Source organism: Cololabis saira, chromosome 4 (genome assembly GCF_033807715.1).
Source record: "Cololabis saira isolate AMF1-May2022 chromosome 4, fColSai1.1, whole genome shotgun sequence".
Classification (NCBI taxonomy): Eukaryota; Metazoa; Chordata; class Actinopteri; order Beloniformes; family Belonidae; genus Cololabis; species Cololabis saira.
In genome coordinates this window covers 40,471,454-40,689,451 of record NC_084590.1, presented here as the reverse complement: position 1 = coordinate 40,689,451, position 217,998 = coordinate 40,471,454, and the positions used below count along the sequence as shown (strand labels likewise).

At 40.8% G+C, this 217,998-nt stretch overlaps 5 protein-coding genes across 9 annotated transcripts; 3 read left to right on the top strand and 2 right to left on the bottom strand.

Moving 5' to 3' along the window:
- Positions 1-29,563: 29,563 nt before the first annotated feature.
- LOC133441962 (rho GTPase-activating protein 42) lies at positions 29,564-133,115 on the top strand. 4 transcript variants are annotated; one of them, XM_061719793.1, is made up of 25 exons: positions 29,564-29,817; positions 73,356-73,451; positions 81,664-81,725; positions 101,635-101,706; positions 109,798-109,899; positions 110,136-110,246; positions 111,372-111,476; positions 112,645-112,774; positions 113,172-113,272; positions 117,761-117,870; positions 118,349-118,405; positions 121,233-121,311; positions 121,622-121,661; positions 121,962-122,024; positions 122,217-122,291; positions 123,884-123,968; positions 124,152-124,210; positions 125,547-125,652; positions 125,885-126,044; positions 127,241-127,391; positions 127,601-127,999; positions 129,605-129,761; positions 130,665-130,727; positions 130,824-130,903; positions 131,698-133,115. In XM_061719793.1, the coding sequence occupies exons 1-25, from the start codon at positions 29,664-29,666 to the stop codon at positions 131,784-131,786; spliced, it is 2,706 nt and encodes a 901-aa protein (XP_061575777.1). In that variant the 5' UTR covers positions 29,564-29,663; the 3' UTR covers positions 131,787-133,115. The 4 variants fall into 4 exon arrangements, with proteins under 4 accessions (XP_061575777.1, XP_061575776.1, XP_061575779.1 ...); XM_061719792.1 differs by having other exon boundaries at positions 127,241-127,393; positions 127,591-127,999; XM_061719795.1 differs by lacking the exon at positions 118,349-118,405.
- A 1,000-nt stretch (positions 133,116-134,115) lies between these two features.
- On the bottom strand, positions 134,116-145,629 carry pgr (progesterone receptor). Its single transcript, XM_061719787.1, has 8 exons — positions 144,713-145,629; positions 143,454-143,563; positions 141,564-141,680; positions 140,942-141,247; positions 139,791-139,935; positions 139,551-139,681; positions 134,426-134,583; positions 134,116-134,334 (listed from the first exon to the last, which is right to left on the bottom strand). Exons 1-8 carry the CDS (start codon positions 145,627-145,629, stop codon positions 134,179-134,181), a joined length of 2,040 nt encoding a protein of 679 aa, XP_061575771.1. The 3' UTR covers positions 134,116-134,178.
- A 4,180-nt stretch (positions 145,630-149,809) lies between these two features.
- Positions 149,810-165,427, bottom strand: trpc6b (transient receptor potential cation channel, subfamily C, member 6b). The gene is made up of 13 exons (XM_061719788.1): positions 165,151-165,427; positions 164,894-164,983; positions 162,512-163,280; positions 158,401-158,586; positions 158,085-158,249; positions 156,835-157,051; positions 155,049-155,276; positions 154,451-154,715; positions 153,545-153,740; positions 153,225-153,431; positions 150,412-150,468; positions 150,205-150,280; positions 149,810-150,105 (listed from the first exon to the last, which is right to left on the bottom strand). Exons 2-13 carry the CDS (start codon positions 164,935-164,937, stop codon positions 149,942-149,944), a joined length of 2,574 nt encoding a protein of 857 aa, XP_061575772.1. The 5' UTR covers positions 164,938-164,983; positions 165,151-165,427; the 3' UTR covers positions 149,810-149,941.
- Positions 165,428-168,851: 3,424 nt separating this feature from the next.
- Positions 168,852-177,964, top strand: cep126 (centrosomal protein 126). The gene is made up of 11 exons (XM_061720578.1): positions 168,852-168,857; positions 169,526-169,659; positions 170,625-170,770; positions 170,863-170,974; positions 171,190-171,313; positions 172,656-174,579; positions 175,530-175,648; positions 177,079-177,145; positions 177,348-177,557; positions 177,677-177,723; positions 177,815-177,964. The coding sequence occupies exons 1-11, from the start codon at positions 168,852-168,854 to the stop codon at positions 177,893-177,895; spliced, it is 2,970 nt and encodes a 989-aa protein (XP_061576562.1). The 3' UTR covers positions 177,896-177,964.
- Positions 177,965-183,256: 5,292 nt separating this feature from the next.
- On the top strand, positions 183,257-214,472 carry yap1 (Yes1 associated transcriptional regulator). Of its 2 annotated transcripts, XM_061720439.1 has the most exons (8): positions 183,257-183,993; positions 184,947-185,182; positions 197,966-198,084; positions 200,660-200,773; positions 207,339-207,508; positions 210,328-210,452; positions 212,779-212,891; positions 213,637-214,472. In XM_061720439.1, the coding sequence occupies exons 1-8, from the start codon at positions 183,793-183,795 to the stop codon at positions 213,870-213,872; spliced, it is 1,314 nt and encodes a 437-aa protein (XP_061576423.1). In that variant the 5' UTR covers positions 183,257-183,792; the 3' UTR covers positions 213,873-214,472. The 2 variants fall into 2 exon arrangements, with proteins under 2 accessions (XP_061576423.1, XP_061576424.1); XM_061720440.1 differs by lacking the exon at positions 200,660-200,773.
- The last annotated feature ends 3,526 nt before the right edge of the window (positions 214,473-217,998 follow it).

The window sequence follows — 217,998 nt, the reverse complement described above, 5'->3', positions numbered from 1 at the left end:
GTGTGGAGTTTGCATGTTCTCCCCGTGCTTGCGTGGGTTTTCTCCGGGTACTCCGGCTTCCTCCCACAGTCCAAAAACATGCATACTAGGTTAATTGATGATTCTAAAATTGCCCGTAGGTGTGAGCGTGAGTGTGATTGTGAGCATGGTTTGTGTGTCTATATGTGGCCCTGTGATGGACTGGTGACCTGTCCAAGGTGTAACCCCTTGCCTCTCACCTAAAATGAGCTGGGATAGGCTCCAGCAGACCCCCGTGACCCCGCAAGGGATAAAGCGGGTAAGATAATGAATGAATGAATGAATGAATGAATGAATGAATGAATATTAATATTATAATATTAGTATATAATAATATTATATAATGTCATCTTGTTTGGGCCAGGATAAATGGGAAAGAGCGGAGCTGCTACTGCTGCTGTGACAGGAGTTGTTACCATGGTAACAACCCCCCCCCCCAACGGCTGTGTGGCTCTGAGTAGTACGTCCAAATTAATGCATACTACTGATATTTACTCAAAAGTGTGCCGAACTTAAGTATACTTTTTGAGTATATACTGTTTAATATGGTATTTCGGACGCACCAAGTGTCTTTGTGTTTAAGTTCTGGTTTGACCTTCCTGGTCCCTATCTGCCCTGATCGTCTGCACCTGTGTCTCATTAACCCTTGTGTATATCTAGTCCTGTCTTTCCCTTGCTCCCGGCTGGTCCGTACTGGTCTCTTCCCTCCATGTTTTTCCTCGTCAGGTTTTGTCATAGTTTTGTCATAGTTTTTGATTCTTGTTCACGGTCTGGTTTTTCTATCCTGCTTAGCAGCGTTTTTGTTTTTGAGTAAATAAATCACAGTTTTTCAGAACTCCTGCCTCCTGCTCTCCTGCATCTGGGTCCTAATACAACCTTCCTGACAATAATACTGCAGGTAACTAATTAACTAATGAACACTGCCTATCATATTAGCGCCATTTATCTCATTGTTGTTCCTTCCCCCCCAAAGAGAATCGATAAGGGAATCGATAAAGAACCGAATCATTCAGCAGAATCGAAAATGGAATTGGAATCGTAACAATCTCATCAATTCCCATCCCGATTCAGGTTGTCAGTCTGAGGCATTTGATTGAGATCTTTTTTTTTTAATCACACACGCATCCCATTGAGATTTATCATTTTCTTGCTGACTTCACCTATGAACTCACATTCAGCTTCATCGCAGCCTTCGGGTCTCTCTCCTTTATTTCCTGAAAGCCATGTTGATTGGTAAACTCCTCTTCTACTCTTCAGTTTGTTGAGTTGAGACGAGCAACGCCCATGTTTGCTACCCCCCTGTGCTACCACGAACCACGGGATGTTTCGCGGTTCTCAGGTTCCCCAAATTTAATGGAAGGAAGTTTGTGTCAGATGAACTTCACACTGGAAAAATCTTCAAATGGCAGCTAAATTGATTACTCTGAATTATCATATTAAATTAGCACAAACATCTTGCTGCGAGGGCTCATAAGGGAGGCATGTTTAAGAGTAAATCAGTTTTTACCCCTCAAAATTGATTTACAGTTACCCAATATAATTGATAGAATTAGCTGTGCACTGCATTGCACCGCTGTGTTTACACAAAGCTCCACCGATGACAACTAAAAAGGAAAAAAAATCTAATAAACCTCTGACAACTAAACATATTAAGCATTACAGTCTTAATATGTTCCTTGTATTGAGTTAAGAGTATCGCTATATGTTTGACTCTTGCCAGAAACTAACAATATCAGCCTCAGAATAAATGATTTAATATGTCATGCTGCACAAAAGAATATTTAATTCCTGTCAGAAACTAAAAATTCACAAGCGATAATTTGTTTATACAGATCTTGGATTTCATCCAAATCCCTTTTAGATTGGAGAAGGTGGTGATTAAATTTGGAGATCCAAAGCTCCTTTTTTTTTTCTTTTCCCCCAGATCCATTGTGAGAGGAAATATAATGAGATGTATGTGTAAATCTGGAGGATAAGGAGCGAGCAGGCTGAAGAGGGAGATTTAAAGTTCAACCAAAGGCACCGTCGGCTCGTTGCAGACCCGTTCCACAACCTCATAATCTCCACGGTTAGCCGTCATTGTCGTAGTGTGTCACGAGCCCCTATCAGACATGCACTGCTTTCCCCTAATCGGGTGGTAACTGAATGTGCTGATGTTGTATCTGAATAATCCCCCCGCAGTTTCTCCATCAGTTTTTACAAAGGACGTCTGAGCAGACTTAAGTTATCAACATCTACGTATCCTTTTCAATCTGCAAAAAGACTGAGCCGCTGCATTCACACGAATTGACCGTGCCGGTGGGTTGTTTTGACGTCTTATCCTGTGCTCCAAAAAATCTGACAAATCACCTTATCAAAAAAATCGATCTCGCCCGTGGTTTTACCTACAATAATTGGCTGCAGCACTTTCTGTTTTGTTTTCTTCTCTTGTTTTCTATGTCTGTAACTAATGAAGGAAAGAAAACTGTTGAGAAGCATCTGCGCCACCCAACTGTTCCAAAAATGAGAAATTTAGCAAAACGAACAAGTATGGCTGGTTACTGCAGTTAAGCTTTGCTCATGTCAACCAATAATGGTAACTAATGTCCCTTTATATTCATTCTGATGGAATGACTCAGATGGGAAACATCTCAATGAAACAGAAGCGTCTCTTCACCCCCCCCAAAAAAGGAGGGGAAAAAAGAAATCAGGTTTTCCTCCAGCTGGCAAAAAAACAACACTGTTACTGTAGTCATTTTAAATGAGAAACCCACCGTGTTTTTTATTTAGTGTCGTCTTTACGAACCTCCAGTTTAATGATCCTAACTTGTTAAGTAACCACAGAACAGGCCCCAAAGCAGACTCAGCGATATTCCAACAGAGGGATTTATTGAATAGGAGTCAGGGATCTGGGAACCGGCCAACGAGGAGGGAACGGCAGAGCTGAAGCAGAGGGTAGATGGGACGAGTAAAGGCAAGCGATGTGGGCTGCCTGGGGATAGTGGTTGAGCAGGCAAGGCCGGTTTCTGGCAGGTGGTGGTGATGTGGCCCACGGTAGCTGAAAACACGATCTGGATGTAGAGCCGGGGTAGATAAACCGCTGGAGTTGAAGAGAGTGGATCCCCATTAGCAACAGCATTAGCTATTCTTTCTGGGGTCCGACATACACACAACACACAAATTAACACATACAAAACAGACATACATGCAGAGGTGTCAAAAGTATTCACATTCATTACTCAGGTAGAAGAGTTTAAAAAGACTCCTGCAGAAGTTGAAGTATCAACTCAAGTTTTTTACTCAAGTAAAAGTATAAAAGTACTGCTTTCAAAACTACTTAAAGTATAAAAGTAATGTAAGGAGGGGAAAAGCCATTAAGGACAAAGGCCATTGAAAATGAATGTATCTTAGTATAATGCAAATATATTAAAGAACCATATATGTGTACTATTGAGCATTAACATGTGTTTCAGAGAGCAGAAGATATGATGACTAGTTGCCTATAAGTATTGTAATGGTGCAAAAAGTCAAAATTCAGAGGCATGTTATCATTTATCCTAACCTTTATTGGAATGTACATCCAAGTTTAGTTGCAGGAATCTGAGGGAACGGATGTAAGAACAAAACTGGACAAGAACATCTGAAACAACCACAACCAAATTCACTCTATCCGGATGGAGCAATTTAACTGGATAGTTTTTATTTAAAGGCCGAAATGAAATAGAGTAACAAGGCTGTTTTTAAAATGTAAGGAGTAAAAAGTACAGATAATTGCGTGAAAATGTAAGGAGTAAAAGTAAAAAGTCGATAATTACTCCAGTGAAGTATAGATAACCAAAATTTCTACTTAAGTAAGGTAACGAAGTACCGGTATTTGTACTTCGTTACTTGACACCTCTGCATACATGACAAACAAAACAATAATAGACACAACCCCCTTAGTCACAAACAACACGGAGGATAACTAAATCACCATCATTCTCAGACATAAATACATAGAAATTAAATCAAATAAAACACCTTCATAAACAATACCTGCCTGAAATGAGCTTATCTTAAAATTCTTGCCCATTTTTCACCTTTATTGTGATAGGGTTTACACTACCTGTAATTCTATTCTAACTTCATTCTATTTCTTTCCAAATGCGAATCATAATTGATTACATTTTAAAAGATATTGTTTCAACTGAATCTTAAACCAATCTTCGTTACCTACATGAGAAATATGAACTGGTATAGAGTTCCAGCCAACCATGGCTCTGTAAAAAAAAGGTTCACCAGTATATTCCTCAGAAAATTTAACAAAGTATAAGTAGACCTTTGTCTTATAGATAACCAGCCTAGATTCTTATGCATGCTGGACACATTAGATCTACAGTATAAGGACACAATAGAGCACAATGTGCAGCTTTATTTTGTGCCATTTGTAATTTCTTCACATTCTTAGCTGCAGTATTTGACCATACTACAAAACAATAATCCAGTTGTGACAAAACCAAAGCATTCAAAACCTGTCTCCTAACATCTAGAGATAAAACATCTAGAGATAAAACATCTAGGAGCAAGGAAATGAGGAGGCATCCCTAGGCTACGAGACAAATATGTAGAAAAAGGATATTTACAGCTGTTGTAATGTTGAGAAATACATATGACTCTGCAAAGACTTCTGGACTGCACTTCACATAATGAACCATCCAATTCAGTGCACCATGTCTCTGCATCGCTTTCACATTTGTGTCTGAATGAAGTGTGAGAAACATCAACAAAAAAGTGACTGGATTGACAGAAAATAGAAATCACTCTCTGCAGCTCTGTGGATATGTGATGACAGGTGACATGAATGTTTCTGCTGTTTTTCTCTTCCTTTGCCAATACTTTGTACTCGATCGGTCCGCCACCACCACTCCTTTATCTGGGCTGTGTTCACTTTTTAAATATCTCAGTAGGAAGTGGATCTGGAAGATAATACCCAATGTTTTATTCATCGCCTTTAGATTCAGATGAATCAAAGTCTCATCTGTGCCTTTAATGCACTAGCATCTTCCCAGATTGAACCGTCCTGACCTGTCACGGAGACCTTGGTGCAGCCTGCATTTTCCATTTTTCCACGGTAGAAAGAGGGCAAGGTAAATGTTGGATTTATTCTTGGTCTGGAGCCTGCCGGTGCAAGGGAGCATCCAGTTCATTGCTTGGCCTTTTACAGCATCATTGCCTACTTTATAGTAAAGCTGAGTGCAGTGAAACTTGGGTGGAGCTGACATATTGCCTGATTTAAAGATTCCCTGGGTGGCAGTCCTCAGTAAAACCTGGATCAGTTGAGGCAATTTGAGAATTCCTTCAAAGTGAAACTAAGTAATAAAAGTGTGCAGAGGCCACACACTCTGAGAGTGTGTGTGTGTGTGTGTGTGTGTGTGTGTGTGTGTGTGTGTGTGTGTGTGTGTGTGTGTGTGTGTGTGTGTGTGTGTGTGTGTGTGTGTGTGTGTGTGTGTGTGTGTGTGTGTGTGTGTGTGTGTGTGTGTGTGTGTGTGTGTGTGTGTGTGTGCTTAGTTTAAATTGGTTGGATCATCAGAGAGCCACATTTTCACTCACTCAGATTGTCCAATAGGAGAGATGAGGGGATTTCTGGCACTGATCGATTACATTTTAAGGATTTTCTGCCGGCATGAAGAATGCTGCTAATTTAACATAAGTTAAATGTACTCAGTTTTTTTTTTTACTTCAAAATACACTACGTAAGATAGATACAGTATAGTGCCTGCCGTACTTAAAGATTTAGTTCAGGAATGGTGATTGTCTAGATATGATTCCTGCACTCAACAGTTCTTCATGATGCATGAGATGAGAGGCTTCTCGTTTGCCATTTTTAGAATATTTATAATCTCATCAGTGAGTTCTCAGTTTATCTAGATCACTTAGATTCATCTGGTTGGTCTCAATAATTCATAGATTTGAATAGTTTTCTTAAAACAGATATCTTCGGGGTGAACAAAGAGATTTTTCTTTTTGTATATATATATTATATATTTTGGTGTCTGAAATAATTACCAACTCAACCTCTGACATAACACAACCCTGAAATATTGTTTGGGGATGCCTAAGTCAGTCAAGCTTAATTATTAATACATTTATTATGAATTATCCACAGTCCCCATCTTCCAACACCTCTTTGAAGTTGATGTGCAAAACTATAACAACAATTTTTAAAGAATGCACATCCCACAGAAGAGAAGAGGTTATGTATAGTCAAAGATCCTCTATACAGAAGAGCGCATTGCCGTTACTGGCAATGGTATGGAATGGTATACACTTCCTGTCTCCTAAGTGGACGTGGTCGCCCCTCTCCCCACATCGTTTTGGAACATACAACACTAGATACAGTACAACTTTCTTCCAAAAATACTTAAATAATAAAAATAACAGTATTATTAAGCAAAGAAGCAAGTTTTATTTTAGTTTTAAACTTCATTTTATCCGATGGGAAAACGATGAGAGCCAAATCTCACGAGAGTGTGTTGCTCAGACAGAGACAGGTCTCAAACAAAGTTCATTTTCTCCTAATCTGTCGGTCTGAAAATTGCCATTTGGTGTCAGAATGTTCAGAAGGTTTGTGGCTTTTGAAAAATGGGTCCCATATTTACTTAGGTTACTATGGGGCGAAGGAATTGGTAATAATCTGTGCTCACGTTCACTTTTCCCATAGGACTCAATAGACTCAGGACCTACTTCCTGTCTCCTAAAGGGGGCGGGGCAGTCACGTGACACAGATACAAGAAACACAACCGTAGTGGGCTGTCTCGTTTATTGAACGTCTCTGGTATAGTTTAGTGTCTGACTCCACCCTCTAAAAACCAGCTGCTGTGAACAAATCTCTAAAAAAAAGGTTGAAAACGGAGCTGTTGTACAGTGTCTTTGTAGTATTTTAACAATAGCATGTCAGACACCTTTTCACAAAGACGCAAAGAAATTGTTTATTTGAAAACTGTAATCCTCCTTTTAGAAAATGAGCCAAAGTCCTAAACGGCTGACTGCAAGTCTCGTTTCCTTTGAAAAGAGAGAGGCTTGACAGGAGAAAGCACTTGGCTGCATCAGCCGTTTCAGTGTGGAACTCAAAAGCCCAGCAGGCTATCTCAATCTACAAGGTGGATACTGCAGTGATACTTGTTACACTCAACGACTGTATCAATACTGTTCTGACTGCCAAAATGCTCACGGCCTAAATCAGTCACCTCCGATGTCTTACACAATGAGCTGTCTCCCGCTCGACAAGCGGCACATCAAGACCAACAGCAACCTGGGGTCTCAATCAGGCTCCGCCGTCCTTCCGGACTCTTAAGTGAACAGAGGCCTATACGCATTTGCCTGAGAATCAATATAATAGATTGATATGGTGCTGTAAGTAAGACCATGATAAATGAGAACGACTTAAAGGTGATTGAGCATGTCTGCTCTAATAGTGGTGTATTTAAATTGGGTGTGCATGTAAATGTTTTCCTTTAATTGGAGACCAGGAGAGGTTTATTACCCAAGGTGAATGCAGATCTGCAACAACTGGGCAACTGAGGAGAACATTCAATTCAGTTTTAATGAGCTGTAGGCGGGAAATCTTGCTCTACTCAGTCGTAGAGATATTCTCTTTTTTCTGGCTCCGATGATTAATGTGTCACGCTTGACCTTATTGACTCAATGCTTACTCTAGGAAATTTCTCTCAGTAGCAGGCACTTTGCCCTTCGTTCAGGCCGGTATGTCGCATGCATGGATTTTGTTTCCATGGGGGTGTAGATCTGTCAGACCGATATCCCTCCTCCTGAAAACAAACATCAAGTTTGGAAAACCACACGCAAGCAGCTGGGCTGGACCACATCTGGCAGCACTCTCTGTTCAGGTGGGCCGAGCATCCAGAGCCTTGGTGGTGGAAAAAAGCTGCAGGACTGACACCATTTTCCAGATAATTCAGATCATTGGACAGCTCTTTTGTGCCAGTCACAAGACATATGCAAAAATACTCAACAGGAGGGAGCTACAGGGAGCAGGGAAGTGAAGATGTGACAACAAAGCATATGCCCACAGTCAGAGAATACACAAATCATCAAATGATGTGGAAGTTGTCATCTTCATGCACCACAGCATGCAAACACCTCAAAGTAAATGAGATTCCTCTCATTTCAAAGTGGCATCCGCATGCTTGATGCCGTGCATGAGAAGATAAACATGTTGTTGAGAGACCATTTGTCAATTTGGCAATCGTTTTTTTAGCAAGTGAGAATTCTTTTCATATGTGGGGAAAAACAATTTAACTCCTGAAGGGAAAAAATGATGAATGGATATGCTCTGTATGTTAGCAAAGTCTAAATAATCTGATACTGTGGTGAAATTTAAATTAGTATACTGCATGGGAGCACCAACGACAAGCTCATCTATTGATGAATGACTGTAATAAAGTGGATCCATAGTGTGGCTTCTTTCAACCAATGTTGAGGATTCTTGAGATCAAATAATGAAGATTTTTATAGGAACAAGCCCGAAATCAAAAGATTTCATTTATCCTACAGAAACATAACCACTGAAATCAATAGAGCCACTGATATGTTTACTCTGTTGCACACAGGACCAGAATCTATGTAATATACCGTATAATGTCCTGTTGCATGTCTTGACTGGTGCAATTGATGAGTAAAGTTCAAATGTTTCCTTTGGGTTTCTTGCTGAGCAGCAGGATACTTTGCTTTCAGCAGTTTGGTTACAGGGTTTTACAGGGTTTCCGGGACCATACGAGCAACTGGGTGATTACAGCTCTCTCTTCCAGGCTCTGTGCAGCCGGCTGGGCTGCCCGAGTTAATCTCAGTTTAGCATTTCCAACACAAAAGCCGTCTTTGTGGTTGGTCAAACAATGGCAGACCACTTGATGCGTCGGATCAAGCTGTCCGTGGAAAAAAAATGACATGCCGTCCTTAGTTTGAATCTTTAGGAAATTGAAGTTTGCGGATGTAATCCGGAGCTCAAGCGGTTCCCCGCGGACGCTCCCCCCAGGCTTTGATCCTTTGGCTCGAGCGCCTTCGTGTTTGTGCTTCACCTTGTCCAGAAGTCGAACTACAGATACATACAGTTCTTTGTACGACTATAAGAAGTAGGCAAAGTTGTAAAAAAAGGAATGAATAAATAAATACAGGAGTCTAACAATTAACCTTCATAATGTGTATAGGAGTTTTGAACATTTCTGTTTTAACAGCTATTTATAACATCTACAAGAAGCAGGAAGGGTGTTTAGAGGTTTGTTGACAAGAAAAATAACACACTGAAATCAGTATGGATTAGGGCTGTTCGATTTTGCCCAAAAATAAAATCTCGATTTTTTTTTCTCTCAAAATCCGATTTTCGATTACGATTACGATTATTATTATTTTGTGAATTGACAAAAGGCAAAGAAATGATTTCAAATATGCTGTTTTTTTATTGAACATTTGCCCCATTGGGCTTTAAGTGTAAACTTTGCTCTTATTAAACCAAAAATGAATGAATAAAGTGCAAAACTCTGTAAAATAAGTTGAAAAAAGGTTTTAAAAAATATAATAAAATATAAAGTTTTATCTCTGAAAAAAAAATCAGCAAATCAGCACTTACAAACATACAGTAAGTTATATTTCCAATTAAATAAAACAAGACATTTTCTAATTAAACTAAGTCATTACATTTGCTATTCACATTTGCAAGTTTTTTGCAAGGAACACGAGCCGGTCTACCGCATCTGGCTTGAGGGATGCCCGGTGGCATGTTACAACGCCCCCTCCTACACTAAAGAGCCTCTCCCATGGGGCACTTGTCGCAGGTATCGAGAGGTATTTCCATCAATCATTAATATGTGTGCAGACAAGGTAAAAAAAAAAGTGAAAAATCGATTTTACGAGTTTCACGTTTTAACATCGTTCTAATTACATAATCGCGATTACGATTTAAAATCGATTAATCGAACAGCCCTAGTATGGATCACTGAATTATGAGACTTACTGTATTGAGTAAAACAAAAATAAAACAACAAAAACGTTCACACATGGCAAGTCCTGATTAGTCCTAAAAACAGTTATAAAAGAGTCTTGTAATGTTAGCCAATAACCCAAGAAGGTTTATAACAATTTCTGTTTACATTTTCATTGATTTGCGTTTAAAAGGTTGACTAAACATATACGTAAGAGTTGCAGAACTTTGTTAAAATATGGACGTAAACATGCTAATTTGATTTGAATGAAAAGTGCATTATGATATACCTCATAACACCATTAGATAACAGTGTGCGTGTTACTGTGTCACTTGCCTAGAAAAGGACAACACTAGCGGGGTTTACTATGAACAAGGGCACCAGCTAAATCTGTGAGGCGGTGCAATGATTATCAGAAGTAAATTAAAAGAAACAAAACAAAAACAAACAAAAAGAAAGATTTTCACAGCAATCTCGGGACAAATTGTAGTAGAAAATAATCACATCAACATATTCATTTATTTGTCCTACCCAGCTTCAGTCTTTCAAGTCAATTTCTATATGGTCCAATTCTTAATAATTAGATTTTATTCCAGTTGAGACCCGTTTATCGTAACACAATTTAGTCCCCTAAAATAAACCTTGCTCATGCGCCAGTGGATTAAAAAAAATCTTATAAAGAACCTAATTAATGGTAACAAAGCAGAGAGGACGGCGCAGAAGAATACAATAACAGGAGAAAAGCACAGAAACACTAACCGATATAGAGTAAAGACACCAGAATGAGGAAAAGCACCCAGTGCATCATGGGAGGTCTCAGCAGAGCAGATCTGCAGCACCATAACTAGAGGGAAGGCTCAGGATCATCCAGGCCAGACGTAACTGTAATCTTAAGATCTAAAAGGAAAGGGTTCGTCCGAATCTCAAAGGTAGAGAAAGTATCTACTTCAACACTCTTACTGAGTGCTGGTTCCACAAGAAAGCAGCTTCACAGTCCCACTCAAGGCTCTGCTCCTAATTCCACTTCTGCAAAACCCATGAACCTCAAATAACCCCGCAGTCTGAGAACAAAGTCCTCTGCTGTAATCATACTGAACTTGGTCATTAAAAGCTTTGCGATTAAGGAGATGAATTTAGCATTTTATTCTGGATTTTACAGGGAGCTGATGAAGACAAATTAAAATTGGAGTAATATAAGCTTTCCTGCTAATTCTCACTTAGATTCAATAGTGTAAGCCAGTGGTTCCCAAACTGGGGGGCGCGCAGCGAGGTTGGAAGGTAGATTAAAAAAAAATAAATAAATGTTTTTATTTCTTTAAGATTTTGCCTTCAACACATATGTGCAGTGTGAGAGAGACAGGAAATAGGGGGAAGAGAGAAGGGGAATGACATGAAGTAATGGTCTGGCCAGCAGGAATCTAACCGGGGACCTGCTGCTTCAGGTCCCACAACTACCCGTTGCTACTGGAGGGAAGATGCATGTGGCAATCTCTCACCTGCAACCCCGGTTTGAGAGGATCTGTAACATGAAGCAAGCCCACCCCACTCACTGAAAAGGTGTGGGAATTAAAGGTGTAATTTTTGTAGAGCAAATGTTCAGATTTTGGCTCCTGTTTGCATTGTTGTTGTTTCAATCTCTGTGAGCTGGTCAGGTTGAAAATCTATTCTTACAGAAATGGACAGTTTTTTCGCACATATGTTCAATATATGAAATAAATTGCAGTCACATTTGAATGCAAAAGATGTGTGTGTCTGTGGGGGGCCTGGCAAAAAAAGTTTGGGAACCACTGGTGTAAGCAAATGCATGCAAACATTTGAGCAACAATCAAATTATATTTTACTGCAGTTTTAATCCTGCAGCATAATCATTTCACAGTAATTTTGCTGTAGATACACACATTCCTTTGACAGCATCATCCATTGCCTCCAACAATAGCTCATACAATAAAAACAAAACTGCAGAAAGTGTCTCACATCCAGAAGGTGTAAATAATATTATCACATCAAATACCTTGACTTCTTGTGTCACTCAGGTGTGTCAGTCAAATCCCTCTCCGAGCAGTCTGTTTCTAATCTGCAGCTGTGTTCTGACAAATTCACCAAAGGATTTGTCACACCTGAGCGTGAGCTGTCCTTTCTCCGCTGCCTCCGACAATGCTTCACTTTTAAGAGCGAGAGCTGTTTGGCAAAGCGACACATGACACAACATAGCTAAGGGTATTATTTGAAGTAGATAAATTCATGGGGTCCGAGAGCGTTACCACGATGCTTATTCTGCATGCACAATATATCTAACAATATCCATGCTTCATGAAGGGTAAAGTTGGGCTAAAATGCTATTTTTAAAATTGTAGCAATGATCTTTGATGATGATGTGCTCATAAAACCTGACAACAGGGGAGTTTTTTAAGATTAGCATAAATCTTTAAAAGTGGAGGCTGTCACTCATTTGGTTTGAATGGCATTACCGGTGATGCAAGGCAAACAAAAAGTGGTTAGGTAAGCCTTTTGTTTTTGTCTGTTAAGTGCCGTGACCTTGGATTATTGAGCTTCTGTCAACTGCAGTCCTCCACTCCCTGTTGCCTGTTTACCAGCATTGCGTTTGTGGAAGGACGTTTCAGTGAAGGGAGTAGCTGACAATTTTGAAGCTGTCTTTACAGGCACTCAACACAGTCATTAGTTCTCACCTACTTGGCTTGGATGCTGGGAGGATTTATATTGCAATGTTAAGCATGATGTTTGTGAGAGGGAAAATAATGGCTTGGCATTTTGGAAGCAGCACCTGCTGCACAGTTAGGACTGATGAGAAATGTGGGAATGTGACAAAGTGTTTTGGACTCAGTGAGAAATGGCTGGTCCAAATGTCACCATGGCTAGTTTACTTACTTGAATACCAAGCTGTTTTAACTCATCTAACAAAACATGGCTATGCGCTAATGAATCTGGGCCCTCGTATGGCTGCCTGTTGGTTTCTATGACGGCGGAGAGGGCATAATTCATCAAATAGTAAACATGGGTTTGATAATGACACAAAAATAACACAGAAATGAATGAATAAACTAGATATAGAAATAAAACTAATTAAAAAAAATTGTATCAAGCATTGAGTCAAATGTTAATGATTTAACCAATGAAACTTGTCAATCAGGAAAGAAGTTAGTTTACCGTTATTTAACTAAATATACAACTATGTTTAAGTTTTCAACAAATCAGGGGTAAAATGCTTGCCAATGGGCAGGATGTAAACATTCTTACAAAAGAGTGAAGCTGTACCTGAGTAACCCTAACCCTAAAGATTCTTGTGACATGTTTAGCAAATCTCTCTCTTAAAAGGAACCCTGGCTATTAAGACATGTAGGTCTTAAAAGATAAATGTTGGTATCAATTATAACAATTTGATAAAAAAAACCTTTTTGATGTCTTCGTTTTTATAAAATTTGAAAATATAATTTAACTCGTAGGTCGCCATTGTTGTTTACACCGCAATGCATTATGGGTAGTGACGTCAGACGGTGGCACCTGCTAGCCACCGTCCACTGTTTTGACACCCAGAAACAGATGAAAACACAGCTAAACAGGTGACGGCGCAACAGAAACACAGATGAAAATGCAGCTAAAAACATTAAGGTGACGGCGCACCTACAAAAAAGTAAAAAAAAAAAAAAGTACAGCACTAGCAGATAGCCGATGCTACAATAAAAACCCCAGCCAGATCTGGCGACATTAAATTAAATAAAGATGTTCTTGCCTATTTGACGCGAAGTCTGCGCCTCCCGTTTCGTCAAAGTCCCGGGCCAGTCCCCTCAGCCTCTGGTCTGTCATCACCCAGCACCGAGGCCGGTTTTGGGGGGGCAGGGGTGGGCTATGCCCACCCAAACGTGCATATTGCCCACCGGCGTCTCCATCCCGGCGAGACTGGAGGGCGGAGGGCGGAGGGCGGAGAGCGGAGAGCGGGTGGCGGTGCGCTGCAGGCTCTAGAGTCACGGCTACGCCGTATCCTACGCCGTCTACGCCGTAGCCTACGCCGTAGCCTACGCCGTAGCCTACGCCTGAGAACTTTGATCCAGTTTGCCTGAACCGAGACGTCTTATGGGCTCCCTCGTCAGCCTCCACGGCCGGGAGAGTGCTGCTCATCTATGTTTTAGATACCTGTCCCAGTTAAACTAACGCGGCTTATCTTCCCAGAGCCACCACTCTACGTCATCGCCCCCAGAATGCATTGCGCAGGTAGAACATGGCGCCTCCCGCAGGTCAAAATATGTGATAAACATTGTAGATTTTTAAAGCAATTAGATTATTGTATGTGTTTCTAACAACATATTTAAGTATAAGAGAACAATTGTGGCTAATTAGGGACTACAAGTCTTAATAACCAGGGTTCCTTTTAAGATGTAATTTATCTGGAACAGCATCCTCCACATGGACAGGTTTGGACCTGATCCTTCGTCGTCAGTGTGCGTGTCCAGAACTGAGTCTATGTAAGATGTCTTGTGTTTCACATGCACTGCTGACAAACTCTCACACGAGTCGTTAACTGGGCAGGTGGAAATCTGTTTGTCCCGGCGACGGCGTGTGAGCAGTGTTGCCTCGATAACACCATTTGCATTCAGGAGCAGCATCATGGCCTTGGTCTTTTTGGAGCTGGAGTAGAAGAAGATGGAGGTAAAGGGTGAGTGTTGAAAGCTGACAGTATAAAGACATGCATCTCTGAAGATTGATATCTGATTATGGAATCAGATTAAAGTCAAACAGCCTATTGATCAGAGTGGTTATACCAAACACCACCTTAATGGTTTGTTGAAAAAATCAACTCAGGGAAAAAAAGTGTTTCATGACAGAATATGATTTATTTTTCATGGGAGGAAACGAACCAAAGTTACTGCAAGTTCAGATTTCAGGCACTGCTGCCAAGAATATTGCAAAAGGCGGATTTACAAAAAAAGAAAAAACAACTCATAATGCTGAAGTGGCAGTAATCCTAAAACAAAGGCAGGAACCACATACAGCAGAAACAAGCAACGAAAGAATAAAACAGGAAATGAAGCAGATGAAGCTCCATCATATCTTAAAGACCTCATGGATCTGGAATTAGAAACTTCAGCAACTGTGCAACCAGGTCCCTGTTTGGCTTCAGGATGCAAACACCCTCTTGACCTAAACCAAGCTTGCTTTCATTCATTTTAGCTGGATAAGAATCAGCAAGACAGCCCATTAATCCATGTATTGATTATCTTACACACCACCGTTTTTAATCCAGGTCCTCAGGACTTACGAAGCCTGCATGCTTTGGATGTTTCCTTGCTGTTGATGTTTCCCAATCACCCGGCTCATGACTCGATAATGAGAGCTACACGGTGACTCTGTTTCTGTGATTCCCTGGGTGGCTGTCAATCACACAAATCCCTCTGTTCCTCCTTGGCACGAGAAGATCTACGAGACCGGACATTGTCTACCTCGTGGGATTGATATCTGCAAGCGCGACAGCAGCCAACATGTCAAATACGTGACTCTGTTTACCTAATCACTGGACCTCCCATGTGCGAGAGGACATGTCAACTTTGTTTACTGCCACCGGCAGTCAGGAGGGGATGAAACAGAACCATCACTTGCTCATTAAGGTCAGCACAAGTCTGTTAACGATCCACTGATCTGAGGCAGGTGGTTTTAGCCCCTGCTACACTACAATCCCATTCACAGAAATCCCCCGGCGCCCATTCCAACAGAGAGATCTAATTTCTCCAAATTGAGTTTGTTTTGGCATGTTCCCTGTAAAAATCCAGAATAAAAGTTAAAATTCATCTCTTTATACAAAGTACTTAATGACCAATTTCCATTATATCTTAGAACCCCCCCTTTGTTTGATTATTTTCCTAACAAACCACTTGGCTCTGAGACTGCAGGCTTCGTTGTGGTAGAAGTTTTCAAAAGTAGAATAACGGCAGCGCCTTCGGTTATCCGGCCCATCTGTCATGGAACCGGATCCCAGCGTGAGTCAGGGGACTCTCTCTCTCTCTTTTTCTATCTGTTAAAACTTGTAGTTAGGCCTGGCGTGGGTTACCTCGATTCATCCCTTTTATATGATGCCATTGTTCCGGGCTCCTGCAGGACCACCCATGATGCACTGGGCCTTCTGCTGTGTATACTGACCTTATAAGTACAGTATACATCAACCTTGCTGACAGCATTGGTTGTAATTTAGAGCTACACAAGTGAATTGAATTGTTTTCAAGTATTCCTTTGGCTCCGTTTCTCCTTTTCTGTGCGAGCTGGCTCTCTTTACTGTATTATAAGTTGAACGTTTGTGTCCTCCTGTGTAAAGTTCAGGTTTGGGCCTCCTTTGTTCTCATTTCTCCTGATTGTTCACACCTGTCTCTTGTCCGCCCTCCTGAGTATACTCTGTCTTGTCTTGTCTCTTTTCCCTGCCAGTCCTTTTGTTTTGCTGCCTTGTCACGTTAAGATGTTAAGATTTTTTGTGGCTCTAGTGGCCTTTTATTCAAGTTTCAGAGAGAGAGAATGGGGATGACAAGAAGCAAAGGTGCGCAGGCCGGGATTCGAACCTGCAACTGCTGCAGGAGGACTGTAGCCTCAGTATATGAACTGCTTGCTTAACCCACTGTGCCACCGAGGGCTCAACTTCTCGTCATTTTTATTTAGTTTAATCTCTAGATTTGGGTTTTGGGGATCCATTTACTATGTGCAGCACTGCATTTCGGTCTTCTACACCTGAATCCTGAAATGAATTGAACCTTTGTGTAACTCTTACACCTCATATTCACTATTTAAAAATTCAGAATTGAAGTGAAAGAATTCTGGGAAGAGCATGACATTCATCATCAACCTTTATTTGAATTCGGAGAAATCATTGAGAGCAAGCCCTCATTTACAATGATGCAGAATGTAAAACAGCCTTATAAAAAGAATAATACAATACAAATAAAAGAGAAAAATTAAAAACAATTACATACATGGGTAAAATGGTCAGCAATTAAGGATTTGAATTGACCAAGCTGCACAAACGTTTCCAACTTCAATGCATGTTGCAAAATGTTCCAACTGTGAGCCGCGCAGTAGCTACACTGTTAAAATTTACCAGCATTTCACAATAATTAACAGTATTATTTCACAGTAACTTGTTGTAATTAGGTTTCCCTGTAATATCCCAATGAATACCTGTAAAAAGTACAGTATCCTTGGATTTTACAGTATTTAACTCTTGTTTTACAGTAAAATCCTGCAATCTAAAACCTGCTGTTATATCACAACAAGGTCTGTAATATCACAGCAACACAGTAAAAAATGCAAGGATTTCACAGCATTAAACAGTATTATTACAGTGAAATATTGTGTTGAAATGCACCCTGGGAAGTCACATGACCTAACCGAACTACTATTTTGAACTGAAGGCGCCATATCCCACATTTCTCTTCTGGGCTGAATGGAGAAGGTAAGCAGCATGCATGTTTGCAGCACTTACACCCATGTTATTTTAATATGATAATAATATTTACTTTCAAATGAACGTTTATTGCATGACACAGTTCATATTTTGTTACCAAGGGCCCGAAATTGTTTAAAGTTCTCTTACAGCATTTGCTAATAGTAGTAAGGTTAGTAATGACGAGGGTTTCGGTATAATTTTTCATGTCACTATCACCGTTTAGACAAATGTAGTGTTTGTAAAGTTTATAAAACCAATGATAGGACAAAAATTACTAGTTATGTGAGCACATTTTTGTAATTAGTCAAGGTTATCATAGATTAGCCGGGCTAACAGTTAGCTGTTTAACTTTAATGACTTAGTGATTCAAACGGTCCATGAAAAAATATTTTTCCAGCGGATATCTTAGTTACAACGTTGTACGTTGTACCAACGTTGTACTAACGTTGTTAGTTACCCTGTGATGCCCACTTCTAGGTGTGTCAGGTGGGGCCCAGCAGATTTGCCAGAGGGGGAGACCGAGGCAACGTTGGAGAATATGAAGAGGGATATGCTGAACATCTACTCAGGCATGCCATCTACTGTCTTTTTGGGTCATTTTGTTTAGACTTTAGTAATTGGTCAAGATCTGAACATTGTGTGTGTTGGGTGGCTACAAGACCAAATTGTTACTTGGGTACTAACAATGCATTTGTATGTCTGTAAACACAGAGGAAGGAATGAATGGGGCAGAGAGAGCAGAACCAATGATGGAAAAGACATACATCATCCTGCGGAAATACCTTAACAAAGAGCCTGCTGCAGCAATGTCTGAGATCAAACAGGAGTGGCCATTTCTCTTCTCTCAGAAATGCCTATTCTTACACTTTGGCCTCCTGATGGACGTCGATGTCCTTCAGAAGCTACAGGAGAAAATTAGTCGACGAGGACAGACCATCCTGGATTACTGTGCAACACTGGACAACCCCAAGATCCATGATGTCCTGGCCTGCTATGATCCAGACTCTGACAAGGCTGCCTGCATCCTGCTGCTCCTAATGTTGTACTTCAAAGAACCGAAAGAGAGTTTGATGCTTGAAGTTGATGTAAGATTTTTTATTCAAATATTTAAAATGCTAAATGAGTGATTACATTATCAACATTTACCTTGTATGATATGCTACTTCTGACCAATGAACAATATTCATCCTTTATCCTAAATCCATGCCATTGTGTGTTACTATGTTACAGCCATGTGCCGCTTCTGTGGACGTCAATACTTCAGAGCTCCCCAGCATACCCCCTGCTTGATCATTCAAGGTAATGTTAATTTCATGTAGTATCGACATTTCTAACAAATTATTTTGTTTTCATTCTAGAAATCTACACGATCACAATAAATAATAATTATTATAAGAATTACATTTGTATAGCCCTTTTTATCTGAAGCAGATCGCAAAGTGCTCATAACACATAATGTTGTATCTGTTCATTTCAGGTGACACGATGAAGCCCTCTGGATGGCTTATATCCATCGAGGGACATGTCGTGATGGGCCCACACCCTTTCTTTTTGCACGGAGTAGCTGGTTTCTTCAGCAGCTATTACGTCTTCAACCTTGAGTATCCTGCCACTGGATCATCGACGCTGGAGTTCATTCAAAGGTATTTTATAAAGATCATATTTAATCTTCTAATTCACATTATAGTACAGGCTTCCAACTTAATGATTGTCTTGAGGTCTAAAATGCTGACAAACGAGGTACCTGAGGCTAGCCTGGTGAGACTATCCTGATCTCGCAAACTCATATTCAGTTTCGCTCTGCAGATCAGTATGGGTATCTACACGTTATGCTGACAAATACCTGCTGGTCCAATCACAGCTGTTTATTCTGTTTTGGGGCAGGCTATGTGATTTCGAAATGTCTATTGCAAAATGTGAATGTATTGAATGAAGTAGAGGACATTTTCTTTAAAAGCAGAACAAAATCCTCTCAGACCCTTAATTGACAAGGATGTATTTGTCATACTTTGAACAGGGTTTAGTTTAATTTACTAACTGGTCAATTGCGTGAAGACGCATTTCAGTGGCGGCGCACGTTGATATGGCCTCTCATCAACCACTTGGCTACAACAAATTATGGTGACAGGAAGGTCTAACAAGTTTGGATTATAAATCTACCAGGGTTTGATGTGGGAAAAGGCACAGGTGAACACCTTGATAAATGTTGCCTGCAATACATATTGTAAGTCTGTTTTAAAACTGAAACTATCTTTGCTTATTAACAGGTGCTTCCTGGGCATCAATCCTGAAAGAGGCTCAAAGACCAAGAAGCGGACAACAATGAACCCTCATGTGAGCACCCTTTGGAGGAAACTTGTTGACTTTGAGTGGGCATCATAGTATTTTTTGCAGCAGTAGTTGTCAGGCTCAGTTTTGAGTAGCCTCGTTCTTTATGTAATTTTTTTAAAAGACAACTTTGCACTACAAGATTTTTACACAATGCTGTTGCGTGTGGACTCATTATAATGTTTGAGACTGAGAAGAGCACCTGACTCCTTTACGACATCCCTTCATCGCTCTCCCTTCTTCTCTTATCTTGCCATGAAGGCCTCATGCCCATCCTGTCCATTACTGTTTTTGTGACACAGCTAGTTAAATAGTTGAGTTGTGAGACAGGTAGTTGAATTGCAAGTTTGCACAATTTCTCTGCATTTTCTGCATTTTAAGGTGGCTTTTATGACTAGAAATTCAACTTTCTAGTCATAAAAGCCATCTTAAAATGCAGAAAATAAAGTTCATCTGCTGTATTCATATTGTACATATTGTTCTGTAGTATTGTTCTGTCTGTACAATATTATTAAATATGCCATTGGGCTAACATTGACTTTACCTCAGAGTTGTTTGTTTACAATGTTTGTAAATTCACAGTAAATGGAAGCTTCTGCATTACTTTTACAGTAAATTACTGAACAATTTTAGCATGACTTCCACAGTATACATTGTAAATTCACAGTAAATTATTGTCAACTTGTACATTACTTTCACAGTACACAATGTAAAAGTACAGGGCCTTGTTGTAATGATGTACAGCAAAAGGTTGTAATTCTCCAGTAATGTACTGTAATATCACAGTAATTGCTTTGTCATTGAAGCTGTAAAGTTACAGTATTCAGTTGTGCTATTACAACAATGCATTGTAATCTCACAGATATAAATTACAGTAAATTTCTGTGAGTATATTTCACAGTATATTGCTGTAATCCTTACTGTGAAAGTAATGCAAAATTTATCCAATTATTTACTGTAAGTTCACAACAAAAAAATTTACAGTGTAAATGCAGTTTTTCCCAATTCAGTCCGTGGACATGAAACTTCCAGCATGAGAAAATCAGAGGAGCGGGTTGAGTATCTGCCATTATGCCACCTCAGTAAGGAGCTAAGGTAATGAGGAAGCCTTCCAATTAGGGCTTTATAAACAAAGAGAAACCAATGCACGTCTGACAGAAAGGGGAGTCCACCCATGTTTTTCATATAAGATGCAGTGATGAGTAGAATAACTGTCACCAGTGATGAATCTTATAGCTGAATGATAAACAGCATCAAGTGATTTTAGGGTGGAAGCAGATGCGTGTTGATAAATAACATCCCCATAATCCAGAACTGACAGGACAGGCCTCAACTCACACTACAACTAGCAACTTTGGCTACAAAAAAAGTGTGTTGAATTATCTTTAATCCTGTTCTTTACTGTTTGTTATTGCCGGTACAAAAAAAAAGCTAATGTACTGTATCTCAACAAAGGACCTTGGAAGGTATCTACCTGCCTGCCATTACATTTCTTCTTTCTGGATCTCTTCATAAAATGTCCACAGATTGATCGAAAGACACAGCTGTGATGCAGTCTGGCCCATTTAAAACGGCCTGTGAAACATCAGCCTATTGAGCGCTTCCAGAATTATGTAACTGCCAAGGCTGGTGCTATTATGGACATGCTGTCTCTCATCGGAGCCGGTGCTCAGGGTTTAGCCTCTGTTTCTGCTCCGTGGATGCAGTTAACCTGTCAGATGCTATTCTATGCCCCGTGCTGATGGACTGTGGAAATCTTCAGCTAATTGGAGTGCATAATAGGCATGGAAAAGTAGGCTTTATTAATATCGGCGCGGAGCAGAAGAATGGTAGTGACGGGTGTTGCTTTCAGCGATACGCTGCTCATACTGTAGTTGTGGGTTCTTTTTAAGTGTAGCCCACACAAAGAACCCCCCCCCCCCCCCCCACCCCTCTTCAATTACCTGGCACAAAGCTGTAAAGATCCCGGAGAGAGCAAACAAAGCTTCTATCAGTCAATCACCAGCTCTGGAGGCATGTACTTGTGTGCCTTTAAAATTGAAAGCTTCAGAGTTATTAAGCCCTTCCTCCAAAGCACATTTATCTTGGTGAAAAGTGATCTCTTCAAAGGGAGCTTTCCTCAACTTACTGATATTTCTTTTTTCCAAACTTGAAGTATCCACTATATGTTTTTTAGCCTGAGCACTGATGTCCTCTTTGTTTCATTGCCAGTGGATACAGATCGCCTCTGCTGAATGTGGCACGTTGTATCTCCTGTGTTTCACTAGTATTTGTAAATGCAGGAAATTGCCCAAATAATTATACTATGGAACATACTTTTTTGATAAAAATTAGAGTACTTGTTTATCTACTTTGGGGGGTAAAAACCAGCCCTCGAATCTCGCGCTCAGAAGGCACGCCGATTTTTCCCAGTGGCCAGCCGCGGTACTGCAACAAAAAATCCCATGGGGCCCAGAAAGCTTTTTTCCCATAGACCGCAATAGTAAAAGAGAAGCCTCTAAAACTGTTCACAGGACACCTCCAGCTGTAATCACCGGCAATTACTAATCTTTGTATTCTATATTTTTAAGTCATGGACTTTATATCCGTCAAAAATGTTTTATAACGGCCAGAAAAGTCAAAGAAAAGTCTCTTTCTGGGCGTGACGTCACGGCTGACGTCACAGCCGTGTCCGTGCATTCCACGGATGTATTATATTAATATATATTATGTAATTATATGATATTAATACATTAATAATATATGTAATACTATACATTGAATAATATACATGAATTAATATATTATATTAATACATATTATATTAATATTCGCGTCATTGCCCCGGGGCATGATGGGAGGTGACTCAACTGCGCATGCTCTATGGGCCGCACAACGCGGAAGTAAACCCGGAAGTCAGGAACTTTTTCGGCACATGCGCTGGCTGAGCAAAATGCATTGAAATGAATGGGCGGCCATTTTTGGTATTCCATCCAGTTCTATAATACATCCATGGTAAAAACCCAATGTAATCAACTTTCTGCCACTTATCATCAGGAGTGCTTATTTTAATGTTTTGCTGAGAGAAAAACCAATAAATATATATTTTTTTTTAAATGAGCACCTCTGCCTGATAGAACTTACTGTATCACAGTGCTGCAGTTTAATTTTTTATAAGGATTGTTTGTTTGAGTTTGCCTTCAGAATATGCTGTGGAAGTTAATCTCTTTGGCCCCATTCTCTCTGTCAGGAGCAGAAATATATTGGATGGAGAAACTTCAGGTGATATGAAAGTAATGGGCTCTAAATTTAACCATGAGAGGAGAGAGATGATTGGAAAACTTTCTGAAGGATCTAAAATTACAAATCAGGCTCCCCGAGGACTAGTCTGAAGCATCGAAGGACCTGTGTAATTCTCTCTCTGATGAAAACTCTTAACACTGATTTATCTTATCAAGAGCGTCTCAACAGCCTTCCCTGGTCTGCTCGAGGAATACTAATAAAGCCGTTCAACGATGGCATATTCAGCAAAGAAATGAACGGGACCAGAGCTTTACAAACAGCATCATCTGAGGGTCCAACATCTGATCCTCCACGGTTGAGAACCATGACCTACACCACGTCTCAAGCTCGTACATATTGTTATTAATACTTCCAAGTATACATTTTGGAGATGGATGAAACTTTTAAAAATGATCTCAAAAGAGCAGAAGAAGCGTGATATCTGAAAACACATGGTTTTTAAATAACAATTTGATAAATAAAAGGTTAAAGAGTGACGTTTGTCAGATTCAGTGGGTTAAAATCACTCAAAATAAGCTAGTAATACTCTGATATTTGCTGAAAAGCAGACAGACTGATCCAGTTTTGCATGCAGTTTTGCAGCTCATCGGCTGGGTTGGATAAGATCAAACACTGTTCTGAGTTTGTGTAACAAATTAACTCAGCAAGAGAGGAATGAAAAAAACATCTTTTTGGTTGATTTTCATATCAAATGTTTCTAAAAATGTATTCTCCCAAACATAATGATGGTTTTCATGGTCAAAGGGCGAGGTGAATGGAATATAAAAGCATTGAATAATTCCTATTTCAATGACATATTCAATGTGTAATATTTTTACTTTGAGTTAAAATGGAATCAAAGCTGCGTTCTGTTTCAGAAGAAATCAAAACCAATGCCAGGCCTTGGAGCTGTAACCTTGAGTAATACATCTGATTTTGAATAAGAAGAAAGGCTTCTCTCGAGTGTAGTGGAACAGTTTAACCACGGATTTTCACACCGGGCCCAATAACTGGTGATGCACAAGAGCGTCCTCCCAGCGTGGGGCCAGCAGATGAAGGCGTCAGAGAGCAGTCGACTCCAGAGGGGCCTCTCAGCCAGAGGGGCATGCAGTGGCTGAGAGGCCTCTTTTTTGAATTTCTGCTGCTCCAAATTAAAGACGAAGTCTCAGCAAAGCACACAAACTGTTTGCTTACGAAAGGTGGCGGAGCAGCTCTTGTAATTTATCAGCCAGACCTACATTTCTTCTTCCCGAGCTACGCCTGGACAGGTATCACCTTATGAAGGTCAATGAGGCAAAAAAAAAAAAAGCGCTCCACTCCTGAGGACTGCCTTTCCTATGTGAGCTGAGAGGATTTGTAAGTCTAAAGCAATGGATGCTGAGATACAGACGAGCCTCTCGCGTGTACAGGATTGCATTTTCTCTCTACTCTCAAGCTCCAGCATTTTCAGACGATGTCCTTTACCTGACACCGGATTCACCACATGTGTGGCCGTGGCATTTCAGGCTAAAAAAGCTTACCGTCCCAATTTTCACTGCGCAGTGAAAAGCAATAAGTGGAGTCCCCACGGACAGTCCATGCTTTAGAGATGCCTCGTTCTGTGAAAAGAAAGTAATCACGCATAACTGCTCAAGCGTCGGACGGACGTAGAAGTCATAAATGTGAGTCCACCACTCGCCTCTTTGTCAGATTGCACTGACGGGGAGTAAACAATGGACACAATGAGGAAGGGCTCATCTGATAGGAAATGTCAGAGCATGATTGGATTAAAAAAAAAAAGGGGAAAAAAATCCTAAATTAGGGTCATTAATCATCAGCGAGCAAAACGGAGACAGATCTGGTTCTCTCCTCTGGAAATAAGCTGAGTGCTGCCTGGAAACTGTGCAGTTGCCTTGGTACCTGATTTAAATGAAGAATATATATTGTCACGTTAGCTGTTAATTGGAAAAATAGTGCAAACCATAAGAGAGATTTGCCATGACAATAAATTGTATTTTTATTTTCTTTTTTTTTTAATTATCAGACACATATTTTACGACGGAGTATTAGGGCCAAACTAAGACAAAAAAAATTGGAAATTACGAGAATAAAGTCATAATATAATGAGAATAAAGTCGTAAAATTACGAGAATAAAGTCGTAATGTTGTGAGAATAAAGTCGTAATAGAATAAAGTCATAATATTATGAGAATAAAGTCGTAATATTACGAGAATAAAGTCGTAAAATTACGAGAATAAAGTCGTTATGTTGCGAGAATAAAGTCGTAATAGAATAAAGTCGTAATATTATGAGAATAAAGTCGTAATATTATGAGAATAAAGTCATAATATTACGAGAATAAAGTCGTAAAATTCCGAGAATAAAGTCGTAATGTTGCGAGAATAAAGTCGTAATATTATGAGAATAAAGTCGTAATATTATGAGAATAAAGTCATAATATTACGAGAATAAAGTCGTAATGTTGCGAGAATAAAGTCGTAATAGAATAAAGTTGTAATATTATGAGAATAAAGTCGTAATATTATGAGAATAAAGTCGTAATATTACGAGAATAAAGTCGTAAAATTCCGAGAATAAAGTCGTAAAATTCCGAGAATAAAGTTGTGACATTACGAGAATAAAGTCGTAATGAATAAAGTGGTAATTTATGAGAATAAAGTCATAATATTATGAAAATAAAGTGGTAATTTATGAGAACTCTAACAGGAAGAGCAGTCTTCTCCCTGTGTTAAAATGAAGAATATTGAGCATCTTGTGAAGTTATATTTATATATTTATAATATATTATAACTTTATTCTCGTAATATTACGACTTTATTCTCGTAATATTATGACTTTATTCTCATAATTTTACGACTTTATTCTCATTACATTATGACTTTATTCTCGTAATTTCCTTTTTTTGTTTTTTTGTTTGGCCCTAATACTCCGTCGTACATATTTACATATGCTGTGTTTATTGCTTAAAAAATGTATGGTATATCACTAGAAATGTCTAAGTGTCACCTGAATCTGAGCAAGTCACGTGTAAAATCTCAGTCTCCCACAGTCACTGAACGTTCCGCTAAAAAATTGAGAGTTGAGCAGAAACGTCTTTTTCTTAATCCATCTAAATCATCTTTCACCCAATAACCCAGTTCGGTATCGCAGAGTTCACACATCAATTAACTCAAAGCAACAGGGTTTCCACTAATGTATCACGTTTCCCTGCTCACTGTGTCAGTGTAACAAACTGCCCCCCTGAGGGCCAATGCTGCAAAGTGATGGCACGCGAGCTGGAACTGATGGGGGCATGTTCGGGACCAACAAACAACCCCCTGCCCCCTCCAGCACTTCCACCACAATGAGGCCAGACATCTTTGCAAACCATTAGCTGCCCCACTGTGTGATGCAGTGATTTCAGGGGAAACTAATCAGAAGCTGCCTGTCATCTGCATAACTCAGCGCCGAGCTAATCGATGCCTGTTCAGGGAGGATTATTGATGTCTTTTTGTAAGTCTAGGTGTTCGTTTTTGTTTTTGTTTTTCTCGGTCGCTGATTTTACACCAAGCAAAGGCCAGAATGTTGCGTTTAATGTGAGTGAGGATGTGGGAAGATGTGTGTCTCACATCCAATTTTTCCCCCCTCTTGTATGATATGTGAAAGATGTGTCACTCACTTAGTGTGTGTGAAAAGCACACACACACAAGTGTGGGGGGAAGATGTGTGCATTTCGTGCGTGTGCCTGCACAAATGTTCCAGTGCAATTTCTCCATGGCTCTGGGTCGGTCCCCATAGGTTCGGTCGCAGAGAAATATTCATGCAGTGCTTCTCAGTGGGCTGATGTTTGCATTAATGATATGAATGTGTGAGTGTCATCCTGTAAGAGGAGAACAGGGGCACCGTTTCCTTTAGAGTATCATCTTAATTAAACCAAATTTCCCTCAAAGACTCTGCAGGCAGCTATTTCTGATTGCAATTAGCCATGCCTCACACAGCTAACCACTCGTCATGTCTCTGCTGGTGCGTTGCTAAGGTAATATCTTAGACTACTTCTCTGCTAAATTTGTTCGAATGCAGCACATGGCATGGAATGTGCAACATATTCAGCTTTATTTTTGGGTAACAACATGTTCACTGAACAATTTATTTTCCCACAGTCATATTCCAGCAAGTGCATAATGCATGCAAGGGGCATTATAGCAGCTGCAAAAATCACACCTCCTCAGGCAAACTGGGCTCCCTGGCCTGCTTTGTCACATGCAAATTTAATATAATTTTATTGGAGAACACGGTGACGGTTATGCTTCTGAATGAATCACTCACTCTGGGTTTTCATTCAGTTTCATTACCAGACTAGAGATTTCATCACTGTAAATGCAAATGTGTAAGCAGCCAGATGCTGCTCACTGCAGCTGATTCTTCAAGTGGAGCCAGAGGCCAGTCTTTGTTCCACTTCCACATCCTTACAGCTGTTTGACTGGAGCTCACTGCTACAACATCTGAATAAGCATTTTGCAGTATAGGGAAGTATAGGGAATAGGGAAATATACGTCTTTTTATGAGAAAAAAACAAAAAAATCAAGCATCAGAAGTGAAGTTCTAACTTGCAATGTAATGTAAAGGTTGTGATATGTTCAGGTAAGGAGGGCAGGGAAATTTGGTACACCAAAAACCCAGTAGTCAGGAATGTTTTTTTTTTTTATCTCCGAGGGTGCATCTTTAAAATATATAAATCAGGTATATGGTTATGATAAGTTGCAAGACGTCCCTGTGGTTTCCTTCCAAACAAATCTGTGCAAAAGCCTGTTCAGACTAACAAAACTCCCTCCCTGGCCATTATTGTGAGGCATTAAGCTATTAATGCATTTTCATGTGCGTGAGCTGGTTCTAGCCAAAGCTGCAACATCATCCTCTCCACTGAGATTGTTTTTCAGTCTGCTCAATGATAAAGCCTCTTCTCGGCCCCTTGATGCTGCAAAGCACCATAAGTGCAAAGCATAATCCTAAAGACTTAGCACAACTGGTGACAGAGGCGCTGCTTCGTGTCGACCAGAATATTTAAGAGGGTGACAATATTTTCAGTCCTTCCCCGATGCAAGAGGAGAAAGTCAAAAACTCCTGACTTCAGTCAGACTATAATTACTTCCATTTACCAAGGTATTAATCCAGATCCATCGTCTGGAGCCAGTACTAATTTGAGTATGATGGATCGTTGCCATCAGGTTGTGAAATATCTACAAATTTCACAATTTTAGGAAGTAAACTTGCATCATTCACCATCAAGATGAGACTTGATTAAGTCAGTAAGTAACTTAAAATGCATATGTGATTAAAAAAGAAAGATATGTGGTGCTGCCAATGATAATAAATCAAGCACATTATTATTGCAGTGCAATAACTTTGGAAATGTATGTAAAAGTCTACTACAGAGTTCTGTTTGCATTTAAAAATGATAATCCACGAAAACTTTCAACATTTTATTAGGAAATTTAGGCTTAAATGGTTTGGATATCAATAGTTTTGGTCATTTGTGGCTAGGGTTGCCACCCGTCCCGTAAAATACGGAATTGTCCTTTATTTGAGAAAAAATTTTGCGTCCCGTATTGAATTAATACGGGACACGATTTGTACCGTATTTTCATTAACTTTTACACCATATTCTAGTTGAATTATTGAAATAAGTTAACTTTTACACTATATTCTAGTTGAATTATTGAAATAAGTTAACTTTTACACCATATTCTAGTTGAATTATTAAAATAAATTAACTTTTACACCATATTCTAGTTGAATTATTGAAACAAATTAACTTTTACACCATATTCTAGTTGAATTATTGAAATAAATTAACTTTTACACCATATTCTAGTTGAATTATTGAAATAAATTAACTTTTACACCATATTCTAGTTGAATTATGGAAATGAGTTAACTTTTACACCATATTCTAGTTGAATTATTGAAATAAATTAACTTTTACACCATATTCTAGTTGAATTATGGAAATGAGTTAACTTTTACACCATATTCTAGTTGAATTATGGAAATGAGTTAACTTTTACACCATATTCTAGTTGAATTATTGAAATAAATTAACTTTTACACCATATTCTTCACCTGTAACTATATTATACATTTGGGCTGATGTGGACATACAGTAGCATAGGAGGATATTTCACTTGCTAGTATGGTTGTCTGTCTGTACAGTCATGCAAGTTCAATGCTTAACTTTAAATCAAAGCATTTTGTTTTTTCATAAGTTTTGGGGCTTTTTTTGGCTCCTGCGCTGCTGAAATCAGGGCGTCCCTTATTTCTATTTCTGAAAGGTGGCAACCCTATTTGTGGCTGAAACTGAAAATTGATGTTGTAAATATTCAGTTATAGACACGTAAACGTAACACGAGACCGCCGGCAGCGAGTGGTGGAGGCGGGTGGGAGTACAGGTGTTGTAAAGTATCCAAAAGTTACCAGCAGGAGTCATGAGACCACTATTTGTTAGGATAAGTAGTTGGGAGGGGGAGAAAAGAAAAAAAAAGACATTCAAAGCGGAAGTTAGGACCGAAACGGAGCAGGAAAACCTTTTTTGGGGAACTTTGAGAAGTCGGTGTAACATCGGAGCTCCGTGATGAAAAGGAAAAACTTTTCCCAGCCGAAGTAAAAAAAGTTTGCAAACTATCGAGGGACGATGGGACTCCCGACTCTGGAGTTCAGCGACTCTTTCCTGGACAGTCCGGATTTCCGAGAGCGTCTGAAATGCCATGAAATTGAGCTGGAGCGGACAAATAAATTCATCAAGGATCTGATCAAGGATGGGAACATGCTCATCACTGCGCTCAAGAGTAAGTACTGTATGTCCTTGAACGCCTCATCCGTAGCGGGACGCTGCGGCAGAGATGCGTTCAGCGCGTTTCCCCTAAATCTGCTCTGTGCTGTCTGAAAGGTCTCTCTCAGTGGCGTCAATTCAGTGGAAGCTAAGGTATGGCAAGGTTACGAGTCACAGAACTTAACTAGAGTATCAATCAACACGTCCAGCAAATACTCATCACAGAAGTCTGCTATGGAGCTGATCTGTGTGGTCAAGAAAATTGGAACTTTTTCAAATGCAGTCTCGCTCACTGCAAAAACTCAAAATCTTACCAGGAATATTTGTCTTATTTCTAGTTAAAATGTCTCATTTTTAGTCAGAAAATCTCATTACACTTAAAACAAGAGTCATTACCAGAAAAATAACTTGTTATTTGACCATTTTCACCTGTTTCAAGTAAATTTTCACTTGAAATAAGTAGAAAAATCTGCCAGTGGGACAAGATTAAATCTTCTCATTACAAGCAAAACAATCTTGTTCCATTGGCAGATTTTTCTACTTATTTTAAGTGAAAATCTACTTGAAACAGGTGAAAACGGTTGTTTTTGAGTCTTGTCTTAAATGTAATGAGATTAAAAAAAAAGAGACATTTTAACTAGAAATAAGACAAATATTCTTGTTAAGATTTTGAGTTTTTGCAGTGTATAATAACTAGTGAAATCGATCATGTTGTTCTTATTTGCATTTGTAGTTATTCCATAAATGTATTTAAAAAAACAAACATTTACATTTAACCCTTGAAGCAAAGGTGTGGCGGCTGCCATACCTTGCCATACCCAATTGACGCCCCTGGTCTCTCTCTCTCTATATATATATGTCTTTGAGCCCAAGATCCGGAGACTTGAATAAGCTTTGAGTCTCCTGTGGGATAACATTGATGTTGCAACAAAAGAGCTGGCATCTATACCCAAACCACAAATAATTCATTACGCTGCGGTCGTTGCTTCCCTGCCTGCACTAAATGCGCGTTTCGCAGATCCCAGAGTAAAGATCAGAGTCAGGATCCAGCATGTGAGATGAATGGATTAACTCTGTTCCAATACCCAGTCATAAGGACACAGCCAGACATATGGATATCATTACTGCACAGCCGGATTGTTGTTACTCCAATTCCTAATGGCAGATGCTTTCCCTCGGAGTCCCCGTCAGCAGTATAGAGAAAATAGACACTTTGGCATCTTTAACCCAGAATGATGGTTCTGTCACTTTGTCACGGGTCGTTGTTCCCTCTAATTCCAAGTTCAGTCTCCAATTCCAACACTTTGTTAAAGTGGACTTCCTGCTCTGCTGCATGCCCTGCAGGGAAGGGAGTTAGATCTCTTAATGTCAGAAGTGTGTCTGTGAAATGGAGAAAGATTGGAAATACAGACCTTATGAATATGGAAAATAGCTACATTGGGGTAGAATGGCAGGGGCTCCCCGGTGCCCAACACCAACCCATCAGTCAGTTTAACATTCATTTTTCCTCACGGTTCAACCCAACATGGTCAAAAAGCATATTTCGTTTCAAACTTTTCACCTTTTTAAAGTAACTTGTGGAGCACAACACCTTAAATCTGGCCTGCTGTACACGTTATCACTATTTACTGCTCTTTTGTCAAGACATTGATGGCGTAATCCCATTAATACTGTAATTCTTACACATTAATCATTAACATATTACACAGAAGGGACTTTTTTTTGTTTTACAAACATTCCACTACGCAATAAGTTATAACATGTAAAGTAATGTAGACACATTTTACATTCTGAACTTTTTCTGAGAGATTAAATCAAATTTGGTCTCATTTTATTAATTCTGCAAAGCGGATAGCAGACTCGTAAATATCAGCAATCCTGTGAGTTTATTCCAGTCCGCAGGATTGCACTGGACTGTTAATTTTATGCATTCACTAAGAATTTGGTCAATATTTATTACTAGCTAGAACTTTCAAAGTCATTTTTTTTGCAAAACTTTGCTATAACTTTGGCTGTTTTTGTGTGACAATACAACCTTGGACAAATCTGCTTCTCCTTGTGTTCCCAGCATATAATTGAACATTATGCTGTTTTATTTATTCACTCACTAATTGTACGTTGATGACACCTTCATAATAGTGATCTGTGAAACATGGTTTTCTCTCCTCTGACATATATATTTTATGTCTTTCCAGATCCTAATTATTGCAATTATAATAAATCAAAAACAAATTAAAGACAATGGAGATAGATTTTCTCCTCTGCTCATCAGTGTCTCATTTCATAGTGAATTTCTGTTGATTTTTTCTTTCTTTTTAGATTGTAATAGCAGTAACATTGTGAAAAATGGCCACAAATTTGACTTAAGCCTTTTTCTCCCTGACAGTTTCTGGGGAATCAGTTGTGGATACAGAGTGTAGTTGCCAGTTGGAGCATGTAAAAGACAGCAGGACTTTGTTTAACAGAGTGGTGCATGATTGATGCAAAAATGAGCCTGCGGAAAAGGAAGTATTTTGTTTACAACAGTTCAAAGATGGAAAATGAAGCTGATGATTATTTTTTTTATACTGACTAATTAAGTTGATGTCAACAGTGTATGTATTTCGGTGTTTTCCAGACATCAGTGAAAAGTGAAGAAACAGCATGCAGTCAAAAGAAGGAAGAAATAAGATCCATTAGCGTGGATTTGCATTGACAGTGAGCTCTCTGATGTTTTTCCAGACGTTATACGAGGGCGCTGTCAGGGGAAAGTTTCCGCAGAGTTCAGTCCGACCGATGTGAACGTTTGTGTTCCTACATGCACTTTCACCAGACGTTATCTGCAGTGAAAGACTTCAGAGACTGCAGTACATATGTGACTACGAATGTTACGAATCGATGAAACGCTCCCTCAGATTGATGTAGCGCCACCATTTTGGGTCTACGATCAAACATTTTTCCATTTCTCCACAATTATCTTCATGCAAGCACTTTGATAAGCACTGTGTTGGTGAGAAACATGGCATTAGCAACCGTGAAAGTGTCAGAAGTCAATTTACTAACAGGTAGATTAAATATTTCGAAGCGTGCAGCCTGTGATGCTCCCCAGACAGCGGACCAGTTACATCCAAACTTCAACAAAGAATTTAGAGATGCTTTATAGTCACATGCAGCAGAATTACAGTGAAATTAAATTTGCTTCAACTCACTAACTGAGCAGCGGAGTCAGGAATCTAGCTGAAGGTATGCAGGAGCAGCTTGCACGGCCATGACACCAGAACACATCTAAGACAGGCCAAAGGAGGTCACATCGTCAGAACAGGAGGCTTTGTTCAGAGTAGAGATGGGCGGTATGGACTAAAAAATGTATCACGATCATTTCTGGCATTTATCCCGATAACAATAAAAATGACGATTAAAAAAAATACCAATTCAACTCCATCTTTTTAACTATAAATCTATCTCGCTCTCAGATCCGCCATGTTTGTTACACAAAAACGTCATCAACGAGAATTTATCCTTCTTTCTTTCTTTCTTCCTTCCTTCCTTCCTTCCTTCCTTCCTTCCTTCCTTCCTTCCTTCCTTCCTTCCTTCCTTCCTTCCTTCCTTCCTTCCTTCCTTCCTTCCTTCCTTCCTTCCTTCCTTCCTTCCTTCCTTCCTTCCTTCCTTCCTTCCTTCCTTCCTTCCTTCCTTCCTTCCTTCCTTCCTTCCTTCCTTCCTTCCTTCCTTCCTTCCTTCCTTCCTTCCTTCCTTCCTTCCTCCCTCCCTCAATCTTCCTTCCTTCCTCAATCTTCCTTCCTTCCTTCCTTCCTTCCTTCCTTCCTTCCTTCCATCCTTCCTTCCTTCCTTCCTTCCTTCCTTCCTTCCTTCCTTCCTTCCTTCCTTCCTTCCTTCCTTCCTTCCTCCATCTTCCTTCTTTCCTTCCTCCATCTTCCTTCCTTCCTTCCTTCCTTCCTTCCTTCCTTCCTTCCTCCCTCAATCTTCCTTCCTTCCTTCCTTCCTTCCTTCCTTCCTTCCTTCCTTCCTTCCTTCCTTCCTCCATCTTCCTCCATCTTCCTTCCTTCCTTCCTTCCTTCCTTCCTTCCTTCCTTCCTTCCTTCCTTCCTTCCTTCCTTCCTTCCTTCCTTCCTTCCTTCCTTCCTTCCTTCCTTCCTTCCTTCCTCCCTCCCTCAATCTTCCTTCCTTCCTCAATCTTCCTTCCTTCCTTCCTTCTTTCCTTCCTTCCTTCCTTCCTTCCTTCCTCCACCTTCCTTCCTTCCTTCCTTCCTTCCTTCCTTCCTTCCTTCCTTCCTTCCTTCCTTCCTTCCTTCCTTCCTTCCTTCCTTCCTCCACCTTCCTTCCTTCCTTCCTTCCTTCCTTCCTTCCTTCCTTCCTTCCTTCCTTCCTTCCTTCCTCCATCTTCCTTCCTTCCTTCCTTCCTCCATCTTCCTTCTTTCCTTCCTTCCTTCCTCCATCTTCCTTCTTTCCTTCTTCCATCTTCCTTCCTTCCTTCCTTCCTTCCTTCCTTCCTTCCTTCCTTCCTTCCTTCCTTCCTTCCTTCCTTCCTTCCTTCCTTCCTTCCTTCCTTCCTTCCTTCCTTCCTTCCTTCCTTCCTCAATCTTCCTTCCTTCCTTCCTTCCTCCCTCAATCTTCCTTCCTTCCTTCCTTCCTTCCTTCCTTCCTTCCTTCCTTCCTTCCTTCCTTCCTTCCTTCCTTCCTTCCTTCCTTCCTTCCTTCCTTCCTTCCTTCCTTCCTTCCTTCCTTCCTCCATCTTCCTTCCTTCCTTCCTTCCTTCCTTCCTTCCTTCCTTCCTTCCTTCCTTCCTTCCTTCCTTCCTTCCTTCCTTCCTTCCTTCCTTCCTTCCTTCCTTCCTTCCTTACGTTGTGCGTGGATTTAACACAGAACCATAAATCAGTTTTACACAAAAACGTCATCAAAGGGAATTTATCGTTTTTACCACGAGATGACAAATTCTTACCGTGGGGAATTGTTTTGACGGTATATCTTGAACGGTAAAATATCGCCCATTCCTAGTTCAGAGTAATGCAAACATAAAAAACTGGAGTACTAATCCTCATGGGGAAACTGCTTTGTTACAGAGTTGGTGGAAAATGGATATAAATAATAACAAATGTCGTATTTAAAAACCCACAGTTTATAGATGGCCCCAGAGCTAAAAGTTAAATATAAGTGCTATAGGAATGTTCCCTTGTTATGTGATCCTGGTGGTGTGATTTCTTATTAACTAAAGTTGCCACATCTACCCTTTTCCATGCCTCTCTGATTTCTTTGTCCGCCTGAACCCTCTGGAAGGCTATTTAGTGATGGGAGCCAGAGTAATTTCCTGTTGCAGCTTGGCTGTGTCTCTGAATGCACCGTGCTGCATGTGTGTCTTCATTATGGCTGGTATGTGGTGAACAGCCAAGGCTGTCTGTCACGTCGTCCAGACATTTCCACATTGCCCATCATGATAGAAAGGATATAGAGCTTATATCTCCTCTTCTTCATTAGCCTTCCTCATCTAGAACTGTCTCTTTTCTCTTATTGCTTTGATCCTCCGTTGCATCTGATGTGCGTCATCTTCCTGATTTATGTTCGCATTGTATATTGGATTTCTGATGTCGCCATGTTAGCCATCTTCAGCATGATCAGCTGGTCCCCGGCGTAAACACAGTGAGCGTGCAGTTGCCTGGCAACAGTAGTCCTCCGGAATGACGGCGGTAATGGCACGGCAGGAAATAAGAGCAGAAGTCAAGAGATGGCACAGCTTTAAAAAAGTCACCGGCAATAACCTAGACAAATGTGACCAAAAAAGTTTAAAAGAAGTTGGGAGACAACTGAAGAAGTAATTTAAAGAGAGTGCTTTAAAAAAAAAAAACTGTTTTATTCAGGTGCAGAAGTTGCTATTAGGGCTGGGGATCGATTCAAATGTCAAGAATCGATTCGATTCCGATTCTTAAGATTCAGAATTGATTATCAAGATTTGATTCGATCCGATTCGATTTGATTTGGGTTAGTGTTATTTAAACTGTTTTTTGAGCTGTTGCATGAATTATATGTAGTTATGTAAAATATTACTACTAGTATTATATTGAGATTCAACAGCAAGTATTGCAGCTAATGATGCTCCCAGAATGCTGATAGAACTGCTTTCAGAAACATCGTGTGGGTCAGAATTACCTACTACCTATAACAGATCCAGGGCAGCAAACAGAGAAGGATGAAATCGGTTTTATTTTTTCCCACATTACGTTTTTATTTGTTCCATTTTCGGTCCATTTTGGTTTTTAATTTTTGAGCATTTGGTTTTTTCAAATGTAACCCCAAGACAGTATATAAAGTAATGAAATATAGACAATTTATGCAATACATAAATAAATAAAAGGAAAAAAAACAACAAAAAAAACCCCCAAAAATATAAAAAAATCGATCTTTAGACATATGAATCGATTTTTAGGAATTAATATGAGAATCGATTTAGAATTGGCAAATCAATTTTTTCAACACAGGCCTAGTTGCTATATAAAGTGCACAAGCCATCGATGAGCGAAAGAAACATCTCTGAGGACGAGTAAGTCTCTCTCGGAGGCTGATACAAATCTTGTGCGATCCAAGACTTGTTAGCGTTTCATGGTGGATGATGGAAAGAAGACCTATCCCCTGATGAATCCAAGGATACGTTTTATGGCAGTATTAAGACTGTTTATAGATAAAGAGAGATGCTGTGGAGTATCATATGGCACAGGAGTGTATCATGGTGTGAAGACTCAGGTCTGGAGGGGTTCCTGCTCTGGAGTTAGCGACTTGGGCTAAATGGACTCCAACCTGACCCAGGATGAGAAGCGCTGTATTTTTTCCGAGGCGTTCTGCACCCTCTGGTTTGCATCTGCATGGAGAACCGATAATGAGCCCAAACACAGCTCAAAGCTTTGAAGATGTATCTGAGAACAAAGAAGACACCTGAGCGCTGACTGACGTGGACTTTCCTTGACAGTTGCCTGAAATCAGCCTAAAAGAGGACTTTTTGAAGGCTGGCAAAGCCAATCATTCCTTTGTGAATGTTGTGACAGTGTTTGGGTTACACGCTTTCTTGATATTTGCTGTCATCTAAGAGACAGGAAGACATATCAAATACTTAAATATTCCTTTTTTTTCTAGATATTTAACTTTTCACTTTTGCTCTTTGTGTCTGTACATTTATTATTACAATAATTTAGCTGAAGAATTTGGAAAGAGAAGTTAATGTGCTCCAATAGATAATTAAATAAATAAATACATGCTTTGCCACAGTTCCCTCAACTCTTCTACTCAGTTTAATATTGCTCTCTTTACCTCCCTTCATGTATCCCTCACCTTTAGCCTCCAGTTCATTTCCAATTTTTCCATAACCATTTCCCTGTTATTTTGTCATACAGGAAGTTTGGAGCTTATGAAAGGCCTTTAAAGCTGAAATGTTATACAGAGCTAAATTGCTTGGTTTCACTTCACCTTGTAAAAACTATCTTACATATTTAAAGGTATAGTCTGTAATGTTGGAGAGATAGCAAGATTTGAAAGTGGGACCTCCTCTAAGCCCCGCCCCCTCCTCCCCCTCAAGTCAGCGCTCCGTCGAGTTTTCAGGGCATTTTGGACAGCACATTTTCAACAAAACTACCCCATGTCTCATTCACCTGTAAGCGAGGCCGGTTTTAGGGGGGGGGCAGGGGTGGGCTGTGCCCACCCAAACGTGTGTCCTGCCCACCCAATCAAAGTTATGGGGATCCTTTATTTTTTTATAATTTTATTTTTTTTATATAAAAAAAAATATCGCAGAATATCTGTACCGTTTCTGATTGGGTGGGCACTGCGCATCATTTTTAGACACAACAATGAACGCATACCGCAAAAGTTGTGTCTCGGCGGAGGGACCCGACGTCCCAGCAAAATGAACAGAGAAGTTCAGAACAGCACACAGAGCACACACTGAAGGCTGATTTATGGTTCCGCGTTACACCAATGCAGAATGGTGCGCATCGCCGCGTACCCTACGCCGTAGGCTACGGCGTACCCTACGGCGTTGCCGTGGCAACAGAGTCTGCACGGCACCGCAGCGCACCGCCACCCGCACCGGCCCTCTCAGCCCTGCCGGGATGGAGACGCCTCCATCTCCACGGACCCCCAGTATGGGAGGTGGTATTTTTGGCTGCGTTTTCTCGTTTTCTGCGCCATTCTTCAGCAAACGTGACTCGAGTGTCACAATCCTCTGGTCCTCTGACCAATCCGTGCCACTCGGTGCGCAAAAAACAGATTGGTCAGAGTTTTTACAGGATTAAAGCTGTCAGAGAGGTCAGATTTTTTTCTTTCCTTTTTCTGAACACATTATTCACTGGCTACTCTCAGGATGGAAGGACCATTTCACCCAGTATAACAATAAATGTTTTTGAATACGATTACAGACTATACCTTTAAGTCAACGTTCATCTAAAGTACCAAGTGATGGAACCAGATTTGAATCCCTTCTTCATTAATTGGGATTTGTTCTTTGGATTCACAGATTATTGTCTAAAAATCTGAATAAATCATGAATAACCACCAAATTAGTACCAATAATCAGAAGTTACAGCCTGCCATCTGTTAACGAGGAGCATTAACAGTGGGATATTTCTTCATTGCTTTTACATCAGCCCAAGTGATATGAATGTGATCATGTGAAAATCACAGTGGACAGTTTGGAAAGAAGATGTTCTGCAGGTGTGTTTTCAAAGTTTTCGTCTAGTGTATGTGTCATCTGAGCCTTTTGAAACTGTCTTCCACTGCTGAAAAATTAAGAATAAAAATCATAAGACTGACCTGACTTACTTTGTAAGGCTGGAGAGAATTTCCCCTGATGAATGACTAATACATAGACTCTACACCAGGCTCAGTCTATACGCTATACTCTCATCACTTGGAGGAAAAGAAAAGGAAGAAAGTTTCCATCATTTTTCAGCAAATGTGAAGCTGAAAAACTCCTGAGGAATATCAAAACCAAAAAATTAAACAGAGACAGGCAGGTTTAATCCATATTTTATTTTTTGAGGCTCTTTTGATTTATTTTAATTATTTATACATTGCTGCCTCATCTGCTTAAAGGACCACTCTTGAACAACTGTCAAAGTGTAGCTGGTCCCGTCTCATACCCGTCTGAACAGCCGTTTTGTACTGGTAAAGCTCACCTAAGTAAAGGTATATCAGAAACAGGATGACTGTATCAACTGTGCCATGTAGCACAATAAAAAGATGACAAGAATATAAATTCTATTACAGCGAACATTTTCTCTACTGAAGTTACTTTAATGAAACTAAAGCCTCTTGTGGTGAACCACGATCCTGTAAATTTGTGAAATATTGAAGAGCCTTTTCCATTTGGGTCATCTTGCTCAACCACTGTACCGCCGATTGTGTTATTCCTGAGTGCAACGTACATCTTTTTTGCAGAGAAACTGTTCTGTCAGCGAGTACGGCGCTGCTGCTGGACAGGAACACCCTGCTGAATGTTTTATTAAAGGCTGGGAGCATGCTTAGCATCAGGATGTTAAAGGCCTGTGCAAAGGGTTTGATACCAAATAAAACCGTAGCGACCCAGGTTGTACTGAACGTTTGAGACATGAGCAAGGGATTTGGGCCTTTGATTGTCTCTAATTGGATTATTGATTTTGATTATTGAACTGCGTAGCTAAACCTCTGCTGGATCCCACCCTTCAGTTTGTGCCTCACCTGGGACCTCAGCTCATGCAACACCGGTGTTGGGGATTAATCAGTGATGAATGAGCATGTTGGGTTGTACACTAAATCATTTTGAGATATGGCCACACCAACTGGGCGTCTGTCTGCATTTTCACTATATATCTTTAGTCAGTTTCTTTTTCCTTTTTTCCTTGAGGATAAAAACAGTTGCTCTTGTCTGTTATTCACTGGTTAATTGCCACTACTGGCTACTTCAGTCCCCTATATCATACTGATGTTTTACTTTGCAAGAAAAAGAAGAAATGTGTTAATGTTCAGACATTACTGGGCCGTGTTTGAGTCAGCGATGTACGGTTGACTGAACGTGCATATTGCTATTTAAAACACAGATTTTCATTAACCCTGATTGCTTTACAACTGTTGACTAATGCGCTAAAGTATCTTACTTGGGGATTTAGTTTGGCTATGAAATACAGCTGAAATTAGTTATGGGAGTTCATACCATGACTTTGTCTTTCAATGGTTGGCAAACCCTGGTTTTCTATCGAATAACTGGTCACTGACATAGATTTAGCTATTCCCTTCCCTCTGCCAGAGTTGGAAAAATTAAGATAACAGCAGATTGTTAATTCATAGCTCATTAAGCTGGCTGGCTGCTTTTTCTGTGGAGTAGCAGTGTTTGGCCAGAGTGAAAACAGCTCGTGTGGCTCCTTTATATAAGTGTATTACAAGTACCATCTACCTTGATGGATCTACCTTGAAATATTTTCAAGGTAGATTTATTGCACCACCTAATCAATTATGTGCTTTCTGACGAATCTCTTCAAAAAATGTAAAGATATCCACTTTTAAAACGCTTGGTGTTGTTTAATATCTTGTTGCTGAACTCTGAAATTGCTCTCTGTTTTGCATTTCACATCAGTTTCATGTGGCCTTGATGACGATGCAGAATCATTCACATCTGCTTTGGTCCATCTTTGAATCAAGACATTTCCAGTGGCAAGTCTTATTTAAAAACATGCACAAATTAGCCTACACAGCTGTCGGCTTGGGGTTGCTAAATTCCTGGACTTTTCATAATTGGAAACTTCCCATGGAGCAAAGGGTCATATCCTGGGATTTGGTAAATAGGGTGAGTTATCTGATTCCCCGGAACATTGTTTAATATAAAATCCTAATCAAAGAGTCTATTTCTGTTCATTTTCCACCATCAATTGTTATTTTTTTAATGTAATTTCTATTATTTCAATCACTTAAGGGTATTCCAGCTATTTGGTCATTATTATAGCTATCCGTGACATTATTCCACATAACAAGGCCACATTTGTCACATAAGTCCGAAGTGGAATATTTTCCAAATTCCACAGCTTCACTTCTCACGGAAAGTTTCTGTTAATTTATCAGAAAATTTTCCACCACTTGCGGCCCTGCTGATAATACTAGGCGGCCCAGTCTCCCTCCTCCAAAGGACACAGTAAAAACAAGCCTGAAGCATATTTTCTGTGAAGTGTATTTTTGGACTTTGCTTCAAATTCACTTTGCCACAGGATGGAAACCCATATTGAGTAGTATTGAGCCATGTTTAAACCTCACTCGCCAAGTAGTCTAAATCTGCTGAATCACACGGCTTCTTGCATGTAACTTTAATCCTGCACGTGTGTAATAAGGATAAGTGATTTGGTATGGATTTATGTAAAGACAATTACGTGCTTTAGAAATGTTGCCTTGCTTTTTAGCAGCATTGTGGGATTGCTATATATATGTATATATATGTGTGTATATGTGTGTGTACATATATATATATATATATATATATATATATATATATATATATATATATATATATATATATATATATATATATATATATATATAATTTTTATTGGTGATATTACTGATAACTGATAACTAGTTGAGCTGGTGATGGAAAAATAATGGAATCAAACTTTCCACCGATGCGAATGTGCCCTTTTTCTCCTTGTTCCCACAGTACAGTGCCTCTGAGCCCTTTTAGATATTAAAGTCAATATCAATTTTGTAAACTCTCCACCCAGACACCTGATTGGTCCCAAACTGCTTCCGCAGCACGACAGTAGCGGCAGGCGTGAACCCACAGTCAGAGAGAAGTATCTACAGCCAGAGGCAGAGCAAGAGGCTGCACAACAGATGGCACGGCTCTCTTAGAATTATGACCTTTATGTGTGTGCAGTCAGTTTGAAAGAAGAAGCAACAGAAGGCTCTGAGATAGAGGAATTGTGGCAAATCCTGCAAGATACTTGACTCACCTTACCTGCTGCTGACTAGAGTCTGTTGTTGGAAGTCAGTTAATGGGTAAACTCTATTCCTAATGATTCAAAGCAACCTTAATTTAATACAGGGGTTGGCAACCCACATCTCTAGAGCCGCATGCGGCTCTGTAGCGCCGCCCTAGTGGCTCCCTGGAGATTTTTCAAAAATGTTTTACCTTTTTTTTCCTTTTTTCTTCTTTTTTTCTCTTTTTTTCTTCTTTCTTCTTTTTTTTCTCCTTTTTTCCTTTCCTTTTTAATCTCGACATTTCGACTTTTTTCACAACATTTCGACTTTTTTCTCGAAATTGTACTTCAACATTAATCTCGACATTTCGACTTTTTTCTCGAAATTTTGACTTTTTTCTCGACATTTCGACTTTTTTCTCGAGATTGTACTTCAACATTAATCTCGAAATTTCGACTTTTTTCTCGACATTTCGACTTTTTTCTCAACATTTTGACTTTTTTCTCAACATTTCGACTTTTTTCTCGACACTTCGCCTTTCGCCATTTGCCTTCATTCTAAGGCTTATACAAGACTTTTCCCTTTTTGCGGCTCCAGACATACCGTAGATGACCATTTAGTAGCCCGGGCGTTTAATATGCTAAATCCACTTGGACCCCAGGCGTTTATAAGAACCAGGCGGGTATTTGCACCAGGCTACAATTTATTTTTGCAATGAGCAGCACCAGCCGCCGCGAACCCTACGCCGTAGGCCATAAATCAACCTTACGGCGTAACCTGCACCGTAGGCTCTGCGTTGGTGTAACGCGGAACCATAAATCAGCCTTTAGTGTGTGCGCTGTCTGCTGAACTCTTTTTTTCTCTTCTCATTTTGCTGGGACGTCGGGTTCCTCCGCCGAGACACAACTTGAAATGATTCGCAGTGCACACACCCAATCAGAAACGGTACAGATATTTTGGGATTTTAATATATAAAAAATTTTAATTATAAATAATAAAGAAGGAGGAGCAGAGCGGTGACAACCTTTGTGAGCGAGGAGCGGAAATTCTCGCCGCTCCACTCCGCTCACATGCTCTGATACACAAAGACAGTTTGTCTGTGTAACGGCGACACACGGAGCTGATCAGAGCAGTATGAACGATACTGTACACAATACAATGCAAATACAGTGTTATTACCAGGTTATTACCGGTAGTCGCCCGGGCGTTTAATTGAACCGGCGTTTATTATGCCAAATGGGCTCGGACCCCCGGCGGCTATTAGAGCACAGGCGCGTATTTGCGCGCGGGCGACTATTTGGTCATCTACGGTATTTGTTTTTTGTGTTTTTGGTCCAATATGGCTCTTTCAACATTTTGGGTTGCAGACCCCTGATTTAATAGTATATGCATCATCTCTGTTGCACAGGATTCAGAAACTGTGCAATATGTTGTATATTTTTGCCCCTATGATGGGTAAACATTGATGCTTTCATACATTCAGGATTTACTCAGTGATGACTGAGGTGTTAAAGTTCCCATATAACAATGCTTTTAGCACATACCGGTACTTATATGTTGCTGATCTTTGATAGACTAGTGACCTGCCCAGGGTTGACTCTGCCTCCCACCTGATGCTAGCAGGGATAAGCTTACCCACAACCCTGAACCAGATGAAGCGGGTATATAAAAAATGGATGGATGGATCATTTGTTGGCCATTTGGAAGTAATGTTTTGCAGTAGTTGCTTCAAGTTGGCTTCCCATATCTACTGGAGGCCTTCCCCGCTGTTACCCAGTGTTGATAACAACTACTGATTTCCATTAATCCCCCTGCTTGACTGCAACAATTGAATACACTAAAAGTGTTGATAATGCCACTCTCCAACCCTATTGTGAGTAGGGTAGAGAAAAAACACATTTCATTGTCCAAATCCATTTTTTTCTGTCCTGCGTAGGGTCACAGGGGTTCTAGTCCGTCCCAGCTGTGATAATGCGAGAGGTGGGATACGCCCGCATAAGTTGCCAGTCCACGGGGCGACATGGAGAGAACAGCTACAATCCATGTTCACGCTCACTCTTTAGAATAACCACTCGATGTAATGTGCATGATTCTGGACCGTGAGAAGAAGCCAGAGTGCCTGCAACTCCACACAGAAAAACCTTCCTCCTGTGCGGTGAGTGCTAATAAAAGTACATCACCGTACCGCCTGGAGAGACTACAACGGAGTTATTTCGTTGGCTGGTCAGTTTTTCAGCAGAGCACTATATGGACATAAAGCCAAAAGGCATTATCCTAGGTAATGTTTTAAACATGAATCCTTGCGGTAACATTTAAATGGTGGGAGAATGAGGGTAAATGACTAGTGCATACTGTATATGTGTACGATGCTGAAAATGTCGGTCCAAGAGTAAACTTTAGATTTTTCTTTTGCCGTATTGAGTTGATTTACATTATACCTTTATACCATTATACCCAAGTTATACCTTAAACAAATGTATAATGATATGAGCTGCCTTCAGCAGGGATGCAGATGATATTATATGTAACGGGGAAAAATGAAAGCCTGTGTTTGTATAGGAAGTATCTCTTTGAGGCGTATTCTGCAGGAAGTCTTAAAAACAAAAAGGTTAACGGCTCAGACCATTTATTTATTTATTTCTTATTTAACTGTTTACAGGAAGTTTCTGGGCCGTAACCTTGAATTGGAGGGTGAATGGGCACCAGGTTGTGATGAATTCATGACAACATTCACTCTTTTCCTCCTTATCTCAACAAAAATCACATTACATTTATGCTGGACGTCTATGTTTAAACTCCATTGAATAAGCTGTACTTTGTAGCAATGAAGAAAGAGGGTCTCGTTTTTAAAGGGTGCAATCAATGGAACGCTGTGATTGTGGTGACATCCCGTGTGCATAGAGTTTCCACTTTGGCGAAGGAGAGATTTTTAGATTACACTGTTCTCACGTTGTGGAGGAAACTCGATTTAGACAGATCAGCGCTACAAAAGCGCCATTCTTCCGTTAAACATGTGACGGGGTGTTTCTCACCACTCCTCAGGTGAAGGTCTTGCTCTACAACAGGACTTGTTATTGTCATGGAAACACCAGTGTTGAAAGGGGGTTTTATGCTGGAGTTGAACTGCCGGTGCGGAGATGATGCCCGGTTGACCCCTGCGAGTAATGAAAGCCACTTAAGTGCGGTGATCAACGGTCGACAGGTATTATTGTGTTTCTGATGAGGTCAGGTTGGATGAAATGGTTAAAGCTGCTTAATGGTTTTATTTTCTGCAAACACCATCAAAGTTTTTGAAATATTCTGCAATAAAGCAGGCAAACGTATTTTCATGATGGTGAACAAGTTGATTGAAGATTCTCGACTTGTCAATCATGGCATTAATATGGCAGAACAATCAATCAAAACCATCCGGCTGATTAAATCCAGTCTGCAGACTTGCCTCCAAACGGTGCATCCAGTTTGATTTACCTTAAAGCAGAATTTGAGCAGTTTGCTTTAAAGACAATCAAAGGAAAGGAAATATCAAGCTGTTTTGAAATGTTTGACCTCATTCACTAAACAAGTATTTATTTGGCTGTTATGAATCCATGTTGTGAGTGGGCTGCTGGCCCTGCAGGGTTTGTGTCCTGACAGCGGCAATGCGCAGAGCTGTTTTATTCTGGAGACAATCGGAAATAATTTTCCGAAGGCTGTAAGTGAAGTGGTTGCTCCTGAATGGGTTCAAACTGAGTTCCTGGAAAGAAAGAAAGAAAGAAAAAAAAATGAAGCAGCGAACCACAAACTATTACAATTTTGCAAATTCCATTTAGGCTCTGGAATGTACAAGATTGTATTTGATAATCTCATGACAGTGATAAATGTGTATGGAAAAGATGGTACAAACTTTTTCTCAGGGTCTGTCGCTATCCTCTCTGAGTGGTATCCCTGGAGACCTGCTTAAACCTGAGCCTTTCGGTGACACTCGTGTCCTTCATGGATAATTTGTACATATTTGTAAAACAGTGAGCCAGCTGCTTGATCTGCACACGTGCGCTACGCAGGTCGGGAGTACTTGTGTCATCGTAACTTTTAACAGATATTTACCATTCACAATCTGGATCATACAGTTCCTGTAAATTCAAATAACCAGAATCAAGTGCAGCTTGCCTTCTTAGAAAGACTTCTCAGTCTGAATATGCATTAGATGAATCCAGTGTCGCGCTACCTGACGCCGTCTCTGCCACTACACCGGGCCCACGCCTGTTGACCCGCTGCGGAAGGACGCTTCCCTCCTGGGAAACGCGCGGTAATGAATGGCTGACACGCATGGGCTTGTTATTATAAACTGAAATTATATAACTACCGTATTTAGCAGGTCCCTAGGCAGCATCTTTCCTTGGTCCAAGTGTGACTGCATGATTCGGACGTATTTATGCAATTTAATACACTGGCAATTAGTGGCTGTTATTTTAATGAATAACAAGATGACGTTTAGTTGTGGTTTCTTTTTTTTTCCTTTTTTTTTCACAATAGCATTTGGCTTTGGGAACTCTTGTGTTTGTTTGTCTGAATACAGATGATGCTCCCAAGGCTCAGCCACAGGAAATGTCCTGTAAACATGCTTGTATAACCATCCCCCCATCCTCCCTCAGATAGCATTTGGCCTGACATCATTCTGCTTCGCCGTGTGTGTGTGTGTGTGTGTGTGTGTGTGTGTTTTCTCAGTGTCTGCACCCGTCGGACTGTGACTAAGGCACGCTGCGTATTGCAGGATTATACCCTTATTAACGTATCGCCGCTGCTTTGACTACTTTGATGAATTTTAACTCGTGTAATGGAAATGAAATGCACTGACACGTTATGTGATTTGTTTAACAATAAAGCTGAGTGAAATGGGAAGCGCGGATCACGCGGCTCTGCGAGGGGCCGGGGTATTTTTGTGGACAGATTTTGATAAAAGGATTAGACGTCATATTCCTAAAAGCTGCTTTCCCCTCAAACTGGGCAGGGACATTTGTATAACTTCAGTTTGAGGTTAAAGAAGTCGGTTAAAATGATTCCCAAACCGAGCATATTGCTCTCAAACTGGCATTGCAAACCGACCCTGGTCCCCTTTTCAGGCTGAGCGGTGTTAAGTGGTAGGCTATACACTTTTTTTTTTCTTTAGCTGGAATCACTTACTCAGTTATTGTTGAATTTGTTTTATAATATGATTTCAATGAATCCAGTGACACATTCTCAGTCAGTGCAGTTACATGCACATCTAAATCAAGCTCTGACAACAATCTAGCTAAGGATTAAACTGGAGTTTCTGATGAATCCAAGTATTCTTGCATGAAAATCGATTATTGAGTGAGGTGCGTTTGACTCCGTGATGCTAGGTGGAGCCACATGCACTTTTGCGTTGGCGTTCTTCTGGTTCCTTCTTTGTTGTTCGTCTTCTTCTTCTCCTACTTTGTTGATATTCTGGCTTTCGTGGTGTCGTCACTTCCAGAATGGGGGAGTCCCCGTGCAGTCAGTTGCTCGGCTAAGCGTGGGTTGCATATACATGCCGGAATAAATCGGATTAGGATTATCTGACTGGCACTAAAAGCTCGATCTCAAGAGCTTCAGTTTGGTTCGACTACAGCCCGGCTAAGGTGTATACTGTACATGGCTTTTAAAAATTCAATATCGGTTGGATTAAAGGAGCATGAGGCTCCTTTTAAGAAATGAGACTCTCTAGCGCCACCCTTCGCCACGACGGCCGTTGGGGGTACTGCAGCCAACAGCGAAGCCGGCACGGGAGAACGGGGAGAACGTGCATGCAGCGTCATGTGACGTCACATCCGCAGGACAGCGCGGGAAATTCGGCCTCCGAATTGCAGCACATTTTGCAGCACACAGCCTGTTCAAGGCAACGGAGAGATACACTAGAGGGCTAATTCTTTTGGGTTTGGAACGCTTCATCTGACATTATTTCTAGAAAACTTAAAATGTATACGGATTTTTTCATAAATCCTGCCTCAATCCTGCCTCAAGCTCCTTTAAGGCAAAAATTCTACTTTCTGTCAGTGCATGTAAATGTACTGACTGACACTCATAGTGAAGGCTGATCAGGAGCCCTTGGTGTCACTACTACTATGTAAAATGTTTGGATGTTCAGTAAAGTGATGCACATCACAACATTTCTGGTGAAAATGCATCTAAAAAAAAAGAGAAAAAAAAAGAGGATTCTGAATTTAATGATTGGCAGGTCAGTGGAGAACTAAAGGTTGTACTTTCAACCAAAAGACTTGAGCTTATGACCCCCTCCTGAATTGAAACCACTATGGTTTTATTTTACATTTGTCATTTTCTGTTGCTTTATTTGGCACTAAAACTGCTAAGTTACGTTTGGGCAGCAAAGGCTTTGGACAATAACATCAACCATATTTTTAAATGATTTCCTCTCCCTTTTGCATCAATATCTTCCACATTTCTGGGGTGAACATGCAGACTAGTCCCTCAGCCGTGACATTCACCAGCACCTGCATGTGCTCTGCGTTTCTCACGGCATCTGATTCATATGTTGCTGAAAAATGATCTGAGCAAAACAAAAATAAAGTATTAAATATCTTGGCCACAAGGATTGTTTTTGTCTGTTTTGTTGGTTCTGTCTTTTGTGTTTTGGGATTTAGGGTTGAATGATCGTTGCCGTGGTTACCTCCCTGTAAAAGGGTTTCTGATCCAAATACTTGCCAATGTCTTGTTGTGTGGAGTTTGCCCGTTATTCCTGGGGCCCTTGTGGGCTTTCTCTGGGTGCACGGATTTCATGCTCTCTGTGTCAAATCTGTGCTGTAGCTGTGGATCCTAAGGTTTAGCCTGATGTAAAGCTCTGATGTAAAGCTCTCCATCAAGTTGACATGAACCACCGGGTAGCGTTGGCACTGATACTTGTTTCCAGGTACTACTACTTCTCTGCTATTTTCCTGCCAGGTAGATATATTACCGTAATTTAAGTAACATCTATTAACTCCACTTACAGCTGCCCTGTTTTAGTCACCACGTCTGAAGAAGGAAAGAGACAAAAGAAAGCTCAGCAGTGCGAGCTGCAATAACCACTTTCCCTATAAAGCCAAAGCTGGGTGTGCTGGGGCCGAGTCAGACGTGTTGTCACGTCCAGTGCCTAATAGAGCCAATCCACACTTCCCTGGCCCCCGATTGCTGCCCTCGCAGGGGCAATAACGCATATGCTTCGGCCTAGCTGGAATAACAGCTAATGCTGCAGAAAAAGAACCTGCACCATCAACTAGTACTTTCTGCTATAATTATAAAGTAGGGATGGGCGGTATGGACTAAAAAATGTATCACGATCATTTCTGGCATTTATCCCGGTAATGATAAAAATGATGATAAAAAAAAATACCAATTCAACTCCACCTTTTTAACTATAAATCTATCACATTCAGTCTTTGGAGCCCCCAAAACACTGCTCGCTCTTTCTTTCTTTCTTTCTTTCTTTCTTTCTTTCTTTCTTTCTTTCTTTCTTTCTTTCTTTCTTTCTTTCTTTCTTTCTTTCTTTCTTTCTTCAGGCTCATATCTTTCTTTCTTTCTTTCTTTCTTTCTTTCGGGCTCATATCTATCTTTCTTTCTTTCTTTCTTTCTTTCTTTCTTTCTTTCTTTCTTTCTTGCTCATAACTTTCTTTCTTTCTTTCTTTCTTTCTTTCTTTCTTTCTTTCAGGCTCATATCTATCTTTCTTTCTGGCTCATTTCCTTCCTTCCTTCCTTCCTTCCTTCCTTCCTTCCTTCCTTCCTTCCTTCCTTCCTTCCTTCCTTCCTTCCTTCCTTCCTTCCTTCCTTCCTTCCTTCCTTCCTTCCTTCCTTCCCTCTTTCCTTCACGTACGTTGTGCGTGGATTTAACACAGAACTATAAATCAGCTTTACACAAAAACGTCATCAACAGGAATTTATCGTTTTTACCGTGAGATGACAAATTCTTACCGTGGGGAATTTTTTTGACGGTTTATCGTGAACTGTAAAATATCACCCATTCTTATTATAAAGTAATCCAAAAGTAATCTCTGCACAAATATAAATGCCAGCTATGGCGTAGTAAGTATTTGTACCAGCTCTGAGTAGATGCAGATCATTCTTTCGGTTTACTGGTGGGTCTACGTTGATAATAGGTGTGAATGTGCATGGCTGTGTGTGCACCTGCGACCCTGAACAGCATAAAGGAATTACTTAAAATGGGTCGATGGAGGTTCTTCTCTGTCTGAGGTTTTGTTAGCTCTGTCATCCGTGTGTTTTCTGAACTCACTTTAAAGGCTGTAGACTGTGATAAATTGCTGAGGCTGGCATGCCTGGCATTTTTTTCCCCCTCTCAAAGCAGACTAGCAGCGGTAATAACTCTGATCTTTTCTTTAAAGCTTTAGAATAAGACTGTAGCATTGCATCAGTCTCGTTTCAAAGACCCCAGGTCAGGAACTTCAAAAACTTTTTATTTCTCAGGATTACGATACCCTGTAATTCAAAATAGCGATTTATACTATGGGAGTTAAAGATGTATCCCCTCGCTGTCATCGTCTGATCGTCCGTCTACCAGATAGCTAAATGAATCTGAATGTGTGCTGTGCCTCTACAGCCTGCAGATTTCAATTTTTTACATTCTCCTCCATTTGCATTTTTATCCTGTCACGTTAAGATGCCATTGGAAGATATAGTTTCGCGGTTGACCAGCTGCCAGTGAAAGTTGCTGTCTGCTATACGGCAGCAGAGGTGGAGACACGAGGCTTTGTTGCTGGAAGTTGAAAACTGTGAATGCTCTTTGAGTGCGAGGGTCTTTCTTCTGGCTCTTCTCACAAAGCGGCGCTCCCCCAGCTCTTCCTCGCCTGCTGGGCAGCTGACAGGCAATCGCGGTAGTGCGCAGGCAGGAGAAGCCTCACCTGAAGGGCCCCTGCCCAGTTACAATCCCTCCAAATGGAATCAAAGTGGCACAATGCACCCTACTGTTGCATCAAAGAAATCTCCCCTCCTCTCATTAATCTGGGGGCATAGAAGCGCTCCCCTTTAAAGAGCTTCTCATCTGAAGTCAGCTGTGTCTCGCTGACAATATAAAGTAGCTCTGGCGTTTCTCATCGCAGTGTTGATGTGCCAGCTGAAGAAGTGCAGTATCTTTTTATTTGCTTCACTAAATTACAAAGGTAGTTTAAAGAGTTTGGAGAAACGTACATCACTCAGAGAACGCCTCGGTGTGGAGGTGGAAATCTGCGGCTGTCAAAAGCTGAATATGAATACTTAAGCAAGCAAAGTGCAGCTTTTTAGAAGAATGTCTTTATGCTCATGAATTAGTTTAAAATTTCTCTCTCTTTTTTTTTTCTTTTACTAGTCTGTGTCAAGAGACTCCATTAAAGAAACTAAGTAATATTTAAAAGAGTGAAAGAACAACAATTATGCCACAATTTATCACAACGGCTTTGTCGGTTAAAAAAAGACTTGAAGTGCTGCACGAAGACGGTGGAGCAATTAAACGGGCTGTTTTTGACATACTTTGTTGTTTATTTCATAAGAATTTAGTACTTAACAGTAAGTGTGAAGTTTTTAAACTAGTTTCTTATTTCTTCAGATATATGATTAAAAACTGTATTTTTACTCAAGTCCTAACAATATGTTCTAATTTAAAAAAAACATTGCATATTGTTGATGATTTGAGGGTAAAATGCAGTTCAGGTGTTTTCACCTGGGCGTCTTATGTAAGCCTTGGTATCTTTGCACATAAATTATTCTCCGTTCGGAAAAAGAGTAAGAATGTGAGTTTGGGCTTCACTGAATATCAAACAGGCCAACAAAAAACCTTCAGCAATTGTTATGGTTTTCCTGAAAGTTGGAGTAAAGATCGTTCCAAGAAAACGTGTGAGAAAGAGGCTGGTGGAATCCTCTAAAGATCTAAAGGCCTTGCTAGGATTGGTTGGTATTCGTTATTATGAGTATTAATCCATGGCAGGACCAAGGAGGCAGCAGCAGCTCTCCTGTCCGCTTTTGAGACCAAGCGGGGGAAACTACGAGCATGTTGGAAAAAACGTCCAGATTATAGACCTCCCTGGTTTAATGTGTAAGGTAATCAAAAGTAGGTGGTGGGGTCAGTGTTAAAACTCAACCCTGCCTCCAGAGGTCCTCTCTGCAGTGGAGGCAGTGGTGTTTATGCAGCCTGGTAGCCATGGTAACAGGAAGTTATTTGACACCAGTCAGAGACCCTTCCTGACTCTCACTGGTTATGTTCACCCAGGGGTGATGGGCTCTTAGTTTTTATTGAAAGATTGTCTGACGTATGCGTATGGGAACACAGGGCCAGTTTGAGCAAATGTGACCAAAAAATAAATAAAATAGTATGTCCAAAATAGAACAACATTTTACACTCCAGTACAGGAACCTTATCCCATCTGAAAGCACGGTGGTGGAAGCTGGTTACTGATGAATTTATAGGTTTGCCCAGCAACAGTAATTTTTTAAACTATAGCACTTCTGTTACAAAATCAGGCGCTGGAGGGAAACTGTCAGGGCGTATGACTGTCAACTGAATCTCACCAGAAAGTGGACAATTCAACGAGACAATGAAATTAAGTGCAGATGGCATTCCACTAAAATAAAGGTTTGGAGTGACTATTTGCACCAGGGTACAAATAGCAAGCCCCCACCAGCTGAGCTATTCACACCCTGTTGACATATGAAAACAAATGCGTTGCCCATGCGCATGTGCACCAACGTGTCTGCAACAGAGGGTGCTTTTTCACTTGCCCATGCGCATGTGCACCACTCTAAAATTGAAACCATTTCAAACTATAGAGCCAGGCAAACATCTGCTCTCACACTTTTCTGTGAACAATTTTTGCTCTTATGTCATTGTAAGATATTTTGAAGAGATTAAATTAAGTTTATCAAAAGTGGTGTGAATACCTGCCAATCACTGTTGAGCTGCTTGTAGGTTTGACGCCATTCCATGTGGCATTACATGGGGTATTTCAGTGCTTTAAGTAGGCCGGTACGGAGCGGTACGCAGTACCGGCACTTCTAAATTGTACCCATCAGCGTACCGGAAATTATTTACTGTGTGCGGCGCGTACCGGTACTGTTCTTCCCAGATTCCCCATCAGTCAGTAACTCCCCCCGATCTCCCCAAAATCTACAGGTTGGATTTGTTGATTAAGGTGTTTTGATGCTCAAAGCTTGCCGTACAGACGTAAAGGCGCGCTTGGCCAACCCGCGGCTCGCGAGCCGCATGCGGCTCTTTTGCCGGTGTCATGCGGCTCTTGCAACTTTATTTGATAGGTGCAGTGAAAGACAGACTCGTAGGAAGTGGGTGCAAAATATGCCGCGACTGGAATCGAACCCGCGTTCGCTGTACGCAAGTCGCCTGCCCATCCCGTTGAGCTATACGGGCGCGCTCGTGGTTGTGACGGAAATAACTTGGAGGGACAAAATGCACGGCCAAACGGAAATATGAGGGTAAACACAGGAGGTTTTTAACAGAGTGGGAGAGTTTATACAAATTTACATAGTCCCATATTTGTATGACTGGAGGGGGAGAGTACCGGCACTTATTTTTTCCCACTTAAAGCACTGGGGTATTTAACCTACAATAGCATACATTGATATTGGTAGCAGGGTGTAAATAGCCTACGCATCAGTACTTCCACCTGGGTGTAAAATAGTCTGAGCCATAAAGGTTTCGGAGACATGAAGTTAATGTACTTCAACAGGCAAATCAAAGTCATGAGATCTTAATTCAATAGAGATGTTGTGGAACGGTCTGAAACAAGCGGTTAGTGTGAGAAAGCCCGACACCATAGCAGAGGTTGGGCTGTTGTGTGCAGAGGAACAGACCAAGAGTTTGTCAAAGACGATCTCCAGAACCCAGCAAAGTTTGCTGGAAGGTTTAGCTTTAATTGTTGCAACAAGCTTATCACAACAGATGTTGAAAGCAAATGTTTGCATACTTTGGACACTAACAATGGTTTTTGGTCATATTCATCTCGAAATGTTTGGAAAGTTAAAGCAAAACAAAGCTGTGAACCAGTGGTTTTAATTTCTGAATCCTGGGTTCTGTTTCACAATGCAGGTTGTGTTGAAACTCTGAGAAAGGGGAACCTGAACTCAAAAACTGAAGGAACTGAGCTTCTTGTTCACAAGGCAACGTTACTTAACCCTGAACGAAAGGGTTCAGTGTTCCTGTTTCAGAAAGCAAAAAAAAAATCATAGTCTGTTACCATGGTAACTGACTCAGACAAACTCAAGAATAGCCTAGTTATTTTGGGTCTCCTCCCCTTCACGAAGCCAGTTCAACAATGAATATTGAGAACAGTATCATCTAGCTTAGTACATTCATTTTGTCATTTATATGAAACAGTTGTTAAAAATTTTAATTCGTCTACACGTTCACTCATTCTGCTGTTTTCTCCGTCAACTCTCTTTCCTTTGCTGCAACAGTCTTGTAGCACTTTTGTCTGAATATGTACGTGTGTTCATTATATGACTGCACTGAAATCACTTCCACTTACTACATGTTCCCACGGTGCATCACGGTATCGGTTCCCCATTGATGATGGTTCCCGCGGTAACCCAGACTCACTATACTCAGAGTCTGAACACCTTTCTTGAAACCGAAAATTCACTTTCTCAACTCAACTCAACTCACTTGTTGACTCTGAGGCCACGTTTACACATATTATATTTACACATATTTACAAAAACGGATATTTCCTCCTCTACGTTTTGAAAAATATCCTTGTTTACACGAACCCGCATAAATATGCTGTTAAGGTGCTATGAGCATCCAAACCTGCAGGGGGCAGTGTAACGAGAAGTGTAAAGTCATGCTAGCCAATCAGAATCCTGGAAAAAAACATCAACAAATGACACATGTGAAGCCTCAATAATATGGTTCCGCGTTAAATCAACGGCGTAGTCTACGTACGGTGGGCGTCGCCGCGTACCCTACGCCGTAGGCTCTGCGTTGGTGTAACGCCATAAACCATAAATCAGCCTTGACTGCCAGTTCTTCCAAAACGGAACGAGAGTCTTTTGTTTGGAGTGACAGAGAAGTGGAGTTACTTTTAAGTGTGACTTTAGAATATAAAACAGGTAAAATACAAGAAAATATTGACGGTGGCCAAACAAATTGTAAACATAGGTCGCACAAATGATGCTGGTGACGTTTCTGTTGCATAATGTGACGTTCTGTAGCCTAAATCTCTGTTTTCCTCTGTTTAGACGCAAACGTGAAAACTGAGTTTTTAAAAATCTCCACTTTGGCCAGAGTTTCCAGAAATGATATTTTTTGGTGACTTTGAGCTTCGTTTTCGTGTAAACGAACGGCCAAAACGCATGAAAACGCCACCGTTTTTGCTCCGTGTAAACAGGGCCTCAGTTTGTTGAACCTCATTTGTGAAACAAGCCCCTGTTTTGCCAACTGGAACGCAAACATCTTTGAAAATCATCAAAACATCAAAACTGCAAAATCATAATCGAACCGCCTCCGTGCTGTTGAGCAGCTGAAGAAGTGTGTTACTTGGTGCCCTTTTTTTTTTTTAATCTAAAATGATGCAACATGGAATTAAATCACAAACATTCATACTAAGAATAATGTGTTGTCTTTCAAATTTGACCCTTTGTAGATCAGTTAATTTTCCTTTTAACAAAGTAGTCTCAGTGGCAGTGACTTTAACCACCTTTTTATCTTTTCTTTTTTTTTTTAATGCTTCATTGAGCATTTGAAATTCTTCCAGTTGACATTTTGCGAATCACAAAGTACACTGGACATGTCGCTGATCAATCCAGGGCTAAAGGAAACGCAGACAAGCGTGTACATGGACACGAGCTGTCAGTTTTTAATTTGTATTTCAACACTTTAGACTGAGGAGGGAGAGTACAAGGGGAACATATAAAGCTCCACAGAGGGGCCCAGTACAGGGGCCCCATGGGGTGCAACCCATCTTGTTGTTATGTGACTATAGTGCCTTTTATTACTGTTACACTGTATTGCTGTATTTTGCAAAAACATATAATTAAACATGATCTTATGACAAAGTATAAATCACTATATACATTAGCACACATTAGCTCTGTGTAACAAAAGTAAGGAAAATGTCAGAATTTAATCTTCTCTCTGTCTATCATTAGGTGGTTCGCAGTTTAAACCTTTGTTAGGGACTGAGCAACTTGAATCGAATCAGTTTTAAGTTAGAATTAATTATTTGTTTGCACCAGAATGGCAGTTAAAGTTAGCACCGGGGGCAGTTGGCATACATCAGAATAAATTGCTATTTTTTTTAGCCTCTGAAAATACTCAGAAATGTCATTCCATTTAAGTGATAGCGTGGATTGGGTCCCTACAGACAGACCGTGGTAATTTATTCTGACGTCAGTCGATTGCCCAGAGTGCTAACATTAATTGCCAGCTTGCTGCCATCTGCTTCATTCTGGTCATTCTGGTCCCTGACAAAAGTTTACTTTGCTTATCATCTAATAGTAGACTGAGGGTTGATTTAACTCCAGAACAAATCTTTAAGTATGAGAGTAAACTTGAAAAATGTTGATTAAAAAAGTTGAAGTTGCTGCTGACATGGTTTACAAACCTTGGAAGTAAGAAAAAAAGCCTTTTAAGTGAACTGAAATACACTTGACAGCATGACAGATATCAGTAGATCTTCTGTTAAGGCACATGCTACCTTTGTATCTAACACATCTCTGTCTACCGTGGAAAGTGCCCCCATTTGGATGCTGTTTAGTAATTCCAAAGACGTACTCCCCCATAAAAATAAAAATAAAAAAGATAACTTGAACCCTCCCCATGGTTAATGTTCTAAGAGAAATAAGCAGTCACCTTATCTTCTCGCAGGACGCCTGCAGACTTTCCTGCAGCCTCGTCTGTGTCTTGTGCTGGGTTGTCAGCAGATGGAATTTGGTAGTATGCAGTTGCCTTGGAGATGAGATAAAAGTTGTACCCAAGGGGGTTTTCTGTATGGTGACTGACAGCCGTAGTCCTCTCTCATATCTCTTTCGCAGGGTAACAGCTGGGGGAGCTCCTGCAGCCAGTCATGCCTTTCCTGGGTGGTCAGAGCGCCGCTCTTTCATGAAACCCTGCACAGCAGGATGGGACCGCATCCTTCTGATATTCAGTTACCTAATTTTCTGCTGTGAGAAGAATCATTACAGCAGCTCAAAACATATTAGAGAAATTACACGCAGAGTGAGTCGAGCTTGCTGAGTGTGGTGAAAGCAGTCTTTTAAGATATAGCTACATAAAAAAGGTTTATTGTATATAGGGCTGTTCGATTAATCGATTTTAAATCGTAATCGCGATTATGTAATTAGAACGATGTTAAAACGTGAAACTCGTAAAATCGATTTTTCACTTTTTTTTTTTTTACCTTGTCAGCACACATATTAATGATTGATACCATATTAATGATTGATATCATATTAATGATTGATGGAAATACCTCTCAATACCTGCGACAAGTGCCCCATGGGAGAGGCTCTTTAGTGTAGGAGGGGGCGTTGTAACATGCCTTGCAAAAAACTTGCAAATGTGAATAGCAAATGTAATGACTGACATTACACACCTCTACCTCCTTCATGGGTTGCATTATTATTTAGCATGCAACCAGTTTAGTTTAATTAGAAAATGTCTTGTTTTATTTAATTGGAAATATAACTTACTGTATGTTTGCAAGTGCTGATTTGCTGATTTTTGTTTTCAGAGATAAAACTTTATATTTTATTATATTTTTTAAAACTTTTTTTCGACTTATTTTGCAGAGTTTTGCACTTTATTCATTCATTTTTGGTTTAATAAGAGCAAAGTTTGCACTTAAAGCCCAATGGGGCAAATGTTCAATAAAAAAACTGCATATTTGAAATCATTTCTTTGCCTTTTGTCAATTCACAAAATAATCGTAATCGTAATCGAAAATTGGATTTTGAGAGAAAATAATCCAGATTTTATTTTTGGGCAAAATCGAACAGCCCTAATTGTATAGCAGCATTTACAAAATATCTTATGTAACCTTGGCTGCATGTGTTGTGTTAGCTCTTTCTCTGTTGCCCTTTCATGTGTTAACATCTACGGACTCATACATTCTGAACTTTTATCATTTCCCTCTAATTACTCCCCAGAAGAGCAGCGGTCGCTTTCAATGCACATTTCACAAACTGAAAGCAGAATCTCCCAAATTCCTGCTTCTGTGAGAGAAGCAAGATCAAAAGTCAGGAGAGGCATGGAAACGAGATTAAACCTGGGCTAATCCAAAATGCTGTTCTCCGTCATAATATTACACCACCTTAAAAGTGTAATCAAGATGAAACATTGTCAGTATAGTTTTGAGTGTAATGTGATGGCTTAACAGACCTACCTTATGAAGTTATCTACTTGGATTTGCTAAGCAATATTATGTAACCACACAATCCTCATCGCCAGCAGTAACTGGATTACAAGGTTACGTTATGACATTTAAACAAGCAATACTCTTATCCAATGTTTTTTCTTTGCATTGTTCTCAGTAGAAATTTTAAATGCACAACCAAGAATGTGTTAACTTTGTTTTGTCGACTCCGCATTGCCCTAAGATTTTTGAAAGAAATTAAGCCGTCCATTTATCTTCCTTTATCCTCATTCTCCGTCCATTTGTCTTTGCTGCTTGGCCATGTGATCGCTCTAAGTGAGGCGGGTCCTTTGTAAATGCTTGAGCAAGGTTTTCTGCAGCTCCCAATTAATGCGCAGAGGTCTGACATCATTTGTGTTGAATCTCAAACTTAGTAAATAATGCATATAAATAGAAAATTAAATGCAAACTGGTTGCACCAGGTCTTCCCATAGCATTGCTCCCATTAGAGAATGGCAGATGTACGGATACGCACAATTAAGTACAGCAGCTAAAACATTTTATGAACTAGACTCATAATGCAGGCAGTATTTGTTATTATGAGCTGCTATAAAAACATATACTGCACTTTTCAGCTGTGGCGTAGAGTTATGTTTCCCTTATAACTGATATTTTGCAGATATTACTAACCACAGCACTCTATTCATTCTTTTAACATTTTTGAAGGTCACCCGGCAGCTGAAAAGTTAAGGATACCATTATGCTCGTTATTAGTTATCTAAGTTTAATCTCCGGCATCTGTAGAGTCGTTTTGCATCAAGTATACCGCCGGAAGCATTTAATTATGCCTGAATGACAACGACCAAGATTTACAAGATGTTCTGCCTGAAAACAAGCAGCTTTGACTGGAGTGTTTTCTGACGGGTTGGACGCCTGGAGAGGTTGCTGATGGGCAGCTAACAGCTCATGAACATACGCTGCTCCTGTTGCCAGTCTTAACTATTATTACTAATTATCTGTTACTTGCTGTAAAGCGCTTTGGCACACCGAAAGGCTGTCGTAAAGTGCTGTATAAATAAGGCACATTACATTTTACATTACATCAACAACACGTTATCAATAATGCTTCATTCTTGTGCAGGAGCACAACACCTAGAATTCTTCCAAACGCATTCAGTACGAGCCAGAAATGGATTCAGAGTTAGAAAGTTGACAGGGCAGCAAGACATCAAAGGTGACAGCAGGACGTCGAGATGATATAAAGTTATATCAATATCAAGATTAATTGAACATTTCACCTCGATTGTGATTAATGAGCCATTATATAAGTTTTGTTTTCATTTTTGCCTTATAGATCAAGGTTTTTGCTGATCATAAGCTCAACGATTATAGCATATTTTTTTCTAATGAATAGTATGTTTACTGGGTGGAAAGTTGGCGAAGGGAACCGCATACTTGAGCTATTGACCCTCATTTGATGAATATTCCCAACAACTGAAGCCGAAAAGCTCAGTTGAACCGTCTTATGAACAAGTTCACACTTTAGTTTTGTTGTAAAAAAGAAAGCTGACAAGCTAAAGAAGAAGGAAATAACTTCTCACTGCACATTTGGACAGCTGATGATTGCAATTTTGCTCCCATGTATCGGGCTGGATGAGATGTCATGGGACTAGATGTGGACTGGGGTGTTTTAAAGGAGCCGTCTGTAAGAAATGGCCAAAACTGGTACTGCAGTCACTTTCAAAATATTGTTGAGCGGCGTGTACCCTCCCCCTCCTCCCCCCGACCAGAGGTTGCCAGGTAGGCTGCAGAATGCAGCAGGAACGTAGGCTGCCATGGCTGCGATAATTAGAGCCGAGCTGGCAACCCGGATGCCGAAACAATACTGACTTGGTGATTGGGAGATAGGTGGAGGGTGGAGCTTCAGAAACAATACTGACTTGGTGATTGGGAGATAGGTGGAGGGTGGAGCTTCAGAAACAATACTGACTTGGTGATTGGGAGATAGGTGGAGGGTGGAGCTTCAGAAACAATACTGACTTGGTGATTGGGAGATAGGTGGAGGGTGGAGCTTCAGAAACAATACTGACTTGGTGATTGGGAGATAGGTGGAGGGTGGAGCTTCAGAAACAATACTGACTTGGTGATTGGGAGATAGGTGGAGGGTGGAGCTTCAGGCCAAAACAAAAAATGACAACATAAACATCAGTTGAGGGCTGCAACTCCTCTTTTTAAACTGGAATATCCTGGCTTGAGTGCTGTTGTCAGTGACATAAGTATTTGAAATGAACATGATTTTTAAATGTCTGTTGACATATCGGGGTAATTTTATGATTCGTTTTATTATTGCTCTTACATACAGCTCCTTTAAGTGAACTGTGCATGAACATTTACAATGGACAAACAATTATAGAGAAATACATTGAGATGACTGAGGTGGGCAGTATTACATTGATTACAGGTTCTGAATATTGTTTTATTTCATTTTTGTTTAACTGCCTAACCCGTCATGTGATCATTACCTGCTGTAGTATATCATAACAAATGATGTCAGTCACTCACCGTCTGTGCGTGTCTTTTTCCCGCCTTCATCTGTAGGTGCACATGTGGGAAACCGTGCAAAAAATGCGAGCTGACTCAGAAAACATCTGCAGCCAGACTATAGAGGCTAATGATGCTGCGTCCAAACGACTGGTGCCGTAGTTGCCATCCATCAAGGCTGTGCTGGTGCGATAGCTGAATTCATCACTATTTGTGGGAGATGGATTCTCGGGAACTCATTTCCCCTGGTGTTGGAGCAGCACAGGCTCTCAGTTTTAGTTTCTCTGCAAATTCAGCACCCCGCTGAGCTGCATTCATGCAACAGTCCTGTGTGAAAACTGATAAATTTGTTTGCTTCTTGGCTCAGAATATTACAACATATGCTTACTTTACTTTCTTTGAAGATTATAATTTATCAGAACAGCAGTGTAGATAAGTCAGAAAACATGGCAAAACATAATAAAGCCATGTTAAATAATCAGGGTAGCCTTTTATTTTGCCAGATCTGTAGGCCTCAGTAATCTCTAAAACTAATAATGTGTATCAGGGGAGGCAGAGACTCAACCAGTCGACTTTTCTCCTTAAACCACATTTCTGCTACGGTGCAGCTCAGTTTGGCTCAGTAGTTTGGATCAGTAAGCTCGTGTTTCTGCTGCTAGGTGTGTTGGCCATGTGTCTGGAAAGACACTGGCCCTCCACGTACAGTAGGTCCTGATAGGCTCCCCTGTGTGATTGTGTCGAGAAAAAAAGAGCTGCACACTCCAGAGAATAGACTGTGAATCTTTCCCAAAAACAAGCCCAGAGGTGTTTGACTAAAAAGAAATAAAAGAAGTTGGACCGCTTCACTTTATCTTTAGTTAATAAAGAGATTTAGAAAAATAGATTTCATCCGTGTATGATTAACAAAAACTTAAGTTGCTGCGACTCTTTGGGAAACGTGGGAGCACACAACTTGATTTGATTTGATTGGTGAAGGTGCAGCTTGTTTGAACGACAGAGCTAAAAAAAAGGAAAAGAAATCATCCATTATTGATGTGAGGGAAGCCAGACAACTGCATCTCTGTATTGATCTGAAATCTGCAGCTTCTGATAGGAGCACATCAATGACACGATACATCTTCTGGAAGAGTTCCTCTCTTTGGCACTCAGGGCAGCCTCAGCACCATTTTCAGCCGGTCTGACTTACCGAAGATAATGCATCAGACTATTATGGCATCGAGTCCTCAAAACCCTTTCAGTATGTGTGCTCGCTTGAGTTGATAAAATCTTCATTTTACTTTTGTCGCAATTAGAGCTGGATAGTTTTATCAGCACAAGAGGATTGAGGAGCACGCTTGCACGCACCTCCAGGTTAAAAACAACAGTTGAAATCAGAGGTTATTTTTTTTATAAGTTCATTGCGGCTCTTTTTATATTGTTATAGTTAAAACTAATCAGTTATGTCTAAAGTCACAATGGGCTTTGATATGTTTGCCAAGGAAAACACTTTTATTTTGATGCTCTACTTTTTCTTGCTCAATATAATAAAGGGAATTAAACATAGGGAGGTAAAAAAAAATAAATAAAAAATGCTATTAAAAATGCATGGAGAAAATTACGTAACTACAAACATCCATACGGCAAACGATTTCCACAGGTTTGAGTCAGACATGCAAATGACTACAGATAACGATCTCCAGCTCCGTTTTTCATGTACACTAACTAATGAGTGTTTTATCACATGAAAACAGAGTCTGCTGTTTACACTGCATCAGTGTGTGTTGTTTTTTTCTCTAAAAGACAGTTTCCTCGCAGGAAAGGGACTGTTATGTTCCCCTTGTTTGAAATGAAGATATGGCTCCTGATGAGAGGAGAAGGTGGATGAGAAGCAATTAGTGGCTCATTGTGGACATGAAAAAAAGTGTACATTTAATTCGTGCTGGCGGAAAACTAAAATGTCAAGGTATTAAGAAACTCCATCTTGAGTTTCCTTTAATAATGAATGCGGCTGAGTTATGAAATGTTAAAGGCCTTTCTCACGTGCCGAGGCTTCACCCCATTAAGACTTCCCGTGGACAGGGACCACTTTCACCCCGGCAGGTCCGCACGCCGACCTTCATGTAATTGAGGCATGAAACTGTTTGACATATGTGAGAGAATAAAGGAAGAAAATTACAAATGACTCGTGCACTCGGTCAGATGCAAATACACTACAACTGTGTGAACTTTGGCTCTTGTTTTAAAAAAGCGGTTCAGTTTCTTTTCCCGTGCAGATAACTGGAATCAGATCAAACTTCGTTGGGTCTTTTATCTCAGACCCGTTCCGGCGGAAGTCTTTAGCCTTCATCGGAGTGTCACATGATGGCGTGTGACGCATCTTTATCAGCTGATGTTTTATGAGCACTGCAAGGCGTGACTCACCTGTCAGATTTGATGCTATGTTTTATGTTCTTTCTTTCTTGTAATAAAGCGTCACTCTGTCTTATGAGGTGCCGTGAGGGACATAATTCTGAATTAGTGTTCATAAACACATATGAAATCCAAAACCTTTTATACACACAGGTGAAATGCTCTTATACATACAACTGGAAATGTATCCACTCACAACTGAAATGTGCTCACAGATACTACTGAAACGCTTTTACACAAACTAGTGAAATCCTCTTATTCTCACTAGTGAAATCCTTTCATACAAACTAGTGAAATCCTCTTATTCTCACTAGTGAAATCCTTTCATACAAACTAGTGAAATCCTCTTATTCTCACTCGTGAAATCCTTTCATACAAACTAGTGAAATCCTCTTATTCTCACTAGTGAAATCCTTTCATACAAACTAGTGAAATCCTCTTATTCTCACTAGTGAAATCTTTTCATACAAACTAGTGAAATCCTCTTATTCTCACTAGTGAAATCCTTTCATACAAACTACTGAAAATTTCAGTAGAAACGGAAGTCATTTCAGTAGAAACGGACGTCATTTTTTTTTTTTTTTCCCAGGAGTTATTTTGATTGCTTGATAGAGCAATCAAAATAACTGCAGCAGCCAAAAACAACTGACTGAAGCAACAACTTTACTCAATAATATATTAGCTTCAGCAGAGACTATAAGGACCGTGTCAGGTGTTCCAACTGCGGGCCTACAGCCCCGCCCCCCCGGTGACTGCGAGTGCAGATCGGTGCAGGTGTGCTGGATGAGCCTCACGTCACTTTTCCCATCCCGGCAGCTGCGTCAGAGCATCCCGTTAGCAACGGCAACAACTACAGTTTTGAGAGGATACACACCACGTTATCAAACCCAAAAGTGTTTTTGCACATGGATATATACTGGCAGAAAGCTATCACGCGGCTGCCGATGTTCTGTCGATTTCTGCTGCTTCGTCGGAAAATGCTACCACCGCATAAACCGAAAGCGCCTGTCTATTGATTTTTGCTACCCTATCAAAAAATGCTACCTAATGGTTTTCTACCTTTGTAGAGCTACAATTTTACTGTGTTTTACTCCCTAGCCCACGTCCTTTTCCCCCAAGTGGTCCTTGTCTCTTGCCAGGCCGTCATTGTAAATAAAAATGTGTTCTTAATGACCTGCCTGGTTAAATAAAGGCCAATAACGAAATGGATATCAAATAAAGTGATAACATAGTTTTTTTTTCTCTTTATCATATAATGTTCACAAAGTCTAATGCAATTCATGTCATGGGTAGTGTATTTTGAAGGATCAAATACTCAACATCCCATATCATCCATGTTAAATCTATTTAATGGTAGCATAATTTGATAGTCCAGTAACATCCTATCAAATAATGCTCCCGTCACTTAATGCATTCAGGTAAGATACTAATCACCTCACTGCCACTGCAGGATGAATGTCAGCATACTTACACCCCCCAATTTATCCATTTTGTGATCACTATTTTTGGATTGATAATAAGTATAAAATAATAAGAAATAAAAGTAAAGGCACACAAACAGTCTCAATTTCTTGTTTCAAAAGAAGAGTCTGCTAAGTTCAGAAAATTAGCCTACATTTAATAACATAATAACAATAATAAATAAAAGTTAATGAACACAAACAACAACAAAATGCCAAACAGAGTAGTTCAGCCACATTTCTGGCACTTATGTGAGACTCTGTCATAGTGGATACATTCAAAATGTGCCCACCTACTGCAGGACTCGCACTGCACCTACAAACAAATTAAAGATATACATTCATTTAAATTAATAATACAATACAAAGCACTATGGCTGGACAATTAATATAAAAATAATGGAAACCGACATTTAGGAACTTTATTAGACTTAATCTTGCTCATGTGAATCAATCATGGCGCAGAACCACAAAGTAGCATTTCCCAACGGGTAGCATCAAACATAACACCGTGATGGGAAAAGTGACTTGAGGCTCATCCAGCAGTCACCGGGGGGGTTGTAGTCTCTGCTGAAACTAATATATTATTGAGTAAAGTTGTTGCTTCAGTCAGTTGTTTTTGGCTTCTGCAGTTATTTTGATTGCTCTATCAAGCAATCAAAATAACTCCCGGGAAAAAAAAAATAAAAATGACGTCCGTTTCTACTGAAATGACTTCCGTTTCTACTGAAATGACTTACGTTTCTACTGAAATTTTCAGTAGTTTGTATGAAAGGATTTCACTAGTGAGAATAAGAGGATTTCACTAGTTTGTATGAAAGGATTTCACTAGTGAGAATAAGAGGATTTCACTAGTTTGTATGAAAGGATTTCACTAGTGAGAATAAGAGGATTTCACTAGTTTGTATGAAAGGATTTCACTAGTTTGTGTAAGAGCGTTTCAGTAGTATCTGTGAGCACATTTCAGTTGTATATGTGAGTGGATACATTTCCAGTTGTATGTATAAGAGCATTTCACCTGTGTGTATGAGAGATTTCACAAGTGAGTGTGAGAGGTTTTCAGTATAGTGTGTAAAAGGTTTTGGATTTCATATGTGTTTATGAACATTTCCAGTTGTATGTGTAAGAGCATTTCACCTGTGTGTATAAAAGGTTTTGGATTTCATATGTGTTTATGAACACTAATTCAGAATTATGTCCCTCACGGCACCTCATACTGTCTCCCCGATGGTATTTCATATATGGTTGTTGCTTTTGTTTTCTGGGTATATTTTGTTCTCAGGATGAACCAATATCTGACCGAGTGTCGTGTGTGGTTTGACGGGTGGTTTGATGTTGTATTTTTTCATTGCGTTCTGTGACTTCTCTTATGTATGGCAGCGTTACCACTCAAGACCTAAACAACAACCTAAAAAACCCTTGTCTGAGATAAAAGAACCAGCAAAGTTTAATGGTAAGCCAAAGTGAGCTTTATTGCTATCATCTCTCCTGTTCACTTCACGGACGGATTGCTGGAAAAGTCTGAACATGAGTACAGGTCAGTAAAGCTGGGTATCGATTCAGATTTCCAAAATCAATTCGATTTGATTCACGATTATATTTGATTTGATTAAATTTCCGATTCGGGTAAGGATATCGAGACAATGCCAATTTTACTTGAATATGGAAGAGATTCTCAGAGAACTAATGCTGTATGAATGAATGAATGAATGAATGAATGAATGAATGAATGAATGAATGAATGAATGAATGAATGAATGAATGAATTTTATTTTTGTGTCATGTCCGAAGACCCATCCCTTACAGGATTATAAGACACCAGAAACAGAAAATCATCAATATACAATATCACACGCACTTAATTGGGAGCTGCACAATGTACACCGGAAAAACTAAATAAATAAATCAAAATTAAAAAATAAATAAATAAAATAAAAATACTACAAAAACCAGAATGGATATTTTCACATATATGTTACTTTTCTTCGTTTATCCCATGCTTTCTCTAAATAGCCAGCAAGTGCAAATACTTTATAATCAAAAATCCATTTGAGTCTCTCAGCATCACTTACCCACATCAAATCCAAATTCTTACACCTATCCAATAATTTCTGACGCAACTCATGATACAGAGGACAATAAAATACAAAATGGAACTCATTTTCAATATCGTTAATATCACAGTAAGGACAAATCCGCTCTTCTTCTGGGACTGCTGTAAATTGTAGAAACTCTAACTTGGTACTTTATCAAAAATGGCTGGCTTCGTGTCTTTTTTTAATCCAAAATGAATCCAAACATCTGCTTTCAACTTTGTTGGTGGTGCCTTCAGTGCTCCCGCCATGATGTCGAACAACTCTCTTAAGCGCTCTTAGGCTGCATTAAACACGGTAGAAAAGACATTAAATGATCGATTTGGGGATTTTATGAATCGATATCTGATCATTCAAAGGAAAATCGATTGACGGATTAATCGATTTTTTTAAACCCAGCCCTACAGTTCAGCTTCTCAGTGGATGTAGCCGATAGGTGAAAGTTGCTTCCTAATTTATTCTGTTCAGTTCAAACTGAACAACCCCCGATGTTTAATATCACAATAAATGGGGTTTTATGCTGGCATCATTCTTATTACTGACTATGGTGAGGAGCCTGACATATCGTGGTTTGCTTCATTGTTTTATGTTCCGGTTCCCTTCATTGCAGGACTAAAAGAGAAATAATAGGGGGGGGGGGGGTTGTATTTGGACAGGCAGTGTGCCGGCTAAGATAAACTTGTCTTTTTTTTACTCGCGGAGCATCACACTGTTAAAGCTGCTCTAATTCTTAAGTGGTCATGCTGCAATCATCAATACAAACAATGAGCAGCTGCTCTCGGCCATTTGTGGCTGGTTGCAGATAAGTCAAAGGTGCAAGACTGTGTACATAAGAAAGCTTTACAAGACAAGTCAACAACAGCTCACAAGGATCTTTGTATTTCACAGACGCAGCGCTCGCGGCGCTGCTGCCTGGGGCTCGAACAGCAGGATGAGGCCAGAGGTCAAACTTTCTTGTATGACTTGTTAAGGAACCACTTGATTTGATTCCCTTTGTGAATTCCAATCTCATGTGGGCCAGTTAGCTGCGTGGCAGATTTGCTTGTGATTGCTTCATTGTAGCTTTGTAGACGTTCTTTGATGGGTACGGACGAAGCCTGAGCGAGAGTGGAGCAAACATGAGTGCAAATGCACGAAATGCAAGAAAATACATGAATTACATTACCATACAAATGACACATTTTTAGTTTTTAGTTTTTTAAGTGAATTGAATAATACTTCATGGATCCATTGGAGAGTTGTGTTTCGTGTCTTGGCAACAACTGTAATGATGGTACCCCATGCAGCGTTGGCAGGTAAGCTGTCCCAGTAGACGACTTGGATGGACGCTTGTCTCCAACAGTTGAACATCTGGGATGTGGAGGTGCTGCTTTTCGGTCACTCGCCCAGGATTACACCACCTGCTGTGAAAAATCACTGCATGCACTCGTACCCCACTTCCATCCGTGTGTCTGAAGCCTTCGCTCCACCTGAGTCCTCTGAAATCCATGTAGACAGATACTGGAGACCAGTCCATGCTCCCGCAGCCACTCCAACTGTCTCCACGCAGCGCTGCGAGCTCATCCATCCACCACCTAGAGACATCACACCCCTTATTATGTTTTTAAAAAAAGTGTATTTTTATTTTATTTTTTTCTTGCTGCTCTACATCTTTCAGAGTCACCTTGCAGAGGTGACTTTGCACATGTTCAGATATCCAAATAAAAGCTGATCTCTACATGCATCCTTAGGTATAATGTAGAACTGCTGTAGTATTAACTCATACTGTCAAATGTTGTTTTTCTTGTTGGCTTTTTTGTGAAAGGAAAAAATGTACAACTGGAAAACTATTGATGAGGCTATTTTTTCCCCCACAGACATCACTAGTTATAATTTATGGGAGGAGTAAGGTTTTCATATATTATCAAGGTTTTATAATGTCAGTCTGGAAAATAAAAGACATTTCATTACAACTAAACTCCTGGAATCCAATAAACATCAAAGATTTATGATGGACATTTCTTAAAGATTTTCACTCCTTATTGTTGTACATTACTTTTGACACCCGTCCTGGGTTGCTCATCTGGACTTGAGTTTTCTTGACAGATTGGGGTGTTATGATGAATGGACTACTGAAAAGGGAAATATATCCCATATTACAGTCACCAACGCTAGCTGTTGCTGGATCAATGTCAGTAGGCGTGGAGTCTGACAGCCAGTGGATTGTTAAAAGGCTACATTTTGCTCCTCTACTCTGAGAGATTGTCAAGCAAGAGTCTTGGAAAGTTTTAGTTTTATTGTTTCTGCAGTTGTGCTTCTAGCTACTATCAGACTGTCCTCGGCCTTCAGTGCAGACAAAGTGCAGATGTTAGGTTTTAGCGGCTGTCAGAGTTGAGAAAAAAATGACTAGGTGCTACGGCTAAGCGAGGCAGGTAAAACAGTGGAGTAGGAAACTTTGTAAAGCGTGATGTGCATGAAGCCGCCAATTTACTCATTGAGACATGGCAGATAGAAATTAACCTACCGGTTGATTGATGGAGAGCAGAGCATTTTTTTAAAAGGTTTATTAACTTTTACTGTGTTTTCTATTTTTATCTAGCTTACTTGAACCCACCAGTGCTCATTATAAAGGACTGAGGGCCCGATTTACTAAAGGTTTGCGTGTGTTAAAACGTGTGCAAACTTGACAGCACCCGCAAACCAAAGTGCCAGCTGATCTACTAACAGCGTGCAAAGAGGACTGCGTCTCTCAAATGCGCAAAATTGCACACACAATCCATTTAGTACTTTTGCCCTGATGAATAATCAATATGGGGCGTACCCGGCAGAAATACTAAATACTGGGAGGGGAAGATGCAAATTACTCCATTTACCACGCGCAATGAGATTTACCAAGCCTGAAAGTAGTTGCGCGTATTGGGATTGCGTCTGTATTTAATACGTTCGAAAGGAAGGTGCTAATCTGCTGCTGCTGTTATTGTGGCAAGGAGGCGACATCCAAAATCAAAGAATATGCAGAGAGAGAGTCTTTATTCTGCTGCATGCTATTTTAAAAATGGTTGCACAAGTTTTATTAAAGGCCACTTTTTCTTTAGTTCTTCGCCTTATATATTTGCCACCTTCTCTTATTGTGCCCCCCTCCACTCGCCCACAAGCAGGCCAAGCCTTTGTGCCAAAACTTTGTATTTTATTGATTACTTATCTTATTGAACGTGAAATCATCCTTCGTAAATTACATTTAATTAAAACCCGTGCTTATTAATCACAAAACACAGGTTAAACATCATGACCAAATCCGCTCCGACCCGCTGTGTCAGGATCAGCGCAGAGACTGCAGCTTCGCCTGAATTATGCTTCTGTGTTAAATCGACGGCGTAGCCGACGGCGTAGGGTCGCGGTGCGGTGTGCGTCGCCGCGTAGCCTACGCCCTCGTTTCTGCGTTGGTGTGACGCGGAACCATAAATCAGCCTTTAGTGTGCGCTCTGTGCGCTGTTCTGAACACTTCTCTTCTCTTCTTGCCATATGATGGTCCCGTCTGTCACACATTTACTGTCAGTGTTTGCTATATAATATATAATATTTGCAATATACTGTGGACATCTGAATAAAAACTTAACTCATAAATAGATGAATCAAAGCGCTCTCCAGCTCTGCGTCTGATTGTCTTTTTCTCCTCAGATCATGCCGAGCACCGCGGGCTCACGTAAACCCGACCAATTAAATATTAAAATCAAATTCAGTCCTGTGACCCGTTTTTCTATTTCGTATTTTTGATCTGTGCCAAAAATTGAAATATGAAAAACCAGACGTTTTTCCGTTTTTTGTGTTACCAACTGCATTTATTCTATCGCAGGTTTTCTCCGATATTGCGTTTCTTTTGGTAATGTTTAAATTTCTTTGCTGTAGTTCATGAATGTGTTTATTTGCCTCTTCCACTAATATCTCTAACTCCAACTCGTCAAATTTCATTTTGCGCTTGTGACTTGTGACTGTGCTTTCCATCCAGACTCTCCATGGCGCAGATCTGCGCTCGCAAACCTTAAGACGCGCAACACCTCATTGAAATACTGCTGTTTGCACCTGTTATCAATTGCGCACGCAATCTTAGTTGATCACCCGCAAACCACACGCAAACAGCACGCGCAAACTTTTTCAGTGCACACGCAATTTAGTACTGTTTATTTAGGATCTTAGTAAATCGGGCCCTGAATGTGTTATTTATATGCACTTAAAGTTGGTAATCATAACAAGCCTTACTGTTTGTTGATGCATGTTGAGATGCATCTCACTATCTTCCTTCAAAATGACTCCATTAGCATGCGTTGCTGCATTTACATGTATGAGTAAGATCAGTCAAAACCTCTTATTTATACTGAAGTAAACAAAAAACATACTTAATGAAATGTGTCTTTTCAGTCGTGTTTGAGACCCACCACTGAACATTTCCCCTTCGTTCTCCTCTGCCTCTGACTTGTGGAGCAGCGTCGACGGCACATTTTTAGCCCTCGCTTGATTAGTCAGGCGTGTGCCGCTGCTCCGTGTTGTGGACCTTGGCGCCTAAAATCGTACATAATATACTGTAAGAAGCGTTCCCAATTTAACAAAATGTTTGCAAGCCAGGTTTTCACACGACTCATGCATTTTAATTTGTGTTTGCCACCCTGAGACGGGTCTAAAATGTGTAACAGAACATTTGTCACACATCTCCTAGTAGTGTCACAATCTGTGGTTCGAAATTCTGAGATGACAACCTATTCCTAGGTAGTTTGTGTGTGCGTGTGTGTATGGGGCCATCCTCATGGCAGAGAGATGAACCAAGACTCATGAATAATAAAAAGTGTTACCCTTAAACATCTTTTTTTTTAAACATCTAAACCCAAAAATATGCAGTATTCTAAATACAATCATCATTCAATATTATGAACCACTGACTCAAACTATTGCTAGAGAGAAAAAAGTGAGGAATTGCAATTAAGAGCTACAAAGAAATGTGAAAAGACTGTAGAAAACTAAATGTGTGACGGGTCCCAAATTGAGCTCTTCCATTTCTTAAAATACTCGTGATCATATAAGACACAAATCACAGTGATAACCACGTCAGTCATCATGTAGTTAAAGTTGAGACATTGAGACGAACAAAAACTGTTTTTGTTGGAAAAATATGGGAAATGTGTACAGTTTTAATGTACAGTAACAGGATAGGTTACCATCACGTCACAGATTTCACCCCAGCAGCAAAAACCTCCAGGGATGCAATTTAGTTTATATTTATCAGAAGTGTTCTTACTGTAGGTCCTTGTAAACATCATGATCTAACACAGTGTCCTAACTGCATGCGACGCGAGCGAGCGTCAGCGACAAAAACAATTCCATTGCTGTATTTTCTATTGGACTGTCCAAACTGAACACTAATAATAGGATAATATTTCTTTCTGCCACTTTATTGAGATTTTTGTAGTGAAATGAGGAGGAATCATAGAGATAACTTCTCATTTCAGCCGTTCTTCATCCATGACCGTTTCCTACAGCGCTTTCAATGCGAGCGGCAGGAAGAAAATAGAAGAACATTTAAATATCAAAATATCAAGCTTGTTTTCTGTTTAGAAAGTACAAACGTAGGAAGATTACAAGTACTCACCCATCTTTTACTTGTGTCTTTACTCTTTTAGGAGTTATTTTAGGAGTTTCTTTCAGGAGCGCACGGGCGGGTAGTTCGGTGAATAAAGGCTGAATTATGGTTCTGCTGATTTATGGTTCCGCGTAAAATCGACGGCGTAGCCTACGCCGTAAGGTCTGCGTTGGTGTAACGCAGAACCATAAAAAGCGAGTTTCAGCTGTCAATCAAAATAACGTGGGGGCCCATAACGGATTCAGTGTGGACAGAGAGCGTCCGATGCCACGCAGTGCGACGCGATAGTCGGACGCTCGCGTGCAGTTAGGACAGGCTGTAACAGGAAAAATGATCATGATGCTATTATTAAAATGCTTTTATATCTCATTTATGTCTTTTGTTTTTGTTTGTTTTTTTTAAATACACTTTTTTCACATATATTGCTAAATAAGCTGTTCCTGGAAGGATTCCTACAAATTTGTGAAACTAGGTCTTTGTGTGCTCGTCAGTCATTGGCCCTCCCATCACCTGGTTCTGGTCATTTTAATCAATGTGAAACCTAAAGCCCCCCCCTTTCTGTTTAATGTTTAATGTGTGGTGCAGAATCATCCTGGATGTAAGGTGAAACATCCTCGAGAATCAAGACAAGGATGTACAGTTGGCTTGATTCAAGCCTTTTGGCATAACCACGTTTACACCAGCATCCTCTGATTATTACAGTCCACTGCAGGTGTTGAAATGTTGGGAAAAACACAAATATGTTGTATGTTCAAGAGTTCTATATCAGTATTTCCTTTTATTTTTTATTCAGGAGGGGCTTTAATGATTCCTATTTTTGGCCCAAGATTAATTTGGGCAACATGATGAGTCAGATGCTAAGGGAAGGTTTTGGAAATGTTTGAATCTGTATATACATTTAAAGTCAAATTATGAACATAGTTAATTTTATTTTGTTTGAATCAGGGTGTCCTTTCACCATAAAGTCCATAGATCCTATACGGCTTGATAAACACAACAAACGGCTTTTGCCGAGAAGTTCCTGGTTGGAAAATGTGAGATTAAACATTAATGGGCTCCTGTGGTGGAAATGTGTCATATGTTAATAAGTACTTAATTGTTGGCTGTGCTGTATGTGCACAGACCAGGAAGGGTGCATTAAACCAACAGTCCGCAACACTCTGCTGTCCGTGTCTGGTTCACTTTTGATAATGTCTATCTAATGCTCTGATCATGTGATCGTTCTCCAGGTCTTTCTGCTGCTGTCCAGAAGTTCTCCCAGTCCCTGCAGGAGTTCCAGTTTGAGTGCATAGGTGATGCAGAGACGGACGATGAGGTGAACATTGGTAAGTCAGTTTCAGCACGGCATGAGGATGCATCTCTTCCTCTGCTTACTCCCATGAGTCAGAGCTGCTTCTGAAATTTCTGTTAATGATTAGTGCCTGAGTGGCTGAAAAATCATCTCAGTGAAAGATTTTTAGTTTCTTTTAGCCCTTTCGAAACTTTTCCAAACTAACTACTGGTAGATTTTGCCACTCTTCTGTTATCATGCGTGCAAGGTCATGCAGTAAAGAGTTCTTTATGCAGTGGCAGATGTCATCTCGCTTCAAAGGATTTCAATGGGATTCAAGATGGGACTCTTTTCTGACATGTTAGAAACAGTCAATCTTTTCCTCTTCAAACATTCTTTTGTGCACTTGGATGGACAGACAGGTCTCTTTTCTGCGGAGAGATCCCAGATCTCCACCTCAAACCTGGGTTTCTGACGCTGCCTAACACGTTTCCTCTAAAACATTTTAGCAGTCTTAGGTTTCATCATGTCTTTGATACGTTCAACTTCTCCCACACCAGATGAATGACAGACTCACCATAGTTTACTAAAGCTGTGTGCTCTCTTAACAAAGGTTGTGGCCTTAGGTGACGTGCCTATAAATGCTTTTACAAACATTAGCAGTACCTTTTTGTGCCATTCCTTTAGTACTCGTAGACTCTTCTCAATAAATTCAATCAGAGCACCAGATATCGGAAGTGTCTTGTGCTATAAGTGACTTGAAACATCTTGATGATATTAAATTAATGGAGGAAGACAATTTGCATGACATGTAGGCTTTTTCTTGTTGTCTCCATCTGGATACAGTCAACTCTGGAAATACTCCCAGTTGTGCTCGCAGTTGAGTGGTGCCACTTTCGACTTGTATTTGGATCCTGCAATGTCCTTTTCATTCAACCGTTGGCAAACAACTTGATACACTAGTGGTGGCGGAGGCCCCGTACAGAGGCCCTCGTCTGCCATCAGGAGTAAACTTCTGGATCTGTGTCCTGCCAAAGGACCTTGTAAATTGCGGAGGAGCCAGGGATCAAACTGCCAAGTTTGCCATCACTTGTCGATTATGTCCACTTTAGGACATTCACACGGACAGTTTGGGCATTCAGAGAATGTGCTTGATCCAAGTACAGCTTTGGAGGACTGAATTAAAACAGATCCTTGTGTACACACAAAATGTGTTCTGATAGCTCACAAAAAATAAAGTCTGGAAAATTACAAGTAATTGTCAGTTACACTGTTTTCTGAACAATCTCTGACCTTCGACAGGGTCTCAAGAAAACACATGCCTTCCACTTATGAAATAACTTGAGCATATAGCATTATCAAAGAAAATGATAATGAAAGATGGTTCACTAGAATCATACAAATTCTGATCCAAGTAGGCTTATAGATCTTATAGTCGTCTACTAGTCCTTTCTTGTATAATTAATGCAATTGATTTGCTTATGATGCCTACTCCTGTATCTTTTCAAATCTGTAGGAGATCAAAGGGACTAATTGTGATCAGTGTGAGAGATTAATGGAGGCGGGAACCTTTGAGCCTCTGAGAGGGATATGAAAGCAGCCGTGCAGAGGGCCGCGTTGGCTCTAATGGGCAGGACTGCCGGTCTGGCCTCTTCTCTATCTTCTTGTTTTGCACTACACTCATTATCCTCATCTTACATCTTTTGCTCGGTGCTGAGCCGCAGACTGCTGAATTGCTGTCTATAGGTGAAGGATATACTGGATATTGACCTCCTATTCACAAGTCTTCAATGTTCATCAAAATGCTCACTAAATATGCCCTTTGTTTTCCCTGCTGTGGCTGTATGGTGACCACGAGGATAATTACTAAGTACGTCTAATGGAAAAATCCACACTCAAATCCAAACTGCATTAGAATAAAGCACAGCGACTGTAATTTGAGGCAATGCTTACTTCCACAAGTCTACAATTAAGGGTGTTCATCATACATTGCAAATGTAGGGTTTTAGCAGCTTACCTGTATTTTAACAGGTAATTATGTGTTATATAAAAACCCAGCTCAATAGCGACAGGTAAAATCATGGGTCAATGGTTTATATTGGGAATTTTGAATCTAAAATCATTATTAATCTAAAAATAAAAGATCACGTCAATTCTTGCAATCAAGGGAGCATTCGCAACACAGCCATGCCAACACATACAGTTATGGAAAATGAAAATACACCCTCTTTCATTCCTAAGGCTTTTCGTATCAGAAAATAAAAATAAGGAAAGAACTAGTTTTTAGTAGGTCTTAAATTGGATAAATACAGTCTTATGTAGCATTCCCACTAAAATGACCTCTGAACCTGCAGTAAAATTACACCCAAAAATATCTATTTAGTTCAGCCAATTCTCACTGGATAAGCAAAGTCTGTATCATACCATACCTTAATTTACTGACATTTATCCTAGAAGAGACATTGAGGCCTTATGTTTTCTTAAAAAATTCCCTTTATTTAACATTTACTCTGAATACTGAATTTAAAGCATCTGACCAGACACTGTAAGATTACAGTGACTACACATCACATTTTAACAAATGAAAAAAATCAGAAAATGTCGTATTGGCCTATGTGTTTAAGTTGCCATAGTAACAGCAAACTTAATGGTAAATGTAATCAGAACTTTCGCTGAAGCCCGAAAGGTATTTTGCTGTCAGAGAAGCTTTGAGCTTGATGAAAGATAAAAAGTTTTATTCTGCATGATAAACCCACACATGTCATCATGTCACTTTTGTTCATCTTCTGCTGAACTGGCCTCCTTATTTCATATGTGTATTCATCTGTGTGAAGCTTAATGTTGATTAATTTTTGTATCTTTAGGTACGGTGCGGACCTCAAGATCACCTTTCGGGAAAGTGACAGGGACTTTAGTTTTTTTTTAACAGGCACAGTTAGCCAGTGAAGCTCAAGGAACAGAGGTGTGATGTGTGTCTATTTGGTTTGAATAAAGACCAGACGCTGCACCACATCCTGGACCTTTTGTAGCAGTTTGATCGCAAAATCCGGAGGGCTGGATAGGAGGGCATTGCCATAATCGAGGCAGTATACAACAATGGCCTGTACCAGTAGTTGATGCACATATTAAGTCAGGTACACTCTTATTTTTGAATGTTGTTGCATGTGTAACTTACCTGTGGCCCTTTTCCACTAGTACCTACTCAGCGCGCTTCTACCCGCCACGCCCCCGTCTTGCGCTTTTCCACTACGGGCCGAGACGGGTAGAGGCTGGCCAAGTAGATACTTTTTCTGTACCTATTCTGCCGAGGTTCTAAGCGTGCTGAGTCGGCCCTGGATCTGACGTCATCACCCTCCACGCCACCAATTGGTCGGGGGGCGGGGCCGTCAGACGTTTGAATCAGGAAGCGGGAGTCAGCACGAGAACAGCCCGCGGCTTCCTCATTTTATCCGACAGGCAATGGCAGCGCAAAAGTCTGTTTGGTGATCCAACTCTGAGGTGCAGATGTTCATAAACCTGGTGGCTGAGGAGAGAATTAAAAAGGGATCTAGACGGGCGATAAGGAACGACCAGATCTACCAAGCTCTCTGTCACTTCCCATCCGCTCGCGGCAGCAGCTGAAGGCTGATTTATGGTTCCGTGTTACACCAACGCAGAACCTACGGCGTAGGGTACTAGTGGAAAAGGGCCACTGGTGTGTGTATCACCAACTTGCAGGTATATCTAAGGTCTAGGTTCTAAGAGGAGATAGGCATACAATGGAGCAGTAAAGTAAATTAAATCACTATAATCCTTCCCTTAATAACTCACACCAACAACCGGATAACTTCAGTATTACTGTATTATATTTTTGTTTCACTGTTATGTCTTTTCCTCACTTTCTGTTAAACAGATTGGGCATGAACAGAATTACATCCACAACTGGACAATTTTTACTTCAACTGGAAAAGTTATTTATTTTAACAGGTCATCAAACATAACACCCAGGTTCTTTGTAACCTTCATGGAAGGGACAGTAGTAGAACCAATATTTATATCAAGGCTGAACGAATGATTCAGATTCAGATTCAGACGAATTTATTAATCCCTTTGGGAGGTTCCCTCAGGGAAATTGACATCTCCATCTCACACACACACAGCACTGTCATATACAAATCAAACATCCCAGAAACCAAAGACCCATATCAAGATGAAAAGATAAAAAAATTAAAAATAAAGATAAAAACAAAAATAGAAATAAAAAAATAACAATAAAAGTGCACTGCCATAAATAAAATTATATGGATAAAAAAGAAAAAGTGTTATGCACAAAGTTATCGCACTGTCCTGGTTATTGCACAGTCCGGTTTGTTGTTGGTCAGACTGACTGACTGACACCCCACAGTCCCTCTGTTCTTCAGTTCTTCTTTGCCCTCGTCCCCTCCAGTGAAGAGTTCAACAGTTTGATGGCACAGGGGACGAAGGAGATGATGCGCAGAGATAACCACAACTTCAGTCTTTGATGGGTTAAATTGAAGGTGGTGATCCTTGATCCATTTAGACCAGTCAGAGAGGCAACCTTAGATTTGTGCAGAGATTGTGGACTTGTCCGGTAAGAATAACAGGTAAAGTTGTGTATCATCTGCATAACAGAGGAATAAGAAGCCGTGTTATTAATAATCTGGCCCAGAGAGGTGGTGTATATGGCAAAGACAAGAGGCCCAAGTACAGAGCCTTGGGGCACCCCCATGGGGAGGTGATGTAACAAAGATATTTTTCCCTAGCCTCACAGTTAAACGGAACATCCGGTAAGAATCATATCTAATCAAATCAAACTTTATTTAAACAGCACTTTTCATTCAATAAAATTATGGACAAAGTGCTAAAAAATAAATGGATCTCACCCAGAGCCGTCTGGGAGATTTGCGAGGCCCTGTGCGAAATGGCTGGGGGGGGCCCTCGCGTGCTCGCTACGCTCACGCGCGCAAAATTTTTGGGTTTTTCGGGTCAGATCGGGTGTCTATATGCGCAATTTTAACTCTCCAATTAGCAAAATACTGGATACCTTCCCCTGCCTCATCATCATCTCAGCTTGCCTCAACGTGGGGCCCCACGGCTGCTTGAGACCCGGTGGGATCGGTGATTTTTGTAACAAATGTATCAAACGAGCCTTTCAGAGAGGCATTAAACTCTTCCATTTTCTTTAGTTTTTTTCTTTTTTCATCCCCTAATGGAAATTTCCTGAATCTGTCTCGTTCTCTCGACATTGTGTGACAGTTTGTTACACACTCCACCCGTCTCGATCAGAGCAGCTTGTGTCTGCGTTTGGTCTGACGCAGTTGTATTGAACAACAGACACGCGCATCATTGCACATATATTTATTGATATGCACAGACTAGTACACATTTAGGCCTGTAATGGAACGTGACTGTTGATATTTATAAGGGAAAAAACGGAAAAGAAATTTGGCCCATAGCGCGAGGCCCCACGGTTCACACACCCCTTGCGGCAGCCCTGATCTCCCCCCCCCCCCCCGTCCGACCCTGATCCCTTCAATGATAAATCATGATCAAAGATTAAAATAAATAATAACATAGAAAATAAATCACCATAGATGACCTCCATAATTTTACAAATTACAAAAGGTCCCCAGATCATTTTAATTCCATATGAATTGGGCATAAGATGAATAACAACACTGTGAAATGTCACACCTTGGATTTTTATTTAACAGAAACCTAGTTTCTAACATATTAATTCTGAATTTTAGCTATATACTTGACTTATCAGCAGGTGTGAGCAGCTCTTTAAAAGCATGAGTTAATGCAGTTTGCTTGGCATGTGTGTCAACACAACGCCAAGGAGGATTATGTAGTGAGAAAGATTATTCACAAGTGGAAAGCATTCAAAACATTTGACAGTCTTCCCAGGAGTCCCAGCAAGTTCACCCCAAGTTCACATCATTCAGCGCTCAGAGGGAATTGTAAAAGGAAGAAAACAAAAACAACAACTACATCTCGTACTTTACAGGCTTTAGTTAGCATGTTAAATGTTATAGGTCAAGCCAGTAAAATTAGGAAAAAAGACTCAACAAGTATGACTCTTCTCTCTGAGGAAATGGCAACATGGTTTACATCACAAACTTGTATCACAACAAACCACAAGACTTCTTAAGATGTACGGTAAGTAGTTATATTGCAAAGCCCATTGGGTTTACCGAAAAGCAAATGCCTGATACTAACGTTCAGTGACAGAGATTTTTACACAGGGTTTTGTTATGCAGCTGGACCTGGGTACCTTGCAATCAATGATCTAACTATAACTCCTTTGTATATTAAAGAAGTGTAATCTGAGTCCGTCTGACGCCTAAAGTACCTGATGTCTATAGCTTGGGCAAAAGTCCAGGGCTTAACATGACGGAAGTGTCCTGGCAGGACCTTAAGAGAGCTGCGCATAAACATCTGCCTTCTCAGTCTTAATGAAGTGAAGCATCGGTGTGAAAAAGAGTGGGTCCAAATTCCTCCTCAAGAATGTGAAGGACTGACATTGGCATACAGAAAATGATTTCCTCATGTTATTACTGCTAAAGGCAATTCTAAAATATTTTCCTTGCACTCTCAGCTTTACTGCTGTGTCCGCTCACTGTCTCTTAGAGAAAAGGCCATGATAACTATTAGAGGGGAAAAATGAAACATGCTGTTGAAATCAATCTCTTCATCAATGAAAGCAAGCTTTCTGACTGACATAGCTAGACCCTTGAGTGAATGCCATCCATGATCTTGATGCGGTATTGGCACAGTTCACTTTGATGCTCCCAGCCTCCCACATAACACTGGGATCTTGTGTGTGCTGCCAGACGGGTTCACCTGACCTTTTATTGATTTCTCTCTGTGACTTCCTGCAGTGACATTCAACATTCCATGTCGGTTATCTAGGAATCAATCAGGCCAAAAGATTGATGTGGCTATAGAAATTTAAATTTTTCAAAAAGTTGGAGGCCCTTCACTCAGAAGGTCAATCCTTTTGTCTCCAGGAGCTGTTCAGGAGCGTTTTTAGAGGAAAAAAAACACAAAAAACAAATCAGATAAGCACAAATCTAGATAAGACTTAAATTTCAAGCACAAAGTGATACTTGAACACCTGAAAAAAGAAAAATCGAAAAATATACAACTCACAATTGTGTGCAACAAAGATGAAGCTTGCAGGGATGTTATTTTTGTATATTCTTATCGCCCTCTATCATCTATCCTTGATGTACTAAATTTCATTTCATCCTGTGATTCATCTGGTCTATTGCCTTTCCCCCCATTTACTAGTGAATTATATGCAAGCCCTAACCCCACTTTGACTCCCATTTTCTTTCTAATCTTGTCCCATCAGCCGCTCCTGCTGTGCCCTTTACCCCCTGAGAGGTTTCCACTGTTGATAAAGGAGCTGGAAGCGTTAATAGAAGGCCGGCCAGCCTGCAGGAATCACTGGCACAAAATCGTTGCTGCCTGGTTGTTTTTTTTTAAAGCTTTGGTGTTGTAAATGGACCAAAGTGTCTAAGATGATGCATGGCTCCACATGGCAGGCTGTCAGGGCTGATAATGATGTTACTGAGTTGGCAAGCAGAGCAGCCCGACCACCAATAAATGGCTGGACATGGGGCGACGCAGGGGCTGACCAGCAGAGGCCAAATTGTAACTGCCCTTCTATTTAATGAAGCTGTGAAGCTATCAAGGTCCCATCTTTTGGCAGATAAGATAGGATGTCTCGTCGGTTGTTTTCATCTGGCCATGCAGAATGTAATATAGGCTGCTGAAGTACAGCCCAGATGGTGTGAACAAGGCTTCACCCACATCAGTCTCCTCTACATTGTGACAGTAAATTGTAAAGCCTAGCAGGGAGAGAAATTAAGGGGAAGCAATCAGTGGAATCCATTGGGTTGAAGTATTGTTTCTTACAGCTAGTCTTGGGTTTAAATTGGACAGCTGCATGCCTTTATTACATTCGAAAATGTGCTGCACTGAAGGGTCCAAAGCTGCAAAGCAAATAAACATTTTAGCACCAGACTATTGTGCTCGTGGGGTTTATAGAACATCTGATCTTTAACAATTATGGCATGTTTTCTTCTTTTTCTTTCTCTCAGCGTTTTCCGTTATGGTTTTGCCGCAACACTGTGGTTAACTGTGTCAACTCGGTCAGCGCTGAACATATTGTGGATGCTGTGCATCCTACACTTTTGGGGCACTTATTGACCAAACGCTCAATATTTCTCAAATTATCTTTTTATTTTGTGTTCCAGCCCAGTCGTTTAAAGAGTTCTCCCAGTTGTTGAACACGGTTGAAGAGGAAAGAAGACGTTTGGTAAGTGCCTTTTTTTTTTTTTTTTTGAAGAAAGAAAGCAGAACAATTGGACGACAACAGAAAGTGTTTTTATTGTGTCCTTTGATTGACAGCGCTGCTAATAATTTGATGCACAACATGTACACAAAAATCTCAATCACAAAAGCACACATTGCCTATTACTTACTTTACTTTTCTCCAATAGTTTCAAATAAAGTTGTAATTACAGTGACTTTAAAATTGTTTGGAGTTCATAAAGTCAAAGAATTATGGCTGTAAAAAGGTTTTTTTGGGGGGGATGAATTTTAACAGGAAATTAGGAAAATGACCAAAAATACAATGGAGCTCTGTTTGCAGAAAGGGATGCTATTAACTTTTGACTGAATACCATTTCGGAAAAGAAAAGAAAAGAGAGAAAAAAAGTGCTTTTGACTTTCTGGATGGCAGAAGGTCACCAAGACTAATTGCACAACATTAAAATAAGCATAGACCCTCACATCCTTCACTTTACAGGACATTTTTCTCCTCTTCAGAGTAATTTCTTCCTGTGCGTTTCAGATGACTGACAGCAAATGGAGCATGGCATGATAAACAGTCCCCAGTGATGTGAAAATATTATTTAAAATAAAATTAAAATAGCACTGCAAGAGGGAAACTTCAACAAAGCCACTGACGATCTCACGTTTTTGGCGATGATTTTAAAGCGGTGGATGTTGTCTTCCGTGTCGCACGGAAAGTGGCAGTCGGAGCTCCAGCCGGCTGGTCTAAAGGTCGGAAAACAAGCCTCCAACGAGGCTGAATGTCTGAAGACAAACTAGGCGTGACGTAAAGGGCAAGGGCAACGGAGGTGCGGGAAACAGTATGTCCCAGTGAGTGTGAGTGTTTTTTAAAATCGCCCTGGAAACCGTTCCCCTACAAACGACCGCAGCCCATACAGCAATATGCAGAGGGAAGATGAGTTTAGAGCACCTGCTGTCCTGGAATTTCAAAAGACTGAAGACCACCACGTATATGTTTTTGCTGCAACAATCGTCCTTTTTGCATTTGCTAAATATTTCCAGTGAAGGAGCAAATACTCCTTTGTAACTAATATACACAAGTTTTATATTACAGTGTTTTCAACCAGAACTCTTGTTTAAATTTCACTGATGCAACTCCCCCAGTTACAGTTTGTTTTCCTGCTTTCTGCAAGAAAAGCAAAAATGATAGCCCAGCAATTGATATTTAAATTGTAAGAGGAAATGGATTTCGGAGTGGTACCGAGAGGTATCTGACGGCAGAAATGAGCTTCGTCCAAGGTGCATCAGATATGCCAAGAGTTCAATTTAGATCTGCTCCTGATGTGAAATCTTAGCTTTCATTAACTTCCTGAGGCATTTTATGAAAACCCCTGGGACATTTTTATCCAAACAGGATTCTTTTGCCACCACTTGCAGCACTAAAGAAAACGAGTGTCAGATACAGAAAATACACAGATTCAACCAATTCTAAAAAGTGGATAAAACTCTATGAAGTTTAGGGGTGATTATGAGGTTGAGGTTGCATCGCAGCCCTACAACAGTATTAGCTGCTTAAACAGAGCAGGATCACGCGGTTGACACCTCGGTGTGAGCATTTATCTCCTGACATTCAAAGTGCACCAAAGTTTTATGATGGAAAGACTTGCCCTTTTAAGATGAGGTCACCCCTGTGAAGACAGTGTTGCTCTATTGAATATTGGGTCATGCTAATCTTTTACAAGCAGAAAGATAGCAATGATGAATTTAGCTCTCTCACGGATGGGTTTTTTTTTTTCCTTCTTTTTTTCTAAATTCTGTGATGCTTATACATTATTGCTGATGCAGCATATTCTATTCTGCAGCCTTATATCAGGGTAATTGAGCAAATGATGCAGGCGCTCAGACATGTACAGTTATGTACGTGGTCAGCATTTAATGAACAAATAAAATACTGCAAAATGTGCGAGCGACATTTATGGATATGAAGACTTTTGGTAGCGTAAAAGTGGAATTCCCATGGCCTGTACAACGAAGCAGGAATAATTGCTCAGTAGTTGAAAGGTTAAATCCTAGTTTTTCTAGTTTCATAAAGGTGATTTGCTTCCACCTAGTAACCTCCGCTGCAGACCAAAACTGCTTGCAGCAGGCTTTGTTTGAAATTAGGGATAAACAGGCGTAAAAGCACTGCCTATTAAGCTGTGAATTATCAAGGGAGGGAGAGTTTTCAGTTTCCTCGGACGGAAAGGAAAGGGGAAGAAAAAAAACTACAAGAAAACAAACAAGCTGGGGTGGGGGCAGTGGGGGTGTTGTGAGAGGATCTCGTTCGTAATGCTTCAGCTTCCCCCCCGATGAGAATCTGAAATCTTCAAATCTCAGCGGAGGGAACTGCTTATCTGCAACAAAGATGGATTAAAGCGCTAAAGCTTTTTACTTGTTGACCTCATAAGATTTGCAAGTGACGTTTAAAAGATTTACTAAAATCACAGTACAATTCAAGAAAGTTTCACAAGTTTCACCCTGGGAAAAGAAACTTATTGTTTTCAGTCACGTTTCTGTTTCTCTCTCCCTCTCTCTTTCTGTTCTGTGGCAGATATCAGGTTAAAAGTGCCAGAAACACCAACATTTGATTGATTACAATTTATTTAGCAAAAACAAAAGCTTGTTTTTGAGACATTCAAGGCCTGTTTAAGATAGGTATTAGATGCCACAATAGGTCCCCTTTAAAGGAGCTTGAGGCAGGATTGAGGCAGGATTTATGAAAAAAATTCGTATACGTTTTAAGTTTTCTAGTAATAATGTCAGATGAAGCGTTCCAAACCAAAAAGAATGAGCCCTCTAGTGTATCTCTCCGTTGCCTTGAACAGGCTGTGTGCTGCAAAATGTGCTGCAATTCGGGGGCCGAATTTCCCGCCGCCGGCACGGGAGAACGGGGAGAACGCGCATGCAGCGTCATTTGACGTCACATCCGCAGGACAGCGCGGGAAATTCCGGTCACAATTGCAGCACATTTTGCAGCACACAGCCTGTTCAAGGCAACGGAGAGATACACTAGAGGGCTCATTCTTTTTGGTTTGGAACGCTTCATCTGACATTATTACTAGAAAACTTAAAACGTATATGACATTTTTTCATAAATCCTGCCTCAATCCTGCCTCATGCTCCTTTAAATAGCCTTTAAAATTGTGATTTATAATCTGATTGTCATTAGTCTGTTTATTCATGCTTTGACATTGTCTGCATTTTTCTTTTTTTCCATCCTGGCTTCATAACAATGTTGTTGTTGTTGCCCCGGATTGCAGTTTTATTTGTTTAGGATTACAGTCCTGATCCGAGTGTGTTGTGGCTCATCGGGGCGGGTGGCCCCCGATGAGTGGTAACAGCAGGACTGCAGTCAAAGCCAGAGTTGGAAGTTGAGTGGCAGGATTGATAACCAGGGCTGCAGTGCCAATGAATCTGATCTTGCATCTGGCCGGTGATGGAGCCAGAGGACGAGAGAGAGTTTAGTTGTTGGGGTTTTTTGTCCAAGACAGCAGCCCAATGCCAAAAACAGGAAAATAAAGCTTTACAGGCACTTCATTACTTCCAACAGAAATGCTTTTTGTGTAATAGATCAGTGTGATTCTTTTACGAAGCGGTGATATTATATTACCCTTAGATTAGGTTTTGTACCTGTTGTGAAACTTCTTCGGCTGAAGAAATAAAGAAGTAGCAAACTATTTGTTTAAATGTTGGTTGCTATTGTTTGGGGCCTCAAACAATATTCTGACATGCTGTTGTGACTCATCTGATGGCTGTCACGGATAATCAGGGCAGATTTAGGCGCACCGAGCTTTTGTAGTGTTTCTTTTCTTTTTTTTTCCGAGTGCATGTCCCAAAGGAGAATCACCAAGCGGAGTCAGAAATGTGCTTGGCACAAAGAGGAAAACAGAAGTTTACAGCTTCATGTGTTCACCGCGTGCCCACGTAACAGAAACAAAAGAAAGGAGCCGGATACACATTACCGTGCGCGTTTGCAGGTTTATTTATTTTTGTTCAACTCTCTTCAAAGAGGCAGGAAACAAAAACAAGTCAAGATGACGAGCAAGGAGAGGGCGAGCTGAATAAGAGGAATTAAATGCAGCCGTTCACTCTTGAAGGAAGAGAGCTGTGACAATAAAATGCATGATTGCTAAGTAATAAAAGAAAAAAAAAGTTTTAATAAATCAAAGCGGCTATGGCTACTCACAGAAGCTATGGGATGCAGAGCTTCATTCATCTATGATAAGTTTTTAATGAAAAATTCTATCCCTTACTCCCACACTCCCCCTCATCTCTACTTACTTGAAAAGCATCCACTTTGCATCATCTTTTTTCTCTTCACCTAGCAGCCTGCGTCTCATCAGATCTCTGGAATATGCAAGATACATGGCTCTGATCTCTGCACTCTCATCGTAATGTTGGTGATGCACAGAGAATATATTATTCTCTACGTGCGTGCATTTTTAAATCTCCGGGGATACAAGTGCCAGCAATTTGTCATATGTAAACCTAGCATCTTTTAAATCCCCATGATAAGAAAAATGACTTTTTGATATAGTTTTCCAACAAAGACTGTAATAGGATGGTGCCTGCTTTGAAATCAAAGCATCCTTTTCTTCTTCTTCTTTTTTTTTTTCTCCGCCGCTCCTATAAATTAACTGTGCACTGCTTGTGACTTACATGACTTGGGGGTTTTAAGCTGTCACTGACATTGCTTGACGAGCTCCAGCAAATGCTGCCCTCATTCTGGTGCTCAGCTATACGGGGACGAGCCGGATCCGCCGAGTGTATTGTTCGGCGCGGTGCCAGGACCGCGGTTACTACCGCCATCTTTTCCTCGCAGCAGTACCTCGTCGGTCCAAATGAGGTCCAAGATAAATTATTCAAAATGCTCATCTGTTTCTTAAAGCATAATGAATAAAGTTTTTTGGCCATTAAATCCACCGTATTCCTGCTGTAGAAGTTTAATTTCCCAAAGGTGAGGAGGGAAATCTACGGAAGCCCTAAAGGGTCATACATACATACATTTTCGTTTCTCCCGTTTTCCCGTGGAAAAGGAGGAATTATCTCTATATCACGGGAACATTTTCTCGTTATCATGGGAAAAAAAAGGAAATGTATCTCGTTATCATGTGAAAACGGAGGAAATAAAATATATGTATGTATGTATGACCCTTTAGGGCTTCTGTAGGAAATCAGTCCAGTAGGAATGTTCAGCTCTATTCTACTTCTGTTAGTTATTATGGCCGTTAAACGTTGGACTAAAAGTTGAGAACTGGTTCCAATGAAGACCTGAGTTGTTAAATCACCAAACCTAGTTTGAGTATATGTTAAATAAGCACGAGAGTGTAACCCCGCTCGCTTTTTCACTTCTTAATACCCGTTTTTTAAAAGAAAACGTTTGACATGAACACAGTTCAGCAGCTGTGAAACACCATTACCCTTTAAATATTAAAAACCACGTGTAATCGGGGCCATAAGCGCTGTGTTGCGATAGCAGGTTTAGCAGTTTTCCATGAACTAAAACCAATGATGTACAAATAAGATTTCTGTGTTAATGTTCTTTCATTCTCGTCCATGTGGGAGCTTCTTGGAGGCCGTTTTCTTGCACTCGGAGCGTCGGTGGTTCAGTGCCCAGTTTCCATGAGCAACACGCAGGACCATACGTAGCTCCCAGTACATTCCTTGACCTGTCAATGTTCACTTTGCAGACTGGAGATCCAAACGGCATGATTTTTTCCCGTGCTTGAGCGCACTCTCAAGGAAGTGAGTCCTGCAACGACACAGATGCAGCTTGGAGTAGAATTCTCCAACTTGGTCTCCACGTAAAGTCTCCATCGACAACTCCACTCCCACTTCAGGAAGGAGTAGCGCAAAGCTGCGACACCGATTTCAAATGAGGCACGCCCCAGGGAATGGGGGTGAAGTGGAGTTGAGGCAACAGATGTAAAGTTGCTTTCGTCAATGGAAATTATGAATAAATATCGTCATCAACGAACCTTTATCACCGGAGGAAAATGAGACGGGATGCAACGAAAATGCTGGTCATGTGACGATAACGATATTTAAATATATGATGCGAATGAGTCGTCGAAAAAGAAAAAGAAATGCGAAAAAGAGAGAAATGCGGAAAAATAAATATGTTGTTAACTCAAATTAGAGTCTTGTGGTCGAGTTTGGCTAAAAACAATCTTTGACTAAAACTAGACTAAAATGTCATCAGTTTTCGTCGACTAAAACCAGACTAAAATGGTCATGGACAATTCTGATTAAAATAAGACTAAAATGCTCAGAACTTTAGTCGACTGAAACTTGACAAGACTAAAAGGAGTATAAACGTGACTAAAATTAATAAAAACTAAAATGATAGCTCGACCCAAAGAGTAGACGAAAAATAAAATTGAAACAGGCTGACATACACAACACTAAACAGAGGTCTAGTTTCATGGATGGAAAAGGCAGCTCTTGTACTGTATCCCTGTGATATGTTTAGCTACTTTACATATTTCCTTAAGACATCAGGAAATGAAGTCAACTTTTCAAACAAGAGCACGTGTCTCCTTTAATTATTACACAGCTTCCCTGCTGAAAACATATGACATGTGATTAGCTGGAATATGTTTGTTGTTCCACATCCCTGCATCTTACTGTCAGACGCAGACGCCCTCCTCTTCGTCTCTTGATGTCCTGCTTTGTTTATCTCGTTATCATGTATGTTTTATTTATATTTAACCGGAACAAGATTACTTAACAGGCTTCACACACATTTGGAGCTGCTCTGAAATGTTCTGCAGCACAACCGTCGTATACCTTTTTTACGTTCATGAAAGGGCCCGAAGCGTTTACCTAATCCGTATTCCCAGCGTATCGCTTGTGCTCACTTTCTGAGTTTTCTAACGTACCGCTCGATTTATAAAAGCGCCGATTCGCCGAGGGAAGCAGCCGCTACGTCTCAGTGACCTACGCACAGTTGACGTGCCATGTAATTTCCATGTTCTGCAAATCATGTTTGCAAAGGGAGATCCAGCGGTGTCAAGAGCTGCATAATGGTTTCACGGTGCAAATTAGGCTCTGTAATTATTCAATCAAAGTGCAAATACTGGAGTGGAAATGCTGTCAGGGTTTGAAATACTGTATATAGTATAGTTGCGTCTCCACGGTGCCGGTTTAATTGAAAAAATCTGAGATATTCAAAATCAACGAACATCTGTGTGTGTCTACTGTATGTGCAGTGAGGTGCATTTGCATCCAGATATATATATATATATTTTAATGGGGTGTTTGTTACTAAGGGCTCATTATGAGTAGGTGTCAACTTTCAGAAACTGTTCTCTGAAGACAAAACCTGCTTTTCTCTGAATCTGTTTGGACACTTAGTGATGAGAAACACTTGAAACCAATTAGACAGAGATGAAAGCTGTGCATCCCAGATACAGCTCGCTGTTTTTAAGAGCATGTTAACCACCACGCGGTTTAAGGTGTCTAAGCCACAAAGTGGAATTTCTCAGGGCCTGTCGAGCATGAAGCATTATATTGTCTTTTGGCCTGGTGGGTTGTCGAGCCTCAAATCTTTTTGCTTTCGACTCGGCGGCTTGCGGCTGGCTTTGCCGACTACCCACGTCTCTTATTCCACCCGAATACGTCTTAAACCCCATTTTCTAAAAATAAATGAAAATAGATTCCACCTTTTAATTCCCCCGTTCGTCACCCTTTTCGGCTGCATAAAGGAGTGAAAGTGGTTGAAGTTCTGCATGGTTTGCGCCGGTTCAGCACGGCTGAGCGTGGATGGCATTTAGGAGTGGAAGGGCAGTGCCCTGATGTTGTGGCTTTTAGAGAGATGATCGTGTCCCCCTGGGAGGGAGCCTTTTATGGCTGCAGTCAGAATCAGATAGAGTTTTGCCGTTGTTTTTGTTGTTCTTTCTGAAAAGGGAGTGCAGAGAAAGAAAAGCTGCCATGTACAGCAGCTTCATATACTACCATTGACTTATGAAGAAAATCTAGTCCTAATGTATATTATTAATATTCACATTAGAAAGCAATTGTTATTGTTGATAACAGTGGTTACATGGGCCCGCTGAGACACATTTATGAAAAAAAAGAAGGATGTGGCTTCTGAGAGAGTTTTCACTTCATTTGAGGAGCATTAAAGAGCTACTGTGAGTATTTACAAACATTAAAAAGCATCGTCATAGGAAAAAATCGAATGAAATGGATCTTATCTAATGAAGTCTCAGCAAAGTAATACAGTACTTTTGGAATTCCCTATTTTTCCTTTCATTTTTGTTTTGAATAAGAGAGAAGAAACAATGCGAGGAAGCTTTGGAGCCTTCTTCAGAGCTATCGTTCAGCTCTCAGACAGCAGAGGAATATTCACCGCGCCGTAATTGCATCCTTATTTTTCTCTGTAATGAGGGAAAGATACATCTTTCAATTCTGTTCTTTGCAACAAAACTCTCTCTCGCTCCCACGAGTGCTGACTGGCTGCTGCATTTATTTCTCATGTTGAGCAGTTTCTGGTTTACATCTTCCTTAAACACTCTCAATTACATATAATTTTACTGCTTGCAATAAAGCTGAAAGCGGTGTTTGCGGAGCGGCGTGCGCTGCTGCCCTTTTCCCAGGATTTAACAGCACGGGAACGTTGCTCTGCGGGTACCTTGTGTGCCGGCCTGTGAACTGAGGAATGTCCCGTTGACCCTGAAACAGCACTGTGAAATAAAGGCCCTCATTGTTCCTCGCGAACGTCCGCGGTGGCTGGTTTAATGAAAGTCTGGTGGGTATCTGGAATGAGCATTATCAGAGCTTTTGTGCTATCTGCCCCGCCGCTAAAGCAAACCGCAGTTGGCATGACACCAGATTCCACTGAGTCCATCATTATTCACCTCTATCACATGCCGTGAAATCAGAACATTAAACTCATGCAAAGAAGGGTACTTGTTAACACGTGAACACGAGTGAGCTGAACCGCCACAGAAGCTGTTCCTACTGGTTTTCGATAGATCTTGTGTGAAATACCAGGTTCCAGCTGGAAAAATATATATATTTTTATTATTTAGCCTTTATTTATCCAGGAAATGTCCCATTGAGATACAGGGTCTTTTCTTCCAGCACAGATTACTTTGTAATACTGTATTTGACCCGGTCTTTGTACGTTTTGACCGTACAGAAATGTAATTCTTGCCATTTTAAGAATGAGATGTGTACCTGCTGTACTCTACTGCCCTTACTTTTTAACAACTTGTGCTTTTTATTATTTTACCTCTTTTCTTCATTTTATCATTTTATTTCATTAGGGCCCGAGCACTTACAGTGCGAAGGCCCTATTGTATCTGTAGGAATTTTTCTTTCTTTCTTTTTCTTTTTCTTTCTTCTGACGAAAGGAGGGCCTTTTTGCCCCCCTAAACGTGCCCAAAAAGTCACCAAATTTTGCACGCAAGTCAGGCCTGGCGAAAAATGTGATATTTCATGGTTTGCATTAATGGGCGTGGCCTAATGGCTCAACAGCGCCCCCCGGAAATCTTTGTGCCTCAAGCCCCACAATACGGTTTGACGTACATGCACGAAAATCGGTACACACCTGTATCATGTCTCAACTTAAAGAAAAGTCTCTTGGCGCCATGGCCCAAACCGAACAGGAAGTCGGCCATTTTGAATTAATTGTGTAATTTTGGCGCAATGTATGCCATTCCTTCAGCAATTAATACGGCCCGAACCGTAACGTGCACCCAGGTGTGTTATACATCAAAATGTGCGTCTCCATCCTGCGACTACGTGCATTACTTTTCTCTTTCAAAAGTGTTACCGTGGCGACGCTAGACGCCAAAAAGCGTGCCCCCCCTTCATCTGATTGGTCCATATTTGATAGTTCCCCAAAAGTCACCAAATTTTGCATGCAAGCCAGGCCTGGCGATAAATTTGATATTTCATGGTTTGCATTAATGGCCGTGGCCTAACGGCTCAACAGCGCCCCCTAGAAAACTTTTCTCTGCCATAACTTTTGAATGGTTTGACATAAAGAGTCGTGGGTGGTGTCATCGGACTCGGTATTGAGTCCTTGACCATAATTGGTGAAAATTAGCCCCGCCCCTTCTTCTGATTGGTTGTCCCTTTTTTCTGCTATAACTTTTGAATGGTTTGACATAGGAAGTCGTGGGTGGTGTCATTTCTGATATGCTTATGGGGGGCGGTGGCCGTGAGTGTGAGGGCCCGTTCATCGCTGCTTGCAGCTTTAATTTTGTTTGTTATTTACTGTTTAATTGTGTCTTGCCGCTTTTAAAGTTGATATAAAGCACTTTGAATTACCTTGTGTTGAATTGTGCTATATAAATAAACTTGCCTTGCCTTCCAGGGAGTCCTGGCCAAGACAGCACACATAATGTGTCATATGTGTCTAAATCTAAGGTTCACGACGATTAATGCTTTAAAAAACATAATTGTCCAAGAATTTACTTCTTTCTTCAAACTTATAAAGTAAATATAACTAATGTAAAATATTCCCTTTCATCTAGTTTGTTAGAAGATTTACAAAAACACGAGAAATTCACAAGAGAATCCAAAAGTTTCCGCCAGGCTGAGGCTCCTTCTTCCCGCGATCATTGATTTGTTCCTCCAGTCATAAACTACTTTGCAAACTAGTTCCTTCTTCACAGGAAAGGAAATGAAACATTTTACAACCGGATCCATCGTTGAAGCACGATCTGAGCGTACCCTTAAATGCTCCATCCATCTTTCTTGTTGAAGGATGAGTCCCTCAAAAATTCATAGGTCTGTGGGCGCGAATTGCAATTCTGTGGACGCAGATTTCAAATCAAAGAGCAGCGTTTATGTGTCTGAAGTACGGATCGAGACTTCACTCTTCTCTCGCCCTCCCCCTTAAAATGATACAACCTTCAGTTAAAAGTAAAACATGTCCTGCGTTATAAATATATCTTCCAAAATTAACTTTCGGCACAGTGAGCCACATTGATTGATATCTCTGCGTTTCGGGGAGCGAAGTCGGATCACGCAGAGACCAACCTGGGAGAAATAAGCTCAGTGGAGCTGATGAAGGAAGCCCGATCGCACGTGACGTCGGTGCTTACTCCGGCTCTTGTTGTCTTTGTGCTTTGACCGTTTTACTTGTCGCGTCGGTAAAAGGAGAGCGCTGATTTTTCTGATAGAAGGCAGCCTGCTGCTGGTGAGGAAGTATGGAGAGCAGAGTTGTTTAATGACACAAATGTCAAGGCTTTTTCTTTTATTTTCTTCTGCTAGTCAGTGGTAAGGAATTAAAAATTGTATTTTATTTATTTATTTTTTTTATTAGCCTTTATTCAATCCACTAGGAGCAGTGGGCTGCTATTTTTACAGCACCCACGGAGCAGTTAGGGTTAAGGGCCTTGCTCAGGGGCCCAAAGTGGTTCACCTTGGCCCACCTCTGTAACCACCCCCTAAGATGATGGAAATATGCCTCTGCAGCAGTTTTCATCCTCATGTGTCATCCTGGCATTTCACCATGCATGCATGACCCAACTGTACGTGACATAAAGCAAATTCTCCCACTTACACAAACTGTAAACTTTATTACTTCCTGACAGCTATGACTTTGTTCTAAGGATCTTTCTTTATATGTGAGGGCGGCATGTTGTTGAGGGCTGTAAGTGCATTTCCAGTGCGTCCAGACTGAATTATGGAGCCCGCAGCGCTTTCACACCTGACTGGCTTCCAGCACGCAGGTATTCTTCCAAGGAAAGCTATGTCTGAATCACCCAGCAAACGCTACGACCGCACAAGCAGCAAAGCAAAGCAGCGTCATCAAGATGTTGACTTGCTTGACAAAGGCCAGGTACAACGTCCTCCTTCCTTTTAAAGACTCGGATGTAAACAGGTTTCCTGGTCCTGAGATGGAAAATCAGTCCCGTATTTTTCCTGCTAAAGTCGTTTTTTTTTTTAAATGTTTCCTACATTTGGTAGGATTTGATTAGCAGTGGATTAAAATGATCTGGCGACCTGTGTAAAAGTTAGAGGGGACATCTGTGGTTTAAATCCAGTTCAAATGTGCAATTTCCCTGATGTGTAAAGAAAAAGATTCCACCACCAATGAACTTCCTTGTTCCAGCAAACACCAGAGTCATGAGATCATTTTAATCCGGTGCTCGTTCATACAGTAAATCGATGACGTGCGGCGGCAATCGATTTTTAAAACGTTCCTCTCGATGCCTTTTCTGCCTCTTCCCCGCCGTAATCATGTCTCATGCGGTACATAGTGTGATATTATATTACAACTTTATATCCACCACATGTAGTATAATGAACAGAAAGAAATGAATCAACTTCACGCTGAGATTTATAAAACAGGAAGTCCAGATCAGCAGAAGAACCGCGGCGAGATGATGACGCGTGTTGCTGCTTCACGCTGTGAGGAACTTTTGTCTTTCATCAAGCACTAACCCTCTCGACCGCACCAAACCTTTACGGCTTCAATGAAAGCTCCGGTTATGTGTACCATTAATTACATTACCATGGCAACTTAAAGGGGACCTATTATGAAAAACACGTTTTTTCTTGTTTTAACATATATAAAGTGGTCTCCCCTCACCCTGCCAGCACAGGGGAGACAAAATACCATGAATTTCTGCAAGGTCTCTGACCCCGCCGGACAGAGTCCCCCAGTGTCACGTGGTTTTTTTTGAGCCGATTAGAATCTGCTCCTGTCGTTACGTAATGACAGGAGCAGATTTCCATAGGTTCAGCCTCCGCTGCTGAAACCACGCCCACAACCAGCTCTCTCCGCTGCTGGAGCGCTCCATCCTTCAGCCAGTCGGAAGCGGCGCCGCGGCGGAGCGGATCCGGGTTAAATCATCCAGGTTCCCGGGTGGTTTGGGAGCTGGGTCCTCGGGGGTCCGTCCCAGGCTGGACCAGCTTCACCCTCCGAGATTTTCAGGCAAATCTGTCGGTTTGATCCCCGGTAACGGGCGATGCGCCGCGGATGCGCTCCGGAGCCGATCTGTGCGCCCGCCGTGGGGTTGCAGCGCCCGTCGCGCAGCATCCGCCGGGCAGATCCGGCTGAAATTCCGCTGGTCGGTCCCCGGGAGTCCCTGCTACCAGTCCAGGCCGGTTCCTGCGGTCCCGGCCGGTCGGAACCGGTCAGATTCCCCGTTAAAGCCGCGGTGATGCGCGCTGCTCCAGCAGCGCTGTTCCCGGGCGCCCGGCGTGGCTCCGGGCCAGCGTTCAGCATCCGCCGGGTAGATCCGGCTTAAATAGTGCATAAATGTTATTTATATACAACTCATATTTTATTTTTTTAACAATAAAGTTGCCATTTGTGAAAATTCAGTGTTGTGATCATTTACAGGCTCGGGCTGCTGTGGCGGAGCAAGGTTTATGCTCCTCCCCTGCTACACGTCATTCAGGGAGCCAATCAGCACAGAGCCTCATTATCATACCCCCCCCTTCCCTAAAAATGAGGCGCAGAAAAAGAGGTTAGAAGCGGTAAAACTAGTGACAGGGCCCACAGGCTGGATTTATGATTTATGTAGAAAAAACAAGCTTTAGATTGTTTTTAAGACATTCAAGGCCTGTTTAAAATATACATTAAATGCCATAATAGGTCACCTTTAAGCACGTAGGCTGATTTTGTCACTTGTCAAAATATGACGCGTTGTCACTGAACTCTGATCAGACATTTGTAACTCAATATTCAGAGAGAATGTTAAATAAAAGGCCAGACCTGTACGTCCATTCCAGGGATGGATGTCGGTAAATATTCATTTATCCAGCGCGAATACGCTGAACTAAATGCAGATGTCTGGGTCCAGAGGTCATTTTCATCCAATGCGAACATACGTTTCTATGTGAAAAAAACAGTCTACTGTAATTATGGAGATTTTTATTAGTTGAGACATTTAACACACAAATATAAAAGCAGATGTATGCCATCCTCAAATTCAGATATCAGTTAAGACAACGTTAAATCACCAGCAGCCAGGCGATACATAAAGTAAACAGGAAAATCCTAAAAAGCAGCTGCTGTATCTGTTTTAGCAGCTTCTTCACGTCCCCACTTAACAGCTCTCTCTCTCTCTTTGTTTCCATTTGACAGTCATAAAAGTTAGAGGAGATGCTTCTGCAGCACAGAAAGATTTATTATATCTGCGATGATGACACACACAATTCTCCTCCAACACATACAGCAAACAGGAAGCAGAAACACACAAGTGTTGTTTTCTTCATGTTACACGGGTCACATCGCAGCACCGGCATGAAATAGGAGGTTCAGCTCTGTCAGGATGATCACGAGAACATTTATTATGTATTCAACGCAGTAATTTGTTCTGCGGGGCGATGCTTACACCTACGTTAATGAGTTAGCTTAATTCCTTTTGGTCGCTCCTGCTGTTGCTGTTATTAATGATGTGAGCGTTGCTGCTATTTTCATTCGCCGCTGCTGGCTTTTACTAGCTGTTACACAGCCCAGGCCCTAGAAGTGCAGACGTCAGGCTCTTTATGTCTGTTTCGTGTTGCTTCACTGTTACTCGGGAAGCAGCGATGAATATTCCCCCTGACAACAATATAGCTGCTTGATTTCACACGCAATACTTTGATAAATATCACTCATTAAAGTTCTACGCTGTAGTTTTAACACGATAACTAAACTGACGTGATGTGAAAAAACAACACTTTCAACAATAAAAGGCACATTTTTCATGATTTCAAAGTGAGAATAGCTTTTACTAAACAGATTGACAAATTTAAACAGCAAACCTTTTATCCTGCTTTTAACTCTGATCTATTGATCATAATCGATCTGTTCAGTAGTGCTTTAACCATCTGAACCACATGTCGGCGGCTGTAGGTGCAGATGTTTAATGTTGCTGTCTTGCCATCTTGGAGCTCTAAGTCTTCATTATCATCTATTTTCTTCGTGCTGACCAAGAAACATGGAAAAAGAAGAAAATCAATAAGTCTTGGCCGACATCCCAAAATGTGAGATAGTTGTTTATTTTCATGGATGACGCACATTTTGCATTAAAACTCACTTAGTTTTAACAGGTGTGTTAAAAAACATTTGTGTAGTTCGCATCAATCATAATTAGGCATGTTTATTTAAATATATATTCTCCTGTCCGAGTGTTAAAATTCTGACCCGTTTCTGTCAGACACATTTGCTAAATTGTCCCACCCTGCAGATTTAAACTGGCAAGCGGGGCCTGATAAAAAAGCACACTTGTCAAAGCCCAGGTGTCTTTTCTTTCTTCGGCAGCTCTTTTCTCTGCCCGGAGCCACGTTTGCTTGAAATGTGTTTGCAAGGGTGAAAAAGCAAGACGGCAAACAAAAATATGCTTTTTTTCTTTTGAACGATAGCGTGGCGCCACGACCGAGCAGGCTTTTATGGTTCCTCCTCAGCCTGCAAACATGGCCCCGCTTCTTGCTGCGTGTGTTTGTGGGTGTGCTTGTGCGTGTTATTCAGTTGATTTGCTGCAAAGATGCTGGACTTTTACTTGTGTTAAGTTGGCCTTTCGTTGAGGGGACACCATCAAAGCAGAACAGACAAAAAGCTGGTAAAAATTATTTACCACCCAGTTATAGACTTGCACATTATGAGACTGAGCATTTCACACTTTAATGCTTCAGTGATTAAAAGCAATGGCATGTTAGAACAGAAATACACAAACACACACCCACAGAAATCAATGTGACTTCAGCCGAAGCACCTCAGCCGTTCAGTGGAAAGAAAACACAGTGGATCTGCTGTGCATCTGCAAAACAAATGAAGCACCTTTGCTACTGTTATCATAAGGACATCTTTGTGGCTCTGCAGATGAATGTTTCAAAGAAGAACAGGTATGTTTCTCAACTATCCAGATGAGTCACCTTTAAAGCAGATCCAAAGTTATTTCTGACAGCGGTAAATTTCGCCTGGCAGACGCTGCACTTTTCAGTTTGATCTGGCCTTGGTGGCATTCTGATCTCTCTCTGCAAATTAACCTCAGAGTAACACTTTTGATCCGCTTGATATTTGGACCGGGTGAAATCGGGAGCAAGGGAAATGCAGCACATTGACATTCCTCCCCCTATCTGGTAATGAAATTGCTTAGCGCTATTGCATCCTTTCAAGCATCACACTGTGCTCGCTCATATGGATTTAATCCTGTTGAGAGAGGCTGTTGCTGAGGGCATTCGGCACAATGCCAGCCTGAAAGTAATCCATCGAGTATTAAATAAGTTGGCTGCTTTCAAGTATGAATATCTGTATCAACGTATTGGATATTAATAATCTGATAACTTGTGTGGGGAGGGGGTTAAGTGTTGATATGCTGATTATATTTTTACCAATGGATGCCATCTTTTCTTATCTTTTCATTGTTTTGCTTTCACTCACTTTTGATTATCAGACCATAATCTTCAAATCCTTGAGTGCTTTATATTCAAATGCATTGTCCATTTAGCTCAAATTGGAAAAAAAAAACACGCATGACATTAGAAATCTATGTTTAAGGCGCGATAATAGTACGCTCAGTCAGGCTGAGAGGGACGGAGAATATAACGTTACCACGGTGATGCAGTATTATGAGTCTTGCTGTTGACACGGCAGATAACCTAATGACTTTGATATGATTGGAGGATGATAACATCTAGTTTTGATGACCATCAAATGTCCTCCACTCGTCCAGTGTTCGAGTGTCACTTGCAACCAAATTACCTTCATTTATTTTCCAGAAGTACTCATTTCCAAAGCTCATTTAGTGATGGATCATACCACGGGTTAGGAGTGGTAATAAAGCAATCTACATTCAAATTTCTAACAAGCAGCTGATTATAAATGAAGGTTACACATACCCGTTTAAACACAACCTGTAATTATTTTAATTTCAAATGATTTTGTCATTGTCCCTTGATACTTTTCAGTCAGGTGTTTCGTTTCAGGGCCTCTGCGGTAAAAGCTGAACGTGTCATCTCGCGCTGATGAAAGCGTTGATCTTATTTTATCTAAATTTGTAATTCTTTTATTGTGGAGAACTGAGAGCGGAGTGTCAACATACATGTGAAAAATCATCGTTTCCAGATTCTCGTCTCGGTTAGCGTTGTTTTTTCTCTGTAGGCTTGTGTAAATGTACTGTAACACTTCATTACAGAGCAATATTAACAGCGGGCCGGCTTTATAATTAGTATTTGCTGCATAATTTTTAAACGTTTAAAGATTAAAAAGAGAAATACTCTGCTTGCTCGCCTTTCTGCCTGATGTGTATCGCCTTAATTCGACTCCAATCTGTTTACTATTCAAATACCAGTAATTACCAAATATTTTCTTTTGTACTTCTATTTTTTATTGACTTTTGTTTAATTCTTTGTACAATTTAGGTAAAACAAAAGTCCCCACAGGAACTAAGGGGGACAAAATATGTTTTTGTTTGTCCAGTTGTTGCTGTGTCCTTAACAGACACATTAATAAAAGTTAGCCATTATTGCACTTGCCAGTGAAATTTAAAATCCATAGGAGTCTGACTTATCGCTTCACTTCCAACTGCAAACAACTTTATGGTGTGCTGTGACCAGAGCCGTCTGGGAGATTTGCGAGGCCCTGTGCGAAATGGCTGGGGGGGGCCCTCGCGCGCTCGCTATGCTCACGCGCGCAAAATTTTTGTTTTTCGGGTCGGATCGGGTGTCTATATGCGCAATTTTAACTCTCCAATTTGCAAAATACTGGATACCTTCCCCTGCCTCATCATCATTTGACTTGCCTCGACGCGGCTGCTTGAGACCCGGTCGGATCTGTGATTTTTCTAACAAATTTATCAAACGAGCCTTTCAGAGAGGCATTAAACTCTTCCATTTTCTTTAGTTTTTTTCTTTTTTCATCCCCTGATGGAAATTTCCTGATTCTGTCTCGTTCTCTCGACATTGTGTGACAGTTTGTTCCAACTCCACCCGTCTGGATCAGAGCAGCTTGTGTCTGCGCTTGGTCTGATCAGTTGTATTGAACAACAGACACGCGCATCATTGCACATATATTTATTGATATGCACAGACTATTACACATTTAGGTCTGTAATGGAACGTGACTGTTGATATTTATAAGGGAAAAAAGGAAGAAAAAAAAACGGGGAAAAAAATTCAAATTTTTTTATTTTTTTTTTCAAAAACGGCCCATAGCGCGAGGCCCCGTGCGGTCGCACGGTTCGCACACCCCTTGCGGCGGCCCTGGCTGTGACGTTTCCTTCGTCGTAAAGATGAACTATCTTAATCAAGGCAGAGATTGAACGCCGTCTTGCCGAATAATTGACGTCGGCGCTGCTCGGTGTCCTGTCTCACACCACGGCAGCAGAACCTCTCAGCCCTGTGAGATGCGTGGCGGAGTCGCCGGAGCAGCCGGACACCACGCTTCTTCCAGCAGCACACCCCCCCCCCCAACTCCCTACTGCCAGTTCTTCGTCTGTCCTTGACATTTCTGAGACGCTCCCAGTAGTCTGGCAATAACAGATTGCCCCACCTGCCCATTTTCTACCACAGGCACAAGAACCAAATGTTCACTGTGTGTGTGTGTGTGTGTCTCCGTGCCAGAGAGGGGTTGTCACTGTTACAACATAACCAGCGTTATCTATCCGTAATTTGCTCGCTGGTACTTGAGAGTCAGTGCTTGTAGCATTGCAGACTGCAAATATTTGGAATTATAATCGAATACAGCCATTACAGTCTGAGGAAGATTGTGGTTATGAGTGTGTGAATGTCTGTCTCTGAAGGACAACAAATATACTTTATACAATATACAAATGTACTTCATTACAGCAAATCTACTGATTTTTAACCACGAGCTTAGAGCATCCCTCATCCCTGCCATGAAGAGGGAGGAAGAAAAAAAAAAAACAATGCAGGCTCTGAGAGATGTTAGCTCCCTTTTGAAGCAACTCTTTGTGCTCGTGGGATGGAACTGACAAGGTTATTTTTGGAAGAAAAAAAAAAGACAAGAAAATGCATTTTGATTAATGGTTCAAAATATGAAAACTCCGTCATGAGAGGAAAGGTGTGTTCGGGAGCCGATAGCCTATCTGAGCCGACGCGGCTAAATTAGTGCATGTATCACGGATGTATTAGAGCTTGGCCGACAGTTTATCGCATGCACTCACTACACAGAATCACACCTTAAATCAAGCTAAGAGCCATGTCGTCGGTGACGGAGTCTCCCGTTGAGCGGCTCCGCCAGCCTGGTGTCGTCTGATCCCGATGGATGAAAGCCCATCCACATGAAATTCAGAGCACCTTAATGGCACCTCTTTGAACCGCTCACCCGCAAGGATTGAGCATGGGCTGTAATTGGCACAATATATCTCATCCTATCAGTTTCTGTCTGGTATTGAATAAAAAATAAATAAAAAAAAGGGGCGGGTGGGGCTTTTGGAGAGACCTTTTACTCCAGTCGTGACACTGGAGAGGTCTCTAGAGAAATATAGAGAAATACACAAGCTCCAAAATTAAAATGCAACACAGGCCGTACTTGTAAAGCTGCCTCGTCTGTAGCACTCTGTCATATTTCAAGGAGGTTTAACAACACTGTTGCTTCACAGATCACGTAAAAAAGGTCCCATTTTCATCTGCCTGGCAGGACTATTGTTGAATGCTTTCTGTCTCTCCGATTCTGACAATGGGGTTGGTTGTCACTGGTGTGAGAGATGCTAATGAATGTGATTAATTTAGCCTCCACCTCTGTTTGGATCCAATGTGTCTCTGAGCCTCTTTGACTGGAGCTTTTAGATTTTTCTTTGTCATGATTTCCTCCGTGACACATTTGTAATCAAACTGAGTGACTACCGGATTGGCTTTTTGTGATATATTTCTTTTTTCTTATGAGTCATTTAGATGGTAACAATGACTTGGATGGCATCATTCAGTCGGGCTGACGTGCGTCTCTCCCTCTCTGTTTTCTTTGATTTCTTTTTCAGATTCAGAATGCAGATGATGTCTTGATTACTCCCTTGGAAAAATTTCGAAAGGAGCAAATTGGTGCGGCAAAGGTAAGAGACCACCCACGTACGCAATTAGCAGCTGAGCGGCGTTGGAGATTTCATGTGCTCTGACACCCTCACCTTCTCTCTCTCTCCACCCCTTTTTGTCTGTCCTACCGTATGTAAATCATTAATTAAATGTAAATCCTCACACTGCCAAGAGAAAGGACTTTTTCCTTAATTAATCAGCTTAGTAGGGGGTGCACAAACACACCAGTTTCTGTTTTGATATAAAAAAGATATTAGGACCTCCTGGTTCCCTTTTTTTAACTTATGTTTAGTTAATTACAGGTGGCATATTGAACATTGCACTAAACTGTCTTTGACAGAGGCATTTTTCATGATTTATGGTCTCTGCGTTATTTTCCAAAGTAATTTGACACAATTTATATTTTTGGCATAATACACATTACCACATTAATGACTCTGGTACACTATTTCACTCGTTATTTTCTTTGAAAAATATGCAAAGACGATGTTAAATGTCACCTTCCCCAAGTGCTCCTTCTTCAAAGTGAACTCTGAAGCCGGGGCACATTTGTAATCAGATTACTGTAATCCTGTGCGGTTCTCTGTTACTTACTGGGCACGGGGAGATTGATGCCAGCTGGAGTTCTGCACGGTGTTGCTTGAAGGCATCCCGGTTTCACAGTGGACATGTTGTTGAGGGTGGAGATGACTGTAAAGAACAGTGTGGGTTTTTCTTGCTACAAGCCATGCTTTCATTTCTGGCCAACACAAAGGCGTGATATGAAAGTGCTGCAGCTTGTCTGTGGTCACTCCCTCGGTGAGAACACACATGAGCAAGCTGGTATAACTGAAGCCTCTTTCAAAACCCTCCCACTGAGTTTGTGACTCCACTAGCAAGCTCGACCCTCCACCATGAATCATTTGCACATCTTAACATGGCCCTTACCCCTGTGAGGGACTTCTCCGCCTCAAAGTCACGCTCTCTCATTTTGATTTATTTTACATGACTTTGACAGCCACTGGTCTCCAGAAATAGTCATCTTGATGCACTTCATTGGTCCCCTCACAAGCCAACCTGCAACATAATGGAGCCATTTCTCTTCTCCGTGCTGAGGTGTGAACAGCATCTCCGTGTCTGATCAGACTGACTAACCGCCGTTGCTGCCTACCCCAACCATCACACGCATCTGCCATAATGAAATAGCACATTGCTGCCATTTCTTCCTTTCACACTCCTATATCAACGTGCTCAGTGTTATTGCTCCGACCATCTATGTTTATAAAATGGTTTCTTAAAAGCCACAGATCCCATCACTCCCACTACCTCTCATTTCCTCCGACCACTTCCTTCTAATGGCTCTGTCCTCCTCCAGCCCACCCCCCACCCCCCCCACTAGGCATTAGCCCAACTAGAGTGAGATAAAAGGCAGACGCAACGAGTGGCTGAGCAACTTTCCACAGTTCTAAGAATCTGGAGGATCTGCAGGCTGTCTGACCCTTCCAGTTACTGCACTTCGCCATGTCTGAGAACATCAGATGGACAAAACCGGGAGCTTTTGCCTTTTATGGGTATACTGGGAGTAATCCCACCGAGGTTACGTACCAGTGTATCAACTTCCAAGGCACAAGCACAACACTTCCGTGGCCAAGACGCGCCAGCAGATTGACTGCAGCTCTACAGGACATATTAGGCACAGTCTGCTTTACACAAGTCTCCAGCAAATGCTTTGGAACAAAGCCTTTCAAACTGCACAAACTGCGTAGGCTATTTTCACCGGAACTCCATATGCCAAACTGAGATGTAGGTCTGAAATTGTTGTTGCATTTCTTTTTTTGAAAGTTGATATCTTCCTAGGAATCAAGCAATACTTTCAGAAGTTAAACTGTTTGCTGTCAATCAGAATAACCTGCAGTCTACTGTACACATATTCAATTTCTAAGTGACAACCCTAGCCCTGCTGTTTTTGCTCTGCACTACTCATTTGTGTTTCTAAAATTATATATATTTTGTCTATAAATGTTAGTTTTTGTCATTTGTGAACTCATCAGTGAAGGGAACTGCTTTCAAGCTGTTTGTAAAGCTTTAGCTGTTCTACAGAGAAGAACGTGCTTTTACTTTGTTAAACCTTGGAGGTTATGATCCGTTTCTTTTATGCACATGACAGAAAATATGCTTCTATGCGTCTCTCATAAGTGACGCTGTCAAAAGATAGTGGCAATTATGTCTTGGGAAGTGCTCATTTTCATTTGTTTACATTGTGGTAATTTTCCTCCAAACTTGAAGAATGATAAGATCCCCTCCAGGCTGTTTTGAAGATGTGTTTTTGATGTCATTCAAACAGCAAATCTTTGGAATTACAGAAAAATTGTGCATCATACCTCATTGTAAAATAAAAAATGTGATATATTTATTTTTAAATGTGTAACCACTTAATGCTATTTACTGAACGAGCAAATGCAAATTTTCAATGATGCTATATTTTATGTTTTCACAGAGTAGTTGTGTTTGTGAAAGTAAGTTTCCAATCGTTCAAGGACTGGTATTTAAATTAATCATAAAACTACAAAAGCCCGCATTTGGGAGCAAACTTAGAAGAAGAAAAAAAAGGACAATCTTATCTTTTCTTTGTCAACAGAACAATTTGTGAAGAGTGCTCTGGTCTCCAGCAGCTATGTAATTATGTTCCCCCAAGCACAAATACCATGACAAATTCAGAGGGGGCTAAATAATACCAGAAAATGATGGGAAAGTAAGAAATCTACCAATCTTGGTGACTTTAGTTGTAAAAACCAACCTATCTTTTTAAATGAATCAACCTATCAACTACTTAGAGTTGAAGTTTACATTAGCTTGAATTGTACTCACACAAATAGACCTGTAATGAAATACGATTCACCAGGTGATGTATTGGAGCTGTCTCAACATACACACACATATCATATACATTTGCATTGATAAAGAAACAGAAATGTAATAGGCTCATCTAATGACAGCACCCCAGATGGTTCCAACCCATTAAATGCATCTCTGTGTGTTCATCTCATATCGTGACATCCGTGGCCTTTAGAGCAACCTTTCAGAAAGTGAATGTGTTTTGCCTGAACTTCACAAGGCATTTTTAAGTGGACTTGTAGATGCTACTTTTTACCTGTTTGAACACTGGAGCCTGCCCCCGTAAATGGGCAGTTTACCACAAACTGAATTACATTACATCATATTCTCATTTCTCATCGTCTGATGTCATGGTTGGAAACGTTCTGACATTATGTGTGAAACTGACACGAGGTTCTTGTGGGTGACTTATCTCCCTCAGCTTTGAACCTGGGGTGTAGGTGTTGTTGATTTATTTGTGAGGGAGACTGAAGAGACATATTGTACACGATTTAGCTATGAGCTAATTTTCTCTGCAGCCTCCCTGGTAAGGTCTGTTCAGCAGTGCTGGATAGGGGCTGTCCGTCGGATGGTCACACTAGGGCTGGGGATCGATTCAAATGTCAAGAATCGATTTGATTCCGATTCTTAAGATTCAGAATCGATTATCAAGATTTGATTCGATCCGATTCGATTCGATTCTGATATTGATTTGGGTTAGTGTTATTTAAACAGTTATTTGAGCTGTTGCATTAATTATATGACTGTAGTTATGCAAAATATTACTACTAGTATTATATTGAGATTAAACAGCAAGTATTGCAGCTAATGATGCTGTAAGGACCAATCAGCTCCCAGAATGCTGATAGAACTGCTTTCAGAAACATCATGGTAGGAATTACCAAACAGATCCAGGGCAGCAAACAGAGACGGATGAAATCGGTTTTATTTTTTCCCACATTCCATTTTTATTTGTTCCATTTTCGGTCTATTTTGGTTTTTAATTTTTGAGCATTTGGTTTTTAGCATTTTTTGCAAATGTAACCCCAAGACAGTATATAAAGTAATGAAATATAGACAATTTATGCAATTATAACCTAACACTTTAATGTTTTCATACCTTTAAACATATTTAAAGGCAAAAACATGGCCCCAGTTATTCTCGTGTCCAACAAAACATTCCTTTTTTGGGGATAAACAAAAAAATAACCAAAAGTTGTAATGTAATGACGAAATAAAAAATACATAAATAAATAAAAGAAAAAAAAAAACTAAAAATAAAAAAAATGGATCTTTAGACATATGAATCGATTTTTAGGAATTAATATGAGAATCGATTTAGAATTGGGAAATCAATGTTTTCAACACAGGCCTAGTCACACCTCAGATTCAAGAGGAGAAGTGTGGGTTTTTGCACTGGCCACTGGAACGGCGGACCAGCTCCACGCCCTCAGTGCGGTCCTGAAGAGGGCGTTGGAGTCGCCCAACCAGTCTGCAAGTGCTCTATGGACTTGGAGAGGGACTGTGTCCCTCAGGGACTCCTGTTGGGGTCTAGGGGACAACGGGGTGCAGGAATTCCTTATATGGGCTGTCCGGTCCCTGCACATCCAGTGTTACAGCTTGGTCCAGATTGGCGGTTGTAAGTCAGATTTAGTCGCTGTTATCTAACTAACAATAATGTCTGCACTATGTCTTCAGGGAATCATTTTGAAAGCTATTGCCTTTACTTGTATTCACTCCTCTTTGTGACTCTGTATACAGAATGGAGTGCCTTTTCTTGTTTTCCCTCTCAGTCCCTCCTCATAATGAACTTTATCTGGCTGTCCCCCAGTGCCTCTTGGTTTAATAAAGCTAAATTGCTGTGAAAACATTTATAATGGTCAAAAAAATAAACTCGCGACTCACAGGTTCACTAAGAACGGCAATCTTTGACCTTCAGAGTTGGAAACTGAGATGAAACGTAGAACAAAAGCACATTTTTCTCATCTTCACTGTTAAGTCTGGATGTATCGGGTGGATAGTCAGAGAAACTTAGCACATTGGGGTTTTTTGAGAAAGCTCAGTCATGGACGTGGTCTGAATCAGCCCTGACTGGTACGGTTGGAAACACTCATCAGAGTTTTTGATTTAACTCAGAGTTACAAACTTCCAGCCAATTCAAGGTGTTACTTTGTGATTAGATTGAGAGGGGAAAGTAAAAGGCATCCCTATACAGTATAGAGGTTTACACAAACTTTTCAAGACTTTTTGGCAATATAACAGTGAGAGTTTTGAAGGTTAATACCAGTTTTTTTTTTCTTTCTGTAGCTACACTCAGACCTTTAGAGTCCACTGAAGATCAAATGTGAAGATATTTGGTATTTAAATTCCTCTCCTTTTATGAAATCATATGTCACGCCAGCGGTGATAAATGTTTATTCCCAAACTAAGGATTCGCAGTGACATTTGCAGGTTGGCAAAATACAGTGTGTTGGGTAACCCCAATATTTTGTTCTTGAATTATTCAAAGGAAGATTTTTGTCTTCTTTTTTTGGGTTACATTTTCAGCTGATTGCTGTCTCTTTACGTCTCCTGGATGAGTAAGATTTCAGGGAAGGAATGAGACATTTTTGGTTTGGTAGAAAAGTAACAGATCTCAACCTGAAGTCTTCTGTCCTTCCTGAATCTCTTGTTCATCTAAGACCAGCTTTCGCACGGCGACGCATCATAACAGTGCAGCCATTACTATTTAATTGCCACTCCGGACCCATACTCCAATTAGCTGTCCCTAATGAGCTTCCAGAGATAGGTTGCAATGATATCCTTTTCATGTCATTGCTCAAAGGATGAGTTTAGCGTGATAATGTGATGAAATATGCTTCACGTGACGCCAGACTGTCCATTGATGTTTGCATCTCTCTCCTTATTATTATTTTAAATACATATATATTTATATATATTCACACACGCAGACGGCCTTGACATCTATTCCCGCTTACATCTGTTACCATGGTGATTGGAGACTCAGAAATGATGGCCCTAAGGCTCGTTAGGGCCACTGGCAACACTGGCAACGTAGCACCAGTGTCCAAAAAATACTCCTGCAGTTGTCATGTCTGTTATCAGCGTCCGTCTGGGGATGGAGGGAAAGAAAAGTTAAAAGAAAAAAGTTAAAAATGTCATGATGACCAGAGGAAAAGCTTGCTGCACTTTTTTTCCCCTTCTTCTCATTAATCTCCCTTCCTGGTACGCATATTAGCGAGCGGTTCGGCTGCCATAAAAGCATGACGCCAGCTTCATGACACGTCACCAGATAGGAACTCCACGACAAAGCAATCTGCATCAGAATGTCGTCCTGTTCTATCTGATTTATTCATGAGTGTGAACAAAGCAATCAGATGACAAAACCTGCCGAGTGATAGGTTCATGTGTGTTCTGTGCACTGCAGAGTGTTGGCTGGTGCTCTGACTGGTGCTGGCATTAGTTTGTGTCAGAAACCCCTCACCTAACGTGCACTTCAGGGTATATACATCCATCTGAACTGATATCTTCTGTCCTCACATGTTGGGCTTCAAAGCCTTTGCCTTTCTCTGCACCGGCTTTCTTTAGATCTCTCTTTTTTTTTTACGATCTTTTTTCAAGAATGTTTCAGTCTGATCACAGGGTTATGTTTGGGGCGGTGTTTGGGGTGAGAGACACACGAAACACCTACTGTCCTGCGAGGAGATCATTACAGTTGTTACGAGTCTGTGCACATCCCGCCAGGTTCAAAACAAAGCATCCCACTTCAGGTGACTTAATCAGGCTGACTCACAAATGCACCGCAGCACTGAGTCACTGGCTGCTGTTTGGAAGGAGGAAAGACTTTCTCCAGACGTGGAGAGTTTTACCGGCATGCTCGTACTGGTCAGCGGCGCTGGGAGTTTCCTGCTGTGACTGTGGGTCTCTGCAAAACCTAAAGCTTTTAATATAACGTGATCTCTGGTGTGTGTGTGTGTGTGTGCCTGTGCGCGTTAGTGTTTTCCCCAGGGCTTCGGTTGTTGAACGTGTCTGGAAAATAGCGCCCGTCGCCGGCACTCACAGTGGCAGCACAGACAGTCACCTTGGTACTTTAGTGATATATGTTTAAAAGAAAAAAAAAGAAAGATCCCTTTGGGAAATTTGCTTCCGGTCAGCTGTTTTCATTCTTAATCATATGTTTGTTTTGCTGCCCACGTTTATTTTTTCTTTGTTTTGGAAAAAGAAGCCCTATATATGGAATTGATTTTTTATTTTCTTTTTTTCCCCCACCCCCCAGAAAAAAATCATTCCTGGGCCAGAAATCATAAGAAGGATGGAAATAAGATGCCACAACATGAAATTATGTATTGATTTTCTCCTGTACTTGCAGTAGTTATGTGGGAGCATTATTGTGATTTGTGTTAAACTCCTCTATTAACTACTGTGGGACTTGTCGAAACGAAATACTCTTCTAGGTCACATCAGTCGCTGCTAGATTAGACTTGCTAAATTTCAGGGCCATGGGAATGAAAACAAACAAGCAGGATCTGGTTTCAGTGGTCTCTCTGCTCACACTTTACCCCCCCCCCCCCCACCCCCCAGCCTCTTTTGCGTCTGTTCCCCAGCCCGGCCATCCATATATGTGCAGCGAGTTGGGCGTGAAGCGGGCAAAGCTCGGCTCAGAGGTCAGACTTTCCGATGAGACACTCGAATGCTCCTCATCTGGGTCGGTTTCTCTCCAGCCGCGAAAGAGTTTGATTAAGGCCCCGTAAAATTGATGTTTTTCTTTGGCGGAATGGTCAGCTTCTTCGATGGGCATCTGGCATGAAAAGTCCATTTCCTGTGGCTTTCTGAATCCTGGAAACTTGTGACTGTTGAGCTGGACTTATCTCTGCAGGTGGACAGCAGAGCATATCAATGAGGGGGGGGAATGCAAACAGCGACCAGCCAGTCCCGTCTGTGACTGTGCCAGATGCATTAGGCCGTTTGTGATTTACAGTGTTTCGAATTTTTTGCTTTGAACGCGTGCGCTCAGCTGGGGCAACACAAAAAATACCGGGGCATTTTTCCTCCCCCGAAGCCCTATTGATGATGCACAGTCATGCTGATGCTGTTTGCTCGTCACATACACCACATTTATGATCCAAGGTGATCTATTGGGAGACTTTTTAAATACCAAACGGCATCTGAAAATGCAGTTAGACCTCCACCTAGTGGCGGCCCCAGCTCAGGGATGAGCGTCACATTTCATCTAATGTATATGCCTTTCATGTTTTTAGGAGGTGAAGAAGAAATTTGACAAGGAAACGGAGAAATACTACTCCACGCTCGAGAGACACCTCAACCTGTCATCCAAGAAGAAGGAGGCGTATCTGCAAGAGGTAAAGCCAGGAAGAAATTTCCTCATCCCTCACGCTCGCGTTAGAATAATGCTGTTTTACGGTTGGCTGAGCGTCTTCTGAAGCTCTTGTGCTTGTGCATGACTCTTTGATCCTCACTTGTTTAAGCACACACTGTTTCCTTGTGGTAATGCAGGCATTAACGCAGCGCTGTACCAGGTTGACCCCTGTCTTTGTCACAGCGCCGACCCCTTCGTTTTTTGTTTGTTCATTCTCAGGCTGATGCGCAGATTGATAAGGAGAGACAACTCTTTTACGATGCGTCCCTCGAGTATATTTTCAAGATACAGGAAGTACAAGAAAAGAAGAAGTTTGAGTTTGTTGAGCCGGTAAGAAAATGCATCATCCCTAGACATATCTGTATAAGTATTTTGCTTTTGTTTATATAGGAAATAGTCCAGCAATGGATCTTTGAACCTACTTCAACTACAAGTGGCCTTTTTTAAATGAGAATGATTGAAGGCAAGAACAAAATCTCATGTTTTCACTGCTGCATCTCACAAAATGTGTCATCTTCATCATACATTGAGTGATGATTATAACCCTCGATCCACTCAGGGAAAGTTTGAATAAATCCTCCATCGTACAGATGTGTTGGGTCAGATCCGAGATTTTTGAGCGCAGACCTGAGCTTAGAAGAACGTGAGATGGGAGTGAAGTGTTTGAAAACTGTTTCCATTTGATTACATCTACAGGCAAGTCACCCGTGTCCCATGCCCGAAATGCAAATCTCAAGACCGCAGGTAGTGGTGGGAAAAATGACAAGGCTCAGCCTTGTCTGTGATTAATCTAGGCAGAGATAAGGCAGTTCATCCTTGAACGTTTGATATAAGGAGCCTTAGCACAGAAATGAAATCAGCGGTCGTGCCGGAGGATTTGACAGAGAGGACTCTGTGTTTGTTGGATCCTCCATGCTAGAGTTGAGATCACTTTTTCCTCCGGATGCACTTCCAGTATTATCATTTTTTTCCCCCTTGCAGTGGTCAAGGATGTCTGCGTGTTAAACGGAAAATAAGATCAATATCTGTCTGCTACAATAGCTACAACTTTCTGAAACTTCCCTTTTTTCTCTGATCTTGTGCATCAACAAGAAAGTGTTTCGTTTCAACAAATGTATTCATGAACGATGAGGACAACATCATTTGTTTTAATGCATTGCACTTTAAGTGCATTAAAAGTTTGACTGAAAGCATGGATATCCGCAGAGTGGCATTTGTGATGATAAAATGACTGGTGGTGTACAGCTAAAATAAATAATGTAGCCTTTACGTAGCAGCATTATAATTAAGGGGGTAGTTGAAATATGCAAATTCACTGCATTCAGGATTCCTTTCATGAATAGATTAAAACTATAATCTTTAAATTTTAAAGGTGATTGTTCTCTGATGTGAATTTGTATTCATGTTTGTAATGATTAATGCCTTAAATCATTAATAAATGGTGTTTTTTTCCAGCTCCTGGCCTTTCTTCAGGGTTTGTTTACATTCTACCACGAAGGATACGAGCTGGCTCATGAATTTGATCCATACAAACAACAACTCCAGTTCAACCTACAAAACGTAAGTCTCATTACATCAAGGACTGTAGACAAAGGCAACCAGGCACGTAATCAGATCCTGCAGCCCATCATCTCCTGAAACAGCAGGCAGAGTTTTCCCAGGCGGGCAGCTGCGCGACTGCTCTCAGGACTGATATTTTCAGTGTCGCGTTGGAGGCGGTTACTACAAGCCATTTAATGGCACTGTGTCAAAAAACACTTAAGACTCTGGAGTAAATCTGCAGTTGCTGCCGTGGCCCTTACCTCCATCTCTATGATTTCAATCCTCTCAGCTTGAGGGTACAAATTTCAGTCGGGCTCAATGTAAATGCCAGTGCTCTGACAGTTTGGGCTCTACAACGCTCTCTCCGTGTCCTCGGATGCAAAGAGCACTAACACGCGCAGGAGAAGATGAGGCTGTCTCAGCGATACGTTAGAGAAAATTAACATCGGAAATTTGGACCTACCGTATTTTCCGCACTATGAGGCGCACCTAAAAGCCTTTAATTTTCTAAAAGACTGGCAGTGCGCCTTATAATGCAGTGCGCCTTATATATGATCATTACAGTAATTTCTGTTACTGTAGTCAGGGGGATTGTAGCTACTGTAGTTGGTGTCGCCGAAGTAATGGCGCTAAAAACGTCAGGAATCGTCACAGACGTTCAAGACAACAGCAGCGACGCTGACTCGCATAATGGCGACTTTGACGAGACGGAGCAAAGCTGGTTTTTATTTTGTTAATAAAGTTTGACATACGGTACTTTTCTTCTTGGTTTTTTTTTTGCATTTGCTGTAGGATTTTGTAGCATTTCCTGTAGCGCAGCTCCATCAGGTAGATACGTAACTCAATCCCAGCCACTATAGTACGGTATTTTACCATATATTTAGTGCGCCTTATAATGCAGTGCGCCTTATATATGGAAACGTTTTAAAATACGTCATTCATTGAAGGTGCACCTTATAGTGCGGAAAATATGGTAATTATACTTTTCCAATACAATATTGATGTGGTTGAAGGGTTGTAAATTATCATTTCGTTCTATCAGCTACACCAATTTTAAGCATCGGTCACCGCTTTAAAGTTTTTAAGGTGATAAATTGTTGAAAAAAATGATGTTACTTGATGGTACACTGTTAATGGAAAGTTAATTCCTGCATCTTTTGTTGGTGTTGTTGTTGTTGTTGCATAGACTCGAAACAACTTTGTCAGTACCAAGCAGGAAGTGGAGAAGCTGATGAACAGGATAAGGTCTGCAGACCAGGACTATAAACCTCCGGGCCTGTGGACGATGGAGGGCTTCCTGTACGTGCAGGAGAAACGTGAGTCTTCTTAGCAGCGCCCCCGGCCCTCCGACACCCCCTCCCCCCCACCTCATTTATGTGTGCATGGCTCTACATCCATCACTATAAACATGTCTCCAGCTCTCCCAGGCCTCTGCAGAGGAGATCCTCTCACACAAAGCTCATAATTCATCCTGTTTACAGATTCACTTTGATCTGTTCTCAAACATATGCATGTATGTGTATGTGTGTGTGTGTGTGTGTGTAGCGGGTGTTACCACAAATAGTAGATTTTTATCAGCAGTAATAAACAACTTTTGATTTATCACAACATTTAATCGTGCATTGATTTTCAGAAGTCTTTCCAGAAGCCTGTGATTCAGAGCAAAACAGTTTTGGCTCGACTACTATTTTCTTCCTCGTTCTTCTGTCGCAGGTCCTCTGGGATGCACTTGGACACGTCACTACTGCACATACGACAAAAGCAACAAGACCTTCGCCATGATCAACACGGAAAACAAGTCAGCTGGGAAGCAGGTAGTTTGGTTCAGTTTACTTTAGTTTGGCTGTGTATACACGATAGAAGATGAGGGCGAGGGGTAATCTGTGAGGGTGAAACCGAGAGCCCGTTTATAAATGCTTAACCCCCTCAAGGGACGAAAACAAAAAAAAGGAAAACTGTCAAAGTCACTGAACTGGCACAGAAAACAAAAGATTTGTTAGCTCGAGGCAGACTGAATATTTTTAAAGATAAAATCTCCAAATAACAGGAAAGGCAAGCTCAAGGAATGAAACTGCTGTTTGAACAGACTTTTGGCAGATTTGTTTTGCATCGTCAAAAGTGTCACCTCTTTTAATTCCAAGGTTTTATGTATCAGAACACGATGAAAAAAAAAACTTAAATTGAGGTGAATATGACCTCAGCTAATACACTTAGTCGGGATTTATTTCACAAATAAATGTGTGGAAAACGAAGTATATCTCATGTCTTGAGATTGTAGAAGCACTTTTAGTGGCAATAACTTGAAGTAATTGTTTTATGCATTAAACAGTCAGCCTCTCCCCTAGTTGTGGAGCAGTGTAGGCCCACTCCTCTCTGTTGGAGACATTTGCCGAAGGTCGCGTCAGGTTGACGCCACATTTCTTGTCTTTTTTGACCCCTTCTGTCATAGCTTTGCCGATGTGCCTGAGATCAGTGCCCACTTTATACGATTGAATTTCAGCCGAGCTTTAGCTGTCGGGCGAACACCTCAGGTTTGACTGTAGGACATTTGGTATTCAGATGAATTCTGACGTTCAGTGGCGCCAAGACTAAAGGATCGCCTCTCCACCGCCTAGGGCTGGGAGATATGGACCAAAAGTCATATCTCGATATTTTCTAGCTGAATGGCGATACTCAATATATATCGATATTTTTTCTGTGCCATAATTGGGGTTTCCCCCAAAGCACAATAGCATAGCATCTCTGTTAGCTTCATTTTTTTCTGAGGCAAACCCTTAAAAAAACAGTCAGTTTTAATACAAAGCCTCGTGCCAAATGTCACACAGGTACCTTTATCAACAGAGGTCTGCACAATATCAAAATGTATAAAACAAATGAAATAAAAATAAACTGCTTGCATATATAGAATAAAAATGCTTCTTGAATAAAATAAAACAAATATCCCTTTCCTGCATAACAATTAAATTAAAATACACTGTGCAATTAATACAATGTAGACAGTAACAGGCAGACTTTTCCACTGAGGTTGACAGTTGTGCAAATAACAAAACATTTGTGCAAATCTCAAATAAAACATTCAAGTCAATTTGTCACAAAATAAGCTATATCAAAATCATATTTTTTTATTTTTTTTTAAATCGATATAAACGATATTGTCTCATACCACATCGGGTTTGAAAATATATCGATATATTAAAATCTCGATATATCGCCCAGCCCTACCACCGCCACTATCGTATTCGCTCATGATAGGCTGGTCGTAGCTCTGTTGGGTTGTGTGTTGGTTTTTACAAACATGCCTAAAACCAGAGATAATGTGGTGCTCTGCATCTTCACCGAACTTTGCTCTTGTCTGTGCACAAATGCAAAAACGCAACTTAGAAAAGTAAATAACTAAATCAGTGCTGTCTTGTTCTCTCTAGGAAAAGAAACAATCCAAACCTGTGCATATTCATGTTAACAGTAGCCGCATGAACTTTAGCATTTAAACTGATAACTGAGGGTCAGATGGCGGTAATATCCTCAAAGGCTTGAACAAAAACAACTGCACTTCCTTTCTTGTCACTTGAAGACGTTTGACCTTCCATCCAGAGGATTTCTTCACCACTCCTATGGATACATACTTGGTTTTGGTCACATGAGGATGTGAGTGGTTATAAAACTGCCTGTTTAGGAGATTTGAAGCCGCTTTGTGAGTCTTCTTCAAGAATCGAGAAATCCAATTGTGCTGAATCAAGCCTTTGAGGATTCCAGTGACGTGGATAAGACTGGCACCTGTGTCGAGTGGTTTCCACGTCTAAATAATCTTTCTCACTGCAGAAAGATGTGCTCCACGTTTTTCGGAGAGACCTTATAACTTCTCCTGTACTGACAAGCACAGCTGCTTCTCTAAGATCATTGCTGATGCATTGCCTCATTGGCATTATGTTAATACACACCTGAATGCTCCAGACCAGCAAACGGGACAAATTTCTGCTTTCATGCCCACATGTTCTGCTGATCAGTTCATCGTGGGATAGCCCATGCCTTTTTTGTCAAGTACACACAGTTTGCAGACACATATACATACAGATCTCATATTTGTATCTGGCTATGGAATTGTGTTATTTGTGTTGTGTTGTCCTTATTGTATTGCACTACTCCAGAAATGATCATTAATACTACTAGTGGAAGTAAAAGATACCCAACTGCTAAGTCACTCAGCTTCCTATGTGACTAGTATTACCAGTACTCGAGTTGTAAAAGAAAACCAGGGGGGATGGTGGATTTTTTCATATGGGGACAGATAATTTGTGCTGATTACAAATAATATAATATATTACAAATAATAGCAGTGACCAAAACAGCAGAAATACTGCAGGAATGACATAGCAGCAGTTAAATGCAGCCTTCTGTAAGCTTTAAATATCCACTGGGCTTACATCAAATACATCAAAACACAACAATAAAAAACACTTTTCTGAACTTATCAATATGACTCTGTCCTTCACAGGATAAGTAACATGGATCACTGCAAAAACTCAAAATATTAACAAGAATATTTGTCTTTTTTCAACAAGACAAATATTCACAACAACACAACAACAATTTTCACCTGTTTCAAGTAAATTTTCACTTGAAATAAGTAGAAAAATCTGCCAGTGGAACAAGATTTTTTTGCTTGTAATGAGAAGATAAATCTTGTCCCACTGGCAGATTTTTCTACTTATTTCAAGTGAAAATTTACTTGAAACAGGTGAAAATTGTCAAATAAGTTATTTTTCTGGTGATGACTCTAAATGTTGAAATAGCAGTAAAACCACATTCATTGATGAAATGACATAAGGGATGGAAAGGGGGGATGGCAGTTTTACAGGGGGGGTATTACTAATGTGGGCTCGTAACAAGGGCTCAGTACAATGTGTTGATTGCAGTGTTGTTCCTCGGGTAGGCCAGGAAGGGGCAGAGTTCTGGTGCTTGTGAATATGAAGTATGGGACGTACCATGTATAAGGCGTTGGAAACTGTTTTGAAGACGTTCTGTGCATATATGCAATCACAATTGTTCACTGTTACGGCAACTTGGTGGTTAGCACTGTCGCCTCACAGCAAGCAGGTTCCTGCTCGGCTCGCGGGCCCGGCAGGATTCTTAAAATGTTGCGAGAATAAAGTCGTAATATTAGGACTTTATTCTCGTAACATTAGGCTATGACTTTATTCTCGTAATTTTACGACTTTATTCTCGTAATTTCCAATTTTTTTTGTCTTAGTTTGGCCCTAATACTCCGTCGTACCATAGCTATGGGGCCCAGTGCAATTGTTTTTACATATTACATATTTCTTTAGGTTATTTTAAGTTATTGTAACTCACTTTTGTTTAGTTTTTTGCAGTTTTCACAATGAGCTGCTTGCCAACGGTGAATAAAACAAAAGTCAGCACCAGGAATTGTGTCAAGGCTCTCTCCAGTGAAATATGTCCGGTGCCCCTCCTAATCACAGTAATTTACTTCGGTCACAGAAGATACCGAACCAGTCACGGCGGGGCCGGGGCTGACTCATACAGGACCATCCAAGAGTCAAAACAGAATTACTAGTAACATCATGGATCAGCAAGTTTTTACTGTAAAACCAGTTGCAGACATTCCCGATTGACTTTACTGTTCGATTTTATGTCTTTTGTTGACACTCGTCCCGTCGTGGCTCTGCCTATGTCAGATGCTTCGTTGCCCTGATTGGTGATCTAAATCCACACTTTGTCTTGGGTCCGTTGGTACCGACCCCTGGAAATCAGAGTCAAATTCATAGGAAGTAGACTCATTTTTTGGTGTCTAAGAGGAAAAGAATCAGGATGCCTCGACAGGCTCTGTTGAAATTGTCTGTGTTTAGTTTTTCCACACACTGCTTTCTCTTTTTTCTTTAGTTTTGTTATATAATGATATGGTGTCTTATGTTATTGCTCTGTTTGCTTAATTTTAAGAGGCTTTTTTTCAAATCTATATACTGATGTGTAAAACTCCAAAATTGAGATATTTGTTTTTTTCTTACTTGACTGTATATGATCCATGGTACAAGTTTGTGTTTTTTAAGAAATAATACATCATTATCATTAATTATTTCACTTGTAGCAATCCTAGTATTTCTGCACTCAATAAATGAAGAACTTATTAATGTTTTAGGTTCCTGGTCTTGTTTACACAGAGTTAGAAATGAAAACCGTAACGTGTTAATTCATATCTAATGCTATTTACTACCTTTTTTTGTGATGTATGATTAGGCATTAAACATTTCCTTGTTTTTGTTTGTTTGTGTCTTTGTTTTTGTAAGAATGGACTTGTCCTGAATCAGCCAGAGATGTTCAGGCTCAAGTCGTGCATTCGAAGGAAAACGGACTCCATCGACAAGCGTTTCTGCTTTGATATTGAAGTGGTGGAGAGGTCTGTGATTCATAATCCCCAACATGTCTTTTTGACTTGCATCATCTGGTATAAACAAAATGTAATATTTAATGCGATATCAACATCAAGCTCAGTATGATTTGTTTGTTTTTTTCCTCTCAATGATATTAATAAATCGTATCGTATGCCGGCTTGAGGAAAATAGTCTTTTTCCTCCAATTACGACTAACTTCCTAAGATTGATGAACTGCATGTGGAATGTTTTTGTTCACATGTACTGTGATGTCGTGAACCCAGCTGATACACAAACATTTCAAATTGCGAGAGCGGTTCAGGTTGGATTAACATCTTCAAAGACTCGGTGTTAGAAGTCCTCCGCTCTGTTTGTGTCCCGCATGTTCCTCATGTCCCCCTCCCTATCAAAGCCCGTATTTTTTGCTGTATGTCTGCAACGTCAATATTTATTCTATTTTTTTGAACCCATTCCTTCTTTTTCTGTGTCTTCATGTCATTGTAGAAATGACATCTATCGTGGAACTCTTTTCAGACCGCTTCAGTTTTTCTGTAAAGTCCGGTATGTGAACTGATCAGTGCTGCCCCGTCAGTGGAGTTGCATGTGCTGCATGCGTTGCTGCTAATCATACTATCCACTCAATCTCCAATCCAGCCTAAGCTCTCGCCGTCTTACCGCTTCACAAAATCAGACATAACTTTGTCAAAGTGGGCTAAAGGATACAGACGTTTAGCTGGAAAAAAAAAAAGCGTTTGAAATCCAGAGGTGTCAAGTAACAAAGTACAAATACTTCGTTACCTTACTTAAGTAGAAATTTTGGTTATTTATATTCACTGGAGTAATTATTTTTCAGACGACTTTTTACTTTTACTCCTTACATTTCCACGCAATTATCTGTACTTTTTACTCCTTACATTTTAAAAACAGCCTCGTTACTCTATTTCATTTCGGCCTTTAAATAAAAACTATCCAGTTAAATTGCTCCATCCGGATAGAGTGAATTTGGTTGTGGTTGTTTCAGATGTTCTTGTCCAGTTTTGTTCTTACATCCGTTCCCTCAGATTCCTGCAACTAAACTTGGATGTACATTCCAATAAAGGTTAGGATAAATGATAACATGCCTCTGAAGTTTGACTTTTTGCACCATTACAATACTTATAGGCAACTAGTCATCATATCTCCTGCTCTCTGAAACACATGTTAATGTCAATAGTACACATATATGGTTCTTTAATATATTTGCATTAATTTTCAATGGCTTTTGTCCTTAATGGCTTTTTTCAGAATCAGAATCAGAAAAGGGTTTGTTACAACCAAAAACGTAATAACGGCCAATAACGTAATAACTGCCAATAACGTAATAATTTTGGCCATTTCAAATGTAATAAAGCCAATAGTGTAATAATGTGCCAATAATGTAATAAAACTTTTGAGCCAATAACGTAATAACTTTTTGCCGATAATGTAATAAGGCATTACATTATTGGCTGGTTATTACGTTATTGGCCTGGTATTAAAAAATCATTACAAAATTATTACATTATCGGCAAAAAGTTATTACATTATTGACTCAAAAGTTTTATTACATTATTGGCACATTATTACACTATTGGCTTTATTACATTTGAAATGGACAAAATTATTAAGTTATTGGCAGTTATTACGTTATTGGCCGTTATTACGTTTTTGGTTGTAACAGGGTTTATTGCCAAGTTTTCACACGAGGAATTTGTTATGGTGATTGGTGCAACACAATACAATTATAAAAGCAATATGTAAGAGATAAAATGAAATGAAATGTATAAACAATAAAAAGTATAAACAGTAAAATAAAATGTAGACCGGAAATGTACAAAATGAGGTTTTAAAGTGCCGGGTGAGTCTGAGTCCCCCCTTACATTACTTTTACTTTTATACTTTAAGTAGTTTTGAAAACAGTACTTTTATACTTTTACTTGAGTAAAAAACTTGAGTTGATACTTCAACTTCTACAGGAGTATTTTTAAACTCTAGTATCTATACTTCTACCTGAGTAATGAATGTGAATACTTTTGACACCTCTGTTGAAATCACCTAACCATATGGGGAGATTCATTGTTGATTTGTATCTATTAGGCCAATATTCTAGCCTAGTTTCCAATAAAACATGCCCAAAAATAGAATAAGGAACCTGTCAAAATGTACTGAACATCAGGAGCTGAAGTAACCAAGCTGTCCAGACTTGATACAAGCTCATCATGGCGACTCACGTATGAATCAGGAGCAGCAGCAGGCCCAGCCAACTTCCTGCTCATGCTTGTCGAGAGTTGCAGCGATTGGACAACGACTGCAGTTTATGTGCAGGGCGACTCATTTATCATATACTACCCAGTCCCGCAGGCTATCTTCAGACCACAGGGATACCATGTGGGCCGAGCTCCAGTCAGCTTCAAGCTCATCCATTTATCCTCAGTACGAGACAAATGTGCTGTTCCGCCTATCGCCCAGCCATAATCAAGCCACCCTCTCATTTCCTAAGGGTTCATTCTTCCAAATTACTTAAAAGGGGTTTTCGTTCGATGTAAATGCTTTTTATTAGCCAAGATTTTGAGATAGCCAGTGACTTAATTGGAATAATTTGAAACAGTCCAACAAAATGATGCGAGTAAAAAGAAAATGAGGTGCAACATGTCCACAGTTTACACAAGTATCAGTAAAAAAAAAAGAATCAGTATGTGTCACAGCAGCAAACTGAGCATTTCTGGAAATAGATGCTGCTGTTAAATATTTTTTTGATGTTTCTAATGTTTGAACATCAGAAAGGTGAATACTTTCACATCAAATGTGTGAAACTGGAGAATGGGACATTTGAAAGCCCTGAATTGGAGCAAACGTGAAACAGTCTTCTCGGGTCAACTTTCAAACACGTGGGGGGGTTGGCGTTGTAATTTGGTTGAAATGACCTCTGATTGTAACAAATGCAAACTGATACAGCTTCACGCTAGTACTAACTGTCGCTACTGGAAAGGGGGGAAGTTTTGGTTTCTCCTTTCGTTTGTTTTGCTCAGTTATTGTGTATGTTTCATGTCGAAGCCAGCTGAAGGTGTAGTGCAAATAAAGCTAAGACCAGATTTAATGCTTAGGTGTGAGATTACAGAGGGATATGCATGTGGAGTGCAAAGTTTGATTCACTCTAATACCATTAAGCACATCCAGCTTTTATTTGGGAGTGAATGCGGAGCACAGCGGCAAACGAGGCCACCGTTTGAAGTGTAGCATTTTGCACACAAGCAATTTCAGTTACATTTAGTCCTTTGAAAGTGGTTTGCGCCGGCGTAGACGTGATGTGTCTAGGGGGCCCGGGGCAACGAGACAGACTCAGACCAGCGTTTCTCTTGCATCTTTCCAGGCATGGCGTTATGACGCTGCAGGCACAGTCGGAGTCCAACCGGAGATTGTGGCTCGAGGCCATGGATGGCAAGGAGCCGGTGAGGCTGTCTGACTTTGTCAATTTAAGTTAATAGTTTTGCACTGGCCAGGCTGGTTTTTTTTTTTGCTTTTTATCTGCATAGAAAAGGATATCTGTATTATTTGTCCATGGCACCCCCTTGTGGTGGTTAGATGTTAATGGAAAAATGGAAAAACAAAAAATACTAGATCTCACCATTGCTAAAAATAGTACAACCACTTAAAGCATATGCACAGTTGAGGGAAATGAAAAACTAAAATAAATATAAAACCTGTCAATTTCTTGCACTTTGAAGAAAAACAATAATATTCCTTCCAAACTTTCTCCAGATTTACAACCTGCCAGCCATATTAAGCAAAAAGGAGGAGAGTAAGTCACTTTCATCATATCCTATATTGTTCACATTAATTTCACGAGTTATCAGCACAGAAATATCAAGACTGTCAAACAGGCTGCATTGTTACCTTTATCTATCTCTGCTCATTAACACAATTATTTGACACGCGCCCACTCGGCTGACATAGCGGAGCCTTCCAGCACATGGGTTGTATCTTATTAATCTTATTAGTCTGAGTACATGCATCAGGGAAGGCTGATTATTCCCACACGATGTGTAGTTAACCCGGGACGTAATTGACCTGTGATCTCTGCTCTTGTGTTGCATTACAGCTTATCTTAATGAGGCAGGTTTTAACTTCGTAAGGAAATGCATTAACCTGGTCGAGACGAGAGGTAAGGCTTTTGACCCGCTCAGCTTTCTCGCCTCAGATTACTTGAACGCAACCCGATAACGATTATCAGTGCACTTTATTAATTAGTGTACGACTCAGCGCAACAAAGCACGTTCTAAGAGAAATGAAAATCTTTTGCTCTTGTTCCAAGGCCTTTGTCTTATTTGTCTTTCTCCCCCCCGTCGCCACGCAGGCATAAGCACGATGGGACTGTACAGAATCGGAGGAGTTAACTCCAAAGTACAGAAGCTGATGGCCACTTTCTTTTGTAAGTAACTGAGATTTAAAGTATCTTTTGTGGACGTTCTTATACGTCATGTATCGAGGCAGACTGCCAATTTCATTATCACTGTTCTTCGAGAGTGATTTCTCTTTCTACGTTTGACCAGCGATGGCTCGCCGTGTTGTGTGGTAGAAATGACAGACTCCGACCATCGTGGGGGTCCATTCTCATTCGTTTCTGACTAAATCACAATCACATTTCTCTTTAACGTCCCCCAGTTCCTTTTAATTCAGCCCCCTCTTACAAACAGGAAGTTAAAGTGCACATAATGTCTGATCATCACAACTTAACATACCCGACAAAGAAGAATGAGATTCCCCTGTGACATCACATTTATCCCCATCACTGCTCCAACAACAGCTCAAATGAACTAAAGATAGGAAAACAGATTTGAATAAACCACAAAACACTAGAGATGGCCCCTGAACGCATCACCTGGTCCCTGAACCTCTCATCTGGTCCCTGAACCTCTCACCTTGTCCCTGAACGCATCCCCTGGTCCCTGAACGCATCACCTTGTCCCTGAACGCATCACCTGGTCCCTGAACGCATCACCTTGTCCCTGAACACATCACCTGGTCCCTGAACGCATCACCTGGTCCCTGAACGCATCACCTGGTCCTTGAACGCATCACCTGGTCCCTGAATGCATCACCTGGTCCCTGAACGCATCACCTGGTCCCTGAACGCATCACCTGGTCCCTGAACGCATCACCTGGTCCCTGAACGCATCACCTGGTCCCTGAACGCATCACCTGGTCCCTGAACCTCTCACCTGGTCCTTGAACGCATCACCTGGTCCCTGAACGCATCACCTGGTCCCTGAACGCATCACCTGGTCCCTGAACCTCTCACCTGGTCCTTGAACGCATCACCTGGTCCCTGAACGCATCACCTGGTCCCTGAACCTCTCACCTGGTCCTTGAACGCATCACCTTGTCCCTGAACGCATCACCTGGTCCTTGAACGCATCACCTGGTCCCTGAACCTCTTACCTGGTCCTTGAACGCATCACCTGGTCCCTGAACGCATCACCTGGTCCCTGAACGCATCACTTGGTCCCTCTACTTTCCCATTAAACAAAACAGGACATAAAAGAACAAACATTGATTGTATACAAGGACGACTCCCAAACAATGAATGCGAGGACAAGAAAACAAACGTATTGAAATGATTTTGTGTTTTAGATAAAAATGAACCATCCAGTTCTTACTGTTGGTCTTGTTCCTTTGTAAACATGATGTGATGCTTCAGGGTGAGGAAAGAGCTCCTCTCTGTGGTGTGACCGTGTAAAAGCCATCTGCCTTCATAATACCTTGTCCTCTTGTTTACATACACTAAATATCTCTTAAGAGGAAATGTCAAAGGGAATTACCGGAGCCACTTCCAAAGCCTGAGCTCCACCTCTGTGGGATGTCGCGGGATCAGATTTCGTCTAGATTCAGCTCTTCAGCTTTCACATAAAAATGTAAACTTTTGTAATGCTCATCGACACGTGTTGTGCCCAGCTGTGCTTGTATTGGATTATGGTTGGAATTAATTGCTGCGGTGACATAAAACGGAGTTGTTTCCGACAGCTACGAAGGCACCAGTGGACATGGACGTGGATCCGGAGATGTGGGACAACAAAACCATCACCAGCGGTCTGAAGAACTACCTCAGGTCAGCTTGCCCCGCGGGCCGCCTGTCTGTAACTGTCAGGACTCATAATTGCTCCCATAATGCCTTTTTGCAACCTCCCTGCTGCTAGTCGTGCGTTCAGCGCCAGCGATGAGACCGTGGCTTCCCTCAGAGGAGCCTTATCACCAAATAACAGTAAATTAGGACTTTTCTTTTCCCCTTCAGGTGTCTCTCTGAGCCTCTGATGACGTTCAAGCTCCACAAAGATTTCATCATGGCTGTTAGTAAGTTAAAGAAATATACAGTTTATAATTGATGTTTTAGCAGCTGCTGTTATCTTTTATCATCATACATGTAATAGGGCTCCAGGTTCTGCACCAATCCCTGAAATGTGTTTTTGTTTTTCGAGGTGTGTGGCGACATTGCATTTATGCAGTTATCCTGTTTGAACCAGACTAACAATTTTATCAAACATAATGTGAATTTGTTTCTAGCGGCGAGATTGCTTTCGAGGCACCACATCCAAGCCCCGATGGTTGGAAAATCACATAAACAAGAGCCGAGGCGGTTAAACAGCTTCTGTCTCAGAAAATGCCTCCATGCTGTGTGCATCTCATCTCCCTCGTATCAAATCAAACTCACAAGTTAAATAGGTTTAATTTGGGCTAATTTGCATCTTTCCGCATGTCTGAGCAGCCTCTCAAGTGTGAGTGTGAAAAACTGATCTGGGAACAAGTTAAAGATGATTTTGTCTTATTTATCTTGGAAGGTTTTATTTGAATGACGTCTGTAAATAATCTTTATTAGAATAAAAATATTGATTTTCTCTTGCCACAGTCATTGACATGTTATTTCCATGGCCCCAGAATATAGACATCCTTAATATTGCTGGACTCGCTAGACCACCTTATTGCAAGTCGAATTTCAGAGGTGTCAAGTAACAAAGTACAAATACTTTGTTACCTTACTTAAGTACAAATTTTGGTTATCTATACTTCACTGGAGTAATTATTTTTCAGACGACTTTTTACTTCTTACATTTTCACGCAATTATCTGTACTTTTTACTCCTTACATTTTAAAAACAGCCTCGTATTTCATTTCGGCCTTTAAAAAAAAACTATCCAGTTAAATTGCTCCATCCGGATAGAGTGAATTTGGTTGTGGTTGGATGAGAAGTATAAACATAATACCATTCCGACACCCTATTGGTTTGTACGCGTCTGCTCTCTGAAACACATGTTAATGCTCAATAGTACACATATATGGTTCTTTAATATATTTGCATTATACTAAGATGCATTCATTTTCAATGGCTTTTGTCCTTAATGGCTTTTTTCCCCCTTACATTACTTTTACTTTTATACTTTAAGTAGTTTTGAAACCAGTACTTTTATACTTTTACTTGAGTAAAAAACTTGAGTTGATACTTCAACTTCTACAGGAGTATTTTTAAACTCTAGTATCTATACTTCTACCTGAGTAATGAATGTGAATACTTTTGACACCTCTGTCGAATTTACCTTCGGGTACAATAAAGTTGAACTAAACTGACTTTTCTGATGGTTTAATTTTAGTAGGGCACCTTTCTGATTATTTTAATGCTCGTTTCTTTTCTCAGAGTCCGATGACCAGAACTACAGAGTGTGTGCCGTCCATGCTTTGGTTCACAAAATGCCCGAGAAGAACAGGGAGATGCTGGAGTTACTAATACAACACCTTGTCACGTATGTTTCTGTAATCAATCGCTTACACTGTAGCCTTGGGGGGGGGGCAAACAAACAAGAAAAGTGGTCCCTAGGAGGAGATAAAAGGTGCTCCGACTAATTAAAATCTCTTTCGAGTTCTGGAGCACCAAAGTGCACTTGAAGGCGTCACCACGGCCGTCAGTATCTGTTGGACCATGAACGCATCACATAGTTTATATCATGAATAATGGGAGCGTTCCTTTGCATGTAGGGTTTCTGCACAAAACCAGTCCAACCTGATGACCGTGTCCAACCTGGGGGTGATCTTCGGGCCCACTCTGATGCGGTCGCAAGAGGAAACCGTTGCAGCCATGATGAACATAAAGTTCCAGAACATCGTAGTTGAGATACTCATCGAAAACTTCAACAAGGTGAGACATTGTTTTCCTTTCATGTCGCCGCACTGTGGATGCATGCAAACAGCTTTAATGGTCTTCTTTAGGACATCTGGAGTTCAATTCACCTCAGTTTTACTTTTGTAGCACCAGTTAGGTTAATATGGTCAGGATCCAAACATTTCCTTTATGCCAGTGTTTCCCAACCTGGGGTCCGGGCCCCCCCTGAGGCGGCGCCTGAGATCTCTGGGGGGGGCGAGAAACTTTGTCTGCTTTGAGGATATGCAGTTGTAAAAATTATATTTAGACATGTTAAATAAATAAAAAATCATAATAACACACCTAATGGAATACAGTAATCCAAGTCTGTATAAACCCACTTGAAAATATATTTTGGTCATTTTAAAATACTAAGTTATTTATCAGGATAAAAACTTAAAAACGTATTATTATATCATTATTCAACATTTAATCATACTACTACTCCGACAGGTTGTTAAAGGAAAAATGTAAAAAAAAAAGATGTTGCTCTCATATTAAAAGAGACATTTTTCAGAAATATTTTTATGTCCTTGCAATTATTTTTTGTGTGTATTTTATATTATATTTTATTTTATACATTGGTGACACAAAAGGAAGGTGAGAAAAACAAAGTACAGGGTAAACCAAAGAGAAATGTATCAAAAAAACATAATTAATGTTAATTTTTTCAATTAAAGGTTTGTAACGAATAACTTTACTCTTTTGCTGCTAGTACGTACGGGCCGGGGGGCCCGGCTGGTCTTAGACACAAGTGGGGGGGGCTCCAAGGAAAAAACGTTGGGAACCACTGCTTTATGCAATAGCTTGGGAACAGGGGCGAGAAAATAAAAAACTAAATCTAAGTTTGACAGGGAGAAACTTCCGGCTCGATCGTATTCAATGGAGAGTAGCTGTCTGTCTCAAACAGTTGGGATCTCTTCTCTAGCAAAACAGGAAGCCGTTTCTAAAGCGCTGTTTCCATGGGGAGGATGCTGAACATCCCATTCCTCTTGATGGCTTTATTACACCTGCACGGCTGCTGTTGAAGCTATTTCTTCCATAAAGTCTGAAAAAACGGTGTCACCTTGAGATTATTATTACTTTCATTCACTGTCATATTTCTAATTAACTGCACAAACACGGTGGGAATTCCGACCTGAATTCCACGCGGCGTGTCGAGCAGCTGTGTTGAGTCTCCCTGGCCCCTACAGATCTTCCACCAGCCTCCGGACCCCAACGTGCCGCTGCCGCAGCCGCAGAGCCGGCCCGGCTCCCGCAGGAGCAGAGCCATCTGCCTGTCCAAAGGACCCCGGAAACCCCGTAGCCTTTACACCCCGACTCTGTGCCTGGCAGATGCAGAAAGTGAGTACCAAATGCATTACTGCTTAATTACTGCCACGGGTCATCGCACACGGCAGTCTGCCAAAAAACCTGTGGACGCGACTCGTCTATTGAAGAGTCATTCGTCATGAAAGCTTTTATAGCTTCAAAAGTAGCAGCTCATTAATTATTTACTAATGAAGCAGGTTTTAATGAGGGCTCTGCGTGCCTCCCCCCTGGTCCCTGCATAGGCGACACCTTCAGCAGCAGCCCCAGCAGCACCCCCATGGGCAGCATGGAGTCCTTGTCGTCCCACTCCTCGGAGCAGAACTCCTCCTCCAAAGCGGCTCCGTCCGGGCAGGTGGGGGCGAACCAGGGCCGGTCTCTCACCGACCTCCGCCGGACGCCGTCGCAGCACTCCAACGGCCCCAGGAGCGCGGCGTGCGTCAGCAGCCCTGACTCCAGCTCCAGGGAGGACGCGGGGCGGACGGACGGGGAGTCGGAGGACGCGCTCAGCCTGTCCTCGCTCAGCTCCACGCCCAGGATGTCTCCCGCGCCCAAAAAGGCCCCCCACTGCTACGCCGACCTCAGGCCGGCGCTGATGCAGCGCTCCACCTCGCCCTCAGCGAGGTCGCTGCAGGCATCTGACGGTGGGACCATTGGCTTTGTCTCCTTCTGCTGTAATCACGTGTACAGAAGTGTCGTAGTGTGAACCTTACTGTTGTTGAGATGAAATCTTCTAACCTGACGGCCCCCAGTTGGCACAAACACAGTCTGCACAGTAGAAAAATATCGTTTTCACATCTCTTTTTTACGGAAGAGTATTAGGGCCAGGCAGGAGAAAAATATTTTAGAGGAGGAAGATTTTTTTTTTTCATTATGTACTTCGAGAAAAAGGTCAAAATGTTGAGAAAAAGGTTGAAATGTCGAGATTAATGTTGAAGTACAATTTCGAGAAAAAAGTCAAAATGTTGAGAAAAAAGTCACAATTTCTTGAATTATACATATGCAGTTGCATAACTTCAGATATGTACCCTTAACGTTACACTCCAAGGATGTAAGTTAGTTAGTTACGGCTGCTTCTGCAGAGCTGTCATTCGCTCCCCTAACTGGATTTGATGGGCCAGAGGAGACATTTTGACTTTATTCACGAAATTATATTTTATCATTAATCTCGACATTTCAACCTTTTTCTCAACATTTTGACCTTTTTCTCGAAGTACATAATGAAAAAAAAAAATCTTCCTCTTCTAAAATATTTTTCTCCTGCCTGGCCCTAATACTCTTCCGTAAAAAAGAGATGTGAAAACGACTTTTCTCTCGAAATTATATTTCAACATTAATCTCGACATTCCGACTTTTTTCTCGAAATTGTATTTCAACATTAAAGGAGCCGTCTGTAAGAAATGTCCAAAACTGGTACTGCAGTCACTTTCCAAATATTGTTGAGCGGCGTGTACCCTCCCCCTCCTCCCCCCGGCCAGAGGTTGCCAGGTAGGCTGCAGAATGCAGCAGGAACGTAAGCTGCCATGGCTGTGATAATTAGAGCCGAGCTGGCAACCCGGATGCCGAAACAATACTGACTTGGTGATTGGGAGATAGGTGGAGGGTGGAGCTTCAGAAACAATACTGACTTGGTGATTGGGAGATAGGTGGAGGGTGGAGCTTCAGAAACAATACTGACTTGGTGATTGGGAGATAGGTGGAGGGTGGAGCTTCAGAAACAATACTGACTTGGTGATTGGGAGATAGGTGGAGGGTGGAGCTTCAGAAACAATACTGACTTGGTGATTGGGAGATAGGTGGAGGGTGGAGCTTCAGAAACAATACTGACTTGGTGATTGGGAGATAGGTGGAGGGTGGAACTTCAGGCCAAAACAAAAAATGACAACATAAACATCAGTTGAGGGCTGCAACTCCTCTTTTTAAACTGGAATATCCTGGCTTGAGTTCTGTTGTCAGTGACATAAGTATTTGAAATGAACATGATTTTTAAATGTCTGTTGACATATCGGGGTCATTTTATGATTTGTTTTATTATTGCTCTTACATACAGCTCCTTTAATCTCAACATTTCGACTTTTTTCTCGAAGTGCATAATAAAAGAAAAATCTTCCCCTCTCAAATATTTTTTCTCCTGCATGGCCCTAATAATCTTCTGTACTTTTTGGTGCCTGCTGCTTCAGTATCAGACTTTGGCTTCTTTGTGTCATCTACGAGGAGACAAAAGTTGTTATGTTTATGTCGCCCCCAAGGCCACAGGAGCTGCTCCGGATCCGCCCAGAGTTTGTCAACACGGGAGTCCAAAGAGAGTGTCAAGTCTGCTGCGAACCCAGACCTCCCGCCGAAGCAGGTGGTCCGCCGCAGGACGGACACCTCCGTCAGCAACGGCTACCAGAGGCCCGGCTCAGTGTAATGACTCACATTTAAAACGCAGCCAGTCAAGATATCCAATCTGGTTTCATTCCTTCAATCTTATCTTCGGGGACATTGTATTCATTGCTTTATCGCTTTATTATGAACCTGAGCGCGTACAGTAAATGATTAGCCAACTGCAAAACATAAATAAAGTGAAATGGTGGGCCGTTCTTTGAATCTATTCAGCATATTGTTGACCTCATCGTTTTACACAGCACGATAAAATAGCAGCATTTCTTTCTGTCTTTCCTTCCTCCCTTTCTCTGCCTCTCTCCTCCCTCGCTCTATTTATGAGCACTGAGAGGTTTCTAAAATCAGATGAGTATGTGTTTGGAGATTTATGTCTTCGCTGCGCTGGTGGGAGAGCTGGCTTTAATTACGCTCTGCCGGCTCCGGGGTTGATGTGACCCAGCGAGCAGCCTGCGCTCGTTCCCTCGGGGACAAATTGATTGTTTTAGCTGTCATGTCTGAGGAGCCAGTCACTCAGTCCCTGGAGATGTTCCCCCGTATAACAACCGGCCCCCGTCGCCCCCGGGCTCGGTGGTGCCCTCGACTCCGAGGCCGTTGTACTCAAGAGTCAAGTTGTCACCGCGTTATATAATTTAACTGTGTTGCAGCAGCATCTGCCTGCAGGAAGGAAGACTCCCCTTATTTTGTCGTCATGCCTTTTACTTCACTCCAAACAATGAGTAACACTCAGCGAGGCTAAGTGGGCAAACCTGTTGGTCAGAAAAGGTCAGACAGGATTAACTTCCTCATTGAGGAAAGGCTGCTGAATTTATGAACTTGGAATGAAACTGTAGGTGACATAACCTTAGAGTTAGAGTCAGATTACATGTTATAAGTGGCTCTCAGCCACTACGCAGTGAACTTTATCGTTTTTTCTTATTGTTTTAGGGTTGCTGCCAGAGCAATGCTTTTTGAAAATGCTTCATCCTCGCAGTCTGCATCAGTCGCAAGGTGACGTGAACACAGCACCATCAACACTTAATACTAGCATTCTCCTTCCTATGTGCCCTGACTCTGCTTCCTTTGTTGATTTTTTGTCATTTATAGAGATGCCAAGGCTATGTATTCCTGCGAGGCGGAACACAGCAACGAGCTGAGCTTCCCCCAGGGGGCGCAATTCTCAAACGGTGAGTAAAGAGATGTCAAAGACTACTTTATTGCTTGGATGAGTTTTTCATTTTTTTTTTTTGCAGAAGTGTTCACATCAGCACACTTGCCTCCTAGCCCGGGCCGACTGGACATTTGACAGAGTACACAGAGGGGGCGATGCGTCTGTATTATATTGACAGCTCATTGCAAAGGACCTGGCAAATTCCTGGTGTTAGGTCGAGGAAGGAAATTATTTTCCTTCAAGCGTGACACCCCCTAAATGTAGCTAAAATCCAGAGAGTCTGAGGATTTTCTTTTCTTTTTTTTTTTTGCTTCTTGCTTTTTTCCAAGAAGAGATGGCTTGGCCCATAACCGGTGCAGTCAGGTCACGGTAACCTAGTGATGGAAGGGACTGGTGCCTGTTCCCTGTTAACACAGCCGGCAGCCAAATGCAAAAAACGTCAACAAATGCTTCCCACCATTTACAAGCAGGCGGGCCACTTTTATTCCTCTGCAAATTAACGGGGCATTTTCTCTCCACATCCTTATTCAGCATATCTGAGGAAGCTTGCTTTGTACTGTATGTTGTCCTGTTTTACACGCATATACATGTACTGTATACGGTCTTTGTGTTGCTTTTAAGCTTGATACAAAATTTGCCAAAAGTGGGAAGAAAAAAAAAAGACTTGAAGGAGTCAGTGTGACTTCGAAATTGCCAATAAGCTTTTGGAAATAATGCAATAGAACACAAGCTTGATGATTTTAATCATCCAGGAGTCTGACTCTCGTTGCTGTTAGACTTAAACATGTTTTTCTCTGCTTTGCCCTTCAGTCTACCCATCTGTTGAACCAGGCTGGCTCCAAGCAACATACGAGGGGAGAACAGGCTTAATCCCAGAGAATTACGTCGTTTTCCTGTAACAGGTCATAAACTTGCCGTCTCCTTCATGGTATCCATGGAAGAAAAGAAAAGAAAAAACAAAACAAAAAAAAAACCCAAAACCTTATTGTTTATTGTTGTTATGTTCTTATTGTGTTATAAACTGCCATTTCTGCATTTTTATGCATTTTTTTATACTTCTTTTTTTTTTAGCAATAGAAAAGTATACCTCCGTTTCTGAAATTAAGATGTGGTTCGGAGGATCTGTAGAGATTCAGAAAAGGCAATTGTGGCATTGCTGTTCAACATAAATGTGTAACCCATCGACTGCACTGGAATCATAAAAACGATCTCCTCTTTCTTTTCAGACAGTTTATTCTCACAAATATATCACCTCTTCAATGTCAACATAAAATATTCATCAAATTAATGGACAGCTGTTGCTTCGTCGCCACTTTGTTTTTAACTGTCAAAAACAAGCTGTGATTTCAAAGAGAAACATCTAATCTATATATGAATATAAGAGAAAGCAAAATAGATTTGCACCTTTGCAATTTTGTTTATGCACTCTGATCGTCGCTGGTCCTGAACCTGCTCACTGTCGCAGCTACACGGTACTGTACTGTACATTACTGCTACTAGGTTTTACTTGCATTAAAAGATATTCACTTCTCATAACTGTAATTACAATGCCTTGTCACATTAAGTATGCGCTTCATGTAAAATATGTTTTTCTATTATAATGTATGAGATGTTGGAAGATGAAGCCTCTGCCTGGAGTGTCTGCGGTGTTTGGCCGTCGCCAGGACGCTGGAGTTCTCGGAATGACAAGCAGACAATTATCAGATTATACTGTCTTTGAACATGAGATTTAATAATTAATTTACTCTTTTTTGTCACAATATTTTTATACAGCAGAGTCAGAACTTAGCTCAAACAGTTAACTTAATCATTCTGTTTCAGGAAAACTAAAATTAAATTAAAGTCAGAAGTGTCAATGACAGTTTGGCTTTTTTTCACTTATTACAAGCTGAGAGGAAACTCCAAAGTTAAACTTTCTCTTGTTGACTGAATGGCGTTTGGGAGTATACGTATTTGACATTGCGCTGCTGCCAAGATCAGGGTGTTCTTTTCCATTTATGTTTCTGAGAACGCAAGGCGGCCTTGACCGGGGATGCTGGACTAGCACTCCCTTACTGTCGGAATCTGCAGGGGCATGTCACGGAAATTATATCCATATCCTGAACATGTAAAACTTTTTTTTTCCATATATATATATATAATGACAGTTTGATCCCTCGCAATCATCTACTGTATCTGTACATAAACAGGTTGGTAAATAAACAGAGTGATTCATTAAACCTGTTGTCCAAATCCCTTTATGTTTGCTGAGTGATTATACAGCTACTGATAGTTAAATGTGGTATGGCGTACGTGGTTTTCCTAGTTATTTAATGAAATGGTCTATTCGGAAAATGAGTTCTTATTTACTTTTTGAGGCATGTTTTATTACTCCCATCTGCTCCACCTGTTAGCTGTTAGCTGTTAGACGGTCAGGTCCGACCGTCTCTAAAGACAGTCGGGTGAAAAGCTGGGAGTGTCATGTGATTCTTAATGTAAATGCGTCTTTATGTGAACAGATTTATATAAATGCAACGTTTTGGACTTTTTCTATATAAAACGAGTGACTTAGATAAAATGTGTGACACGCATCCCATTAACGTCAGTCATTATTTATTTCTGTCTAGATCTGGACGCAGATGAAACTTATGAAATAGTTTCCGTTTTTTGGAAATAAACCACTGAAGGCAGTTCACAGACAGGGTTCAGATTTGTGTTCAGTCGTTTTTCTTTAACTTAGGATCACAGTCAACTTCTTTTTTTTTTTTCTTCCTCTCTCTCAAATATTTTAGTAGATAAATATCTTGCCAGCTTCTCCTCCCGGGAGGAACTGAGTCATTCTGCTGATATGCTAAATGAATTCCATGAATAGCAGTAGTTTTCAATATATTTTTCACATCTCTTTCACTAGGAATATTAGGTTAATTAGACCTTTTATACATTTCACTTTTTATCAGATGCAATACAAAAATAATAGTCTTTCTGTTTGGTTTTCAAAAACCACCATGTATCTGGTAGTAATGAACATGTACACACATGTTGTAGGATCTGAAATGTTTGATAAACAAGAATAAAACAGGGGAACTTTATTAGTTGATGCTTCTTAATTTGTAATATTCACGATATGGCTCTGGTAATTTTTTTTTTTGAAAGAAACCTGTTCATTCTGTTTCACCTCAAGGGAACCAAAGGCATGTAACAAAGTGCAAACTCCTGATTACGTTACAAAGGCTTAAAGAATCCAGTATTCTGCAGTAAAACGATCCAGTCACAAGCTGCCTCCGTGGATTTGCAGTGTCTGTGCCGATGTCATCACTTGGTGTGGAATAACAAGGGTCTCACCATGCCCGCCAGAACCTTGGGAAGTTGGGAGGCAATGACCTCGGACATCATCTCAGGAAACTCCACTTTCATGGCGTCAGCTTGGATGAAGGTACTCAGACAGTACAGGTTGATCTTCTTCACTATCTGTAAGGAAAAAGGCATTTATGTTTGTTTTGGTTCTCATTAAGGAAGCTCAAGTTGATAGTGCTGTACTCAGATCTTTGAAGGAGCCTACATCGTGCATGGCGTCCATCAGTTTGGTGAGATGGTAGAAGCGCTGGGAGCAGGCCACCACGCCCTTCTCCTTCATGTGGATGGCCTTGGTAAGCTCTCGGATGTAGCTTTGTCTCATTTCCTCAAACGCCGCCTGACTTTTGAGTCCCTCAAGAGGCACTAAGAGCAAACAAAACCCTTGCTTTAAATTCCTGAAAACATTTACAAACATAATGCATGCAAAAATACAACTCCACTTTAAAGGACATGGGGGACGTTCCAGAAGTGCCATTCAATCCCAACTTTTTTAGAGGAAATATTCTCCTGTTTGAAAAATGTATATATTTGTCAGTCAGTGACTGCATTTACATGCAGTCAATAACCCTTTTAAAACCGGTATATTAGCAATAACCCGGTTTTGCACGACCATGTAAACACCAATAACTCCTTTGAATAACCGGAATGTGCTCATATTCCGGTTTTTAAAAACCTGAATATGACCCCTGGGTTACTCCATCCTTTTCAAACTCGAATATTGGGTCATGTAAACGCCAAACGGAATATCCCCATCAAACGGAACATTAATTTGTTTTCTGCGCATGTTCTTATCGCAAGGAATCTTGGTCTTTTGAGTCCAGGAAGTTCTTATAAACATGGAGAAATGCAAGACCAGGAGTAGACTAATCACTTCATAAATGTAATGAAAGATATGAACATTTTGTCATTTGTTGCGGGAAGCAGGATTTGTACGAATGCCAAACCAGATCAAGCACCACTGGAATACGCTGAAAAAGGCGAACTACAGGGTCGAGAAACAAAACGACTTCTACTGGGCTGTTCATTATCCACCGTGCTGCTGTTATTAGGGCCCGAGCCCTGACATTGCGAAGGCCCTATTGTATCTGTAGGATGTTTTTTTTTCCTTTTTTTCCTTTTCCTTATTTTTCCGACGAAAGGAGGGCCTTTTTGCCCCCCTAAACGTGCCCCAAAAGTCACCAAATTTTGCACCAAGAACCAAAAAATGTGATATTTAATGGTTTGCATTAATGGGTGTGGCAAAATGGCTCAACAGCGCCCCCTAGAAAACTTTGTGCCTCAAGCCCCACAATACGGTTTGATGTACATGCACGTAAATCGGTACACATCTGTATCATGTCACAACTTAAAGAAAAGTCTCTTGGCGCCATGGCCGAAACTGAACAGGAAGTCGGCCATTTTGAATTAATCGTGTCATTTTGGCAAAATTTATGCCATTCCTTCGTCAGTTAATGCGACACTCTATAATGACCCTTCCCAATTAAAACAAAACTAACATCAACCATAGTAGCGGAGCAGATAAGTCACATAATCGTGCATTTGGTGATACAAGCATGAAAATTGGCATGAGCAGTCTCCATGGGTCACTTGACAAGAAAATTGGTCGGGCCACTTGAAATTTCAAGTTGGCGGCCATTTTTCAAGATGGCCGCCACCTTGGTCGATCAATTAAGTGATGTAATTGTTTGGTTGGTGATATAGACATGAAAATTGGCATGAGCAGTCTCCATGAGTCACTTGACAAGAAAATTGTCCGGGCCACTTGAAATTTCAAGTTGGCGGCCATTTTTCAAGATGGCCGCCACCTTGGTCGATCAATTAAGTGATGTAATTGTTTGGTTGGTGATATAGGCATGAAAATTGGCATGAGCAGTCTCCATGGGTCACTTGACAAGAAAATTGTCCGGGCCACTTGAAATTTCAAGTTGGCGGCCATTTTTCAAGATGGCCGCCACCTTGGTCGATCAATTAAGTGATGTAATTGTTTGGTTGGTGATATAGGCATGAAAATTGGCTTGAGCAGTCTCCATGAGTCACTTATCAAGAAAATGCTACGAGCCACTTGATGGCAGCCATTTTTCAAGATGGCCACCACCTTATTGGAGCAGTTAAGTGATGTAAAGTTGGTTATACAAGCATGAGAATTGGCATGAGCGGTCTCATTGTTCCCCTGACAAGAAACTGCTCACAGCCAATTGGGATTTCAAGATGGCGGACATTTTTTCAAGATGGCCACCACCTTATTGGAGCATTTAGGCAAATACAAGCATGGAAACTGCTGTGAGCCGCCACTGGATCCTCAAAATCAATTTTCCCATATACATTTTTTTTTTCAGTAAAGAGGACTTAGAGTCCACCCATCCATCCATCCATCCATTACCTATACCTGCTTTATCCCTTGCGGGGTCACGGGGGTCTGCTGGAGCCTATCCCAGCTCATTTCAGATGAGAGGCAGGGGTTACACCCTGGACAGGTCACCAGTCCATCACAGGGCCACATAAAAACACATAAACCATGCTCACAACCACACTCATGCTCACACCTACGGGCAATTTAGAATCACCAATTAACCTAATATGCATGTTTTTGGACTGTGGGAGGAAGCCGGAGTACCCGGAGAAAACCCACGCAAGCACGGGGAGAACATGCAAACTCCTTAGAGTTAGAGAGGACTTAGAGTCATTATTTTTTAAGTTTTGGATGATGCCAAAACAATTTTATGCCATGAAAAAACCTCTAACACTGAGGCATTAAAGTACATTTGTGTTGATTTGATGATTACGGGTAAATTAGTTAGTAAATTAGTTGTCGGCCCACCGATTCTGAGAAAGGGACTCTTCACCACATCTGCTATGGACAACATTGACCATAATCCCACAGCAACAACGGCCCATACATCCTTTCATGGTACAAGTATTTCCATGTTCCAACATCCAGGTCTTAACAATGAGGGTGAGATAAGGCCACCACTCCAACTTTCAGATGACAGACCAAGCAAAGTTTCTGAAATTCCTGAATCCTTCTCGAATATCCAACCAGTTTTCTTCAGAAAGAAAAACCCAGAGCCCCATCCTGTAGCCAACCTACCTTTACCAGACCTCACTGTATTCAACAGAAACTTGGCACCCGAGTTTGACTGGTTGGAGAAAGTTAGCCTAACCCAAGCAGTCGATGCTTCTGCCAATATAACATGGTCAGCCCACCATGCATCCCAACGGAGGAGACTGGATTTTAAAGTCAGCATTACATCACTGCTCCCCCTCCTCCGAGACCAAGCCCACTCTGTTGCAACAGTAAAGCATGTCATGGACAAAGTTAGTGATACAGCGGCATTCCTGAATCCAAGACAAACGCCTGTCATAACTGCTGACCAGCCACTCTATGCTCTTGCGAAACAGAACCCTCTGCAGTAGATGACAGCGACCTGCAAGTTTTGGAGAGATTTGTTGTGCTAATGTATGACAGATCCAGCGATGTCACAACTGTGAATGAGGCGAGGCTTGATCTCTTTGCGAGAAAGCAAAGACCATATGACCTGATCCCACCAACTCAAGCAGCACTCAAAGAGCATGCCAAACGTGCATCTTATGAGGCTGGATACGTGTGGGGACAGGCATTAAAGCCACAACCACAAATGCCAAGCCCATCTGACTGGGGATGGATAAAATAAGATGAGGAATGGAAAATCTTTTGGACTCCCTTTCCACCTATTGCAGAGAGTTGTTGGGAGTTGACCAAATGCGGGTGCACCAAGGCATGTACTGGAAGGTGTAAGTGCTTCAGATATGGACTCACTTGTACATGTCTGTTTAGTTGCCCCTGCTAGATCCTATCTGCATATTCTTTTTGCCAGGGTTACTCCCCCTTGGCACCTGTGTTTTCAGGTGTAGACCTATGGCTCGGCTCCCCATGGCCACATCAGTTTGTCTTCAGTTTTACCAGTTAATCGCATTTTTAGTTTAGTTCTTTAGTATTTTTTTCCACTGGCTAATTACCAGTGAGAGATATTTTTAGTTGAGGAGATACTTTGTAATGTCAGCACCTCTACCTTTTATTTGTGAGGGATATTTTCAGTTTATCATGGTTCCACGGCTATGTCAGTCAGAGCTGCTGTTGCCTCTAGATCTGCCCATATTGCCATTCAGTAAATAATTGTTCAATTATTTTTTGAGCGCTATCCATTCAGCGCCAAAGCTGGCCATTTTAATAATCTTCCTTTTTGTTTCTCCATTCCTTACTATTTATTTGACAACGTTACTGTCTGTTCATTTAGGTAAAAAAAATAAAAAATAAAAAAACAAAAAAAATAAAAACCTCCCTTGTGACTGTTACCTTGTTGTGGTAAGGGAGCTTGTGCACTTCACTGAACCCTGAGAGCTATGCCGTTAGGAGGGAACTCCTGGCAGGTTTTACCACATCGGACAGGTCAAGGGTGAGGAGTTAGACAAAATACAGTGGAGACTGCTCATGCCAATTTCCATGCCTATATCACCAACCAAACAATTACATCACTTAATTGATCGACCAAGGTGGCGGCCATCTTGAAAAATGGCCGCCAGCTTGAAATTTTCAAGTGGCCCGACCAATTTTCTGGTCAAGTGACCCATGGAGACTGCTCATGCCAATTTTCATGTCTATATCACCAACCAAACAATTACATCACTTAATTGATCGACCAAGGTGGCGGCCATCTTGAAAAATGGCCGCCAGCTTGAAATTTCAAGTGGCCCGACCAATTTTCTTGTCAAGTGACCCATGGAGACTGCTCATGCCAATTTTCATGCTTGTATCACCAAATGCACGATTCTGCCTAAAATCCACTCTTAGCCGCTCCACTATAGGGGTGGGTATTGCCAAGGACCTCACAATACGATACACATCGCGATACTTGAATCACTATACAATACGATATTGCGATATCCAAATGTTGGGATATATTGCAATGTCATACATAGTTAGCTGAAAACTGTAAAAGTCATGCATCTTAAAATCTGAGTTGCACGTACATCAGATTATAGTTATAATCCATGGAAAAAACTGAATCAAAACAATGTAATTCAAATAATACATGACGTTTTATTGTAACTACTAGCTAAAGTTACAACATATTTGCATGTTTTTCATATTATTTACATAATATGAAATTAACATTAACTATTTAAGCCCATGTATACAACAAAGTCATACTTGACAACTGGTCTGAAACATGATTTATTGTTTGAAAAAAAATCAATATTTTAAAATAATTTTGAATATCAAATCGGCTGGAAAAATATTGCGATATATTGCCATATTGATATTTTTGCCCACCCCTAATCAACAATCTTACCTGTGTTCAGTAATATTATGGCCTTCATGCAAAGGAATTCATCACGGGTCACTTGAAGATTTGAAAACTCCTGTGGGATAAACTGTATCGCCAGGCAGAGGTCATAAATTGGAGATCTTCTCATTTGTTCTCTGGTGAAGAGACACACGGGGAGAAAAAAAAACACGTTTAACTGCTTAATAATAAGTTATAACGCTTTAAAAGCCGGCTTAGATTGCCTATTTGAGTGCAGTTACTTACTGACTAAGAATCAGATCAGGTGCAAAGTATAAATATTCACTGGTGACATTCTGAAATGAGCGCCACCCAAGTGAGAACACCATCAGGTTCATCCACGAGTACTGGATTAGGGTCATCTGGTCATTTATGTGCAGATTACGAAACCCTTTGGGGGGGAAACAAAAGAATTTAGCAGCTTCTGTCTCCCTTTTGGTGATAACCTGTGTCATAACAGCACATTAATTACATTTCCAGTGATATTTTTATATTATATATTTATTTTTATATTATATTTAATATTATGAAGTATTTTAGTTCAAAAATGTTATATGGGTCAATGACGTGACGCCTATATTTTCTAAAAAACAGATTTTTTTTCAATTCAAAAAAGTTTTAAATGGATAAAAAAAAACATATATATGAACTACCTGTCCCACATATGGACTCACTTGAATTTTACTAAAAATACTAGTTATTTGGGATTTTGTTGATGTTTTAAGCGTCAAAATGTCATGTGATGCCACCATCCGACCATGAGTCTTGTTTTGAAAACTTTTTTTGAAATCACTCTAAATGTATCAATCTTCTGCCCTATCTGGCATGATTTCCGAAATGTCTTGTAGTGTGTAAGATTGTAACACATTTGTATTTATATTTCCATCATAATATACAAACAGAGTTTGACTGATGATGTCCATTTTATGAAATATCATGTGGCGCAACCATTAAAAAAACAACAATTTTTGTATAATACTGAAAACTTGTAAAAAAAAAAGATGTCAAGGTGTTAAGGAAATTAATTTATTTTAATATGAATCATGGTTGCACCACATGACTTTTTTTAAGGCTAGTGCCAATTCAGCTTGACAAAAAACTCTGAAATCACTTAATTTAAAATTTTTATATAAATGTATGTGTACACAACATTCTTAATGTTTGAACTACTGCAATAGATATTCTTTTTTTTATTATTTTAAAATTGACCTGTTGAAAATCCTTATTCGTCATTGACCCATATACCAATGGGGACCACTTCTCTTATATTAAATATATTTACAGCATGATCAAGGCTTATATGTCATCCTGTCTTTTAGGCTGAAACCTTCAGGAGGCCTGCCAGTGGATCTCCTTGGCAACCAATGTGTTGACCCTGAGATGCAGAGGGGTGTTACCTGGCAGGGCCTTGGACCACTTGACTATCCACAGCAGCTGTTTCTCACACAGCCTGTTGAGACTGTTCAGCAGAAGATGGGGAACTTCGGGCTGCTGGCTGTCGTATCCCGAGTACACGATCTCGGGCTCAATGTTTTCCAGGATGTTCATAATTTGTTGAGAGACCTGTATCTCGTGGATGCTCGGAATGCAAGACATGGGGGCCAAGGCCTGACTGTCATTGGACATGCTCAAGTGGGACTGGAACATGAGGGACGGGGCCAGACCCAAAGCTTTCAAGGCCCCGAAACGCTTCAGTTTCCTGCCTGGAACACAAATGCATGGAGTGATCCAGTTAGGGAAAGCTCTAGTCATCACTCTTTTTCTTTGATGCAGATTTAACTTGAACGTTGACATGGCTAAAACAGATTTGGAAGAGTTTAAAAACGTCTTCTTGAATAACGGTTCCTGCTTAATTTTAACTCAGTACTGTCTTTTTCATCCAGGTACCGGGAGTATTTCACTTGACTTTCAGACTGATTTAGTAGGGTTACTTATTACGACATAACAAATCAATGTATCGTCTGCCATGTGGATGCCTGGCCGTAGTTCTGTCCAAGTAGAAATCCAAGCAAATAGTACCTCCAAGCATCATTCCCGCTTGATAGCACTTTCGCAGACGACACGCGGGGCAATTTTTCCTCCGTATTTTGTCCACAATGCAGTCATTCCGTCCGGCGCAGAGATAGCTGTGATGGCCTGTTGAGCGAGTGGGTACAGACAATGCACACAATTTGAACAGTGCTTGATTTCCAAACGTATGACGAAGAGGGGGAGAAAAAATTGAGAAGGAGAGAGGGCTCTCGACTATTAGCGTGGCTACTCCACTCCACACCGAGGCAGCATTCTGAAAGATCCAAAGAGGCAAATTAGATAGAGGCAAGGCTGTGAGGACAGAGTGACACGGCCCTGGTGAGACATAGTGGCTCTCATATATCTCACATCACAAGATAACGAGAAGGAAAAAAAAAAGTCCAAGATGAAGAACATGTTGTACACTGGTCAATGTGATACTGTTACTAATAGCCCTTAACGACTACCAAAGAAGGTCAGGGAGAGTTGTGTGTGTGTGTGTGTTTGTGTCCGTGAGAGTGTGATTGCGACGTCACTCTACTTTGAAGTTATTTGTCGGATACAGTGGACACAGATTAACAAAAAGAAATCAGAAAAGAGATAAAAAAATATCATATTTTATGCAGATATGTGATGTAAAACACAGTTGTACAGTCAGTTATCAGCCTGGATGTCTGGAGGGGAGGGGCAGCAGGAGTGGATTGTTTTTTTTTGTTTGCAAGGATTTATACCTGAATTGAAGTTTTCTGTAATATACATATAAGAATCTGTACTTTCTTGGGACCTTTCACTCTCCACAAAATGTGATATCTGCTAATGACCCAAGTTACCAAAGGAAAATGCAGAAAGAAAGAACATTAGAAGAGGCATAGGTAAACTAATGCATTTAACAATAAAGGTGTTACACAAATAATTATTCATTAGAATAATGAGTAACTGACTTCATGACTGAAGACAGTCAAACAGAAGCAGTTTTGAGCTCAGCATCAGTGTTGTATGAAAAGCTAAATCACCTATTCTTCAACATTATTGAACCAAGCTGAACATAATAGATCACATGCCAGTTTTTGACGCAGCAGACCAGACCAGACCAGAGCCGCAGTAAAGTCAACCAGGTCATGTAAACTAGTGTGAAGTCAAGATTCGTCCCTCTAAGTGGATTCAGTTGCTAAACAACTTGAGCGTTGCTACAGCCTTCAATGAGGCAGCAATGTTGCCAAATAACCCACTATCATATTCAGGGAAAGTAGGTCAACTAAACAAAGAAGTGAGGAGGAGTATGACTTCAGATTCAACATCATGGCCATCAATGAGAGGGATCTAAAGTTTAGGAAGTTCAAACTACTTTTTTTTCTCATTTTATACGGTTATATTGTGTTAGATGGAGGCTGGTTGTGCAAGTAGGCTTCAGGTTTATCTATAGCTTACCCAAGTTCATAAAAAATATTATGTTTGACGGATGCATTCGCTTTGTATTTTGTTTAATTCATAAAAACAAAACTTTATCATCAAAATCACGAAGATAAGATGTCATAAGATAGAATTAACTTGACAGTTGAAGCAAATATTTTAAAATTTCTTTTTGCAAAATATCTTTCCTAAGAAAATAAAACACAAAAAGGTTGATCCATGACCAAGTCTTCCAAGTCTTATCATGCCAAAAGATTTATGAGTACAAATCATTTAAAAATGCAATGTATTCATTTAAAAAGTTAAAAGAAGTAATGAATCAAGATTCTTTCCTGAAGCAAAGAAATAAGTCTTAAAGCTAAACTGCTTGATTTTTTTTTTTAGCTATCCCATACAAACAGATGGCCCAGTCAGTATTTGACAAAAGGAAACTATAGGTCCACAGTTGCGTGAACACATATCTGGAAACTTGAAAGTTTATTTGCTCACCTTCAACTGCCCTTTTGAAAAAGACTTTACAGCTTCCGCAGGTTAAGACCCCATAGTGGCATCCAGATGCCTCATCCCCGCAGATCACGCACAGTCTTTGGGGTTGCATACTAGGGGGAGAAAAACAAACAGAATCACTCGAGGCTGAAGTCATCTGGGAAAGGGAAACTTGCAGGCTGATATTTTCTTTAATGTTTTTCTTTTCTTTTCAAAGCCAGACCCAAATGAAACAGCATTAATTAAGCAGAGGCGCCTCTTCAAGAAAATAAGAGTCACTTTCCTCAACTTGCCAGCATTGTAATTAGTTAATGAACACATATGTAGACTTATGACGTATGGCAAATTAAAATTGCGTGTAGCCAGGGGCGAAAATCCCGTTTCATAGTTGGGGGGGACAATAAACAGTAACATTTTAGAGAATAAATCCAGGGGGGGACAAGGAATAAAAGTTTTAGCCTTCCTTTAATACAGCATTTTGACATTCTCATCTCTATCTCACAAACAGGCAGAAGACCTTTCTTAGAGCAATACAAAACAATGGTATTAGGTGGAAGGTGGCAATAATACAGCACATCTGACATAATACACTGCAAAAACCCAAAATCTTAACAAGAATATTTGTCTTATTTCTAGTTAAAATGTCTCATTTTTAGTAAAAAAAATCTCATTACACTTAAAACAAGACTCATCACTGGAAAAAAACAACAATTTTCACCTGTTTCAAGTAGATTTTCACTTAAAATAAGTGTAAAAATCTGCCAGTGGAACAAGATTTTTTTGCTTGTAATGAGAAGATAAATCTTGTTCCACTGGCAGATGTTTCTACTTATTTCAAGTGAAAATTTACTTGAATGATGAGATTTTACTGTTTATTATTATTTTCGATTTCGGTTTCGGCCACAAATTTTCATTTTGGTGCATCACTACTAAATACTACTGCATTGTTCCAACATTATTAATTCTGTCTCAAATTATTCTAGGGGGGGACAGCTTTACTAATGGGGGGGACTTGTCCCCCCTCTGTCCCCCCCGGGATTTTCGCCCCTGCGTGTAGCGTATTGTCCCTATTATAAAACGTTCTAGTGCAGTAATCAGCGATGGAGTTGTGCGTAAAAGCTTGTTCATGGTTCCGCGTTAAATCGACGGCGTAGCCTACGGCGTACGGCCGCGTACCTTACGCCGTAGGCTCTGCGTCGGTGTAACGCGGAACCATAAACCAGCCTTAATTAGTGATTGAGTTGTGCGTAATTCCTACTTACCCTGGAAACGTGGGGAAAGGTGAGGGGTTCCTCTGCAGGCTCTGGGTCTGGATGCCATCGTAGCTGCCGGATGTGAAGGGGTCCTCGCTCCCCCCGGCTGGCTGGCACCAGAACTGGGGTTCGGCCGGAGAAATCTGCCAACGAGACGCTTCAGTCTTGTACATCGCCTGCTGTTGCGCTCCCGGCTGCGCGTTATTGGCATCGAAGCTGAGCAGGGCTTTCCCGGGAATGGTGCACCTGGAGTCCGCCCGGGTCGCGTTCACCAGCGGCGGCTCCGGCTGGTTCAGGTCGATGAGAAAGTTTGGAGAGCCCTCCATCCCAGCAGCAGGTCGAGGAGGAACAGCCGAGGCCGGAGGGAAACTCGCCGCTTCGCTTTCGCCAAGCCCCTGATGCAGCTTCCTGTCAGCGTCGCAGCAGATTTCGAGACTAGATATCTCAGAGGATGGATCGAAACTGGAACCGGGGTTGTCCATGATCATAGAGGACTCCTTCTCATCCTTGATCAACTTGCAGGGCGCGGGCGTGGAGCGCAGGCTCAGACTGGCGCAGCCTGGGGAACTTTCGGACGTGGTGGCACTGGCAGCAACAGTCCGCTGAACTTTAACAAAATCGTCCCACTGGACGTTTTCACTCTTCAAATATTCGCTATTGCGGTCGTAAAACGGCTTCCCGGCCAGTGGGGCATCGACAACGTTACAGTCTTTGAAAACTGCGCAGTCTCCGCCGCCCGGGTTCAGAGCGCGGATCTGCGCGCCAGCGGTGCCAAAGTTACGCGCGGACGACATGCAGCTCACGGATAACTTAGAGGTGGACCTGCCGTAGCCTGCTTCACTCAAGTCGCCTACTCTTGAATCAACTGCTTCGGAAATCAAAGTGGCACCCATGGCGCTCACCTTACCGTTTATTTTATTTTCCATCTTTTTTTTTTTAAAGCCTGAGGCGCACAGCGGGGACTGGAGGAGGCTGGAGATGTTTGATAAGTTTCAGCTGAGAGACCTTCCTGCAATCCTCCCCTTTCTCGAGATGCTCTGTGACTCTCTTGTCTGTCACATGGACCAAGGCTTTTAGAAAATAAAATCTTCCCCTATTAATAAATAAAAAAAAACCGAGAAAACAAGCTTTTAGGAAGGACTGTATACTAGTTGGAGCGCATTTATGATCTATTTCCAAAGTGAAACCAGCAACATTTACAGAACCGATATGTCCTTATGTTGGTCAATGTCATTTTTAAAAGTTTGATGAAGCTTCTTGTCCCTTCAGATATTCCAATGCAACAATCCTCATTCTTATCAAACATCCAGAGAAGTTAAGGAGAGTGTGAGCCCAGTCCGGTGATAAGTTTGGAGCAGTCTGACACTGTCCTCCCTGCAGCCCTGCAGAGTAGCTTTTTAGTGAGGAGAATTTCAATGTCAAAGACTGTAAGTCTCCGCCCTACAGTCCACCAATAAGAAAACAAAAACCAGAAACCATGCTAATCTTAGTGTAGTTAAAGTGTTGTAAATACGGTGCCAATGCAATGGATGGAGAGCACACGGCGTCCAACTGACTAACTGATGCTAAATGACATCCTACAAAACTTCCCTCTATAAAAATGGATTCTAATTTTGTACAGCCATGTGAATTAATGCAGAAAAGTAGGGATAGAAATCAGTTCTAATCATGTGCTTTGAAGCTGTGATCATTTGGGACCTCATCTATTCTGGATGATCAGTGAGCTCTTCAGGTGAACTCAGGAGGTGTTATGTAAGATGTTAAACGGAGAAAAAAAAAGTTACTGGTTATAAATTAAATCTCTCATATTTCAAATATAATTATCAACTTTTCAGACCTTATCATTTCATACTCTTACATCCAGTACTCGAGTTGTAAAAAAAAAAAAAGAAAAAAAAAGGGGGGGGGGGGGGATTTTATCATATGGGGACAGATAATTTGTGCTGATTACAAATAATATAATATATTACAAATAATAGCAGTGACCAAAACACCTGCAGAAATACTGCAGGAATGACATAGCAGCAGTTAAATGCAGCCTTCTGTAAGCTTTAAATATCCACTGGGCTTACATCAAATACATCAAAACACAACAATAAGAAACAGTTTTCTGAACTTATCAATATGACTCTGTCCTTCACAGGATAAGTAACATGGATCACTGCAAAAACTCAAAGTCTTAACAAGAATATTTGTCTTATTTCTAGTTAAAATGTATAATTTTAGTTAAACAAAAATCTAATTATACTTAAAACAAGACTCATCATTGGAAAAAACAACAATTTTCTCCTGTTTCAAGTAGATTTTCACTTAAAATAAGTAGAAAAATCTGCCAGTGGAACAAGATTTATTTGCTTGTGAAGATAAATCTTGTTCCACTGGCAGATCTTTCTACTTATTTCAAGTGAAAATTTACTTGAAATAGGTGAAAATTGTCAAATAAGTAATTTTTCTGGTGTTATTTTTCTGGTGATGACTCTAAATGTTGAAATAGCAGTAAAACCACATTCATTGATGAAATTACATAAGAGATGGAAAGGGGGGATGGCAGTTTTACAGGGGGGATGATTTTGACCGTTTTTATTTCAGGAGGGATGTCATCCCCCCTCATCCCCCCTCAACTCGAGTACTGCTTACAACTATGTAGTGCTACATAAAACTAGAGATTCCTATTAAACCAGTACTAAACCAGTATAACTCAGAGACTGGGATGAGACTGATCATGTCAGGAATATCCTCTCCATGGTGGTTATCTGATTCTCAAGGCCTTCATGTTGTGGTGCCTCTTAGCTCCTTTGACTCATCTCATTTACTTGTGTTATCCCCGTCAGATATGGGAACTGGTTTTAATATCCGAGCTAATCAGTGGAGTATGGATGTTGCTGATGCGTGCAGTCATGATGCACACGCAGTCCTTGGCTCTATCTCCTTGCGTCATGTTTTTGACAGCATCGGGAGGGATTCTCATGCTGTGGCCTACATATTATAACAATCGCACGTTCATATCTGGATGATGTGTTCTCCAAGTGCTCCAATGGCCCAGTTTTTTCACGAGACTTCAGTCTGCAAATGTTGCCATATTGATATGGCAACAACCAACGGCAACCCTGAAATCCCTGTGCAACACCTTCTACTTTAGTTTAATCAAAGGCACTTTATACATCTCATATTTTTTCACTTCATTCAAAACCTTTTACATTATTTTTCTGTATTACTACCACTTACATGTGTCATTTGTTGCTTTGTCTAACCATAGTGAGCTTTTTTTTTTGTACTCAAGGGGGCCAAATGGTTCTCAGACCTTTTCACTTTCAACTGTGTCAGAGCTCGGTGACATCTGCTGCATATAAACCTCATATTCCAAGAAGGAAAGACAACCAGCATTGGTTTTAATTACATCAATTAAACATCATACTCCAGTAATCTTCATTTTACTGACGCACAGAACGAGGGAGCGAACATGGGTTAATGTCTTGTTTTGAACATCTAACCCAAAGTGACGCTCATTGAGTCTAAGATGACCTCTTAGTAAAAAGGAAAGGGCAGTAAATGTAGCGTAAAGGTTTGATTTCATTTCAAATCTACCACTGACATGTTAAGAGAATATGTTCTTGTATTCAGCGGAACCACATCTTGCTTTTGTCCTCTACGTGGATGAATCCTCCCTGAATGAGACATTATAAACAGGTGGCAGCAGTACTGGAGTTGAGGGGGGATGAGGGGTGATGGCATCCCTGAAATAAAAACGGTCAAAATCACCCCCCTGTAAAACTGCCATCCCCCCTTTCCATCTCTTATGTCATTTCATCAATGAATGTGGTTTTACTGCTATTTCAACATTTAGAGTCATCACCAGAAAAATAACCAGAAAAATAAATTATTTGACAATTTTCACCTGTTTCAAGTAAATTTTCACTTGAAATAAGTAGGAAAATCTGCCAGTGGGACAAGATTTATCTTCTCATTACAAGCAATAAAATCTTGTTCCACTGGCAGATTTTTCTACTTATTTCAAGTGAAAATCTACGTGAAACAGGTGAAAATTGTTGTTTTTTCCAGTGATGAGTCTTGTTTTAAGTGTAATAAGATTTTTTTACTAAAATGAGACATTTTAACTAGAAATAGGACAAATATGAGTTTTTGCAGTGATCCATTTTACTTATCCTGTGAAGGACAGAGTCATATTGATAAGTTCAGAAAACTGTTTTTTATTGTTGTGTTTTGATGTATTTGATGTAAGCCCAGTGGATATTTAAAGCTTACAGAAGGCTGCATTTAACTGCTGCTATGTCATTCCTGCAGTATTTCTGCAGGTGTTTTGGTCAGTGCTATTATTTGTAATATATTATATTATTTGTAATCAGCACAAATTATCTGTCCCCATATGATAAAATCCACCATCCCCCCTGATTTTTTTTAAAACTCCAGAACTGGGTGGCATCAGGCAGACCCATTCAATGGAAGCAGGAAGATGTGCACAGCAGTGTAACATGGCCTGAGCAACAAGGAAAAAGTAAACACACACACACACACACGTCAGCGCCACCATGTGGTTAACTTTACAAATACAAGAACCGGATCACAGAGAATTTAATGAGTTGTCGGTTATGTATATGTTTGTAACAAAGTCAGAATATCTACTCTGGATGAGTATGATTTTAGATAAAACTGTGTTTTAAGTCTGACCAAAGGATCCTCTGACTGTATGCATCATTAAATATATACAGGACTGTCTCAGAAAATTTGAATATTGTGATAAAGTCCTTTATTTTCTGTAATGCAAAAATGTCATACATTCTGGATTCATTACAAATCAACTGAAATATTGCAAGCCTTTTATTATTTTAATATTGCTGATCATGGCTTACAGCTTAAGAAAACTCAAATATTCTATCTCAAAAAATTAGAATATTCTGGGAATCTTAATCTTAAACTGTAAGCCATAATCAGCAATATTAAAATAATAAAAGGCTTGCAATATTTCAGTTGATTTGTAATGAATCCAGAATGTATGACATTTTTGTTTTTTTTAATTGCATTACAGAAAATACAGAACTTTATCACAATATTCTAATTTTCTGAGACAGTCCTGTATGTTTGTAACAAAGTCAGAATATCTACTCTGGATGAGTATGATTTTAGATAAAACTGTGTTTTAAGTCTGACCAAAGCATCCTCTGACTGTATGCCTCATTGATGAGATGATTACATTATGTGAAGGAAATGATTCTCTCAGGTTTAGTGCTTTTTAAGCTCGTGCTTCTGCTCTGCTTTCTGCCTAACGCTGACGACGTCTCCCAGCTGCCTCAGGAGCTCCGTCAGCGTCGTCATGTCGTGGTTCCCCCTCTCCAGCAGCTCGAAGCGAAGACTGGAGATGTCCTGTTTGATCTCTTTCAGCTCCCCTGTGGGACAGCGAGTGAACAAAAATCACATATTTATTGTATTGATTTTGTAATCCCAACATTTCAAGCAGGACATTTGGGGACGATAGCTGAACGCACCTTCATTTACTTCACTGTTCTCTTTATCTGTCTGCGCTTTTAATATGTATCTTTTGATGAGACACTTCATTACCTTCTGTAATGAGGAATGGATGGTTTTAGTCTTAAAATAAGTTCCACACACAAAACCTGAACTAAAATAAACAGTTTGTGCTCATCCAAACATCTCAGTTGTTAATGGGTATAAGGAAGTGAAAATGGCTGTACTTGGTGACGAGTTGGGTGAAGAGATGAGTCCCCCTTCAGTCCTTCGTGTTGCCTTAACTTTAGAATAAGAGGAGAGAAAGACCTGGTGAATATTTGTTGTTTGAGACTAAAACGTGGATTGTAACCAGTACTCGAGTTGTAAAAACAAATCAGGGGGGATGGTGGATTTTATCATATGGGGACAGATAATTTGTGCTGATTACAAATAATATCATATATTACAAATAATAGCACTGACCAAAACACCTGCAGAAATACTGCAGGAATGACATAGCAGCAGTTAAATGCAGCCTTCTGTAAGCTTTAAATATCCACTGGGCTTACATCAAATACATCAAAACACAACAATAAAAAACACTTTTCTGACCTTATCAATATGACTCTGTCCTTCACAGGATAAGTAACATGGATCACTGCAAAAACTCACAATCTTAACAAGAATATTTGTCTTATTTCTAGTTGAAATGTCTCATTTTAGTAAAAAAAATCTCATTACACTTAAAACAAGACTCATCACTGGAAAAAACAACAATTTTCACCTGTTTCAAGTAGATTTTCACTTGAAATAAGAAGAAAAATCTGCCAGTGGAACAAGATTTTTTTGCTTGTAATAAGAAGATAAATCTTGTCCCACTGGCAGATTTTCCTACTTATTTCAAGTGAAAATTTACTTGAAACAGGTGAAAATTGTCAAATAAGTTATTTTTCTGGTGTTGGGCCGCACCCAGTGATCATGTGGACTTTTATAAATGTATATATATTTTGTGATTATGAGGACCTGTAAAACCAGACTTTGCCCCTTCTTCCTGAAGTCCTGCGACCCCCTGCTGCTAACTCCTGGTTATCTCGGCCTGGGTCGAGATAGTCCGTTTACGACCCCCACTGCATGGCCGGAGATCAAAACAAGGACCCAGCAGGGTTTCTGCCAGGGAAAACAGACTTCCTTGGGGTTTTATGACACCTAAGCAGGGGTCGGGACGCAGCGGAGCCCTAAAACCAGGCCTCTTTGGACAGACACAAAATCTACCAGCAACCCCCCCAGCATGCCTTGCGGGATGGGGCGGCGCCTACAAGCGACGCGCATCCAATCACAAACGAGGCACCGATGACGTCACCGCAGCGCGCGTAGGATCAAAACCCCTGCCGCTGCTCTCTTCTCCTCTCTTCTCAACTACATCTCGTCCTGGAACGGCTGGATCTTCTTGGCTCTGGGCCAAAGATCCCACCTCTCTCTCCCCCCGGGCTGGGGGGAGGCAGGAGGCCCGCACCGTACCGGGCCCTGCGGGGTCCGGCCGTTGAAGCCGCGGTCCCCCGGGAGGCTCCGATTTCTCACTAAACTCTGTTCCTCTTTAAGTTCACAGATCCAAGCTTCCGACGCCCACGCGCTCCCGGCAACCAGATCGGGACACAGCTGCGACTCAGACTGAACCCCCCTCCCCGCTCCGAGCCCCTGTCTGCCAACCGGCGCAGGGATCGGGGACGGACGGCCGGCGTCTCGCCCGGCGTGAGCTCTCCCGGGGCCCGGACGGCCGCGCGTCGGCGACCGGCGCAGAGAGGGAAGCACGGCGGAGAGACCGGTCCCCCCGCCGCGCCTAGGAATGCGTGTGAGCCTCCGTTTTGGTCCGGAACCACGGCCCGGCACGAGGCGGCCCCGCCGCTGTCTAATCCGTTTCAGGGGAAGGGACGGGACGCGATAGCCTGACTGCGAAACCCCAGCAGGACCGCGAACCCAGTCGACAAACCCGCAGGCACCCGATTCCGGATCCCAGAGGAGACGTGAGCCCGCGTAGCTGTGATCAGTAGGATTTAAGAGTGTTCAGAACTGTGTGTGAGATTGTGAGACCTGGGTTATCAGTAACTTAAGAGTGTTACAGAGCTAAATCTGTGTTCAGAGCTGAGATTACATCATCATTGTTATCATTATCATGTTTGATTATTTGGTAGTCGTTGTTTTCTGCCGTAGGCACGTTTTAAATGCTGCGTTCGCCATCCGGTCCGATTGCACGTGGCCCAGAGGGCGCGTCCATCTTTAAAAGACCACAGGAGCCCCGTTTGAACTGTAGATGTTCTGTATCTTCGTTATTATTGCTTGATTTCTTTTTTTGTTTCCATTCCATGCATTTAACGTTTATGTTTCATTTTATTGATTGTTGTTTTTCTTGTTAGTTAATGGTTTTATAATAATGTCGTGTGCCATCAGATTTATTCGGGTACTTATTTACATCCCTTTTGATACCCGTATGTAAATAAATTCTGATTGATTTCTTTATGAGTGGTTGTTATTTCATGCAAGATTTGGTCACAAATTGATTTGTTTAAGCAGAGCCTAGTGTTCGGACATCACGCCTTCACTGTTATTCTGTAAGATTTGCTGTTCTGCAGGATAAACCATAATCATATGAGACTGATTTTCTGCTGTTTTAGTTATCGAATCCCACCGGAAGTAAGGCCCGGCGGTGGTGCCCCGAGAATTATCATTTTGATAATATGATTTGATAAATAGTCCACTTTATTAATTATTAATAATTCTTTAATAGAATTATCATTAGCCTTGATAACTGGACAGCCAAGCTACCCGAGTCGCACAACACTGGTGATGACTCTAAATTTTGAAAAAGCAGTAAAACCACATTCATTGATGAAAAGACATAAGGGATGTAAAGGGGGGATGGCAGTTTTACAGGGGGGATGATTTTGACCGTTTTTATTTCAGAGGGGATGCCATCCCCCCTCATCCCCCCTCAACTCCAGTACTGATTGTAACTGAATGAGAATCACTGTTTTCCATGAAGGAAATATTTCTGATGACTTACGTTATTAAGTTCCATCTCATCATTTGAATTGTCTCTGTTTTTGCACGCGAGGACATCCCAGAGTAATCTCTTCATTCCAAGCAAGAGGGACACTACGAACTTGGGGCTGGGTACGAGGTTGAAGGGGACGGGCAGTGTGCTGCCGTGCTCAAAGTAAGAGAACCACAGTTTGGCTCTGGCGAATTTCCACTCAACATCGGCGTCATCCTGCGCCGACAGACAAGACAGGTGAAACGGAAACAGAGGAAGCCTTTGATGAGCAAGGATCTGTATTCCTGGATAGCACACGAGGCAATCAAATGTGGAAGGTTAAGCCGTACCTCAATTTCTTGGAAGGAGCTGTTGAACATGGCTATGAGCATATTCAACAAGACAATCACCATGATGATGTTGTACACCCCGTACAGAACATAGCCTATATTTTCTATAAACTTATGGTTGATGTTAATGACCACGGATTTGACTTCTGACAGTCCAAAGATGGCCCAGAATAGTGTTTTAAAACTTTCCTCAACACTGTAAGAATGAAAAACAAAATAACTACGTTAGTTGAGGCTGGGGCTGGGCGATATATCGAGATTTTAAAATATATCGATATATTATCAGACGTGATATGGTACGAGACAATATCGCTTATATCGATTTAAAAAAAAAAAATTAATTTTTTTTAATGATTTTGATATAGCTTATTTTGTGACAAATTGACTTGAATGTTTTATTTGAGATTTGCACAAATGTTTTGTTATTTGCACAACTGTCAACCTCAGTGGAAAAGTCTGCCTGTTACTGTCTACATTGTATTAATTGCACAGTGTATTTTAATTTAATTGTTATGCAGGAAAGGGATATTTGTTTTATTTTATTCAAGAAGCATTTTTATTCTATATATGCAGGCAGTTTATTTTTATTTCATGTGTTTTATACATTTTGATATTGTGCAGACCTCTGTTAATAAAGGTACCTGTGTGACATTTGGCACGAGGCTTTGTATTAAAACTGACTGAAAAAAATGAAGCTAACAGAGATGCTATGCTATAATGCTTTGGGGGAAACCCCAATTATGTCACAGAAAAAATATCGATATATATCGAGTATCGCCATTTAGCTAGAAAATATCGAGATATGACTTTTGGTCCATATCGCCCAGCCCTAGTTGAGGCACAAAAAGATGGACATGTTTTGCAGATTGTGTCCCAGCGCAAAGGCCGCATCACTGCAACACTTACGTCGTGAAGGCGTCGTTGTGCTTGGCTCCAAGGTAGTACGAGTACAGGTTGAACATTCCCACCATGAACGCCACAAAGACGGTCATGAAAATCACCATGAACTTAAAGATGTCCTTCACCGTTCTTCCCAGAGAGATCTGCAAAGGCCCGAATCTCTCGTTGGCAGGCAAGATGTAAGCGATGCGAGAAAAACTCAGCACGACAGCGATCGCATAGAGGCCTTCGGAGATGAGCTGTGGGTCTGAGGGAATCCAGTGGATTCTCGCTGAAAACACAGAAATGCTGAGTGTAGGAAACCCTGAATCTGTGAATATCCCTTCCTGTGCTAGGTATTCTAATCTAAAAAACCGAACAATCTAAGTGTTTTGTGTAATTAATAAACTAGAAAAAATCAAGTAACCAGAGAAGCTCTACTGTTATCCACGTCAAATAAAGTAAATCATATACTGTTCCTATTGATCATCATCCAATTAAAATCAATATTCAGTGTAAAAGTGCATGTGATTGCTTTCACTAACATAATTGATGGTATTTTATAATTTGCTACAATAATTCAAATCCCTGAAAACAGTCACTGAAACCTTTGGTCCACACTTACCAAGCTGGTAGTACCGTATCTCGAAGGGCAAGGTCATGTTGGACAGGCCATCGTAGTGCTTGTCAATGTAACACTGAGCAGCATGTGCATGCCAGAAAGCCATTAGCCTGGCAATGAAAGAGGTCATGAAAATGGACAAAATACTAAAGTCCAGGAGATTCCAGGGTTCTGACAGGTATTCTCGGATGTCTTGTGACCAAATATCCTTACATTCTTCCCAAATCTTCCCTGTAAGGAAGAAAAATGTAATTATTATCAAAAAACGTTGACAGTCAGTCACACTGTTTGTCGTTGCGATGAAGAATGGCTGATATGATGTATGAATATCCCAAAACAGACTTGAACCGATGATCCAATCACTGAGGACTGACTTACAAACGTGACGTAATATAGATACAAAGCTTTACAAATTCAAGTGTTACCTTGCTGTTTTCCCATTGAAAATATAATTACAGGTCTGATTTTTCTACTTTTGGTTTCTGATATCCATCATTCAACACATACAGCTGTGTATTGCAATTTAAATAAAATAAAGTAACAGCATGCAAACGTATGCCAACTTGTTGGGACGTGATTCGGTAGGTTGTTCATCGGTTGATCTTTGCTCTTACCCGCACATCCGGTTACAGATTGTGGGTGACGACTGAAAGAACAAGACCATGGATGCAAGTGACTAACAGGAGTATCCTCCCCAGGATGGCTGGACTCTCCCTTAGAGATAGGATGAGACGTTCAGTCATCCAAGAGGGACTTGGAGTAGAATCGCTTCCAGAGGTGTCAAGTAACGAAGTACAAATACTTTGTTACCTTACTTAAGTAGAAATTTTGGTTATCTATACTTTACTGGAGTAATTATTTTTCAGACGACTTTTTACTTTTACTCCTTACATTTTCACGCAATTATCTGTACTTTTTATTCCTTACATTTTAAAAACAGCCTCGTTACTCTATTTCATTTCTGCCTTTAAAATAAAACTATCCAGTTAAATTGCTCCATCCGGATAGAGTGAATTTGGTTGTGGTTGTTTCAGATGTTCTTGTCCAGTTTTGTTCTTACATCCGTTCCCTCAGATTCCTGCAACTAAACTTGGATGTACATTCCAATAAAGGTTAGGATAAATGATAACATGAACATGAAGTTTGACTTTTTGCACCATTACAATACTTATAGGCAACTAGTCATCATATCTTCTGCTCTCTGAAACACATGTTAATGCTCAATAGTACACATATGGTTCTTTAATATATTTGCATTATACTAAGATGCATTCATTTTCAATGGCTTTTAGCCTTAATGGCTTTTTTCCCCCCTTACATTACTTTTACTTTTATACTTTAAGTAGTTTTGAAACCAGTACTTTTATACTTTTACTTGAGTAAAAAACTTGAGTTGATACTTCAACTTCTACAGGAGTATTTTTAAACTCTAGTATCTATACTTCTACCTGAGTAATGAATGTGAATACTTTTGACACCTCTGATCGCTTCTCCTTCACAACGAAGAGCCAACTGATGGTTCGGAGGATGCATACCTCTCTGCAGAGGCTGCTACCCCGGAAACCTGAACCTGGGGATGGATGGATGGATGGATGGATGGATGGATGGATGGATGGATGGATGGATGGATGGATGGATGGATGGATGGATGGATGGATGGATGGATGGATGGATGATGGATGGATGGATGGATGGATGGATGGATGGATGGATGGATGGAGGGAGGGAGGGATGGATTTGATTTGTGTTGGAAAACGGGAGAGAGGAAAGGTGTGTTTATACTCGTGACCTATGACCCAGGAAATGATGAGGATCTCCATCCAGGTGAAGGGAGTGGTCTTCATCCGGAAGAGCTGTGAAGGATAATCGTGGGTGGTCATGTTGGGCAGAAGCGACGTTCCTGCGAAGCGGTCCGCTGCGTTCAGGACCAGCAGACCAAGAAATATCACAAAGGAAGCTGCATGGGCCACAAACTTCAGGAAGGGTCCGCACATAAGTTTCCCTAACTGACGTGAAAAGTGACAGAAAAAGACAAATGTTATTTTGATTGTGTGATGCCTCCAACCGTATTTTCAGATACAGTGGGTGCAGACTCTTTCTAATATTTGCATTTTAAGTTTTCGTTAATAAGATGTTAAGTGTATTGATCTATTTAACCAGTAAGCATGTTGGTAGTGTGTGTTACTATTAACTATAATCCCAATATACATTCTTTTCAATCTACTAAGAAAGCATTAACTGCTTCCTATGAGCAGTACTCAAGTTGTAAAAAGAAATCAGGGGGGATGGTGGATTTTATCATATGGGGACAGATAATTTGTACTGATTACAAATAATATAATATATTACAAATAATAGCACTGACCAAAACACCTGCAGAAATACTGCAGGAATGACATAGCAGCAGTTAAATGCAGCCTTCTGTAAGCTTTAAATATCCACTGGGCTTACATCAAATACATCAAAACACAAAAATAAAAAACAGTTTTCTGAACTTATCAATATGACCCTGTCCTTCACAGGGTAAGTAAAATGGATCACTGCAAAAACTCAATCTTAACAAGAATATTTGTCTTATTTCTAGTTAAAATGTCTCATTTTAGTGAAAAAATCTCATTACACTTAAAACAAGACTCATCACTGGAAAAAACAACAATTTTCACCTGTTTCAAGTAGATTTTCACTTAAAATAAGTAGAAAAATCTGCCAGTGGAACAAGATTTTTTTGCTTGTAATGAGAAGATAAATCTTGTCCCACTGGCAGATTTTTCTACTTATTTCAAGTGAAAATTTACTTGAAACAGGTGAAAATTGTCAAATAAGTTATTTTTCTGGTGTTATTTTTCTGGTGATGACTCTAAATGTTGAAATATCAGTAAAACCACATTCATTGATGAAATTAGGGATGGAAAGGGGGGATGGCAGTTTTACAGGGGGGATGATTTTGACCGTTTTTATTTCAGGGGGGATGCCATCCCCCCTCAACTCGAGTACTGCCTATGAGTAATGTTTATTTGGTTAAAAGGATGTACAACTAACCTTACTTGACGGGGCCATCCAGTAGATGACAGCCAGGATGGGCAGCCCGACGGCTACGCCGAGGACAAGAAGAATCTTTACTGCCATTGTTTGCTGTTGCAGTCCGGACAAGTTCTGGTACCAGATGGAGCGCAGTTGCTGCTGGCAGTTTGGATGTGCCACAAACTGCTCACAAGAGATGAGGGTTTGGTATGTGTGTTTGTTTGACAGAGAGAGAAATGGACAGAGAGGAAGACTGAGAGGAGTAACGCACGACACAGGCAACAGTACCTGTTAGAGATGAGAGCATTGTGGGTAATTGTGATCACGTGCTCACCTTTTTTACTTCATATTTTATTGCCAGTTTTAACCTGATGAGGTTTTGTCTGCCAAAGAATTCAGAGTTGGTGCATGATTCACCGTCCCCGTTTAAGATCGCCTCCACCTCCTCTGTGTTCCGACACAAGTCCAGGAGTCCCACCACGAAGTCTTTACACTCCAGAGACAGTTTCTTGTAATCGTTCTGTAACACAGAGGCAGAGGTGTCAAGTAACGAAGTACAAATACTTTGTTACCTTACTTAAGTAGAAATTTTGGTTATCTATACTTCACTGGAGTAATTATTTTTCAGACGACTTTTTACTTTTACTCCTTACATTTTCACGCAATTATCTGAACTTTTTACTCCTTACATTTTAAAAACAGCCTTGTTACTCTAATTCATTTTGGCCTTTAAATAAAAACTATCCAGTTAAATTGCTCCATCCGGATAGAGTGAATTTGGTTGTGGTTGTTTCAGATGTTCTTGTCCAGTTTTGTTCTTACATCCGTTCCCTCAGATTCCTGCAACTAAACTTGGATGTACATTCCAATAAAGATTAGGATAAATGATAACATGCCTCTGAAGTTTGACTTTTTGCACCATTACAATACTTATAGGCAACTAGTCATCAAATCTTCTGCTCCCTGAAACACATGTTAATGCTTGTTGTGGAATTTATCAAAAACCAGTTCAGAAGTCCGCTCGTGGTATAGAGAGGTTTTAATCAGTTCAGCCGGCGGTCGACATAACCATCGCAGATCGAGTCTGTATTTGGTGTGTCGACCCCAATTGCTTTGTCCAAAGGGTTTTTATACAAAAGTTACAGGAATAAACCAGCCCAGTGAGAGGTGGGACTTTTAGCTTTGGGACCACCCCTGAGTAATCAGGAAGTCCGTATATGTTCTTTGTCTCTGTGGGGGCTGGAAGTCTCGGCAGGGATGCAGAACGCCGGACCTTGCGTGACAATGTCCCGGCAGGGGTCCCCAGGAACTGGGACCCGCATGTCTATGAGCATAAGGGGGGGCTTGAGCAATCTGCAAGGCGTCGTTGTGTCCCTGCAGGGGGGCCAAATGGTCAAAATGCTTCATCAATTCACAATTTTTTTTTTTTTTTTTTTACAGTGGAGTACATCATTTTAGTAATAGTTTGAGTGATACATATGTTTGCAAGTAAACCTTAGACATGTGGTCGGAAACCAAATAACAACAAGCCAACAAAGCAAATTCAAAAATCAAGTAACCAACGTGTCCTAACTGTTCTTTAAACCAATGAAACAAACTACTTATGACAGGTGTATGTAACATTTTGGCAATATCTTTCAAGTGATGCGTTATTTCTTGGACTGTGGCATTGCGGGTATAAATGTACAACATTCAGTTTTAATGACAGCACAAGTTCCCCCTTGAGAAGCTAATAAATCCATCATCCCTAAAGCAGTCATTTCTTGTGAGAGCATAGGCATGTCTTTTGCAGTGGTGTTGGCTAATCTTCAACTGCATGGGATAAATATCTTATCTGTTCCAAAGCTGCCATGACTCCGTAATTTGGAACGAGGGCACCAAAAAATCTTGTCCATGGTGTTTGTGTGTGTGTGTACAATTCTCTTCTAACAATGTGAACGATTCTCATGGCTGGTACCGCATGGCCCAGACCACATATTCCAGACCAACCGTTTGGAAGATATTCACAAGCCTTCACGCCACAAATCCAGTAAACATCCTTTGGTAGAGGTATGGAACAGCGATTAACCATTGTAGCAAGGTAGCTATAATAGTGGATTTTGGCTGGTTTTAGGCTTAACAAGCGGTTCTTCAGAAGGAGAGCATGTGGAGTCACAGTTTGGCCTGTGCTGCTCCTTTGCTCCTTTGCTCCCCTGCTCCCCTGCTCCCCTGCTCCTCTGCAGAGGTCCCAGGTGCTGGAGCTCAGCTACTTCTGGGCAGGAAGAAGAAGGAATCGGCTGGTTTCCGCTGCATGGTCGAGGAGTTGTGTTCTTGCAGTGGGATGCGTGGAACCAGGTTAGACGCCCCTCACACTTGACGGCGGTGTTGGTGGTGAGCAGGACGTGTTGAGGTTTAGACCAGCGAGGTTTCAGGGCGTTTTTCCGTCGGAACTCCCTGACACAGACCCAGTTGCCGGGTTGGAGGTTATGGCACGGTTTGTGACTAGGAGGAGACTGGACAGCTTTTACTTGTCTGTGGATTGACTGGACAGCAAAAGTTTAGAGTACAACAGAATGATATCATGGATTCATCCATGGCATGGAAGTCCATCTTCTTCATATATACAGAACTGAATTGCTTGGTATGGTCATAGGTCTACCCATAATCCTTTCATGAAGCGTGAGTTTTGTGCTTCCTAATGGGTGTTAACAGGTGTCAACATTGTCCATTTAAGTCCAGTTTAAAATTCTCTGCACATACAAAAACATTTTCATACATGAACATTTTCATACAAGAATAATTTCATATCCCTCACATAATGTCTATTTGCAGAGCTTCAAAAAAAATCACGGTGGGGGGAAGTGTTGATAATGTTTGCAATATTTTTATAGGATGCAAATCTTGGAGCTTATCAGTCTTTCAACACTATCTGACACATTCCCCTTTTTTCTCATCTGTGATTGCCAACTGTGATCAACTATTCACGTGTACAAGGATGTGGGTGCAACAACGCGGCCGTCGTTGCTGACCCACATCAAGGAGTCCACTTCATGTTTGCTTTTGTTGTGGAATTTATCAAAAACCAGTTCAGAAGTCCGCTCGTGGTATAGAGAGGTTTTAATCAGTTCAGCCGGCGGTCGACATAACCATCGCAGATCGAGTCTGTATTTGGTGTGTCGACCCCAATTGCTTTGTCCAAAGGGTTTTTATACAAAAGTTACAGGAATAAACCAGCCCAGTGAGAGGTGGGACTTTTAGCTTTGGGACCACCCCTGAGTAATCAGGAAGTCCGTATATGTTCTTTGTCTCTGTGGGGGCTGGAAGTCTCGGCAGGGATGCAGAACGCCGGACCTTGCGTGACAATGTCCCGGCAGGGGTCCCCAGGAACTGGGACCCGCATGTCTATGAGCATAAGGGGGGGCTTGAGCAATCTGCAAGGCGTCGTTGTGTCCCTGCAGGGGGGCCAAATGGTCAAAATGCTTCATCATGCTCAATAGTACACATATATGGTTCTTTAATATATTTGCATTATGCATTACGCATTACGTTACTTTTACTTTTATACTTTAAGTAGTTTTGAAACCAGTACTTTTATACTTTTACTTGAGTAAAAAACTCGAGTTGATACTTCAACTTCTACAGGAGTATTTTTAAACTCTAGTATCTATACTTCTACCTGAGTAATGAATGTGAATACTTTTGACACCTAGCTGTTACTTAATGCTTATTCACTCCAAATAAACCCCATTAGTAAATGATTACTAGGGGCATTATTAACGTTTTACTTATATATTAACTAATGTAATAATTAATACTAAGTAATGCATACATAAGGATAAATAATTACATAATGTAACGCTTATTAATGCTTACTAATGTATTAATTAACCCTGAGCAGTAGACATTAATTAACTGTTTGTTAATGCATTAACTAATATGTTAATTAATGTTAAGTAACACATAATAATGGTTATTTAACTGTTATTAAACTGTTAATTAATGCTTAATAATGCATTAACTAACGTTAATTAAGGGACCCTTATTGTAAAGTGTTACCCACATGTTAATGCTCAATAGTACACATATGGTTCTTTAATATATTTGCATTATACTAAGATGCATTCATTTTCAATGGCGTTTGTCCTTAATGGCTTTTTTCCCCCTTACATTACTTTAACTTTTATACTTTAAGTAGTTTTGAAACCAGTACTTTTATACTTTTACTTGAGTAAAAAACTTGAGTTGATACTTTAACTTCTACAGGAGTATTTTTAAACTCTAGTATCTATACTTCTACCTGAGTAATGAATGTGAATACTTTTGACACCTCTGCACAGAGGCAACATACAGAGCGCAGGACATCCCTGCTATACTTTAATGACACTTTAGAGGGGAAAAAATCCTGTCAATGTTTATGTTTTTACAAAAAAAAAAAAAAAATGCACATTTTCATTGAAATATTGCACCTTGAACTCCTTTTCAGTGTTGGCCAGAACTGCCAGCTCGTTGCTCAGCTCCAAAGCTGCCATCACCGCGTCTTCGTTGGAAAGGCACAGATATGCTGGACTGGCCAGACCTTTGTATGCATTGATGCGGGATTGTGAAAGGCTGAAAGAGTCCTGCCTCTGCTGCTCGCTGCAGGGCCTGCACTGGCAGAAGAAATCATGGGGCCGCTCTATACGGGCCCCTTTCAGAAAAAGTATATGCACTATTTCATACGCGTGGCACTGCGAAGCCAGTATGACGGGAGTGATGTCGTGGGAAAAACGGGTGCCATTCTCATCGAAAGAAAAAAAGTCATCCTGTGTCTCTGCCTGGCCGGGGCTGTTAGTCAGTCTCTGGCCGTCTGCAAAGGCCTCGTGGCTCAATATGGTCTCTACTATCCGGATGTAGCCTTTACTGATGGCTAACAGCAAAGCGTCCCCTATTCGAGCGAGGTCTCTCTGCTTCAGTAGCAGCTTGGTGACTTCCAAATGCTCGCTGGCGACCGCCAGCTGCAGGGCGTTCTGGCCCATGTAGTTTACACAGTTGACGTTGAGCTGAGGAAGCTCCTCCAGCATCCGCCTCACTTCGGGAACATTGCCATACTCTGCAGCTTCAAGAAAATACTCCTCGGTTACAGAGAGAGAGGAGGACGACTGAGCTTCGAACAGGTAGCCAGCTCCCCGCGCAGCTTGTCTCCGGGACTTGGCTGGAATCTGCCCCGGCATCATGGTGTTCACTTCACCGGACCATCTAAACACAGATAAATATGGTTTAGTCATAACTCCATTCTTACAGGACTGCCAACCAGAGGTGTCAAAAGTATTCACATTCACTACTCAGGTAGAAGTATAGATACTAGAGTTTAAAAATACTCCTGTAGAAGTTGAAGTAACAACTCAAGTTTTTTACTCAAGTAAAAGTATAAAAGTACTGGTTTCAAAACTACTTAAAGTATAAAAGTAAAAGTAATGTAAGGGGGGAAAAAGCCATTAAGGACAAAAGCCATTGAAAATGAATGCATCTTAGTATAATGCAAATATATTAAAGAACCATATATGTGTACTATTGAGCATTAACATGTGTTTCAGAGAGCAGGAGATATGATGACTAGTTGCCTATAAGTATTGTAATGGTGCAAAAAGTCAAACTTCAGAGGCATGTTATCATTTATCCTAACCTTTATTGGAATGTACATCCAAGTTTAGTTGCAGGAATCTGAGGGAACGGATGTAAGAACAAAACTGGACAAGAACATCTGAAACAACCACAACCAAATTCACTCTATCCAGATGGAGCAATTTAACTGGATAGTTTTTATTAAAGGCCGAAATGAAATAGAGTAACGAGGCTGTTTTTAAAATGTAAGGAGTAAAAAGTACAGATAATTGCGTGAAAATGTAAGGAGTAAAAGTAAAAAGTCGTCTGAAAAATAATTACTCCAGTGAAGTATAGATAACCAAAATTTGTACTTAAGTAAGGTAACGAAGTATTTGTACTTTGTTACTTGACACCTCTGCTGCCAACAGATTATAACTCTATAAAATGATCATTGTTATAGTAAGATATATTTCCTATTTAATCCCACTCAGCAGACATGTTCATTAGTTCAGTCATTTATGAGGTCAGTTCGTCTTTATTTCCAGAAGAAGGAGGAAAAACCCTTGGAGATTAAAGAGGACAGCAGGGACCCAAGAAATGAATGGAAAACAAATTTAAATGCACACTGGGTGTCAGCTGAGTCATATCTGGCACATGGCTACATGTGTGACGCCCCCCACAGATTCATCATCTGCTCCTGCTCCTTCCATGGCATCGCGCTGTCTATCCACTCAGGCTCTGCCTCAAAGTCAAATTTATATTGCCTGTTTGGGTCGTAACAGGCGAATGCTGTCTGAAACATGACACATTACTGTTTTATCATGTAAGACTTTTGAAGTGCTGCGTCAAATACGTACATCAGACAGGAATCATACTGACAGCGGCTTTTTTCCACCCCTCTAATCATATCTTCTGTTACCGTCAAATGAGTACATCTTCTTTCTGTTCACTAATGAAGTTTGAATAACATGGTTATCTTAGGAGCTAATTGCTTTTGCACAGATGATGTATGATGATTTAAAATTATACCAATGCCCCTTTATTCAGTCATGATCAGTTTAACAAGATTATGCATAATTAACTATTTGATGAGCGCATGAAGGAAAACTAGAATTCGTTCTAGTTTAGTTAAATTATTCATCTGTAGCATGTAGTCTCTTTCATCTGGGACAATGTAAACTACAGATGGTGCCCTGAATTAAAAACAGAATTGATATAATTAAGATGATTGCAAACATGATCAGAAAGAAAGACAGAAAACATGCCTGGATTTCTGAGAACGCCTTGATATTTTGCATCTCTGCATCATGATGCGACCGGGATGTCAGTCAGAGAAAGTGATGCATCAGTGATGACTGAAAGAATAAAGAAAATGTTGCATTTGCAAAACTTCCTTTAACAGAAACACTTACTTCACTTTTATCTTGAACTGTATAATAGGATTAGTTTCTGGAAATAAAAAAAAAAACATCCTAGGTTTAAAGCAATGTCTTTTCAGGAACCATAAGAGCATTTCACTTACCTCAAAGCCTCATCCACCTAATAACTTCAGAAACATTTAAGTCCTGGACCATCAGGAGCCAAAAACGACGTCCAGGCAGGATCAGCTGCACCGTATGTTCTATTATCCCCAAGTGATGTTTGCCTCAGGACCACCTGCCTCCGTCCACCTGACTCACAATGCCTCCCAGCTTGGGGTTTCATGCTCTGGGAGCTGGCGCCCGTAGTGGGCGGTTTTTTAGATAGCTTTTAAGGTGTGTCCTGGAATGGGGATTAGGTTTAATTTCCTTGACTTTCAATAGCTGTGCCTCTAAGCCTCTACATAAAAATAAATTAATAAATGTGAAGCACTCTATAAAAGAGGATTCAAACGCATACTAATAAGTGGCTGTTCCACAAACTGTGGGTGCTAAGTGATTTTTTTTTTTTTTTTATCTAGATAAACTCATCTAGATATTGTTTTAACTTTCAAAGTGCAGACTACACAGGGCCTCTCTTATACCCACTGAAGTCCATATAGGCCTATATTTAACACTGGATGCAGCTTATGCAACATTTCTTTGACTGAAGGTCAGCAATTGGGCAAAAGAGGATTTTCTCAAATCCTCTTTACTCCACTTGATCAAATGGATCAAATATTAAACACTAGCACACTTTCATATTTTTCAAGGCTTCCCCCACTAATATACCCTACAATTACAACTTAGAACTGTTATGGCTCTTTAATCATTAAAAAGGGGCTTACCTGTTACATTTTTTTAAACTCATAATTAATTACTTAAAATATGTAATAATTAAGTGGATCAACCTACAACAGTTTATACGTATTCAATATGACTCTTTCTTGTTTCACTACAACGTCGCTGGCTAATTAAACTGCATTATAAAGCATGTCAAACAGTGGCATCTATTTATAGATGGATGATATACTGTAGAAGTCATTGGTTGGCATGATGCATTATTATATTATATTAATATTAATATTAATAATAATAATAATAATGATAATACATACATACATTTTATATAGCACTTTTCAAGGTACCCAAAGACACCGCGGTTGAATTGGTTTGATATTGGATATTGGATATTGGATATTGGACATTCAAATTCAACACCCATAAAACTTGTGATACATACCACTGATTTTGGTCATTTGGCTTGTGATGTGTTCATGGTCATCTAGACTATAGGCCTATCACAAGAGAGTAATTATTATAAAATCATATTATGGGCTGATTTAATGAGGTTTAGGATGACCATGAACACATCACAAGCAATATGACCAAAATCAGTGGTATGTATAACAAGTTTTATGTGTGTTGAATTCATTAAACCACATTAAATCAGCCCATATATGATTTTTAAATCAGCCCATAAATCAGCCCATATATATGATTTTTAAATCAGCCCATATATATGATTTTTTTAATAATTACTGTTTTGTGATATATAGTCTAGATCCGTGATTCCCAACCCCCGGTCCCCGGACCGGTACCGGTCCGTAGAGCCGTTACTACCGGGCCGTGGAATGGCTTGTGTTCCGATCATAATTAGGGCTGCAACGACGTTGTCGACAAAAAGCGATAATCAAAATCGTCGGCAATTGTCACCAGACGGTTTTTTCCCAATGGAGTGAGGCATCTCACTTCACTTTAGCTCATACAATCTCTGCCCAGAGCCGCGTGTCAGCGCAGCTTTTTTTTTTTTTTTTTTTTTGCGTCTCCCCGCACCAGACGACTGCGCTCACTGATCAATACTGCAGATGCTGATCAATGATGAGCAGGGGTCCGTTTCACAAAGCAGGTTTAGTGAAAACTCTGAGTCTGTTAACCCTGAAATGAGGGAAACTCTGAGTTTTCCGTTTCACAAAGGGAGGTAACTCAAACCAGAGAAAGAGAGGTAACTCTAGCCTGTTTCACAAAGAGAGGTAACTTAAGCTCTCGGTCAGTTACTGCAGTAACAGACTCTCTGAACCTAACCTGGACCAGGTTTATATCAATGAACCTCGAGTTTCTCTGCGTCTCCGCCTCTTTCAGAGCCGCACGCACATTTGATTTCCTCATTCATTCAGTCAGCAGACGAGTTTTGGCGAAGTTCTGCCGTCTGTCACTAAAAACAGAGTCAGTATTTTAGAAGTCCATTGTCACGAACATGGCATGTCCTTTTGATGAAGACACAATTGATGAAGGTGCAGAATTTATGCGCAGAGAATTAAATATTCGTCGGGATATGGTTATCAGACCACGTAATACATGTACATTACAGTACATAGTCTCATTACAGGCAAAGCAATATGTGTTAATCCTTTATTTGTTATAATTTTGATGATTGAATTGTTTAATGATTTCATAATATATTCAAATTTTTTGAGATTTTTTATTTGGGGTTTCATAAACTGTGAGCCATAATCACCAAAATTATAACAAAGGCTTGAAATATCTCACTTTGCATGTAGTGGGAAATAATATTTGTTTCACCTTAAGTTGAATTTACTACGAATGAAGTTTTGCAATATATTCAAATTTTCCGACCTCCACCTGTATATTATTACATATAATAATAAATAATAATAAATAAGAGCATAATACAGGGGTCTCCAACTCCGGTCCTGGAAAGACCTATCCAGCATGTTTTAGGTGTCTCCCTGCATGAATGACAGCAGCAAAGTTGAATAAAATATCTATTTTTTTATTGAAGTACCCATCTTTCTCGTGTTTATTATCATTTGCCACATAATTAAAGCAACCTCATACTAAATTTAAGAAAACAATTTTTGCATTTTTTTGTCATATAATATCATCCAAAACTTGTCGAAATGTGTTTCTTTGAGTGGCAGCCCTGTCATGGCTTGGCGGACAATAAGTTCTGGTACCCGACCAGACTGAACAGCGCCATGCACAGGTGCTGTATGCAGGTTAGGTACAGTCAGCTGCAGAGATGAGCGGACCTCAGCAAACCTCCATGAGCCGTTTCTTTACTAGTTGTTCGAGTAAAAGAAAAAGTGATGAACAAGTGGACAATCCTACCAAAAAGAAAAGCAAAAGCTTTAATCGCAAGTACGACATTATGTATATAAAATACGGATTTGTTACAACGGGCGATTTGGAGGCGCCAAACACACTTTGTATTTTATGTGGAGAAACGCTCGGCAACGAAGCAAAAGAAGCCATCCAAGCTTCAAAGACACTTAAATACAAAACATCCTTCTCTCAAAGACAAACCAGTGGAAGGAAAAAACGTGACTTAGATTTGCAGAAGCAAGTTTTAAAGGCCACAACATCAGCTAACGTCGCTGATGATAGCCTGCATTTTAAAATGCATTGTTTTTTTCTAAAATGTTTATTAAAATTGACATAAATTGTCAACCGGTCCCTGAGCTTTTTGTTTATACTTCTGCTGGTCCTTGGCACAAAAAAGGTTGGGAACCCTTGGTCTAGATGACCATGAACACATCACAAGTGGTTTGACCAAAATCAGTGGTATGTTGTATCACAAGTTTTATGGGTGTTGAATTTGAATGTCGAATATCCAATATTCAATATCAAACCAATTCAACCGCGGTCCCAAAGACGCTTGCATTTAATGCAATTAAATTATTTTAAACGCAGATTAGAGACGCAGTTCTGACAACGCTACTGCGATGTGAATTTTTTTTTTTTTTATTTATTTGGACGTATTTTATTTATTTTCTTATACTTTGTAGTCTATTTTAACCGCGCTATGGGGGTTCGCCAAACTAAAAAAAGGCTACGAAACAACAATAAACAGAGACAGGTCCGCCAGTTCGCCATTCAGCGGTTCCGCGCCTCTTCTTTATTATTATTTTGAACTACAAAACCCAGCAGAACCTAGTCAGTCGTGCCTCTTCTACGGCAAATCCCGGGGGGAAATTCACCCTCCCCGAAAACTCCCAAAATAAAAGAGATACACTTCGATTTGACTCGAGCACCGTGCATCTTTATATTTTACGACACTCGCAGGCGCTCCTGAAGGCAGCACGCGCTATGCCCTCTGCTGGACGAGGCGGGTGGCTACTGGTTGTCATGGCAACGCGTCCTCCGTCTCCAACATACATGACCTGTTGACGCTTTCAGCTCCAAGGTCCATTGAACTTTTCTTATCCGTGACTTCAAACATATGTTTTCACAAGTTTCCTTTTGTCCTGAAAAAGGATGCAAGTTCCCCGGGACAACGATTTCCACTACTCGTATCCTTCACGTATTGTATTTATTTATTTATTTATTTATTTATTTATTTATTTATTTATGCTATCTGTCCATCTATTAGTGTACGTCACACATGTACATCTGGGTTAAAACAGTAACAACGGGTTAAAACTCAGTATGGCAGAAGTCTGGAAGCAGTGCATGCATCAATAATGTTTCTCTCCTAAGCAAGTCGCCTCCAGAAAGTCAAGGTTAGGAGCAGATGGTGATCTGGAAACTGAGAGGCAGCATCTGGCTGAAAAGCAGAAGTTATGCAAAGCTCGAGCTCACAAATTTTCTCTGGAAACCAATCGACGCCAAAGGTCAGTCTTTTTTCTGTTTTATTTTACTTTAAACCATTTTTAACCCAGACTGGCTTAAACCTGTCCACAGATTTATGATGGTGACTAAACCGAACAAGTCTGACGTGTAAAATGATATACAGAAAATCCTTTGTTGTTCCTTATTTGAAGTGTTAATTGTATATTGAAATTAAAAACGTTATTTATTTATTTATTTTATCGCATAAAACTTTTTTTTTAAATGGAGTCTTGCAGTCATCTCAAAAATGCATGTACCAAATATGATAAATCCATCAGTAAAGGATGATACGGTAACTTGTTATTTACTATGAGTGAGGTAGTTGAAGAGCATATCTGTATAGTCAAAACAAAAAAATAACAGTGAATAATAGCAAATTATAGGACAAATAAAATATTGTCCTATAAACAATATACAAAATTACAGCTTAAAAATAAAAATGGACATGATCAAATTGAAATCAGTGCTGCTAAGAAAATGCTGACAGTGCACTTTAGTACAGAAAAGTAATGTAGTGGCCACAAAATTTAAATAATGACCTTCAAGTTTAAACTAAATAAAGTTTAAATTTTCAGGTCTTTAAAATAAATACATTTATCAATAACATGAAAATAAAAAGATATAAATAAATCATATTCTGTAAGTAACATAAGTTACAAGGATTCTGTTCATTTTTAACTGAACAAAAAGTTAACCTATTTTAGGATTCTTTTTGTTTGTTCTTTCAACATTGTTTAAAACAGAAAAAGCCCACTGCACTTGTTGACCTTGATTATCACCTTTTTAACTTAATTGATGATGATGTTATTGTTAGTGGCTTGCTCAGTTGTTTTATTTATTAATGAGTAAGTTGAAAACATATGTCGAGGAACAGAGTCAGGTTCCTGTATCAAAAACGTGACCTGACTGTATTTATAAAACTTCAAATTTGGTGCGGGTTCATCCTTTACTCTCTTTCACGCCTCAGAGCTCTGCACGAAAGACGAAAGCAGTGGGACATGCAGGAGCAACGCCTGAGGGAGATCGCCCTACAGCAACGTAGACAGCAAGTACAAGAGGCAACCGAGCGGTTCCAAAGAGCCCATCTGCCTCCGTCTCAGAGATACAGACCATGTTAGTGTTGTGTTTTTACCTACGCTGCTTAGAAGCAAGAAATAATCTAGCACGAGTCTTGACACAGTCTCATTTTCCTTTTATGGTGTTAGCTATTAGAAGAAATCCTGCAAATATGGAAGATGCACTCAGTCAAATTCAAGGCACTTTGGGCTCATACACCCGGCAGTCCTCCCTCTTGTCCAGTAACACTAACATTAGCAGGTAAAAAGCGCCTATAATCAATTATATTATTCTTGTAAAATATGGACAACGTGCCAAAAGCAGCCCTCTTGCTGTTGTTAAATCAAAATCCCATAATGTAATTTATATTTTAAAGATATTGATTTTTGAATTTGTTTTATTTTTTTTACTCTTTTATGACTGTGTGAAGAATTACTGGAAGAATTCCAGTAATATTTTACTGTTTTTCTTTCAAGAAGCAGCACTTCTTCAACAGTTTCAAACCCCTCAAACCGCCAAGCGCTCTCTGCTGCAGAGTCCTACACTAAACTGCTCCAGAAGGAGAGCAGGTCAGACATGTATCGAGCTACCAGTTCACAGGTATTTTGGTTATTTTCTCTGAATGCTTACACCTTTTTTTCTTTCTCGTGTTGTGACAAAGATGTATTATTTTTATTTTCATTCATAAGGTTATAATTGGTACAAAACCTTGTTATATTTAAATTTTTATAAGGACGCTTCTGCTGCCAGATACTATTTGGACCTTTCTGTACTTTCCAAGCAAAAATCCAGCAGAGACTTTTGTCCTCTTCTTAAAGATCACTTATGAAATCTGCATCATATTACCCGCTTTGAAGCCAGGCTGTAATGTAGCAATTAATTAAGTTAATGTTCAAAGCTCAAATTCAGAAAGTGGCCAACATTTGCAAATATGGAGAGAGAATAGGAGAGGGGAGAGGACTGATAGCTTCGGTCATAAGTTTTTCAGAGCTAAAATAAAATGTGGAATGTGGAAACTTGAATCAGTTCTTAACTTGGTGACTAATTTTCTGTCATTTTACACTGAAAGCCAACGGAAATCTTCAGGCCGTCAGGCCCGTTGGTCTGCATGTATTCTACTGAAAGACACGGCATTGGTCTAGTCCGAAACTTTGTCTGCTTTAAAATGATGCAGTTGTAAAAATTATATTTCCGAATGAGTCATTCATAAGACATTGTTAGGAATAATTTATGAATGTCTTGAATATTTTTTGTGTTTTTTATACACTGGTGACAAACACAGGAAATGATTTCATTCCTTATTATTATATCATTACTCAACATTTAATCTACTCCAACAGGTTGTTAAAGGAAAAATGTTAAAAAAAATGTTGGTCTCATATTAAAAAAGACATTTTTCAGAAATATTTTTATGTCCTTTTATGTTCTTTTGTGCGTATTTTATACATTGGTGACATTGGAGAAAAACGAAATCATATGTATACAGAGTAAACCAAAGAGAAATGTGTCAAAAAAACATAATTAATGTTCATTTTTTCAATTTAAGACTATTTTGGTGCTAGTACGTACGGGTCGGGGGGCCTGGCTGGTCTTAGACACAAGTAGGGGGGGCTCAAAGGAAAAAAGGTTGGGAACCACTGGTCTAGTCTACTGGTGCATACAGGTGGCCTGTGGTTTGATCTGTTGGTTCTGCCACAACAAGTTACATTTATCTCTGCAGGAGTTAATGCTGAAAACTTTTAAACTTCAATTACACCACAATGAAGAAGTAAAAGCACTTTTTTTTGTGGTTGTACTGAGACCAACCACAAAAAAGAAGAAGTAGAAAATCCAAACAATTGTGTCATCTGTTCATAAATTGTTTCACTGCCTTCACTGTCTCTCTCTTCTGTCAGGTTTTATTTTTATGACTTATCTGCTCCTTTGTGCTCCCATATTTCAGGGCAGCCGACGGTCTGAAAGCCTTTCAAGTGAGGACAGCTTGGAGAATGAAGACCCGAACCACAGCACAATAAATCCACAGTGCTCTCACTCATCCTTTTTTCTTCGCTATGAGAAATCCCATTCAGACCTGAGAAAGCGTGATGATTTGTGTCCAGCGCGGGGCCTAACTTCTTCCTCGGTGATCTCTCCTGATGAAAACGTGGCCCAGTCCAGTGAACTGCATGAAGCCAAGGCGGAAAAACAAGAGGACTCTCCAAGGACTTGGGGTTTCACATTATTTCAGCAAACACCTAAAACAGAGAGTCAGCCTGCTCGGCACGACTGTGATTTATTAACTCTTTGTGAAATTACTACTGGAGAGTCAGGACACTTGGAGGTGAAATCCTCACAAAACAATCCAAGGGACGGCATCAGTTTTATAAACAGAGTCGTTCTTGGCGCCGCACAAGTTGAGTCTTCACATGCATATCAAGAAGCTGATTTGGATCTCATGCAACAGCGTATTAAGGATCACAAACTATTACGTTATCTATCAGCCACAGGTATTCCTTTACCTTCCAAAAATTGGAGCAGCAAAGACATTTTGTATGGAGCTCCTCCGAAGCCGGATCATTCCTTAAAGGATAGCAAAACTGATAATTTGTCGGATGACAAATCTGTCCGGGAAATCGGAGAAGGAAACCCTTGTCTGTCATTACAGAAAGAACCCTATGATTCCATAAATAACCTCAATAAGATTTCAAACTTGGAGTGCAAAACTGAAAATCCCATAAATGCAGAACCGCTGCCACACAGGAGCTTGTCTAACATTCAGTCAGATCACTTTGACTCTACTGACGAGGAAGAACAGAAATTACCCCTTTCAGTGGCAACATCTCGTTCAGCGTGTGAAGTCAGATTCAATAAAGGAATCCTTAAAAAGCAGCACAAGTATATATCGGCAGATGCCACGTCCGTGCAGGGTTTAGGGCATTTTATTTTTGCTAAACAAGTAGCCTTAACCATAAGGGATAGTGTTGAATTAACAAGAGCAAAAACCAAATATGTGAAGGTAAATAACCCCATCAAAAAGAAGCTGCGTTGGTTTGATGAGGTATGTGAGGAAAAAAAGGCAAAGCAGCAGAATATATTGAAACAAGTGAAAGACAAGTGTTCCAGTCCTTCTCATCCGAAAGACAATTCAAAGGACCACCAGCTAAGACTCACTGCAGACTCTGGGTCTCCAATGGCCGGACCCAGCGTGACCCCTGCAGCCTCCACTGGTTATCAGTTTACAAGAGAAGCATGGACAGATGTTGGGGTTCAAGTCAACTTGCCCCAGGAACAAGAAGACGAGGTCAAGGTTCCCCAGAGCATCACTCGGTCCACTGGTCCCAAAGTCCCTCGGAGAGAAAGCTCCGGCAAAGTCGGACCGGGTCCCGTCCCCTCAACGGCTAGAAGAAGGGGCACCGTCATACGAGCCCAATCTGCTGCCGGCGTACGTCAGATTGCTAAAACCCAGGGGAAGGTCATGGAGCCCCGCCCACCTCCTCGGACGGAGTTCGTTGAAGAAAAGACGCCTTGTACCACCAGAGATACCACATATGGCGTGAGCCGCGCTGGCGTCGGCTGCAAACAGGCCTGCGTTACGGAGAAGGTCCTGCACAAGAACCACTCGGAGAGGTTTTTCTCACCAAACACTTATCATGTGATCAACACAGATAGCACTGCTATCTCCTCTGCTCTGCCTCCCTCGTGCAGCCGCCCCCCATCCTCCGAGGACAACAGCAAAAGCACGCCCGTTTCAGGTCGTCAGGAGACCGAGAGCAGACGAAGAGGGGTGGTGAAGAGTGAAAAGGGCCTCTGTTTAGCTTGCACTCCCACTGATGAGGAGATTTCCCAGCTCTGGCATGGTGTGCGCAGCGCCTTAACCACAAAGGATGGTAATGTACAGGGCTGCCGCCCCCCTCACATAACATGCCTGGATTAGATGTCATCCACATTTACATGCAGCATTAGTTATTTGCAGCTTTTAGCATCCAAATTATGAATCTCAATTGTGAACAGCAGGACAACAATCCCAGTAAACTGTAAAACAGTTAGGTTCCAGTGACTCTTCCTTTCACATTTGCATAAAATAAGAGCAACAGGGACATTTAGTGCATCAGCTCCACGATGTTTGAGTCACAGCCATTTTCCAGACTTGCATATCATTTTTGCAAAAGGGAATTTCCACTGGAAAGCTGCATTTCACTATTCACATCAATATTATTTGTTTTATGTGCCATTGTTATAAATTTATTGAATATATGATAGCATTATATGTATTGTTGAACTAATTTCCTGAGACTGAAATGTAGGAAATACTAATTCAGATTCAGATTCAGATTCAGATGACTTTATTAATCCCTTTAGGAGGTTCCCTCGGAGAAATTGACATCTCCATCTCACACACACAGCACTGTCATTTACAAATCAAACACCCCAAAAGCCAAGAAACACCCATATAAAGATAAAAAGATAGAAAAAATAAAAAATAAAGATAAAAATAGAAATAAAAGTTAAAAACAAAAATAACAATAAAAAGTAAAGTGCCATAAAAATAATTTTATGCATAGAAAAGGTGTTGTGTAATATTGCACAAAGTTATTGCATTAATATGTGGAAAAGTGGACTCGACCCAAAACACTTCCTCCCTCATAATAATAGTCTGATGAATCAGCAGCAGTCTGTGACACGCTGACGTGAACAGAACACCTTGTGCGGTACAGACGAAACATTCAATTTAGCTTCGCTATCAAAACTCATAAAAGCGGTAGCTCTGTCTTTACACGTCCTCTCACAAGTTTGCTTATTGATGGATTTATGACTCCCATAAAATGTCTGCTTTCAGCGGAAAGCCTCCTTAAACGCCAGACTCTGCAGAGTGGGCCCGTTTTAAGGAAACCCTGTGCTGAGCAGAGCCAACAATCCCCTGGCTCGGGGACCAGAAGGCCTCCTCTGAGTTCTCAGGTACGTTGGTGCACAGCTGTGCAGCTGCATTGTAGGACGGAGAGAAGGCATAGTTCCGGTACTAAACTGTTCAAAGGGGGTGTTTGAACTTAAAGGGGACCTATTATGGCATCTAATACCTATTTTAAACAGGCCTTGAATGTCTTAAAGGGATTGTGACATGAAAAACAAATTTTTCTTGATTTTTTGTGTTTTGTTGGGTGTCTTGACATCAATTACACCCAAAAAACAACAAATTTTTAACATTCAGTGTATTGTGTGCTTTCTGGGATTTTCCGCATAACTGTGCAAAAACGGCGCATGTGGTTTGGTGGCGGATCGTTACGTAACGATCCGCTAAATCACCGCCCCCTCCACCCAGCTCCCTGTCTCCTCTCCTCTTCAGCGCACCATAAAGGCTGATTTATGGTTCCGCGTTACACCGACGCAGAGCGTACGGCGTAGGGTTACGCGGCGACGCGCACCATACGCTGAACCCTACGGCGTAGGCTCTGCGTCGATTTAACGCGGAACCATAAATGAGGCTTAACATGGAGCTGTTTAGAGCCTCTTTTGTTCTAATCACCGGAGGAAAACTGCTAAGAAGACCCGCGGCCACTGACTGGACTTAAGATAAGGGGACAGTGCTGCTTGCATGCCTTTATTTTTATGATTGTTTGCTGTGGTTCGCCCTCCTGCTTTTCCGTGCATGCTTCGCCTGTCGCTCCGACGCCGCTGTGAGCGTATGGCTGGAGGAGGAGGAGGTTTGGAGGAGGAGCGGAGCAATGATTGACAGGAAAGGGGGGAAAGGAAGCATTTTTCACGGCGCAAAAAAACACTGTAATAAAAAGCCAGGAAAAGATTACTAGAGTGAAGTTTTTCTTGTTACACTCTTTTAGACACATTTGAGGGATGTTGGCCAAGACTTTTAATAGTGTTAAAAGCATGTTAAAAATGATGTCACAATACCTTTAAAAACAAGCTTTTGATTGTTTTTGCTAAATAAATTAGAAATTCAGCCTCTGAGCCATGTCTTTAGCATCCCAGTCTCTAAGCTCATTATCTATGAGGGATTCTGAGTGGGCTATGATAATGAGGCTCTGTGCTGATTGGCTGCCTGACGCGATACACCGCTACGAAAAAATGGCGGAAAAATGGCGAATGGCTGAGGGGAGACCACTTTATATATGTTAAAGCAAGAAAAAACATGTTTTTCATAATAGGTCCCCTTTAATTTTGCAGGTCAGTTTCTTTCACGCTGTCCATATTGGTGAAATGGATCGGTTGCAATAATGTATTCCCCTCAGGACATTGTAGAAGAATTTGGGTTTGACTCTCTGTTATGCTTTATCCATATCACCAAACATTTTACAGAAAAATACAGGCGGCATTATTCTAATGGAAAGCCCATCCTTTGAATAGTTCTGTTTGTGTTATTTTGTGTTGTGCAGCCTACAAAGAAAACTGCGCTGGTCAGACCACGTTCAGCCACAACCGACGGGGCCTTTCCAAATGAAGGTATTGTGGCACCTGTGTGGTCGCAGCTGAAACAAACTTTTTATTTCTTATTTTGACAGGTTTACAGCAATATTAGTTCGACATCATCTTAAACATGCACATAAACGTGTTCCAACAGCAAAAACCTGCCACATTAAACTACATTTTAAAGTGAGAGTACATGCTTTTATAATTTTTTTAATATAATTATGTGTGTTTCCAGGTTTGAAGGGTTCGGGCCAGTTACACCCAGCTGAAGTGCATGCTGGGGGCTTGTTGGAGGGGAATCACACCGCGGCTGCCATGGACACGGCTCAAACACATACGTCTGGAACAGCGAGGCGGCCCAGCCAACAGCAGGGGCTCGCCACCATTTCCTTTGAGGAGAAGAAAATACTCCTCTCTCTGGACAAACTCAACCACCAGCTGCACTGTGAGCGTTTCGCTGCGGCCTCGGTTGATCAACTGAGTGGTCAGGATCTGTGTTTAACAGGAAGGATAAGATGTTACATTAGTGCAGGATCATCACTCTTGCTCGTTTATTCTTTTCAGATTTGCAGGGACATGTTGGGGCTGATGCTGGCACACAGGGTTCCTCTGTAAGTATAAGTGAAGCATTCTCTGCTATCCTCCTTACAAAACCATACTACTTTAAGTGTTTTATTCTGCACATTCCTCCTGTGTTTTCAGACAAGAGAAGTGAACGTCAGAGATGATCGCAAACGCCGCACATCCTCAGCTCAGCGCATGCAATCCCAGAAGAAATTCTGACGTAAAGTTTAGTCCACGCTGTTCTTCATGCCGGCCAGTGCACATTGTGTTGCATCATACTTAGTATCTAAGCTCTTAATTTCCAAAAATTTTGTTTTTTTTAGCAAATTCTGCCTTTTTAGAGTTTTGTAAATATTGGAGTTAAGCAGCATCAGCACATTTAGCACCAAAGCAACAAAAAAAGGGGGATTTGTGGATTCACAACCAACCAGACTGCAATTTCATAACTGCAAATGCCCTTTTTTTTACATGTTAAACCTGTCTGGCATTGCCTGCTAAATGTGAAGATGTTATATATTGATATTACTATTTTTTTTTGCAGTTTTGCAAAGCTGCGTAATTCTTTATTTATTTTGTTTTGTAAAATTAAACTATAACTTAAATAAAATGATTCTGTGACCTAGCAGTAAAGTGAATAAAACCTTTTGTCAACATACTGTTGAGTGATTGGGTGCAGTATGTTTTGCAGTGTTTTTTTTTATCCTTTAACAAGACACTGTTTCTAGAGACATTTTTAAAAAGTACTTTTTTTAATGCTTTAAATTAAAAGCTTTGCTTGCTCCCTTGCCAAACAATAGAAGCATCAGGGGGGAAAAGCTGCAGGGATTATTGATGTGGGATCGGTTGCCCCTCCTTCAGCTGCATGTCTGGTTTTGCCTCTTCGCGAGCCTGTTACAACTTGCTCGGAGAGGTGGAGGAAGCTCCAGCTCATTTACACGGCGATGAAACTTTTTCTGGTCTAACTGCAGTTTGTCTTTTTTTGTCTTTTTTGAATGCTCCAAGAATGAGCCACAAACAATGACGTGACAGTGGTGTCTCACTGCCATGTACGTTTCCTTCCTTTGTATCTCAAAGCACAGCTGAGAAAGGACACAAAGAGAGGATGCATTCCTTTTTCGGCTTTGGTGAATGATGAAGTCAGAAGCACTTTGACAAGATGACGTGTGTAAAGAGATTAGGAAAAAAGGGGTAAATGGCTTCCGCTGTGGCTGTTTGCGAAGGGACACTGACGCAATGATGAACACAAGGATACAGCGTTAAGCTTTAGCCTGGTAGATAAGTATTGAAATTAAAAATTATCCAGTAGAACCGGATTTCACAACAAATGCACTGTATTTAAACAAATAACAATCAGAAAACATGAGTTAAGTAATTTCAATAAGTGGTGAGTAAATAGATGTGAAGACTCATAAAACTATAAGATCATGCTCAGTAAGTGCTCATCTGTTTAAACACTGTACATGAAAAGCAATGACTAAACCCTTAGTCAGAAAACTTTGGACGGTTGCCCTGAAATCGCTTCCTGTTGGCCAGCTTCCATGAATGTTCTGAGTCTTCACACAGTGGTGCACATAATGACATTTAAGCCGTAACCAGCACAACACCCAGAAACTCGACAAGAAAGGACAAGCGTACGGAGAATAAGGGAAGAGATTTTCAAAGATGCAGTTTCAAGCCTGGTCTGTTGGAAAAGGTTAATCTCCCAAGTCTTGTTTTGTCAACAGTCCAGTTACAAGACAAGGAATCGTGTCTCTATTTAATTCAAATGCATTTAGGGTGATTTTGAACTTTTTTCGGTTAGTTTTTTATCTGAAAAAAAAATCTGTTCATATGTAATAAATACAGATTTGCAAACATTAGTCTACGAGAGTATAGGAATGTTTTAACAAAAACATATGTATTCATGAAACTGGGAAAGTATAGGATGGAAACTCTGGAGGCTAACTTACTCGTTACCATCATATTGACGATCTTGCATGTCTAATACACTTAAGAAAACAAAAATAAGACCGAAAAAAAGAGAGAAAGACGCACTTCAGGAGTGGGTATCTGTTCCTGCAGCTTGTAATTGCGCCTTAAGCGCAGTAGGGGGCGCCCCAGCTCACGTCTGCTCATAAACCCAATGAGCCTGTGGAAAAGTACGTCATGTTGTCCGACAATAAAGCCTGATTTATGGTTCCGCGTTAAATCGACGCAGAGCCTACGCCGTAGGGTTCGGCGTAGGTTCTGCGTTGGCTTAACGCGGAACCATAAATCAGCCTTAACACCAGATAGAAAAGTTTTAAACAAGGTGAACTGAAATGCCAGCAATTCCTTTTCGTGCTTGAAAAATGATTCTGATAAATAGAGCTCAGTAAAACCCTCCTTCTCCAGATATCCTGCAACATTTCAAAGAGCATGAGACGCGTCTGGGAAACATGAAAAGATGTTGAGCAGAAGTGGTCAAGCTTGACTGAGTGGGTGGTCTCCTCAGAGCTGCAGGGACACTGGGGCCCATCCCTCGGTATGCCTGAGTGCAGGAGAAAATAACCGTTTTCACCCATACAATGGCAATTTCTTGACTGACAGTATGTGTGCAAGGGTGGTTCCTTTCATTTGTGAAAACATGCGAGCTTGTTGTACAGTCATTGACATTCAAAGTAACTGTGATTTTTATAATAGCCTATTAATCCTTTAATCCGCCGTGAATGGGCTCAGAAGTGACCAAATAAATCTGGGGAAACTTATATAGCTGTATTAATTAGATAACCCACATTAAAGTAGGGTATAGAGTCTGCGGGTGAGTTACTAGAAGGCTTATTTATTTCCAAACTTTTCTATGTTCAAGTTCAGTTGAAATTAAAAAGGAATATGTAGTCTACTTATTATTGTTTAGCTGAATTAACAAATCAAACTTGAGGTGTGCATCAGTTTAGAAACATGAACTGTCAGCTGAAACTATGGTGGACAAGGGAAGCGCTTTAATCTTTTCAGAACTTTAGCATGTCTGTGGGTATTTAATAGAGCTTCATAATCGTTTATTCAGTAGATGTATGGGAAATGATGAAACAGAGCCTCTGTATCTCGAGAGGGAGGGTCTTGACAAAATGATTTCTCAATGGAAGAGGGGTCTCATTAGCATGACAATTGTGGGAACTGCATGGGTCTACTTTTCATAAGCGCTGTATAAAAGTGGGAGAGAATAAATATATCCATTACACATACTGATGAGAGGAAAATGGTTGAGAAATATTTTTATAAGATTCTTGGTTGAATGTGGTACTTTCGTGCTCAAAAGCTAACCTACAGGAGCACTTTATTCAACACAAATAAAACAAGTTTTAATAAAAGACTTCATGAGTACTTACCACTTACCACACAAAACAAGAAAGATGATCCACTAAATAAACATATAATTTTTAATTTGATGACTCACTTAATATATATTTTGTACAAGTAATCCCATCGTTATACTAGTTCTGGTAGCAGGTTGTCCTGTGCTATCCTATGAATGAAAATTTGGATTTTACAGGCATATTTAAATTATTTAGAACACTTCCCAAGTAATATTCACGCATCATAAATAAAACTAAGAATGGGCTTCTTAATTGAGATATACTAGCCCAAGTTGTCAGCATATGGAAAGTGTTGTCCAACAAAGATATAATAATAATCATAATAATAATTATAAGGCAATACAGAGAATCAACAATGAAATGAGTGTTTGAGGTGAATAAATTATATACACACATACCCATATATATGTGTGTATATATACTATATATATATATATATATATATATATATATATATATATATATATATATATATATATATATATATATATATATATATATATATATATATATATATATAAATATATATACACACACACATATACATATATATATACATACAGTATACATATATATCTGCAAAGAAGGGAGACACATGGCTTGAGAGGTAAGCACATACATTTAAGTTCAAAAAACTATTTTATGCCCTCCAAAGTCAAATTTCTACGATCAAGGTTCTTTGATTGCAGTGTTTGAACAATTATACACAACTTAGAAAACAGTTCTAGCTATATTCTAGCTATATTTCTCATACAGTTTACTTTAAATTCAAAGTGATTGTTCCCAGAGATGCACAACATCCTAAACTATACGTACCAATTTTAGTTGGAGGCTTTGCTGTAATCCCCTTGCTTTAAAGGCACTTAAAATAAAACATGTCACTACTTACCCCATGTATATATATATTTTTGTGTATGTACTGTATGTATATATGTATAAATACTCACATATACATAATTAAGGTCTTTTTGGTTCATTTTATTCGTGTTCATGGTTTTATGTAACCAAACTAGGGTCTAACTTTATGGAGGTAGATTTGTGTCTTAATTATTCAAAAAAAAAAATGCTTCAATCAAAAAATATATTTTCAATAAAAAAAAATGTCACTTCAATCAAAAAAAAAAATTTCAATCAAGGAAAAAAAGTGTTTGAATACAAAAAAATATTTGAGACAAAAAATGCATTTGAACACTTTTTTTCTTTGATTGGAAATGTTTTCTTTGATAGATGTGAAGTTTTTTTATTTGAAGCAACTTTTTTGATTGAAGTAATATTTTTGGTGTTTGGGCCATATTATGGGTAGGACATTTGTGTCTTTATCATTTAATCAAAAAAGAAGTTGCTTCAAAAAGAAAAACATATTTTCAATTAAAAAAAATCACTTCAATAAAAAAAACGTTTTCAATCAAAGAAAAAAAAGTGTTTGAATGCAAAAAAAATATTTGAGACCCAAAAAATTGCATTTGAACACTTTTTTTTTTATTGAAAATGTTTTTTTCAATTTGAAGTGATTTTTTTTTGATTGAGGTGAAAAAAGTTTTAAAGTCTTTTTTTGATTGAATCATTTTGACACAAACATCCCGCAGTGGGCGGATGCTTCCCCATTAGTCAGACATGTTTGAGTGACAAGTGTCAACTTATTTTTTGATTAAAAATGATAAAGACACAAATGTCCTACCCATACTATGCCCAAACACAAACAAACCTACTTCAATCAAAAAAGTTGCTTCAAACAACAAAAACTTAACTTCTATCAAAGAAAACATTTTCAATCAAAGAAAAACAGTGTTCAAATACATTTTTTTGAGTCTCAAATATTTTTTTGCATTCAAACACTTTTTTTCTTTGATTGAAAAATGTTTTTTTGATAGAAGTGACATTTTTTTTTAATTGAAAATATTTTTTTCTTTTTGAAGCAACTTCTTTTTTGATTAAATGATATAAATAAAAATAAATATAAATATAAATAATATAAATAATTTTTTTTTGATTGAAGTGATTTTTTTTTTTAAATTGCAAATATATTTTTTGATTGAAGCAATCTTTTTTTTGATTGAATAATTAAGACACAAATCTACCTCCATATAACTTCAGCCCAACTGTTCCTTTAAAGCCTCCTTGTCCCAACTGGAGCAGGCCCCGCCCCCACCCATCTGGCCCCGCCCCCGTCCCGCTGGCCCCGCCCCCCGCCGAGCGTCCCATGAGCAGTAAAGTTTCACGTCCTGCCCAAAGTTTCGACCCGACAGGAGGAAAGTTTTTTTTTTTTTTTTCTTCCTCAGGACAGTGAGCTGCGGAGATTTGTTCTACTATGAAACTTCCTTAAAGGTTATTGTCAACACCTTCAGAAAAGTTGGACTTTTCCCAAGCAAGCGCTTGCTTGCGGTGATTTTTCTCTCCCTCTTTTTTGTGTTGTTTTTTTTGGGAACGGGGGGAGTCGAGGCCGGACGACAACATAGATTCCTGTGTGGAGATATGCGCTTTGTTACATTTACAAGTATGCAGGCAGGGAAATACGAGGAAAAGCTGCCTTTTATTGCATATTTTGACAGCTAACACACCTTGAAAGAGAAGAAAAGTCATCGAGCCGCACACTTAGAATGACTCGGGATAACTTTTTCTGAGTGTTGTTGAGTTCTCTCAGATTTCCTGCTGCGTGTCAGGGGTCTGGGATTTGGCTCAGCTCTCTTTTTTTATTTTCAAAGTTTCTCAACGCAACTTTTTTTTTTTTTTTTTTATTATTTTGGGACACTTTTGAAAAGTTGTCAGACTTTTTGCGGAGCGATGGATCCGAGCCAGCACAACCCCCCTGCGGGACACCAGATCGTCCACGTCCGGGGCGACTCTGAGACGGACCTGGAGGCGCTCTTCAACGCCGTGATGAACCCCAAGGGCACCATCGTGCCCCCGTCCGTGCCCATGAGGATGAGGAAGCTGCCCCAGTCCTTCTTCCACCCCCCAGAGCCCAAATCCCATTCCAGACAAGTAAGACCATTTCACCTCCTTCTGCAAATCACGACTGAAGCCTGAAGGCTGATTTATGGTCCCGCGTTACACCGACGCAGAGCCTACGCCGTAGGGTCTGCGTCGGTGTAACGCGGAACCATAAATCAGCCTTGAGTCTGGGCCCATCCTGTGAGGCCTACAAAACCTTACTTAAGAATTACTTTATCTACTCCAAGATCTTTCTCTCTCTCTCTCTCTTTTTATTTGTTTATTAGTCATTCTCATATAAATACATTTATACCGACCTTGAGAATATCGCAATTTTCATGGTGTTAATTCTGTAGGGCCTTCCCTAAGTTGTTATTTTGACTCTTAACCAGGTTAGATGGATTTAAATCTTTTCATCTAGCATTGTCTTAACTTATAAAAACAAAAAAAGCCATTATGGCTGTGTTTTATCAAGAAAATGTTCTTAAATCTGTTTATTTCCATGTATTCTTTGGTCCTTTTTAAATGTTTATGATTAACAATAATAATAACTACAATTATAATTAAATCGATTCTTCAAAAAGAGTACATTTGTTCTAAACAGATTATGTTTGATGTTGAAATGATAGCTGGGTATGTCCCATCTTTCTTCACTTCTTACCTCCCTCTGAAGGGTCTGAAGTTTTGTAATTGGTGCGCATGCGCAGTGTGCGCTCTTCTCCGTCCCACACAGGCCTCGGATCAGCTCCCTGGGCCTTAAACATTTAAAACTTTTCCTGCACATCCAAATGATAGATAGAATTAAATACATTACATATAAGTGATCATAAGGTTAGATATTTGACTGAAAGATTAAACTGATGTAAAGATTATAAACAAGAACTAAATCAGTTGTGCATTTTCTGTAGTTTCAATCCTCACTAGTACTAGTATATACATTAAATAAACAATGAAATCCATGATTTAGGGATTAAAAAACCCTCTATTTTGTCTCCCCATCACAGGCCAGTACTGATGGCGGTAGTGGAGGGGTGCTCACCCCCCAGCACGTCCGTGCACACTCGTCCCCGGCCTCCCTGCAGTTGGGAGCAGTTTCTGGTGGCTCCCTGTCTGGGATGGCCTCAGCGGGGGCCTCTCCTCAGCATCTCCGTCAATCTTCTTATGAGATTCCTGACGATGTGCCCCTGCCCCCAGGGTGGGAGATGGCCAAGACCACCTCTGGCCAGAGATACTTTCTCAAGTAAGTAGCTGATGCTAGCAGCAAGTGCCTTGTGTTATGAAAGTCCTGCAAACAACCTGAGATGTTTGAAGGAATATGTGTTTGAAAATTATCAGCTGGGGACTTAAGCGAAGAATATTGAACACCAATTCCTTTTTTTTTTTAATATTAAGAAAGATAAAACAGATCATTTAGATTACAAATGTTCACATGTTGGTCATGTTAATCATTTGACAATATTTCTTGCTCAATTTACCAATACTTTATTAATCATCAGAGGATCGTGGTGTAATCTTAATGTGACTCGGAGAAGGATGTTTTAAAATTTGGCATCTAAGCGGAGTCATTCCACCTTGACTAATCCATATATGACTGATAAACGGCTTAAAACATTCATTTTTATGATATTAAAGAAAATAAACCATAATTATTCTTCAGTTTGTTTTTGATGTTAAATGGAGATGTAAGGAAAGCTGTCATTTTGCAGCACGTCGGGCTTGACAAGCACACTGTCCAAACTTAGTCTCAATTTGTTAGAGAGAAGGGAAAAAAAAGAGTAATAACTTTTTAACAAGCTCACACAAGTTGAGGCTACCAGAAAATATTCCCCATGATCATTTTTTTTTCCCATACTACATTTCTGTTCAGAAGGTATTCTGATACATTTCAAATCTACTCCAGTGCACAATAGTGGCTTGTGTGCTCGTAAAGAGACAATTGCAATAGTGAGATTGCAGGTTATTAAATTTGGTGGCATCTGCAAAGAAGAGAAGTCTTGAGGGACTTTTGCTGTATGTAGTATTCCTTTTTCTTGGTCTCAGGTTTCAGTAGAAACAATGAGCCACTGTTGCTGGCCCCCAGACAGCAAAGGACAGACACTTCTGCTAAACTCATTTGCTAACCAGCAGATCTTCTCCACAGTGGTCCACGCTGAACTTGCAGGTAGCCTGTGTGTGCCACAGTCACTTCACAGATTTTATCGATCTCTGTGGGTTGTTTTTTTTATTCTTTAGTGCTTGCTCATTATTCATCTGTTGTTTCAGGCCTTCTCCCCGTGCAGCTCTGGGTAAAAGACGGTTTGAATTATTCATAAAAAACTGCCGTCCTTGTAAACAATTTATGTTAATGTAATCCGCTCTTTGTGAAATGTTGCAACGTTCTTGAAACTCTCAGTAACTCGTGTTTGGAGCAGGTTTGACATTGGACCTTGCCAGTCTGGATTCTTATTTCTTGCATAGAAATGGCAAAAATGTTGCTATTTCTGTGAGATGTTACCTTTTTTTTTTTTTTTAACAGAGTCTGAACAAATGTGATGGCTTCAGATTTATTTGGATCAAAAGAGTGCTTTTATTACCAGATGTTTTAAGGTCACACACATGGAGAACATCTGGTTCATTTTGAGGAGGTTCTTCTAAAATTGTACAAAGAAAAGAAAAAAAAAAGGACTTGAGGCTTGAGTAGTGAAAACACTGTTCTTCAAGACTTACGAGACTGTTCCATTTGTGTAGAAAATGCTTCAATAGTTTGAACATTGTTCACGTGTGATGCAGTTTTCCTTGTTATCTAGCAACTGTGTAACTGATCATGTTTGATTAGCCTTTTCTATTGAAACAAAAACAGGACTGCAGATAAGTTTCCTGTCAAAATAAATGTTAAAATGCCCCCGAAAATACAGGCGGGTCTCAACCAGAAGCGGACAAACCCGCTTCCTAAATAGAGGTGTACAAGCAGTTGGATTAATTTGTGAATACTGCACATTTCTACCGAAATATTTACTACTGTTTATGCTACTAAAGTAACAGTTGCATGCTGGGTGTGTGTTTGGTTCGAGGCAAATGCAAAGGAGACATTGCAAAAATGCTCCACATCAAAGTGTAGATACTTGATCTGGAATAAAGGCTGCCTCGGCAGAGCTGCTGGAAAAGACACTCCCCTATTTATAAACAGGGATTGGAAGGTGGTGGTGGGGGGGCGAGCGAGCGAGCGAGTGAGTGAGTGAGTGAGTCAGAACCAGTGTATGTGGGTGTGTGTGGACTGGTGGGGGGTTGGGAGTGGGTCACTAGCTAGAAGAGCAAAGCTGAGCAGAGATTTGAGGGAGGGAGTGGGGGGGGGGGTGCTCACATTTCACTCCGGTGACCGCTGTTGTCCTTAGAGATATATCATGGAGGGGTGAAAGTTTTTTGAAGATACACTTTTCCCTTCCTTCTCAGAGACTGATCGGATCTCTGCGAGTCCGAGCAGCGCTGGAGACGCCGATGTCCCGCTCCCCTTTTAAAAAGTCGGCCCCGGGTTTTGGGATGAATGGAGCTGTGGCTCTGTGATGGTGCCTCCTTTGTGTCAGTGGAGTTAAATGGCAGCCATGTGGAGATGACTAGAAGAGGGGCCAAAAGAAACTCTGGCCCTCCCTTTGTCCCCGGCAGTGTAACAGTGATCTTTATTCAGACCACAGGCCTGTTGAGACTCATGTGAGCCTTTCCCGAAATAGACAAATGGCTGACATGAAGTTTTAAAGATGGTGGCTGAAGAGCGGCGGCGGCTTTGTTAAAAATGTTCCTCGCACCTGAAATGTTCAACGCTCGTCCAGCTAGTTTGTGTAAAAATGAGTCAAATGATTATATGTGATCGAGCTACAAGTAGTTTATCGGTGCAGGAACTTATATTAGTGTTGTTATATAAATGTAATGCATTTACTAGGGAAAAACTGTAAAAAAAAAAAAACCAAAACAACATAATCTATACTAATTATGATTAGTTTCCATCGTGAAGAAACTCAGAGTGAATATATAAGCTCCTCTGCAAACAAGTGTAATCTATTTTTGTGTATGTGTGTGTGTGTATGTGTGTGTGTGTTGTCTGTTACATAAAAACAAAGACTGTCAACAAAGTCTGTTGACCTTTCCTCCTCTTTATTCCAGCAGTTTGCTGTGGCCTTTGATTTATGGCAGCGGGGGCACGGAGGTTGGGTCACCTTGCCTGGTGCTGGGATGAGAGAGGGGGGGGGGGGGTGGGCAGGGTTGGTCTCCAGGGCTGGGTCATAAACTAATGAAGGTTTCTAATTTAGACACACCGGTGAACTAGGAGGGGTAATCACTGTTTCCGGGCCCTTATTAAATGCAGCTTTGAAAGGGCTCTTAGTTCGTGGGAAGTCAGCCCTAAGCTGAGGAAAGCTTTGAGGGACGAGCCATTGTCTGCCCCCGGGGGCAGATACGGCTCAGTGTTGATGATGGGCACTTTTGTCTTTTCACAGTTAGATTTCTAAATGTTTTCAAGAGCCCGTCTCCCACGAAGAGTAACCCACTTGGCCCTTTTTTCCCCCTCTAATTTAACTTAACCAACTCATTATTTGATAGTACTGTTTAAGACATTTTTGACACTGTAACGGCTCGTGGATCATCCAGTAATGGATAACTAGTTCACAAGTCTCGCTTCACTATATCCAATATAGAGTTTCCTGAACATCTGCTGCGCTAAATACAAGCCACAAACCCCTTATTTAAGCAGGAAAGATACATGTTTACTCGGATCTGGTGCTCTTTTTCTGTGCAGCCTGAACCTGCAGAACTCTCCTTTTAGACTGTCACATTTCATTGTCATTTTGGTCTCAGCAGACTTTAATAAAACACAATAATTTGGTTCTATTTTAAAATCAATTATTTGTCCTACTGAATTAAAAACTACTGTAAGATTGTTGCATTTATATCCATTTAAACATCGTTGGGGTGGACACACACTCTCCCACACCAAGCACAACCATAATACACCCCTGAGTAATATACAGAAAGTGGAAAAACCTTTATATGTATACTTGATCTGCGTACATTAGCAGCGAGTGTCTGCTAACATGCTGACATATTTAGTATTTACAGTTTTATTTAACTATTTTTACACGTTTTAATTTTAAACTATTAATTCCTAGGAATGAATATTCTTGAGTGCGTCTGATGTTTACTATTAAATTTATTAAAGTACGTTAGTATGATATACACTGATCTAAAACACATATTAAAGTAGCACATCTAATACCAAAATATTCGAAGTGTTGTATTTTTCATGGGGAGGAAAAAAGAGAAATATATAACAAACACGTGCTCAAATACTCGGAACTGCGGATGTTCGTTGATTATGTGGACGTCATGATTTCAAGTTTGAATAATTTTACTTTATTTTATTTAGTATTATTTTTTGACTGTTGAGCTTTATTATTTTTTGACTGTTGAGCTTTATATCCAGCTGCAAGTGCTGGCGCTAACTGTCCGTGTTGAAGTCCCTCATAAGCCCCTTTTACGATGACGGATACCCCGTGTTCGATACCCCGATCTAGCGCGTTGCCTGTTCTTATGTTAACTGAGACGGGGCCACGTGTCGAGCCGGCCCCCACCATAACTTGCCTCGTAGGGTAAACGCTTAGTTGTGGGTTTGGTCTAATATAAACAGAATGGCGGCAGGACCTGGGTGGGATTACCGGTAGTTGATGACGGAATCTGAGTGCAACCCACCGAGGGGGGGTATTTTTATTTATCTTTTTATAAGGAAATCACAGTAACTATTGGCACAGGAGGCAGAGACACGGAAGCGGGCCAATCAAATGATATGTGGATATGTGACATGCAGTGGGACCTGCAGTCTGAAACTTTTTGTAGAATTTAAATTATATATGCACGTGCTCCTGCACCACAGCACAGCACTCTACGACACCATCTACCTGCTGCACAGAACTGTTCTCCATCAGCGCCGGGGGTTTCCAAGCCTCAATTTTTTGTTGCTCGAGATGGTGATGGTACCACGGCCACCGTTATGTCAAAGTTAGCTGTGGCAACCAGCTCCTTCTGCCGATTCCCACCAATATAGCTGCAGAGCTGCCACCGGATGTTTACAGCAGAATATCCTGTTTCACATGTTGGTTCAATGGCGAAATCAAAGTTGCTTCTGTGTGTAGTCGATGCTGGGTTAGTACTAAGCATGGTAGCATCAGGATTGTGGATGAGAAAGGGATAATGAGCGGTTCGCTACGGCCCGGTACGGTTCAGGACGCTTCAGGATGGTCCAGTCGGTTCAGGTGAGCGTTTCCACTGAGAGTCAGACGGCCATTGCACATGCAAGGTGTGGTACTTCCTCTGTACAATCCATGCCACGTTGTTTGAGAGAAGAATTCAGGTGGAGAAGAGCGTTTACAAACTCTTGTGCTGGTTTGCGCTTGCTTTGTCGTGGGTAGGGACGTTTTCTATCCGCTAATCAACGGATTGTGATGGCAGTAGCTCTGCCCTTATTGTGCCATTTTTCTATGGACCTATGGACAACGGGGGCCCAGAAATGGTACTGGACGGTTCCGATGAATGGCACCGTTTTATAATGGAAACACATAAAATAACTGGACCTTACTGAACGGCTCAGTGTAAACGGGGCTTCACTGTGAAGACTTATTTGGTTACGTGCGTTAGGGCTGGGCGATATGGACCAAAAGTCATATCTCGATATTTTCTAGCTGAATGGCGATACTCGATATATATCGATATTTTTTCTGTGACATAATTGGGGTTTCCCCCAAAGCATTAGAGCATAGCATCTCTGTTAGCTTCATTTTTTCTGAGGCAAACCCTTAAAAAAACAGTCAGTTTTAATACAAAGCCTCGTGCCAAATGTCACACAGGTACCTTTATTAACAGAGGTCTGCACAATATCAAAATGTATAAAACAAATGAAATAAAAATAAACTGCCTGCATATATAGAATAAAAATGCTTCTTGAATAAAATAAAACAAATATTCCTTTCCTGCATAACAATTAAATTAAAATACACTGTGCAATTAATACAAAGTAGACAGTAACAGGCAGACTTTTCCACTGAGGTTAACAGTTGTGCAAATAACAAAACATTTGTGCAAATCTCAAATAAAACATTCAAGTCAATTTGTCACAAAATAAGCTATATCAAAATCATACATTTTTTTTTTTTTTTAAATTGATATAAACGATATTGTCTGGTACCATATCGCGTTTGAAAATATATCGATATATATTAAAATCTCGATATATCGCCCATCCCTAACGTGCGTGTGAACCACACTGCTTCGGTGTATGTGGGCTGCACTGGTTTCACACGTCATATAACGCCGAAACCCTCACGCTAATGCCGCTTTGACTATCAGTTGTAATCAATTACCGAAGCTCTGGAGCCCTCAAAATGGTAATCAGGTCAAAGGTTTCACATCGGAAGTGTCCTAAGTGAATTGTCGGTTTGTTGAGTCACGTTGGAAACATTATTGTTGTGACTGTCAGCCAATAGAAATGTGGCAACGCAGCTTAGTTCTAGCCAACCGAATCATCGCCAATCAAATTTCTTCCTGTCGCCCAAGATAGCCGGGTTTGACTTTGTTGTGTAGCAGGAACAAATCCGACTGGTTGTATATTGGTAAGACAAAGGTGGGAGCTAAGGAACAACCCAAAGCGTCAGAAACACCCACCATTACGTGTTGCCGTTCCTGTATGGGTGTACTTTAAAGGTTCGATTAGTCATCCAGTTACTCCACTGTCGTAATGGCTAACTGTGAAGTCTTACATGGAGGCTTTGAAGCTCAGGAGGATTAAAGAGGTAACTTGTCTGAAAGACAGCTGGTTACTCTCAATCTAGTTCACTGGGCTGACTTCTAGAAATAGTGAAAATAGTGAAATTGTGCCCCACCCCCCCCAGCCTGCAGGAAACATTTGTCACGCCGTTCCTTCATGTCGTAGAATCCTTCCAGCTCGCCCCATGCTGGGAAACGGTGGACGTAACTCCAGTCTTGTGAAGCTCTCGGAGAGCAGTGGGGAAACACATGCTGCATCCGACAATAGAAAAGGATGTAATTAGCTTCTTTTTTGTTTACCCTTGTTTTTTTCTTTTTAAAAATATTAAAATAAGCTACTTTGTTGTTTAAAAATGATAAAAGTGACCTGGACTTTCTATAAAAGGCGATAATTCCACACAGTGACTTCCATCCTGAACAGTTTTGAAGCCCGCTCGTCCAGACCCAAGTGCTGCTGGGAAGACCTGGCCCGAAAGCTCGGAGCCCCCTCGTTGGGAGCAACTTTGTGTTTGACAAACTTTTGGTTTATTGACCACACACACAGACAAGAACCTTCCTGTTCAGCTGTGGCCTGTCGGCTCAGTACACAAACGGGACTGTGAGAAAGTCAGGCGAGTGTTTACCGAAGTCCTGATGTAACACCTCTGTTTCAGACATCAATGCCTCCACTGTCACAGGGGGCATCTCCACAGAGACGTAGTCTCTGGGAAGCAGGCCCGCTCAGGTGGGCTTCGTCCTTCTCACACATGCTCGGATTCATGGCGATTGGGCACTCGGATAAAGTTTTATATATGTTTGTAGGCAGTACTCGAGTTGTAAAACAAAATCAGGGGGGATGGTGGATTTTATCATATGGGGACAGATAATTTGTGCTGATTACAAATAATATAATATATTACAAATAATAGCAGTGACCAAAACACCTGCAGAAATACTGCAGGAATGACATAGCAGCAGTTAAATGCAGCCTTCTGTAAGCTTGAAATATCCACTGGACTTACATCAAATACATCAAAACACAACAATAAAAAACAGTTTTCTGAACTTATCAATATGACTCTGTCCTTCACAGGATACGTAAAATGGATCACTGCAAAAACTCACAATCTTAACAAGAATATTTGTCTTATTTCTAGTTAAAATGTCTCATTTTAGTAAAAAAAATCTAATTACACTTAAAACAAGACTCATCACTGGAAAAAACAACAATTTTCACATGTTTCAAGTAGATTTTCACTTAAAATAAGTAGAAAAATCTGCCAGTGGAACAAGATTTCTTTGCTTGTAATGAGAAGATAAATCTTGTCCCACTGGCAGATTTTTCTACTTATTTCAAGTGAAAATCTACTTGAAACAGGTGAAAATTGTCAAATAAGATATTTTTCTGGTGATGACTCTAAATGTTGAAATAGCAGTAAAACCACATTCATTGATGAAATGACATAAGGGATGGAAAGGGGGGATGGCAGTTTTACAGGGGGGGATGATTTTGACCGTTTTTATTTCAGGGGGGATGCCATCCCCCCTTATCCCCCCTTAACTCCAGTACTGTTTGTAGGTGCAGAATGCATAAAAAAAAACATTTTCCCATCTAAAAATATGCATTTAAGCACTTGACAGTGTCAAAGGCGTGAATGCCCTGACTGATTAATGGTACGTGTTAGTTCCCAAAACAGAACCTTATACTTTACTTTTTTTTTTTGCTTTATTTTTCCGCCTTTATTTTTTTATGTGGCGGTAAAAGCAGAGCTTTCCTCGGCCATAGTAGTTTGGGAATGACTTTATTCCGTCACGAGTATGATGATAAAACCCCTCCTTCAAAGAGAAACTTAAAGCAACAAAAGGGGTCAGAAAGGTCACCCCAATAATCTCTCTTGATAATGTCCTGTTGATAGAGAGGCAGCCAGGCATCCCCAGTCAACCCCAGAGGAGGTGGCGTTTCTCATCTGAGAGGGCTGATTACATCTGGCCTCCCTCCGTGCGCTCTTTACTCATCAGCCCCAGCCACCTTCCAAGCATATACTCCCTGGGTGGAGCCCTTGTGGCCTGAGGAGCCCATTTTTAACATTTTGACAACTCAGCTGTGGGAGTGTTTCATCACGGCTGCGCTGCTCCCAGCCTCACTCACTCCCCTGTTTTTAGAGCAGTGAAACGCAGCGTGTGACATCTGCTTTTGAAAAAGAACAGTTCCAGTAAGTCTGGCTTTAAATCAAGCTTTGAACGGCTGTTTTGCAGGTAGCACAGCTTCTTTTTTTTCTTTTTCTTCTTCTTTTACAGTTTATGTTTTTTAGGGTATGGCATTATTATCTCTAAAGCCAGACATGAATGGTACAATTTAAGTTGTTTCTCATGCTCATGCTCTCTCTTGGATCTCATGAAAGAGAGGAAAACTAAAAGATCAATCAGGGATTCAGTCACAGAGAAAAATGCTCAGACCACGGCATAGAAAACTACATTTCCATGGGGGTGCCATCGTTGGGATTGGTGTAGAATTGAATTATCGCAAACTAAAACATGCAAAGAACCTCGATTACGCATTTAAATGAAATGTCCCTCTTCTGTCCTCTTCACCATGAGGTATTATAAATAAAGCTGGCTCAATTAACACCCACTTGACAGCTCGGCTATCTGTGAAGGGCTGAACACGACTCCCACTGCTGCTCTGCTAGATTAGCCGCGATGACGCCAACAGAAACTGGTGCAGATCCACACTACGGGTTTTTCCTTTTGTCAAAAGTCATATTTCCCTCTGGCCTTCATACGTATTATTCAAACCAGTCGTGGATTGAGATATCCCCGAAAACGACGCCCGACGTCTATGTTGCATTGGTCATATAAAGCTTAAAAAAGGTGGATTTTGATCTGCTAAGACGCCTTTTTCAGCTGTTAAAGCAGCTGTTGGAGTCAAAGACGGAAGGAAGAGATCAAAACCATTTAGAAAAGCTGATCCAATCAAACACGTTGACTTAATGATTTGCTGTTTTGGGTCCCTCCAACAGCTTTCCCCCCAAAGCTGCGTCGTAGGACCACCACTGATAGATATCAGTACGTTTAAAGATGGTGTAAAACAACAACATGATGAAGGAACAACAAGCATTGCTGACTTTTTCTGTCCTTGTTATCAACCTCGGTGCAGATCATTTCTGCGTTTACGAACAATAAAACTGCCGACAGGCACAAGAGCCAAGCCAAACCACAGTGAGCAAAAACCCGCCGCAGGTGAGGTGTTATGCGTTTATTGCGGCGCGGTGTGGACATAGGGCTGGGCGATATGGACCAAAAGTCATATCTCGATATTTTCTAGCTGAATGGCGATACTCGATATATATCGATATTTTTTCTGTGCCATAATTGGGGTTTCCCCCAAAGCATTGTAGCATAGCATCTCTGTTAGCTTCATTTTTTCTGAGGCAAACCCTTAAAAAAACAGTCAGTTTTAATACAAAGCCTCGTGCCAAATGTCACACAGGTTCCTTTATTAACAGAGGTCTGCACAATATCACAATGTATAAAACAAATGAAATAAAAATAAACTGCCTGCATATATAGAAAAAAAATGCTTCTTGAATAAATAAAACAAATATCCTTTTCCTGCATAACAATTAAATGAAAATACATGCAATTAATACAATACAATACAATGTAGACAGTAACAGGCAGACTTTTCCACTGAGGTTGACAGTTAACAAATAACAAAACATTTCTGCAAATCTCAAATAAAACATTCAAGTCAATTTGTCACAAAATAAGCTATACCAAAATCATAAAATAAAAAAAATGACTAATCGATATAAACGATATTGTCTCGTACCATATTGCGTTTGAAAATATATTGACATATATTAAAATCTCGATATATCGCCCAGCCCTAACAAGAGCCAAACCACAGTAAGCAAAAACCCGCCGCAGGTGAGATCTTTTCCACGCCTATGCGGACTGGTTTTAGTAGCCTAACGGAAAGCAGTTGGTAAAAAATAAAACAAGATGACAATATAATGTTTTATTCCGCTCTCCATTCTTAATATTTCCCCCCTACAGCAGTTCGTACTTCATGTTTTGGCTTGCCAGCTTTGAAAGAGTATCGCAAAAATCATAACCACAAGCATTTTCCTCTCATGTCTTGCCTATGGATGTGTATGGGGGGGTGTGGGGGGGCTAGCGGCTGCCTCGCCGAGCTTGTGACGGCGTCAGAAACATGTAAAGACAACACACAGCAGTTGTGACTGTGGAGCTCGCGTATCATCAGCAATTCCTGACAGCAACTGGTGACCTCCAGCCGTCTCGGCAGTTGCCATGACATTGTTTTGTTTTATGTTTAGCCCACAAGAAGCAGGGTATAGTTGGCAATATAGGGATCAAAGCAGCTTTAGTGAATGGATTATCTTTTAGTTTTTAAAAGCCGGTGATGAATTACTGGCTCCTGGTAACTCATTAACCTCTTTTCTTTTCCTTCCCAAGCTCTGAGCAGTGAAGTCTCGCAGCATGTGGAGTTCATCAGTTGTCAGGATTATCGTTTCCTCTGTTTCGAGCCCAGATTTTGTTTACATCTGTTTTTGACAGATTTAGGCAACAAAAGGGGATAGTATCTGAGCAAGTGTTTGCGCTATCGTTCCGTGCACAGCTTGGAAAGCGATGTCTCGGAAGCGTTGAGGGGGGAAAAAACATTTTCCTCCATGTTTTTTTTTTTTTTTTATCTTGTAGGGTTTGTGCCTGGCGTTGGTGTGCCAGGATGTGCAGTCCTCTCATTTAATATAAACCCTCCCTTCCTTATCCAAGTTCTGCTCTCCCAGTCTCCTCCCCCCCAGCCCCCTGATCTCTCTCTCTTCTCTATAATAAATGTCATAGTTTCCAGAGTGGGAAGGGGGCAGGGCGGGCGCTCCGACTGTAACAGAACCACAGCGGCTCATGTAGCCAGTGGAATTCAGGATAGCTTCTGAAAAAGTTTGTTGTTTGGTTTTTAACTGTTTTCATCTTTGTCCCCCGTGCAACTCGCTTTTTGCTCAAAGACGGCCTCCACTTGGGAGCAGCTCCGGCTATTTGTGATGTGTGTGTGTGTGTGTGTGTGTGTGTGTGTGAGGGCTGGGGGAGGGTTCGGCGAGGGGGATTTGGCAGCTCCTTTGATCAATAAAGCATAAACGAGGGGGCTTCAAAATGGGTTTCATTGTGTCAGGGGGAGGAGTGCTGAGTCAGGCCCTCTCACTCTCTGTCCTGTGATAGAGAGCAGACAGGCAGGCTGGGATTACTGCACAGGCCAAGAGAAACTCTCTGAATCTCTCACTTCAACCAGCTGTTCCAAAAATCTGGCCTAATGGTGCTCCGGGATCGAATTTAACAGCGAGCTGTAAAGAAATGCAGTGGGCGGAAAAAGAAGAAAAAAAAAAAAAAAAAAAAAAAAAAAGCATCCATAACACGGAGTTTAAAAGATCACTCGATGGAATATTTAATGCCATTACGCGGAGGAGGAAAACAAATGACGTCTGTTGTGCGCACCAACAACAGTAAAAAGAGTTTCATGCCTGTTTGTTTAAGATGGGTGCATTTCTTTTAGTCTGAGTCAGAATTAATAAGAAGGGTAAAAAAAACGACAACAACAACACAAAAACAAGAGAATAGTGACCGCAGACCGCAGCTCTGCCTGTGCTTTTGTCAAGCAGGTGAAAGCTTTTGTAAATGTGGCGCCAGATTGTTAAAGCCTCTGACACGGCGCGGCGTCCGAGCCGCTTCCAGGAAAAAAAAAAAAAAAAAAAAGGACCCCCTGCGTTGAGCCCTGGGACTGACCCTCCCTCAATAGAGAGGGTGCCGCTCGGGAGAGGAAGGTTTCCTGTATTAGCTTTCCATCTTAATCAAGCAACAAGTGCCAACAAAGCACTAATTATCAGCGCTTTCACAGAGTGCACAGATTGCTCCCTCCCTAATTCCTCGGTCCCGTCTGGCCAAAGATGGTCAGAAAATAGATGAAGCAACATTGTTTGACACCACAAAGGCTATTTTGAAAGCAGTTGCAGCCTCTTGAAAGCATCCAAATTGTTTTCTGCTTCACTTGTGTTTCCCTTTTGTGCCGTCAGGTGCTTTTAGCTTTTTTAGTTTTATTAGTTTGTATTTAGTTACAGCACGTGAAGCGTCATCTTTTACTCGGGGGGTTGGATTGACGTAACGTCCTGCACGTGATTTGAATTGAATGGTGTTAATTTTTCTTAACCTTTTTTTTGTCTTTTTTTTTTTCTTCTTTGCATTCTTGCAGCCACATTGATCAAACCACCACTTGGCAGGATCCTCGCAAGGCCTTGCTCCAGATGAACCAGGCTGCCCCTCCCAGTTCCTTGCCAGTGCAGCAGCAGAACCTCATGAGCCCAACAAGCGGTGTGTATTAATGCTCATTCCGGTAAACTTAGCCTCTCCATGGCAGCAGCTCGTGGCGTGCAACGCAAAGCCCTAAATTGCTTCTCAGCAAGTGATGGACATTTACTTTCACAGAGCACACGGTAGAACTCGGGTAAAGTCGAGCTTTTGCATGTCACTACTTGGTGCATGTCAGTTTTGGCCGTGCAGTTGGAATTTGCCCCAGGTGAGGTAAGACCGAGGTGTAACGTTACACATCTTATCTGACGTGTTTTGGAGCTTCTGTGACCTACAGATTAGAGTTTGCAAATATCTTTGTGTTCTCCAGTTGACTTTTTCTTCTTTTTAAACTTGTTAGTACTTATTAAAATAGCCTCAAGCGTTTACAGACTTGAGGTACCCAAAGATGCGAAATGGAGCCGATCTTTTCCCTGGGCCTCTGCAGACTCTGTGGCCTGACACTGTATTTCCTCATTTGGCTGAGAGTATAGTTGCTTTTTAACCTTTGTCGATACGGGCTCCGGTGCAGCATCACTAATCCACGCTCTTACCTGTGTGTCATACCTGCTGTGGGAGATCCCGCTACGGGGCATTTGCATGATGGAACCAGTGAATGGTAAAGGAGGTTATTTTTTATTTTTTTTGTGAACTACGTGGCAGAAAAAGTGACGTTTGCTGCTGTCTGAGATGTTATTTATGGTCCCTAAGTGGAGGGCAATAGATATCCCATCATGTTTGTCTGCATTGCCTCTTCTGATAACCTCATATTCTGCATCATTGAGGCTTAGTGTTAATTTGTGAGCTTTCAGCTACATGACAAACTAAACCAGGTGGGTGGCAGTCATCGTTGTTCTTGGGGTTATTATCTACAAAATATATACAGGACTGTCTCAGAAAATTAGAATATTGTGATAAAGTCCTTTTTATTTTCTGTAATGCAAAAATGTCATACATTCTGGATTCATTACAAATCAACTGAAATATTGCAAGCCTTTTATTATTTTAATATTGCTGATCATGGTTTACAGCTTAAGAAAACTCAAATATCCTATCTAAAAAAATTAGAATATTCTGGGAATCTTAATCTTAAACTGTAAGCCATAATCAGCAATATTAAAATAATAAAAAGCTTGCAATATTTCAGTTGATTTGTAATGAATCCAGAATGTATGACATTTTTGTTTTTTTAATTGCATTACAGAAAATAAAGAACTTTATCACAATATTCTAATTTTCTGAGACAGTCCTGTATATCTAGTTCTTGTGACTTGTTGGTCTTGGCAAAAGCACTACTATTGCTTTATTTAATAATCCTCTCCCAAAGTAATTTGCTGCATTTTTTTATTTATTAGTTTACTTTCCTCTTCACCTCTGAAAACAGATAATTGTGTCTTGCCTTGATGGCTGTGGAAGTGCAACAGACGAGCATTATAACCTGTGACTTTCCGTAACGTGTAAGGATTACGGGAACAGCTGTTTGCAGCTCCAGCTATAATGAGAACAGCGCTGCCCATATGCTAACACGGGTCCTGCTGGAATAGGACTTCAGGCTTTGCACGGCTGTTTTTTTCTCCCACCGCCACGGAAATGCACAGCCGGTGCGCGGCGCGCGTCTCTGGTGAGGTGGGAGGTGGCAGTTTTCATCTGGGTTTTCATGTTCTGAGACGCCATGTCCGTCGATGTTACCTCCTCATCCCCAGCGCTGCATCTCCCCCTCGGGGCCCTAATCACCGGTGACAGCGGGCATCTCTTGGTCAGAAAGTCCACTTACGGATCTGTGGCACAACGCCGTAGGAGGTTCTGATGCATTTGCACATCACAGCTGATTTATTTTTTTTCCCACAGTTCACATGTTGTAAATCCGATGAAATGTCCTCCCCGTGGATCAGCGGTTAGAGCCGGTTGTGCTCGAGGCTTGACGGTCATCCGGTCCCCAGCCCTGTCACATGTGAGGTGTTCTTGGGCAGGACAGGAAACCCTGCATTACCCCCCCCATATGCACAGTGGGGTATAAAAAAAAACCCCCACTGCTGTATGTAAAATTACTCCTAATAAAAGTGCCGTAGTGTAAGTGTGTTTGTGTGAATGGGTTAATGACCTGGATGAGGTTAACAAGGTTAACCAAGGAATCAGCTGTTGTAGTCCCATGAAGGGTCTTGGTTCGTAAACACTGTTAACGTGTGGCAACAACGCTCCCCGTCATCCTCGTTCCTCGGCTAAATCAAAGTGCACATGCGCACTTTAACTCATGTCATCATCGCTGTGCAAACAAAACTCAAGTAATAATCCTGCAGCAACGAGTTATTTCATGTTGTGGTAGCAGAAATATTGCTGAGATTCTGTTCTGTGGTTAATTACACTGCTCGTTGCATCGAAAAAAGTACTATAACAGAGACGCGTTAGCGCTGGCCATCACAAACACAGACGCTGGTTTAATGAAAACATATGGCAGGCCGGACTTCTCCCCCTGCTGTCAGCTGAGCGTTGCTATGTAATCTTGTTTGATTTAAAAAAGTAATCGTCATAGACGAATCCTTGTAGTGAGTGAATCACCACTGAATTGGCTTCAACCCTATTTTCATCTGTCAACCCACAGGACCCCTTCCTGAAGGCTGGGAACAAGCTATTACATCAGAGGGTGAAATTTACTATATCAATCATAAGAACAAGACCACATCCTGGCTAGACCCGCGACTCGAGCCCCGCTATGGTGAGTTTGCTTTAGACTGGGACTTTGTTTTTCCTCATTTTATTAATTCTAGTCAAACACCATGTATTTTCTTCTTACTCAAACATATACCTTACACATAACTTTTTTTTTTTTTTTTTTTTAAAAAGAACAACTTTTAGGACTCCAAAAATAATCTCAGTAATTTGTTACAGCCTTCTAGAAGTGCTTGTTAATATATTTGTCTGTGGCGTCTTCTTCATCATTTTGTTTTTATTTGTGGTCGACAGCGGTTACCAGACTTGATGAAAGTCTATAGGGCTTTAAAGTGGTGGAAAGTTGATTTTTGACAAGTATTTGGTTCCTGTGGATTTGTTTTTTCTGGTTCGTCGGCACTTCGTTTGTCTGAATCTGATCATTATAATTTAGATTGATTTCTTCTCACTTTCCCTTTATTGTCTTTGACTGTCTGGGCATACAAATGGTGGCTGAAATCAGTTTTCTCCAACACCCCCCCCACCCCCCACACCCTAGAAATTCTCACTTAACCTTTTGTCAGCCAATTCGGCGTTGGCGCAACAGCTGAGTTAGCCATTAATCCCTCGGGCCGGGCTAAAGTTTGACAGTTGGCTGTCTGGGCTTGCAGGCCCCGGGTTGGTGAATTAGTGACAGGCCCAGGTACATGTGCTGAGAGACTCCTCCGTGGCCATGGCGACCAGCGACACGACCCCCCCCCACCCCCATCCCCATCCCCGAAAGATCAAGGCTCCTGCTTATGTCACTCTGGCTCATTTCTGCTTCAGGTGCCATCCTTTCAGCGCGGCAGTGTTCCCCTGGGAAACGCACCCCAGTTCACAAAGGCAACATGTGTGCATGTGTGTACGCGTGTGTGTGTGTGAGAGTTGACATGTGGCCTGTTATCCCACTTCATTTCAGCATTTTTATCCGGCAAAGGCACTTAACATTGCAGTTTTTTCCCCCTGCAAACAATCGTGTTGTTGCGCGCCGAGGGCAGACTGGAAAGTTCAAAACAGAGCTGAGCTGCGAGGGGAAGGGAGGGAGGGGGGGGGCAGCTGGGAAGAGATGGCGGCCGCGATCGGCAAAGCTCTTTGAAGATTTATAAGTCTTGAACACACAGACTGGGCCCCTGAAATCAAGTGAAAGGGAGGAAAGAGAGACTGTTAACTCATTACGTGCCATAAACATCATTTTGATCCGCATGAAGTGGAAGATGTTTGTGGTCTCTGACATATCCAACGACTCGCAGCTTCACCTTTTACGGCCTTTTTGGGTCGTTAGTAGCCTATCTTTTATGAATTAATCTGTTTTTTTACGAGCCGTGCCTTTTGAGTTGCAGGGTTTTGTTTCAAATGGTCGATAGAGGAAAAACCTCGTCCTGTTTTTGTCAGACTTTTGGCTCGAGCTTCTATTTTTCATTTTTTTTTGCGTGGAAATCGTCTTCTCCGACATGCAGGTCTCCAATTATAAGCCAGCTGCTTTGATAATGGAGGCTAATTTGAGCGTTGGGAAGAAAAGCAGCAGAGTGCCTTTAACTAAAGGGCTGCTTGCTGGCTGGCTCTTCCCCCGTGTGAGGCCCAGCGCAGGCTCGGCCCCATTTCGCTCTCGCTCCAGACAGACTTGAATCCGTGCCAGGCCTCTTTATTCTGCGGTCCAACTCTTAATCTGTTCCAGACCTTTTCAGTCAAAGAACTCCAGTGTGAAGGGATGGGGCAGGGCGGAGGGGGGCGGGCGGGTGGGAGGTGAGCAAGGCGAAAAAAGGGGAAGAAAGAAAAACGGAGGAACAGAGAGAGGAGGGAGGGGGGGAAAAAAAGGAAAAAGAAATGCCGATGGGATAAGTATTCCTCCTTTTTCTACGGCCCGGAGAGGTGGCGAGCAGCGAACAAGCCAGAAGTGTACAGTGACGGAGTTCAAAAAGGGGGGACTGGCTAATGACCATATGTTATTTTCCGCTTGGAAACGGGCTTGGGGTGAGCCGCGAGGAGAAAACATGCGAGATGCTCGACAAAGACAGATTCCCTCTGGGAGTTTTGTTTGGAAGTCTTTTTATTTAAAGCTGTTTGTCATGTGATGTTTTTCTGCCCCTGCTGTCAGCAATACTCAACCAGGAAGGTTAGCACAGTAACAATCACACTGTTTTAAGATACTCTTTAAGATACTGGTGTGGATGTGCTGTTTGTTTATTTATTTTTGGTTTTATTTTCTATAAGGTTTCAGGATCTGAAGACTTTTGGTCATTATTACAGTCTAATAATAATAATAATAATAATAATAATAATACATTTTATTTGTAGAGCACTTTTCATGAATAATCTCAAAGTGCTTACATAAACAAGGGAAAAAAAATCAAGACACATAAAAGACTAGAAGTAAAAAAGGATAAAAATAATAAAAACATCTAAAAAAGACCAGGGAAAGCCTTCCTGAACAGGAAAGTTTCAAAGCTAATAGTGGCATTAGAATAAAAGTGTGCTTTTGAATAGTTTTGATGGAACTAGATCCAATTAAATTTAACCAAATGAAACTGTTAAACGGTGTTATATTTGAAAATAAATTATTAAAAAAAAAAAAAACAGTTTCTGTTTCAGTTTGACCTTAAAAACTGACATTAAATGAATCAGATGAATTAAAATGTGCAGCTGTTGCGTATTAGCAGCCGTGCTAATGTCAGATTTTACTCTGCGCTCGGAGGAGGAGGAGGTGATAACGCCGCTCTTCAATCACAGCCAGACTGTTTCTCCACTGTACTTATCTTGATGCAACAAACACAACACCTTCCCCAAGAGAGATTTTTTTTTTTTAAACCTGTTAAATCTTAGGAAAGGCAAATATTTGCAGAGCCCTGAAAGGCTCCGTGGCCTGGTCACGCTGAGAGCTTCCCGCCGCGGCCACGCCCCCGGCTCTACCTGCCCCAGGTGATCTCTCGGCGTGACGGCCAGATAAAGGGCTTCTGTTGCGGGCTCGCTGTGATCCGGGAGTGCGTGAAGAAGACAAAAGGCAGACGGCATTAACTTGTCTCTTATCTGCGTGGCCCACCAGCAGTCAGCACCTGTATGTGCTGCTGACTGGAGCCCCTCCCAAACCACAGATACGTGCACACACACACACTTCTTTTTAAAACGTGGAGTGGCTTCCTTTCTTGAACCATCCCTCTGGCCCTGCAGTGAACCCGTCCCTCTCTCCCAGACGTTCTAGCGCCAGCGTTTGTGCACGGTTCCTCCAGTAACGCTGGTTATTTGCTGTTTGGTCTGAGAGGGAGGCCTTGACTCGCTGGTGCAGCAGAAACCCGGCTCCCCCCGAAAGGAAAATTCCATTTAACTCCAACTCTGCAGACTTTTTTTTCCTTTTTCTTTTACTGACTACGTTTACATGCAGTCAAAATTCGGGTTCTTGCTAATATTCCAGTTACTGAAACATTCGGAATATTCCGTTTACATGGTAATTAATCATTTGGGATATCTGGATCAAACCAGCGACGCACGGAGAACGTGATGATGCAATTCCCGTCATTTCTGCTTCTTCTTCCTGTATCCAAATTCAAATCAAATGCTGCTTCGCGCAACTTTTCGCTCACCTTTTTGTAAATCTCACTATCCCGGTACTTTCTACCGTCTATAAATGTAATGAAGGATATGAACATTTTGGTATTTGTAAAGTGATTAGTTTCCTCCTGGTCTTGCGTTTCTCTGTGTTTATAAGTACGTCCTGGACTCAAAAGACCAGGATTCCTTGTGAACAGAGCATGCCCAGAAAACAAATTAATGTTCCGTTTTGATGGGGATATTCCGTTTGGCGTTTACATGACCAAATATTCGGGTTTTAAAAGGAGTAACCCAGGGGTAATATTCGGGTTTTTAAAAACCTGAATATGAGCAAATTCGGGTTATTCAAAGGGGTTATTGGTGTTTACATGGCCGTCCAAAACCGGGTTATTGCTAATATTCGGGTTTTAAAAGGGTTATTGACTGCATGTAAACGCAGTCATTCTTTTTGTTGATAATATTGCACTTTCCAGATTAGCCAAATCAAACACCTCATATGGGGCGGATAGGGCTGGGCGATTTTGGACAAAAATAAAATCCTGAATTTTTTTTTTTTTTTTTTTTTTGTATACCTGATTTTCGATTTAAATTTTTTTGGTAAAACTGCAAAAAACAATGTAATAAATTGTTTCAAATATTTTATCTTTATTTTTAATGAAAAATAGCAAACAAATGTCCCTATTGGGAATGAAGTGCAATTGAAAGATACTGTAAATCCTCCTTGAGTTTAGTAAAGTGACAACATTTACAATTTTCTTGACCAAACAAAGATGACTAGACGAGCTCTGTCTGTAATGCAAAAAAGGAAAATCGATTTTCCTTTTTTTAACATCGTCTTTATTAATAAATCCGATTTAGATTTAAAATCGATTAATCGCACAGCCCTAGGGGCGGATACTGCAGAGGTTGAACTTTTGATGATGCGTGTCTGTAAATGCCCGCAGAGGTCAGGATGTTCAACAGCTCTGTTGAGTGTTTTCTTTCTCCTCAAAAGTAGTTTTTCTGAAATCCATAATTTAATACGACTCCTTCAAAGCGTGGCCCATGGAGCAAAAACTCTCGTCATGAGAAGGACAGCTAATGATGTCCTGATGGCGGCTGAGATCCAGCCTCCAAAAGGCCTCGCTATCTGCAGAAAGATAAGAAGTAACACGCTCCCTTGTGGATTCGTGTTGATGTCTCAGGGTGAGGGAGTAGGTGGCTCCGGGACTGTGTGTGTGTTTGGGGTGGGGTTGGTGGTGGGGGGATGTGTGGAGAGGGAGAGAGGGGGATAGGTGGGAGGCAGGGCAGGGTGGGGCCACCAGAGCTTCCCAGGGAGAGCCCTCAGCCGGGGTTCATTCAACTCCCGCGATAGTGTAAACAGACAGTGATTGAATGGTGATGGGAAAGGTGCCGGGGCGGGCAGGACGCCGCAGAGACGCAGCCCCCGCATGAAAATTGTGCCACCATCGAGGCTTTGTTGTGGTCGCTACTTAACCCACTAACGGCACTTTTCATTGGCTCCGTTACCGTAACACCCCTCTCTCCACCACCGGGATAAAAACAAGTGACCTACTTCGCATGCATACGATGCACTACTACTTGGCTGCTTTTTTTTTAATGTTTATCCGACCCCACCCCCCACTACAACCAAGAATAACAAACATTTCACCAGGGAACAGCTGTGTCTTCACTACAAACACATTTGTACCGATATTATAAACACGCATTTAGCTTGCATGTGCAAAATGCAAATATATACTTGTCTGACGGAATCTTAACTTAGTAGTAAAGCCGTGTTTACACATCTAGGTATATATTTGCCATGCCGAGAACAATATGCTCACGTTGCATGTAATAAATCAGCCAACGCGGACCCATCGGGCTGAAGGGAAGGAGGCCGCCGGTCTTGAGGGATAAGCTGTGATTTGTTTTGAAGGAAACGAAACACACAATGAAAGGATAAGTCGTGACTGATGCAATGTACAAAAGCTAACAAAGCCTGTCTTAGTCAGTGAGTGGGAGGAGATCAGGTCTTACAGGAATAGCTGTTTCAGAGGCTGGATAGAAAAACTTGTGCCGGGACTCCTTGTTTTACACAACCTGCCGCGCTGGATTGTCTCTCCTATCGTCTGCCTCGTCATCAGAAGTCACCCGTCTTGTTCAGTCACCTTTTAAATGCAACCGAGCATTTAAAAGAAACAGGATGCACGTGTGTTCGTGGTTTGAGAGAAATCCTCTGTTTTAACTTGGAGTTAATAAAGACTGACATTGTCAAAGCAATGTTTATCTCATAATAGGGCTGGGCGATATATCGAGATTTTAATATATATCGATATATTTTCAAACACGATATGGTACGAGACAATATCGTTTATATCGATTTTTTTAAATTTTTTTTTATGATTTTTATATAACTTATTTTGTGACAAATTGACTTGAATGTTTTATTTGAGATTTGCACAAATGTTTTGTTATTTGCACAACTGTCAACCTCTGGAAAAGTCTGCCTGTTACTGTCTACATTGTATTAATTGCACAGTGTATTTTAATTTAATTGTTATGCAGGAAAGGGATATTTGTTTTATTTTATTCAAGAAGCATTTTTATTCTATATATGCAGGCAGTTTATTTTTATTTCATTTGTTTTATACATTTTGATATGTGCAGACCTCTGTTAATAAAGGAACCTGTGTGACATTTGGCACGAGGCTTTGTATTAAAACTGACTGTTTTTTAAGGGTTTGCCTCAGAAAGAAATGAAGCTAACAGAGTTGCTAACAGAGATGCTATGCTATAATGCTTTGGGGGAAACCCCAATTATGGCACAGAAAAAATATCGATATATATCGAGTATCAACATTCAGCTAGAAAATATCGAGATATGACTTTTGGTCCATATTGCCCAGCCCTATCTCATAACCTGAAGTCCAACAGACAGAAGTGCCTCCCTTGTTGTGATTGTTTATTTCCGTCTTAGCGTCTCAGCAGCTCAAATCACTGCTCTGTGAGTTCACTGCACCGTTTTCCATGCAGGTGTGGCATTAAAACTGTGTTTCTTTTGGCAGCGCTGAACCAGCAGAGGATCACCCAGAGTGCCCCGGTGAAGCAGGGAGGGCCGATGCCCCCCAGCACCCTCGGCGGAGTCATGGGAGGCAACAACCAGATGAGGCTGCAGCAGATCGAGAAGGAGCGACTCCGCCTGAAGCAGCAGGAACTCCTCCGACAGAGACCACAGGTCAGGAGCCGGCGCTCGCTTTCCACTGTCTCTCGCTCGAATCTGTAGCCTCGCAGAAAAGAAAATTCTTTCAGCATGAGCCGGGTCTGTACTAAATCGAGACGCGGGGCCCCCAAACCGTTCACATTCCCGAGGAAGACAACAGCAATGAGTCTTGTTCTTTTTAATAATAAAGCATGCGATACTTCAATAGCCCCTTGGATGAGTCATAAGTGTAGTGGTGGATCTCAAGGTGCTTTCATCGCTCTTTATTGTACAACCACCGAGCCATGAAGTCTTGTGAGTCACCCCGCGGTAGGTTTATCACTTCCTAACAGTGACGTGTCAGTGCCGCCTACACAGGGTGGTACAGCAGCCTGTACTAGTTTACTCAAGGTTGTGTCATAACACCAGAAACCAGTGCTTTATGATTATGAATGAGAGCGCTGGAGACTTTGTTTACCATACTGTTCACACGGGTTGTTTAAAGTTCACGGTGTAGGAAGTGACCCGTGTATGTACAGCGCACCAGACTGCCAGGAGAAAATGACTGCGTGACCTTTTCACTGAAAGTCCACAGAGATTATGCGCTGCGGGCTTAAGCAACCAGGTTTGTTGTCGGCGTTTCCAGACTTTCATGTGCTCGGGGGAGCCTGGTTCCTGCGGAGCTCCAGTTTTTCTTGGCCATTTTCAGAACCTTGAACAGATGTTTTGGTTTTTTTCAAAGACTTCGCATGCACATTCATCACGAAAGCATGTAAACAACTTATTGCACTGCGTGTATTCTGTTTGGTTTCTCGCAGGGTTTCGCGTGCGTGTAAGCACGATTCTGGGTAGAGGACGTTAATTATGCACAAAAAGTAAGAGGACACGGAGATGGAAAATTTACATTTGGAAGAAGCTCCGTTGAGCAGGGTGTTGGCATTTAAATAGCAGTTTCTCCGTTTATCGGCTGGATTCTGTTAAATCAGAAAACTGCAACTTTTCTGTGAAGGAAGTAAAAAAGGTTCCTGGCACGTCGAGTTGCATTTTCCCTCCGTGCTATTGTGGGTTTTAGCCAGGTACTTCGACTTCCTCCCAGAGTCCAAAAACTTGTAAGTTAGGTTAAAAACAATTCTAAACTAGCCAAGAAAGTGAGTGTGGTTGTTAATATGTAGCCCTGTGACGGTGACCTGTCCAGGGTGTATCTCTACCTGAACAGGTCTGGGAAAGTCTCCAGCAGATCCTTGTGATCCTGAATAGGAACAGGCAGGTGTAGATAATAGATGGATGTATAATGAGAACGTCTTAGTTTCAAAATGTTCAATTTAGGTCATTTCCAGTCTCTTTTTTTGTTGAATTTGGCAAACATGGCACAAAATATGAATGTGTGATGTCAGACACGTCACAGGTATTTGAAACAGATTCCTCGGTTGCTTGTGAGCAAACAAAGTGGCAAACATACTACAAAGGAAGTACTGAGAGATATTATCTGTTACAACTAAACCCTGATTTATGCTTCTGCCTGTTATTGTTGGCGTTTCTGCTCGTCTGTAGTCGGCTGTGTCGCTCTGTAATCACATTACAAACGCCAGGGGGCGATATCGGTTTGATTATTAATCCCCAAAGGGACATTTTGGTTTGTTTACCTCCCGTATCAACCTCAGACGTGGCTACGGAACAAATAAAATGCAAAAATCTCATGTGGGTTGGAGATGATGTATCGGTAACTTAATTGCCATTGCAGAAATCTGGCTTGAAAAAAAACGACAAAAAAGGAAAAGAAAACAGTTACAGCTCATACAAAGAAAAAGACGAACGCTACCAAACAGACTAATCACATTATTTGTCGCGAGACTACGCGATGCGTAGTTTAGGGCGAGGCTGTGACATAATACGCCGTCGGTTCAATGCTGAAGCGTAAATAGGCTGGAATTATCACACATGGAAGTTACCGTTTTCAGACGTACTGAAACCTTAAGGAACTCTTCATTTGTGGTTGAAGCACAAAAGTTTGGACCGATAAACATCTTGTACATCTTTTTTCTGGTTTGAACAGATGAGTTCACGTTTCTGTGAAGTTAAATCATGAAGCGCATCATGTCAGTTCAGGAAAGTGACATATAATTCAAACAAAAGTGGTGGGCTGGAAAAAATCGTACCCATCAGTGTGCAGGAAATCCAACATCTGGTGGCAAATTGGAAATTTCCAGTCTACGAAAAACAAAGCAACTGGGAAAAATGCATGAAGAAGTACAGCTGCGGAAGCGGAAGAGTCGCTGTTCTACCAGATTCCTCCTCACGACTGCATCGGACAACCGGTTTTCCCAGTCGTGTGTTTATTTTGATCAGATCTAGTTGGTCACGATTGCGATATACGCCTCTGCAACCTTTTATTTGGAGCTATTAAAACAAGCAGATCTTGAGTGACAAGACTGGAGCTCTGCAGTGCCAAGAATTAACTTCAGCATAACAAGAACTTGCCTTAAATGTTCCACTTTTCCTGTCGTTAAATGACGTCTCAACAAGTGGCACTGGTCAGGTCATTTGTCGTTCCCCTTCAAGACGTAGCGAGGGAAGGAGGTGACGAAGAACAACATGACTTCATATCCTCAACCTTATCTGATGCAGCATATGTAGAAAACAATTGTCTCCAACTGTAGCTGTCCTTCATGTAATACGACACCCTCTCCAGGGAAAATGGAGAGCAACTTCTTTTCCACTGTGTGCATCTTCCCTTTATTCTGCATTGTGGCCGCAGCGGAGTCGGACCGTTTCAGAACGTTTTTTAGGATTCTGCAGGTGTGTCTAACCAGTTTGTGAAGTTGCTTTAAGTTCTGCGTTCTGCTCATCATCCACAGGAGCTGGCTTTAAGGAACCAGCTGCCCACCAGTATGGATCACGATGGCACCAACCCCGTGTCCTCCCCCATGGCTCAAGACGCCCGGACCATGACCGCCAACAGCTCCGACCCATTCCTCAACAGGTTGGTGCAGACATGTTGGAGCAGACGGGTGGGGGGGTCAGAGTCAAAAGTATTCACATTCATTACTCAGGTAGAAGTATAGATACTAGAGTTTAAAAATACTCCTGTAGAAGTTGAAGTATCAACTCAAGTTTTTTACTCAAGTAAAAGTATAAAAGTATAAGTATAAAAGTACTGGTTTCAAAACTACTTAAAGTATCCTTTCCCGATAACGATTAAAAAATACCAATTCAACTCCATCTTTGTAACTATAAATCTATCTCACTCTCAGATCCGCCATGTTTGTTACACAAAACGTCATCAACGGGAATTTATCCTTCTTTCTTTCTTTCTTTCTTTCTTTCTTTCTTTCTTTCTTTCTTTCTTTCTTTCTTTCTTTCTTTCTTTCTTTCTTTCTTTCTTTCTTTCTTTCTTTCTTTCTTTCTTTCTTTCTTTCTTTCTTTCTTTCTTTTTTTCAGGCTCATTTCCTTCCTTTCTTCCTTCCTTCCTTCCTTCTTTCCTCCTGCTCTCTCCTTCCTCTTTTCTCCCTTCCTTCCTCCTTTCCTTGTTTTCTCCCTTCTCCCCTTTTCTCCCTTCCTTCCTTCCTTCCTTCCTCCTGCTCTCTCCTTCCTTCTTTTCTTCCTCTTTCTTTCTTTCCTTCCTTCCTTCCTTCCTTCCTTCCTCCTGCTCTCTCCTTCCTTCTTTTCTTCCTCTTTCTTTCCTTCCTTCCTTCCTTCCTTCCTTCCTTCCTCCTGCTCTCTCCTTCCTTCTTTCCTTCCTTCCTTCCTTCCTTCCTTCCTTCCTTCCTTCCTTCCTTCCTTCTTTTCTCCCTTCCTTCCTTCCTTCCTTCCTTCCTTCCTTCCTTCCTTCCTTCCTTCCTTCCTCCTGCTCCTTCCTTCCTTCCTTCCTTCCTTCCTTCCTTCCTTCCTTCCTTCCTTCCTTCCTTCCTTCCTTCCTTCCTTCCTTCCTTCCTTCCCGTACGTTGTGGATTTAACGCAGAACCATAAATAATTTTTACACAAAAACTTTATCAAAGGGAATTTATCGTTTTTACCGCGAGATGACAAATTCTTATCGGGAGGAATTTTTTGGACGGTTTATCTTGAACGGTAAAATATCGCCCATTCCTAGTAAGGAGTAAAAAGTACAGATAATTGTGTGAAAATGTAAGGAGTAAAAGTAAAAAGTCGTCTGAAAAATAATTACTCCAGTGAAGTATAGATAACCAAAATTTCTACTTAAGTAAGGTAACGAACTATTTGTACTTCGTTACTTGACTCCTCTGGGGGGGATAGTCCTCCATCCCGGTCCGGTTCATGTCATGAGCTCCCTCTCTGGTTCAGCCAAGCAGACAGAACCGGGCCTGCTTTAACGGGACGCCGTGTGCTTTCTGCTGGGGTTTGAGCTCTGTCGATGGCTCTCTGAATTACACAAGTTATAAAAACAGAAGGCCAGTCTGTGGGCTTAACCCTCCTCACATGGCAATGACTCATGCAGAGGAGCAGATCTGGGTGGCGATGACGACCTCTGGTGGACGGCGGCGGGAATAAAACGGGGCTGCAACTTTCCTCAGAACTAAAATGGTGATGCAAGTTGTAAAAAAAATATTAATATTTAAACTCGAATTCGTGCAGTCTTTCATGATTTAAGTCGACAAGTTGTGACATTTTGGCCTGAAACTAGATCAGAAGCAACCGCCACGATGAACGGACGAGATGGTCGTCGGACTGTGAACGCAGCCCCGTGGCCTTCTGGGATGTAGTTCCCAGCTGTAGTCCTTCTGTGAGGAGACAAAATGAGGAAAGAGCTGAATAGCAAGCAGGCCATGAGAACATGTGGTCCAGTCAGTAGACAGGCCGACCTAAACTCCCCTCCTCCCCCCTCGGCTGCTTTCACTCCCCTGCTCTCACAAAGGCCTCATTCATGCTGCCTCTGCCATACTCTGCCTACATATTTTTCTGCTAATTACTATAGGCTTGTCAAAAGTCTTCTTTTTTTCCTTTTGTCACTGTTGTGCTGTTCATTGTTACCCCCCCTATAATCCACAGTATAGGGTAAAAAGTAGAGCTCAGCGTCACATTTGTGGAAGATTCGTCCCAAATCAGAATACGTTTCTGAATGTGCGCCTGTGTAAACGGTCCTGAAGGAAACTAAGGACACACTTGTACTTTTCACCTTGTGGGCTTTAAATAACTGAGTTTGCTATATATCGTCTAATTAAATCCACAGCTGAGTGAAAGCCATTAAACTGGGATGAAGGGATTCTTAGAGCTTTCTGATTGATTTAAATTGTTGTTGAGAGTCTGTAACCCGGATCCACCCTTTTTTTTTTTATTTTGTTTTACAGCGGGACCTACCACTCCAGGGATGAGAGCACAGACAGCGGCTTGAGCATGAGCAGCTACAGCGTCCCTCGCACTCCAGATGATTTCCTCAACAGCGTGGACGAGATGGACACAGGTGAGTTAGTGCGAGAATCTCTAAGCTCAGTATCTGTTGGGATAAAAAGGATTGAAGTAGGGCTGGGCTATATGGACCAAAAGTCATATCTCGATATTTTCTAGCTGAATGGCAATACTCGATATATATCGATATTTTTTCTGTGCCATAATTGGGGTTTCCCCCAAAGCATTATAGCATAGCATCTCTGTTAGCTTCATTTTTTTCTGAGGCAAACCCTTAAAAAAACTGTCAGTTTTAATACAAAGCCTCGTGCCAAATGTCACACAGGTTCATTTATTAACAGAGGTCTGCACAATATCAAAATGTATAAAACAAATGAAATAAAAATAAACTGCCTGCATATATAGAATAAAAATGCTTCTTGAATAAAATAAAACAAATATCCCTTTCCTGCATAACAATTAAATTAAAATACACTGTGCAATTAATACAATGTAGACAGTAACAGGCAGATTTTTCCACTGAGGTTGACAGTTGTGCAAATAACAAAACATTTGTGCAAATCTCAAATAAAACATTCAAGTCAATTTGTCACAAAATAAGCTATATCAAAATCATAAAAAAAAAAAAAAAAAAAAAAAAAGTTTAAAAATCGATATAGACGATATTGTCTCGTACTATATCGCGTTTGAAAATATATCGATATTTATTAAAATCTCGATATATCGCCCAGCCCTAGGTGGGTGGTGTTTGTTTTTGTTTTTTTTCTTTACACTGAACTTCTTTCCTTTTGTTCATCAAGGGGACCCTCTCGCTCCCTCCATGGCAACGCAGCCCAGCCGTTTCCCTGACTACCTGGACGCCATCCCAGGAACAGACGTGGATCTGGGCACCCTGGAGGGCGAGAGCATGGCGGTGGAGGGCGAGGAGCTGATGCCCAGCCTGCAGGAGGCCCTGAGCTCCGACATCCTCAACGACATGGAGTCCGTGCTGGCAGCTACCAAGATCGACAAGGAGAGCTTCCTGACTTGGTTATAGAGGACGCCTCCCGCCTCCCGCGCTCCTCGCCCGTACACTCTGAACTTCTGCCTGCTCGAATCTGTGAAGGATTCATACATGCTTTTTACAGGACATTTCAGCGAGCCTCTCTGGACTTCTGCATCCCTCGGCGTGTAAGGCCCCACCTCCCCTTCAGGCAGTATTGTTCTGTTCTTTTTCACTGGTGTTTTATCTGTTAATTTTGTCTGTGTCTTCAAGGCTGGCCTATGAGCAGACAATTATGCAAGGGTCCCCCCTTACAGGTCCTGTCAGTGAATCTAGGGGCTTATTCAGCCAGAGCAAAGCCGGACTGGACAGATACATGCGCTCTTCTGCGCGGACTGCCACGCTAGCTCATTACCACCTCCCCGGAGCCCCTCTTCCTTGCAGCATAGCATGAAGCCGCACTGCATAATTGTGTTTGGGACTGTTGCATTTAGTTAAGTAGCTTTATATTTGGCCTCGAAACGTATTCTTTCTTTTCTTACAAGCCTGAGAAACCAAAAATGATGTATTCGAAGCATGATGAACAATACTGATTTGGAGTAAAGGTGACGCGAGGCCCAGTTTTGGACAAGTTGGTTTGAAATTTTTGGATGGGTGGGGTGTTTTTTTTTGGGGGGGGGTGGGCTGGGGACCGACCACATCGCTGCTTGGCTGTGCCAGCAAATCTAAGTTAAAACCTTTTGATAGATCAAGTGCCTTCAGTTGTATTTTTTAAGCCGCGAGCAAAGCAAACAATTACCCAGTTTCAGTTCAGGCTGCGATCATAACCGCCAGCCACGTATTCCTCTGATGCTCAGTTATCACAATTGTATTTTATTTTATAAACAATAAGGTGATTTGGGGATTTTTTTTTTTTTGTTTTTTTTTTAATTAAATTTTTTTTTAAACCCTAGCTTCTTTGTATCTCAGTCTTATCCATGCCTAACTCACCATGTGTTTGACCTTTTTCATATTATCTTTAGTTTATCACATATGTAGCTTAGATCAAATGGCATTTTGCTTGTATTTTACTTTCATAGACGAGTTTAAACCTTTTTAACAGGGTCAACTTTTCTCGCAGCAATGTCACTAAAAGCTTCAGTCTGCCAGAACATAGATTTTACCGATTTATTTAGTTTTTGGTGTATTTTTCATTGATCACAAGCAGCTTTTACCATCTCTGCTGAACATTAACCAAAAAAGGAGGATCTCTCGGCTCAGCAGAAACTAGAGGCCTTCGATCAATCTTTACGACAAGCTTGATCCAGAACACGCGAGTTAGCGTTGGAGACGTCTCCCTGCAGAGGGAGCTGTAGCCTCTGTGCGATGCTGTGTCGGGTGGTTTTTTTAAAAAAAGTGAGGTTTTTAAGACTGTAGTTTGGACGAGATTAAGCAGGTTGTCAAGGGTAGCGACAAGGGTCCGGGGTTTGACTAACGGCTGAGAGTTTAACACGTTTTTAGTTTTTTTTCTTTTCCTTTTCTTCTGGAAAATTTTCAGAAACAATCAGACACGAGTCAGGAATTATTGTGGCATATTCCAAAGATGTTTTCTTGTCATGACACTCATGAACTCACACAGTTTTTACTTCCATCTTCAGAGTCCAGAAAGCGTGTGATTTGTTAATCAGCCTCCGTATGAACAAACTTTATAAGCTAATGAGATGATTTATGTATGTTTTTAAGTGTCTAATGGAAACGTCTGAATAGTTCTAGCTGAGATGTTTTATTTCTCCTCCATTTTTTTTTTAATTTTTTTTTTAGATGGTTATTTTGAGTGACTAACCCTTTTCATTTTTTTTTTTCTTTTTTTTTTTAAGATGAGGTTTTGCAAACAGAGAAGCAAGCGATTCTCCCATAAGCACTCGCATGTTTACATACTTTGGGGAAACTGCTACAGCCGCAGTGGAGACGACACACTGAAAACACTCTCAAAGTCGTGTTATGTTGATGTTTACACAATGACTACATCTGTGCATTACTGCAGTAACCTTTGAATAATCAGCCTGCTGTGCATGCCCTTGGTTTTTAGGCCTTGCAAGATGTCACACTGATTCTGTTGCCAACGAAATAGTAAACTGGTAGCATTAACTCGATGGAACACTACGCATATATACATGTATGTAAGTTAGAATAGAGGACATGAACAATTTTTCTTTAATTCTGTGTGAAAAACATTTTTTTTTTAACTGATCATGAAATCATACATTGATAAAGGATTGAAAAGATGAACAGTGTTGGTGAGAACAATGCAACTAAAGTAAGTGGTACACCACTGTGCTTGTATTGCACGGCTAGAGTTTTCATTTTAATACAATGATGCATTTTGTCACAAAACTGATTTTTATTCTTACATAGCGTGTAATTGTCAGAGCATTATCACCTGTTGACTCATTGTAGCAGTAGAACTAATCAGAAGTTAAAGGATTTTGTATTTAGAGTTTTTCTAAATGCACATGAAATGAATTTATATTCAGTAATGTGTTCATTTTTGATAGATATGTGCATGTGTTTTAGAACAATAAATTCTGTTACATTATATCTTTCTTCATATGATACTTTTAAATTGGCCTCAAATAAAGTATATACTTTGTGGTAATAGTTTTACTTGTGTTTTTTCAAGGATTAAAAAAATGTTTTTTTATTATGTAGAATTGATGTTATTTTCTCACATACTGCAAATTATAGTGTCACACGAGTACATATTTCCATTTATTTATGTATTTGTGTGTGTGTGTGTGTGTGTGTGTGTGTGTGTGTGTGTGTGTGTGTGTGTGTGTGTGTGTGTGTGTGTGTGTGTGTGTGTGTGTGTGTGTGTGTGTGTGTGTGTGTGTGTGTGTGTGTGTGTGTGTGTGTGTGTGTGTGTGTGTGTGTGTGTGTGTGTGTGTGTGTGTGTGTGTAAAACCCTAACCCTAAAAATAATAAAGGGAACACAAAATCCCAGATCTGAATGAATTAAATATTAATAAAATATTTTTTTCTTTACATTGTTGAATGTGCTGAAAACAAAATCACACAAAAATGATCAATGGAAATCAAATTTAGGTCTGATTTGGAGTCATACTCAAAATGAAAGTGGAAAAACACTACAGGCAGTTTGTTGTAATGTCCTTCAAACCCATCAAAATAAGGCTCAGTTGTGTGTGTGTCCTCCAAATATCTGTGCAAATAGGGTGTGATTGACTTGAGTTCCACTGTGTTGTTTAAGTGTTCCCTTTATTGTTTTTGAGCAGTAAATATACACATGTATATCCTATACGTATATAAATATGGACATTTCTTTTCTCCAACATATTTTTTTTTAATCCACGCGCCAGTTCCTCCTTATGGCCACCAGATGGCACTATACAGTTCATATCTTGAATACCGTCACCCTTCTTTGTGTGTATATGTACTAACGCAGGCTATATCTTGTATGTCAAAACACTGATATAAAAAGGTTTCCATTGCTTTTTTCTCCTTAGTAAGGCTTTTTTTCGTGGAAGAAAATCGGACAAGGGGTGGCGTTTGTGTGGTGTCTCTCCTCCTGCACGGAGCGTTCAGAGAAAAGAACAGTGTTCCTACTGTGAAACATGGACGAGGCTCGCTGATGTTCCGGGAAACGCTTCGCTGCTCCTGGCAGAGGTTGCCTTGAATCTGTGCAGGGTACAATTAAATCCCGAGACCATCAAGGCATGCTGGAGGGAAATGTGCTGCCCTGTACGAGAACGCTTGGTCTCAGTTGTTAGTCATGGATCCTCCAATAGGGTAATGATCCAAAACACACAGCTAAAAAAAACCCAAGAACAAGGCTCTGGACTATTCTGAAGTGTCCTATCAGCCAAATCTTATTGGACATCCCAGGAAAGAAACCAAACCGAGCATGCAGTGTGGAGAAGGAACCCTTCAAACCTGAGAGTCTGAGTTACACAAGTCACTTGACTGCATTGATTGGCTCTCAAGGTTGCGCAATGCAATATTAAGTGAAGAGTCCCATCAGTTTTGCGCAGGTCAGTTTTATCATTTAGATTTTTTTTCTTAAGTAAGAAATGTCTGATTTAATTTATTTGGTTTCTTTTGTCAATTTAATTCACTGACCATTTCTTCCTTTAATGGAAGGGTGCAGGCTAATTTGTCCATGCATCTTATGTGTTACAACCAAAAA

Excerpts from the sequence above, each read along its gene's own strand:
- LOC133441962 (XM_061719792.1), top strand. The coding sequence starts at position 29,664 with ATGGGACTCCCGACTCTGGAGTTCAGCGACTCTTTCCTGGACAGTCCG. Across the intron at positions 121,662-121,961 it reads ATTAAGCAAAAAGGAGGAGA|CTTATCTTAATGAGGCAGGT; the intron begins GTAAGTCACTTT and ends GTTGCATTACAG. Across the intron at positions 130,904-131,697 it reads GGGGGCGCAATTCTCAAACG|TCTACCCATCTGTTGAACCA; the intron begins GTGAGTAAAGAG and ends TTTGCCCTTCAG.
- pgr (XM_061719787.1), bottom strand. The coding sequence starts at position 145,629 with ATGGAAAATAAAATAAACGGTAAGGTGAGCGCCATGGGTGCCACTTTG. Across the intron at positions 141,681-143,453 it reads TTTCAAAAGGGCAGTTGAAG|GCCATCACAGCTATCTCTGC; the intron begins GTGAGCAAATAA and ends CTCGCTCAACAG. Across the intron at positions 139,936-140,941 it reads GTGGTCCAAGGCCCTGCCAG|GGTTTCGTAATCTGCACATA; the intron begins GTAACACCCCTC and ends TCCCCCCCAAAG.
- trpc6b (XM_061719788.1), bottom strand. The coding sequence starts at position 164,937 with ATGATGCAGAGATGCAAAATATCAAGGCGTTCTCAGAAATCCAG. Across the intron at positions 155,277-156,834 it reads CATCATTTCCTGGGTCATAG|GGAAGATTTGGGAAGAATGT; the intron begins GTCACGAGTATA and ends TCTTCCTTACAG. Across the intron at positions 150,469-153,224 it reads ATGAGATGGAACTTAATAAC|TTAAGGCAACACGAAGGACT; the intron begins GTAAGTCATCAG and ends CTTATTCTAAAG.
- cep126 (XM_061720578.1), top strand. Across the intron at positions 170,975-171,189 it reads AGTAACACTAACATTAGCAG|AAGCAGCACTTCTTCAACAG; the intron begins GTAAAAAGCGCC and ends TTTTCTTTCAAG. Across the intron at positions 177,558-177,676 it reads ACTCAACCACCAGCTGCACT|ATTTGCAGGGACATGTTGGG; the intron begins GTGAGCGTTTCG and ends TATTCTTTTCAG.
- yap1 (XM_061720439.1), top strand. The coding sequence starts at position 183,793 with ATGGATCCGAGCCAGCACAACCCCCCTGCGGGACACCAGATCGTCCAC. Across the intron at positions 200,774-207,338 it reads GCGACTCGAGCCCCGCTATG|CGCTGAACCAGCAGAGGATC; the intron begins GTGAGTTTGCTT and ends TTCTTTTGGCAG. Across the intron at positions 212,892-213,636 it reads CGTGGACGAGATGGACACAG|GGGACCCTCTCGCTCCCTCC; the intron begins GTGAGTTAGTGC and ends TTGTTCATCAAG.